At 37.0% G+C, this 288,358-nt stretch overlaps 18 protein-coding genes, 2 long non-coding RNA genes, 1 other non-coding gene and 1 pseudogene across 32 annotated transcripts in view; 14 read left to right on the top strand and 8 right to left on the bottom strand.

The window, feature by feature from the left end:
- LOC113501374 (laminin subunit alpha-2-like) overlaps positions 1 to 3,457 on the bottom strand; it is a gene marked incomplete at its 3' end in the record, with an annotated part of 23,440 nt that extends 19,983 nt beyond the window's left edge. Inside the window, exons 1-3 of the mRNA XM_026882506.1 lie at positions 3,437 to 3,457; positions 2,393 to 2,652; positions 1,350 to 1,512 (exon numbers count right to left, since the gene is read on the bottom strand). Coding sequence (XP_026738307.1) covers positions 1,350 to 1,512; positions 2,393 to 2,652; positions 3,437 to 3,457 — 444 coding nt within the window. The remainder of the gene's footprint in view (positions 1 to 1,349; positions 1,513 to 2,392; positions 2,653 to 3,436) is intronic.
- Positions 3,458 to 34,350: 30,893 nt separating this feature from the next.
- LOC113500992 lies at positions 34,351 to 86,417 on the bottom strand. Of its 3 annotated transcripts, none has more exons than XM_026881951.1 (6): positions 86,291 to 86,417; positions 53,982 to 54,205; positions 47,442 to 47,586; positions 35,721 to 35,843; positions 35,239 to 35,376; positions 34,351 to 34,807 (listed from the first exon to the last, which is right to left on the bottom strand). In XM_026881951.1, the coding sequence occupies exons 1-6, from the start codon at positions 86,361 to 86,363 to the stop codon at positions 34,659 to 34,661; spliced, it is 852 nt and encodes a 283-aa protein (XP_026737752.1). In that variant the 5' UTR covers positions 86,364 to 86,417; the 3' UTR covers positions 34,351 to 34,658. The 3 variants fall into 3 exon arrangements, with proteins under 3 accessions (XP_026737752.1, XP_026737753.1, XP_026737754.1); XM_026881952.1 differs by lacking the exon at positions 86,291 to 86,417 and adding an exon at positions 54,770 to 54,846 and having other exon boundaries at positions 35,721 to 35,849; XM_026881953.1 differs by lacking the exon at positions 86,291 to 86,417 and adding an exon at positions 54,473 to 54,742 and having other exon boundaries at positions 35,721 to 35,849.
- LOC113500994 lies at positions 55,130 to 57,433 on the top strand. Its single transcript, XR_003401248.1, has 2 exons — positions 55,130 to 55,218; positions 55,546 to 57,433. It is a non-coding gene; the product is annotated as an uncharacterized LOC113500994 (long non-coding RNA).
- On the top strand, positions 68,610 to 79,140 carry LOC113500991 (maltase A1-like). Its single transcript, XM_026881949.1, has 9 exons — positions 68,610 to 68,716; positions 69,566 to 69,721; positions 70,600 to 70,779; positions 72,815 to 72,978; positions 74,185 to 74,570; positions 75,744 to 75,945; positions 76,493 to 76,849; positions 77,047 to 77,285; positions 78,972 to 79,140. The coding sequence occupies exons 1-9, from the start codon at positions 68,656 to 68,658 to the stop codon at positions 79,042 to 79,044; spliced, it is 1,818 nt and encodes a 605-aa protein (XP_026737750.1). The 5' UTR covers positions 68,610 to 68,655; the 3' UTR covers positions 79,045 to 79,140.
- Positions 80,728 to 84,879, top strand: LOC113500993 (trehalose-6-phosphate hydrolase-like). 2 transcript variants are annotated; one of them, XM_026881954.1, is made up of 4 exons: positions 80,728 to 80,972; positions 81,222 to 81,616; positions 81,755 to 82,823; positions 84,526 to 84,879. In XM_026881954.1, the coding sequence occupies exons 3-4, from the start codon at positions 82,428 to 82,430 to the stop codon at positions 84,859 to 84,861; spliced, it is 732 nt and encodes a 243-aa protein (XP_026737755.1). In that variant the 5' UTR covers positions 80,728 to 80,972; positions 81,222 to 81,616; positions 81,755 to 82,427; the 3' UTR covers positions 84,862 to 84,879. The 2 variants fall into 2 exon arrangements, with proteins under 2 accessions (XP_026737755.1, XP_026737756.1); XM_026881955.1 differs by lacking the exon at positions 84,526 to 84,879 and having other exon boundaries at positions 81,222 to 81,401; positions 81,480 to 81,616; positions 81,755 to 82,386.
- A 4,936-nt stretch (positions 86,418 to 91,353) lies between the features above and the next one.
- On the top strand, positions 91,354 to 103,944 carry LOC113501265. Of its 2 annotated transcripts, XM_026882352.1 has the most exons (3): positions 91,354 to 92,132; positions 95,124 to 95,315; positions 101,933 to 103,944. In XM_026882352.1, the coding sequence occupies exons 1-2, from the start codon at positions 91,374 to 91,376 to the stop codon at positions 95,307 to 95,309; spliced, it is 945 nt and encodes a 314-aa protein (XP_026738153.1). In that variant the 5' UTR covers positions 91,354 to 91,373; the 3' UTR covers positions 95,310 to 95,315; positions 101,933 to 103,944. The 2 variants fall into 2 exon arrangements, 1 of the variants encoding a protein (XP_026738153.1); XR_003401280.1 differs by lacking the exon at positions 101,933 to 103,944 and having other exon boundaries at positions 91,354 to 92,623; positions 95,124 to 95,141.
- An 11,044-nt stretch (positions 103,945 to 114,988) lies between these two features.
- On the top strand, positions 114,989 to 120,671 carry LOC113501126. The gene is made up of 10 exons (XM_026882153.1): positions 114,989 to 115,869; positions 116,168 to 116,271; positions 116,490 to 116,561; positions 117,546 to 117,695; positions 117,839 to 118,037; positions 118,375 to 118,545; positions 118,674 to 118,834; positions 119,129 to 119,349; positions 119,653 to 119,878; positions 120,185 to 120,671. The coding sequence occupies exons 1-10, from the start codon at positions 115,725 to 115,727 to the stop codon at positions 120,401 to 120,403; spliced, it is 1,668 nt and encodes a 555-aa protein (XP_026737954.1). The 5' UTR covers positions 114,989 to 115,724; the 3' UTR covers positions 120,404 to 120,671.
- On the bottom strand, positions 120,664 to 132,979 carry LOC113501125 (kelch-like protein diablo). Of its 2 annotated transcripts, XM_026882151.1 has the most exons (14): positions 132,786 to 132,979; positions 132,596 to 132,666; positions 128,030 to 128,120; positions 127,109 to 127,297; positions 125,924 to 126,092; positions 125,294 to 125,473; positions 124,849 to 125,007; positions 124,367 to 124,559; positions 123,317 to 123,540; positions 122,696 to 122,848; positions 121,992 to 122,242; positions 121,297 to 121,435; positions 121,029 to 121,141; positions 120,664 to 120,820 (listed from the first exon to the last, which is right to left on the bottom strand). In XM_026882151.1, exons 3-14 carry the CDS (start codon positions 128,089 to 128,091, stop codon positions 120,796 to 120,798), a joined length of 1,857 nt encoding a protein of 618 aa, XP_026737952.1. In that variant the 5' UTR covers positions 128,092 to 128,120; positions 132,596 to 132,666; positions 132,786 to 132,979; the 3' UTR covers positions 120,664 to 120,795. The 2 variants fall into 2 exon arrangements, with proteins under 2 accessions (XP_026737952.1, XP_026737953.1); XM_026882152.1 differs by lacking the exons at positions 132,596 to 132,666; positions 132,786 to 132,979 and adding an exon at positions 132,240 to 132,564.
- A 555-nt stretch (positions 132,980 to 133,534) lies between these two features.
- Positions 133,535 to 136,495, top strand: LOC113501375 (conserved oligomeric Golgi complex subunit 4-like). Its single transcript, XM_026882508.1, has 9 exons — positions 133,535 to 133,621; positions 133,691 to 133,888; positions 134,043 to 134,145; positions 134,457 to 134,589; positions 134,747 to 134,867; positions 135,206 to 135,388; positions 135,656 to 135,826; positions 136,129 to 136,256; positions 136,357 to 136,495. The coding sequence occupies exons 1-9, from the start codon at positions 133,535 to 133,537 to the stop codon at positions 136,493 to 136,495; spliced, it is 1,263 nt and encodes a 420-aa protein (XP_026738309.1).
- An 882-nt stretch (positions 136,496 to 137,377) lies between these two features.
- Positions 137,378 to 138,986, top strand: LOC113501476 (conserved oligomeric Golgi complex subunit 4-like). The gene is made up of 4 exons (XM_026882637.1): positions 137,378 to 137,465; positions 137,610 to 137,776; positions 137,941 to 138,143; positions 138,861 to 138,986. The coding sequence occupies exons 2-4, from the start codon at positions 137,615 to 137,617 to the stop codon at positions 138,901 to 138,903; spliced, it is 408 nt and encodes a 135-aa protein (XP_026738438.1). The 5' UTR covers positions 137,378 to 137,465; positions 137,610 to 137,614; the 3' UTR covers positions 138,904 to 138,986.
- Positions 138,987 to 141,014: 2,028 nt separating this feature from the next.
- LOC113501477 (MARVEL domain-containing protein 1-like) lies at positions 141,015 to 148,339 on the bottom strand. Its single transcript, XM_026882638.1, has 4 exons — positions 148,154 to 148,339; positions 146,361 to 146,505; positions 143,755 to 144,021; positions 141,015 to 143,435 (listed from the first exon to the last, which is right to left on the bottom strand). The coding sequence occupies exons 2-4, from the start codon at positions 146,493 to 146,495 to the stop codon at positions 143,286 to 143,288; spliced, it is 552 nt and encodes a 183-aa protein (XP_026738439.1). The 5' UTR covers positions 146,496 to 146,505; positions 148,154 to 148,339; the 3' UTR covers positions 141,015 to 143,285.
- A 301-nt stretch (positions 148,340 to 148,640) lies between these two features.
- LOC113501479 (CKLF-like MARVEL transmembrane domain-containing protein 4) lies at positions 148,641 to 157,516 on the top strand. Of its 4 annotated transcripts, none has more exons than XM_026882641.1 (4): positions 148,641 to 149,208; positions 151,503 to 151,664; positions 152,639 to 152,905; positions 154,528 to 157,516. In XM_026882641.1, exons 2-4 carry the CDS (start codon positions 151,527 to 151,529, stop codon positions 154,666 to 154,668), a joined length of 546 nt encoding a protein of 181 aa, XP_026738442.1. In that variant the 5' UTR covers positions 148,641 to 149,208; positions 151,503 to 151,526; the 3' UTR covers positions 154,669 to 157,516. The 4 variants fall into 4 exon arrangements, with proteins under 4 accessions (XP_026738442.1, XP_026738444.1, XP_026738441.1 ...); XM_026882643.1 differs by having other exon boundaries at positions 148,641 to 148,761; positions 151,514 to 151,664; XM_026882640.1 differs by having other exon boundaries at positions 148,644 to 149,208; positions 151,514 to 151,664.
- LOC113501480 (plasmolipin-like) lies at positions 157,513 to 161,836 on the bottom strand. The gene is made up of 4 exons (XM_026882644.1): positions 161,642 to 161,836; positions 160,805 to 160,928; positions 160,293 to 160,553; positions 157,513 to 159,907 (listed from the first exon to the last, which is right to left on the bottom strand). Exons 2-4 carry the CDS (start codon positions 160,913 to 160,915, stop codon positions 159,821 to 159,823), a joined length of 459 nt encoding a protein of 152 aa, XP_026738445.1. The 5' UTR covers positions 160,916 to 160,928; positions 161,642 to 161,836; the 3' UTR covers positions 157,513 to 159,820.
- Positions 161,837 to 163,555: 1,719 nt separating this feature from the next.
- On the bottom strand, positions 163,556 to 164,488 carry LOC113501481. Its single transcript, XR_003401290.1, has 3 exons — positions 164,447 to 164,488; positions 163,799 to 163,915; positions 163,556 to 163,595 (listed from the first exon to the last, which is right to left on the bottom strand). It is a non-coding gene; the product is annotated as an uncharacterized LOC113501481 (long non-coding RNA).
- Positions 164,489 to 165,233: 745 nt separating this feature from the next.
- Positions 165,234 to 174,796, top strand: LOC113501478 (mitochondrial uncoupling protein Bmcp). The gene is made up of 7 exons (XM_026882639.1): positions 165,234 to 165,730; positions 166,278 to 166,425; positions 171,249 to 171,453; positions 171,775 to 172,032; positions 172,453 to 172,542; positions 172,883 to 173,039; positions 173,610 to 174,796. Exons 1-6 carry the CDS (start codon positions 165,667 to 165,669, stop codon positions 173,000 to 173,002), a joined length of 885 nt encoding a protein of 294 aa, XP_026738440.1. The 5' UTR covers positions 165,234 to 165,666; the 3' UTR covers positions 173,003 to 173,039; positions 173,610 to 174,796.
- Positions 174,797 to 175,092: 296 nt separating this feature from the next.
- Positions 175,093 to 182,337, top strand: LOC113501268. The gene is made up of 8 exons (XM_026882357.1): positions 175,093 to 177,292; positions 177,591 to 177,722; positions 179,395 to 179,480; positions 179,934 to 180,026; positions 180,434 to 180,491; positions 180,825 to 180,923; positions 181,342 to 181,524; positions 181,880 to 182,337. Exons 1-8 carry the CDS (start codon positions 177,134 to 177,136, stop codon positions 182,102 to 182,104), a joined length of 1,035 nt encoding a protein of 344 aa, XP_026738158.1. The 5' UTR covers positions 175,093 to 177,133; the 3' UTR covers positions 182,105 to 182,337.
- A 39-nt stretch (positions 182,338 to 182,376) lies between these two features.
- Positions 182,377 to 195,085, top strand: LOC113501266 (CAP-Gly domain-containing linker protein 1-like). Of its 4 annotated transcripts, none has more exons than XM_026882353.1 (18): positions 182,377 to 182,481; positions 182,986 to 183,090; positions 183,769 to 184,025; positions 185,584 to 185,626; positions 186,231 to 186,265; positions 186,393 to 186,441; positions 190,442 to 190,546; positions 190,967 to 191,092; positions 191,451 to 191,525; positions 191,726 to 191,809; positions 192,015 to 192,155; positions 192,359 to 192,439; positions 192,740 to 192,844; positions 193,085 to 193,150; positions 193,320 to 193,430; positions 193,702 to 193,801; positions 194,175 to 194,293; positions 194,416 to 195,085. In XM_026882353.1, the coding sequence occupies exons 1-18, from the start codon at positions 182,425 to 182,427 to the stop codon at positions 194,587 to 194,589; spliced, it is 1,833 nt and encodes a 610-aa protein (XP_026738154.1). In that variant the 5' UTR covers positions 182,377 to 182,424; the 3' UTR covers positions 194,590 to 195,085. The 4 variants fall into 4 exon arrangements, with proteins under 4 accessions (XP_026738154.1, XP_026738155.1, XP_026738156.1 ...); XM_026882354.1 differs by having other exon boundaries at positions 183,769 to 183,926; XM_026882355.1 differs by lacking the exon at positions 182,986 to 183,090 and having other exon boundaries at positions 194,416 to 195,084.
- On the top strand, positions 195,052 to 197,519 carry LOC113501376. The gene is made up of 5 exons (XM_026882509.1): positions 195,052 to 195,056; positions 195,099 to 195,236; positions 195,549 to 195,813; positions 196,281 to 196,424; positions 196,765 to 197,519. Exons 1-5 carry the CDS (start codon positions 195,052 to 195,054, stop codon positions 196,870 to 196,872), a joined length of 660 nt encoding a protein of 219 aa, XP_026738310.1. The 3' UTR covers positions 196,873 to 197,519.
- A 699-nt stretch (positions 197,520 to 198,218) lies between these two features.
- On the bottom strand, positions 198,219 to 207,645 carry LOC113501377 (beclin 1-associated autophagy-related key regulator). Its single transcript, XM_026882510.1, has 8 exons — positions 206,707 to 207,645; positions 206,287 to 206,579; positions 205,343 to 205,765; positions 204,127 to 204,254; positions 203,576 to 203,717; positions 200,979 to 201,164; positions 200,238 to 200,370; positions 198,219 to 199,921 (listed from the first exon to the last, which is right to left on the bottom strand). Exons 1-8 carry the CDS (start codon positions 207,643 to 207,645, stop codon positions 199,817 to 199,819), a joined length of 2,349 nt encoding a protein of 782 aa, XP_026738311.1. The 3' UTR covers positions 198,219 to 199,816.
- Trnat-ugu lies at positions 202,494 to 202,566 on the bottom strand. The gene has a single exon. It is a non-coding gene; the product is annotated as a tRNA-Thr (tRNA).
- A 17,044-nt stretch (positions 207,646 to 224,689) lies between the features above and the next one.
- On the top strand, positions 224,690 to 224,844 carry LOC113501586 (annotated as a pseudogene).
- A 58,315-nt stretch (positions 224,845 to 283,159) lies between these two features.
- Positions 283,160 to 286,533, top strand: LOC113501219 (nucleolar protein 58). Its single transcript, XM_026882290.1, has 5 exons — positions 283,160 to 283,349; positions 284,154 to 284,230; positions 284,458 to 285,606; positions 285,796 to 285,928; positions 286,216 to 286,533. The coding sequence occupies exons 1-5, from the start codon at positions 283,305 to 283,307 to the stop codon at positions 286,417 to 286,419; spliced, it is 1,608 nt and encodes a 535-aa protein (XP_026738091.1). The 5' UTR covers positions 283,160 to 283,304; the 3' UTR covers positions 286,420 to 286,533.
- The last annotated feature ends 1,825 nt before the right edge of the window (positions 286,534 to 288,358 follow it).

Here is a 288,358-nt window from a genome sequence, read left to right on the forward strand (position 1 = left end):
TGTTCCACTATCAGGTTCGTTTTTCGAAAGTTTATAAAACTTACTCTCTTACGTCTACTGCCTACTTATGAGTAACAGGGCGCCAAAGCCCCAGTAATGAAACCCGTCTAAGAGATAAGGCATTAGATAGGAATCTCTGAGGTACTATGGGATCTCTTTGTTGCCATACTGCATGGACCATGAGCTATTGTGCGCTGGTCAGCTACCCAACTGGATAATTAATTGTGAGTTCAAGTTACGTTAGATGGCGCTAGGGGTACCATGCAGTGTTGGGGAATGGAGACATGACGTTAAGAATTATAAACACATGTGTTCATGAGGCCCTTGTCCAGCATTGGATTGAGTTGAGTCGCTGATGAAGATGAACAATGAACATATTTGTTGCGGATGTTTAAAAATGACTTATTTGCTTCCCGATACGAAATATTACATCCAATATATCCTATTGAAGTTTAATAAATGTGAATCTAGATACTAAGGGCTACGAACAAATCGGCTAAAACTTCAATTGCTTCACTATAACGTTTTTATGTGGTTCCTTCCGTAACAATATCAGTTATTATGGCAATAAGTCGGCTGTCTTCCCTGAGGTCCAAACTTTATCAAGTGTTAAAAAAGTCGAAGCAAAACTGACAAACATAAAGAAAAACTGACACCATATGATGAAGACATTAAAAGTCAGACTTACATAAGACTTAAAATTCTCAAAACAAAACACAATAAATCAACCGGCACATATCCCACAACTCCCAGCCTCATACTGCCCCTACATGCGCAGGCGCATCGCTCCTCGCAATTTATCGCCCACTAACAGATAAGCGCTCAATAAGCGCGCCAGTCTTTTGTGAACGTTATCGCGCTCTAATAGCTCACCGATACTCCTTATTAATGGACGTTTATGAGAACATAAAAAAAGCTCTGAAAATATCCCGCGCTTTACCTGTCTGCGTTACTCAAAGACATTTTAGTCGCTTTTTGAAGTGAATATTACTTATTACCGTTTTGTATTCCCCATTGCATTTTTTTTTATTAGTATGTATAAATTTTGGAATTAAGTTAGCTAAACTAATTAAAATACCTAAGGTTCTACAATTTTTTTATCTGTATAATACAATGTGACGAAATTTCTAAATCATGCTTTTCTACTATGTATCAATTGTTATAACTCTACATTGATAAATATGTAATGAGTATAATTATGTTTAACGATACGTATAATATACGTATACACTTGCTGAAGAAGTATCTGTTGGTAGAAAACTAGGAGATCCCGATAAACAAGTGTAAGCTTACCCTTTTTCAAAGCTCTCGATTAGTAATCTTTACAAAAAAAATATCAAATTACTAACATCAGGCAGCGTGGTGACCAGCTCCACATGCTGGAAGTCTCCCTCCGCGAGGCTCGGGCTCTGCCACCAGGTGGCGGGGTCTCCGTCCACCGCGTGAGCTGGCGGGTGCCGCCGGGATGAGGAGCCTCCGATACCCTCGCACACGTCGCACACCACACCACGTCTGGGAACAAATGTGTAATTAACTGCAAATAGTACTAAACATATAGAAAACGTTAAGAAGCTAGGACTTATTTAGAAGATAATTCTTACGAGCATGCGTCAATCCTGAAATTGAGAATCGAGAGATTTGAGGGTTGCGTAAATTCAACCTCGCTCAAAATCTGTAGGGTCTGAGATCTAAGCACTATGTTCAGGCACATCGGGGGTTGATCAACCGTGCCCTACGCGCATGCGTCGACAACGAGTTCGCGCGATGAGCGTGACAATCCCTTCAGTTTTGCTGGGAGGAAGGCCGGAGCGGACGTGCCTTCTTTCCAGTAAACCTCAAAAAAAACATTATGCTTCATTTAAATCACCGCACGGACAATGCTTTTGGACCTTTAAGGTACATTTTCCATTAACTTTTTGTGTAACGTGTGCGATAAGTCAGTCAGTCTGAAGTGGCGACGCGTTTGTCACGTCGTCCAGCGACTTTGGGGTTGGCGCATACGTGTCAAAAGTATTCAATCCCCGAAAATCAAAACAAAGGACGTGCCCTTTAAAAAAAATAGCACAACTGAACATTTATAAATGATAGAACATATTTTTATTTATAGTACTCGAGTCCCGCACATTCGATCGCACATGACTGTCATACAAGAGCTACTCGGGCATAATGTTTTACTTGACGGCACAAGCTTACTCATATTGATCTGGCTCTATCAAGAATTAAGGAAAAGCACTGCATTTTTTACTCATTATGGAAAACTACACTGTCTGGACTTTAAGAGAGGCAATGTCCCCTGAGTTTGCTTTGACGATTTATCACCAAATGTGACCTAGACATGGGCGTTTAAGAATCACCTATTTGTAGGATATGAAATTTTGAGAGTTTCACTTACTTCCCTGGTGTATCTCTGCAGTACTCTTCAGCGCCGGCATCCCCGCAGGTGGCGTTGGCGACTACCACGGAGTAGGGCGCGACGTCCAGTGGCGCGGGGAGCAGTCCGCTCGCCGCTCCGCTCGTCGCCCCGCTTGTGAACTCGACCTCGCTCACTGTCGTGCTTGTTAGCCGGTCCAGAAGGGCGCGACCTGATGACAATTTATTATTGTTAATACTTATAGGATATTGGATTTCATGACAATGTACATAATATGTTATCTGAGAGAGCGATTCGGGTGGAAACTATCTTTAATCGTCAAACCACAGTGACTGACAGCCTTGTGACCAGTTATCAAACTTTCCTTATAAGGAAAAAGGTCATTGCCCAGCAGGTTGACTTCTATTGGCTGGTATTATGGAGGGAGTAGATGGAGAAAAAAATACTCTTCAAACCTGTTTATTTTCAGGTCATCTAGAATGAAATTTCATTTTATAAGTATTAGACCAAATTTGACTTCAGGTTTGCCCTTTCAAAAGAAAAAAATTGAGTCAAACGTAAATGATGGTTAAACTAAGCCAGATCTTTCTCTCATCTTGTAACTTAAATATTTCATACGTAGTATCCAATACGAGTCCATTTCTTAAGAATCTGAGCTTGTAACACAACAGGAAACGCTTTGTGGCCCTATTTGTGTTAAAGCATCTCAAGTTTGATCGTCACTTCCGGCTTATAATGAAGGCTTACGGAGTAATGCTAATCAAATTATTTGTTTATGACTACGACACATTTGTACTTACCGCACTATTTTTTTGCTATTTTTTTTCCACTTATAAAATATAAAAAATACTGCCTTTTGGCAACTTCTGTTCCTGAACAGTCCTTATATCCTGATAGTAATATATGTGAAGTAACTATATGAAGTAACAACTGCTTTCATTCATATTTAAATGCCAAGAGGTTCGATAAAACTGAGCTATATTTTTACATTCACAACTAAAATAATTTCAAATCAAATCATTTATTTCGCTTTAAATATGGGAACAGACAGATGTTAGTATTTACGTCAAATTTAGTTCCACACATTATGCCTTATGCAGCATGTGAAATTCGTTTCATTTCATCGACAAGCTTTCAAATCCCAACAAAAATTAACAATTTTTCTACACGTAAATAATGCTACGAAAATTAGCAAATCTTAACCTGCAAATAACGCTCAAATTGGCCCCAACCACTCTATGCGGCACATAAGACCTTTATACATTGTAAACAGATAGTAAACTATTAAGTATTGGTTCTAATTGCCAAGTCTACGATACCAAATGACTCCCTGTCGTGGGGTTGGCGCGGACAAGCTGTTATCCAACCAACCTGTGTTTAAATGTTAGTGGGATCGTTCGCGTAAATAATTAAACTGTAGGAAATGCCAAGGTGTAGGACCTTGCTCTCCTTTGAGGCCGGTTTCGGTCTACGATGGTTGGTCAACGAATAGTCGATATGATAATATATAAAGCCTGGAATGGGAGGTTGTCTTTTCATGTTTTGGGGGAAACAGATGTTAATGTTGTCACCCAAACCTATCATGATAAATTAATAGATTAATAAATCGAAAGACCAACATTTTTAATTGTCACTTCATACAATTTTATCAAAATCGGTCCAGCCGTTTATAAAGTTGTAAATTGCATTGACATCGGGTTTGAAGCTACCCCGAAAACTTCAGCTGCTAGCTAATCGGGAAGGTCAGAAGTGGGAAATACTATTTTTTATAATGATTACCTATAAAAAATTAGTAAGTATCTAAATTCACAATTTATCACCTCATCATATAAAGCCTTTGCTTTTCTTTTCTTTAAGTTGTCAACAACAATACATACTTCAGTAAAATCCAGAATCTCTCATAAAATGCTTAGGGTTCTTTCAAGTGTAAGTGTGTGCTCAACTTGTAAACAAATTTAAAAATAAACAAACACTAACTTTCGAGATAAAATAAACCAGTTCCGGAGCGTTGCCTAGCAACCGAACTTACCCTTTGTTTATGTTTGCTTACCTGCGAACTTGTGGTGATTGACGTTACCGCCTCAAGTTAATTATACAAACAGTTAAATACGGCACTAGCATAAATAATTAAGTGTTCTTTGCGTATGGTCGAAGTGCAACCTGATGTCAGAGTTTGGGCTGAATGTAGGACGTTGACGTGGTTTAATACACACTTGAAAAAATATTATACCGAATATTAATATTTATAATATTACAATATTATATTAATAATACAATATATTATAATATTATAATATTACACCGAAACAAGAATGTGATCATTATTTTGTAAATCGCAAATTAATTCCGAAATATAATTAATCAGGTTAAACTGCAGCTTTTAAATAATCAGAACACGGAAACTGTGGCATTTATTTCAAAAACACAAAACATTCGATAGGTTATGAGACTTTCCTTTGACCTTGACACCTTAATATATGCAGGACATGAGGAGATTAATTAATATTCGTTAATAGACTTAAACAAACATTGATTTTCAAGTACAACCCAAGAAAGGGACATAAGACTACTTACTTATATTCCAAAACATAACCCAGCTTCTAACTCAGCTTAGTACAAAGTGTCAAAAGCAGTAAGTAAATAGTTCCCATAGTCACTTCTCTAATAATTTATTTACCATGAAGCTTCTCTGGTCACAGCACGTCACATCCAGCGAGGCACAGACTGCGGTCTGCGGTCGACCCTGGGACCACACGCGACGAGGAGACGCCTTGTTTATGAGAATAGCTTTAGTGTTCTTAGCGCTCAATTATAATTATGCGAATATTTTGCAGTTTTTCGTAATCTTATTTTGAACTAGCGGTCTTTTATAAGGCTTTGCTTTTCTCCAGAAGCAATGGTGTTAATTATCCTGGTAATATTATAGAGATTTATAAAAAGCTATTCTAACATAATAACGAGTAACTTATGGAGTTTCTTGCCGGTTCCATAAGAATGACACTTTGGAACCGTGCAACTAGAGTCAGTAATGTAACGTTTTAAAAGTGCCTGAGAAACGGCCTATTTGAAGTAAAAACTTTTTGATTTTGAAGTACTAGAAGTAAGTTTTTTTTAGATTGGCTCTTGGCTATAGAATATATACTATTGCGCATTAATTCATAAGAGGATAGAAAACTATCTGACGTATTCGGGTGCAACAGCTGCAGCAAATCTCTATTTCCGAAATACAAATATGGATAATGGCACTTGTGATTGCAATAGTAGCATCGAAGAGAACATTTGGGTGCGATTGGAAATCTGTGACTACACGTATACACATCAAGTTAGACTATGACTCTAAAACTGGGCAGTTTGGTATTTTTATAGAGACGGTCTTACACAATAAGTCAATTGATTGTGTGAGTGGACGATTGCTTTAAAGAGGAAAAATTTTAATTTTTGACTTTCGATGTATGAATGAGTATGTGAGTGTGCGAGGTTGAGGATACGTTAGAGCAAGTTATTGATAAAGTGTCAGAGTGTGTGTAACCGTCTATGAGTGAATTGAAATCAGTTTCCAGATTGTTGTTTTTTTTTTCTTTGAATCAGTTGAATATTTTCAGAGATATGTAGCACGTTCGTACAAAAACGGTGCTTGAAGTTTATTATAGGAAATGGTATTTAAATTTGATTATGATCTATAATCGTATGTAGAGATCGTCCAACCGATTTCAAAGCGATTGAAATCTATGGCTCATGAACACTTAACATATTTAAATTTTTGGTTTCCCGTGAGAATATGTTCAAATACTCTATCGTATAAGCAAATCGATTGCTTTGAAAAACATTGAGTTATAACCATCCTACAATTCCAAGGTATTTTTTTTTGTCCGTTAATCATAGATTTTTTTATCCAAAATACGTATATTTTCAAAACAGTTGTAAAGTTTCTTAAAGAAATAAAACAGAAGGCTTTTTGGAGTACCTACCAAAAAAATTAACTTATCTAAAATGTCTTTTCACGAAGGATTTTCATCTATTCCTTAAGCGGATAAGTATTAAAAGGCGATTCTTTTTGAAGCCTCGTTAGACGATCTTTAATCTAAAATGTTGTGGGGTTCCAATGAGTATACCTCTGACCTGTGCCTCGAAAATTATTGCAAGGGAGCATTAAAACTATCCTATGTGTTAATCCTAGCTATAAACTATCCGTGTACCAAGTTTGGTCTAAATCCGTTCAGTGGTTTTTGCGTGAAAAAGGAACAATTTTTTTGCGTTGATAATATTGGTAGGATAAATCCACGTTATGTTATTATTTCGAAGCCTAGGCAATTTGAAATCTACCGATTTTAAAACAAGCTTCTTAGCTCTTTCTGTTTTTCCTGGAATTTAAGCAAACATAACAGATCTAGTAATAGCCAAATAGCTTATCGCTTCAGTAACACCAGATGCAATTCTATTGATATTATATTAGTGTGGTCGTTGCATGGAATGGGACTGTAAGTCTTGAACACATCTGGTAGCCATAAGCCTTGGTACTGAAGAGGAAAATATGTTCCTCTTGTATGTAAATAAGGAAATGATGGTCTGCATCTCTTCAAGACGTTAAAAACAGCTTAATAGCTTGTGGATGAGGAATCACCACCAGATGTTTGAAATGATAATATTTTTAGTGTACCCGATAACGATAATCCGAAACACACAGGTTTGAAATAAACCTAGTTCGGGTGGTCCCCATATTGGCTTTAGACCGTCTTTCTCGAATATAATTTTGTTTTAATGTAGATTAACTCAACTCCTATGATCATTAAGATATTTTTACTGCAATTACATTTGAATTTTTTATATTCGTACATGTACGACATAATGTGAACTATGTTTTTAATAAATTTATTTTTATTTTTTATATTTATTATATATTTTTAGTCTATTTTCTGACATGATTACCTACGCCTTTACACCAACAGATATATTTATCAGATTTTGCACTGATGTTAATGCAGCTGTCAGTGCAAGCACGTCGAGTGCGCACGCGGAGAGCGCCATACCTGATAAAAGATTGTTTAATAAGTTTAGAACTAAACATTTTCTGTAGATTTTTCTCAGGTTTTTAGAGGCTTTGATCACGTAATCATAGGATTTTGAAATGTTTCATAGTTAGGATACAGTCTTTTTTTCAATAAAACTTTAATTTGACGACCTTTAACTTTGACGACCTCCGTGGTCGAGTGGCGTACGCACCGGTTTCAAGGTGTCGCTAGCTCTGAGGTCCCGGGTTCGATCCCCGGTCGGGTCAATGTAAAAATTCACATTTCTACATTGTCTCGGGTCTGGGTGTTTGTGGTACCTTCGTTGTATCTGAATTCCATAACACAAGTGCTTTAGCAACTTACTTTGGGTTCAGAACAATGTATGTGATGTTGTCCGCATTTATTTATTTATTTATTTAATCAATTCTTACAAAATACGTCATGTAGTTATCCTTCCATAAACCCATCTATAATTAAGAGATTTTTATGACATATTATGCATCAAAATATACCAGCTATAAAAAAACACCGCAAAAAGCACAAAATTCTATTTTGTTGCCGTCAGTACATGAAACCCTCCGCATTGCCAGTTTATTTAAACGATGATCAGACAGGTGGCTTATTCAAATGAGTTTTATCAGTAACCAGAGAATTAGCATAGGTAAAGCGTCGAGCTCAACACTCGAGCGACTAATTGGCATAGCGAGAGGCTCGAGACATGCGCGTGCGCTGCCCGCCCTGTGACGTCACCCGCCGTGTCCGATAGCCTGACTGTTAAGGCTAATGAATGCTTTTATAAAATGACATTTAAGATGGGCTGTTGGGCTACGTGTAAATGGTTTCAGATTTTGATCCTTTTTTCGGTTTGCAATTTCTTGACAATATTTATGGCCCAGGCTATAAATACTTTGACGCTGTTATTCTGGTCTCGTTAAAAAGTATAGACTTTTTTGTTCAACTATCAAATTTAACTTACGTTTTCTCTCAATATCCATACGCCCGGGCACAAAATTAAAAAAGAATAACAGCATAAAAGCGTCAGGAAAACAATATCCGTAACCTCAATTCATTCAAAAATAGTATTTATAACCAACATAAAATAGAACTTTAATTACAACGACAAATATTTCCAACAATAACAAAAGAATCATACCTCGGACTGGGCAATAGAATTAGAACCTGATATATGCAAAGCTTTGCGCGCGCCGCGGCGCCTGCGCATGCATAGGTACAACTCAAGCCACGCCATTGTTCAACAGATTTATAGCTCGTTATTAATTCCCTCATACATGGATAGGCACGGCTAAATACAATTTCGTACATAAAATTGGTTTTATTTATGTACCCCTTACAATTTTTCATCCCATCGTAACTTTTAAATGTAACGCTCTTATCTCCACGCAATAAGGTCGGCTTTCACATGTTCCTGGTGTGAACAAGACATTTAAATTCGTTTGGAAATAGAAAACGTGTCTATACATACGTTTAGTATATTTTTAATGTGTTTACGTTATTGGAGTGACTTCTGTACTGTATTATCAATTCACCGAATTCTTAGAAGTGGCTGTGCGACCTTCCTAAGCTTTTCGCTACTTGTAAATATAAAGTTTAGAACAAAGAAATTAAAAGTCATTTTGAAAAAAATTCAAAGACATTGTTTTCAATTCAATGGTGAAACATTTTTATAAACCACTAAGTATCTAAGTTCCATAATCTCACTCAACAGTAAGTAATTTTAAGCTTTTCTATCTTTCGTTATGTTGCTTTAACGCCAATTTCCTAAGAATATCACAATAACTATAGCACAAGTTGCTCAGTTTATATTGAAGCTGGGCTACCATTTCCTTTTCTTATTGCACTTTGCAGTAAAGCCATTATCCATTTGACATTCTTACCACATCGCAATTCCTATAAATTATTAACAATACTAGTTCACAATTTACTGAACTACAAATCATAAAGCGAGTGCGTAACAAGCTCTCAAATAGGATGGTTATCTTCAAAAAAGGAGTCTGGAAGTAAAAAGGTTGGTTTGTCCGTGGGAGCGACAGGTCCTGCCGACTTCGGAGCCCCATTAAGCTCATTAGACCCCACCAAATATGGCGTGGGGACGCGTTTTTGTGGGGACACCACGGCCTGATGCGGCGGGACGATGCACCAACGGTATTTGAACGCTAGTATTACGATTGTGTTCGGAAATGCTTAGGGTTTGTGGTTTTTATGTAAGACTCACTTTTGGCAGTATAGTTTAGTTTCTATATTTAACTGTTCAATATATTTTACAACGTCCTGAGTCACACTCAGAACATGATCAAGATCAAATTAATAATATGTAGGTATGATTCAACTCTACTGATCCCATGAGGCAAAAAGGCGTGATGATACACAATTAACAACAAAAGCCACGTAACGAAGATATCGGAAACCGACATCAGCTCACGATGGTATCGCTTACGAGCGGTGAGGCATACATTGCTCGCCGTGCCCCTCGGAAAAGGAATGCAATAAACGGTGACCGAAGGAATGCGCCGACGGACACTGCGCAGGGCTGTCGGTCGCTAAATATCCTTCATCTTAATAAGAGACATCTACAGATTCTAGATCTTGGTTAAGTGGTGGTATTTATTTCTTTATTTAAAAACATTATCGTTCACAAATATTGTACAGAAGTTTGAGATATTAAAACATGAACAAATATGGATGAAAAAATGGAAAAAAATCTGACGAATTGAGAACTTTCCCTTCTCTCGGATATACTACGAGAAAGTTAAATCTTATCATTTTCTTTTGCCTGTTAAGAAGAAAACATATGACCAGACTTTTTGAATTTCTTCAAAATGGCCTTTTAAAATAAAGAAAATAAATCCCGTCGTCAGTACACAATAGGACAAATTTAAATAAATTAATAGTTCACTCGATCAAAACTCATTTCATATCTTTGATCTACTTATGAATATAAATGCTGATTTACATAAAGGAGACGTCAGAGCAAGGGTAAGGGATGTCTTTGAAATATCTAGACCAGGAATACTGAATTCTGAAGAAGGAATAGAGATGGTATAGATAGGATTTCTTCATGCAAGCAATATTATAAGCAATAACAAAGAACATAAGGGTAACAAAATCAATAGCAGTCATGGTGTACGCAGAGCCAGTTCAATAAATACGTCTTGATTGTTGACTTCAACGATATAAGAAGTGAGATCTAAAAGGGTGCCAAGTTCAATGGCCGGTCTTGAAATTGATTTAGGATAATATATTGTAGCGAAAGATCTGATTGGGTTAGTTCTCATACACGAATTATTATGTTCGATTGCCAGTTTCTACCAGCATTTGATCTAGTACAATAAACTAATTGTAATAGTATAGTACACATTTGCATGAAAATTATAGACAAAGTACCTAAAATGAATTATCTTCAAAGTTTACGAATCTGTTAAGTCATTCTGAGCACCCCTACACTGGAAGGATCAACGGCTTCCCGTTATCCTGTTTTAGATCTAATTCCATACAAGCAGCCGACTCTTGCGCATCTATTCACTCGTATAAGGAGAGCCACTCGGTGATAAATCACGGCCAATGCAGGTTACTTAAGTCCGGCTTCTAATTGAATTATTTCTACAGCAGTTTAATCTGGAAAGTGATCAGTGATTTAGTTCCTAAATAGTGAATAGAAACTACACATGGTATTAGATATTCAGGTCGGCATTTGATGGGATTGGACTTGTAACCTTATTCATAATTCGGGGGCTGGTGCTCTAGACAAATGACATTTCTACAAATAAAACATGAATGAATAGAGAGTACAGGCCAAAATGAAGAGACACATGGAAAAAAAATGTAATTCAGTCCAGAATCCTTCCGATGTTCAACATATTTGAGGGAATTTATGAAACACGTGGTCCAGCTTATGATAAACTGAAATATCAGACAAAGCGCAGAATAAACAAAATTAAATCAACGTTGTTCGTTGAGATACAAAAATCAGATTAACGATCTCATTCACCAAAGATCCACAAATGATGTACTCTTCCAACAACAAATCTGGATCAAACATGTGACACAAAGACAATGAAGCAAGACTTTAGCCGCCATTGGTCTTTCTGATCCCCATTATCCGCATGATCCAATAAAATCGATCGTCTAACAAGACTGACCATCTCATTACATTTGACCTCGAAAAGGCCAAAAAAGGTAGCATTCGAGTCTCCTCATTATAGGCTAAACAATAAAATGGTGAATCAGCCAAGATAATTGGCGTGGAACATGTTTAGCGAAGGATCGGGTCGTATGCGAGAGCGCAGACGTTTTGTGCGACTTGCGTTCGACGGAGCGGAGCAAATTACTTGTTTTAGGCTTGTTGTGCATTTGTAGGGGAATATGAGTTGTTAAAACCTTTTTAAATATTTATTTTATGTACTCAGTTGACTTACTGGTAGATTTGAATTTTCCTACGAGCAAGATCTGAAATACGATTGATTATTTTCAAAGAAAGAATGTCAGTCAATACCGCTTTAAAATTTAATAATTAATCAAGAAAACTAACTACGAGAACATAATTCCTAATAACACGGAGACTATCAAAGGTATCAAAGAAAATTCGACATCACACATTTAATAGAAATTTTTTGCCCGCAATATCCCATGTTAACTCATATCAAAGACAAATCTAACAATAGTCGTTACAAATCGCAATGTCGCTCAGTGTGTGTCCGGCTTTACCTGCGCGTACGCACGGCACGCCGCGGGCGCCGGCGCCGGCGGCTCGCAGACAAGGGTGGAACAAAGGGATGGAACTATTAGTATGTGTCTTATGCCTTTTTACTTTACTTGGCTGTATGTCAATGGGCATGGAATTTAGATGTGTGAGTAATGTGGGAAACATTTAGTGGTTCATGATATCGATTCTCGTACTAAGCAAGGATAATATATTATAAAGCTATGTAAAATTGATAAATAGTTTGAGTAAGACCAAGGCTGTTGATGACGAGCCTTATTTAATCGCTCCATTCATACTACTCGAAATTGTGAATAAAATGGTTGAAGAATATCCAATAATCTTTTTTGACTTCAGTTAGTAAAAAGAGAAATAATACAAATCAATAATTTACAAACATTACCCTAAAAAGAAAAAACGTACAATATATTAAAGGATCTACAATTACGCACGCCCACTCAAATATGCATGGGACACTTGAAATCCTTACACCATTCAGTAGAGCCTACCTGTTGCCCAAAGTGGCCCTGAGCGTCCCGCTGGGCAACAGCAATAAAACCCGCAGCAGTGGGCACTTCATTAAACTTATACGATTTGATCCATTGTGCATTGTTACCTTGTGTTGCGGTACCGTGACAAATGTGTATTGTCCTTAAATGATTCTGAATTCTATGGGATTTTTATGCTGTTTGTCGGGAATTTTTGTGATGTAAGTACTCATAAATTGATGAAATATTCCGTTGCATAGTAGATATTAAATGCGTATCACTCCGATTATATGGAAAAGGATGTGAAATTTGTTTTTTTTTTTTATACGAGATAATTTTATGGGAAGACGTCGAGTCCTTTTTAAACGCCTTCCTTTTTAACAGTTCATGCATTGCCATGTGATAAGGGACTATATGATTACAATAATGCAATCAAAGCTTTCATCAGTTCTAAATAGCTAGTCAGCGATTTTAACAGACTTCTAAAAAAATTAATACACATTACTGACAAACACTGACAATTGTATCACTGTCTGTATCACCACTAGTAATAAATTCTACCATTAAAGAAACTTTAACACTCCCATGGAACACACCCCTTCAGGAGCCGATACAAAGTCAATGTCCACACACAAGTATCCACTCAGTACTTAAAGCAAGTAACCAAGTGGCGAGATGTTCTCACGACGAACAGGCCCACTTAAACAGCTGATTGTGACGTCACTATCAATAAAGCATACAGCACTGCGCCACAACGACTGGCTCTATCAGAAACTCTTTTATGGCCACTTAAGTTGTCGCCGCACTGATTACTAGACCGCCGTGGCATATCGAATGTAAATAAACTATGTATAAGTACTAGTTTGTGTTGACGACTGACAGCAACTGATCAATTAAACTTCGATCTTATGTTATTAAGGGTTAAAGACTCAGAGATACTTCCGCGTTTACGGTCATATTAGTTTAAAATTATTTAAAACACGTTCTTTGAAAACAAAATTACCGAATAAGTGTGACTTTTTTTATTATGGTGGGGGAATTGTCATGGACTCCCTCGTGGGAGGCAACATGTAGTGTCAGACTTTTACTGAGTAAACCTAACCGCCGTGCTGCGTTAACTTCGGTTTTGTTTCGGTATACAACGCTACGTTGCAATGACTTCCGCAAAAATAATAGACATTCATTTTTAAAACTATGTTTGCTTTGTGTCTTCTACGATTTAGATGTAATATATTTAGCGACCGTTAATCCGACCTCCCACAGCTTCTGGTCTACTTAGGGCAATGAGAAAATTTAAATATCGCCTGCCACACTTTACCCTGGGATATGCCGACGAACAGCAAACATCACTTTAGTCGTCAGATAAGGTCCTTTTACTGCTAAATAATCATGAGTCATAAACATTAAACCAATGAACATAATTATAAAAGTACATTTTATTACCACTTAGAGCAAGGGGTATTGCTCATTACAGTTCCATTACATATATTTTTATTGCGCTAATTAATTATTATCATATTCCCACATGAAAAGGGATTTATGGGCAAGTTAATTCGCTGTGGCTATGAAAATCCCTTTAGAAGCAGCATCATGGGAATTTTACATGGGATCCATAGCCTCCGCCTTGGAGCATGCCAAAACTCCGTCATCAGATAACGACGCGTTGTATGTAAATTATTGTTAAAACCAGCTATGTAGATATACCTGCTTATGTTGATAGATATCATATATCACACGCACCAAACTGCATTAGCAGTATTTGCAGAAGAAAGCAAACATTTAGAATCACACAAGTAAATGTACATGCTGTTCAGGTCAAAGGCCTTTCATAGGCCAACATATCTAGTTTCCTACATTTCACACAATGCCAATCGTTACGGAGTCTTGACACCCCATTTATATCTACATTTTATCAGCGTATTTGACCCACTTTCTATTCTATGATATGAACTATTGCATATATTACACTCTTGACGGCTAATTGAGATATTCAGAGGTAACAATAGCATCTAAATCATATTTGTATTCATACATACGTTAGACTTGCGAAGATTTAGTAAGCTTTTGTTGACTGGCTAGTTTTGAAATGATTTTCTTACCAAAGGTTTGTAGTTAAACGATTATGTTCAACAAGATATTGTCAGACCAATATTAAATTGTTTATGAATGTTATCCAAACAAAAAAAGAATTAATAAATGCATCACGATGTACCTGACGACGTGCAATTTTGGGGGTCTTTGTCCAGCTGTGGATGAACATGGACTAATGATGATCATGATGAACCATCCATAAAGGCTTGCGTACGTATTATATTTATATACTTTAGAAATTGTCAATTTATGCTCGGTAGACAAAGCAATGTTATGTTTTGTCATAATTATATCTTTACGAAAGCTTGGCTTAGAAAGATCACGTAGATAATTACAAAGATTCACTGGTAAAAGCAGAAAAAGCTATATTATTATTTTTCACATTGAAGTCAAAAAGTACTAAGACGATACATTCCACATATTGTTTAGACTTAAAAAGGAAGTTGGAGTCTAACTAGCCGCTAAGCATATCCTTTCTATGGCTTCCATGGTAGCCCTAAACAATAACTTTATTCCACTGCATATGGAGTTTCACGTAAGGGTTTCCTTTTGTGATTCCCTCTCATTATAAGTTCCAAACTGGCGCTGATCAAAGCGCAGTAATGCGCAGCCCTTACATGAGCGGCGACCTCAAGTGACGTTTACACACTACGACTTTTTAAAGGGGCTTGTATAAAACGAAGCTTTTTTTATTTCTATCTCTTAATTTCTCCTTAAAGTGAGTATTTAACTATAATGAACTTGCCGACGGTAATTGTCTTAGTTGGGAAACTATGGCTCGAAATTGTACTAGCATAGTTACATCTAAATTAATTTTAAGAAATATATAATATCTTCTGATTTGTTTCTTTTAAGTAATAATAAGTATGTCTCTTCTCGTTTTATTTCTTCCACTAAACCCGATTGAAATCTATTCAAATCCAAGTTGATAGCGAAACTTCTTTCTATAGAACTCATCTGTTCAACACTTTATCATCTTCTCTTCATGCCATAAGCTCTAGTAGCTTTGCACAAAACATGAACACACCATCTTCAAAGCAACAACAAAAAGCTCCCAACTACCGCTACACATCCACAAACCATATTTCATTTAACACTCCAACAAAAAACTAATTTCTGTGAACAAAAAGGTCGTGTGGTGTAAATTGCTCTTTGCGCCGGGGTGCGCAGGCGGTGCCTAATATGGCGGCGGTAACGAGCGAGCCATACACGGCGACGACCTGCCGTCTCACTTACACGCTCTCCGTTGAATCATTCTAGTTAAAATAGAATTTTCGTAACGATTCGTATGAAAGAAATTTCTTGCAGTTCGATCGACTTGTGATGCAGCTTACTTAGCTGTGAATAATAAGGAAGAAATCGAAATAAATAGCTTTGTACCAAATAAGTCGACATCAGTATTAAAGGAATATGGTCACGAATTGTATTCACATAATCAACTATTTGTAGTCGAAAAGAAGTTGACAATATTGCTGATAAAGACGTCGAGGACCAGAAGAAAGAATAAAGAAATTGAGCCATGACAACGTAAACGAATTCAACGGTTACTGACGTCTTTCTGATAGAAGCAGATCCCTCTGATTTTTCTACACATCTAAATACCATATTATGGCTCCCTCAAACGTTCATCGTAATTCATACCTAAATCATTCAACAAAACAGTTCTAAAGCCATAAGGTCAATAACCACCCAGCCTTTTATCCTTTAAATAAAATAAAACAGGAGCACAATATGGAATGGCTCGATAAAGGGCACGATGACGGACAGGCCCTACTAATGGATGGCGGCTCCTTCAGCCATTCATTTCCCATACAATCACTATAAAACATCATACAGCACACCATTTGTTAATTGAAGGAGTTGATGCTGTTGAGAGATCACGAGACGGGTACGAGACGAGATGTGCTGTGCTCTGCTACGTAAGGATTAACTTACATTATTGACTACGTGTTGAAGCGGTCGCCATGGCTGAAATAGGCCGGAGACATCATTATCATAATCAGTGTATTACTACAGAATAAATGATCAGAATTATCTTCCACGGGTTTAGTTTTTGTCTTGTCAGGTCGTAAGGTAATACCTTACTTCCATAAGAACATACCTCTACTTTCATATTTGAAGAAACTCAAGTCATGTAGCTGAACTCCCATTTTTCAGGTTCTCGTATCCAAACTGTATAAATTGAACCCTATTGCTATAGCTCCATAGTCTACCCGTCCGTCTTTCTTGAAGCATCCATCTCATACTCAATACTCAATACGTTTATTTCTTGAAACGTGATAGCTAAACACTGGCTTTAAGTAAAAATTAAAATCGAGCTACTATCATTAACTTGATGTATGACCATTTTTTAATCCTTTGGACACGTTCTTTAGAACCCTGAGTGTGGCAAGTCCAACAAGCACATGCCTTGTTTTCATAAGAAAGCATTTACAGGATAAATTAAGTAATGTATCGCTCCCATATCGTGATCAGTAAATGAAATCTGGAGTGTTTTACAACCCGGGAACGTTTTACGTCTTCATAGTCCACTAAACACCAGTATTAAATAATAAAGTAAGTTATTACGGCGGTGATGGCCGCCTCGGGGTGGTTACTGCGTTCCTCCTAATTTAAGGGGTCACGCTATGGGAAAATGTTTATTTTTTGTTCGTTAAGATTTTTTGTAGGTACGTGTTGCTGTTGATGATTTACTTGCTTGTGTGATCGATTTTTAATGAGAACTTTTTTGACTAAGGCTGAACAGCATGAGCAACTAAAAGGCTGTACTAAACAATTGCCAAAGGATTCATCTACTACAATCTTTCTTCTAAGAAATATTGAATCTTATATAACATCTATATGGAAATAGTCCAGGACTAATCATGATATACCTACCTACCTACTCCATGCTTAATCCCAAATGTTAACTTGTGGCTAAACCTAAACTATAGCTGCAACGGTGAACCAGAGACTAGATCTCCAGACATTCAAGCTTTTGCAAAACAAGCCTAGCGCTTAATTACCTTAAACTGCTAATTAACACAGGTCTAGGCGCGGCAAAACTCCAACATATTTCACCGTCACATTATTAATCACTCTTGAACATACACCCCATCAAACAACAAATAACCGTAATTATCTCCAAACAAAATATAATAACCTTTATAAAAACCTCGCAAATTGTGATAAAAAGGATAATTTCACAAGAACACGACATGATAAATGATTAAACAACATTACATCAGTGTTATCGCTGGCTCGGAACGTAATGATAGTAATTATGGTGGAGCATGAGGAGCAATGGACGGCTCTACTCCATGCTATCGTCTTGCAATCTTGCACCGACCAGTTTCTGACGAAACTACTGATACTCAAAGATTAAGTAGGAATAGTACCTCTGCTTGTATGCCTAATCAATCAGTATTGTCTTTAGACTCACTCGTCAAGTGACATATCTACAAGCATCCGAGAGAAACGTCATCGACGTTCCGTTTTCATTTGCGATCAAAACAGTAGATTGCAGGCGAACAATTGCCTATCAATTTCTTTAGTACATTATTAATCTGGACCACGATTATGGATTTTCATCACGGATTACGATCAAAGTCAAAGCTTGTCGAAATTCACTGCTAGCCAAACCTTTCAAGCAAATCGGTGCGAATAGAAAAAAAAATATTTTCGGGGATCACAAACGTTTGCTTGCAGAAAAAAGATGCTTCTGTGCAATTATATTATTAAACGCTTGAGAATTTTCATGTCATAATTTCGGCTCGGAAAACCACCAAAACTTTATAAAAACTGTGGCCTTTTAGTGGCACTTCAGCATGTCGTATCTGTAGTGTGCATGTTCTATGTAAGACCGGCAACACGATTATGACACGCGCCGGGAGTGCGACACAATCACAAAGTTACCGGGAACATTATCATACATTACCATTCCCATTACGGGGAACACAAACCTGTTGAGAGCAAACTCTTGTTTGTTACTAACTCATTGATTATTTTTGTTTTCGACTACATGCACAAATGTTTTTAGTCAGAAATGAAGTTTGGAATAATTATTATGATCCGACTCTACTTTCATTTTTTTTTCATGGTTGTCATAATTGTACATTCCTTTTAGTTTATGTGCTTTAACTGTTTAGCTTGTGTTTAAACGCTAGCTTAAATAATATAGAAATAAAATATGTAAATTTAAATAATTGAAATATTGGCTTAACCATTCACGAGGCTATGGTTTAGCTTGGACAATTAATAAAAGGTGTAATAGAAAACCAAAAAAATGGGATTTCATAACATTTTAACGCAAAATCTCGCAAACGCCGCATGTGTTATACAAGCAGCTCTATGAACGTAGGTATCTACATTTGAAGGTGTGTGGCCCTAAGGGTTTCTCATTAACTATTTAAGCAAAGCCATAAACTTGCGCACAATACCACAGTCACAAAGACAAGCATTTACTCAAAAGCTACGTTGTTCCTTGTGGCTGTTTAACGATATTTTTACTGTCAGCCCGAGTATTTGCCGTCAGGGGTGTAAATCACGGTAAGGGGTCGTTAAACAAATGTTGACAGCCGCTTAAAGTTAAGGGCGAGTCGATGAATTTGTTGAATGATGATAGATGAAGATAAAATGATGTATTTCTGTTTATTTATGCCGTCGAAGTTGTAATTAAAGATTTAGTGATACATTTTAGTAAAAGGACGGGCAGAGAATTAGGCTCGTTTTATTGTTTGTACAACTACTATACTAGACTATAACTTAAATGTGTAAAGTAGCTCAAGGCTTTAAGTTGTGTTTTTGTATTCAGGAGAAAGTATAATAAAAAGATACCTAATAAATATCCACACGGGTGTTAAAACATTTTTTGTGTAAGCAATTCAGATTGAACTAATTAAAAATTAGCTTTCAAAATTACGATCACAATAAAGTAACTAATTAACACTCAAAAACAAAATAAATACAATTATGTCGAGTAATGATAATTAAAAAATACCGTTGTATTTTATGGAGTAGATAACACTCATAATTAGGAGAAAGTATCCGTTTTCTCATTAAAATGTTTCTGAAGACATAATTGTCAGCTCCATACCAGTCCTTGTTTCAAAAAGAAAAAAGCACACCTAAAACGGGCAAAGTAATTTCTACCTTGGAGCTATAGACATAGGGTTGATTGCAAAATAAATTAGGTATAAGTTTGTCTTCGAAAATCTAATAGGTAAAATTTATGACATAGCTTTGTAGAAAATATCGTTAAGTTAGTATTTTTAAGGTGTGGTCCTACTGTACGCGATTTCTTTTGATTCGTGTTTTACTCTTCTATATTTATTACTTTGATGACAATTTCCAAAAAATAATAAACCAATTCATCTGAAAATAACTCTGTCCTACTCGCAAAGTGTGCGAATTATGAACGAAATTGGTGAGTCGAAGTCGGAAAACTGAGATAAGCTAAGGCGAAAAGTTTATTTATAAGTACACTTACGGCGTGTTATTTTGCCGTCATATTAGTTCCGGCAGATGTAATTTCGCTGTCATTACTGAACACCTACATCCTTCACATCCACTCGTCCCTTAAAGTTCACTTTATCTGCGTCAGATTATAGGCCAATGTGCTCCAATATTTCAAATGACAAAACTAAAAAGCCCATTAATTTTTTATCCAATTTAAACACATCAGAGCTCAATTCGTTTGTAATATTTTATCAGTTGTTCGGCCGTGAAATCGTGCAATTGCTTTTTGATTTATTAATAGCAATCCGATAAATTACATGTATGGAAACATTGGCTTGTTCATGAACTGTCAGTAAGAATATGGAGGGTCTAAACAATGTTACATCGCGTAAGATAGGAAAATGAATGAAAGAGGTCAAGCTTTCCGGCAAGATTTGAATTAACACATTACAAATTTTGGTGATTTAATCACTTATTAGCGCTTTTTTCATCCAACCTGTTCAATCAAATCAAGTCAAAAGTCAGTTATGCAAATTAGGCTACTAAGTAGCACTTTTTGATTGTCAAATTGACAATCAAATAAAAAAACTCGATTTCGCCCACCCATCACCTCTCCCTAAGCCCTTTGGCTCTCAGAGAAGAAAGTGCGCAACAAACTCTCCAGCAACAAGCTGTATTTTTGATAGTTTTCTCACAACCAGCATAACTGCATGGATAGCCGAGAGGTTGAGGTCACCAAGTCAAAAAATTAAAAAAATAGCATCTATATTAAAATTGAAAGGAAACCTCTTCAATATTCTTAAAATCGATGTAATCGCGAGTCGCGTGCCATAGGACCACACCTCAACCAGAGTGCCCATTTATCATTAGCCGACGACATTCGTTTGTCCCGAAGGCGGCACTTTTAATGTCCTAGTGTTATGTCCCACTAATTACGGCCCTTTTCTCGAAACTGAATATTTCCTACAAATTAGTTATTTGTTGATGCCGGTCTTCTACCAATTGATCGCTTTGGGTTCGGAGAAAGTTGTAAAATTAGGATTTTTGATCATCTTTAGTTTATGTTTTTTTGTTATGAGATATATTGGACTGCTGATAAATGTTATTGGTATACAGACCGAGGTTTGTCAACGGTTTTTTATTTCAAAGAAATTACCTAATAATCATCATTTATGGAATTCATTGGCCGAAAGAAGAAGGATATACAACGAATGGTTAGGTTTTTTTCAGAATTCTGTTACGAGTTTACAATTTAGTATAAAAAGATCAACTAAGCATGGCTATACACCCAGTCTCAGGACAAGCATTCTTGGATCGCGCAAATGCAAAACCTACGCGGGGATCGAACTCGCGACATATCGCGCACAGTTTGTTTGGCATAGTGAGCTTTGTCACTCGGCTATCCATACCGTATACATATTATATTCTTCATTCCAAGATATTGACACTAAGTTTACACTGTAAGGCGTCCGCTCAACCGCAGACAGCGCTTAGGGTGGCTTACCGATACTTTTAAATCCTCTTATTTCTAAAGTAGACATACGTGTATATTCAATGTCTTCCTATTATTTAATCATACTATTCATTTACCACGTAACGTGGGGAAAATATGGTTAAAGTTCAACAAATAGTAGGCAATAACGACGCGAATCCTACAGAATTATGAGGAGATACAAGTCCGAAAACCAACGATTTTAAACTTCAAGGTAGCGCCATGCAAAATCATATACAGGCACTCGTCATTGGAGACTTAAATTCATTACTTACCGGAGGAGACTTGAATTTTGAGGACTGAAGTCGGAAGAGATTACTTTCTTTTCAAAATTCGGTTCCAGTTACAAGGACTTTCACAGGCACAGAATGGGCAATGATCCTTCTTCAAAACACAAGATATTGCTGGTAACAGAAATCTCATTGCTTTCATTAAGAAAATCTTAATGACCACCCAAGCCCGCAAGCGATAGTACATCTGTTACTCGGTGTAGGGTTTCATAACCGCGGTTCTCACGGCGGATCCCAAATCAGGCAATCGCGGAGGAAACGCACAACATCCCTATTATCGGACGCAGTCGGTTCGTTCAATGCATACTTGAGTTGATACGTGGGGTATGTCATAAGCGGCCACGAGTTTATGAAAAGCCCGAAGCTAGTGCACTGTAATGTTAAACTTCATAAAGCTCATAAAATAAATGAGAGCGATTGCCGATCTTGGAAAATTTTCCCCGTGGTGTCTTATTTAAAATTTCCCTAATATTTTTTTGCAGATTTTTCATTTCCAATTTCAAAGGCTTTTGTAAAACACGATACAGTATTACTAATACCCTTCAATACGGAACAATGTTGATGTTCGTAATCACAAGTTTTATATAAAAGCGTAATTATATTTTCTGTAACAATATCGACTTAGTTGTTAAGGAATGTTTGAAGAATTCAAAACCGGTGTAATTTTTTTATAATTTTCTTTAGATTTTTCATTAGCTTATTCTCGCTAACGCTTGTATCTTGGCAACCAGACCTAAGGTCCGAACCGGCCAGTATTTGTTAAGCAAACAGAGGTCTGATGCCTTCGTGACCGCTTCGACGCCTGCTCTTAACTAATTAACGATGCGTGTGGCCACTAGCCCTAGGGATTTGATTTCAAATATTATTATGAGGTTAACCAAACCTACACTTAAGTGGTGTTATGATTATGACATACCTGACGACGTGTGTGACGGATAAAGAGATGACTGTACGTTTGTGCGTTCACTGAGTAAGGGACAGATAAGTTGTCCTATTGTAAAATAATGTTCCAAAGTGGGACTGACCGATATAATATGTTTAGTGAAATTAATATTGTCAGTAAGCATATTTGTCAGTAACTAGCAAGAAACAGCAGAAATGTGTGTGAATGTAACAATTTTGCCAGAAAGGAAACCTATACAAATTCATTTTTCACGATAAGTGGAAAAAATATTTTGTGATTTAGAAAGACATTATTTAAGCTCACGTTTCGTGAAAAACTGGTTTTTAGAAGTCACACTTCAGTCCATAGAAACTATCTCATCCAAAATATTGTCAAACAAAAACTACGCAAACGCGTCTCAAAAGAATCTTACAACTTAGACATCCCAAGAATCCCTGTTCCAAAGCACACAACGCGCAACACACAAGTTAAAACACCACACAGTGCTGTATCGCCTTATACAAAAACATTTAAAATCTGACACGGAATGGACAGTTAGAAAACCACAACACGACATCAGCACTCAAACATGCCAGGAACCAAAACACAGTGTTTAAACATCCAACAAAAACTACTGAATAATAAGCACAGAGCCTGAATTTGGAAAACAAGAACCTTGCGGCAGTGTGACCATCCCCGATTCACGCGACACAGTGTCTCTACACGGGGAAATTTATGTTTTAAAATTTGACACTGTGTTATTTGTTGGAATACTGTGTCCAGCAGTCCAATTAGTAGTAGGGAGGAGTTAATTGGGGTAAAACTGGTTTTGAGATCGTCTTACTCGATGGTGCGGGTTCGAGGCTGGTGTGGGTACTCAGGATGTACTTCTGAATGGAATTTGTATGTATAATTGAGTGTTAATAGGAGAGCTTCGTAATGTGATGCGTGTGGGGAATACGTGCTTGCGTGTGTGTGTTTTTCTCTTCAAAACGATGGGACAAGTTCGTGACTGTTTATCTTGTTTTTTTATGTATTTTTGATATTATTTTAACATTTTTTTTCTTTTTAAATAGTGTAATCTAAATAGACTACACGCATACTTGCATACAAAACAATAATGTAAGAGTGCTGTACATATATTTTTGTCGGTTCTTTGACTTAGCATGCGGTAATGGATATTCCTTTTTTTACTTTTTGTTTTTTTTTATTGTTGCACTCCTTTGAGTTAAGTGACAAACATATTAAAAATCTATAATAGTCCGATTACTTTTCAGAAATTTCAGTAGACGACTTAACGCGAAGTTTGCCAGTCTCTCTTCTCTCTTAAGATTCGTACAAATCTTATTAACACGGAGACATTATTATTTATAAACTGGACTTTTTCGCAACAATACTAAAATCCCTATACAATGGTGAGTCTCTCGTAGTGACTGAGTCACTGGCTCCCGGTAAATATAGATTGGCAGTCGCCGAGACGGATTGTCGCGACGGATATAAATGTTTGCCCACCTGTGGGACTGCAGGCGAAATGGGGACATGTGGAGGGAAAACGGCACATGCAAGATTTTTGTCGGAACTAATGGGTATAGGAGAACAATATTGGGAAAAAATCTTACTCTTTGCTACTGTTTGGTCACTTTTTATATGATTGCTTTCAATGGTATTTGCTCCTACAACCTCTAGAGATAAAGATAATATTATTTGTGTTCACGAGGTTTTAAAAGAACATAACATAGGTTAATCTTTTTCTATTTGAACTTAGGTATACGTAAATTTGATTGTATCTCGGGGAGCTAGTCCCTCTCCCAACAAACGTACTCTATTCAGCACATCAGGCTTATAAGCTGATGATTCCGTTACATCGAGTCTCTCTAACCACATCGAATTTGTTTCCTTAACATTAGTTCATCGAATCCCGTTTTATTGAGACATCTTGCTTCCTTCACAGCCAAACATTCAGACAACGCATTACCACGGGATAAAACATCCGTTGAAACACACAAACATGTCTTCATCAGGATACACTGAAATCCCGAATGATTTGACAGTTCAATAACCATTGCGGGCTGAGTAAGTTAAGATTTGTTATTGTGCCTGCATTAATACGAAATGAATGATGCCCAAATTAATGTTTGATTGTAAGAGCGAAAGATTTGTTTATTTGTGGTAATGATGGATAGCTTCATGGAGATAATATCACTACTAGCTTTTATAGTTTGGATGGATGAATGATGACGGATTGAATGGAAGGAAGAAATTGATACTTTTATTGAATGGTATTGAACGTAGATCAAGGAAAAGAAATATTTCGAAAAAAGGGAGGGGTTCATTCAGAGTTAAAATCAAATCAAAAGTTGCATATGTGGGTTTTCACTGATCTTAAATGAGCACTATATTAAGTTCATCTCTCCCTAAAGGCAATTCTACTTAGAGTACTATTCCGAAAAAAGTGTTTTCCAATATTCATAGCCCTTTTGGTAACTCAGAAAACATCGTATCAGGTCATAACCTTACTCCTAGCTTCCGATTACTCAGCGATACCGCGAAGTCTTTAACCAAATGCAGTAAGCTGCTACTATATCGTGTGTCAAGGAGTTGAGTATGATTTACACTCATATTTAGTGAATGGGCCGCCAAAAGAAGGGGCTGTGAATAAATAGTACGCGACAGAGGGGGGGGGAGGCCGGCCACCGATATAGACGTGTCGAGCGCGTCATAAAACGATGTAAACTCCACACCAAACAAGCTATTTTCAACTTTAGCGAATTTTGTATAGAGTTGGAATTTGAATGGAAGAAATTTGTGACATGTGATGTTATTTCTAGTTTGTATTGGTTGAATCATCGGTCACTTACCCCCGCGTAGTTAGAAAATATATTTTCTAGATAAAATTGTTTTGTTAAAGTTTATTTGTGACATTATTGTTAATGTTCTCTACTTAACAAGTTTATCGGTGAGATTTTAGTTAGTGATGGATGTTGATCTTGACTTTCGCGGTTCGATTCCCGGTGTGAGCTTTTTTTGTTTGGATGCTGGCAGAGTATTAGACTATGAGTAATACGATTTGTGACTGATCCGTAGTAGTAGTATCTGACCTGCTTTTTTTTTCTGGGGAAAGTCTATAATAAATAGTTTCTTTAACACGATGACAGCCATTTAGTAAAAATAGTATGTTTTTTGTAGGATAGTAACTAGGTATATAATCTAAGATAGTAACAAACACTGTTCCGGGCGGACATTGATTACATTAAACCTTTGCAACAAAATGTGTTATGTTTTATTTTGCACAATCTGTTTAAAATAATTTATTTCATACTTACATGACACTAATTCGAAGATCATTTTAAATGCGACTGATATACTGATCGAATCAATTACTAACATTAAGAACTAGCGCAGCTGATTGTCCGTTGTCATACTTAAAAACAAACCGCCAATAGCTCTGACATGTCAAAGTCAAACTGACAGTGACAACCTGTCAACATGACGTCAATTTTGACGGGTAGAGCACAACAGTCGTGTCGACCAGTGACTTGGATTGAATCACAACGGATTAAGCATTAGGGAAAAGCTATATGATTTGATAATTAATAATTGTGTCAGATTTTAAATTACTATTGTCACAGTATCTTCATGTCTCACAGTATATTCACAAATTCAACTTGAATGGCAGTCGTAGCTACATACCAGTACAATCTGACGCAGTCTCTAAAAATATTTTCAATGAAAATGATATCTGATTATTGTATTCAGTTTTCCAAATATATTGCATTTTGAAAAAACCACGGTTTGTTGTTGAACAAATAATATTGTATTATTTTTCATATGAAAAATAAGCTGAGATAATCTGATATCATTTTCATTGAAAATACAGAAGACTGTTTGATAATTTTCACATCATTTCCTACAACTCTCGCTTATTAATTAATTCATAAAACCTTTTTAAAACAAACCATATTTTCATTAAACAGTCTTACATCGTCGTGACTCGTCAGGACAAATTATTCAGTTGGTAAATAACGTTGGGCAGTGGTCCATGAGGGCCTAATCACACAAGACAACGGCCCTTCCGCGAAGGGTGTGCAGGTAACTACCTGCCCGCACTACCCCACAACAATGTCAGTCCGAGTCACTAAGCACGGTAATTATTGTACCGTTAAAACCATAGACTCTATAAAGAAGGTTAAAACTCAGTTGTATCTTTCGTTTTTAGCGCTGGTGCTGGGTGGTAACAGCAGGTTTTTAAAATGTTGTGAATTGATGATAAGAGTCGTGATTTTTTTTTGTTTTTGATGGCGATATTATTGAAGAGATATAGGCATATCGCCGAAAGTCTGTGTCGTTACGTAACTCTACAAAAGCTCATCAATTAATTAAACACCACAGAGGTTGTAAAGTTCTCAGTCTTTACGATCTAATTCTCTTACCAAGCTCTTTTCGAAACAACGCCGACGTTCGGGTCAGCCTGTAGAGAAAACTTAGCTAGATCCAGCTATCTTTATCAATTCCTTTAAATTCTACAGTTTCAAATGCATCAGAATCCGAATTAATTTCTACTTTCACAAGAAACATATTCAATAAACATTTTACAGCTTATTTTAGCTCGCCATATGTCTGCTATTCAGCTTAATACCGAATTAACATAAATTTCTTAAATTATGTTAAATAGTTTCATATAAAAATATAGTATTCGTTTGGCTTAATCTGGGTTTTACTATTTATTTATATTACAATATTATAAAAATAGTATAAACATCTAAATCCCGAAATACCATTTAGTTTTGTCAAAATAACGGGAACGGCTGGAGAAAAATAAATAATTTGATGTTAATAATTTTCGATATTATGAAAGTCAGATAATAAACTGAGATAAGCAATAGCTTTATGTTATATTGGTAACAAAATGAACTGTCGCTGCGGAGGGCCAGCTCATGATTATAGACTCCGGTTGGGTCTGAAACTAGCCGGGCGATCCCGATAATAACGCGTGAGTAAACCGTTGTATCATATAATAGCTAAATTCAATACAATGTGTGGCGAGAAATCTATACTAATATATCAAGCTGAAGAGTTTGTTTATTTGAACGCGCTAATCTGTGGAACTACTGGTTCAAATTGAAAAAAATATTTTTGTGTTGAAGAGACTATTCATTGAGAAAGGTTTTAGGCTATATACCACCACGCTGCGACTAATATTAGCAAAGATACAATGAAAAATGTGGAAAAAAACAGGGAAAATTATTCATCTTCGAGGGCTTCCGTTCGGAAATTCCTAACTTATATCTTCTAACCACGCGGACGAAGTCGCGGGAAACAGCTAGTTCTAGATAAAAATAGTCTTAATGTACTAAAATTAAGACTTTTTTTATCTGAGCGGAAGTTTGTATTTTCACAAAGACACCCATCAGGTAATTAGGTCATAAATAGACGGCACAGCGCATGCGCGAGCCGGCCGCCGAGTGTGCGCGCGCGCATATTTATAGCGCGAAAAGATAAAACCGTGACAATGTGACCACTAGTGATGTGCAGGATGTCAGCGTATTGATTGGAAATATCCCTATCGGTACAGTCGGTAGGAAATATAGTTTGTTTGCATATACATAGTTTGGTGTAAATAACGCCTTTATTTCTTGAGGGATAAGGTTGTGTATAGTTTTTCGTTATTGCCAGATGACATCTTGCTTTTAAATTCATAACTTACATTAGGGTACCTAGTAGCTCTCGTAGTTTTTCGTTTGTACAAGTAGATTGTATAACGTTTGTAATTAATTACAGTTTATAGGCCAGAGCCCAGAGGAATAAAATGGAGATGAATCGATCCCATATCAATTTCAATAAAATAAATTAGGTAATTCAGGTCAGTTCCAAGTAATATGATCTATGTAAACATTCACTAATTTAAAAGTAATTTAATCAGAAGAAATTGGGTGTTAGCTAATGGTTTTTTTTTCTTGTCTTCTTCTACCCTATTTAGACATGCAATGTCGAGACGAACAGGTTGCTCCTGATGTGAGAAAGCAGTAGACCGTTAAGGTTGGAAGTATAATGGGAGGCTTATCCCTGCTGTACTATAGACATAAAGGAAAACAGGCAAAAGCAGACAGATATTGTATATTCTTAATTTAAGTCTCTTAAATGTCTTAACTCTACTTTAGATTCTTGTGACTGTCTCTTTTAACATCGTGATCCATGTGAAGCAAAAAAATTACTTTCTTATGCTTACCCAAAACACCATTATTTGCTTTCAGTCTACAACTGTTATTCATAAACAAGTATTTTCGCGAGGCTTGCAGCCTAAAATCCCCTACAAACAAATAGAAAACATAATTATTTTAGTATCCAGGGTGTCAGCTACCTTCATACCAAATATTAAACATAAGACGTGTTAAAACTGGCCAATTGCGAGTCTTCCTCAACTTTCTAGCTATCATGGTTCATGACAGGCAGACATTGAACCCTCAGTAATGAACTTTTTAGGTACGTAACGCTAAAAGACGGTGTTTACGAAACTCTTCTAGGTTCCATTAGCTGAGGGCGTGACTATAACACATTTCAAGAAGGAATTTATGATATTAGTACTTATAAGTGAAGTGTAGATCGATATCAACTAGTCTGACCGGTGCCGGGCGACTGGTTAAGACGTGATTTGTCATTAGATACCACTATCTATTCTGAGACACTGGCGTCTATGATTTGATTAAGTTCTTTAGTTTAAGTTGAATTTTATGCAGCTTGAAAGAGCTTATTGCCGTCTTATGTCTTACAAAATATACACAGTAGAAGTTTTTCTTTAAAAACGTGTGGTAATTGGTCGCCGCGCCAAACAATGTGCGCGACGTTTCGCGGTTTTGATCCTTAGGATAAGCATTCACGAATTCTGCTCCTAAGCCCGAGTGACTTTGTGCATGTGACTTGATTGTGACACGGATTAATTTCCTTACAGTGAATAGAGCCTTTTTAAGTTATATTCTAGACGTGAAAATATAGTTACAGACTTATGTAGGTCCTCCGTGAACAGGGCAACGCAATATCTAATAAAGCGACTTAATTTAGTCTCTATACATAAGATTCTAACACAACAAAACTACAAACTAAGGGCGGATATCGGAGTTTTCCGTCATATAATGTTCAAAGAACCATAGGTCTTACACAAGGACACTTGCTCATGAGTTTTTAGGAGAAAGATTTTAAACAATATACCTTGTTTTTTTTCTGCTTTTTAATGTAACTTCTAATAAGGTCATACGATATGCCGTTGTTGGTGCAGGTTTTCATTCATTCATCCATAACTTGTATATGCACAATATTATGCTAATTGTCTACACTCTACATGTATTAAGTACTAGCTGCTGCCCGCGACTTCGTTCCCGTGGGTAGTAGATATAAGTTATGATTTATACCTGCCCTGCTTTTTTCACATTTTCCATTGTATCTTCGCTCCTATTAGTCGCAGCGTGATGGTTTATAGCCTAAAGCCTTCCTCGATGAATGGTCTATTCAACACAAAAATATTTTTTCAATTTGGACCAGTAGTTCTTGAGATTAGCGTGTTCAAACAAACAAACAAACAAACAAACTCTTCAGCTTTATATATTAGTATAGATATAGATATAGATTACGTGTATGTGGAGCTACCAGAACAAGCTGCCCATCAAACACTCTTTTTATTTACTTGAATAGAATGATAGCTACTGACACAGTTCTTAAACGAAAAGTCGTAAAAGAAGAATACAATAAAAACATAGTGATTTGATTAAAATTCCTACATTTACGGCTTCAAATACATCGAGTAGAGGCAATGAGCCGTGGAGTAAAAGCTAATAATAATTAATTAAGAAGTTTATTGTTAAGACATACAAACAGGGGGCTGCCAACGGTGGAAGCGAGACCTACTAAATACATTACAGCTGTCTTTCTTAGCTGCAAGTCAAAAGCTAATCAGTGTGTCACATGTTTTGACGGAACTCAGGACAGGTAAACAAGTCCTGATGCTGGGCACCAGCTTCACCAGCAACGTGTTGCAGGTTCGATCCCCGCATAGGACAAGTACCTACTTGTGTAATCTACAAATGTTTCGGCTAGGTGTATTCGTGCACGCGACTTGGATGTTTGTGAAACCTCCGCGATACAAGGATTTAATTCCCAAAGTGCGGGAGACGTTTAAAAATCCCTTTTTGGAATCCAAGTTATTAACTCGAGACTTTTCTTTGACAACATGACTTTAATAATACAATCAAACGAGACTCAAACTTCTACCTATTTGACCTTTGACCTTTATAACATGGACCTTATCTGGTACCGGAAACGTCTAGAAAAAAGACTAAAAACAGCCTTTTAACGGTGCACTAAATACGTCTTCCACGTGTGTTAGTGATAGGCATCTTAACAGCGTTTCTCGGAAGGGCTGCGCACGCGCACCTCGGCAGTCGAACTGACGCGGATGCCGCACTCATTAAAACTTAGTTATTGCTGGGTTAAGGAAACTTATTGTCTGTATTTTTCATTATTTTTTGCTTGTTTCTTTATCATTAAAAAGACGTAAGTGGGTCACAAAATTGTGTAAATAATTGGCTGATGTTTCGATTCGAGTCGTGAGTTTGTGATCCAGTAGGTACTTAAAGTGTGGTAGATATAGCCTTATTATAATGGTTCTGCACTTTTTACTCAATATAATGCTTTTGTTTGAAAATAATAATACCAGCCTATAAACGCTCGACTACAGCTGGGCACAAGCCTCTTCCCGCATAGGAAAGGTTTGAGCACTGATCAATAATTATTTATTTAAATAAAAACTTATTCACTCTCAGCAAGGTTATTAACTTCTCTTATTTGTATTTCCTTATAGTTATTATGTGGAATTTACTAATTAGGTACTTCCCCATCTAATATGGAATAAAACCACATTACCAAAAATACATGAAGGACAATATTGTCATGATCGAGATCGCGAAGATATCACAGCTGGACTATACGAAGGAAACTGTCGTACTGTATCACTCAATACATCTCATCCAAGAGCCAAAGCTTCTAAATAACCCTACAACAAGCGATTAATCCATATCCAATCTGACCTTGCTTCCTTTTCCTATTCACTAACCCTTAACATACAATAAATTCCATTCTCTAACCACACGATATTAAGATACCAAGATCTGATCTCTCACCAGGCTTATGATGCCGTTGTTTCTTCCCGCGGGCGACAGCAGCCGCCGCCAGGAGCAGGACCAGCCAGCACCACCGCATCCTCACATCACACAACACAAACAACTAACAAACAAACAAACAACATTTGATACCAACAAACACGATTACACACACATTTTCGACTTGAAATATCTCAATTGTCAACTAGACTCACTGTTTATTACACAACATTGTTCATTAAACTAAAATAGAACAAAAATAATGCACTTGTTTGTTGAAAATGTATTGTTTCGTAAATTCACAAAAGTTTTGTAAAGTTTACGCACGATTTTGAGCGGGAGATCGCGAGGTTACACGTGTAATGCCACTGAAAGCTAGTGGTCGACTGACGGCCGCCGGCAGCCGACAAGTTGACGCGAACCGGTCACAGGCCGAGAAACCCATGAAAATATCGGGTATAATACTACAACAATAACTTTAACTTTATTTCATATGCAGTAAAAACGATATTAACACACATATAACACAATATGTGCGAATGTAAGTTAAGAGTTCGCTTTATTACAACTTTTCATTCAGTAAACTGTTAATTATGTTTTGACGAGCTTTTTGATGGAGTTGTGTTGAAAGCTCCGGCGTCCGGCGTGTTGTGTCAAACTGGTTTGTAAGGTTCGGCTACTCGACGCTAGATGGCGTTCATAAAAAGCTTCTATCAGATTCATTTATGTTTTCGTTAAATTTGGTAATAGTACATATATTTTAACCAGTAGTTGAATCAATAAAATTCACTACCAATTGAAAATGGAATGAAAGCTTCGCTTTCTTACAAGAACAAATCGTTTAAAACAGGTGTGAACAAATACGTAAATAAAATAATAACAATTACGGTTTTATGGTCGAAAGGAAAAATGAACTGCGCGAAAGAATTTAGGTACTGTAATGTTTTACCGTCAAATGTTACGTCTTTAGAATCATTTGCACAACTTCGGAGAATATTGTAAAATTCGGCTATCATAGACAGCGTTTTATGTTTTATTTATAAATACAATACTTATAGTGTTTATTAACAAATTAAATGCATTTTTTGAAATAATTTGATTTCTTTCCTTTCTTGCACGTTTTATGTTAACCATTATTATCAAACGCTAAAATCAGGTAAACGTTAAAACTGGTATGAACGCCATCTTTAAACGCTTACTGCAACTACTAGCTCCTACCACATTGATTGCTTTGTAAATAGTTCATCATATCAACAACAGATGTCGCTGCTTATCTTTAACAAGTTAATATATTATTAAATAAAAAGAGAATTTTGTACTTAACATTAATCCGTACACTTACATACATTCTTCGAATTAAAATACATTTTCATAGTATATGTTATTTTTCGTTGTTTATGCTTTCCTCCTGATAGATGGCATTAGCAGTAGTGAATTTCGTTTTCAGTAATTCATGATAGTTTTAGAAAGTTGTAAGTTTTATCATAAGCATAGCTAGTTAGTAAGATATGATTTCTATAAAAAAACCAGTAAAGTGCGAGTTGGACTAGTGACATAGAGTTCCGTGGCAATAGGCTTAAAAAAAATAAATCGGTTTGGGGCCAAATTTTTGGCCGTAACAAACTGTCCTTACCCTCAATTTTTGTTGTTATAGCGGAAGTAGTTAATACAGAGTTCGTGAAAGTTTCAGCTAACTAACCATAACGGTTTATGAAAACCAGCTGCTGACGGAGGGCTTCACAGACTGGACCCTGAACAATGGGGTTCTGTTTTTACCTTTAAGTATAGGACCCTAACAAAACAACACAGAGTGTACCTACCTATGGGTACTCTTTATTCTAATGTACTTCGACATTTTTTGAAGCCTGTCACCAGTATGCAAACACAATTTCCACTTGCCAATCATAATTTTAATCATTCGGTCCTTGCACCATATTGGGTCCCCCCCCCCCATACCCGGCCTGTCACGGACTCCCGGACCCCTTTTATTCGGACCTGCGACGAGCTTTATGGGCTCTCGTGGAAAAGGGTTGGTTTTAATTTGTGTTAATTAATCGGTTGTTTATTTTCAATCAGGAGTGTGAAAAGATTTGCTCGCGTCGTGTTCAATTGTAGAATTCAGACCCTTTTTTGTTTATAATTAATTCCGTTCAAATATGGGCAGGTGCGCAGGAAAAATGATTTTTTTATTCGTCAATCGAGTCTTTTTGTGAATATAGTTAAAAGAGTTGGTCATTTCATTGGTGCTAGATGCTACATGTAACTAACTTCACCAGTTTCATCATCATCATCATCATCAGGAGGTAAGAGAAAATTTGTAAGCTGCCTGCTGACCATCTAATTTTCTGTAAAGTGTATTAAGTCCTAGAGCTGTCTCGCTCAGATAAGTATCATAAGTCTAAAGGAAGAGGGTAGGAATAAGAGCAATTTTCAAAACTCATACCAAAAAACTTATTTATTTGACGATTACAATAATTATTCTATAATATCTATGAATAGTCGCAGAATTACAACGTGTATACAAAACAAAGGATGAGGAGTCGGGTCGGCAAGTACGACCCAATAACATACCAACGATAAGCCAAAAATGTTTAATGTCGTATCGATAAATTTACATTGCGTTAGAGTGCGCCGGCGCCGCGCGGGAGTGCGCGGCGCGGGCCGGGGGCGGGCGGGCCCCCCCCTGCGGGCCCCGGGCCGCTAGACGAACCACTCGTCCTTGTGCGGCACGGCGCTCAGGCCGCCCGCCGCAGGCGGCCCGCCCGCGCCGCCCCGCACGGGCCCGCAGGGAGCGCCGGGTTTCCCGGCAGCCGCGTCGCGCCCGCCTCGCCGCCCGCGCCTCCGCCGCTGCCTCCGCCGCCATTACTGCTCGCCAACTCTTGCACTGCAACACAAACCACACGTCAACTCCTACGTGCCCCACATAACCGGAGGACTACGTACTGGCGATAACAGAGACCATTCTACCTTCCAAGCGTCGCATTAAGTCAGCTCGAAATACTCGACCGCTCGCCTTCCTAAGTGCGCCACTGCATGATGATTTAGATTTTAAAGCTGTTTATCTTTTTAAGAAACTAAAGTAAAGATTACTATGGACTACTAAATTCTCAAACTTGATGCAATAGTTTAATTGCCCCTACTCTACCTTTTGACCAAATTATTCTATCTACTCATCTGCAAGCTACTTGTTTGTCGGTCATCCCCTCCCCCAGTCCCTCCCAGTCCCACCCATCATCTTATGACCAGATATTGGTTCCTAGACCATAAATGATTTCAATGGTTCGCAACGCAGTGGGCTGTTCTGGTGTTACTCACAATGTAGCCGTGTGCGCTGGTTGACAGCGCGGCGGCGGCAGGCGCAGCAGGCGACGGCGGCGGCCACTCCAGCCACCAGCGCCGCCACGCCCGCGTACACCACCACCCACGCCCCACCAGCGCCCCCGCCGCCGCTCTCTGCAATATAACACACTTGGTTAGACTTGCTGAAGAATTTGAAGAATATATAATTTTTTACACGAAAATGTTAAAGTCGTAAAAGGTGTTTGCCATAATTCTCCGTCATGTCGTCATTTTTTGCTCATGTTGCTGTCATGTCGGATATGATGCTCTGATGGAGATTAGTGTGATCAATGGGCTAGCGTATGGTGTCAGGAAAAACTTACACCTTTTGTAGTCAATCTTTCTTCAATACCTTTCCCCTTTTCGTCAGCCCAAAATCACTAGGAAATACATGACTTGGCAAAGCCCAAATAAGGCTTGTGGTATCAAGGGCAATTCTGAATATTAAAGTACCATACCTGGGCAGAGTGCGGCGGTATCCTCATCGGAGCCGTCGGCGCAGTGATCCACGCCGTCGCACATGAGGTCTGCGCTCACGCAGAATTCGCGCTGCTTGCAGCGGAACTCCTTGCACCCATGTTCTGGAACAACGGTGCGAGACGACATCAAAAATAGAGTGAACTCGTCAGGTGTGCGCGCGATACCATAGATTTGTTCTATGATATCAATGAATATAGTAACCTAGAACCTCAAACAAAACAACGGCATAATGAAAAAGCAAGTAGAAGAAGAATAAGGCACATATTACCGGGTAAGTGCAAATCCGAAGATCTATGTATATTCATTCGAATATAGGACGATAATTTTAAAGTAGTCTATAAAACTACTGAACAATAAACTGCAGTGAATCAATAAAAACTCATTACACCAGGCCTCAATATTATACTTTTACCAGTAACTACTAATACGACTGCCAATCAATCAAGTCGGACTATATCGGTCCACTTACTGCAATGCAACATTATTTGTCCTAGATAAACTGTACATGTAAGCTTGGATACTAAGCTCACGTATTATGAAATACATGATCAATCAACGAAGCTTGTTTGTTCAGTCGTCAAACGATATCAAACAATACAAATGGCAAAGAGAAAGGAAGCCAGAAATCCACTCCGAATTACTTAGAAAGAAAAAATTATACAAGTGGATTTCTTTGTGACCAATAAAATGTGAGGATGACGGTAAACCCGTCAACCAAGTGAACTGACCCGAAAACCTGTTTTTGATTGAAAAAGGAAAACATATTTCTAAATTGCGGTACGCTTTGAGAAACGGTACCCTAATCAATGTAGCCGAGGTCTACGCTGATCCCCCAGATTATATCTCAAATAAGATGCTTTGTATAATGTATAAACGTCTTTGAGATAACTTTACGTATATTTTGGTTACAGGCAAGGTTGAGGTCGATCAATTTATAAATGGTTAAGATAGCTTGAAGGTTGAGGAAAATCTGCAATCCAAATTAAGAGCCTAATTGGATAGGTGACAATTGAAACCTTCCAAGACGCTATTTTCTAATCCAGGTTATAGACTATCTGCTTATCAAATTTCGTCCAAAACTGTGTTGTTATTGCATGAAACAGAAACAAACATTAATCCATACTAACAACGAAATCAGTATATCTCAGATGCTCAAAAATATCAAAGCAAGATCGAAAATGAAGAAATAACACTGCATTTTATCTTTCCTATTTACAATACAAAGTGGTTTGAAAACACGGGCGTTGGGAGGAGGCCGTAAAATACCCAGAGAAATAGCAAACGCTCAATTTGGAAATTAAGGGTGCAAATGCTGAAAGGAACCCGCAACACTAAACTACCGCAATTGAGGCGGAAAGATTGGATGTAAGGAACATTTCTTCCTTGAGAAGTGATGATTACAGGGTTTGATTTCTGTTACGGGTAAATTATTTTGTAATTAAGTAGTTGTATAAAATATATTTTCAACTGCACTAGATTAATCATTTTTATCAGTCGGTAAGTGCTCACATTATTTAATTTTAAATGAAGTTTTGTCTCTGTAAAATCATAATTTATTTTCTGATCCTGAATCACATTGTTCCGTTTCAAATTCAAGTAAAAACAATAGATTGAAACCATTACACGAAGGAAAAACAAGCTCATTTAAAAATCCCTGTCACTTACAACCGGACAATCAAAATGCTGACGTCACGCGACGAAAAAATTGGGTATTCATCGTCGAAAAACCCCGTCTAAAAGTCTCGAACAATAGCCGCGGCGTAACGAGCCCCTAACCAGATAGCCACGATATGGTTCACGTTAATCGCCCATCGCAAACCACATTTAATTGCGTCCTACAAAATGTTTAACAGCAATAACAGTTCTTTAAAACGAAGGAAAACAGACTCCGCGGGCGGAGATGCTCACCGAAACACTGCTTTTGATCTCCAAAGGGGGATTGTTCCTCCCCGCCGCATATACATCGCTGTACAGGTAGGCGAAAAGGGTGGCATCGTTTGTGCGGAACGCGGCATGTATGAAATGCATTGTTTAAAATTTTATTCCGGCATCTCAGGCGGTGTCGCGTAGCGCGTTTTTGTTGCATAATTCAATGGCAGGAGCGCTTAACATATCCTGCTTTGTGAGACAAGTCTGTTGCGTTCAGCGGAATTTTTAAACTGGCGGCGCGAGTATAATTTCAAACGCATTGTTTGCGAGTTGAAGACGATGTTTAATGAAGAATTTGGGTAGGAATATAATATTGTCGGTTCAAAGGAAAAATCGTTACCTAAACATTTCGAATTGTTGGAATTCTGAAAGTTACGGGTGAACCTTTTAATGTTTGAGTAACATTGTTAGCGACGGCAAACATAAAGATGTATAAGATAGGAAAGGAAAATTAACAGAAGGTCGTTGGTATTTTGATAAATCGAGCATTAACTTACGAAAATATCTCCGTGAACTCTTAACTGCTAAATCGTGCTGAAACTTTCTCGGTCTGGTCGGATAATCTTTGGAAGTATGCAAGTCGAGGTGTAAAGTCGCAAAGCCGTTGTCCAGGGGACTTCCCCAGGGCTCCAACTATGTCTTAATGGGCTAAGTTGGGAAGTTCCCAAGGTTCATTATCGAGCCTCCAGCGATATGAACCAAGTTGCACTGGCCGACAGATTTGCACAACTTTAACTGTATTGATATTGCTAAGTGTTGGTTGATTTTTATTTCCTTTAAAATTTTATTGATGAAACTTGTTTCAGGGAAAATGGGAACCAGAAATCTTGAAAGCGAGGTTTGTCTGCATGTATTATCTTGTATCTCTCCGATTATTCTTCTCACATCTGGTTTTTTTGTGTAACAATTTATACTACTAATTTCTTCACGGACCTCAAAATTAGTCACCATCCATTACATTTTCACGTTCAACCTCTTAACTAGATTCAGTTTCAAAATGGCTAAGGCTATCTAACAGGATACGGTACTCATATCGCCGCCGTTTTAATGGTCAATAACTTTAAGTACATCGGCTTTTTCAATGTGCACGAAGGCTTCAAAGGCATCGGATTTAATGTCTGTGACATAAAAACGATACGATATCTCATCCACTATGGATTTTAATGGCGCCACTTTAGTGCTCCGATAAATGCCACTCGATACTGCCATATTGTTTATGTCCTTAAGCGATGCAGGTCAAGTTGAATTGGAATGCTTTCTAGTTATGAGTATATCCAATTAATTACCAAGTATCCAATTTAATTAGAGCATAGATACAACTAGCGTTCGCTTTGTCCTAATTCAAGTACCTTGAGAGAAAGCTATGCTAAGCTACTAATTAAAGCTATAAAAATATGCCCAGCCGTGGGATTGCAATTACTATATAATAAAACATTTCAGTTTCTTTCTTTGCAAAAAATGCTTTCGTTTTGATTCACACCAAGTTTGTGAAAAAAATATGTACGTATAAATGTTTTAGGTAAAATATCGATTTCACATTGTTTTTGAGTTGGCGTCTCGATTTCTATAGGTATTATTTAGATATCAGTTCCATATTCTCAGACGACTGAACAAAGGATATTTTTACTCAATTCAGAATTTCAAGCGATACTAAATTTGGACAAACAACGTCTCGGCCTTAGTAAAGCCTTCGATAAGGTAAGTAGTAGATTTCATTTTGTTCGATGAAATAACATTATTACATAAACTTTTTATCCTGTACAGTTTTCACATATACGTAAACAAGAATAACACTGTATTTATATTATGTTCAAAAAAAATATTTTGTAAAAAAGATATATTCAACGTGGACTATATTATACATGCTGAGTAATAATGTCTGTACGAAGAGTTCCCCTGGGCACTGCTTTTAGCCCAATTTAATTAAGCAAATAAAACTAATGCGTTGTTACATCACACCAACATAATTATTTATTTATTTATTATTTATTTATTGCACAATTACATAATATCTTTAACATAGTTCCCACAAAACCGGTTTATCGGTTTGTCTGCGGGCGAGGAGTTGCTTACTATATAATTATGCTTACGTTGTATTAATATACTAAAATATTGGGTATAACTAGACTAAGTACATAAATTTAAAAGATATTTTCTTAATTTTCTCTTAAAACTATTTTTGTTTTTATCCTGTCTAATATCCTCAGGTAAACCATTCAGGATATATGGTAGTCTCTTTTTCACAGTTCTATCTCCAAAGTAGTTTCTAACTCTGGGTACATTAAATTTACCAGTAGCCATCGACCTGGTATTATGGTTGTTGGTTACACATGATAGGTTATGCTCTATACTGCCATGGTTGTTTACAGCGAAGAGGAATTTGTGTTTTAGGCTAACAGGTAAGATATTACAGATTTTGAATAATTTGAAATAGTCGCCTTTACAGTTTAATTTAGTCTTTTTTGTTACTAATAATTTAAGGAATCTTATTTGCAGGGTTTCTATTTTATTTATGTTTGTTTTAAATGTAAGACCATAGCTGTCTAGAGCATAACTAATAATAGATTCGACTAAAGATAAGTATATACATCTTAATATTTTAATAGGAACTTTAAATGATAAATGGTAAAATTTACTTAACAGTATTCTTAACTTATCACAAATGTATTCTATATGGTTAGCCCAAGAGAAACTATCGTCTATTATGACACCAAGATACCTTACCGATTTGACAATTTCGATAGTTTTACATTTACAATTATTAATTAGGTTATTATGTAGGCATGAATACTCGTGTGTTATTAAATTCGGAGGTGAAACAGAAAGTTGTAAATAAGGGGAGCGAATGGTTAATTGTTTTGTTTTCTCTGCATTTAGGATTAGACCATTATCATGCGACCATTTCACTACTGCATCAATATCCTGTTGTACTATTTGACATGTATTAGAGATATTTGTGCCAGCACAATAAATACAGAGGTCATCCGCGTACATAAATGCCGAGGAGTGTCGTAGCACATTATTTAAACTATTTACATGCATTACGTAACAGAGAGGACCACACCCGGAGCCCTGGGGCACCCCGCTCTGCACATCCATCCTATCACTAAGAGCATCACACACCTTAACTTGGTACGAGCGCGCTGTGAGATAGTCACGGAACCAACTGTTCAATGGCCCTCTCACACCACACTCATCCATTGCGTTAAGTAATGTATTTTTTTCTAAAGTATCAAATGCTTTTTTATAATCAAAAAATATTGCTATTACGAATTTCTTATGTTCTAAATGATTATTGATATCGTTAGTAAATTTAGATAACAATGTGTTTGTACTTTTTCCTTTTAAAAACCCATGTTGACCTTCGTTAACAATATTGTTTTGTTGTAAATATGACCCAATCTGTTTAACTATACATTTTTCCATGATTTTATCTATGCTTGATAATATTGCTATGGGTCTGTAATTAGATGTATCTTTATGATCTCCTTTCTTATATATTGGACGGACTATCGCCTGTTTTAATTTTTCAGGAAATGTATATTTTTTAATCGATAGGTTTATAAGTTTGGCCAGCACAGGGCTCACCTTATCTGCAACAAATATTACATCAGACATACGGACTTGGTCAACGCCCGGAGATTTATTACTGTTCATGTTTTTAATTATGTCTATCAAATATTTGCTATCAACTGGTTGCCATCTCATACTTGTATTTGTGTTCTTTATGTACTGCTTTCTGTCTAACCACGTTTCGTTACAATGATGTTTTAATTTTTCAATTTCCTCCGTAAACGTTATCGCAAAATTATTACTAATTTCTTTAGCAGTTCCTATCCTACCCATATTTAAAATTATTGAGTTATCTAATGGTTTTCTGTCTTTTCCTAAAAAGCTGTTAATTTTTTCCCACAACTTCTTTATGTTATTGTTACAATCTAATATACTTTTCTTATCGTATCTATTTTTACTCCTATTAATAGCCTTTTGACATTTATTTCTGTATTTGGTATATATAAGTCGTTTTAACATATTTTTTGGTTCATTACTCCATACTCCAAACAATCTGTCTCTCTCCTTTATCATGGTCTTTAAATAATTATTGATCCACCCTTTACAATTTCTAACCCTATTATTATTTATAATCACTGTCTTATAACATTCATTGTAAATATCGGTAAATATTTGACAGAACGCACTATACAATATACGCGGGCATTCAATTGATAGGAGACTTTCAAAATCTGTGCGTAATAATCTTTGTCTAACCATGTTATTGTCAAGCACTCGCTTGGTGTTGGTAGGTACACGCTCGCAACTACCCGCGTGATAGTGCGACGAGCGCATCGACGGTGCGCGTGTCCACTCCACTATAGCTGATATGAAATAATGGTCCGATATTTTATGTTTAATTACGGCTGAATTAATAGATACATTATTTGCTCTAATGTATATATGATCAATGCAGGATTGTACCGTCTTACCACATACAATTTCCTTTCTAGTAATATCCTTTATACATTTTGTGAATCCATACTCAGATAATAAGTTTTCGTATGAAATGACATGTTGATCAATAGTATTTAATATGTTTATATTTATATCACCACAAAAAATAACTTTTATATTACGGGGTAGTGTTTGTAATAATCCACGAAGTTCTACAAGAAACTGTTTTAATTTATCTTGTCTATTAATTTTTGGAGGCCTATAAATGGAAATAATGTATATTTGTTCGCCAAAATAATTTAGTGCAATGGAAACGCACTCCGCCGTTCGCATTCTCGATGCAGGTGCGTCACACACACTCGCACCAAGCTCATTGCGCGTATACACCAACACACCACCACCGCTGCGGTCAGTTCGGGTATAACTATTTATGTTGTACCCCTTAATTTTATAAAACGATAACAGAGAATAGTTTACGTTGGGTTCTGTTATAACTATTATGTCCAACTGACTCAAACTATTGCTTAAAGATACTAATAACTCACTAAAATGTTTTGGTATTGAACGAATATTTACATGTAGTATACTAAGAGTGTTTTTGTTTTGAAATGGTCTAATCCAACTGGGAATGTCATCAACACTATTGTAATTAACTGTATTATCGGTTATAAAATCGAGATTGGTGAGGTCCGCGAATTTTGACTACAAAGATTTAAACTAGGTTACCCACTTTTATTTATTCAAAATTACTTTGTTTTTAATAAATCAGTTATATCGCTGTTTACCCTCAACAATATGGATTTATCACCTTCTGCTTTTTTCACTAATATTTTACCATTAGATACCCATATGTACTTATATATACCATGAAGTTGTGTTTTCGCATTCCATAGCAACGCTCTTGTAGACGGGATAAGGTCCTCATTGATATATATTTTGTTCATCATTGACCCGCCTGCGACAATGGTGTTGCTGGTGATGGTTTTTTCGTTTAACTGACGACGTCTCTCGAGCCAGTTACTCCTGCATTCAGATCCTGATGATTTAAATCCCACAATTATGGAAGCTGGTTTCACTCCTTGTTTTGGTGATCGGCTCCGCCTTGCCCATTCTATGTCGTTGACACTGGCACCTATTTTGTTACCGATATTAGATACTAGCTCTTTTAAATTCTCACCCGGCAAGTATTCTACTCCAACTATTTCAATATTTTGCTTGCGTGAAGATTGTTCAAGATCGTTAATTTTTTGTTCTAATGCGAGGTTACACTTCTCCAAATAAACGCACTTGTTACTTAAGGTCACGGTCGATTTCTCGAGCTTTATAATTTTATCCTTGGATTGCTCATGCGCTGTTAGAAGACTATCGTATTTATCAGAAAGTACACTGATGCTATGTTTAATAGTATCGAGATGCTTTTGTAATCCAGGAATAGCGCCGACCTTCTTTTGGATGTCCTTTAGGATTTTTGCAAGGTCTTGGACCTCTTCCTCCGGTTCTGGTTCGTCCTCGTCCGTTCCCTCATCTTCACAGTTATTGCAATAGATCCTATTTCTTCCAGCTTTCAAGTCAGCAGCTAATCCCTTTACGCAAGTTCGATGGAATGTTCCTTGACAAGGCCCTTGGCACATAAAGTGCGATCCTTTTTTCGATAGGGTCTTTTTGCATTTTTGACAGTCCATATTGCCAAGATAATAAAGATGAAACTCGCAGAATTCAGCAGTAGATGATAATCAGTACAAATGCAAGTAAGCACGAGGAGCTCGAACGTGTAAGCGTGACGAATGTTTTTGAAATGCAGCCCGTCTCTTTCCCCCGAGGTGAGGAGGAGCTTACCTCGGCGCTTGCGGTGCACGCTATGCCACTATTTTCACAAAAAAGTCACAATGTTCTATCACTCAAGAGTAGTTCTTATTTGTATGGTTAATTAATCATAAAATCGAGTGGCGATAATGTTTAATTCGCGAATACAGAAATATTAAAACAACAACGTCTTTACGGTAGCAAGACTCCTCGCGAACGTGATTATAATGTAATTTTTAAATGTTTTTAATTTCTAAACATTTTAAACGTAAGTAATAAATGACAGCCGTGTGCCATGTTTTTTTTTTATTTCAGGTTAGATTGCAACACACTCTGCTTGTGCAGGTCGTTAATAAATATTCATGCGCGGTACCATAAACATTTTCAGACATAAAACATCAAAAAGAATGTCCAACAAAAGAATACAAAAGGTTTAGTTAAAATAAAACATAACACTCGTATCTAGAGATAGAAGTACATACAGAAGGCAAAAGATATCAACCCTAAACGATTTACAAACGTTACAAAAGACGTATTCATCCAACAAATTGTGTAAAAATGTCGACACAATAAAATTCCCATTAAAATTCTATCGTTTTCTTCGCGACTCTGGTTCGTCTGTCCCGTGATCCCTCCCAGTCCCTAGCGTGTGTTCCCAAATCCCTCGGAGTATGTTTTTCCAAGCGGCCAAGCGGAAAATCTAATTGGTGTTATGCATGGCTCAAAGGTGTAGACGAAACAAACGCATATGCTTGACTAATGTTTTTGGACAAATTAATTGCTTCCTTTGTGCTTCTCGTTGTAATTTCATATACTCGTCCATGCATGTGTGAGACAGTCTTGGATATAATTAAATTGTTGAATGTATTCGTGAATCCTGCGTGAATTGTTTGTTACATGATATATCGTTATAGTTGTTTTAAAATAATAAGTTATATAGACATAGGCTGATTTATTTTTGGAAGACGGCATTGCGTTTTTGTTGATAAATAAATCAAAAAATAATATCTGTTGTTTCTAAGTTACCTTTCATTGATAGATTATAATTTTAATATGTTGATATGTATCTTTAGATATCATTAAATTGCAATTTAGCCTTGACTGAATGCGCTACAGATAAAAATGTTATCTTTACATTAACTTTCTTTGAAATTCTCAATACATTGTAGATTATTATAGCGTCTTGAATATTTTAATAAGAAACCTTAACAATAAAGTCCATTCTTAAGTTCATCCAGTTCCATTTTCCATTGTAACACTCTGAAGAGTTTGTTTATTGACCCGAGGTCTTCATAAACCTGACAAAGACCGGCCATCCCGACCATCTCAGAGGGCACCCGTAAAAAGAAAATATAAATAATTTACACTGGACATTGTGTGAGCTGAAACTTCTTTTGTGTAAGAACAAGAATATAAACGTGGGGATGGAACTAGGTTGATGGGTGCTGATACAGGTCGCATTACTCCGCGTAGCACCGCAACAGGTCGGCATTATAGGCCGGCCTAGAACTTTGAGAGCGCAATAAAAAATATCAATATATTTGTATAAAGGGGAGGAATGTGTAAACGAACTGCCCTGTCGACTGTTCCTCCGTATAAATAAACATTTGGCGAAATTAAAGAGGGTGACAAGGGAGGGTCGAGCGTGCTTCGAGTTTTTTATATAAAATCGTCCAGAAACTTGTATTTATTGGGACAAATAGACGGTTATTGCTTCATTCCGTATTTAGGTCTATCCTTTATGTATTAGATGTTTGTTTATTGGGGAAAGTTTTCGTGGAGACGAATTAATCAAAGTTGTTGATGATTTGAGTCTTGATTAATTTCTATTTCTATTAGTATTGGAAGTTTAATGGAACGTTATTAAATACGATGGGATTGAAGTCGGTAATTATGTTGACGTTGATGACGGAATTTATCGTAATTTCATTTTACAAAGTTACACTGTAGAAACTTTTGACACCCAGTCTTATTAAGGGGTATTGTATTACCCAGGTAACTGGATTCAGGAGGTCTGATCAGCACTCGTAATGAACTGCATCAAGTTAGACTAGAAGCCAATTCCAACATATATAGTTGGGGAAAGGCTAGGATGATGACCATGATACTGTACAAATCTTTGAGATATCTTTTTTTATTTTAAGATAATAATAAAATGTTCTTCGACTCGAGGAACATATTTTTGGATAAGCAAAAAAACTCACATAAATGGAACGTAATACTGATGTATGACGACAACAAAATTTGGTATGATAAACATAAACATTATCAAATTTTAATCATTCGTATATTTAAAACACAATAATCTCATAATTAATGTAAATTATGGATTAAATATCATGCCAAAACTTTAGAATTATCTGAATGATAAGACAAAAGTGTAGGTAAATTGCATTTCGCTGCAATTAAATAATATAGTACGTTATACTTTATAAAAATATTATGTTTAACTATAAATAATAATATGATTAACGATTTGTTGGTTTTTAAAATAGCAAAAGTTTCACTTTACAAAAATTATCCGAAATGAAAAATCTATTAGAAAATCACTATTAGATCCCAATAAACATTATCTAGGAGACCAAAGCCACAATGGCTTGAAAAAGGATAACTGAAGAAGAAGAACTGAGAATACTCCCTGTTACATTTCTAGTAAACTCTTGATAAAATAAATGAAATCTTTGATCAATTGCTTATGTATAAATTTGTTTTATAAACCTACAATCGGCACACTTAACTTCTAGACAATGCTTTAGTATTTTCAAAGTCTCACAATAAAATAGAGAAAACTGCAAATACATTTAGATGAAATTGAACTAAAAACGTTCGGAAACACGCTAAAGCGGATGAGAAAGAAAAAAAAGGAGTTCTTTAGAAAGAGTCTCCCGGGGTGTGAAACCTTCAGTTGTACAAAGTTTGCCAGCTGTGTCCGTCTCGACGGGTATCTCGCAAAGTGCTCTCGAACAATTATATCCACCTTTCGCTCTTATTGCGATCTACACGTGAAAAGAACATCGCGAGGAAAACCTTCACTTTTTGTGGGTTGTTTTTTTTTTCCTTGTTACTTGAAAATGTAAAATTTCCTTTAGAAGACATTTTTAAATACTTCAGTGCTGGTAGTTAAATGCAGTATAGAAGCTATATATTTTAAAAAAGTATTCCAAAGGATCATGCTCTGGGATTTGCGTTGTGGTTGTATATTCTAAAAAAGCTTTGAAAAAAGTATGGGCAGGATAGATCCAGTCTGGTTTTTAAAAGTGAAAGGACTCGGGGTGTTTGAGTCGGTGACATTGCGTCATATACAGACGCCGAACCCCTCGTCCAGAAATGAAAAAGGAGATGTCCAGAAAAAAAAGGTGCTGACATTCTTACATGAAGGACTTTCAAATAAAACTCGTGAAACTCGCTTTCATGTTTTACATTCCTGATACATTCATAATTTTTACTCGTTACTCGTTAAGTCTCCACTTTCCGATGATCTCCATGACCTAAACCTGGAGATATAGTATTATACTCACTGGGGTCTTTGACGGCGGTGATGACGAGCCGGAACCCGTTGGCGTCGGTGCCCCAGTTGTCAGTGACGTACTTCAACGTCACGAAGTTGCTGCGCGTGAACAGCGCTCCGACCTGCTGCTTGGTGTTGCGGCAGGACAGGTCGGCCTGGCGACAAGAAGGAATATTAGTCTGGTTCTCTATAAAGTGGAAAAAATTCAAGAACGATAATAAAATAAATAGTTGCAGGGTATGAAGTCTTCGTCTTTCCGGTTTTGTCTTGTCTCATGGCCATGGCGGTATTACACTTTCAACTAAAGTAATATTTTTATTTCGGGAAGTATTTCATCAATTAAAAACTATACCACATATACCGCTCGACTTAGTTATTATGGTCTGAGGAGGTTTCTATAAAACCAGTCGACAGACGATGTTCATTAATGACTATTAACAAATCTCGTCCCATTATTGGACAACTCATTTAAATCGTACGATAAGCCTACGTGATCCAAAAGTTGAGTTTTAAATATGCAGGGGTTGAAATGTTTTATTTCATCAAATAAACTGGTTTATTTTTCGCTCCAAGCGGTTTAACAAGCTATAAACAATGCTTGTTGAACAATAACTCGCAGTTTATGGGAACATATAGTGTGTATGGGGATAGTAAACCTTACTGTTTGCCAGAGAAATGAACTATCGACGGTAAACAAGGGACGGTTTGGGATTGAGTACCAAACACTTCGTGACTGCGGAACCCTTATTGATGTTAGGGTATTAGATAACTTGCAGATGGGATTTGAGAATCACTATCTCTTTAGTAGTCTTGACTGACTTGGAATCAACAATGAAATTAATGAAGAATAGTCAATAGAAGACTCAGTTCATAAGGATCCTAAATGGGTATAAAAGTTTGTAAAATTCGTTGAAATATCATTAAAAATTGATTGATTTACAAAACCCAAACTAAACTGCTCCATTTCTAATCGCTTTAATTTGAACGTAATATCAGACATAGATAAAAAATACCTAAGCAATTAATACACCATTACAACCAATTATTATGAAAGTTTGTACGTTTTACCGTTTCTATCAATATTTAAATCAAATGTATTGATTTTTATGAAGCTATGACCTAAAAGCGAAAACACATTAACAGTATCACTTATTTCTATACCATACGTGAACTGTTTCAATCCAAATTCTGTATTCTCCAATGCGTCGAGTAAACCATCCAACCGAAGTATAAATATAGCACGCGCGCTGCTTCCAGCCGGCATTTCTCATGCAGCGTGAATCTCGAGCGTGAGTCTCGTAACAAGAGCTCCCAGCGCCTTCAATCATGCCTTACGGAGTCTATATAAATTGGCGACAGGTCGTGATCGCTCGTGTGCCGGCAATATTTTCTTCATCGAGCGGCTTACTGACGATGTCCGGACTATATCGCTGTCATATTTCAGCAAGAACGATAGCAAGGACGTGACGACCCCCGGATTTGAACCCCCCCCCCCCAACCCCCTCATACATCACGTCTCGGACACCCCGACACCCGACCCCCTTGCATTTCAAAGGCTAGTGGACTTGCATTTATATATACTGCGTTTAATAAAGCTCCCGACTTGATATTAAAAATTCTTCCTCAGATTACGCCAAGGAATGAATTAGGATGGGTTTTTGTTATGCAAACTATGTCTCGGGTGGCCATCCTTTAAGATTTTAATAGGTATGGCTCGCTTTAAGCATGGTTTTAATTAGTCGCCTAGGAGAATCAGGTTTAACACTTGAGAAGTTTGAACAAAATGAGTTAACGAGTTCTCTTTCTCGAAGAAGGAAGTTTGGAGTTCTTGTTTGTCACTGTCTTGTTAGTTTTGCAGTTCAGGCGAAGGAAAACGGACTTTTTAAGTGATTCACTTGGAATTTACATATTTGTAAGCGTCTGCGACAAAGTGTAGTGGCGCGAGTTGGTCATTACTTAGTTGCCAGGTAATAGGTTTAATGATTTTACGACTTTCAAAACTAAGATCCATTGTAAACAGATTTTCACTTGAATAACTAAATTCAAACGTACTTGTACAATGTACTTTTTCCAGCTGCTTTTATTTGTCGCCTCTTCAATCGAAATTCCATCGCAAAATTCTACTTCACTTCCAACAAACACCTAATCACATTTTATTTGTATTCAAAACCATGGTTACCCCATAATTACATGACAAGCAAACACTTTATTACGAGCCCTCTTTCTCGAACAAAAGGAACAGAACTAGTATTCTTAGTTGACAATGCAAGTGGAGATTGTCCCTACTTGCTATTCAGAGTTCGCGAGACACTGGTATAAGAGACGGTAAATTTAAAACGTGATGCAGCGCCCAGGACTTACTGCTCAAGTTAAATAAGAGGACTTTAAACTATAGTTAGTTGTGAAGAATCTGTAACTTAATGTCTTTGATACCGCTTCTGTTTCGGTCATCTCGCTTTGTGTAAATTGTTAAGTAGAGGTAAGTATTTAAAGGAGTTTTGATTGTTGAAGAGGTATTTAACATAAGTTTATTAACATAAAAATATTGTTTTAAAATATGTATGGAGTAATTAAATTGGAATGTGGTTTAAAAACTATGATTATAACTGATGTTAGAAATACTTTTATTAATAGTCGTAACATAAGTCGCTTCTTCAAATCAATGCCCAACATGTATTGGGTTAAAGAAGGCTGAACATCAAACTCAACCTAAAATAGACCTCGTTACATTTATGCCATTCTTTGAAGAAGCCTTTTCCATACAACTACTTTTCATCAATTCAAAAAACTATTTAGTAGTAGATTCTCTACACCTACCAAATAAGAACACTTCTAAATGATCTGGAAAGGGTCCAAGTAAAGCCCCCTAGAAAAGCCTACACATTTTCAGCCATTAATAACAATAACGCGATAAAAGGTTGCAATATCGTTTAAGTATTGATAGATTGTTCGCCCACCGCCCTGCAGAACACTAGTCATTTATTTCTCTAAATCGTTCCGAAGTACGTGCTCTGAAACATAAGCGTCAAAACTATATTCTCATACCATTTCTGAATCAAATGAGAGTATTAATGAATCAAACTTCACGTCCTGGGAAAAAGAGTTCTCGAACTTATTTCACAATATGAATCTGTTTTTAAATTACTTTTGAATTTCCAAGCATTTCTTTGGAACAACTCTTGCTATAACGATAATAAGCAATTCTTGAGTTGTAATTTTAGAATAAGACGTGTAGCAAGTAAAATATAATAAGGACCATTATTATTCATATCATCTTGTTTCAGAACCTTCTTTGTCCATAGATATCACAAAGACCATGAACAGTGTCAAGTTGACATGGTACGTAAAACAACCCGTACGCCGGGTAATAAGGGGAGTATGTCACCCGCATAGCTTCGGAACTATTCCGGGCGTCACTCGCCCACTGGCCATCATCAAAGCGTTTGTTACTCATTGTCTGGAACTGTTGCCGGATAGTTGACCAACTCTAAACAGGTGTGCCAAACTCTCCCTTTGTGCGTGATGAATACACGAATAGTTTGTTGTGGCTACAAATTTAATCCATTTAAGTTCAACCGTGTTGTATTGTTTTCGAATTTCGAGGATTTTTACCAAAATATTTATGAAGGGAATGCCGAAGTTCCGTTGGTTTTCGGAATGTTTTATTCGGTCTGGTTGAAAGCAGCCGCGCGAAGTATTTCAGAATTTGTTTTTGTTTACCAATGCTGAATTTTGTTTTGTTTTTCTTTGAGATTTATATTTACAGCAAAATAACTTATTCTGATGAAATGGTTCTGTTTAGTTCATCCTCTTCCAACAAACAATAAACTAGTACGCGCCTCGTGACTCCATTCATGCTTTACATTTCTATTCCATTAACAGCTGTATCCATTTCACTTAGCATTTAATTACATACATCACGAACTGCGACAGCGTCATATCCGGACGTATCCAGGACCAGTTTTCTCATTAAAACTTCCATTTGAATTTAACCGTCAAAGTTTCAGTGACAACTACATATTGCCAAGAATAGCACTGGCCATTGCAGGTTAGTGCCACGAGAAGTTGGAGCCGGGTAATCCAAGTTGGCAATAACTTTGGCTTTTGTCAAATGTCCGCCATTGAAAACGGGATATATTTTACATATGAAAGTTGGGATGGCGAAGTTTGACTGTCAGAAATTGTCTGAAATATGATAGGAGTGGAATCGAAGCGATGATTGGAGTTCAAACGTTTGTATTTGGATCGCTATTCCGATACCATCGATTTGAATGTTTTTGAATTGTTTCTAACAATAAGCGAGTTAGTGATTTCTAAAGACTTTATGTCTGACAAAATATGTTTTAACACACTGGTAAAAGCTTTAAAACCAGTAGGCAGAGAGTTGCAGTGAAGTTACACTCAGGTAAAATAAACGTTAGCTTTGAAACAAGAACTAATTCTCCAATTAAAATATTTGCCAAAGATATTAATTCACAATTCCACAAAGTAGGAACAGCGAAGCCGAACAAAATAAACATCTTGGCAAAACTTGGCAACGCTACAGGAGGAGCCGAAACTTGTCCTCTCATTGTTCTAAGAACCGTTGCTGGCCAAACTTGGCGAAATTTAAATTTAAAATTTACAAAACTTGCATTACAATTGCTTGTTAATTATTTGGAATTTTGGCAGCTGCTGCTTTTGTGTTCTTAAGAACCTATAACCCTTTAGTGTCTGCAATATTTTGGATTATTTCTTCTGCTTTCAACTCTAGCATGACTACATTATCTGTTTCTTAAATAACAAATTATATTGAAATGAAACGACTTTTACGGATTTTATCGCGGTTTAATTTTTGGTTTTAGTTCCCGACGTTTCGACACCTTTGCAGGTATCATGGTCACGGGCAGACTGAGATGGTGTTCGTCTTGACAGAAGATGTTGCTCGTTCTACCTTCATATTTTTAATTAATTATTTATGGTCCGACCTACGCAGTATGAGCTCACTGTGTCGTGATGTCTTGCAGCGCTGCTCTTGGGTTTAGCTTTGAGTTTTTGTACGTGACCATGATACCTGCAAAGGTGTCGAAACGTCGGGAACTAAAACCAAAAATTAAACCGCGATAAAATCCGTAAAAGTCGTTTCATTTCAATGTCTAACATTCGCGTAAACCTAAGAAACCACTAACAAATTATATTATTTGGCATTCATTTGATCATTAATGTGTAGCAACACAAAGCAACAACCCGCAATAATAGAACTCTCCATCTTTATATTCCAGTTATTCATATTTAGCTTTTCATGCTCCTTCACTGTCATCGTATATAATAATAAAACATAAAGAATCACAATTCCAAGGCAAGCCAACATCTAAAACATTTAACGTAGAATATGAATTTCCAGTAGTATGCACGGAATGAACGGCAAATGGCGTTCCATTATTACCTACCTATCTTGGTGGGACATTGCATGAATCTATAATGACTCCAGGGACTGAAATAATACTAATTACTTCAAATGTACCTGCAAAAGATGTAAGAGAAAATCCTGAATATTCCATAGGTATGCTTGCTTGAATATAATTACTGATATTAGAAAATTATGGAGTAGATGTTTATAAAGACAGAATGTCTAATGAAGATAAGAGAGGTCTTCTTATTTTATGAACATAAAAGAACGTGATTTTCATCGAAATTTCGTGAGATTCAAACAGTGAATAGTTTAAAGAAATAGTTAAGGAATTTTAAAACTGTTAGTTAAAATTGAGAGGTGGTTTAGAGTCTGAAGTCGTAAGTTGCATATAACAACAATTTTGAACTCATCCACAGCAAATAGATGTATTAAGTTCAGATTCAATTTAGTCTGTTTATTTTCGTCCACCGAGCGTAATCAAAAGCTTTTAGAAGATGATGTATTGGACTCATTAGGCATTTCATTTGCCATTCACGAAGGTTTATCTGCAAAATTGAAACGGAAAAAGATTTTCACGTAAATTTATCCATAGTTAGTTTCTTTTCGTTGGTTTTCTTTGTAAATTTATTGTTTATTTTATATTTAAAATTGTTCAGACCTAAATTATTTGATTATGATTACAGGTAAGTACAAGAACTAAATTTTGCTCAGCATTAAATACCTCTAGTATTTTGGGAGTATTCTAAACAATTTAATATTTGGTATGGATAAATCAAGATAGAGACTATAATGAACTTAAATGTCTGGTTCGACGAATTTCAGAGTTATTTCTTAATTGACATTTTGACAGATTTATTTGTTAGAAAGACGAAATGTTCGAGAATATCCTAAATCAGCCTAAAGGTTACTATGACATTTGGTAAAGGATATTTTGGTATTGCAAAATGAATTAAATTAATTCATGAAGTACGACTAGCTTCAAGAGCTTTTGTGCTGATTGATGTCGGCTACTAGGATTCTAAATCTATATTATTATCTGTATTAATAATCCCGTATTTAACAAGCAAATCAGAGGATTGTAAAGGAAGCAAAATATGTCTTTAACTCCTGAATTGAAAGTAGAATAAAAAAAGTAAGTCAGAATTTAAAAAATGTTACCTTAGGTGGTGCTGTAGCGTGTGCACCATCGTACACGTAGAGATGATCGTTGCAGTCGAGCTGCAGTAGGTCGAAGTGCAGCATGAACCGCTGCAGGATGCTGTGCGTCTGAAACGTCACCGTGCAGTCCAGGTTGCGCTCGTTGCGAGACCAGAGCACGCCGCCGTCCACCTTACGGTACTGCCGCTGTAGGAAGTGGTCCTTGCATAGGGAATCCATGTAATCTGTGAACAAGATGGTGAAGTTGAAATAATAAAACAGTTGAAAATGATATAACAAATCTTGGGACTAAAAGTGGTCTTAGACTTATAGTTTTGTACAATACTAGATAGGTCGATGGATAGAATATTCTTTATACAGCAAGTGGTCTTAAGGTTACATATGAAGTAGAAAGTGAATAAATAAAGATAAGAAAACAAAAGAATAATTGTTAAAATCGATTGATCTACTCAGGATTTTAGAAACGAACGAAGCAGAAAACCACAACTAACCGAATAACAGAAAAATTAATCTTCTCAAATATCGATTGGGTGATCCTCTATACGACAATTACGAGGCTGTCGCTAAATGTGACGTGGATACCAAAGACAAACATTCCCTTTGAACACTCGACGGTCCTTCGATTAAGTTTACTCCTTCAAGAAGTGCCGAAGACCAAGAATCCTTTACCTGACAAATTACTAAAAGTTTTGGCGCACAAAGTTGTGCGTGCCGTCAATCTGATAGTATATACTCGATAATCGATATAAAGGATGAAATCAGAGTTCTTAGTGACAAAGTATATAAACCTTGTGATCTTCAAACTACTGGAGAATTTGAGGATGAATTTGAGGAACATTGCAGTAAAGCTGAGCTTGTTCCTTTAACATAAATAATTTAAGTAGTGTAGGTAGTGTATTTTCAAAAGTAAAAGATTTTCCAATTTTGCCATCAAACTAAGTCAGACTTGGCTTTTAATAGACAGGTTATCTAGATAAAAAGAGATTAAAATAAACATTTAATCTATCGGATCAGACGTATTGAAGAGGAAATACTTTCACACGTCCTCATTTATTGACATTTAACTCTGCCACCTAAACGATAAGGTTCAAAATCAATTTGATGGCCTAACCAGATACTGAGGAGATAAAAATTAGATATCTCGAAGAGTTTATCAGTTGGTCCGGCGCCAGTCCTCAGGAAGCCAGCGTGAAGATCAAGTGTTAGTTGCAGACATTTGTCTGCATTTATCGATAATGTGAGTTTACTTCGAATTCTTTTCTACTGACGTAAAAATGAGTGAATTTTAAGGTCCTATAGTCAATTTTCGAAAGAGATTTATTACATCAATGTATGTATCGTCTATATTAAAGCAAATAAATGAATATTATTATATTATTATTATTAATATTTAAATTGGTCATCCGCATCAACTTACTTATTTCTACTAGCACTGCAGCACACAAATAACGCGGCATTTATTGAAAAAAGATTTTTCAAAACATGTCACAAACATTACCTCTTTTCCATTTAAGTCTAGCTTTATATTAATATTCATATTACAATTGTTTGTATTTTATTACAGGTACAAATATATTTACAGTATAGTTCTTATACTGATGGTCTTAGCAGCTGGATCATCACCCGCTCCAACAGCCAGGAACCTCTTGCCTTTGATATCGGGTGTCACCACCGGCTTAGAGGTCCCTACTGGAGTATTAGCGGGTTCAGGAGTCGGAACCGGCTCAATACAGTTCGTGATAAATGTACATACAGACAGCAATGGGAACATAGAAGTGTACACTAATTAATGCCGTGAAGCTTAAGAAGATAGAGAGACAAATGACAATGTATTTAATGTGTCTCAAGGAATGATTGATGGTGCTAACGATTGTAATATTAAAGAAGTATTTAAAGTTATTAAGCGAAGCTATGAAGATAAAGATGATAATTAGAATACTGAAATAAACAAGCACACACAAGCGTACGTACAAGAAAAGATTCCAATTAAATTATCATCAGATAGTTATGAAACTGCTAATTTTTATGGCAATAGAATCGAATTTATACTAAAAAGCGCTGATGTATTGAAAACTGGGAAGAAAATACCATTCAACAAAGTACTTTAAGATAAGGAAGATAAGAAACATTATGATAAGGAGAAACGTGTGAACGTGTTGAGAGTGATAGTGAAAGACATTTTGATATGAATGTGAGTGGAATTTATAAATTGTGACATAAGATGAGACGTCCTATCAAGCAGAATTTAATAAGTGACGCCAATATACAGGTCAATATAGAAGGTAGTATAGTGCTTCTTGTGGGCAAAAAAACACGGTTTGTTCCCCATTAGAGACCCGGAGAATCTTTATCAAATTGACACCATTAGTGAATGTATTGTACCACGTTGAAGATAAGAGAAGAAAAGCGACGTGAGATCTCTTGTCCAACTTTCCAAAAATGGAGACTAAACACAACAGTGAAAGCATTCAAGACAGATCCATTTCCCAAACCAAGTGAATTTTTAACATATTTACAGCAAACTTTACTCAGGAATCTAGAATAAGCAAACTCTTAAAGAAATACACTTAACATTTTATCACGAGAAGATAAAATAGTAAACGCGTTTGACGCTCAAGTGTCGCAGGAGATAAATTCACATGGAGGATTTGACGAAACCAAAATATTCAATTTTAAAGAAAAATCCCAATATTGGCTCAGATTTTAAGAATCACCACATGAAGACATTTCACTGGATGCAATTTAATGTCGAATTATCAATGTTCGGTGTACGATCAAATATTTTATACGTAACGTATATAATAAAGTGGGATAATTTTGAATCCTTCGACAGAATCAGGTCCTAAACAGACAGAGATAGAACGAGAAAAATAATGCCTTTTTTAACGAACTGCTAGACAAAAAATCTCCTAGACTCAAAACAGAAATGTGTATAAAACAGATAGATAGATGAAATGCAGACAGTACAATTATTTAAAACGATAATCGTACAAATACACAAATTAAAATTAGCACATAGCGGTTTGTTGATTGGTAGTCAACATTAATAGCCAGGATAATAGGCAGGATTGTAAAACGTATTAATCTCTCGAATTCCATTATCTCCTCTTAGCAGTCGAATGTATCATATTATATACTAGTAATGGAACGTACAAACATTGTAAAATATTACTACAAACAGGGTAAACCATGTTCCGGAGCGGAGGACACGTAACGATACAAGTTGCGAGCCTTGCATCAGTGTGTTCCGTAATCTACAGACGCGGCGAGAGAGCACGCATGCCGTCGTTATACAAAATATACACATACAGTACTTGGTGTTCATACTGTACCTACTAACGTGTACCGATGTGGAAGAATAGTTACAATTGAAAACATGATGTATTTCAGATAAAAATTTAAGTTGGGAGAATTGTGTTTTTATATTTTTTATTAAAACCTTATTCAAGTCTTTCATTTGTTTTATTTGATGAGCGAAATTGAGATCCAAAATTATAAAGGTACGACAAAGAGAAAACTCATCGAGATTCAAGTAATCCAATTAACATCTAGCCTTTTCTCTTCATAGTTTCAACTCAATATATCGGCTTTATAATTGAACAATGAGAACACCCTTCTAGTTTTGTTCAATCCCAATTATTTCGAACAATGGCATTGAGCCGAAGATTGCCGGAATAAGCCGACGTCACACGAACCCCTCACGTACGGCGGCAAATTGGAGTCTGAAGAATTACCGCTATTCACCATTACGAGTGGAGTCTATCAAGTCAATGGGAATTTTGGGAGAAAGGTGAAAAATATAAAACCTTTTTGTACACCCTATTGTTCTGTTTCTCATATAAATGCTTTGAGATGAAATGAAATTGAGGGACGGCAATGTTTATGACACTCATGTCATTTTAGACAATTTTAATGAAAATATTAATCCTCAAACCAAAAGAGTAGTTTTGTATATAATAAAATTAATTGATTTGTAAAAAACAAATGACCATCTAGATAATAAAAATCGACGTATCATATATAAGAAATTCTTACTTTTGTAGGTATTTTAATATTTATAGGCTTTATTTTTCCGAAAGGCTTTGAAATGCTGGCTATTTCTAAAATAGTCCCACATAATACAGGGCGAGCTCATTTTCAGTCGGCAGAGAGCTGGAGACCGGAATGCTTTGGAGAATTTCCGCTTATACAAAAATTTCGGTAACTCATTGTCTGATGTTGGAACTGAAGAATGAGGCAGAGGAATTGGCATTCCATATTGAGAATTGTTCACGAGTAATTTTTTTATTTCTTTATAATATATTTTATCACATCCTTTTGAATCCATCTCACTCTGGGAGACTGTGTTACTCAATATAATGGGTTGTAGAGATCAGATATCCAGTCGCTCCATGTGATATGCTGTATTCGATGTAAGGATAGCCGAGAGGTATGTAAGCACCACATCGACTAATACTCCACGACGTTTTGTTGGATCAGACATAAACCAAAACAACATGATCCACATACATAACTTACAAGACGAAAAAGAGTTCTTGGAAATAAGTCTTGTACTACATGTCCCAAAAACCCCCAAAACGGGAAGAAATTCTCTCTCCAAAAACAAGGTTATAAGCAAAACAACTCTCACAAAAAATAATACTTCTTTTCCCCATAGGATAACAGAATCCATGGCGTTTGGCGTTCATCAGGTGGCCCATAAGCGCCACAAGTAGCAATAACAGCGCGCAATAACTGCGCAATATTTACTGGCACTATCACCCGAGCCTCATCCCTTATGTTATGATATTACGCGACATCCCTGATTATCTAATAGGAAACGGTTGTAAAGTTATGTTTCGTAATTATTATTATGAGCTGGAGGTTATATTAGGCGAGTAGAGCGTCAATTAATTTTCCTTATATAGTATTGAAACTTCAAAACATTTTTCCTCAGTAAAGGTCAAGTCAAAAGCAAAATTCTGAGACAGCAGTAACTTTATGATAGTAACATCAAGCACTATAATATATGTATGCCTATTACAAAAAGTCCTTACAACGAAATAACGGTAAACAACATTTGTTAAACAATGTAACGTTCCTCTAGACATCTAAAAGAGAGTTACGAGTCCATTTCCTGAAAACATTTCGTTAGCAGAACCCAAATTCTTATGACATAAATTGTATGGGAAGCATCCGCCATATTTGTTCCCATCCCTACATCAAAGGGGCCGTACGTACGTACAGATAGACAGATGTATCTACATAGATGCCTACCCAATCTAATCCATCTAATAAGCTAGGGCCCACAATCTTGTTCGGCGACCCCTGTACTACACACACTTCGACATATTGACCTAAATTCGGAATCTGACAGCCGTTCGATGTACATTACTCTCTCGGTTCTCAGTATTGAGCTTGAGTCCCGTCTTGACCGGCGATGGAATGGGAACAGTTGCGAGTGTAGCGACATTCAATTACTCTGCTAATTAGTTTGGTTGTAGTTTAATAGGACGGCTGTTTGAAATTAAATGACAGCATTTATTAGTACATAATTGTATGTTGATTGCTTTATAGCAGTTTGAGGGTTCTCGAGAGCCAAAATCAGTATTGGAGGTCACGGAACCAATTATCGAGAAAGGTTTTACTAACTATATTCAATACAAACAGTATTGTTTTGAGTTTTATCAACAAAAGAATTCTTTAAACAATTAACGTATTTTGAATACAAATAATTCAACATTTTGAGCAAAATCTATCTTAAAATTATTCCTATTCAAATTCATTGTTAAATAAACCCTATATTAACTCAACTATAGAGTACATTTTTCTTTGTAAGCTTCAAGTTATATAACCGTACTGAAGTAACATTGTATTCAACCACACAAGCACCCGAACAGAACACAGACAGCGGCAAAACAGCGTAATTTTTGACATCATTAAACGTTCCACAATTCAAAGAGACTCGAATATAACTTGTACAAATAACCCTTTGTCCGTCAAGCGAGGATCCGTAAAGGTGGGTCTGGGCTGAAACTGGGTTAATACCACGAAAGGCTTTGGTAAAAACCATGAGCAAATTACAGCGGACTTGCTACCTGGCGTTTTTGTTCGAATGTAATATTCAGTGGGTTATTATGGACGCTTTGAACTGCGGTTACAATGTTCGGGTCTTGTTTTGTGTTGTAATGAGCGCTTTCAATTCATTATTTAAACTATTAGATTATGTTGAGAAATATATTTTAATTGAAGCTGATTTTTCCAAGATAAATTGATATAATTTTGTGTTTTGTTGCACATTTGTCCTTTGAGTAATACTTTATTAAGACTTTACTTTGTGTGATTAATAAAGAATTTCTTACATATGATAAAAGCATTTTTTATTTCTCTAATTAACACCACTATTGGTCAAGAGCGAGTCGTATCATTCGTTGCTTAACCTCGACCTTTATATCCACTTATTTTGTGTTATATCGGGAACAGAAATCGTCCGTCATAATTTCAACTGTCGAACTATCACGGTTCATAAGATGGGCATCGACGGACGAGCAGGAAGACGGACAAATAAACAGCGCCTAAGTAACATTGTTCCATTTTCACCCATTTGGCACAAAACCCTAAACGGGTCGACTTTTCTTGTATCTATCGACTATCAAACAAATGAAACCATTCATTCGAAACTAAAGCATTAAGAATCAAAAATACAACCTTAAAAAAAAAATCGGTCTCGCAATTAAAAAAGCTCGTCCAAAAAACAATGATTAGTATTTCTGAAGCAACGTGAACCAGTACCTCGTAAATATCATTTAATTGAGAATTTTTAATTTAACAAAGTAAACTTGTACTATTCCCTTTTTATTATAATTTATTGCGTCTTCGTGAGGAAGTCGCTTTTTTTGCTTCATTCTGTTCTTTTCGTTTCGTATTTGGATAAATACTTTGTTTGTATTTTAAGTATTTCACTTTATAAGTATTTTTATTTAAGTGTTTTTATGAAACTGTAGTAGATATTTTTGAGAAAATAGGTCATGTTTTTGGTGTTTCTGGTATATAAGAAGAGATGATAAAAGTATAAGTAGTATAACTGTCTATTGAACGGGATTTTTCAAGAGACCGTAGAATCAAATCCAGTCTCTAATTGTTAATTACTCGAATATTGAATCACGATTCTAATATAATTAACGATCCAAAACCAGAATATTTAGTCACAAGACCTAATGCTTAACTAAGATTTTAACCACTACCACGAGTTCATACCTGAGCAAAACCATCAACAAACAATTGAAACCGTTACAAGAAGACCTTAATATCAAGCTATAATTTCACAAGAAATCCAACTTACCTATCCCTTTCCAAACACATTTTGTAAGTATAAACATATCTCGTAAGATCATAAAAACTAATGATCGCCTGTAACGTGGCACACTCCATGTAGCGCACGAGATGACGCGGCTCATTGACGCGTGTGACACGCTGACTCAGCGTCACGTCACGATAAGCCTTCACGAATTCATACTGTCTTATGAGCTGCGATATGATTGACTGAAATACTAGTATTGTCACAGATGAGAAAAACTTTTACAAAAAAACTGGTTTTATTTAATATTTTGATTTTAATTTTGCCAGTACTGTCCCATTTCAGGGAAAAGGCCTCTTTCTGTTTCTTCTATTCTGTTCTGTCCATAGCTACTTCTAGTCCTTTGCTGTACATTCATCACATTATGTCGTTTAAAATATTAGTTGAATATGAATTTATCTTTTTAAAAAATTAAACGACTTTGCACCAAGCACCACTCTTTCAAAGAAGTTTATTCAGCGTTTCCTATTTTTCAAATTAGTAAAAAGTTAAACTTTAATAAAGAATCAACACGAAAGTTAACACAAATAAAGCAAAGATTAAATTTAATCGCGATATGACGATGTCGGTAAAGTGATAAACTTAATAATGGATCAGCGAAGTGAGCGCCGCTTAAATATGCGAGCTCATTAACATACTCCTGACACAGATACTCAACTTGATCCGGGAAAAACTAGCGACGTGTCAAAATGTGGGAAAACACGCGGGAAAAACTATCGTGCTCCGAGATAAATAGTTGTCCTCAAATATGATCTAGTATTTTATGATTTTTAAAGAGAGTTGTAAGGACAAATGGGTTACATTTAAAATTCTGGTTTTGCGTAAAGATATGAATATCTTTCTCCAAAAAATAAATATTTTGTATCACTAGTAATATACTTCTCGTACCATTTTAGTTGGCTGATGAAAGCTACTGCATTGCACAGAATTTAAAAACGGAAGGCATACTAAATTCATAAACTTTGTATATTCATACCCGTCTTGCAGAATACCTACAAAAACATCAAACCGCAGCACAAGGGAAAACCTCGTCATATACATATTGTACAACCTATACAAAACGGTACACAAACACGGAGTCTACGCGGGCGAAACCGCGAGGCTTCACTAGTTATTATTATAAAACTTACGAGTAGCTGTCGCTACTAAAAGCGCGTGTGCACACCCCCTAACTCCGCAGACAAACACTTGAAGTAAAACTCTCATGAACAAGTAAGAAAGAGAGCGCGCGATACATAAGTGCCAAAGTTAGAGCGAGTAAAAGTTCCCAACTTGTAATAATGCACTGAGGGACAACTCCAGCGGCGACGCGACGCTCCCCTAATAAAACGTATTAGTGACTCAACTAATCTGCGCTTTAGTTATAGTCTTGAATAATTTATTTGAAGTGCCTTTGGACGACTGGATATTGAACAGTCGGACGATCGCCGGATCGTATTTAAATTACCGCTTTACCATCGTAACCAATGCACAAGGTATTAATATGTACCGTGTAATTTTTACTATCATAAAATGTTCTCATTCGACTAAGATGTAACTAAAAGTTAAAATTTCTAAAGGCAAGATAAATTAATAACAGTCTGCATGACATAATATGGAAACAGACAAAATCAAAAGAGCAACAAGCTTAAAAATAAATTGAAACGACCTGAATAAACTTACACTTTACATCAAACTAATCAAAATTCAAAACGTCTTTCAAACGTTCGAAACTCAGAAAACTTATATAAAAAAGAGAGACATAACTACCAATCTGTTACATTAATACTATAAATGTTAAATTCCAATAAGTTGTAGGAACATTATTCCTGGCTATAATATTACGGAGCGCCGCCACGCGGGCGAGTCGTCCCGGCCAATTTACCTCGCAACGGAAACGCTCGCAATCCGCTTGTTACCATAATCCTATGCCGTAGTGATATTTTAAATTGTTGTATTACAACGTAGCCATTGGATACCGTATTTAGGTTCTATGTTGCAGTTATTTCTTGAAAAAATATTTAATTTAACCCCTTAGCAATCTACAGTTGGATTCTCTAACAACCACTTTAAAACATGTGATAATCAAAATTAAATTGCTATTGGTTTGATGAAGAAGGTATCGGAGAGGAAAGAGAGTTGGGAAAATTATAAATTATTAAATAATATTGTATCATAACATGTTACTACGCGGTTTGTAATAGCGTCTGACTTGTAAGGATTGCAATGGTCATATGACAATACTTCGATAAGTGTCATGATTAATGTCAAAGTTCCAAGACATTCAGTATTGCAAATTGTCAGCTACGAGGATTTTCGATAAATAAGCCAGAAAAGAGGCTCCACTTTTTTGGTTTTAAAATTCTGAGGAGTTAGTTATATTTCCCACTTATGTGACGTCACCTTCCGCACTTGAGCTATATATACGCCACGAGAGCCTCCTCAGATAATATGTTTAAGGTTTTATATGAAACCTTTTAGTCTATCGGATAATGGCCTGGAAAGCACTTCACTCATCCTAAACGAAGTCGGGAGAACACCCTCTTTAGAAGTAGGGGGCGAGAGTGGGGCGCGGGGTGGGCGAGGGTATCGACCCGCGCCGCTACACCGCCGGGTCGTTCACCCCGCGCCCCGCGTACCCGTACCGTAGGCAGCTACGCCGTAGCCTCGTAGCGTCGTAGCTAAGGCATTTTTTTCCTTTTTTTCCTCTGTTTTGCTCCAATATTGAGGCTGTTTGTTATTTGTTTTTAGGACAATGTAAGTATTAGAGTGAAACGTTTGTCGTTATGGGATTTCGTTACAAATTCAACGGGACTAATATCGGAGGAGAGTATTTTTATGTTAGTAAGATGAGACCCAAGACGTTAGTGGTCGGGGAATGGAAATAATGAAGTCTGCACTAACGACATCTGGTGGTCATTAGCGGCATTAATAGTCGTGACTAATGACATGTTCCAGGGTGTTTACGGAATAAAACTTGTGGGCATTTGGTGTCGTAAGCACAAGTTACTCCAGTCTGTTTTGTAGTACATGTTGGATTTATTTTAAAGTAGGTGGCAGCCTAGTTACACTAACCGGATTTAAATTCACAAGGGTGCCTGCTTGAATCCCGGCGAGCTCGGCCATTTTTATGTCACATTATTTTCCCGAAGAATTTTAAAACGGTTACACTTGGGCCATTGCGCTAGAAGAATTGCAATAGATCTCTTTTTATTATACGCATTGTATGTTAAACAAAGTAAAAAACAAAATCAATGCTTTGGCGATAAAAAGTAGTGCATATTTCTAAAAATACTTGTCAAAAAAATCTCTCCTAATTTAAGACTTGCAACATTCACTATAAATACTCACTTCATCCCCAATTTCGCCCTAATTAGCGGTAATATAAACAAACAAACAATTGTCCGACAGTATCGGCTGCAATAGAGTCGTATCGAGGCAGTAAAGCGGGCGAGGACACGGCGCGAGCTAGTTAACACTGTATTATTGTACTGTTTACGGGTTTACACCACAAATTGGAAATAGTGGGCGCTTGGTAACACAATATTATATGACTACTCCCATTTTAAAGATAAAGAATAATTTACTTGCTTGTCGGAATGAATTAAACTATGATAGGACTTGGTAAATTGTATATAAAAATATACATCTTACATATTTAAAAAGATGATATAATGTCGCGTTAGACTTGTGGTTCTGCGGACTTGTGCATATGAATTCATATGCGAACCACATAACTGAATATAATCTGCGTAACTCAAAATAATCTTTGTAATTTTTTTAAAGTACTTTTTAGGGGTCTGTACCCAAATGGTAAAACGGAACCGGCGACGAAACGACACTCATGTGTAACCGCATGTTTATCCGTCACCAGTGTATAATAATTTGAATAAATTAATTTTGATTTCGATTATGATGTGTATTCCATTGATTGATGACTAAAGGGTATATAGTATGCCATTACTGCCAAATGGGGCAGTAAAACGAATGTAAAACCGCGAGATCTAGCTGGAAAATCTGTACAAGAGTTTGTCAGAGTGTAAGTTACAAAATATATTACTATTTTTTAAGAAGCACAGAGTATTAATCACAACGCGGGTTCTTAAGTGGATAACTTAATCAAAGTCAGCAACTTTAAGATTTAAATAAAGTACTTTTTAAGTAGCCTAGAGCGCGAGTAGCTGTGGAGGGCTGACCTTTTTAATATATAATCTTATATTAAAATCCCTCTTATCTATGTAAAATTTGATTGAAAAATGTTAAATTTTCTAAATCTGGCTTATTGAGACCATATCAAGATCATCATTGAAAATTTAAACCTTTTTCCCTCTAATAAGACTGGTTGTCAGAATTAAGACAAAATAATAGCCGGAACCTACAATTTAACGTGACTTACAGAACACGAAGGAGCTCTTTGTGTTAAGATGGTTACCCTTCCACGGACCGACCGTATTAAGCGTAGCTTAACCTGTGATCGATAAACTAAGTCTTCGGGTCTTCTATAGGTTAAAAAGTACATTCCATACCCACGCTACACATTTCTGAAGGAAGAGCGAACTTAATCAAATAATTAATTAACATCACACTCCTTTAAACTTACTCTTACTAAGGAAATTTACTCTTTCAAAGTTACCGTCACATACAGCCTACCCGAGGTCTCTAACCATCTGACATAATACGAAATGCTACTTATAATTCCGTATAACCCTCGCGCGCTGCAGTAATACAGCAATAATCTGGAGCGGGCCCATCGCGTATTGTAAACACGTATCGGCATTACGGCGGTATTTACATTAAACGAATACACGAGACTTTGTCTGTCTATCAAGAAATGATGAACGGGTAGTTCAATTGTAAACGGTATTTTAGGGTTTATATTGTGTTTTGTTTTTGGTGCCAGGCTGGCAAACAAAAAATAAGGATCAAGATAACAAAAACCTGTAAATCGTGAAGATCGAAACTAGATAGTTGGTGAGTATAATATATTTTTATATTCAGCGCGCAACACCGGGGGGCGGGCTTGGTATCGACAGGCCTCTTTTTGTCGAACGAGATTAATTAAGCCATGGACACACCGTGATTAATGTTGCCAGCTAAAAATGTCTGCAACTGAAATTAATTTTATCTTGAAAACAACCTTTTTTGTAATATAATCAAAATGCTTTTGTGGAACAGAGGCATCTTTTAACGTTTTGTTTTCGGTTCAATATTTCAATGAACAATACAACATAATTAATTAGCATATGAACGGGAAACTTATTAAAGAAGCATTGAAAAGTTGTTACATTAACGCGACAATTATGCGTCGGATAAAAAGTACTCAAGGGTAACAGATCATTTTAAGGAAAAAGTAGTAAGGAAAATCTTTTTAACAATAACAATAAAATTCTCCTCACATATAAATCAGCGGGACAAAGACGTGACCGTGACAATGCGTCACAATAACATACATACAATGTCACTTGTCAGTCCATCTGTGTATGTTTAACGAATCACACGACCTCTCGAAAGAGGATTCGTGTAAAGAGTTCGCAATATATTATAATTATTCAAAAATCAAAAGTTATTAAAAAGAAGTGCATTTTATTTTATAAATTAATGAAAATAGTAAATGGTTTTTGTTTTTGTGCCAACGTGTTTAGTTGCCAGTCTAGTGGACTATTTCTTTCATAGCTACGTGATTTCTTTTCTGATGCATCATTGCAAATTATTTTGGATTTAAGTGTCTTTGGATACACAGTAACAGGTTCAGAGTTTCGTATTTCCTCGTGTACGTAGGGAAGAACTTCTTACAAATCACGCATTTTTCATCTAAAATCTATTAAATCCATGAAATTGTGAATTTGTTTTTCTTGCCTCAGGCTTGAGACAATTAATTATTAATTACTTTAGGACGCTAACAAAACTAATCCATACTAAATTGATGTGAAATGGTTTATTTTAACTGAGAATTCTACTAAGTTGCAGAGTTTTATATAGACACGTCGGTGCGATAAATAAAAGATACATTATTATCCAGTGATAGTATTTAAAATTAATCAGTGATGGTCAAAATGGAGATACTTACAAGTGAGTTTTATTATTTTTACATAGATTTTTTTTGTAATACATATATTTGCATAAATATTTTGCTAGTAACGTAAATCTTTTCTAATATAATGAGTAGAAATGATAACACGCGACGGTTGAACAAAACTAGGAGTTAAAGAATAATCAATGCTTTTCAGATTAAAAAGAAAAAAGTTATTGTATAGCCGAAAGAAAGTATGTTTTAACCTTGATGGATTTAACGTTAAGTTTTTTTAAACGACTACCACACTTACGAAGTTTATCCTTGTGTCGCGGGGCATTTCACAAACAAACAAATCACATGCATAAAGACAACTAAACTCAGAACAAACATTCGTGGATCACACAAACGCTTGTCCTACGAGGGAATCGAATCCGCGTCACCTTAACTGTGAACTCTGTTACTTTATATTCTCATTAAATTGCAGCATAATATTTAATTGATGTGAAATTATGTTTCTTTTCACTCTAACAGACACATATAATCGTAAGAGCCCTTTGCCCATCATTGGGATATTTTAGCTAGTATTATTAACCAAGAAAATTCATCGCCAGTATCTTATAATTACAATATAACAGAAGTACGAGCGAACACGATGGGTGTGTTCGATATTGTTTTTGTAGATTTTAAAGCAAAGATACGTAATTAAATTATCGTCATCAATGATAAACAAATAATAATTTATATTTAAATAATAATCTTGATCAAATTACCCGGTAGGCACAAAGATTGCAAGATATCACATAATTATCATTATTTAATTAGGTTATTATTTATCAACATACGTCTTTTTAAATGTGTATATTTTCTATTCAAATTAAGCTATGCGTTCTTTAGTGTTTTGTAGCTATTTTTAGACATCTCAGCTACTTTATAAATCTGCATAAAACCTTTTTACTTTCAGCCTCAAGTTAGGCTCTGGGAAGTATTCAATTGATATAATAAAATGAACTTTGTGTTCTTGAAGCAAACATTGGCGTATCACACAAATGTTTGTATTATCGTATGAAAGTCGATACAGGCCAATCATTTAACTCTAAATCTGTTCAGGAAAAAAGTGTTGTGCTAAGATCCTTCTACTTTTCTTAAGTCCTTATCATTTAATACATATTTTTAGTGATATGAATTCAAGAAACAGACAATACACAATCGGAATGTATATTTTTAAGCAAGGGGGTTATCCGTTATCTCCAGATAATGTAATTAAAAGTAATCAGCTAGATATATTCAGAGTATCTTAATTATTAATATCGGCAGGAGGTGGGCAGTCGAAGTTGTTTGATCGCAGGATGAAGACGCTTCACGTGGGGATTATTCTGGGAGTGGTCGTGGTGTTGGGGACCATTGGAGGTAATTAAAAACGTATTTAAATGATGTTTAAATATCTACACATACCTAAGAAATCAGCTTTTAAAGCCTGACCTAAGGATTGACAAATAATTTTATAAAAAAACTCGTGATTTATTTCAATAGAATAATTATTAAACATAAAAGGTATTTTGTAAAAAAAAGGGAGAAAAGAATATTATAATTTGACAAATATCCCTAAGTTTTATCCCTGCCATACCTCATAATAGAAGTTATTAGAAAACCATAATTCAATGTTAAACATTGCCTAGACTTTGGAGAATTCAGTTGGATATTACGTAAATGAAACAAAATTAATATAAATGTACAAATAACTGCGAAGCTTGATTTTCGAGTATGTTAATATTATGCAAACTGATTTTAATTAAAACCAAATTATTGGTGCATTTCAAATGCCTCGGTATATTAATTAATATCCCACGAGCATTGGATTAGTATGGCTTCATGTAAAATCAGTAAAATGATGTAATACGGCTACACGGAATATTGCCATCCAGAAGAGGCTTAAGGTTTTGGTGTGTGGTTTCTATAAAGAGTACTTATAGAGAATTTTATAAATTCGTTTTGGAAAAAAACATACCTAAACCAAGATTACTATTACTAGAATATGTTTTTCCAAAATCGCCGTTTCTCGCTTTTGAAAAGAAAACAGAAACATTTTTTTTTTGCAATTTTGTTGTCCAAATCTTTCCCAATAAACTAAAGTCTAACTACGCATGGCTGTTTCTCTCCCTTTCATGCTCAAACGGATCCAACTCGGGTTATAAACCCACTGACTACGAGAAATCTAAACTACATCCTCATTTTCTGCCAACTTCTTTTATTATCCAGGGTTGATAGCATGGGGGGTAATAGCATCCCGCGACCCTCCGGCACTCCCACCACCGGAGCTGATCGAGCTGGACTGGTGGCAGCACTGCGCGCTCTACCAGATCTACCCCAGGTCCTTCATGGACAGCGACGAGGACGGCATCGGGGATTTGACTGGTATGGTTCCCTTCATGATATACGTCGTAATAGCATTAGGGTCTATATAAGGCTGATTGAAAAAAGCTAAAAAGAAAATTATCTAACAACACGTTCCCTGAAATAGTGTTTTCTGCCAATGTCTCTCTAAGAATGTATTCATCTCATCTTGTAACGGGTAGACTTTAGACAGTGGCTTTAATTTTCTTGGGGTTCTTTCAAATATGCGGTTCTTCAGCATTTCAAATGTTTCAGACCTCGTCCTGTGTAATAACGATTTGACAAAAAGTAATAATTAATCGATCGGCGTAACAGAAACTATTCCTACATCACCATTTTACACATGAGCCAAAATGATGCTTATTTCCATACTTACTACGAGTTTTTTCAGTGAAAATCAGTATAAAGTACATCCAGTCATCATTATTCAGATGACCGGCTTGATCGCCAAACAATCGGTAACTTCCTGTCACAAGGTTATTACCTGTGTAATGGCCGCCATGACAAATGACGATATGTCACTGTAATGATGATGTAGTATGTTAATCATGGTTAAGCCAGAAATGGTTCGAAATTGCGTTTTTCTCGCCTAAGATTGTTTACCCTAATTCTGAAGGAATCGATGAATAATTGTCCAATGGTTAATTATAAAGATTTTATTTTGAATTAAAAGTAACCACGCGCAAGTCCTAATAATTTCGATTAATGTCAGCAAAAAGATGTACAAGACTTAACTGTAAGCCACTAACTATTGCCAAAAATGAAACAAAACTATTTTTTATCCGAATTAGAACAGACCAAAGCTCAGATTATTTTTCGGACAAGACAAGATTTTTTTTATTTTACCCAGACCTCAAGTAAAACTCTGCTCACACACAAAAACTCTATTTTATTTCTAGGTATAATGAGCAGATTAGAGCACTTCAAGGACGCGGGTGTGGACGCCATCTGGATGTCTCCCATCTTCAAGTCTCCTATGATAGACTTCGGCTACGACATCAGCGACTTCTACGACATTCACGAAGAATACGGGAACATGACCCAGTTCTTAGATCTCTTGAACAGAGCTCATGAACTCGGTATGTAGAACGAGAAGTCTTCCTTTATTCTGTTTTACCCATGGCTCTGCCTGTAGTAGGTTATCAGTACCTAAGTGTGTATGTTGTGTAAGATAAAAACTATCTTTGGCGGCTTTATTGAGGTTCCTGACAGTTTTTAAACAGTTCAGATTCTTAATTTGATATAGTAATAAGGGGGTTAGTAGAGTTCCAAGGAGTGAATATAAAAAAGTGTTTTTTTTGGGGATTCCATGAGTTTGCTTACCTAAAAACGGCTTTAATAAAATTATTTCATTTAGATATTGCTTTAGAATCTTTATTGTTTTTTTTTTTCTTAAAAACCGCCAAAACTTTTGAAAACATATTTTGCTATCCACCCCTGTTTTACGGATACTTAAATTTATACCAATCTTACGAACTTAAACAGAATTATGGACAAAAATACCTAAAGAAAAGTAAATAAGCGCGCTATTAGTGACTCTACATTCAACAGTTTTCGCGATTCATGATTAATTAAAATAAAAACGTGTCGAGGCACACGCGTCATATCCAATATCTTTCGTTTCAGTTCATTATCACTAATTATTAAACTTATCGTAGGCACGAGATCTCTAAGATATTGCAATTGCGATTTATCCAGGTACCAACGTACTGAAAATCGCAATCAAAGTTCACAAATAGGTACCTATTACCTACTTGTTTTTGGCATTCACAGATAGCAATGTAATCATTTCATAATCTATACTAATATATAAAGCTGAAGAGTTTGTTTGTTTGAACGCGCTAATCTCTGGAACTACTGGTTCGAATTGAAAAATTTCTTTTTGTGTTAAATAGACCATTTACCAAGGAAGGCTATATAACATCAAGCTGCGACTAATAGGAGCGAAGATACAATGGAAAATGTGGGAAAAACAGAGAAAATTCTAACCACATATGTATGTTCAGCGACAACTAAAGGTTCATAAAAAACAAACATTTTAAACAATTATAGTCAAGGATAATGACTAGGTATAGAAAGTAGAAATCTATTTAGATGATTTAGATCCCTCATTTAGATAATTAAAAATATAAATTTCCTATTTTTTCTAAAAGCTAACATTAAGCAAGATAAACTGCTTTGAAAATATTGAGAGTGCAAAATGATTTGGTAAAATTGATACAAAATAATTAGTAGTTTTAATTTGATCAATCTATGTTCGCGGGAAAAAAATAAAATACTCATCCTTTATTATGATTACTACAAGACGAAAACTAAAAAAATGTTATCAACTCTACCCCCTCTAACTCTACCGCTCATTTTCCGCCCTCTACGATAATCCTGGCATGTTACTATGATACATGTTTGAATGTGATTATATGATTGAAACCAAATAGTTATCACACTGTAAAATTGCATTTATATGTGATGAAAGTAGAAAAAAAATTCCAGCCCTTATCAAACATAATTCGATTTATTTGATAACCTGGCAAAGCGCTTCTAAATTATTTAAATTATTATCAAAATTACTATCTTGTAATGTTGTTTTGTACAATTAATAACTCCATTATCAACTGATTCTTATCGAAATTACTAGAAACAATTGTTTGTTGTTGTTATTATTATTAAAACCATATTCGACGGATAACAAACTATCATTAGATACGAAACAAATCTTTATGAATTTTTAATTGGGTCGGTGAATGGATTTAAAAAAAAACGTTTCTGTAAGGAATTTAATCCTTGCGTCGCGGGGGTTTTACAAACATACAACTCACATGCACAAATACTATGTATCTAAGTACTTTGGTGAGAATCATTAAAATGTAAGGATAAGAGAGTTAGTTAAGGGTTTATCAATCATGCAACAGTATTAGCTGGTAAACGCAATAATGATTGGGTGTCTTTGTGCATGTGAATTGTTTTTTTGTATAACCCCTCCCCCCCCCCGCGACAAAAGGCTTCCAGTTAGTGCAGGAGACGTTTTTTTTATAAAAGAAAAGTTTTTATCACCCAGTAATCCTCCAATCAAGTCATCATGAACATCAACATTAAGTTCCCTACACATCATTCCAGGTATCAAAGTGCTCCTTGACTTCGTGCCGAACCACGCCAGCACTGAGTCCAAATACTTCATCAAGTCTGAAGAGAGCGACCCCAAGTACAAGGACTTCTTTGTGTGGGCCGATGGATATGTAGACCCAGAGAACGAGACCAATATGCTACCCCCTTCGAACTGGGTAAGATGTTTACGCAACCGGTCAATCTTGAGTCTGACTCGTGATTCTGAGGATCCGTACAATAGTCTAAGGGAAAAGCATTTTTTTTCGGAAAGTGGTTAAAAATTACAGTTACAGCATCCATTCCGAGCGTTGCTTAACCTTGATTGTTATATATAATCTGTGAAGTAACAACTGCTAGAGAGTTTAAACTGCCGAGGCATAACGGTTCATGCCTGGTGATAATTTTTGGGTACAGAATCCAAAAAAAATATAGTGTCTGGCAGATTCGGACAGTCAAGATTTTGGGCGTACAACTTGTTTTTGAAAGCACTGGTTAAACTTGTTTAGGAAACCGCTTCTGAGAATGAAAATAACCTACTTCCAATGCTCCGAATAGCTTGGCATGTTCCTCGTTAACCTTTTGGCATAATCAGTTCTATATTTATCTAGTATCCAAGTTCAATCTCTGTAGCCGTAATGAATTCCCGATTTCATATCAGAAGATGAAATCTTTGATCACCTGAATACTGATTTACCGTAGTATAATTGCAAAATACTATTCGCATCCATTTTCCATTGGAAAATTCGACGCGCACAAAACATCTCTCTGATATTCCCAAATAAGAAAAATCCTCCCAATTTTTATAAGTAACTTTCAAACTCCTAAGTACTCACTTCCACTTCAGAAGTTTTATTTTTAAAGTAACTAGATCCACTTTTTATATTCTAAAAACGTAATTAATTTAGAGACGCTCCAAACCCTTTCGACACAAAAATATTAAAATTAACAAAAATGCGAGCTTCGTTCAAATAAAGTTTGAGAAATGTACAAACTTGAATGGAGTTACGGAATAATAATAATAAATAACGGTATAAGTATTAAACAACACTAAACTGTCGATGTCGATAACTTCCCCCAGGGCTTTTATTTATACTGAAAAATTCGTAACAGGTATGCAAAGAGGTAATTTCATAAACATCAACAGTTTACAACTTTTATCAGAACTTCCATCGCTAAATTTGAATGTATAATAACGAGATTCTATTATCATAACATTAACTTGAAGAAAATATTAGCCGGTTCTTTTGTTTAGCTACAGTTCGTCAATGAGTTTTGTTACGGGCTTACTGCTACTTGGCAAATTGTATGTCAAGTGGTAACAGAAGTAGGATACAGTATGAAAAAGTATCAGACGATTCACGTCATAACTCCGTCGTTTCCAGGTGAGTCAGTTCGGAGGATCCGCTTGGGAATGGAGCGACAAAAGACAGCAGTTCTACCTCCACCAGTTCGCCAAGGAACAGGCCGACTTCAACTTCAGACACCAAGGCGTCAAAGAAGAAATGTTCAGTATCATGGAGTTCTGGTTGGATAAAGGTGTTGACGGCTTCAGAGTCGACGCTCTGCCGTACTTGATGGAGGCTGATCCAGCTGACCATGGCGGGAAGTACCCTGATGACCCGCTAAGTGGCCTGGCACAGTTCGAATCCCACCAGCTCGGGTACACTATTCCGCTATACACCAAGGATCTGATTGAATTGTACGACGTTGTGTACGGCTGGAGAGAGTTCATTGATAAGTATAATGAAGATCACGGTGGTGACACGAGGTACGTTGAGTTAGACTTTTCATAGAAAGCAATTGATACCCAGATTCGAATGCACTAATAGCTGAGTGGTAAAAGTGACTGCCACAAAATAGAGGCGAGTTCCATCCCCGCTTGGGACAATCATTTGTATGATCCACGATTACTTGTTCTGAGACTAGGTGTATTTTTGCATGTGAATTATACGTACGTATGTCATTTGATATATTGAAATACGTTCGTTATAATAGATACGTTATAGTATAGTAGCTCGGTTAAGTCATTGGAGTAAATAAGTGAGTATTTACTTTGTCACTTTATCCCATAATTATGTCGATACCCTAGCATTTGGCCATCGCTCAAACATGATCGTATGTAATTTGTTTCGTGTGAACCATGTCTTCAAGTAATCATTACATTATAGAAAACGATCACTTTCTACAAAGGCTTAATCAGGAGTAGCGAACCAAATAATATCAATGAATTCACTTAAATATTCGTCAAAAGAGTAATTTAAGAGATTACTTCACGGATATTTTCCCAAATACCTTTAATTGTTCAGAACAAAACTCTTTCATTATTTTAATTTAATGTAAGTATTAAATCGGATATAAAGGGCCTAAAAGTATTTTACTTCAAGTAGTAAGATGGCAAACTTTATTAAATTTTGATCGAAAATGTCGTAAATTCATTTTTTTTATGTTAATGAAACGTCCCTTGCTCCAAAGAATTTACTCCTTGTATTGCGAGAGGTTTTACAAACAGTCAAGTCGCATTCACAAAGACACTCGGACGCGGAACAAACATATATGCTTATCCTACGCGGAGATCAAACCTGCGAGCAAACTGCAATCTGCGAGTTTAACTCTACTAACTACGAACTACTCGACTTTCGAAAGTGCTTGTACTCTTTTAGATATTATTTTAATTTACGACATCCAATCGAAACCTTTCCCACCAAACACGCAAATAAGTAAAAGTCTCATCTGCTCTCAGTAGCAGAACATTTTCAGGACAACATGATAATTAATTTTCCCACTAAAGGAAAAAAGCGCTCGTTTCTAGTCTATTTATGTCAGCCCGTGCTAAGTCATGACTTTAAATAATGTTTGGTAAATTCAACATCTTCCAATTTCATACTATCAATATTAACATTGTTTTAAACTACTCCATATACCTTCTCTTTCTCTCTACCAGGGTCATCTTCTCCGAAGGCTATGCCAACATCACCATGACCATGTTATACTACGGCAACGAGAAGGGAGCCATCGGCGCCCACTTCCCCTTCAACTTCGACTTCATCACCGACGTGTCTGCCAAGTCCAATGCCCGGGACTTCGTGTACACTATCCTCAAGTGGCTTACATACATGCCTCATGGCGCCGTTGCTAACTGGCAGGTGAGGTTCTTTCCAAAGCCTTTAAACAAGATTATGATTGAAATTTGGCATTTCAAAATTATTTTTGAGAGTCGCTATTTCCCTAGAACACTGATTACTTTCGTTTATAAGGAAAAGATACAAAAGTAAACCGAAAACTTGTTAAAAGTTTGTTATTTAGGTAGAAACAATTAAGTTTTTCTTTCTAAATGAAAATTGTTTTCACCGCCTCCTAAATAGAAATGAAATTGCCCCGAGTCAGGTAACAATTACATTTTCTCACGCTTAGCGGTTTAATGAGTACTCTATACTGCTAATTATTATTGCGCGGAATAAAACAACCATGACCTTAAACGATCTAATATTTTTACAAGTACAGTCTGTCAATATTTAAAAAATCAAATGTTATTTAATGTATCCATACGAACCTCATCTTTGTCAAATGACTATCCTATATACATCTATTGTGGTCTAGAGCACTAAACCCATTAGCTAAACTCATTAGACTGTAGTCCAGTCTGAGCTTCATTTTCATCTAAGCTAAAATTAATCTTAAATTTCTTTTCAGTTCGGAAACCACGACAACAACAGAATGCCGACGCGCTTCCGTCACGACATGGTGGACGGCCTCAACTCTGTCAACATGATGCTTCCCGGCACGTCAGTCACGTACCAAGGCGAAGAGATCGGCATGAGGGACGGCTACGTCAGCTGGGAGGACACCGTCGACGTCGAGGCCTGCAACCGCGGGGACAACGAGACCTACCACCTCTACTCCCGAGACCCCGCGAGAACACCCTACCACTGGGACAATACTACCAATGCTGGTTTCTCTACTCATAATAAGACTTGGCTGCCAGTAGCTGATGATTATGAGGAACTTAATCTTGCTAAACAGAAGGAGGATGATAGAAGTCATTTTAAGGTGAGAAGCATCAAAACTACTTTTCCATGGGATAAAACAATCGTCTCAAATCATCACATCTTTTTCACCGTAATGCCGTAAAGATATTAAAAAGAAAGAGGACTGTCAAAATATTCCAATAGGACTAATTCGATTATTAGTTTTAGCAACAAGGGAATGTCGACCCTATTCATCCTTACTCTTAAACCTAATTCCAGGTTTACCAAAAATTGACCGCATTAAGGAAAGAAGTGACGCTCTCCCACGGAGAGTACAGCATCAGGGCGCTATCGGACAGCACCTTCTACCTGGTGCGGTACCTCCGGACCTATGATACTCTGGTCCTGCTCTTCAATGTCGGAGAGGAACCAGACACGGTAGTCCTGGACAGGGTGCCCAACCTGACCACACCAGCTACCGTATATGTTTCTAGTATACATTCGAGTAAAAGAGAAGGGTAAGTTGTTGGAATTATGAGTTATAGGGAACTGACAAAAGTTATATTGGAGGAATGGAGGATAAGTTAATAGATTTAAAAAATCTAAATACCTTCGTTTTTGAACCCATTAAAATTTTATCGAAATCGTCCAGCTGGTAACTTGCTTAGTTGTAAATTGCATTGTTGTCGGGTTTGAAGCTACTCTGAAAATTTCACCCTGCTAACTTATCGGAAAGTGACTTATACAAAATTAACATTGACAAAATTAAGTTGCAAAAATCCAACCGGAACGACAAACAATCAAACATACGTAAGTATATAATAACGTGGGAAAATAAAAGAATAATACAAATACCTAGAATTACCGAGCTACGAAAAATTATTTAAGGAAACTTTAATAAGATATAACCATTTATATTAACTCCCTGACTAGAACTGTTATAAATGATCCATAGGTATCTTCCCAAATTGTAAAGTCGTCCCATTTAAACTAAAAGTCTACTGCTGCCTGATGATAAGCAATAAAGGCGCGGGTTTAATTAACGGGACAAAAATATTAGTGTAGCCTAAATAATATTATTTCGCCCTATATTTACTTAATAGGGCCCGGTCCCTTAGGGCCCCGGGCACTTCTGTGTTTTCATTTAGTTATCAGCCACCTAAACGCTCACTAACAGTTTCCGTCGGTATACGGCTAAGTTTTTATAACGTTTAGCAAGTGACTAGCGTGTCGCGTAGTTTAGAGTATGACTTATATTAATTAATATGACCGGCCTGTTGGTCTAGTGGTTAGTGACCTTGACTGCTATACCGGAGGTCGTGGGTTCGATTCCCACCCGAGATAAATGTTTTTGTGTTGAGAATGATCATTTTTTCCGTGTCTGGGTATTATTTATCTATATTTGGAAGTATATAAGATGTTTATCAGTTGTATAATACTCATAATTAATACAAGCTTAGCATAGTTTAAGACATGGTGTTGTGTGAAAGTAGCGAAATGTATTTTTACATTATCTCAAATATGATGGCGACTTGACTACAATGTTTAAATACCCCGCAAAACAAATACGAGCCAAACTTGTAAAGACATTTTTGTTATAAGGCTTTATTTCAGTTATACTACCTTATGAAAACTACAATCCTCATCTAACGGATCATGAGACCTAAAGGGTTCGCGCGAAAGACTTAGAAATAGGGTTCCATTGGCATCCCGGGATGGAATCCTTCAAAGATCCTAATATCAGTCTCAAGACACATTCTTGAGCCCAAATAACATTACTTGTTTGTCACAATAAAACTTCGGGAAATCTTAGCAATAGAGTATTTGACTTCATCTAATTACATAAACCTATTTAGGCCATCACACAAATTTCAAAAAAATATTAAAGAGGTATTTTTCATTTTATTACATCATTCAAAATTAAGGAAGAAAATAAATTAAGATAAGCACTTAAGTTATTGTAATTTATGGTTGTAAGGGGCTAGATACATCACTTGCTTGTAAAAAGCGTACTGGTAAGTGACGTCACACGAGATTTTAAACCTCTGGATAATTCTATATTTTGGTTACGAGATAAAAGAAAAAATACGTATCCATTTTTTCTTTTAACTCTGTCTGACGGACTGAACAGTGTTTTTAGTAAAAACCCTATTCAACTCAAACTTAAATGTTTCAAATAAACATGTTTTGTTCTTAATTTCTAGTGACGTCATCGAGGCTGCCACGTTGACATTAGTTGCAGGGGAGGCTGTAATCCTACGAGCGCCGCCAGTCTAGGAGTTATTGTTGCATAGCTCTAAGTTAAATGTTACAATTGTACATATATTTATTTATTTTAAGCTTTAATTTATAATATTAAATACTTTTTTTTTATTCTGTGTTTCATTAAATATAAGAATGGTCAAGTTTAGGTCCGAGTAAGTGGCAGTTTTGAAAATATTCTACTTTCACACGTTTATAAGAAAACAATATAAATTAGACTGAGCTTAAGGAAATAATTGGTATGAGTACTAAGAAATCGGGATAAGAACTAAAAAAATAATCCTGTGCATAAACTATCTGTGCACCAAGTTTCATCTAAATCTGTTCAATGGTTTTTGCGTAATAGCGGAACAATCGTCCATACATACAAACTTTCGCTTTTATAATATTAAGTAGGCAGTAGGATGAATAAACGTAACGTACTGCTTTAAAGACGAAAAATCTGAAAACGTCACAATACATTGCAAATGACGATGTCACTATTCAATTACAGACTGGTCCTTCATATAGCAGAGAGTACTGTAATTTGTTTGTAGGCGGAGTGGTCGCTCAAGCGTGATAATTGCTGCCTCTGTATCCGTCCAGCGTAGTGATGTGCGTCTATCAATCAGTTCCAATTTCAATGATTCAAAAAACTATTGATCATAAATCATAGTGGAGATATCCCCTTGCTTATATCCAAGTTACTGATGAAGCTGAGAAAAGCCTAGGCCTAGACGACACATCTATCCGAGATCATTTAAGGACAGCGATGGTGATGGGATTGGTGAATTTTAAAGGTGGGAAAGTTTTGTGAAGTTAGTTGAAATCTAACAAGGTAAAATTTGCTAAATTAAAGTTTTAGACCTACATTTAAAAAAAATAGTATATTTTAATAACATTTTTGAAATTATAGATAACCTGTCGATAAATACCATAAAACTTCTCACAAAAGTTAGTTATTTCTATCTAATTTTCACCTTTAATAAAATATGTCACCGATGAAATAAGTACCTTAATAAATTCTGAAAGTAACTCTTAGGACATACAAAAAGATGTCTAGATACTTAATTAATTCGGCGTTTAGTCCAAAATGGATGACATCTGTAAAAGACGAGACAGCAGGTCTATTTAAGTCTGACTAAATTGGATTCCCACGAAGTGTTTTCGTCTGAGCGATTTATTGACCTGTCATTTGGAATGGAAATGAACGAGTAGAGTTTATCATTAACCTGACTTGAAATGGTGATTTTGCAAATACTTTTGCTCCGAGATAATCATTAGTCAGGATTTCTCAGTTGATGTAATTGAACGTTGTGTTTTGTTATTGTTGCACGGGATGACGAAATTAACGTATTGTATGGTATTGCTCAGCCAGATGTTGGAAGCTCAGGGCTCATCAGTGAACGGGGTCTACATGATGCTGGCGTAGGGGCTCTCTGGATGTCGCAAAATTTAAGTCGTCCATGACATCAGCGATTAAAAAAAAATGACTAGCATACAACAGCTCTCGTTTTATATAGCAATATGAGTGGGCCTTAAGAAAACCAAACAATTATAAAATCAATATGAACCTTACATTTGAAATTCAAAATTACTTCGGAAGTTAGCACTAATAGAAACCAATAGATAACATAAATTATTCCCTCGACACCTGAACCTGTCGTGAACTTTGAACATAAATCAATCAAAACTAATCTTTGGTTCAAACTTCAGAATCTGGTTCATAAATAATTGGTTCCAATTTGAAGGTTAAGTCCCATCACTAGTCGTAATTTCGCTTGAACTTGGGACTTGGTCGAGGTGCGTTATAGTGGTGACTATGTGGTGGGTTTTGGTCGCGTGTGTGATCGGCGGGGCCGCGGCGGGTGTGGTGGCGCCGTGGTGGGATAATGCCGTGTATTACAGGATCGTGGTCGACAGCTTTAGAGATGACGACGGAGATGGATTGGGAGACTTGAAAGGTAACGATCGAATGTGATTATTTAATAGACTTTTCGTTTGAATTATTCGCTTTCTGAAAATACGTGATATGAATTAAAACAACTACACTTATTCCTTAATGAGTAATATGCTTTTATCAATAAACTAAACGCCTTCAAAAACCGCAAGTCTTCCACATCCCAATAAAAGGCATGGAGAACGCCTGAACCATAGTCTATAGCAAAACCGCGCCTGCTCAATTTTAGTAATCCAAAATAAAATTCTTGCAGGCGCATTAAAACAGATAAGCTACGTTCGTGCTTTGGGAGCGGATGCTGTTATTCTTTCATCATTAACGGCTAAGAGCACGGATTGCTCCAAGCCAGGAACCGTGGACTTTTCCACAATAGACCAACGATATGGAAATTGGGATCATCTGGTTGGGTTAGTAGAAAAAACTAAGAAGTTAGGTAAGTGGCACAAAGGGAAGATAACTGATATTTGATTTATTAACTTTTTATCAAGTGAATCTCATTTTAACATGACAGAGCTTAAGTTGGTGGTGACTTTGCCTCTTCAAACTGTGAGTACTGGATCTGAGTGGTTTGTATCGAGTGCTGATCGCGCTAACGGCTTCGAAGATAGGATCATTTGGAAGGAAGGAACAGCTGAAGAAATGCCCGCGGTGAGTGAACTGTGGTTACATTTATTTATACCCGATTCTTGTTACTAAAGGTTTCATCTCTGCCTTAGTTAAATGGTTAGTAAGCTAAGTTTTTACGTAAAGTTAGCTGAAAAACTTGAAGTCCTCATTAATTTCCAGCCTGAAGAAGGTATTGAGTCGTGGACATGGCACGAGACCCGCAAAGCCTATTGGGCAAGTTCCAGCGACGAGGCTATCCTAAACCTGTGCTCTGAAAGCCTGACAGCGACGCTATCAGTATCCCAGTGCGCTTGGCTCAAACGAGGGGTCTCTGGAGTACTGCTCAGACTGGACTTCCCGAGGGACCAGAGATGTGGGGAACAGCTGCTGAGGAGATTGGTTGCGGATGCAATGAGTTGCGTGCGCAGTGCGGGATTGGAAACTCCGTAAGTATTTGATAATTTGCAAACAAATATTCTTGAAAATTGGAATACCAGTTAGAAAGTGGGTTATAGAACTCTTTAACAAAGCCACTCAAATCAACAACCAAGGTCAAAAACGTTTTTATAGAGTTTTTCTAGAGACATGTAAACCATTTTTTTCTCAGGGTAATTCTGGTAGAGTCGTCATTAAAACCGGAAGAAGCTGCTCGGTACTATGGAGATGGTGGAGTAGGAGCTAACAGTGTCCTGAGCAACGCCCTCACAACTCCCAGTAGGTCCACACCTGAGATGGTGCTAGGATTTCATGCGTCTTTGCTGAATACTCCCCAAGACCAATTTCCTACTTGGCTTGTAAGTTTAAAAGTATTTTTAAAACGAGACGCTAGTCGTAGAACTCTAATAAAATAAGAATGTATTATTTCCATCAGACCAGCGGTACCAACGAGAGCCGTACAGCAACACGGTATGGCAGTGACATGGTGGATGCAGTGAACCTGCTCGCCCTGAACCTGCCAGGATCTGCAGTCATACAGCAGGGAGACGAGCTGGCGGCTGCGGACACTATCCTGGAATGGGCCACAGCAACTGGCTGCTGGCCGATCCGGGGCTATCCTGCAGCTGCTCCATTCCCCTGGGACGATTCCCCCACAGCAGGGTTCACGAAAGGACAGCCCTGGCTACCTTTGGCTCCAAACTATAGATACGCCAATGCAAAGGCAGAGTTCGCGAATGATTTTAGTCATGTTGGAGTGTTAAGAGTTGCTGCGGCATTGAGGAAATCGCCGGCGTTTGGACCACATGTCGAGGTATGGATCAAATAGTGCTCTTAAATAATTATAATGAACAATTTTAAAGTGAGAGCTAAACAACTGATTAAGCGAGTACAGTTATCGCTGATAAAGTATATAGCATATATTTTGCTGTTTAAACTATTATGGATCTTTTCTATGCGCATTCAACAAAAAAAGAAGATTTCAAAAAAATCACATCTTTTTAAACCTTATTCCCAGAACAATAAGAGCCCTCATGCAATGCAAACTACACCGGATTTTGTACCAAACGCCTGCGCAATTCACAATAACCCATTCCCCCCAATTGGCTCTGAGATAAGTGGCCATTATGACCTATATTTTTCCATCGCGCGGAGATGACGCGCCTCTCATGGGGTGATAGAAAAATATGAGAATTGAACCGTAATTCATTAAGAATATCCGCCGCAATTTTCGGATGTGACTCTATATTATTTTGGGAAATGATCACTTTTTAAGTGATAGTCGTATTGGATGCTTGGTTTTCCTTATAAGTTATTATTTGCAAGTTACGTTACGTTTATGTTTTTTGGGTATAGACTGTAAATTGACCTTTTTAGCTATCATTATAGCTGACCTTTGGCTCGTTTTTCGACTCTCAAAAATGTTAAGTTTAGCAAAACAATTCAACACTTTTTGGCAGTGCCTATACAGAAAACTTTAGATAAACTGTCATGATATTACGAAAGCTCTAAAGTGATTACCAAAATCTCAGTACATCTCTATTAATTTCATAGCACTCTCTTATCACAACGTTAAAATAAATTGGTTTATACATAAAAAGGTCCGCTTTTTAACCCGTTTTCTAAAAGTATGTAGCAGTAATTAAATGTCCATCAAGTTAATGAATTTTCTACCCTTAGGACACCTAAAATACATAACACCGGCGCGCGGCGTGTGGAGAGAACAGAATCAAGTTAATTTTTTATACCGACGGACATTTCATTTTATCAAGTCTAACTGAATTATTTTCTACTTTTACGTAACTACATGCTATTTCTACCCATTTCAACCAGTTATCTTGTCATCTGGCTAAAATCTGGCTCACAACAGCTCACATATCGATTTTAAAATTAGGTAAAAAATCGGTATTTATATAATCGGAACATTGGAATAAGAAATAGCTTAAATTCCTAAGGGCTTTTACCGAACACAAAAATATAGATCATTTATCTGACATATTACTTATACAAATATACCCCTATATGCGTAAGTTCCGAATAATCCTCACATTCATACGCCGCATTGGTGTTGTCGTCGCCTACACTGTATGCGATTAGGAATCGAATCCAACCACCGCTCACTACCCACAATACTATATAAGCCTGGATTAATGCTTACAACCTCGTCAATACGAACACCATGTTTCAAACACTACATTCCTCGTATTAATCAATTAATCAAACTGCACGTGTACATTTTACACGTCACCGCGCTCGTAACCACTGTGCGGACGTGTTGCGGGTTCGATCTCCGCACGGCAGTAATGTTTTTTTCTGTTTGGGTTACTGTGTCCATGAGTTAATAAGATTTTTGAATCCCCTTTTCACATAACAAACAAATGGTTTGATGTAATACTTTGCATAAAAAGACATTGGTATATAGCCCACGGTTTGACAGACTTATTTCCATAGATAAAAAACTATCTCTCTATTGAAAAAATTATCGACCTTCAGCCTAAATATTTGAAATATTTCAGATAAAACGCTTAAACGGGGCCGTCGCGATTCTAAGATGGGGTTCAGCGGGATCTCTCTTACTGATCTCAAATCTAGCAAAGGAGCCAACGGAGGTCCAGCCCTCGCGGATCCCTGGTATCCCAGCAGAGATGACGGTGGCCACCAGCTCCACCGGCTCCAGCTTCTCAGTGGCCTCTCATATTGTTATGGAGAAGAGTCTGAAGCTGGCTCCAGGGGAGACGGTGTTGCTAGCTGGAGGACCACGACACTGCGGAGGACCGGGTCCAGTGGACAAAATAGCCAATAAGCTCTCAGAGGGATGGCAGAAGATCAACAAGTATTTTAGTAACTCGTGATCTTGAAGAATTAAATTTTGTTTTTAGGCCCTAATTAAATGTGTTTTTCTACGTTAACTGAGAAGAGGAAAACTTGGCCAAAAATATGCAGAAGTTAAAAATAGTTAAGCCATTGGAGCGACATCCGATAGTTAAATAAATAGTTTTTACTGTACTAAAAAATGAGTCCCAAGCTTAGCAGATAATACTTAATAAAAAGCATCTAAATATAGTTTATATCATCGTCTAAATTAGAGTTTCCTGCTATAAATAGCAGTTAATTAAACCTACGCTGTAAAAGAAACAATTATGTTTAACGTGGGTGTATATATATACTTGTCGCCGCTACAAAATTCTATAATTAAACGTGTTTCGAAATAATTTCCAATTGAGAGTATTTTTGGTTAACAGTATAATGAGTATAATAGAAGGCACAACAAAACTACTGATAAATTTACGAAGCTATTGATTAAGACCAGTTTGCTTTTTGTTTTGAAAAAAAATCAAGTAGATAACTTTATCATAACATTATTAAAAAGTATAATTTCGACATTAGAAATCATGTCCTAAGATTATTGATTCAAATGTGACTAAATAAATGTTATATGTACAAAACATTAGAATGTTTTATAAAACATCCCAACAGAAACCTCTCCCCTATTACCGACTGCCGAGTTAGTAAAACCGCATGGAGCAACTAGTGACTGAAAGACATAACCGTTATAAATAAAACATACTTCTACTTATACATGCTAACAAAAGCCCGGCTTTTTCAAACGTTTCCAAACCACACATAATAGCTAAAGACATTTCGTATTTAAAAGGAAACCCGATAACCCGATCCACAGGATCGATAAAGCCGGCATCAATACACAAAACCTCACGAACAATATAAAACAGATTACACATTTATAAAGTATAATTTAGACGTTACGACACGTCGCCGTAACGACCCAATATCGTTAAGGATACGTACGATATAAAGAACGCCGTCCGCCCAAACTAAGGGTAATGAATTGTCTACTATATTAAACGCACACTCCGCGGCTGAGGGAGGCCGGGCCTCTACACTCCGGGCCTATTGTCTCCGTGACCTATTTCCGGGCAATATAAGAGAAACGTAATTTTACATAACTAACCTGCCGGTAATTTAGAGAGAAAGGCTTAACTCCCACCAATAAGGGTAAAGGACTTCTTGAAACTTGAGAATTCTCACTTACGCTCCCACGTTACGTGCGGAATGCCGCGAAATTCCCTTTGATGTGTACCTTTACTCAGACATACTTGTAAAACAAACATCGAATAAACTTCAGCAATACATTCCTGAATTACACGACAGACGAGAAGACGCCGAAACTTGAAACCTTACACAAAAAATGGGAAAACCGCGCGAATTCGTCACAATATGTATTTGAGAAAATTTAAAATTAATTAGGGGTTAAAGACTCACAGAATTTGCTCTTCTCGGCATGGCTGTAGGTAGCATAAACCACGAGGAGGAAGAGATACGCGCGCGCCCTCATGGCGGGGCGGCGCGGGCTCTGTGTGGCCCGGCGCGGCGCGGACTGAGCCCGGCCTATCGACCGCCGCGCACCGCGCATGCGGACCCCTCCCGGGACCCGCCCCGCACGCTCGCTACACAGGGTTGCTAAACGGAAAATTGTCAAAGAAGATGTGTAGAATATGCTCGGGGTCGCTTCTTGAAGAATCAGATGCCAGAGAGCTGATCGGACTGGACGTATAAAGTAACATGACACCACATTTAGTAAATTTTGTAAAGCATCTTATCAAATAAGGCTACAATATGCAATTTTTAATAGTTTGAAATATGTCACTGATCAGTCCATTAAATTGTACAATAGATAGAAAGTAACGCAGAAACATAAACTTAGGAATACTTTCAGTTTTAAAAAACCTATTCCTTCAACCTATATTACAGATTCTGAAACGCAAATATTTTTTTTATTCTGAAGCTTCATAAGTTTCAAAACGTAAAAATAAACTTAAAGTGTTACGAAGACTGTCAAAAGAAATACTATCAATGCAATACTAATTGCTCAGATCTACTTTTATAGCGCAAAAAGTGTTCAAAGGTTTGCAGCAAAACCACCAAAAAGGTTTAGCAGCAAACAAATTAATCTTCCGTAGAAAAAACATCCCGCCAAAAACAAGTATGGCAAGTGGTGTCTGGCAACCCTCGTCGTTGCGATCGGTTTCGGCGTCCCGCGGGCTCGCGGCTCGCGGTGACTCACTCAGTGAATGAACCGAGCGAGCCCGAGCGCCGCCGGCCGCCGCCGAACGCTCGCCGCTCGTCCAATCAATGCTGCATACTACTCTATTTACTAACACTCATACGACGGGGTATTAACAACTCGTATTTTTCGTAATGGCCGAATAGTAAAGGGAATGAAGGAAATAAACTGTGACGTCATCGCTGTTGTAGTTTTGGCTGGCGTAGCTGGCTGTAGGCTTGTCGTAATAAAATTTTACCGATTATGTTAATGGGTTAATTTATTCGTAACGTTTTGTTCAGCCGCTAAGCTATTCCGGCTTGCCTTTCAACGACGACTAAAAAGTTAACTTTGTGATGCATCATATTAGAATAGTTAAATAGTACACATGTTTGTAGTGAATATTAGTTGGGTAAACTAAACCTACATTTTAATTTCAGATGATTTCTGTTCGGAAACTGTCGATTCGGATTCAGAACGGGTACAACGCGATTTTTCTGGATGTCTAGAAATGCTAATAGTATGTTTAGCACAGTATCGAAAACTTCGACGAGTTTCAAATTTGAAACTATTTTATAACTGTGAATTACATAAAATTAAGTAAATAGTAATATCACACATTACCCCACAAAAGAGCAAAATAGTCTGATATTATTTATTCTCAAATAAAAAGGACTTTTAACAAAATAAAACCCGATACATTTTGTGATACAAGCCTTTATTTTCTCAGTTCTTTAAAAACTAAAAACAAAAGCAGCTAGAGCTGAAAGCTGCGATCGGTTCTGCCTTAAGATGCAGCAAGTATCAGGTTCAGCGCAGCCATCTGACATCCCTCCCATTACTACGAGATAAATGGACTATAATAGGTATGTTGTTAACTTGACTCTGCAACAGCTACTACAGACACATACTAAATATTACTACATGCCAACCCATAGTTGTGTGAGCAGGTAGAAGGAAAGAAAAAATGGAATCGCTTCCAAAAGTAAAAGACAATCGGACAAATGCTTGTCATAAGCAGGGATGAGAACCCGCAATACGTCACGTTATGGTTTTGACGTTCCTATACCACTCGAATCTCCGGGCAGACAAGTCAGAGTAAGTTCATCTGCTGATTTGTGATCGCTTTGGATTTGTTCTACCATCTCTAATATTAAAGAACATTCGCGTCTCTGCTAAAATACTCTGAAAAGCCTAACGAAGCAAGATAATTAATAACTGTAGTACAATTCACGTCACTTATGCTTACATTGTTCAGAATAAGGCGTAAGGTTAAGCATTGATAGCTTAGCATGTCCGTATTTTGTTATATCAATAAGCCTCAATCTAGAACAGCCTTATCTATCATTCATATATCCCTATGACTTGCTACAGAAATCAGTAGTAACAGACTACTACTAATAATTCCTTATTAACCAGGAAATAAAGTCTAAAATACCCTTAAAAAAGTCTTAAAAATTGAAACAATAAAATATGCGAGACTTCTAAAGATAAGGAGGGCGGAACCCCCTAAAGTCGGTTTTAGTCTCGAACCAGCGTCGTTCAGGTCCTCAGACCAACGCCGACTAGTCAAGTTGACGGCAGAAGGGTACCCTTGCTGGGCGCCCTGCCCCCCTCACCTGGCTGCCACTCCTCACGAGGGCCACTCCACTCGAGAGCCCTCCACTCATAGGTATCTTTTTGACAAGAGCATAAGGAATTATGGAATGGTGCTAAGATTAGCCGAGTCACTTGCGACTGACAATGAAACACTTTGTGATTTAACGTCGAAGGCTGAAAACGCGCTTTGATTTGGATGTATCCGGTCTCGATACTCCTTTATGTGGCTAACCAGATTTACTTCCAACGGCATAGGATCGGCATCTTCAGGCTTTGGCTTAAGTAAGTAACGATTTGACGTTAAGTTCTTCTTAATAAGGCTATAACGAATATCGCATCTAAAAAAAAAATAGAGGTGAAGGCAAACAAATGATAATATCTCAAGTATTATTCAAATACTAGTATATGGAACAGCTGTTACGAACTAGTATCAATGTCATGTTTATTTGGGTTGCACTCGATGGAATGTAACATGTAGATAATATCGTGGCTAATATCATATTAGTCATGTCTTTATCTATCACCTGAAACCACCTAAATACTTGAATCTTGCATAAAATTATAATGCATATTTATAAAGGCGCCTGGTTTATTGACCGATGTTTTGTAGGGCACCAGTAATTATGGAAATAGACAGCAAAATTTACCATTTACAAATAAGAAATATCTCTGCCAGTCATTCAGACCTCAGATAAGTAGATTCGTCAGAACTACTATTTGGTGGTTGGACCTTGGTAGACAATATGACAGCTTCAGCCATTCGGCTCTTTGAGTAACAGTTACCGTTTAGAAAGACTTTAATTAACTTCTTGACTTGTACGAAGTACGGATAAAGTATTTGTAATTACCGTGTAGCGTTGCACAAAGTAAAAATGCGTACGTGTATCCATACATTATATGATTATAATTATTTATGATGCCTACCTCGTTACGAGCGAAGAAACAATCAACAACGAAAACAAATCACACCAACATTTCAACAAAAAAAAAAACAACAGGGATAAACAGAAAAGGACGAAAGAATCGATAATTAATCGATAATTACAACAAATTAATCAAGATTAACCGTCAAAAAAGAGTTATAAGATAAAAAAAGAAACAGGCCAGGATCAGCAGAGGTCTCGAATACCAACCGGCCGAGCAAATGGTAGAGAGGCCGCTGTTAGGTACCCCAGACCACCGCTGATGATAGCAGGCAGCCGAATTCTCCGCCTGCTTGTGCGTATCACTGATTGTTTCCACGATATCAGCTTATCTTTGATAATTTGAACCACGCAGGCGCAATGATAAACTATCGTGATTTTTTATTAATTGACGACGCAGGTATTCGGGTTTGTTTTGTTGACATACATTGTTATATACGTGAATGCGTGTAACTAGAGAATGCTATTTGGTAGGTTTGCCTAATTAATTCAAATTCACGAAGTTGGGAGGATTTTTGCAGAATTTCTAGCCGCATATTTTCTGCCATGTTCCTCTGCACTTTTAGTAGAATTTTGATTTTCTTCGTCTCGAGGCAGGCGTGATACTGTTTGAAACAATACGTTGCTTCCTAACCTGTTTGGATACGGAATATGATTTAAAGGAAGGTCAAGGAGATAGTACGTAGATCCACAGCTGACATTCACTCCCAAAGTAGATTCATAACAAGCTGACACTTTAGACTATAACCAATAATGGTCAACAAATCTTGAACTGCTCTAGAATCAAAATCAAAAATAATCCAAGCACAACGCCATTTATCACACAGTGGCTGTCAAAATAAGAGCGCATGTAGACGGTCCGGAAATCGTGCGAGCATGTAGCGGCCAGCTCCGCAACACCGATACCACCTTAGTGCTGGCGCTACCAATTTCCTAGCCGACACTCTGTCGCGCGGCTATCGCGATCCTAAGCCCGTGGGGATGGAGCTTTACATTTTTAGACGGCTACAGTAAAAATGGCGGATGGAATTCTCAATTTGAAAGATTTTTTTTTCTTTGTAGTCTACAAAAACAAATGAAGTGAATGACTGATATGATTGCTTTAATTATTTAGTGACTTTTTTTTCCTGTTCCGGCCAGTAGTAAAATATCTATATATGTACATTAATATTATAGAAATAATTAGTTTTTTTTTTTATTTAGGGTAAAACCGTATTGAGGTAACAATAACATGAATAAACCGGTACAGTCGCGCCCATAAACATGTGCAGTAATCAGTGCGGTACAGTCGGACACGCGAGCCACTGGTGCGTTTACCGCGAAGAGTTGAAGACTGAGCGGCCTCGAGCTGTCTACCCTGATTACTGCACGCACCTGCTTATGTATGTATCGGTTAATACAGTATTAAAGTTTTAGTTTTAATTTTATTTAAAACATGCCTATACAGTATTTTTTGCGGCTTAATTTAAACCAACACATCGTAGGCTAAAAACCAGTCCAAACCTTTGAAATAATTAAAATCATTGAGTAGCTGTTCCATATGTAAAATTTTTGTTAGAAATAAATATACCATAAAAAAATATAATGAACAGCGCTGCTTTCAAATAATATCAGTACCTACATTATATTAATAGACGCCTTCGATATGATATGATATTTGTAGATGACTCTGATTGAATTAGTGCGTGGTGCGTAGGGTGCAGTTGTGGGGCGGCGCGCGGCGCGTCAGGTCCGGCGCGCGCCACGCGCAGTGCCGCCGCGCGCGCCGCCCGAGCGCGACATGAGCGTGTTCCCGCCGCCGCCGCGCGACGACGTCCGCGCCGCGCACGTCATCGAGATCGTGGAGCCCGACCCCGCCGCCTGCGAGGCGCCCGCGCTGCCGCCCGACGCCGAGCTGTGCAGCTACCGCCTGCTCAGTGACAACCTGCGCGCCTACAGCCCCGACAAGGGCAAGCTGGCGCGCTACGACGTGTGCGCCACCATCTCGCCGCCGCGCGCGCGCATCCTGGAGCTGCTGCGGCCGGACGACCCGGGCCGGGACGCGCTCGAAGCCATCGTGCGGCCCGCGCCGCGCCGCCTCTCGCGCCCGCTCGACGATGACACCCGGCGCTTCCTGCAACGTGCCCTCCAGGTCCCCAGCCCGCTCTACTCCATGAGTACCAATTCGGAATCCCATCACAGGCCACCAGACTCTGAAACTGACCCGGAGCCAGCTGAAGTCGCCGAGGAAACTAGTCACAAGGACAAGAGCATGAGCAGTGCGGAGCGCTCGCTGGCGGACGAGTTGAGGGAGGCGGAGGAGGAGCAGCGCGTGCAGGAGGACGAGTGTGGGGGCCGCGAGGTGATGAGCGAGATGCGGCGGCGCGGCGCCGGGCGGGACGCGGTGGAGCGCGAGCGGCTGGGCCGCCTGGCGCTGGCCGTGGAGGACGACGAGCAGGACGAGTGCCCGCTGTCGGCCACGGCGCGGCGCCTGGACGCGCTGCTGGCGCAGTCCCGCGACCTGCACCACGAGCTGCTGGAGATCCACGAGGACCTGCAGGTGCTGGCCCGGCGCACGGCGCGCCCCCGCCCCTGACGCGTTGGTACCGTTGCTGCCGCTGCTTCGCACGCACGCTCGCACTTAGCCTAGTCGCACGCAGCACCACCGCCGGCACCCCTCGACGGCCGACCTCGCCAGAGGAAATCGGTTTCCTTTAGAGTTGCGTTCAATAACTCGTCGTCCGCGTACGCTGTAGCGCTGGGTATTAGCGAGCCCCGGTCGCTCCGGCCGCTCCGGAGTCTCGTGCCGGATGTCTGCACATTACTGTGACTCAGTCTGGAGCCGGGCGGCGGTCACCAGCGTGCAGCGGTCAGTAGTCTGGCACGTCGGCACTCTGTTAAGTAACGCGTTATCTTCCCGGCGGCACTTTCACTTGTTTTTGTGCGGATCGCCGCGTGCCTGCGATGTTAGTGATACGAAACATTAATTGTTCGCGTCGTTAATTACTATTCTACGTAGAGTTCCGCTGGAGCGAATCCATTTCTATACATGTAAGTTATACAGATTGGACGCGAATTCTTTTGTAATGGACGGCATGGACGCGTACACCGGTATGTGAACTCATTTCATAAATGATCTGATACTGATATATTTCTGATAGTTGGGAGAGTAACTTAGCTATTAACATGACGTGGTGGCCTTTCCCAACACGGTGCATGTTGTAAAGTGCATTACAACTAACATTGAGTAACTCAGCTATCCGCTATAGTTAGCTAATAGTTTGATTTCAAAGTTGTTCGCTATTCCTCGCTCAAGGACTTTCAATTCTACCGGTAATTACTTCCATAGGATCGTATAAGTCTCTACATTATCAAACGCTTGAAGTATATACAAAATATTTATGATAATCAATTAGATGACCTTCAAATTTAAGTACCTACTTAATGTGGCATGCTTTAAATATTTCGCACCTTAATTAGCATATTATGTTAATGCTAACATCAATCTATCATTAAGACAATTATCGTTAACAAGTTCTACTCGCGACCGCTGCGTTAGCTCACGGTAGATGACTCTGAATTTGACCGAAACTAGTCGAGCAATCCCGATAAATATGCGTGAATTATTAAATAAATAATCGTAGTCGGCTTACGAAAGTTATTTAATAGTTATCGTAAATTTAAATGATTAACTTTTTTTTTACTAACTGGAAAATTCAAAATGATAAATTTTAATTGATTGCTACCGTTATCTCATAAAAACGAAATCTTAGACAAAACAAAAACTAGAGTGAAGTAAATATTATTTTTATGTAATGCCTACGTAACAGCATCAGTACTAAATTATACCTAAAATAACATATCGTATATAAATTCATGTCAATGTTACAATAACAATAATATTGACCCATTGTGTGTCAAAGATTAATTTGTACAAACAAAACTTATTTTTTCAAATTATAGTACTAGTATGGCGAGTCTAAATCATTGGTACACCAATTTTTATCAAAACTAGACCATCAATTTAAGAGTGATGTGATAAACATGCACCTTCACGTTATAGTGAATTTGATGTAATACTTTTATAGTGTACTATGGGTAAGGACTTGAATGCTTACCCTTTATTTGAAGTGGATTTTCTTTAATTGAAATATAAATTCAAACGCGCGTAAAAAAGTAATTTCGAGATACTATAGATACATGTCCTACATCTATAACATAAACAGGGGTATAAACAACTTAGATTTAAGGAGTAAATAATTTGCAATAAATTTTAGTGAATTGTCTAATCTCGCTATATAATTATAAAATGCTGTTACAAAGTGACATAATTGATAAACCAGAATAATTCTAAAAATACATACCTTCTAATCGTCGTTAAAGGAATGCTAACAGAATATAATCATTAATTCTCATATCCAAGATATTTTTTCTATATATAAATTACCACGCTTTAAAATACATTTTTACATATCACATAGAAACACATAATTGGATTATTCAAATACCGAGTCAAGCCATCCAATATGAGTGTCCCTATTCCTCGTATCTATAAGGAAATATTTAACGGAGTTGCTTTAATTTATAATGCTGCCTATTATTAGTTTCAATAATTTAACATGCGTAGTCCCCGCTTGGTATATTGTCATGCGTAGAACCGTTTAAGTCCGCCTATAGCGACACTTTGATTAAAAATGTATGCTCCGACGGCCGATATATCGATGTTTTATGTAAATATAATGGTTTTCTGTAATTCTTTATGGTAACGAGTTAAAAAAACTAGATTCCTGTCAAGGCAAGTAGTAAGTAGTAGTCATCATTTAAGTAGAACTTTTATGTAACTTGATTGTTAGAATTAAATATGCTATCAGTCATAGATTATTTGACCGAAAAAACCAATTTAAAGAGCTATTTTCTCTCTTTTCTTACAAGAGACATTCGGGAATTTAATTCTTATATCGCGGAAGATTTTTATTCACATGCACAAAGACGACCAAAGTCATAACAAGCATATTTGGATCTTGTTCTAAACAAGAATGGAACCCATGACACGTCGCGCTCTATGTGTTTGCGTGGTATCCTATACCACTCGGCTATCAGTACTTTTGACACATCGTCTCTTTGCGTTCGCGAATATTTATCGAAAATTATACGTAAAGGGATAATCGGTTATGACGTAGCCAAATAGGTTACCTTTAGAATGATTTTTTTATGTTTTCAGTCGATAGTTTTATGTCATTAAGAAACCAATTACGAAAAGGAACTCTTTCGGCGTCAATTCACTAATCTAATTACCTTTAAAGAACAAACTTTTTGGAAATCTTTTACGGACGATCTACCTACTCTTAATTAACATGTAATTGAGAAGTCCTGCGCGAATCTATCGAAGATAGATCTCCATAACGTGCAATTGGAGAGGCCTATCCAGCAGTGAACGAATGTGGGCTGATGATGATGAGAAGTCCTGTAATCTACTTCCACATATTGTAGAATTAGTTGCAAAAGAACCGAATTAATGAACAGAGGATTTCATCTTAAGTTGTGTTTTCAGTCGTCATCTGTGCGCGCGCGCCGCTGCACGCTGGCGGCGCGCGAGCTGGGCGCGCAGGCGCGGGCGCTGCGCTACCTGGACGACGTGGTGGCGCTGCTGCGCGGGGACCTGGCTGCGGCTGCGCGTGCACAAGCCTGGCCCTTCGCCATCGGGCGGCGAGACCCCGGCAGGAACTATGTTATATGATCTCAGGTAATAATGATCAATATTATATTTTCATTCTTGTCATTAGAAACTAACGGTAAATTGGTTTTATGTCATAAAGATTGTCTCCGAAACCGTTCACTACTTTATGCGTCTGTCCCTCTGTAGTAAAGAGAACTCGATTGAGAGAGCACTTTTTTAATATGATGTAAACAGAAGATTGCTTATCTAAACATTTAAAGAGATGACATTAGAAGATATATCCACGTCCTAAAATGGAAAAAATACTTTTGAGGATATATACGTAAAAAATATTTAAGAAAAATACAAATTATTTGAATTACTATTCGCGTCTCTACTATTTTTACATGTTAATCATTATTAAAAAGCACACATTTTGATAGGTCCTTTTCGGTCTCGTAACCTTCTGCAACATAAATAAGAACTCTACATAAAATTATTGACAGGTTTCATGAACTAAATTCAATTTACCTAATCATATTCATAAGTAAAATAATAAACAGTTTAGTTATCAATTAAATCGTGCCCACTCGTGCTGATAACATTTTATTATTAAGTGGAATACAAACATTGTTATCAACGAGAGTCTTATAATATTAGGCATGTCTATATCTGACTACATAATATACGAAGTATTGATAACATAGGTACTTTAAATATTGAGGTATTTTTAAGGTATATGGCCTAGTGACCTAAAGAACTCATCTATATAAAGCTGAAGAGTTTGTTTGTTTGAACGCGCTAATCTCAGGAACTGCTGGTTCAAATCGAAAAATTATATAATAAATAATTTGTGTTGAATGGACCATTCATCAAGGAAGGTTCTAGGCTATATATACCATGACGCTGCGACTAATAGGAGCGAAAATACAATGGAAAATGTGGAAAAAAACAGGGCAGGTATAAATCATAACTTGTATTTTCTAACCACGCGAACGAAGTCGCGGGCAACAGCTAGTTAATAAATAAATGGCAGTCTTATATGTATCTATTTTATATTACGGTATTAAGTATGACTTTTTGTAGATCAAAATACAATAGACATCTGCTGACATTTGCTGACATCTTCTTTTGCTGCCAGTAAAAGGCGCAACAAACTTCTTTTCGAAGTTTGTATTTTCGTTTACAATACTTAATACCTCAATACGTAATCTGCCGGAGAAAAAAAAAATCTTAAAACATCTGTGAATTGCTTGCTGTTTTAAGATTTTTTTGCAACTCTTGAGTTGCAGAATTTTCCAGTAAAATTGATAACGCAAGTTACAAATTGACAATTAAATTAATATGCAAAATATCATGATAAGCTCTCTCTAAATTAATGTTTAAAGTAGAGTTTAGACGTTAATAAGTACATCAAACTACTAAGTTTTGGTAATATTCCGGTGAAATTTACAATTGCCTCCGCTGTGTGACGAGGTGATGAGCGAAAACCTACAAAATAGAAAATAAAAAAGTGTTATTTCGTGTACAAAACTAGTAAAAAAACAAACATAAACCCGTTTGGCGTACACAAATATAAAACACGCGAAAATCAGAGCCGCGGACCGCGGTATTAGGCGCTACGTAACTGTGTTGCTAGCCCCATGAATTTCCCCGGAGGATGGGAATATTATCTGTGAAAGAGGCGCCTTAATATCTGACAGTATGAGGTCAAGGTTGAAGTAAATAAGTTTTTCTTTGGAGAAAAAATAAGCTACGTTGTGACAGTTACACAAGCTGACGAAAATATTACTGTTTAACCCTAGAAGTGCTGGCTTTTAGGAAAATCATTGTTTTAATCCAATCACCGACACTAAATCTACTTATAATTAAGGGTTCTTGTTGGCGACGACGATAAAAAGTATGAATCAAATGTTAAATGAAATAACTAACGACTTGACTCTTATTCAATTTCATCAACATAACAGTTCTATAAACTACAAAATATCTAAGTCACTTCTCGATGTTTACATGTTAATAATTTATAATTATTTGACAGTAACAGCTGTGGTAATGATGGATGTTTAGCTGGCAACACTGTCGTGAAACTAATTACCGGCGCCGCTCGGTGACGGCACCGATCGCAGCCGATGTTCGATGCGAATACCTATCCACACGCTGCAGTTACTTGTTAAATACATTATTCAAACAATTGTCTGGAACTTTCACAATAATAGTAAATGGAAAACGAGCTCAATAAAATGTACTACTAGAGGTAGGGATAATTTTAAGAAGAGAGTACTGTCATCTTCTATTTTGATGTAAGGTGGCTAGGGAAAAAACTGTCTAGTTTCAGAAGTTTTTATACTGCTTTCATAGTCTGCTCTAAGCCATAACTATTGTAAACTCTTTCAGACAACTTTACCGTTAGTCTACTATCAATATTAAAGCCAACCTAAACATAACTTACCTAGAATCAGTGAAAAAAATACTTACCAAATTAGTAACTTATAAAATTCACAGATTTATGAATACTCTCTACAACGCTTACACGGTTATGCACACGATCAGTAGTTTTAGTTAAAACACAAACAATGCGATAATTAACGATATGAATCCAGCATTTTGTAAACCGGTTCGAGAATAGAAAATAAGTTGTTCATGAACATTCAACCTTATTATTAACTAACTTTTCGCCCGCGGCTTCTCTCGCGTCGAGGTCGGTTATATCGCGTTTCCAAGCGAACTCTTCAAAAGTCCGGGATAAAAACTATAGTATGTTCTTTCTCAATGTCAACTCTATCTCTGTGCCAAATTTCATTAAAATCAGTTCTGTGGTTTAGACGTGAAAGCATAACAGACACAGACAGACAGACAGAGTTACTTTCGCATTTATAATATTAGTAGGGATACCAATTGAAAAGGCAAATACTAAGAGTTGCGACGTCATGTTTATTTTATTGTTCAGTCTATGAGTCTATGAAGAAACTGGAGTCTATTAAATTACTTAGCAGTGCAGTTATGTTCAGTATGAGTAATGGTTAAAAGTCTCTACATTTATTAATGCGTATGTTAGTAAAACTTGGATTCACAATCAATTTTTTCACAGATTTCTTACTTCAATACAATTTTTGTGTGACATCCATAAACCTTTATAAGTTAACTACGTATATTTTGACCTTGAAAAGATCAGTTTCTTTGCAGACAATGATAATAACATAATTTTCCCTTAAACAAGCACTGAACGTGGGCCCTCTCACTTATTATTCGTACTTCACGTTTGCTAACGAGCCACGAATCGTATTTTGTTTTCCCAAACATTAAAATGCTAAAAGATATTTCTTCTTTATTTTCCTCATTCATTTCCTGCCACAGTTATTAAAAGCTATAAATTATTACGCAATTATCATAAATACTTTCTTTTATGTTTAAAAGTTGACAACTCAAAAGATAACACGTGAAAAATGGATTTCGAATAAAATACTTAACATTTAGTTCAAAGATAAAAAACATAAAAGGTCAGAATGTATTAAACGCAAAAGGAAAAGATACGTTTTCTTTAAAGATATCATAATAAAACACGGACCTTTTGTCCCTCCGAAAAGAAAAGATAAACATCTTTTGTAAGCAAGAAACTGTAGCGGAACAATTAGTGGGAGTAAACCTGTTTGGAGTCATCAATAAAAATGTTACGAAATAGTTACCATAGCCCAGCACTAATGATTAAAAAAGTAAGCGATGAGTCAGTAATGTTTTAAAAAGATTATTTGTTGGGTAATATAGTATTAGATGTTTAGCAAGTAGTATAAAAATAGTTTAAGAAGTATGTGAGATCTATTAAAAAAACCGATGTCATAAATAACCGATTTTTAAATACCATTCTTACTCTTTTAGTAAAAAATTAAACTATTTCATAACAATTAACCATCACTCTTAAAATTAAATCACATTAACTAATTATCATTTTTTTGTGTTAGTCAAATTGGTAACCGAAATATTGCGTGTAAATAATCGTTCTAAATATAGACATGAAATTATGATGTAATTTTAATGTAATAAAAACTGATTTGTTAGTAAAAACTAATTTAATAGTAGTAATTACATTTTTATATCCGGCATTATAACATGTAGTCTGTAGGGAGTCTACAACTGAACCTTAAAGTTAGATTTTCTCAGGTGCGGAAGCGAGACAGGTATATACACGGTAGAGCGTTGTCTCTTTCCCTCGACTGCAATAGAATTACTTTAAGACGTGTTAGTTCTGCCGACCTTGGTAACAATAGGTGTCGTTATAGCTAGGTCATGCTTCATTTGTTTCTATATACGCCATCTTTCCTTGTGCAGTAGGTAAATTGTTATATATTTCTTTAAGGATGTGTGGAGGTCAACTGATTTAGGTACTGGTTTAGAAGTTAACTTAAATTAAGCAGATATTTTAATATCTTAGAATAAGCGATTACTCCATGCTTCAAGATTTTTGTGAAGTTTGTATATTGAGCCCGCGTGAATGCTAGTATAGAGAAGTAAAAGTAGTTTTTTTGGAAAGTTTCATCGGATTCAGTTAAGCAATTTAGGCGTTGCAAACTAAGTTATTAATTTATCCATTAACAATATTTGTGTATAAACCAAAATAAATACAAACAACTGTGTGATCCTCAAATATTGGACTATAGGCATTATTAATTAATGAACATTAATTACATTCGTAAACAGCTTAATAACTACACGTAATTACTGTTTCAAATTATCAAATGTTTGTAATGAATTTATATGCTTCGGACCAAAATTCTAGTTAATGTTATGTTTAGGTTGGTGAAGTACCTGTATTATTACATGACTAGCCAGTAGAGGTGATAGGTGTCCCACTGGTGGGCATAAGCCTCTCTCCATATAGGGTTGCCCGACTATTGATCACCACGCTCTCTCACTGCTTGGTTTAGAACTATGAACCCAGGTTTCCTCACAAAGTTTTCGTTCAGCATTTGTCAGTAATGTCTAAGAATAATCAGGAATATTATAAAAAAAATAATTTCAATTGAAAAAGACACCCTTGTACTTTCCTGCGTGGGGATGGAACTTGCAACCTCTTGCATAATAGTCAGTATATAGAGCCGCTGTTATTTAGCAATAAAAGTTAGAGTAGAAAAATTACGACCTCTTTATTTAATTTTGCAACACAACAGGTACCCTTTTTGCTAAGCGTCTACCACATAGGTACTTTACCACAACACCATCAATACCTCACGCATCTAAACATTCTCCACAAATTTATATTAATAGCTTTTACCAGAGGCAATAATTACTATGAAACGTCACTTAACCCCTCAACAATGAATCGATATGCGACCGCAATCACAGCGGTCCCGAAGACCGCGATCGCATTAGCTCTAATTACACCATAATGACGGACAAACGTAATAAACTATTGACCATATTTAGCAAGCAACCACAATCAACAACAGTTGTGGAGATATGGAATCTCTCTGTTGCTTTAATGTTCTAATGTATACATTTAAACATTGCAGTTTTCCCGGCGTGGAAAACCAGAGTTAGTACTGACAAATCTTTGAATTTTAACACATGCTGTGGTTAGGAAGGCAGGTAAAGATAATATTAATTAGACAAATGTAAGAAAATGAGTGCTGGGTAAATTCAATTTAGTTTTAAGTCTATCAGCACTTATATTTGTAGAATTGTCCTTGCCCAAAAGAGCTTCCCTGCGACTACATGGAAAGCTGAATCGTATTTTATTTTTATGATAACTATTCATCATTGTAGAGGAAGTGCTGCGGGTTCTTATCATTCATGGCCTGTACAAAGCGTTTTATTATGACTCGGTATATTCCCTAAACTATTTTCAATAAATACACTGGTCAACATAATTCGGAAATGTTATTTGTGAAATATGGTTTTTTGAACACCTCCTGTATTTCAATAATCTGTGTCCCCCGGTATTTAACGATATAAGCATTAACGGGTTGATTGTAACAAACAATAGTCGACCGCAATCCGGCGCATATGTACGTGTACGTAGGAATGCACGTAATTAATGCACAATTTATGTCATTGTGAATTTGTAAACCATTGTGTCATTAGTCGGTTATGAATTTATAATTAAATGTGCCTTGTAGCCCAGTGGCTGAAAGATCGGTTTCACAATTTTATATATTTTTTCAATTGAATGCTATGGAAATCCTCAGACAGGACTCTTCCTTGCGAATCAATCGCCTAATTAATTAAGCTCCCAAGGTCACCGACCACGAATCTTATTTATCCACTTTATTGTATCACCTATTATCACTCTAAATATTTAATCTATTTTCCTGAACCATCATCTTTCCTATTGAAGGTTTTGTTAGAGATTATGAGCTGAGAAGGTACCCTGGTACCCTCTTCTGACAATTAGATTACTTTGCCTTATTTTAATGTATTTCTGTTTGCTTGTTAATATCTACAGATGTTACGTGTAGGGTAATGTTGAATTTTAATAGGACTGCGTGTCGCATTAGTTATAATTGTTGACATTGTCAATTTTAGACGTCATTTGAATTATGTGTGCTTTTTATGTACCGAACTTGTTTTTCTTTTATTTTTCTCTAAGATTATACAATATAATGTAGTTCTCTCAGTTTTGTTATTTAAAATAGTGTTATTGAATTTTATATCACATTGCATATGTTTTTAGATATCTATTTGACATTGATAAATAATAATTGATGTTGCAGGGTAAGAGATATCGGCGACTCTCGACCCCGGCGCGGTCCTCGTGCACCCGGCGCAGATACCGAGCGTGACTGTGGCACATTTCTGTTTGTGTCACGTTCACCACCTTAACTGCTGTACGAATATTGAACGAATTTGAAATTGAGATAGATTGGCTATTTGGGTGAAATAGTGCAGATTGCTATTGTAGAAATCGTAGAAGCGTTATTCGTTGTTATTTGTCTATGTTTGACTAGTTTCGGCTTTCATTTAATAATTTACCTTTCTCTTAAAATTGTAAGTTTACACTTCAATATATAATTTAAAAGTCTTTATTTAAGGTCGAAAATTGATCGATATTAGTTGTCCTTGAACTGTGAAGGTGACATGACATGTCATTATTAAGTAACTGGAACTAGTTATAATTATACACCATGGATCAATACACAACACTATTCATATCATTTGATAGTAGATTGTAGTAATTGTTGTGTTTTACAATGTAAGTCACAGACTCAGGTAATAATTTTTAGATATAATCTAATGTAAATAAAATGAGTACTTGTGAGCTTAACATAAAACAATGCAAATATTTTAAGCCAAAATATAATTGTTATCGTTATTTAAAGTGAGAATGTGCGCGGTCATATTTGGAGTAAATATAAAAAACATCAATTTTCTTAGCAGCAAAAAACCTACAGTCAAATTGAGAACTTCTGTTTTTTAAGTCTATTACGGAAACCGGTATGATCCTAACCAATACCAACTTTGAATCAGGTGATGGTTAAGTCTTTTAAGGATATGTCTTCCTGCATGAATATCAGCATGTGCTGATTCCATGACATGCCCATGATAGAGAATCGTGGAAGAGTTTAGGGGAAACCTTTACTCAAAAGGGGGACATAGAGGACTAGATAGAAAAAATCCTGATAGAAAGTTGATAACCAAAAGCAATACGCCAAATAAGTCCGCGTTTCCTCACCTTTTAAAAATTAATACAAATTTTATCTTCTGGACTTTAAACTATAATTAAGTACATTAACATTCGTACAGTTGAAAACAAATGGCAATCATAATAAAATATTACATTATTTTTTTCTTTTTTGTTAGAAAAATATGAATGTTAATTTTATTGTTTGACTCAATTTGATAAAACTGTCTTTTTAATTGTTATTTATTATGTTTAGGTTGTAATCTTGATATTGTATGCTAATGTTATGCTTGGGAGTCGAAATATTTAAATCTAACGGTTATTTAAAAACTGTTGTAGGTAATTTAACTGGCTAGTTAAATCTCTCAGACTGAATCGTGTGGTTAGTGATTGTACTAAGTTTAGGTAGAGTTAATTTACTTTAATTCTCACTTGATATTACTTATGAAAGTATTTTGGTCAATTGTAAAAAATAGGGATCAAATATCTTTTTAACTTTAACTTTTCCTTTCTGGGTCATTTTCATTTATAAGAATCCTAAAGGGTAAAATTGGGGTGTGTTTGTAAAACATAGTATAGATGATAAATGGATCTTAAGAACTAAACAGTGCGCTATGTCTTGTCAATTTTGATATACAGAAAAAACATACATGTGTATCTAGTAATTAATTAATTATCAATTATTAAAGAAAGCTACTATAATGAGTTAAATACTTAGTTCACACTAGAAGAAAACAGTACATAATTAATTAATAGTTAGTTCACACTAAATTACAATATTAATTAGCACTGTTGTTTCGGTGATATAAAAAACCTGATATAGGAATTCTGTACTGCAATATTTACTTTAAAAATGCCGTCGAACTAACTGTAGTGTTACTGTATTTGTTAACAAATAAAATATAATTAACTTTTTTTGTAAATACGTATACGTTAGCTAGTCTGTTTTTTGTTACTAGAAACTCGTTTCGAACCTCATCTAGAAGCCACAACGAGGTTGTTACTCCAATATGTAATTGAACTACAATGATTCATCATAAAGTTTTATGCAATGTTATATGTTGTATGGATCTGTCACTAATAAATATACACAGTGTTTTACAATTTATTTTTATCATACAATTCATGTACCTACGTATATAAAAGTTTTTTTTTAATTTCCTATAGGAAATTCCGCCTATTTTAAAATATGAAGACCACGACTCTAGCTGACGCCTCTCCAAATAATACCATAGCCTTACTGAAATGTCTACCTGCCGCTGCTATCATCAACATCAGCCCATATCCGTCCACTGCTGGACTCAGGCTTCCCTGATTTCACTGTTGTTGCTTTACGCCTTATTAAAGTAACAGGACTGCGTAAGAAATAAATGATTGACAAGTAATTATTATTTCAATATTTGTTCAGAATCTAACAAAATGTAAGTTCTAGAACAATTTTGAATACCAACAAGGTGACTATTCCTATATCCATTTCCTTATTCATTATTCGAATCGGCTCCCGTTTGCGGTACAGGCTTAGCACTTATCTGCTGCGCTAGGTACTGGCTAATTTGGCAATGTGCCCGTCAAATGGCATAATTCTCGCCTATTACGTGTGACTTATTCTGTCTGGCAACATGTGGGAGCGCAACAGTACCTCTGCGAACCCTTTCAGTGCTTCTACCATGAGCTTTTGAAATATAACTGTCGCTGTGTAAGCGAGACGGTGCTCTATAAAGAGTATAGTGGTTTTTCACTTATATAAGGACAACAGTCCTACTTTAAAGTACACTGTTAGGTGGTGCTACAGTTGTAAAGAGTCGTTGGTAATTTATAGCCTTCAATCATAGTTAAACAATATTCCCATATTTTTTGAAACTTGAACGTTTTGAATGAGGGTTTGTCATTGCAGCATGATAGATTACTTTATATGCGCATTCACGTATTGATGAAAGATTTATAATACTTTACTCCTCTTAATTGTTCAGTTATAATAGAGCCCTGTAAATGTTCCTCTTCCGGGAAATTTGATTACGCTGATAGCCGAGTGGTACAGATCACAACAGCAAATACGCAAAGCGCGCCGTGTCGCGGGTTCAAACCCCACGTACCACAAGTAATTGTGTGTTGTAAGAATGCTTGCTCTGAATCTGAGAGTTCAAAAGATCAAATTCCTTGATGAAGGAGTCATACTTTAGATGTGTTCCTTCGCCCCTTGACAGTCTTCTCCCAATGGTGACAGAACACAAAAAATACAAATATGGAATTAAATACTCCAAGTTAAATAGTCCTCCCTCTATGAGTCATAACAAGACAAATGAATACCTAGTAACATAATATTGTGTGCTATTGATACGAGAATGCATTCGAGTGTGATGTCTGTCTCGTATCACTTGTCATCTCAATAGATCATAACTGTAGGAGACAGATGTACGCAAAAAACAGCTTAATATTTAAATATTAGAGATACTAGTAACTGTTCTTCTAACTGTTTTGAATGAAGTATGGAAGCTTACAAAGATTGTATAATAAGCAAATTTTTTTGTTATTTTGTGTAGAAATATCGCTTTAGAGGTAATATTATAGTACCTCATCTTTTTCGAACCAAACAACAACGTTTGAATTAAGACGAGAATCGAACCCATCTAAAAAACAACTATCAGTAATATATTCCGATACCTTGAATAAAATTTTCTATATTCTGGTGGTAAAAAAATCACAAGTATTTGGTTAGAAAAGATACAGGAATTAATAAAATCATTTATGAAGAGTTCCCAAAACTTTACTTTCCGTTAAATAATAAACATCAATCTGAACAGTCGCCAATCGACATCCAATCCCCAGAACATCAGCTTCCCGCCAACCAATCAACAAGGGATTGTACAAACCGAGCAATACCCCCCCCCGCCCTCTCTGGACCCCCCCCCCCCTAAAATCCTAATCCCACTCAACATGCACAGGTTATTGATTGTAACAATAGTTCATTACGCGCGGTGAGCGTCTAAACTGAGTGATTAATGTCCCAGTGTTGCCAGTGCCGAGGTAAATATTGCCCGCCTTAAATATGACAGTGTCGCTGAGGAAATGAGGTTCGGTAATTGTGGCTGAATGGAGCTTCTTGTGCTTGTTGGTATATGTAGAGTAAGCCTGCAGTTTTGTGTAACTAATTATTTTAAATTTTGGATTTAAGTACCATTCATAGTGCTGATATGGCACTAAGGAAACATTGAAGTCCAGAAGCAAAGGTTTTTATTATTATTACAATAAAACCGAGAAACATATTCGTATAAAATGTAATAGTTTATTATTATGATATCAGGTTTGTATGTGTTTGCAATCAACTTGAAAACTTACGTTTCACAGTAAGTTATCTATGCAAGAATAATAAACCTGCAAAATTAAAACGATTTCTTGACATCACAAAGAAATTATTTAAAAATCAGGCATTATTTACTCATGGTAACGTTGAAGGTCAAGGCCAAAACAAAAATAAAGATACCTAAAGGGAATAAACACTTACCTTAGCTATTAAATGTAAATCTTAATATTTAGCTAAAGACAATGATCTATAAACAAAATTTATACGCCTCAAAATGACTTAAATTTTAGAACCCTAAGTGCGTGCTGAAGCCTATTGTTATTCAACAACATTGTCTCCACAAATAATAACGTAAACCGAAACCAATTCGGCAATATGAAATTTAACTAACTGCACCGTTAAAGATATTATTTGTCGTAGTTATTTAGCACCGCGCAGTTGCCAAATTGGCCTGTGTTGGCAACACCGCGCGGCGGGCGGGGGGAGGGGTAATCTCTGGCGGTGACAGTGTGACGCGGGGTCGACGCCCCGCGAGCCCGCGAGCCACGCTTCAAGCTAATTGCTCGTGAAAACATTATTCAGCGATTTTTGTAAATGTTTGCAGAAGAATACTCGTGCAAGACTCTTTGAGTACATTGTAACTGCCATTAAAAATTTTGCCAAGACACTCTACGGAATAAATTTTATGTAAATAAGTTCTGACGTACTATAATTTTTATAATGATGATGGTATTCATAAAAATTGTAAAATTATTGTTCAAAGTAAAATGATGTCTCGTGCCCCGTCGAGCGATGTGTGAAAGTTTTCGTGGCCCGACAAGCGCATGTCGCTCTATGAAAGCTTACGGGCGGTTAGCCGACTACTAGAGAGTATCGAAGTTATACGAGAAAATAAAGCAGAGAAAAGGCACTTTTTGATGAGGAACTGGTGACACTTAGAATCTGTGGGTAATTAAAGCAGAAGTCATTAATACACAAGACTAAAAATACATACCAGTCACTGAGCCTTGTACGAAACAGTAACACACATTTCGTTAATAACAAATACAAAATTCACTTTAATTAATGTGCCTTATACTTCTGTCCACATATCTACTATATATCCTGCGTCGTAGTCTACGACTGTCGCGGCCTACGCCGGCTACGCGAGCTCTACGTAGGTATATGACAACGTCGCGACCCCGGAAGTGACATAGCCGGGTTTTACTGAGGTCTAACGTAACATAACCCTTTCGCTCCGCCCAGAACAAACGGTTCACTTTATGATGTCCCACACATAAAAACCCAACATGCGTGATGGAAACATCGAGAAAAGCAGTAGATATGCGACCGATACACAAAAATGATTCTAAAAAGAATCCACATTAATATTTCAGCCATAAAACTTTATAGAACCAAATTATTTTCAAATTACCCAAAGCGAGTTTAAATTACTTATGTAAATGTGGCGGGGAAGATAGCTGGCTGATCGCGTGTTGCCATAGCTTATAATTGGGGAGGTTCGCGGATGGAACGCAGTGGGGCTCGCGACAGCCACCGATGTGGTTCACCACGGCTCACCACCAAACCACGCGAGTTTATTGTGAACACCAAACTTTCAACCACGTGACAAAAAAATCAAAGACCATATAAATCAAGTTTAGAAAGTAAAACATTGGACTTTAAAGTGATAAAAAAATAAAAAAATCATCGTCATGTTTCCGTTTGTGTGAAGATTGAAGTGGTCCCGCCATGAGGCTAGCTCGTCAGTATCTAGTTTCACCAATGGCCAATGTTGGCGGCACTTGTATCCGTCAAATAGAGCTTTCTATAACCAAGGCAGTAGAGGATATTGTTTGGCCAATATTGGCCAAAGGGTGTAATCGTTAGAATGTAGAGATCAGTTTGCACTTGGCTTATTTGCTAACTCACAAGCACACTTAAGAAAATATTGCAGCATTGACCAAATGTGCTGCTGCAGTAAGAATTATTTTACTGAATCACTTTTGTTCCTTCGTTTTGCCATCATTCAGTAGAAATGTATCATCGCACAACTAAAAGATACTACCTACTTAATATTTACCATACATTAATATAACACATCTTGCTCTGGATTGTACCCTTTTGAAACTCAGGATTTATAGCAACACCAAAGCGAAACTCATCTGTACTTCATTACCTAATTAATATCGCTATCATTACATTTTATATTTAAGAAAAAAATTCACGTATAGGCCGATCTATGTTGTTATGTTTGTTGTGTTCGTTTTAGTCCAGGTGTTACCCCCGATCTTATACTTTAGTATTGAACACATCCTAAGCGCACGAAGGTTTTTGCTACACTGAAATTCTAATACAGAGAGAACCCTGAATTAACATAATACTAATAAAATGGTTCATCACGTATCATGTACGTATGTATTATGTGTATAATAGTAATACCGATGAGAGTGAGATCTCACAAACGTCGCCATACTGCTCTAATTGCATTATGAGCTGACCTGTACCTCTCATTCATCATGACTGCTAGGTCTAATAGCAACATACATTTTAATGAATTTGACCACTTGGATGAGGCAAGACAAATTGTGATTATCAAAAAAAGAAACATAAAAAGCAGCAGGACAATAAATTATTCTATAACTTTATTTGCCAAATATAAATAGGTAATGATCAGATTAGCCAACTTAGTTAACTTAGGTTGTTATTTTGGAGATCACTGGAGATTTATCATCTCACGCGGTAAAGCTGCCCTTGAAACAAATTCCTTCTGATAATTTCAGAGTGAATCAAAATCAGTCCACTAGGGTTTCAATGCAGACATTTTAGTAATACACAGAAAAGAGATCACAATTATATTTATGTGCAATTAGCTAAGTAGTCTTGCGTAATGAAAATTAGAGGCCAAACAAAAAATCCCAAATCCCCGTACTCGAAATATGGGCCTCAAAGCCAGTGATGTCCAGCCTCAGAAAACCACGAAGGAAGTGTTACAATATTCATAAGTTACCCGCTCCGGAGAGATTAATGCCAACATCATAAAATTATGCTTTTTGAATAGCTTTGATAATATTAAATTAATACCGTTGCGTGAGTTAGGGGTGCGTTCCGGTGCCCGGTGCTCAGGGCTATTAAATTATTGACGTCTTGCTTCCATATTTACAATACATGTGCAATCTTTTTTTATAGACGTGTAAGGTCGTGTTGTCGTCGAAGTTTTAATGAGCAATGAATGCACTAAATGTAGGTTAATAGTGATGAAGAGTTTACGTAAAAATAGAAAAACTGGAACATTTTTTTTTGGATTCGAATTTTAAAACCACTAGAATATCACTTATTTTAATTAATAGTTACAATATAAATTTCCAAGCAACAAGCATTAATTTGACAGCGCTCATGAAAGAAACAATGTTTTCTCATGTATCATAACAATAGCAACGCACTTCACTAGGAACCTCACATAATACGGAACCCAACACGGTCCGTATGAAAATAGAATATTAGCATATTAATGTGGGTGGACCGCGGGATCCGGTGCTCGGTACATAATTAAGGCTCGCATTAGCTTTGTGATGAGCCGCGCTTACGCAAAGCCCCGCAAACGGACCCCCGGGAGAGAGCCACTCGCGACCCGGACGGGGGCCATGTGGCAAGACAATGACGCTACATAATTTATGGCAAAAATATCGCTTTGATGGAGGGAAACCAGAAAAACATCTTGGTTGAAAAGGCAGGAACATTTGTGCATTTTAATGTGGGTTAATCTAAAATTCTATTTAAATGGTTGGCGAATAAAACTTCTTGGTTGGAAAGGCAGACGATCTAACGAATGATAATGGACCTTATACTATTTTATTATACTAAAGTAATACAGGTAATTCACTACCTAACAAGGTCCAAAACATTTCAGGTCACGTTACGATCCAAAACAAAATTAATTTCGACTTCAAGAATCCTTCAGGATTATTAAATCCAAAGTTTTTAACTTCAAAGCGGTGTTGAGATCTCCGTTTGATATACGAAATCACAATTATAATTAAAATGTGACTTCGATGAGTTTCAATGACGGCAAAACTTTAAGTTCGCTTCAAACTTGATGAGTTTCACGCTCAAATTGTTTGGGAAGGCAGGAGCCACCCCCCCCCCTCCATACCCCCTCTAGGTATCTTTACTTCATTTAGACACATTTTTCGTTCCTTGAGCCGTTAATCTTGTTGGTGAACATCTCAGCTCATTACATTCTTAATTAAGATTACTTTACGTATAAAAGTAGGGGAAAGCGTCCAGGATTTCACCTAAAAGCCAGTCATTTTGTTAAGCCTAGAAATAACATAATTTAGGTAAAATGTGACCAATGAAGAACGGATTTTAATTATTTTCGTTGTTTGTTCTAAAGCAGTCCAGACTTCGTCCTAACAGCTTTGTACAATTTATTTAAGCTCCATGTTTCGCGAAGGGTATTTATAAGATTTTTAATCAACGCTTGCTCTTAAAGACTGCGAAATATCCTCAGTTCCTTCCCCGCCTCTGTTTAGTTTACCAAGTAAAGTGCACAGCTAAATTTCAAATTAATTATTAAGTTCTAGCCATAAATAGGTATTCCAGTTAACTCTAAGTTATATTGCCGACCTACATTCAAACTTTCTTTCACGTAACTATGAACTCAAGTTAGAGTTAAAATTAATCTATTTCTGTCGATACACGATACCTTATAGACGTGGGGTTTATTTGAACCATTACTTTGATGAAATTAAACCCGTTCCACGAATTAGAACTGGGTCAGCCAGTTAAATGGCTAAACTAAATTATATTGGCGCTAGGTAAGGGCTGGGTTTGGTTTTACAGTCGTGCGTGACGTTATGAAACCTAAAACTTATTAGAATACCATTCAAGTCAGATTATTAAAGGTTTATGTAAACCTGTAAACCTGTAAAATCGTTATTACGTTCACTTCTTCTGACAGAAGACGATAAAAATGCGGTGTCTTCGAGCATGGCGTAAGACCTGACAATTTTATTAAGGAAACGACTCTTTCTTTAGGAATGGAATCCTTGTGTTACGGAGTTTTCGCAAACATTCAAATCTAGGATCCATGCTTCTATGATCTGTCTGAGAAAATAAGCAAAAACAACCCTTAGGTATAGGACAACAAATATATATACAAGGCAACAGTCCCATACGGAAATCAAAAGCAGTTTATTTCCCCAATGAAACACAATAAACATTTTCATTACCACCCATTCGGAGACAAAACTCTCAACATAAGTGATCGCTGCCGTGTGAAGGGCTCATGAATAACCTACGACAACCGAAACTGCGCGGAAATACCCGAAATATTACGAGCTACTTGTATACAAACTTACGTCACTTACCAAACTCGTTACAATAGTGAGGTAACTGTTTGTCCTGGTGCAGAATATTATACTGATTCAGGATTATTTGGTGAACTGATGAAGACGCTCAGAATCTCTGTGAATTTTGCTGTGATGCAAATGGGCACTGGTTGGTCGCTTAGTTGACAAAAACAGGACCTTAAGAAACAATCATTCTAGTTGGTAGGGGTTATGAGAAAAGTCTTTGGAGTAGACTGTATCAAAAGATCTTTATAGGTACCTCAAATCATGGAAACTTCATATCAATGACAAATATTCACTAGGTCAAAACTGTTGTTGCCTCATTTATCGGCACATATACCTCATATCCATTCTCAGCCAACACCTGATTGAGCAACAAACATGTAAATTCTGGAACGTCTTCAATCAACTTTGGTATTTGTTGCGCAGGGAATGATCGGCTTCACGCAAATGTCACAGTATCACAACAATCGCGGTATCACGTGGCGGCTCGCGTGCTGGCCCCGCCGTCAATCATGAACACAAGGGCTGTATCACACAGGATACTTGAGGGATCCGCGCTCTGAGATTTTAAACATTATTTAAGAACTTAGAATCGCATAGCGTACATGAACTACAGTGTTTACATTAACAATAGGATAAAAAAATATTACTTGTGTAACTATTGTTTTTATAAGCCCAAAAACTAACTAAAAAACTAACTCCAGAATGCGTCAGTCCTAATGCAAAATTTATGTATTCAATTAACTTCTAGCTTTTTTCCTATCCTTTTTCGTCCACCTGCAATGTATGCCTATTCTCCTCTCTCCATATATATTATATTTCAGCCTGACCTATATTTTTGAGCTAAGAATCAAACTAAATAATCTTCGATGTAGCCAAAAAACGGCCTCATCGTGGACGAGTTTTAGAATTATCAACAGAAAAACCCCATTAATTTACTGATCGTCGATGGTTTTACCATCGCGTGTGCTGCCGCCCTTACCATGGTCCCGCAAGCAGACTAAACCACGGTTATGTTAAACTTCAGACGTTTGGATTAACGAATACCACTGCATTCCCTTCTAATGGAGATGATTGATGTCGCTTTGTAAAAGTTTCGCTAGCTCTTATTTATTGCCTATGAATATGGAAATGACAGTTATGTGCATAGTTTTCGGTTGCGTTATTTAGAGCACCATGTTAACATTTTGAAAGAAGTAATTTGTGTGAGCACTTAAGATTTAATTTGCGGTATAAAGTTCTAGAACTTTTATTAATGTATCTTGTTTGCCTTCGGTTTTTAAAAGACTCTTCTAAATGTTTAACATAATACTTCTCAATCACCGCCATTAATTACCAAGTTAAACCGTTTGCAAACTCTGATCAATTTGTTTGACGACATATTATAAAGAAATCGAAGATTTAGTCTATGAATATTCCATTTCAAAACCAAGAATTTACCACTTTTTCAACCCAAGGCAAGGAATTCTTAGACTGTTAGGAGCAGGACCCGCAATATGATTTCTTACCCATGATTAGGTGCTGTCGTATATCGGAAACCCAATGGAATGTTATTTATTTCCCGTTCCCAACGATTCCATTCCAAGGGCAACGTATCACGGAACTCAGAACGCTATTTATCTCTGACTACGTAATAACCTAAATTATATACAACCCCGATGTTTCTGCCATAAAGCGGTTTTCTTTTCGCTTTATTAATGATTCGAGCATGGAAATAGAACAACTCTATTACTGTATTTAAAACTAGGTACTATAAGTCATAAATTTAGTTTTTCAGCTCTTCTTTATACCCGACCTCGGTGATACGAGCTATTGTAATCTGAACATTTGTGAATACATTTAGTTTTGCATTTCTATTTCGAGCCCTAATCGTCTCTACAAGGTCTGTTTGTTTTTAGCTTTGCAGCTCTGACGTAAATCATTCTCGATTTTGCCATCTTTTACGATTTGAGATTTTAAACAAATGACTCTCAGCCCTTTACTATGAGATATGAATAGAGATCTCCTCATATAAAAACCTATACGTCGTCGCCCTACCCAACACACAACATGGTGGAAATGTTTTTTTGTTAGAAGTTACCACGTCATTGCGCTGCTCGAGGAGCTCCGGGCTCGATACTCGCATGTTCCAAATCTTAGTTACCAAATTCTCCAAACCTAGTGACGTTTCCTGACAGACATGACCAACGATAGACGATCTTAAAAATTTAACACGATTAAGCCTCCTCTCTGTTTTCCTAACATTAAATCAGGACTGTTTATAAAGCACTTCTATTTATCCTTATTTCTTGAAGCAGGGACCTTAAGAAGGCTTTCAAGGCACGGGTGCGGGACGGGGCGAGAGGGGGGAAGTTGTGTTAAAAGATTGCATTAATGCATTAAGTAGATGGTGACAGATTGCGATCCCGCCAGTTACGACCACCGCGCTAATCCATTACCGGGTGACGGCGAGACTTGTCAAGTAATTGATATCCGCCGCGTGCCCTGCTTAGAACTTACCCTTAATTGTATTCGGAAATAAATTTCGAATTCGATTTATTGCGACATTTATTTAACACCCTTTCGCGCCTTATTCTATACCTCCATTATGTCACCTCTACCCCTGTATTAATCTGTTTGACGGGAACAACGTGGAAAGCCTTTTCATTTCCTTATTCAATGGATGTAAGTTCGAATGTAATTAAAGTATGCTATGAAGTGGAAAAGCATTAATTGATGGATTTTGGCTTTGTTAGACTGGCCGCTAGACTGAGGAATCAGTTTTGCAAATGTTCTAATAGGAGATAAGAGACTATATAATATAGGCAGAAAACTGAGAAGCATCAAGAAAATTACTGTGATGTTCGAAAGTACGTATCTTAAAATAAACAGTACTACGACAATAATTATGTGGATATTAATATTCATGTGGATCATTTATGGGCATTAACAACACGATGTGTACTGAAAGAGAACAGTTACAGATCATTCCCTTTGCAAAAAAAAAAAAGTTACAGAACACCTAGTGATTTTTCATGGAACTAAATAAAACTTGGATATTTAACATTATTGTGAGCGCCATCTAACGGCTACTTTTGAACTCAGCCCCACCAACAAGCGCACTCTCTCGGCGGGTAGCGAAACATTTTCCACCTTCGCTGTTCTAGTCTCGGGAGGAAATATTTTGTTAAAGTAGAGTGAGGGGGCGCTGCAATATGAGCTTTTAATTACATTGTATTTTTATAAAGTAGTAAATGTTGTAATTATTGACTGTATTAATCAAATCAAATTTGATACTAAGGAGATTTAGTTTTTATTAGATAACATATTAAGATAAGATTTACTTATATACACTTATCAAACAGAAGTTAAAAAAAAACGTTACAAAAGTTTTTAGTAATTTTAAAGCAAATAACATTACTGCTAACCCATTTAGTTCGTCTATGGAAGATTATGAGGTTTCTGTTCACGACATTTTCTCACATTCGAATTTAACCGAGACTGGTTTAAAACTACATGAGTCTCACAAAAATCCGATAGGTTTAAAACTTACTATGAATGAATTTGACATTATTATAGGCATAATATAAGTTTAACTAGGAACTTTTTAGAGCAATTTTCTATAAAAAATCGATATGAGTACGATCGGTCTACGTTATAGCTCGACAGTCGATTACAATCTTACGGACAGACTATAAAACCATATTTTTGCTACTTTTCCTTAGACATGCGAATACATGGAGCTACGCATCGAAAGAGATAGGGGAGGAAAGAGTTTAAATAATGTTTTTAGCAACAAAAATATACTACTGACTTCAACGAATTAAATCAACAATATCCTAACATCCGGGCTAATATTTGGACATGATCAAATAAGATAGCTATCCAGGTAAACCGTAAAGTAAAAAAAAACGACAGCTATTTCATGTTAATTGAAAACAGAATCAACAAGTTCGGTTCATCCCGTCCGAAATACAGACGTATTGATCGATTGGAGATGCTCCTTTACAACAATATTTATTTCCATCAATATTGGGCAGTGATCCGTTCACGTCGTAGAGGCGGTTTATGCGGTTGAACCATAGAAACTTGGCAAACAACGCTAACAAATCACCTGAAAGTGGCTGTAAGCAAACAAACCAGCCCGCACCTCATCACATCACGACACCTAACATCCTCCCCTAAAATGCCGCCTCTACCATTCTTCACTCCACATTCGCACACTCGCACATGCTTGCCCGCCTCGCTTGCGGCCGGCACTCGAGTGCATGGCGCTGACGAGTGCGGTCGCCAACGCTGCTGCCGCCGCCGCCGCGGCCGGCGCAGGCAAGAAGGCCGCGCAGGTCCAGTTGCAGGCAGAGCTCAACACTGATGATGATTGGAACAAGTTCCTCACCAGAGATGGATTGCTTGGTAAGTAAGGGAAATAAGGTTTTTTTTTATATTGCCCTTTATTATGAAAACGTTACGAGTGTGTCTCTGAATAGGTACGTCATGTGTTAGTTAATATTTAAAATATAAAAAGGTGATGGACGTGACAATGAAAGTGTTTAAATCCTTTGTGTTAACACGAATATCTACAAGTTGGGACACAAAATATATAAATAAATGTATAAGTAAGCTATCAGAAAATTATTGTTATATAGTGACTGTGTTAATAGCCAGCGTAAACATGTACAATAACGCTTACAATAAAAACTCTTTCTCTCAGTTGTGGACGTGTACTCGGAGTGGTGTGGACCTTGTATTGGGATGGTGGGAAACCTGAAGAAGATCAAAGTGGAACTGGGAGGAGACAACCTTCATCTGGCCGTGGTAAGCAAGAAGTACTCGTACTTAACTATCATTTAATTAAACCATTCCAATGAAAACAGTATTAGTGGGTCTAATGTCACAAGCTTTAACTCCTGTAGGGATCTGTATCTGCGGATACTTTAAAGATATCAGGTAATAAAATGAAGGACACATAAAAAAAATGTAATTGTCAAATTAGAATCTTAATGCAAGCCTAACGCTTACGTGTTATTCCACAGGCTAAATCAGACACTATAGAATGTCTGAAGCGGTTCAGGAAGCGGAGTCAGCCTACTTGGATGTTCATAGCAGTAAGTTACATTTACCTAAACTAGACTTAGAAGAGAAAAATGTGTCGACCATATTATTATGTTTCTCTGAGGTATTTATTTAATAATTTATGTACACACAAAAAATAAAAGAAAAACACAACATTACAAAATAGGATGTACAAGGCTGCTGCTTATTTCTAAAGTAAGGTATATATCGAGGCTATGATGAAAATGGCCTCAGGACCCTTAGTGTCCTGAACTGCATTAAAATCCACTGAGTTTTAAAAGATTATCATACGAACAATAATAAGTTTCTTAAATTAGGAGAATAACTGATGATAAAATCATACATATCTAAGGGATGACGTGAAAAATGACGATGACAAAGATTTAGCTAAGTTTTCTCAAGATACATGCAAGTAGGTAGAATATGGCCAAATAGTAACCTAATATTATCTATTTTCTGTAACGTAAAAAAATCTAGAAATTGCGCTATGAATAGAAGACGATTAAAATCGAATTAACTATGACACCTCAAAAGGCGAATTCATTAGCAGAATGAATGAACTGACAAAGACAGGTGCCTCGCACTACCATGCACGGCTTTGTATGTTGTGGGACGTTTTACATACATATAGATGTGTTATAACCACATGTGAAGGAAACTGTCTCAAGCCAGCTGACGCGGCGAATATCGACCAAACGCCTGGAAAAACTAAGTCATGCCCATATTTGCATATCAGATGCCATTAAAGAAAGTTTTCCTTGTAGTTTTAGTTAGTTTTGTAAGTTTAATAGTATCTTGTTAAATGCTAGAACTAGGCAATGTCGCAGGATATTTGTTCTAGACATTGTAAAGAAATGCTTTACACGATCTATTTAAATACCATTTTTAGGGGAGCTTTAATTTTTTTACGTTTTACATCAGGATATCGTAAAACTATCACGTGTTGTACCTGGTTGGGAAAAAGCTATCGAAAAAGATTCTGAAGGTATTATTCATTATATTTATGATGATTTCAGTCAGGACAACTCCTGAACGTGGTATTTGGAGCGGACGCGCCCCGCATCGCACGCACCATCGAACAAGAGCTGAAGAATGAGGAGCTCGCCAAGAAGGGGGAACTCGAGCGACCGAAGAGGGCGCCACATGAGCTCACCACTCCTGAACAGGTAAGTAATCCATTATACATTGATTTTACTTTGCTTTTTGCTTATGATCCAAGCCATCATTGGAGACCGTTTTATTTGAGACATGAGTAAAAAATCTTTTTCCTCTCTGCTTCTTAATATACTGCATCTTCTGCTATCACTAGGAGGTGGCCACAGCCCAAGAGAAGATAGAACAGGAAAAGCGAGAGAAGGAGGCGGCGGCAATAGAGGCGGCGCGGTACGAGCGGCGCGAGGCGCGCGCGCGGCGCCTGGAGATGCACTTCGCGGACATCTGCCCCGCGCTCATGCTGCCGCACGCGCAGAAGAACTTGAGGAAGGTCACCGATACTATCGAATCGTTTGGTAAGATACCACATACATTAAACACTTATAATATTAATTATTATAATATTATTGATATTGTATATTGCTGCGGAGTTTTTCGCGTCTTTGTTTCTCTCGCAGCAAAATGTCGGGATGCTATCCAATGTAATTTGACTTTCGATTTGATCATAAAACGTAAAAATCATAAAACTAAGGTATTTGTTTCTGACAAAAAATATGCGTTACCTGTGGCGTAATAAACACACGTTTTGTTGATTATATTAGGTGTAAACGAAAAAGAAATGTATGGGTATATAATAAGTTGCAAAAACCTCCAACCTTCCAAACTTCAAATGTTCCTCCATTTCCGTTTCAGGTATAATTTTAGCAGACAAGTGTCCAATTGTAGTGGGCAAGGAAGGCGCCAAGATCTTAGCTGTGGAAGAGCCGGAGCTCGGGGAGCCAGCTGCTGCAGCGGCCATCATAGAGAGACCCTCGCTGGCACTGCTGTTCAAGAAAATGCCTGATAAAGAAGGAGATATCATCGGTAATGTTCATGTTAATTTAAATATTTTCTTTACAAGACCCCACTTCCGCTATTTAGTGTTTTGTATTTTGGGTCGAATGAAAAATAAACCTTCTTCCTTTGACATAAGCTCCTTATTAACTTTCTAGAAATTACCCGGCGAGCGCTATGCGGCGACCACTTGGATGAAGATGACGAGGCTCGCAAGAAGCTCCCGTGCACGGAACTGCGGGATGGTAACGTTATCGGTCTATTTGTTCCTGCTGACCGGCATCAAAGAGCTGCGGTCCTGGATGTGCTATTCCCGAAGGTAAGGCTAGGTTGGTTTGTAAGAAAATTCAAGCTTACATTCCTAATTACAGGCAGAAATTGCTTTGAAGAGGATTATAAAATTAATTTGAATACCAGTAGATACTTACGGATATAAATAGTTTTAACGACAAAGTACTTCTTAAGCAGTATTTTAGTAACAGACCTAATTCAATGAGACATAATTATACAAATTGCTGAATAAACCAAATACCAATGCAACAAAACAAAATACAGATCCTACATCTTCGCATTTTTTGCTTCCTAATTAACAGTAAGCCCTAACTCCCCCCAGATGGTAGGCGCAGTAGTAGAGCCGCCGGTCCCGGCCGAGCCCCCTCACATCGCCATAATGTTCGGCGCGTGGCAGCGGCGCGCGGTCCTCAGCATGGCGGGGCTGCCGCGCGTGGCGCCGCGGCTGCTGCGCTACGGGTTCTACGCGGACGCCAGCGTCGACGAGCCCAAGCTGCTGTGCAAGAACATCGACCAGTACGAGCTGAGACCCGAGAAAGATTTGTACGTTTGTTTATGTAGCTCTAAAGTTTTGGTTACGGTATTTTTCTTGAGTAGCAACTATTTCTGAGATTAAACATTGCTTGTTAACAGCAATAAGCGTAATTTTTCCGCAATCTGGATATTCTTTTTAACCCGAATACCTGGAAACCACTTCTGGGAAAAAACACCTTGCTTATGTTGTGACAATTGAATAAATGAATACTTGATGCTCTTGGTGATTAACCAGCACAATTTGTCGAAATATAAACGAAGCAAAACGTGCAGCGAGATTTCACTTTAACTTCTAACTTTTGAACTCCACAGCTGCGAGACTATAGTCTTGATGATAGCAATGGGCCTGGCAGAACCAGAATTAGCTGAACCCGAGGACATGTTCCCGGACGGGCCACCCGAGGAGCTGCTGACGCTGGGCGCGCTACACATCAGCGCGGACGCCGTGGTGGGCAAGGAGGAGTGCGCGCGTTTCTTCCCGCCCGGGTACAGCGAGCCCGAGCGGAAGCCCCGGCCCAAGGGGAAGAAGAAGAAGAAGGTAACAAATCAGTTTTAATCCTTATTAGGAAGTTTTAGACTGATTTAAGACAAAATAATTTTAATATAAAAATCACAAATAATCATAAAATTCAAAACTTGTAAGTCTTAGAAATTGAAAAATTACCTCGTTTTAATAGTTCATTAAGTGGGTATGGGTAAAATTATTTTTTAAAAGAACTCATGACACCCGAAAGACAATCTTAAGCAGTTGATCGCAATATGCTTAACGCATATAGCCCGGTCAGAAAAACCTACTCTCGAAACTTTATAGACCAACAAAATAACCAATATCTTTCATCTGCAGAGACGTCACGACAAGGACGAAAACGCAGAAGAATCAGCAGAACGTACACAAAGCACAGAGAACCCTGAAGCCGAACCCAACGGAGACACCGAGAACGGTGACGAAGGTGATGAGAATGGTGACACCGAGGAGAATGGGGACGAGAATGGTGATGACGAGGACAACGAGGAACATACCGCTGATAAGGCGACTTCACCACCACCGCTTACACCACATTAAAGTATCATAGACGAGGATTTTTAAGAAATTACGTCTAGTCGATTTGTAGCTTTGTAGGAGGAAGAGAATAGATACACGGAAAGGGACAAAGATGGACGCTTTAAGCAATCATTTTGGAGACTTTCAGCAGCAAGATCATACTCGTATATATTTTAGCTAGCGTTGTAGATCGATTAAAATATTTTAAAGATAGAAAGACCATAAAATTCTGCTTTAATGAAAAATTGCTATAATAATATATTTATAAATAAAACACAACATAATATTCTAAAATTTGTATTTTTCATTTAATTATAAATAGTCAATTATATATTTGTATTAACAATAAAGTAAATGAGTAACGACTTAACTGATAAGGTTGGAGGGGGAATACTTTACAGCGCGGGTGTGGCTCACACCACTGAGTCTTTTCGGTTCCTGGAACAAACGGTACCAAACATTAAACACGCTTCAAAGGCGCTGAAATATGCGTGTGTGTAGTAGTGTCCGTATACTATAGTGTTGTGTGTATGTGTGCGTGCGCACGTGTTTGTATGTGTGTGTGTCCGTGTAGTTTGTGCTGTGTACTATGTGTTTCCGGCGTTGTATGTATACGAGTGGGTTTAAAGGTTTGTAGTCCCCTCACCATATGTAGTGGTTGTCGTGATGCGGGGCGCGCATGACGCCGACGCCGCCGCCCAGACGTCGGTAGTTCATCGCGCCGCACAGGCGCCACTGGTTCGACTCCGGGTCGAACACCTGCAACGGACGTACTCATCATACCACGAACAAAATGGATACCATGCAGACTTAAAACAGACTTTTCAGACTTCTCAATTAGTTAATTAAAAGTTGAAAAGAAAAACATGTTCAAAATACCTTGACTAAAGTAAAAAACAGTGTATGCTACATACCTCTATGGACTTGAGATAGGCGGTGCCGTCGAAGCCGCCGACGGCATACAGCTGGCCGTTGACCACGGCCAGGCCCACGCCGCTGCGGCGTGACGTCATCGCTACCACCGGCGACCACGTGTCCGTATGCGGCTCGTAGCTGTGACACACACCACACGTAATTCAATTTAACCAAAAAATATTTTCGTTTAACTGACAGTGCTTAAAGAACGATTTTCTTTATAATATGTATATCATCATCGGTCTAGTCTTTTCCCAACTATGTTGGGGTCGTCTTCCCGTCTAACTGGATTCAGTTAAGTTCCAATGCTTTACAAGGAGCGACTGCCTATCTGACCTCCTCAATCCAGTTATTTGGGCAAATCAATACCCTTAGGTTAGACTGGTTGTCAGACATTGAAGCTTCTGACTAACTGTAACGACTGACAAAGATGTAGGAATAACAGCCGGGACCCACAATTTAAAGTGCCTTCCGAATCACGAAGGAACTCGTTATGACAAAGATGGTCAGCCATCTACGGACCAATCGCGTCAAGCGTAGCTTAGCTTGTGATTGATTCACTTTTGCGGTTAAGGCTAGCCACGAGAACCACTTCTTTATATTCCAATCACAATCTTATTTAGTTAAAATCGCCTGCAGATGATGGCTTTGGCGCACAGGTGTGTGTTCCCTGGTCGAGCGCGGCCGCACTCACCGCTCGGCGGAGGAGAGCTCGGTGCAGTCGTCGCGGCCGCCCACGGCGTAGATCTGTCCGTCGAACACGGCGCAGCCCAGGTGCTTGCGGCGCGTGGACATGGGCGCCACGGGCGTCCACTTGTTGCTGCGCGGGTCGTAGCGCTCCACGGAGTTGAGCGGCGCCTGGCCGTCCGAGCCGCCCACCGCGTACAGCTGCCCGCCCAGCACCGCCACGGCCACGCCCAGCCGCCGCGTCGTCATGGCCGCCACCTGCCGCACCGCGGGGCTCAGGTGCCATTACACGCTTATACAGCACTAAATGCTAACCAGTCATAGACTGATCTTAAGAATACGAACAACTAAGTGATTTTTTACAAGCATTCGACACTGTAAAGCACATCTAAAACGTAACTTTATCTATACTTGAGTAATTTAAATTCTGTACTATAAATAATTATGAAAAATTGATTTTATAAATGAGATCAAATACGTCTTTCGAAGTAAATAAGATTAAGTTAAATCGAAGTTTCGGAAGTATGCCGCAAGGATAAACATTGGGACCGTTGCTAATTTGCGATACCTGTTTAAACTAATATTCTTAATAAGTCTCAATGGATCTTACAATTACTACGGTATTCGAATAAACATAAATTGTATTCAACTAAGGAACGTTGTACTTAATAAACAACAGGTTTCGCTAGAATCGGTTTCAATGTGCCTTACCTTCGTCCACCGGTTGTCCTTGGGCTCGTAGCGCTCGACGTGGTTGAGACACTGCACGCCGTCCTGTCCGCCTACGGCGTAGAGCGCGCCCTCCAACACGGCTACGCCCACTGACGTGCGGCAAGACGACGTCGGCGCTACGGACCCACACCACTACGCATACACACGGATTAAATTGATTTTTGTAATAATACATTTTCACATAATGTCGCATTGTCTAATATTAACGACAAATTATTCATTAGTTTAATTAAGAGCAAAAATGATGGTGATTGTCATCATCCTAGTTAAACTGATTTGCACTGATATTAGGATATTGACTTTTGTAAAAAAAAACATTGTGAGCAGAGTATGTAAAAGAAATCATTTTTATCTAATTCTTTATAATCTATGTATTTTACTGATAACAAATAATAATTAATGTATATACCTGTGATGCTACTACATTATTATGTCAAGCAAGTTAATAAGCAGAATAAAAATCAGAATTTTTTTTATTTCAAATAGCCACTTTTAAAACGTTACAATAAAAACGAATTGCACGGTTACAAAGTGTCATTCTCATGCAAAAGAACCGGTACGCAAGTCCACTGGAGTGTAGTACGTGTGCTGTGGCCGTACCTGGTTGGTCTGCGGGTCGTACCGCTCGATGCTGTTGAGGTAGCTCTGTCCGTCGTGGCCGCCCACCGCGTACAGCAGGTCGTGCAGCACGGCCACGCCGACGCCGCAGCGGCGCTTGGACATGGGCGCCACCATCTTCCACTCCGCCGTCTGCGGGTCGAAGCGCTCCACCGACGCGATGGCGTCGCCCGAGCACCAGCCGCCCACCGCGAACAACACCTCGCCTGCGATCACACACGTGAGAATATACCTTCATAATTCAATATTCTGCTCACAAAGACGTTACTTAACTAAGAGCCGATTTTAAAATCGCCAGATAACTTTAATCTGAGGAATAAATATGGCATATTTTCCACACAAACGCTGTATAAACGTCAAACTTATTCGTCAAATAAAAGTTATCTGGCGATTGAAAAATATGCCCTAAGTCACATTAAATAACTTGGATACTAGTGAAAAAGGAAAGATCATCTTCTAAATATATAAACAAGTTATTAAAACACTTATTTTTTATATTCAATCTACAAATCCCACTTAACATGTAAATATGAATGGGAGTCAGTTTGTAACGTTTTCACGCGAAATATACTGAACCGATGGTTATGAAACTTTACATACATGTTTTTGAGACCTTAGAATAACATAGGGTTTGTTTTAATTAATTAAAAAACACGATTATGCTTTTTAGCGATATTCCATGCGAACAAAGCCGCGGACGACCTCTAGTATACAAACAAAAAAACATGTATTGTTTCGAACCGTACCTAAAAATCCACAAAAAAAAGGCATCTCAACATTTTGCTAGTCTTAATTCCGTGATATCACATGAACAAACTAAGACTAACTTTATTGATATGAAATGAAACTACTTTTACGAATTTTATCGCGGTTTAATTTTAGTTCCCGACGTTTCGAAACCTTTGCAGGTATCATGGTCACGGGCAGACTGAGATGGCGTTCGTCTTGTCTGTTATATCTAATATTCGCGTAAACCTAAGAAACCACTATTTATTGATATGATTAATATTCGAAGGTATAAGATTCGGTCACCTCTTCTCGTAGGCTTTCTCGGCCTAGTCCTGGGTCCCTGCATGAGCGGCCTCTCTTGCGGCAGCAGCAGGTAGTTCTTGGCCTCATCCAGCAGGTCGCGACAAGCGTCATCCGACCTGATCAGCAACTCAGATGACACGGTGCCCACTAAGAACTTCGGACTTAGTAATGGCAACCGGACGTGTTGAAGGACCTGAAGAAGGAAATTGGCCATTATTGGTATTGTAATAAGTATTATTTTACGTTGATATTATAGGATATCGACATAATGAAAAACCGAAAGCGACATATGATGAGGTAAATCAAGAATTGCTTATTCCGCCAATAGAAAGCGAGATAAAAATATTATTTGTGACTGTAGAAGCTACTAGTGAAATTAATTAGGTTAGAATAGTCGAGGAATTATGTCAAGGTCAATTATTACAATTACTCAGCCAGTAATTGTGTCGTATGTCAACATAACATAAATTGTCGGAGTTCACCTGTGCTAAATGCTGCCGCCTCTCGGCCACGTTGTATTTGACCCAGGACATGACAGCCTGGAAGGTTTGCTCTTCGGACCTCACGTTGAGCTCGTCTGAAGAAACTATATCGATCAGCTGCGCAGCTGGCAGCAGTAGGAACTCTTCACTTTCCATGACCTGCAGAACATAGATTGAATATTAGACACACTTATTAACATGAAAACAATGGTATCATATCTGGTAAGTAACCAAAAATATGGTATTAAGGGACGAAATCCAGTGTCTAAGCTCAAAAGACAGTAGAGGCATTTTTAATCGTCTAAAACCAAATGCCCCACCAACCCATTTAATAATGAAACAATGAATGAAATTTGGTGGTAACATTTGAGGAAGAGAACACGTACATAATTTATTACAGACGACAATTAAGTTAAAAAAAATAGTTAAAGAAAGTAAATGTTACCTCTGGAAAGTTCTGTTGTGTGAATTTGTCAGCTATACGCAGAAGTTCGCGGCAAGAGTGTGTGTCGGCGAAGGCGCGGATGCCGAGGCAGTTGGAGCAGTCCAGCTGCCGCTTCAGGAACTCGCAGCACACGTCCTGGATCTCCTGCAGCTGCAGCAGGCACGCCGCTGGCAGCAATGCCTGGAACAAGTGGATTTACGAATTGGGGGATACATTGGCAACAAGAATTTTTTAACGCAAATTTGAGTTTAAAGTAAGCTTGTCAAATGGAAGTCTATCAAATGAACGTCTACTACTAGTCCCGAATCGTGGTGACAGTTACTCCAAATCTTTCGTATCATACAGATCGACCGATACAAACTTAAAGTCATCATTTACCAAGCTACTTTTTTCTTTGTCCCCAAGAAGACTTCCCTATTAACTCCAGGCTAAAAAGTGGCTTGGTTAACGACATCGGCAACTAACTAGCATTACCTTGATTTGTATGTATGGATGGAATTTTGTTCCGCTTTCACGCAAAAACTAGAAACGTATTAAGATGAAACTAGGTACACCGATTTTAAGATCCCGTGGGATCGTTTCCGACATGTAGCCGGTGGTAATGTATTAGGAAGTATATTGTATTCGTACTTGCACATTGCTCTCCTCGACGACGATGTGCGCGGTGTAGCAGAACTCGACGAGCTGCTCCATGGCCTGCTCGTCCACGTCGCGGATGGTGACCTCGGTGGCGCGCGACTCCGCCAGCTCGCCCGTGAACATCGCGCGGAAGTACGGGCTGCATGCTGACAGGATTACCCTGTAAACAAAATACAAGAAGGTTTGATAGCTTGTGGTTTAAACTCTTTAGCAGGACTTCAGTTATCACCGTTTCACTGCTGCAGCCCAATTGCCAAGGCAAGGATAACCGGGATGTTTTAGGCGATGCTGGACCAATACATCCCAAGCCGAGAACAAGACCAACCCGATCCAAATAGGTCTTTGGTATAGTGGAAGTGAGACAAACCTTCGTCTTCCCCTATACCAAAGACCTAGTTTTGATTAACAGCGTTTCGAGATTCAGAATAAGGATTTTGTTGAATGTTTTTAAAACGAGATTGAAGGGATAGCGGACAATAATGACACAAATATTAATTTGCAAATAAAAATTTAACAAGGGAAGCATCTAAGAATTATTGTAAGAACCAAAAACACCAACACAGAAATAATATACATTACATTGAACCAACTAGGCCAATTAAAATAGATAACGTATGATAACAGGTATATCTCCAACCTTGCCTAGATACTGCTTCAACTGTTTACAAATCAGGTCTTAGTCTATTTCGTACCGGTCTCGGTGAGTGGCCGCGTGCCAGAGTATCAACTAATACAGCACGATTTACAATAATGCCTTCCTTAATGATTTCTAACTTCTAGTGGAAAATCTGATGCCGCAACTAATACCAAATTTCACACAAATTGTATAGCGTGGAGAATGTTTGCCAATAAGTAAGCCTGAGATCATTTCCTTTAATTTTATGCACGTGTTCCAAAACATGCTATACTAATTAAGAAGGACCATTGATAGGCCAATTACCTTCTTTGTATCGCTTAAGATCGACAGGGTGCCTTTAAGACTCGGTGTCCCTAGAAGTCTTGAAAATGTAGTATCCCTAAATTCAGGCCATTTATAAGAAAATTTGTACCTGGCGAATCTTATAATTTAGCAAGGATGTCCCGAAAACCAAGCTATTAGGGTCCTCTCGATCGACACGATGTACTTACGTACCTTATAGTCGCTAAAAGCAAGTGGTAAATGCAGGGTATGGTTACCTGTGTGCAAAGAGCTTCCTGTTGGCGACGTTGAGCACGACGTCGCAGAGCTCGCGGTGGCGGCGCAGCGCGGACAGCTCGCCGAGGATGGCGCGCGGGTGCTTCTCCGACGTGTGCGACAGCCGCGCCCCGCCCGCGCCGCCGCCGCCCGCGCCGCCCCCGCCGCCCGGCGACCCGCCCTCGCCCATCCTGACCACACACTCCGCACATGCTTACTCGGATTGGTTGACAAGTGCCGCTGCTCATTAATAATGAGTATTATGTGTATTTTAACCAAACAGAGAAAATAAATTTTTGATTCAAATCAATTTCGATTTTATATCGTAACTTTGATAAGTCTGGACCATTTAGGTTTACATTACTAATTTTAAACTAAAATTAACAAAACTCAATATAGAAATACACTGGGTATTAGCCAGGGTGCATGCCTTGCAAGGTCGTTTGAACGGGGATAAGAACTAGTATCTAGAAACCTTATCAACATTTGTGGGCAACTGGAGCCAGGGTCAAATTGTGCAAACAAGGGGTCATGTCTAGCATTCAATAGTTATACATAAAATTACAAGTTAGTCGAAAAGAGAGTACTCAGCTACGATCATACTACAGCCTTGACTGTTTAATTTAGAACACAGCCGCGCACGCGATAAACTAGCCTAGTATACGTTTGAGGTCATTTTTGCCTCCATATGTTGACCTCAAAATATACACGATTTTATTACATTCAAATATCTTTTCCGTTCGTCTCGTACCTTCTTTTCGACTAACAGGGTGTGGTTACTTACCTAAAGGACCGTTTGAAATTCAAATTAAAACAAGGTTTAACGAAGCCAGAGTTAGCCATCGCTTAGCTGTTTAAACGTCTTGTTTATATCCTCATGTTTACTTAATATTACTTGGTAGATTAAGTTGTAAGTTAATTACTTTATGTTCCGGGCCTCACATAAAATTGCGTCGGGCCGGACGGATAGCCCAAAGGGCAGCATGCGGCCCGAGTGATGCAGGATGTGTGTCGCTGAAATAGAACATATCTTTACGACATTCGCTTCTCTACTTAGGGAGCGCGGACTCTCATCTACCAATCAATCAATTAAAGAAGTTAGCCACCACCAAAATCGAACGGCAATTTACAAAAAGCCACAGCGAACATCTGGACTAATAAATAAAACTACAGATCTATAAGAGTTAAGGTTATCATGGCAAGAGCAAATCACTATTACGTGAACTAAAATGGAGACTAATTAATTACGGTAATTTTTTAATCGGTTTCGGAATGCCACTGTTTCCATTTATTACCTTTTGAATCATATTGTAACCACGGACATTCAGTGCGCGAATGCGATTTTCGAATACATTGCAAAATCTCGAGACTGGTAGAGGCTAGATACGTAACATAGTGATCGTTACAATATGATCGCAGACGTAATAGCAAGACAAACACCATCTAATTCAAACTCTATTTACGTAGAAATACATTAAAAGCGTGTTTCTAAGCGTTGAAATTGGTTGGCGTTTACAAGGAATCTAAATGCTATTAATAATGCAAGAGGCTCTGTCCTAAAAGGACTGTTGCCGAAGGTAATAGAATATTTAGAGGAAAGCGGAAAGCCGTGCCTGACCGTAATGAACAATCAATACGAGGTTACTAGTTTACAAGCGACTATTAAGTCATTTTGATTTAAAACGATTAGGTATTATCTGAGAGTGAGATTTATGAAATACGGAATTGAGATACATTAAATAACCGAAGAAGTTCTGATACTTGATTTTAAAAGAAACTTTTTTGCATTATGATTTGAACATAATAGAAGATGTTTGCCATGGAATCAGTCGGAAATGAATTGTTACAGTTACCTTTCCCACAGCGTGAGATACTTCTTGTTTAGGGATACTTTACTGGAGAAACACCAACGTCAATAATTAAAAAACTAACGAATAATCTAGGATACTTAAAAAAAATAATGTTCAGGTCTGATGTATTCAAACGCGGGTGCAAAAGAAAAACAACCATCAAAATTAATCAAAACATGTTTCTCGTGTTAACAGTATTAGCGAACATGTAAGCAAGCCGTCATGACAGCGCATGTGAGTCAGCAGCGGAAAACAAAAATGTTTTATCTAATTAGTACATTTACATTTTACTATTCGTATTATCACGGTATTAATATATAGCGGTTATTATACACTGGATCCATTGAGCGTACCATGACCTAGATGTGTCACCCTGTTCAGTATTACCACGAATGAGCCCTATTTATAGACGTCACACGTTGGATTCACGACGCGAATTGGCGAAATTGTGAAAAGTGAAAACGTCAAGAGTTTATGCATTGTATGTAGAGTCTTATTTAGCGTTGATAACACCTGACCTCGTTTTGTGTAGTCCTGTGAGTTTAACTGATTATGAGGGTGCAAATAATAAACAAACAGATTACTTAGAGCAAAATTGCTTTTAGTTAATACTCAGTTAATGAATTTTGTTATCTTTTAAGCCTGGAAAGCCAAAAAGGACATACATAATTTTAGTAATCTATTCAGATTATAATACGAACGAAGAAAATGAATTCATATAGGTGGTGCGTTTTGATAGAAAAAAACAAATGTAAGTATCAACAGCTAGGAGGAAAGTCACCTAAGTTAGGTAAGTGGGTCAATGCGATGCTCAAATGTCAAGCGACTTGGGACACGCTAGTTGTGTGTACTATGCATTGTTACTAGGTACGCCTTGTGTCACTAGCATACCAGAATTACCAGACAGTCTGAACGAAGAGTTATGTAGCAAGAGGTATGTTGTCTGAAAACGATAAGATATAGGTCAAAGCTAGGCCTCGTTTACTGTTATTTACCAAAGGGGAAAACTTTTTTATTTATTTACAACTTCTATTGTTAATTTACAAGCACCTGCGTCGGCCATGCAATGCGGCAACGTCGACCGTCATTTGTTTACATAGGGGAAATCGTACGAGGACCGCCTGTTGACGCCAGCCCGGCTAGGATTTCTCGAGCACAATGCAGACGCGAGCATGCGAGAATCGATTCATTAGCGCAATCAGCGAATAATTATACAAACCGAGTACTTTAGCGAGTGTTTAAAACTCGGAGAGTAATGTATCATTCTAGAAATGTTATTTTTTGGCCACGGATACCTGCTATTAATACAATAAATATACTTAATTATATGCGGCATAGTTAAAAAAACTATGTCGCTTTGTAGGATTTGCATTGACACCTGTTGCAAGAAAGAAAAATACGTACGTCCGAACGTATAAATATGCAATTAAGTTAATAGGGTTCAACAACATCGGAGAATATTTATAAATCTAGTCAGTCAACACCTAAATAAAAATACGGGTCGCTAGTCGACACAGAAATAAACACAACAAAAATAAATATATTTAAGTCTGTTACGTAAGAATTTCGCGCGCATTTCTACTTAGTAAATGAATGTATCAAAAAACTGTTTTTTAAATTATATTTAATGGTCTTGGCGCCAATGAGATGGCGGTAATACCGGCTGGAGTTACAGCATTAAACGAGTTAAAATCACAATTTATTTTTAATGTAGAAAGCGCGTGTCCTAAGATCAAGGCACGAGAAACATCAATCACAGATTATTGAAACGGGTGTGAAAGAGAGATGCCGTTATACGCAGTGTATTGCATTGTCACGCTTCCACCACCAATACTATAAATTAAGACGTGATAGAAGACCCTCCGATATGCGTAGCTATGTTGTTATTGTAATTTTAAGGAATATCGTAACTTGTAAACATATGTGGAGATATTGAAATTGACAAATGACTTTATGATAACAGTGCTTTGACCCACAATTCTTCATTAAGGTATATCATTACCATACATTGGTTACAAGCTTAAAACCACGAAATTTTACATTGAGAAAGGAGTCAACATTCCAAAATTATGTAGGAGTAATTAGTGAGGGTGTTGACAAATTAGCAAATGACCTGCTTAACTCATTCATTAAAAAAAATCGAATACATTAGTACTTCAAATAACAATTTATAAATACTTTGACCTAAAAAAATACCAACAAAGTAATTCACTATCAAATTAAAATCTTATTACTCCTATTGGAATATGCTGGAACTTTCTATGCTCTTCACCCAACCTAACTTTACATGGAATAGAAATTAGATTCAGCCAACAACTTCTAAACCAGCCAACAATTTATCTAGGATATAAATTGCTCATACTGTTCATTCACACATTTACGCAATCACCTTGTGTTATGTCAGTGGTACGGGCACTCAAGGGTGATGTAACTAACATTCTAATTATATAAACATTATTATAAGCAGGATTGTTGTAATTAAACAGTTTTGTTTAGGTATTAATTAATTATTTAATAGCAGATTACTATGTTGTGTTGTATTAGAGTAAGCTGATTAGCTCTGATTGAAATCGGTATCAGTTAGCTATCATCAGGGAAATAAGTTTGAGAATGTATTATATATGTATATATATATTATTCGTAAATCACCACTATATGACAGACTCAAATGATTATGACTGTGAATTATGTAAATAATAATTTTAAAGCATTCAACAACTTTTATTAAAAATGAATGTGTATGATATGGTAATATATTCCAATTGAATATTATTTTAGCACGAAACTTATTGAAAATCTATTTTTTTTTTTGTAAGTTGATTGTCTTTTGTATAAATTACACGTTTCAATTAAATAATAGGATTTGATCATAATGGTCTATTCAATGATTTATTTTTATTGAAGCTTAGGACAAGCTGCAGTGCCCTATTGCTTCTGAATGAACAGCACTTGTCTGCCTTCCTCTTTGCAAAAGCTAGCTGATAACACAAATACAACATAGATAAGATTTTCATTGTTTTAAGTCTCTGTTGACCTGATTTCATTAGTAATTCATGTTTAAACAACTGGTGTCCCACTTTACAACTGTGCTAGAGCAATGTTACTGTCAATGTAATAAAGAGAGTTTATATTACATAAACAAAACCAGTTTTTAGTGGACCATCATGCCAAAAGCTTGTTATCATAGGTCAGAGTAGAACTCTCAGTGGATAGTAAACAAACAACTTGAAATCTTATCCATTCATAACTCATACATTACACAAACAAAGCTAAGGTACTTTACCTTGAACAATTCTATTAGCACATAATACATATAATTATATTAACAATTTACACATTGATGCATTGTATTGTAAATATAGTAGAAAAATAAATTGATAAAATCAAAAACAGATATTTCCTGTTTCTTCTCACAAGAAGGTGATACATAACATGTCAAAAGTTGATGGTAGTGATGCCACTAGGCTGTATAAACAATCAGCTGTTGCCAGTCCCATATTTACAATACAAATCCACCCACAGACAAAACAATGACTTCATGCTTCTTGTTATCACAGCCATCGAATAAAAACTATTTAAACTATGTGAAAAAATATTCGTGCCAATTATTTGTCAATGATAATCTGAAAGTTCACTCACCTCTTGTGTCCGCGTGAGTTACCCAGCTGCAACCGCAGCGGGGGCGAAGCCCAACCCCACACGGAGTCAATCTGCAACACACCGTCCAGTAAAACCGTGAAACAACCCCGCTTCACACAAAAAAGCAATCCTGTTTGCCAATACTTAGTAATTTATGCAATGAATCCTTCGAGTCTCACTCAGCACTCACCTTTGACGATTACTATACGACCCTACAAAGAAAGCTGCCCTCAAAGGAGTGTCAAACACTTATTTAGTTCCCTGAGAAATGTGAAACAGTTAACGGCACATCGATTTTACGATTTCACAAGTTTTTATGTTTACTAATGTTGCAGCATAGGTATCGCACTTTTGTCCACTAGTCAATTTTTGAAGGTCTGATCATAATAACCGACACGGTCTTGAACGGCCTTCAATAAAAATCATGTTTGGATGAACTTCTGTGAGATAGATGTAGCAACAAAAACTTTTATCATGCATGTAAATGTGTAAAGTAATTTTATACCTTAAAACAATTTAAGCTGTTCATATTTTGTATAAAGAGATTTACATTTTGGAACATGCGTTAGAGTATTTATTCAAGGTTTTGAATGTATTTTTAGGCAATGTCAAGATCTGTGTTTAATTGCCACATTACAAAACTTCGACTCAAACATAACAACTTTCGTTGCTAGTTGTAATATATATGCCGTTTATTTTAGGATTTAAATGGGTTACTATTGAAATATTTAGCAAAATAGGAAGTAAATCATTTTTAAGTAAATAATAAAACAAAATTAACACAGATGGACCTGAGAATGAAAACGGTTTTTACAGCGTCGTACATCGTACCTCAGCTGACAACAAAAAAAATGACGTTTGGCTGTTGACGTTTCGGATTTCAGAGCAGTTCTTCGGGTTGTTTGTAAATAATAAAATATTTGATACAGGAGGCGAAGAATGTCGTTAAGCCTTCTTTTAGAAAAGTACGATGTGTCTACAGACGAAGGGTTACAGAAAGCACTCAACGAGATTGAAAAGGAAGAGGTAAGCTGTATAAAAATTTGGTGATGACGGTGGCACTTGTTTAAATTGTTAACAAGTATCATTTTTCAGGCTGAAGTGGATGAGGCCTTATCTGGAGTCTTATCCCGGGCATGTAGCCTAGAGGGTAAGCTACGTACTGCTAGCCAGGCTTATACGAAGCTTGGTGAAGTGAAGGCAGATGCTCAGGTCGCCGCCGACATGGTTGACAAGACTGCCGGTCTTGCGAGGGACGTCAGTGCTAAAGTGCGACAGTTAGACCTTGCCAGAGTAAGTCACAAACCGTTTACTCAAATTTTAACATTATCCACTGATTGCATCAGTTAAAAACCAAAACTAAAGAGTGCCAATCCCATTACTATTTACTCAAATTATCATTCGGGGCTCAGAAATCGATAAGACCATTATCCATTTACTCTTACAGTCTCGAGTAGCTGAGTGCCAACGTCGTGTTCATGACCTCATAGACTTGCAGCTGTGTAGTGCTGGAGTAGAAGCTGCAATCAAGGCACATGACTATGAAACTGGTAAATTATTGTTTAACATAACCTACTAAGTAATCCTACATAAAAACTGCCTTTAGAATACTACTTCGTTTAGAATCATTGTTAGATATTACAGATCCTTGGGCCAAAAAAGTGCCAAGGCAGCAATGGCATCACCAAATATACCACTTTTTTGCAAACACCCCTTATTTTCAATGTACAGAAGGATACAATCATGGCAGTTTCTCTGAGGTTAAGCAATTCTTAGTTTCAATATTAAAACTTAACTTTATTTCACTATATTTTCCTTTATCATTTCTTAGTGGTATCTTAGAATGTGTACCCATCTGTAGGTGCTGGTCACGTGTCCCGCTTCCTGAGCATGGACCCGGGCTCTGTAGCGGCGGCGAGGGCGCGCGGCGCTCCCGACCCCAGGGACGCCATGACACGCGCTGCTAACACTCTGCGCGAACATCTTGTACGCAAGTATGTGCTTATTGCCATTGTATAGTATATTTTAGGATTAGTTCATTAATTGACAGATTTAAAAACATTTCTGAAATTTTGTATACCTCCTAAATAATTCAGTAGTATTGTTAGCACTTGCTTTAAGAGGAAGTCAATAATGTTACTTATTTCTCAGGTTTGAAGAGGCAGCTCGCAAAGAAGACGAGGCTAGTGTGGAGCGGCTATTTAAGCTGTTCCCACAGATAGGTCGCGCAGAGGAAGGCGTAGATTTATTAGCCAAGTATCTTGCCACACAAGTAAGTGGATGTTATACTTAACTTGATTTGAAACTGCAAGTAATGCTGAGTTTTCTGGTAGTTTAAAAATCCTGTAAAAAAATTGGTGCCGGCAGTTCACTGTCGCGTGTTGTGTGGAGGCCGACGTATAAAGAGTGTCGGCCTCTTAGCCTCATATGGGGACCACATCCTTTGCACCGAATGTGGCCCCCTGCCGTGGGTCCTATAATCGGACGACAGACGTGCCATGGACCATAACCTTAGTTAGGGCGGGAGAGCGCGTTCATGTGCGGCTCTCCCACTTGATATTGACGAGAAATTCTGCTATCAGCAAATAACGTTATGAGTGGTGTCCCCAGACGGAGGCGGGCATCCGGCGCGCGTGCGTGGTGTCGGGCGCGGAGGCGGGCGCGGCCGTGTTCGCGGACGCGGTGACGCGCGTGGTGGAGGCGGCGGGCGCCGGCCTGCAGCGCGCCGCCCGCGCCGCCGCGCCGCACGCGCCCGGCCTGCTGCATCGCGCGCTCAGGGCCATACAACCCGCTGTATGTACTTCAATTATTCTACTTCACCTACTACTTGTGTCCATTCACAAATTTTACACAAAAAAATAGTCGTAGCTTTTTATCAGCCAACATATTTAAGCCATTCATCAGCTGGTTGGTACAAAAAGTCGAGCTATGTAAATGTTGTGGCAATTTTCAATATGCTAGACCAAGCAATGTCAAATCCCATTTAAGTTTAACATCAAATCTAAAACTGGCATATTTTGCATAATCAAAAAAGTGTATTAATGATACCCATATTGTCAGGTGTGTGCGGGCGTCCGCCGCGTGTACAATGAGATGGTGATCACCCGGCGCCTGGAGGCGGAGCCCCGCGCCGGCAGCTCCCCGCTGAGCGCGGAGCCCGTACTGGCCGAGCTGGCGCTCACGCACTCCAGGATCTGGCTCTACTTCGCATTCGTCAGGAGGAAGGCCGAGGTCAGATATACTGATCACAAGTTAAAAAGACGCATCAATAGGGCAAATCTGATCGTTATGCGTTAAGATCATGTCACTTCTCAAGTGCTGTGATGAGTTTAGCCTCTGGTTCTATCACTCAGGGTTCGTTCACAAAAATAATACAGAATTTCAATTACTTAGTAAAGAAATGTGAGAGGAAATCTGAATTAAAAAAAATGGTATCTTGAATCCGGCTACACACAGTAAAATTAATCCACTGAATTACTATCAAATTGTAGTAAAACTTCCATTAAACATTCAAAATCACAATTGTATGACAGGCCGACACAGCCGGAGTTAAAGAAGCTGAGAAGAAAGTCTGTATAGATGCAGTTGAAAAGATCATAGCGGAGTGCGACCTCATGCGGACTGCACAGGATATACTAGCACATTATCTAGCTCTGGAAAGGTGAATAACGAAAATATATTAAATTCATTATAGATCTTAAAAATCAGAGTTTCTCGTTTACGAGTTCATACAAATTAATCTGAAATGTTATTAATTTTAGGTATTTCCTGGAGGAGAGTGTAAACAAAGCCTTGAAGTTGGCAACACCACAAGCCGGGGTCACTACGTCAAGTCTCGTCGACGATGTGTTCTTCATAGCCAGGAAAGTAATAAGGTTCGTGTGTAAATATCCGATCTAAAAATAAAAATCAGTAAAAAAGTATACTTGAAAATGGTTTTTCTTATCAAAAGCGTTTGAGACTGTGAGCTACGTGTTTTATTTTGCGTTTAGGTTTATAATTATTTTCATACTATTTCAGCATCCAAACGAAAACTATGTGTTATTAGTTTTAAAGCGATATTTTTGTTTGTTTTGAATTTTTTTTAATACCTTAAAAGTTCGAAAGTAAAAAGTAGGGTATTTAGTATTAGGGATTGGATTGAACATAGTATATATGTGTCGCAGACGCGCGGTGTCGTCGGGCAGCGTGGACGGCGCGTGCGCGGTCCTGAACGAGGTGAGCGCGCAGCTGGAGCGCGGCGCGGCCGGCGCGCTGCGGCGCTGGCTGCGCGCGCCGCCGCACGAGCCGCTGCGGCTGCCCGCGCCCCGCCCCGCGCCCCCCGCGCCCGACCTGGCCGCCAGGCTCAGCCGCGACCTGGACGCGCAGAGGATGCTCTATCTGGTGACTACTCATGCATGGTCGACGGGAAACTTATAATGTTAATTTACAATGGGCAGCATTTTTTTTTACTTAACTCGTTTTATTTATGATTTCGCCTTCGCGCCTCTTAGGCATCGGCTATCTTTAGATAGTTTGAGCATTTATTAACTCATCTACTTTCATAGCAATTTATAAGATGTTTAAGTTATCAATTTGTCAGAAAAATATATAAAAGAAAATGGATCCATTGTCCAGGCGCACATGAACGAGGCGGAGGCGGGCGCGGAGTGGTCGGAGCGCCTGGCGGGCGAGGCGCTGGCGGCGGCGGGCGGGCTGGCGCGCGGCGGCGCCGAGCGGGACAAGCTGGCCTCGTGCGCGGCCGGGCTGGCGGGCGCCGCCGCCGCCTTCCGCGCCGCGCACGACCTGGCGCTGGCCGCGCTGGCCGCCGCGCTGCAGCCGCGCCTGCTGGCCTGGGCCGCCTGCCTGGCGGACCCCGCGCCGCACACCGGTACGCATACATAATATGTAATGAAAAGCGAATACATTCAGTGCACGTCAAGAATGACAAGAACATACGGCGTTACAATATCGTTTTTCAAATAACCATAATTTTGGAATAGACAATATGAAAACAAGTCAATTTTTTTTATAGAGGACATGGAAGACGATGCCGACGCGTTACCACAGGCACTGGAACAGTTCACAGAGACTGCGCGTGCGCATATATCATCTCGTTCAGTAGATACGCTGTTACTGGCAGCCCTAGCTGAAATAGCTGCGCGAGCTGAGGCGGCTATACTGCACAACAAATATGATCGGGTATGTTTGATTAAAATGATTTTATACTACAATCTTTTGATTTTTAGGAATGGACCACTGATCACAACCAGTGCGCAGTAACAGCCGTTAGACAAATGTTTCGTTTGACTGTACATGCGGTGGCTTGTGTGTTGCGTTTATGATATGAGTTGGTCGTGGTGCAGGAGGGCGGGCTGGCCGTGGAGCGTCGCGCGCGCCGCCTGGCGTCGTGGGCGGGCAGCAGCGCGGGGGCGGCGCGGGAGCGCTGCGCCAGGCTCACGCAGGTGGCGGCGCTGCTGGCGCTGGAGCAGGCGGCGCACGCGCGCGACGCGCTGCCCGCCGCGCGCCGCCTCACCGCGCCCGAGGCCCGGGACGTGCTGGCGCGCAGGTACCTCGTGCATGCTGAGCGCGGGACCAGGTGGAGTCGCATCGCTGAGTTGCCGGCACAGAAGGATGCGGCGGAGCGCGGTCGGGAAACCTACCCCAGCGCGCCCGCCATGCGCAGAGCTGCGCATGAACACGCTCTCCCGCCCTTATTAAGGTTCTGAGCGACGGCACGGGAGTGTCCGTCGTCCGATTATAGGACCCACGGCGGGGGACCACATTCGATGCTATGAATGTGGTCCCAATATGAGGCGAGGAGGCCGACGCTCTTTACACGTCGGCTGGTGGAAGCCCGACGTCAGTGTATGAGGAATTGCAACACCTTACCATGCAGCAGTTTTCGTTGAGTCAGTAAGAGTCTGACACTACCCATTTCCTCGAGGCAGTGGGTGTCCATGAGTATTCTCCTTACAAAAAAAAGGGGTCATCGTCCAAATAGAGTCCGTTAGATCGTAACTATTAGGGTCATTTTGAAGTGTATTTTCATAATATCGATTATGAATTCCACGTTTATAAATATTCCATATTGTTTTTATTCGCTCTCAAAGTCGAATTATTAAAAATTACCTGCTCGTTTAAAAATAATCCTGTACTTATAATATTTTTGTTCAAAATCTTACCAACTAGCTCTGCAATCACAACCCTTTATTGAATATTCTTTGTACCAGCGTATTGTTTTAAAGTTATTAACTTTTCATTATAATATAATTTCTTTTTACAGATCGGACTTCAAAATGGAAGAGATCAAGCGCCTGAAGCTGTAGAGTTTATTGTACGACCAATGTTACTATTATAAATTATTTATAGAACCGCATTTAAATAAATATATTTACCTATCTATCTAAAATTTTGTATAAGTCATTCCCTATAGTGCTTTTTTACATACTGGAAAAAGTTACTTTATTGTTTAGTATTACACGAATGCTTCGGCATAAATATGTGCCGATATCGACAAAAACGTTGCCAGGCTACATGGGCTTGGGCGGGTTACGTCGCCACAAAGGTCTCCACACTATGGGAGCCAGCGGACGGACGGCGTCGCCGAGGGCGGCCTAGGAAGCTGTGGTGGGACGATTCAAACGCTTACCGCTTGGGCTGGTTGCTTGTGACCCAAAACAGAAGCGTGGAATGGTTTTGGGGAGGCCTTTACCCAGCATTGGGACGCAGTGGGCTAGAAAAATAAATGCATTGCTCTTTTTGAGCATGGCAGTTTCAAAAGTTGAGTCAAGTCAAAATATGCTTTCGCTCACGAGATTACACTTAACCGTATAAGCACTTTATACCACGAGTCCAAAATCTTTTTTCGAGTCATCAACAAACTGTTATAAATATGTTCCCAATGTAATAAATAGAAGATAAAAAACCCCCGGCCCAAATTAGAAACATGAAGAAAACTAGTCATGACAAATTCAATAAGCCCAAACTCGATGGGTTTCCTAAAAGGTAGACCAGGGTTCCGTCTCCTACCTTCGAGCCCTAAAATCAGACCAGCTCAGTGGTTCCAGAAGACATTAGTGTTTTAAATATCAGATCTATATTTGCTTGCAAGTAAACTGAGCGTGTAACATTCCTATCACACCTAACAAACGACCTGATGACCTTGAACACCTGAACCGATTTCCGTCAAACATAGCTAAGAACACAATCGACTAATATACCGTTCAAACCAAGAAAACCGCATTAAAATCGGATCACCCGTTCGGCAGCTACGATGCCACCGACAGACACATACACACACACACGTCAAACTTATAACACTCCGTCGCTTTTGCGTCGGGGGTTAAAAATAAAACAAAGCAATAATAACTAACACTTTTATTTGATACGTTTTAATATAAACTCCGAAATACAATGAGTAACAGCTAAGTAGTAATAATAATAAGGCAAATACATCGACATGATATCAACAGTGCGGTAATACCTTGTGCATAGAGTAGACGGTAGAGGTAATACATTAAAAAAATAAGCACTGATATACACATAGACCCTCATTTTAAAACCCTTGGATTCTGTCAAGGTTCTTGTCATAAAATTTTAATAAGTTGTATATAAAAACCGTATTAAACTCTGCGAGAGTGTTATTGTGTATTTAAAGTGCTCATTTGTCTTTATAAAAAAAATACACTATTATTTCGTTAGAAAAAATACAATGAATACTATTAATATAATATTAATGATTTATATTCTGTTCTCATAAAATATTTAAATATGGTAAGAGATACGTATAAAATATATTACATTTATTTGTAAGGCACCATTTTGTAAATAAAATAAAAATGTAAATACAATTAAAATATAAGTGTATGAATTCATTGGACAATACAGATATGAAAATACATTTTTAATGTTATTGTTCATGTTTATAAATAATACTTATTTATTGTTAGAAAATATCTTTCGTATCTTATACTAGTAGACTGAGATATTGTTCGAAACAAAAATACTTAAATATTACTGTGTAAAAAAGCAAATGGGGTGAGGTAGAATAAATATCCATCCATGTGTACAAATCTTAAGAAATATTGTAGAAGAAAATGTTATATTGTATTATTATTTTCAAATGTAAAACTTAGAACCCAATCTATACTCTATACTAATATATAAAGCTGAAGAGTTCGTTTGTTTGTTTGAACGCGCTAATCTCAGGAACTACTGGTCCAAATTGAAAAATTATTTTTGTGTTGAATAGATCATTCATCGAGGAAGGCTTTAGGTTATAAACCATCACGCTGCGACTAATAGGAGCAAAGATACAATGGAAAATGTGAAAAAAACAGGGCAGGTATAAATCATAACTTATATTTTCTACCCACGGGGACGAAGTCGCGGGCAACAGCTAGTTATTAAATAAGCTGCTCTCAACTTGTCATGTATATTTTGAACGAATCTTTCCATTAACACGTATAAACGTTTTTTTTTTTCATTCTAGCAATCGTTGCTTGGAAACCAAGTAACCTTTCAGCTATTACAAAACAATGTTTTATTTTCTTTTTCGTCCTTTAGCAGCACCAAAAGTAGTGTAATATAAAACAAACGAAGTTAATAAGAATAACAGCAATACTCTTACACTAATAAATAAACAAATTATAAAATAAAAAATAGCAAGGGTAATTAAGTACCTTAAAATAACACTTACATATGAACGTTAATGATAAAAAGTTAATTAAATAAAATTGACTTTTCATGTTTCAACTAAACAATTATATATTAGAATCTTATAAAGCCTTTAATTAAAAAACAGTATATGTATAAACAACTAGTATACACATGTTCCTGAATCAGTTAAAAATAAAGTCTGAACTCGAAGTCAGGTGGTTATAGCATTATAACTAAATTATTTAACATAAAGTTAATTAACAAAACAAATATAAGTGAACTGGCAATTAGAATATTTAGCGAGCTTAATTTCATTTTTAATGTCATCGTTGTGTTAGTGCAATCAATTGTTTCTTTTATAAACATTATATATTTATGTTTTATTTGCAAGGCACTGTTTATAAGGCTAATTTTAATTTCATTTTGTGTTGAAAAGCCAACACGGTTTAGCCTCAAGATAATACTTCGTTATACCAAAAGGAAAACATTTAAAAGTTGTAATAAAATTTCATCAAGAGTGTAGAAGTAAATAAATACATTAAAAATGCAATATTAGTTATTTAGTCGTTATATGATTTGATATCATCATAGGTACATAGATTCTTTGGTTAACAATAAACAGATTATAACAATGAAAGAGGTTAATCACCAAGTACCTAAACAAATGGAGTATAGCTAGCTCCCTATACCCAGTTACTATAAAAGAAACTGTTTGAGAATTATATTAAGGCACGTGGCACGTTAAAATAGGTTTTTGACTGACTATGAAAAATATAACCCGTCAAGAATGAGAAAGACTTGAGGACAAAGGGCATGCTATTTTGAATAAAAATGGCGAAAATACATATTTATTTTATGAGTTCCAAAAACTAGGCTTTTTCCTTGACTTCCTATGACCTTTTTTCGTACCCCATAGGAAATCAAGACACTTTATTTGTTAAAGTATGGCCATATTAGACAAAACAGAATGAATATGACGTACTACATTATATCTAAATAAGTATTATTAATTTCATCCTCAAACAAATGTAAATACATGCGAAAAAGCTAAAACAGTGTATATTTCAAAACATGATTTATCAGTTGATAAAAGATTGCGTTTATTTTTAAAGCCGTTTGAAGTCAAAGTAAAAGAAACGTGAATGTTCGTTTGTATGATTAATAAGTGCCTCTAAAAATACTGTCAATAACATTTGTCGTAAGTACATGATTTTAGTTTAACTTAACCTAAAAATTATACTTAAATAGCTAGCAATAGACCAGAAGAGCAATTCATTGAGCTTAAGTTATTACCACTACTGTTAGTAGATCATTTTAATTACTATGCCCAACAATGGCACAACAATTTAAGAGAAAAAAAAAAACATTTTATTGTAAGATTGAACATAAAACAATATTTAATTAATAATTATAAATCAACGACTAACAGTAGTGAATTAAACAATCCATCAATTTAAATAGTTAAAAAGATAAAAGTATAATACAAGTAAATTGATCTTACCTCATTTTAAATAATAATTACACTGGCAACATTTAGTGATTTTATTTACATGCAACATTGTTTTTGTGCCCTAGGATATGCAGATATTTCTCACAAATATTTTACCGTGAGAACAACTAAGTGTATTAAGTGTCATCATGTTCCTGTATTCTCAAATATAAGTGCTTTAACAGATATTTTTTTTACGAAATCTAGCATTTCTTAGTGTAACTAATGGGGGTGGTCTTATGACTAGTGTAAAAGCCCTAGAAAGGTGACATCACTACAAACGTCGAAGACAAACATTGAACTGACAAGTCTAAGCTCATTAATTGAATTTTTGCTGAACCTTGACAGGCACTTCCTGACTTCACCAATTTTACTTTAAACCTGTAGTTTATTATTTGTTTATAAATCACGTGTCTTATAAGTGAATACTAATTAATGGATTAGAAACTTACGACTTATCTAAAACAATATTTGAGCTCGTTCATAATCGTCAATGCTTGTAGGAATGTGCCCTGTCTACGACAGCAGCACCCCCGGGTGTGGTGTGGGGGGGGGGGGCAGCTAGTACCCCTCGCGCGGCGGCGGCGCCTCCACGGAGGTGGTCTGCTTGGACACGACGCGCGAGCCCTGCGCCAGCCCGCCCGCGCGCACCGCCGACCACTTCAGGTACGCGTCCACCGCGTACGCCAGCGTCGACACGAAACCGAAGAACTGGACATATTCCAATATTCATTATCAAAGCCGATATAAAACTTGATAACGGTTAAAAGGCCAGATATTCAAATCAAAGCGAAACAGATTGATAGAAGAAATGGTTTCTTTGCAAAAAAATAAAATATCTTCCAAAATAATACGTCACAATTTTGAGATAACTACGATAATGTAGCTACAAAGAATGTTGCTAATGAATCATCATCTAAACCTTTTTTACTACTACTGAGATCAGGCCTATCCAAACCAGCCTTATCAAATATCCCGAACCTTTAATTATAACAGAGAAATACAAAGTACTAATTTGCAAACAACTTACCGCCGCTGCAGAATGAGGATTATCATGGACAGTGGTCGCCAAAATAGACGCCAACAGGTACATGAAAGTCCATAACGCGCAGAAGACAAACTCGATCTTGAGCCAGGGGATCTTGTAGAACTTCTCCAAGATGTGGAACAGGTAGAAGCCGAGCAGGATGCCGGTGAACCAGAAGGCTATCATCGATATCCAGCTGAAGTACGAGCTCTTGCCCAGGAAGCTCCATGATGAACACTGGATGCAGATGAACCCGAGAAGACTGAAGAGCTGGGGACAAATTTTTATATGTACATCGAGAACATTTTGGAAAGCGTTGCCAACCGCTATCAGCCAACTTCTTAAACCCAGTAGAACTTATGGACTTCTTTCGCCCAGGAAAAGGCGAAGGGATGTCTCCTAGTCTCACCGGCCTAAAGCACCGGAATAATTCCCCGTTCCCCATGGACGGTGACAAACCGGGAAAGCTTTCGCGGACTATCGCGATCACCGCCCCCCCCCCATAGCCCTCCACCCTATTCCTAACATTATGCTCACCATGCAAGGGTTGATTAGACTTCGATTAACGTGTGTGAACGTTCTATTGATGTGTGAAATTAAATGCAAAAATGAGCTTAGAGCGAGTAAAGTCACCGCCTTAAATCCAGTAATGGACATGCTGAGATTAAATCCTATAGGTTTTTTTTTTCGAATATTTTACATAATGTTACTCATGTAGGTGAATGTTCTCCTCAAAACACGTCACGAGTCTCTATAATGATCTAAAACGCCGCTATCGTGTGGCGTCTAGTCTGATACGAACATTTATCTCCCGAACATCCTGATTACAACAATTATCCTTGATAATCAAACTCAGGTGTTTTATAGGTTAAACTAGGTTGTGCCTGTTATCAAACTTTCTGTGTAACCTATAGAAAGTTGATATCCATTGGAGGTCACTTAAGAATATTAAATCGGGTAAGTTCCTGCGAGTGAGCGATATTTCCTTCCATATAAGAATAGTTTTATTTTGCAATCTAATAATAGGAAATTCGTTGAATTGTGTTGTAAGAGGTTTGTAGCGTTTAATAAACTTTTTTCTCAATGAAAAAAGACTCCCGCAATGAGGAATATAATCCTTGTCTCACAAATTCTAGTCACCCAGACTCGGTACAAGTGTTCGCGGAACACATAAACGCTTGTCCTGTGCGGGTTCGAACCCACGAAACGTCGCGGTCAGTGGGTTTGGCGTTACCTCCACCGCTGGGCTATCAGTGCATGTTTTTTTAAACAAAACTTGTATTAAATACGTTTTTTTTTTGTTACGATAAAGTCAAGTAAGCAATGAACATAATAGCAAGTATACACATAACAATAGAACCTAAAAAAATCTATTATACGGTTTTAAGAAGAAAAATTATGATTTCAAGATAAAGATATTCGAGCTTTAAATATCGTTATATTACTAAACGATCTGTTAGGCAGGTGGCCGGCTAGCTGCTAACCCACACAGTATCGTCGTTGGGGACTACACAACCAATTACAGTAATAGAATTAGCCGCCTTTAGCAAGGCTCCCCCAAGGCGCTAATCAACATGAAACATGATCAGGGTTGTCAACTCTTTCAGTTAACCTAATTTTTTCGTTTGTATCGTAACTAGGGTGGCGTGTTGTATTACACATTAATTAGGTCAATTTTGTAACGACATACAGTACAGTATGAATTTTAAAATTGATAAATGACGAATAATGACGATATTAGAATATTTATAGAATTATATCCACTTCATGTAACGATAATTCATGCAAACATGACTAATTCATATTTCTGCCAGGTTATTCATAACACCAAAAGTGATCGCGAATATATGCTTTACTTATAACAAGATTTTGCGACAACCCTACCAAAAAGCCTTACGTCACGAGACGGTCCACCGATCACTAAGATAAGTTGACATTGTCGACAATTCAACATTGAAATTCGCCTCTAAGGACAACCTTTGACCTATGACGTGTTTCTAAACATGTCTTCTAATAAAATAATCACGGCTCTTTACACACCTGCTTGGTATACTAATTTTATTGCATTTTACCTTAACATACTTTTACGAATTTATACCCACATTAGACTGATAGACTGCCGCAAAGACTGTCTGTTTTAAAAAGACTCTTGTTAGCAAATGGCTCTCAATGGGTCATGCCCATATATGCTAACAAGAGTCCTTTGAGAGAGAGATATATTATAAGCATTCACTAAATATTTTTATAATAACTATCGTGAGACTGATTCATTATTAAATGATGTAACGGTTTACTCACGCGTATTTATCGGGGTAGCCCGAGTAGTTTCGGAGTTCGACTCGCGATCCCGCCGCGTCTGCTCATGATTAAGGACTCCGGTTGGGTCCGAAACTAGTCGGGCTACCCCGATAAATACGCGTGAGTAAACCGTTACATCATTTAATAATTCACTAAATAGCAAAATTAACTTTACAATGAAAAAATTGTTTTAAAACAAAATAATTGGATTTACGCACATACATTACTAAGCTCATTACACTAAAATTCATATACTGAGACGCAGGAAACAATATTTATAATAAAATTTATAAAATGATTATGATACTTACAACTTGTACGGCCTTTAATATCCCTGGTACAGTCTTCAAGTAAGAGGGGTCAAACCGTATGTTGGTCTGGACGGCCGTGCTCGACGTCACCGTCGTCGTCGTTGTGTGTTGCCCAGGGAATCCTCCATCCGCCATTTTTGCTTATCTGGGAAAGAATTAAAAAAACATTATTTATTTCATGCCTATACATAGCTTTTGCACTAAAGTCCAATCTTCATCAAAGACAGAATCGTGGATCACTCGAATTTTTGTCCTATGGAGGATTCAGAACTGTGACATGTCACACAGTGAGTTTGGTGGACTCGGCTATCTAAGGAAATGTTATATAATATAGAATTATAAGCATGGCATTCAGTGGAATCTAGTGGTACTTGAAGCAAACCATACTAAAGAAAAAAGAGTGAAAAGTGAAATAATTTTCATTAAAACATTTCTTAGAACTAAAGTAACTAACTTATATATTATTTATATACTGAGTATGAATAATTAATGACATCACAACCAGAGTATGTAGGTGGATAGACCTTCAAAGGAGTTTCTATACTGAACCATATAATTATAATAAAATTGTTATTTATGTAATAGACAGAAGGTGTGTATTACAACAGGTGTGATATTCTGCAGGTCTTTAGTCATATAATTGTACTGAAAAAAGATGATTTTTCATCACAAGTATTAAGAGGTAAATAATGACTCAAATGCAATAAAATACAAGGAAATAAACACAATGAAAACAAGTATTCGTGTTTTTCTTAATCTAACAAAAAGAATCACCCTCAAGGCCACCATCTTACAAATAATTATTTTAAATAAAACATTTTTTAATTATTTTATGCATCATGTAAAAAGAAAATGTTTAATAACATTAAAAAAATGTATTCTTCTATTAATCATCACAATGATAAGATGATGTTTAAATCTTTTGTAAATATACTAAAAAAGATGGCTGAGTAATCCACCCACAATTTGATAATTTAAAAAAAATGATCGTTTTCTACAGGTTTATCAATTATCTTTTGATGTCTGGAAAAATATAACATTGAGAACAGTAAAAATAAAATTAAATACTTGGGTTTAAAAACATTTGTGCCTATTTTTCTCTTAAATCCTCTTTAAAGCAGACTCATTGTAGGACTTATACAAATTGTAAAACACAGTTTGGTGAAACAAATAGGAAAATGATAAAACTCACTAATCATGACATGTAAGCAATACACGGCAGATAAGCCTGATAAAATTCATAATTGATTCATAATTCATAGAACTCTATTGTGTGGGTTTTTCAGTTCTTATCTCAAATATTCTCAATTTAACAAAAATATTGATTAATAATAATATGTAACTTCACATGTTGGCTGTATGTGTAAAGGTCTGGTATGGGAAAGAAAGTAACTGGTACTTCCATGTATTGATGTATAGCAAAGAGAAAGTTGTTTACAATTACTCCTCCCACAACTAAAGATAATCAATACCCTTTTTAACGCATTTGTGCATGGGCATGACCTCTTCAGTACTTTTATATGAAATTAAAAATTCACAGCCAAAAAATGGGCGGTACCATTAATTACACGATAACAAACTCAATTTATCAGTAAATTAATTAAAGGTCAAAAGTTTTACTTTATTATTTTTGTTATCATATAGACATTTAGATTTCAGTTTGGTTAACTAGCACGTTTGATAGCGTTAGCGGCCTGTCATCACTTAAAATAGCAATATTGAGCAACACACAGCAGAAATAAACACATAACATTGCTTTTTACACAGAAATACTTTTTGACTGTTTTACTCACATTTTAATAGTCACGCTTAGATAGGTACACCACACAAACTTTTCCTTCGTTATTTACTTTATTACACACCGATCTACACTTTGTAAATTATGAATTAAATTTGTAAAATTATATCAGATGTTAAACGAATACGAGAAATACGACCCGACAATCCTCAGATCTGTGACAAACGTCAACATTGAAATTGTTCAAATGTGTCGTATCGTAGTGCTAAACTTTAATGTAGCGTTCACTTTTAACAACACTGCAATGGCATTTCAATAAAACCATCTTCCCGAAGGCAATTTGATTCATTGAAAGAAAATGAAGTAAATTAACCTCAAAGATTTTCTTGGAAAATAGTTTTACATTTTCATTTTAGACATTTCTAGTATTATTGATTTATGTAAAAGGACAATGTACAAAAACAATGTAGAGGTGTAAAAAGGTATACGTATTGCAAACTCGTGATAAGTAAAATTGATTGACTGTATTTATTGGTAAAATTGTTTTTCAAAACAACAGGCTGTCGTTGAATATAATGCCAACAGCAACACTGCCAGTGACATTTGTTGCTGTCACTTGTCTGTCACAGTCATTCCGCCGATGGCACTCTAGCTGTCACTTTGGTCAGTCTCGGAATAAGTCTGTTTTTATAAATACGTATTTACGAACAAGCGCAAAAATAATAATCGCTTTATGAATTAGAAATATTTGCATTCTAAAATTACGTGCACTTTAAAGTAAATTTGAAGTGTTGTACATTAATTTCGCGTCGCTCCCTTCCAACAAAACACAAAGTTGGAAGACGTTACGTCTGGGTAAACAAATAACACCCGCGGTCTCAGGCTAATGTTGAAGTGCGCTATGTTATTTAAAAATATGAGTCATTGATATTTTACGAGCTCCTCACGGAGTCACAGCGCGGTATCGGTTAGTAATATAGTGTCAAGGTAACTGAATACATAGTTACGGCGCATCCTTGCTTATCGGGATGTGGCTCGCTCAGTTTACGTGATTTGCTTCGTAGTGTTGTACAGCGCGTAACAGGCTGAATAACAGACGGCCAAGTTTATGTAAGTTTTTAATTTCGCGTCTTTTATATTTATTTTTAAGAGCTGTAAAAAAATGTTATTTTAAATTTTAATAAAATTCAATTATCCGCAGTGATATAAAAGTTAATAAGTATTTCTGTGATGAACTTATTATGAATATTTATTTCTGTGATGAATATGAACTTATTATTCTAAAATAAAAGTAGCCTAAGTTACTCCCTATAACATCTAATTCAGCCACTTGTCAATAATAGTCACCTCAAAACTGGTCCAGCCATTTCAGAGATTAGCCAGAACGAACAAGCACAGCACAGTCAGACAGACTTCTAATTCAACAGACAAAAAAGTTATCTTGGTGTGTGTGTGTACTAATATATGTTCATTGTAGTTGTAAAAAATAACTCTACACAAATGAAAAAAAAAATGTAGTAAAAAACTAAATATTTTAATTTTTAATTCACTAATATTAATTACATTTAAGCATATTTATTTGTTCGGTTGTGATAATTTAATGGTACATTAGCAATTTGCTTTACTAGCCCGAGACAACAGTGCTAATTATTCAAGTTCAAATTCAAGGTCTCTCATGGCTATTTATCTGTTTTAGATTCATTGTTATCTTTACTCTGAGTGTGTTATCTTTATCATAGATAAGGAAGAAATTTGTAGAATATGAATCTCAATTTAAATTTCTAGAAAAAAACTTTAAGGTCACTGAAATACCTAAGTTGTTATAAATTTATTTCATTGTCATATCATTGAATAAACATACATAATACATTGTGCTATATTTCTAAATGCTGGCAATCAATTATGTTTTGTTTTTTAAAGAGTTAATAGATTCAATTTCTCCAATCTTTCTGTTAATTTTTATAAAAAAAAAACATCATAAACTGAATGAGACAGGCCGATTTCATGATAAGAAAATAACACTAGCAACATTTTGAGACCTTAAGACACAAAAAAAGGTAGTCAGGCTTTACCAAACATATAGGAAATGACAATGAAATTTATGATCTAGCCAAGTAGAGGGATCTTTGTATGACTCAGAGAATTTGCAGAAAGCCATGTGTGTTCCATAAGAGGCACTTTGGTGATGAATCATTTTCAAAAGTATTGATTGATTAATATTTCAGATGTATTACATTATGACAAATCAAGTGGTTGTATTTGAGACTATCCCTATTTCCCTACTAATATTATAAATGCGAAAGTAACTGTCTGCCTGTCTGTTACGGTTTCACGTCTAAACCACTGAACTGATTTTAATGAAATTTGGTACAGACATAGAGTCGACCTTGAGAAAGAACATAGGATTGTTTTTATCCCGGACTTTTGAAGAGTTCTCTTGGAAACGCGATATAACCGACCTAGACGCGGGCGAAGCCGCGGGCGAAAAGCTAGTAGTTAACCTTAAAAATAAAATTCTTGCTACAATAAGAAATTTACCCTAAATGGCATGAAGTTTTGCCCAGGCTGTACAAAAGGTATTATTTTATTAAACAGTTTATGCGCTAAGAAATTAAATCTCGCGGTTCCACAAACATTCAAGACACAAGCACAGCTCTCCCAAACTTTGAACAAGCATCATGGATCAGACAAATACAATACTCGTTTGGATCGAACCCGCGACATGTCGCTCTCCGTGCAGTCAAACAAGTCGCAAGCTGAGCCAAAAAAAAATCTCATCTTTTTGTTTTGTAAACGTATTAAAATCTGAAGTGGCTATTTATATAAATTGTTCTCTTTACATGTCTTAAATTACTGCACCTTTGGCTTCCATATAAATCATGATCATGTCCAGTGATAGGTCAATTATTAGTTATTGACCTCCGCCTTATGTGTGTAATTCAATGATTCACTAGTGCACCTCGGCATCAGATAAAGGCACTAATTGAATCAGCATTCCTTGAAGATCAAGTTCAAAGGGATCTTATTTCATACTAGAGTAGTCGCTGATTCGCGGGACTCCGTAACATAATCTTGAGTTTCCGTTGAAGCAAAAAGTATGTAGTAATTATTTGTGTGATCAAAAACAGTAATACGGGGAGTACCCAAAGCAAAAAACTCTAATCGTTAACAAAAAAAGTGGGTATGGTGAAAACACTTACCACTGGAAGCGCGTAAACCATTCGCAATCATTCCTGCAACGTAGGCAGAGGCGAGGTCCGAACCGGGTTTTTCAGCCAGTGGGAGTCCGATATATCTCTATACCAAGCTCTCAGCTTAGATTAAAGGGCATTAACCTCTCACCCTTTAACAAATAAGCATTAAAGGTAGTAAAACCTACCTCCAACACTGGATATTAAATTAAGTAATTTTTCAGATGATCTTCCAAGATGGCGTATCCGAACCAGTTGCCGCCGCCGCCCCCGCCGCAGACGATGGGCTCCACGAACACCGTGTTTATCACGGAGACGCGCTTCGACCCCTCGTACGTCAAGACGCTGCCGGGGATCATTAAAGTTGTCGTTATTGTAAGTACTGCACTACACTTGGTCCTCTTATATTCAGACTGCGCCAGAATAAGCGTGATGTTTCCAAGAACAAAACGGAGACACAAGCTACTATTGTCACTTTTCACTTTAAAATTGGTTCCTAAAGGCTAAATCTACGCGATGGCTCAGATAGGCAAACACGTGAACAACTAATGATAGTCTGGCTATAAAACAAGCATGACTAAGTACAACAATCACATACCGTACGTCAGTTTACATACCGAATCCCACCGCGAAGCATTTGAACCGATTACATCTAATGCGCGCATACCTAAGAACAAAACATATTGTTCGAGTGTTTGTGACGCATTAAGCTAAACGTTCATTTACACATTACTGGTGTCTAATTATGAACGTGATAATGATAAGCGTCTACCTGGCAGGGAGCCATTGTAAGGTCTTTGATCTAAAACAAATAGAAAGTAACTATTCTAGTGGCTGGCTTTTGACCCGATTGGCAGTCACTTTCTTATGAAGGGACATACACAAAAGTATCTAACCTAACCGTCTCAAACTCATGTTTAGGTACATACCTACAACCATACATAACAATATTTTCTATCTATTTATATGATATCGTAATGGTTGCTAATGTGCGTTACAAAATATGTACTGATCAGGTATTGTGTCTGATCAAGTGATACTGCTTAAATACCCTTAGGAGATAAATGAAATTTAAAATGACTTTCAATTGCACGGAAAACCGATTGGTCACCACGCCAACGTCACTGTGCGCGACGACGTAAAGGGTTCGAACCCCGGGAGGACAAACGTTTGATTCATCCACGTATTCCTGTCCTGGATCTGGGAGTTTTGTGCATGTAACTTGAATGTTTGTGAATCCGCCCGCGACACAAGGAATAAATTACTAACTGCATATTTATCATTCAAATCTTGTCCTGTTTCCTTAAGCCACAATTGAATTAATAACTAAGGTTAATCGTATACCACAGGTACTCAACCTAATCGGTTTCATCTGCATCCAATCATCGGCGTTCTGGTCGAATGGTCGCGGGGTCTACTTCAACATAGTGGCGCACCTAGGGCTCTGGTTCTCGGGCGGTCTGCTGGTGCTGTACCTGTTCCACATCGTGGAGAAGTACCACAACATCAAGTGGCTGAAGATCGAGATGATCGCCTACATAGTCATGGTGTTCCTCTACCTGATTGCTTCGACTATAGTTGTCGCGTTCGGGGCTGCCGCTTATTCAGCTGCTGGGGTGAGTTGAATTGTCTATTATTTTCTTTTGCAACATTTTCAGTTGTAGCTTTATCAATATAGATATTTCATAAATATTTGGAGTTTTTGTTGTATAAGGTAGAAGTTATGTAGACAAATTTGTCCCTTCACAGATCATGTAGGAAGTTCCTCTATACCTAGAAATGTTCGTCCCAATCTCTGTTACAGGTATATATTTGACTAACACCTAAAGGTAGATGGATCAGATTTTCTAAACCGAAAGAAAGACTATTTAGTATATTATTAAAACACTAAGACAAGCGTTAATGCCGTAACAGTATCAGTAAATAACAGTACAAACATTATCGATCGAATTCCCCACATGTCGCAGTCACCACCTGTTCATATCTTATTTAAAAACAAAAGCCGGCCGACACACACAAACACGCAGACTCCATACGTGACCGAGCTGTAGAACAAATCTATAAATATATGTCCATAACTAATTGACTATACCGCGTGCTAACCGTGCTCCTCTTAGTGAGGTAAATTCATTAAGATTCTGTTCGGTGACATCATAAGCCAGGTATTTTGTGTTTAAGTGTCTGATATGCTAATATCAAGTGGTTCTCATGTCTGTCAAACTTAATAGTTTTTTTTAGGTTTATGTCATCTTTACTTACGGTTTTTTTTGGTATTTTTGTGATAAGGTTTTTTTTATGAAAATAATCATTTTGAACCCTTCGAATAGATTCCAAATAGACCCCTCCTTTTTAATATCCTCTTCTGTTACTTTTATGCTCTCGGAAAACATGAGCAAAGTAGTATAAAACATTTGAAGTGCTCCTTCGCTATTACCTACTGAATCTGTATTGTTTATTAAGTATCCTGTTTTTCTTTACTTTTCCTATTCTAGTCACGTCGAACCTACATTTAGATTTTCTCATTTGTCGTTTGAATTCCAAGTAAGAAATTGTTCTGAGAAATTCTTGGTTCATATTCACTTTGCTTGGGAACATTATCCTGTACTATTTCAATACTATTGAGTAGGCAGAAAACGTAACTTATCGGTTTTCCTTCCCGTTATGAAGCTGTTGTTTGAATACTGGCTAATACTATACAAGTTCTGCCGAAGATAGGAAAGAGCCATCATACCCTTTCTTACCTATATTTAGTTTCCCTTCCTTACTCAATCACTCCGTAGACATAAAGTTTACGACTTCTTTACCTTTCCAGCCTCCATTATGGAAACTAATTTGTTTGTTATGTGCCGAACGTGATAATAATACTCGGCCAATCGTTTAGTTTCTCTGTACGTTTGCATGCTCAGAATGCTAATGAGGAAAAATGTTTGCGCGTTATTAACTTTATAGAAAACGTTTTATGTGCATCAGGTCTTACCTAGACTGGGAATGCGTGTTTAAAATATTTGTATCGGAGAGACATGCATTTTAATACATGGGCTTACAGATGTGTGCATTCTGTTCATTAATGTCGAGTAGAAGTCAGGCTACTGTTGAATACAGAATTTCTTCTAAAGCAAAAAAAAAAAATCCTTGCACGTTATACCCTTTCTAACATACGTTATTTTTAGAGCTTCTCCAATTCCGGCCAGGTTTTCCATTTCAATAAACTTTTCTAACATGTACCACATACTTCCAGTTCTTTGGCTACCTAGCGATGGTGGTATACGGAGGAGATGCCTTCCTCAAGTACAAGGCCCTGAAGGCGGGCGAGCTGGCGCAGGGCCACCGCGTGCTCGCCAAGCAGACACACGTCACCACGCCGCCAGCACTGCCCTAACTGCAGTAGGAACAGCTGTCGGTGAGGCTATACATTTAAGAGACTAGTGAAGTGTTGTGAACCTAAGATGCTGTTCAGTGTTAAAAGGAGATTTGCGGAAAGCATACGTTGAAGGATCAAGACCTAGTCTTTAGAGGATTTTGACTTACGGTTTTGTTACATTTTCATCACAGTTATGAATGCACTTCGTCGGATAAACTTCCATTACGCAGTTACAGACTTGTCGACTGAAATCAATCTTAGCTCGTAGCATTAAGGACCAAACTTCAACGATAGTTTCATAATTGTTCATTTTATCACAATTTTATTACAAAGACTAGTGTTTAAGTGTAATATTTTGTATTATATTTAATTCCCACCTATTTATTTTAGTCGTCCAGCCTCTGGCATTGAGATTAATCATTTGTGTCAATGATAAGCCTATTTTTTCGACTGATAAGCAAATGCAACGCGTCAGATGAGATAAAATGCAATGAAATATGAATTCTAAACTAAACGATTACGTCATGCTGAAAATGTTTTGAAATGAGTATTGTGGAAACAAAGGACTTTCAATCTTGCTCCATTGCTAGATAAAATATATTGTGAAAATCTCTGAAACTTTAGAGATTATAGGCTAAAGGAATGAAGTAGAAGCAAGCAATTGTCTCAATGATACAAGACATTTCGTCATGGAAAATAAATAGTTAAACAACGGAAACTGAATGTACTATAAAAACTACTTCGCTCATCAGCATTACATTGTAAAAACTTAAACATTGTAATTTATTGCTTTGACAAATCCCACATTAACAATGTCACATTTGGCGTGCACATTTTGGTTACATGTAAAATATTAAAACTATAAATAAACGGTCTAGAATTTAGCAGTTTTACATCTTATAACACAAAAATGTTGGAAACTAGGAGTGGAATATATTATTGCACAAGGGCAAATCATACCTCAATGTGTAAGTACTTATTAGAAAGTTATTCATTTAATTTTGAACATATTCAATAATTCGTTTGTACTATGCCACAATCACTATAGACTTATTTGGTAACCAAAAACCGTCATCGTTGTTGGTTAACCTACTCATAAACTACAATGTCGAATATAAAGCCCTAAACGAGAATATGAATAATTTTATTACTTATTAAATAAGTTACAATTTCATGACAAATGTAATCTTCAGTTTTGATCAATGAACGACACTCTGCAATTTGCTATAAGTAACAGCAGATTGTTAGTAAAATAAAAAGTGGAATGACTAGGTAGAGGACTGACTTAAAATCAAACTTGGTATATGAAGCCTTATGCCATTGACACAGCTTCTAAACAAAATATAACCGATAGCCTTAATAGGTAAACCTTTTAAGAGTAATGACCTCATTTTCACACGATATATTATGACGAATGTTGAATATGTTTAACAATATAAAGTTATCGTATTACGTGCTTGTAAAAAGAATTATTCTTAGATATTTATTGTGATAATATTGCTAAGTGCTAACTTATACTATTATGTACTAATCATCTTCAGAGTTTATTTTGTAAATAATAAATCAATTGTATTTTTTTTACTATTTAAATATATTTTAAGTGCTTATGTCGTGTATGTCCGTCTACTTATTGGAATATTATGGGACCTCTAGTACCCTTCGCCTTTATGAGATTATGCTTGTGAAATATGCTACCAATTTTACGCGTAAAAAAAAAATAAGTTAAAAAAAAACTGCTGCTTGGATTTTCAATATGATTTGTTCCTCTCAGGTGTATGTAAGGGTATAAAATAAAGTTATTAACTTCTGCAATGTTATCGTTCTTGTGTAATACGGTTTATTTTTCTTTGTACAAAAACATACTATTATGACTTTATTAGATTGTCGCTTTAGATTTAAGATGTCTGTGTAAACTTCCGTCCACATATGCTTTGCTCACATTCGTGTCAAATACCTATTAATATCTAAGTAATGTGAATTTGCCAAGTTGTGCTCACTATTGTAAATTTTGCTCCAATCACAATATGTACTTTTGATATTGCCGTAATAAAATTGTGCGATATTGTAAAATTACTATAATTAGTATATATATTAAATTGAAAAAAAGCTTTTGTAAGTTTATAAACGCCGAAATATATTCGCTTACATTTTTGATGGCTTTTTTCGACTCATTTAACAAAAAGTTTATACCTATAAATATTAAATTTAAAGAATGTTAAACGTATTTTAGATATAATTAAAAATTCTGTCAAACGGGTGTTTTTAGTTCTCTTTAACACGAATAACTTGCGTGATAGCTATATACGGTCATATTATTGACGATATTAACAACAGTGTTATTGTAAATACTTAGCAAATAAGGAAAACTGTTTATCTGCTGATTGTATATTAATGTATGTGTAATATATAGGTATTATTTATGGAATTTTATTTATTCCGATCGTTTGCACATGAAATTCGTCATTTATTTTAATTCAAATGTATTTTTATATGAAACTAATGTAGATAATTTGCTATGGTTGTCCGATAGCAAAATAAAATGTCTGCTGTAATCACAGAATACCTTTTCTACAGTTTTATACAAGGTTCTTATTTGTTATTATTTAAAGTATAATGTTACTTTTATAACTTTAAAAATATTATATTTATAAATATCGTCTAACTGATATTATTCAAAATTGCATTCGTTTTTACATTCGGAGCAAATGTTCTTTAAAGCAATAAGGTTGCTTTTTCTAAAGCACTTGTGGCACAGATTTTGATCACTGATTTGCCAACTGTGCCTGTGTATGATGCACTGTATCCGGTTTGACCGGCTTTTGTTATTTCCTGTCATTGTTGTATAAAATAAAACTACATAAATGTGTTCAGTTGTTTTATTTGTTAACGGTACATCAATAAACATCATAAAATATGCGATTATGGTTGCGTAACAATCTTATCAAATAGCTATTGAAAAAAATGTGCTAAGATCTATTTTCGTATCTTTCGATTCTCATTTTAATAAATTCCTTTGTTGACGTACACAATGACTACAAAGCCCTTTTCCACCGGCTTAGCTCATACCATAACTTTTTTTCAAAGCTGTCCAGTACACATAGGTATGTTTTGTTCATATTACAACGAATCTATGTCTTTAATTTTTCATTACTTTCCATTCAAGTTTAAATGGGAATGGCTATAACTATTTGCACCCATTATATTACTTCAAGAGTTGAAAAGTTCAAAACAAAACATATAAAATGTTTAAACATTAAGTAACAATTTGTATAATTAATAAATTCTTACAAAGTCTTACAATAACTGGTGTAATTAAATTAATACAAAAATTATAAAGCTATTAAAAATACTTAAATGAGGTTAAGATAAGACTTACACTATTCTTATTAAGGCAGCATGGTTATACAATCGACAAAATTACACAGACAATAAATGGGCTGAGCAGTATTAAAAATAATGATGGCGATGTCGACATACGATCTTTAAAAATATAATATTACCAAGTGAGTTTGTAAACTTTCATAGAAAATGCTTTGCCCAAATTTTGTTTAACCCAAACTTTCAAGAAATACAAAAGAAACTGTTGAAAAGTTATGGATTTAACATTTGGGGCGTGGTTTCTACAACAGTCGTATAAAAAGTCCACACGATTTTAACCCTTAAGTGAACAGTACAGCTTAGCCGATAAAGTCACACATTTAATTTATAGACACTAGAACATCTGACAGCTTGATATATAAAACTGTGTATGAGATAGGTTGTGTTCGATCCTCTAAATATTTGTGTTATTGCTAAACAGGTACAGAAAAACCTTTGGTCGTTAAGGCATTCTCTTAATTAATAATAATTGTTATAACGTACTTGACTTCAAATTAATGATTTACATGTTGTGTTTCTTACTTTCGTCTGATATCGAAATCAAAAAATATATTCAAACAAAAAAAAGTAAAACCAAGAAAGAGATATAACAGTAAGTAGAAATAGATCACAAAATACTAATTAAACTTAAATCTACAGAAACAAAATGCCCAAAAACATATTGGACCCAATGTTCAGTATGTACCTACCGAAATTAATGGTGGGTTAAAGTTTAACATGATTTTAAAGTAATTATATACTTATTGACAGATATATAAATAATAATGTCATTTTGTGTAAAATACATGGTAAACAAAGAGTTAGTTTTAGATTTATAAAGTATAAATATACTATATATAAATATTTATAGTAAATGTTTAACAGAAGGTATTTATTGTGCATTTCAACACAGCAAGTTAATGTGTGTACAGCTGTATTTATGTTAGACATACAATTTATATTTGAAAGGCTCGTAACAAAGTTATTTTTTTAAATTCCATGTTATATTAAATCATTTTGTTTTGTTAACATGAATATAGTTACAAATAGTTTATTTATGAGAACGTATGAAAAAATACATAACTGTTTGTTCATTAATATGGTATTTCCTAGATTATAATATTTGGTTTATCCACAATGTTTCGTTCCGTAAATTGCAAATTGAAAACCTTTGTACTGTGTGGTTACTAACCAGTAATTATTGAATGGTTAAGAAAGTTGGAATTGGGATCAATAGTTTCCTTATCAAATATAATGAATGTATAATTATATAAAAAGGTATATTTTTATAGAAAATGTTAATATATTTTAGATTACCTAAATATTACAGAAGACATAGATAAAATATATAAACGTTTTCTTGACTTTGTATAATTAAATATAATAAAAGGCACATCAGATATATCAAGGCACATGCACATGTCAGCATCTTATGAACACAGATACAATGTCAAACATGATTATCAGGTTTCAAAATAGATTAATTTTTACTTAACTATAAGTGAAATACTAAAACAAATTTCACACTTACTCTTAAACGCAACATACACAAAATAAAACTGCATGGCGCCGACGTATTACCCTGCTCTCTTGCTCGCCGATATATTACGCTAAGCGAAAACACACATCTAGCATCTGCTTTAGGCTAGCACTAAATTACTACCAACAAATTGTTGTAGGGAAAACAACGAATCCAGACGAATGTGCTGTTTTCCCCTCAATTCCATTTAGTCAAAAATAATGCAGTGTCAATGACGGCGCCGTTACACGCGATGTGAATAACTAGAGGTAGGTCTCATCGAGTCTCACGTGTTTACTGCGGTGGGAGCCCTCTCTTCCACGCCTTGTACTTCAAGAAGCCGTCGAAACCATACGCTATGATTGCGCAGAGACCGAAGAACTGGAATGGATGAATAATTGGCATGTAAAAATTTTTGATCATAAAATAATAACGTGCTCATGTGAGTTAGCTGGTGCATAAAATATGTATTCTTGTATAACGGGCAATATGCTATTCAATAACAGTAAAAGTCGTCTATTTGGCAGTCAAATGACGTGAGGTATTTCAAATTCATTAGATAAGAGATAGGCGTAAGATATGCACGCAAAAACAATCTGACTGTATGTTTATAATTTAGAGCACTTTTTGTAAGCCTCTACTCCTAGTGAAGCCTAGCTTATTATGAAATTGCAAGAGTCTTGCATAAAGAGTTCTAAATACAGGTTCTAGTACAAAGTTTAATAAAAAACTATAGTTACTATAGAAACAAATAAATACAACTTACCCCAACTGCATAACCCACACTCTCACCAATGGTAGTGGCAAATATTGAGCAGCCAATGTATGTCAAACATACTATGACACAGTAGAAGAACTCAAGCTTCAGCCACGGCAGTCTATCATACTTCTCAATGACATGGAATGTGTACATGAAGAGTATCAGCGCTGTGATGATGTTGGCCACCCAGTACAGGATGTTGTAAAAGATTGCCGACACCCATGTCCACGATATCTTGATGCAAATGAAACCTATAAAGTTGCAGGCCTGAAATAAAATGGTATGTTATAACTAACAATGCTTGAAAGTAAAAGAAGAAAGAAGAAACCCCTATACTCTGAGGTAAATGATACATCAAATCAAATTAGCAACTACAAATTCGTTTTTGTAAGAATCATACTACAAATAATAGATGTGTGATTGATATCACTCCAAAAAAAGATGATTGTTGAGAACAAAAGTAAAAAAGAACATTTTTCTTTTTCAGTGTTTCTATAATAGTATTTTATTACACTTACCAGCTGCACTAGTTTCAATATACCAGGTATAGTTTTAATATATCCTTTATCAAGCCTGAGGACCTTGGCTGGTCTGTCTGCAGGTGACTCTGGGTTGCTGTTGTAGTTCATCCTGACTTAAATACTGGAATGATAGAAAAATATAATGAACACAGGGTAAAAGAATTAGCCTTGATTGTAAACTGAAATATTAAGTAACTGATACAGTGATAAAGGTTGTTGTCTCAGCTAGTCTTTTTAAAATGTTCATGTATTTGCTTCAATAGATTTGTAAAGATTATTGGAGATTATGAATCATGTAAACTGTAATTAGCTAACACGCGAGTATGACACATTTTGTTATCATAGTTACGTACTTTTATCAGCAAATACATTTTTTAAATAAAGTCATCACTCTTGTTTGAAGCTATATCTTTGCATTTTAGTATAAACAATAAAACACAAAATTAGCCGTACCTGATAACGTTTGCACTAAATACCTAGAAAAGCGACTACAATTAGTTGATATTAAGGTTTTGTATTAAATAAGTGTTCATAAAATATAAATCATTAAAATTTACCTAAAAGATTTGGACATTTACTAGTTCACCCTTATTATGATGTTTTAAGAAAATATTAATAATATAATCTATAATTTCACATTAAAATCATGTTTACGTCAACAGTTAACTATTTAAGCAAAATTCCCTGCCTGTGGACAACATACGGTAGGTTTTAGATAAATCTACAATATACTGTAATTTATCCACAATGACGCCTACGATAAATCTAATTAAGCTCACTTAATTGTCGGCTTGGTGAGGCAATTGTAAATAGAGAAAACTACAATCACATTACCTTACAGTAGGGTACGAAGTCTTCATTCACGGCAACCTGTAGATGCCAGATCTTAACACCAGTATTTTACATTACACTCGGAATAGATAGAACTGTTTTCCTGGATTCTTAACGAATTGGAATAAAAATCCACTGCAAGTTTACACGACACGATGATATCCTAGAACAATCAACATTCAACAAGTGAATGACATTGTCATATGCCAATTTGTCACATGAGACTAAGAGTTACGTTCAGAAATTGATAAGATCATTAAAAATGTTATTAATTTTTAATCATTTTTTTTTAATCATCATCAGAATAATTTCAATTTTCTAGAGTTCTTTATCTTAGTCACTTGAGATTTTTCCCAAAGTCAGTCTTTAACAGTTTGAAGGTCAAGACTGATTGTCGAAAAGTCGACGAATTATAGCAACCAAATAGCAACCGAGTTGAAGTTGACTTGTATTTCTGAACTTTAGAACTCCACTCTCCCCTCGGGCCCCGCACGCTGATTGCCGCTGGCGCTGTCATGTAGTAGTTGACGGACCATAGATAATACATATAATACTGGTATAGATGAGACACTGACAGATCAGTTCTTTATTTCACTACTTGCCCTGTAAACTAGATGGCGCTAGCGTCTGCGAAGCGATCTATAGCTATATGTATGTATGCACTCATCTACATAATATCTATAGGTTGCTATAGGTAGTTACGCATAGTACAGCATTTTTGCCGTGTATAAAATGTACTAAAGAGAAAAAAGAATACAACAAAAATATAAAGATTTTTCTTTATTTATAAATACGGATAATTTATACAATTTATTAATTAACGTCTACAACGTATTGAAATTAAACCACTTTTACTTTGACACATTTTTACTATTATAATTTACTAAGTAATATGATTTAGAAAAATTATTCTCTAATAAAATCGTAATATGGTTTAATTTCATTGGCTAACATTCATAATACACTTATGGTATATTACAATCACCAATTAATTCACATTAATAGAAACCATTTTTAAATTATTAAGGGTATAATTGAGAACCTTCTATTTTATTTATCGATGTAAATAAAGTAGATGGTTGGAAATGGCCACCCATCAAAAATCACATGATTTAAATCAATCAAATCATTTAATTAACAATAAGGTTTTAAATATCATTCACATTATTTCCTTTTTTATGAATTTTATAGAAATTGTATGCTTGTAATTTAAGTATCGTTATTATCAAAATCAGCAATTTTTCCTGTTAAAATTCTATTTACACCCGTACACCAACTATTTACAATTAAGTTGATGAACAAATTAATTATATAATTAGTTAAAATCAATTTATGTTCATCGCATTGAATAATTGAAAAATCACATCTGCAATTTATAAAAAACACAATTATTATTTTTTTAAGTTATTATTTCGGGCGATCAAGTCTCAATCATAAAATATATTTCATTAAGTAATTTAATAAATGAATCACATGTGATTTTTTTGTATAATCAATCATGTAATTAAATGCATTAGGATCAATTTCTTGTTGAAGTAAATCAACAATACAATTACAATTTTTAAATATATTAGATTTAGTTTTTTTATTATATATCCAGGGTACATATTTCTTCGCTTCCGAATGCAAAATCAAATTACTAAAAATAATTTGACTCATTGTTGAAATTAAGGAATCAACTGCAAAATCAGAATCTAAATCATCAGATTTTATAAATCATCATATTTAACTGTTTGAGACCCATCTTGACTTTTTACAATTTTTTCAAATTCTATTGATTTAAAAACAGGTTTAATTTCTGCCCAGAACGGGAAATGTGGTGATTTGTTTTTAAGACATCCCTTGAGTATTTTTGCTGTATCACGGTGTGAGTGGCCATTAAATGAATCAAATAATTTATCAAAAATCAGCAATAAATCTACAGTTTCTTCACACTCAGCTAGTAATATGTTGCATTCTGAAACAAAAAAAAATATATATACATCATTAATGTTTGTGGTTATTTATGTTCCTATGCAAAATATATATATAATCAATTTCAAAATATATATATGTATATATATGTATTCACAAGAAAAAGTATATATGTATGATTTATATGGATAAAAAATACTTATAATCAAAACATTTAACTGATTTTCATTATGAGTTGCAACATACCTTCTACAAAAAACTTGTTGCTTGTTTGCTCCATGTCCTTTTCCTTATCCTCCAACATTGAAACTGAAGCGACTGGTTCAACTGATACTTCTGCAACTGCAGATGAGCTAGTGGTATCTAGAAAGTAGCAATAATCTTGTTAGAAAAGACTAAGCACATACTTTAAAACCTATTAATATAATTGTGCAATTCTACAAAAGACTACTTAGAAGTATTTTAACATAATTATAACATTTCACAACTATCAAACAATGTTGTCTCGTCCCAAGCTAAGCAGAACTTGTGTTATGGATACTAGACAGCTGATAAACATACTTTCTAAATATAGAAATAATTTACACCCAGACACAGAACAAAATGATGATGCTCATCACACAAATATTTCTCCTGATTGGGAATCAAACCAAAAACCTCTGGCATAGCACTAAAAGACACTAGCCACTAGACCAACAGGACAGTTAATGCACTTCATTTGCGATGATTAGGTGACAGAAAATAAAATTGAAACAGCACTTATTGGTCTGTGGTTCATCTTAGGGGCAGATTTCACAGTTATTTCATACATTTAATAGACATCTGCCAAAATGTTAATTGCATATTTGTTTACATGTAAATTGGATGTTATAATATGCAAATATATTTATTTACCTGATGGGATAAGGCTGGTGTAAAAGGTTGGCACTGCATTTCTCGTTAATACCGTTCCTTTACCTATGTAGTATTTCTCAAAATGTTTATAGTCTTATTTGGTTGTAGATGTATGTATCTCCTTTCATTATAATATCATCGTCTAAAACTTGTTTCCAGATCTCAAACCTTTCTTTATAACAGTCTGGCTTAGGAAAATGATGTAATGTACCTGAAATTAGAAAGAATGAGTTAATTGCAGGTTGTGAAATTTATGTTTTAAAAATATAGTGATATATAATAGTACAAACTTCGATCGGATCGTTCCTACAATAAGATCACTTATTCTATCATCAATAATCATCTTACCTCCTTCTTCACATCCAAAATAGCAATGAGTGCGAGAGTATTTCGGTAATCTCGCCATCGTAATCCGTAAAAAACGCAGCCAAATTTTTAAATCAAGTAATGTAAACACACGTCGTAGTCCATTAAACGATGCCAGGGTCAAGAGAAATAAATATATTCGTCGGTATCCGTTCACGAGAAGCCAAGTAAATACGTAGGAAGCAGTTTCGAGGTCCAGAAAACACGCGATGGTCAATAATAGGCAAATAAGTCGAAAATAAAACTTGGTAAACTCACGGCACAAGAAACGAACGTTGAGTGAAAAGTTTTCAAAACATATCAGTGCTGTCATGTCATTAGCAAAATAAAAATTGCGTATAAGATTAATTGAAGACCGAAAAGGCGATTCAGTTTTTTTTTAATTTTTTTTAGTTTACTTTTTATTAAATAATATTTATTAAATTATTAAAAGAATAACATTTTGAAGAAAGCAGTTACTGTAGCGGCATCTAGTAATATTTAAGGGAATATTATGCCTTAGTTGACTTGCCCTGTGGCATAGATGGCACCACTTTCCATACATTTTGTTTTCTTGTCCTCAAAGTACTGTACTGTCACCCCCATGTGACGGACACAGGTCACAGTAAATCCGAGCTAAAACGAGTGATAAAAAACTAAGCATTTAAAAGAATTTCGAATTCAAGACGTTATTGGAAAAGTTTTATATTAATCTATAAAACGTCTTATATACCCAGTGCCATCAAATAAACTGTTTCTATTGACTGTGTTTCCTGTGAACGCGGAACGTTTTAAGATCGTATCCCGGTAGAATATAGGCACTACCGGTGCCTATAAACATAAGACTCACTCTAGTTTTTTAATCTTTATGTGTGATGGGAGATAGAGATTGGAGACCGTTTGTTTACGGCGGCCTCGCGTCGATCGTCGCCGAATTCGGTGAGCAGAATAATATTATCCAGATTAACATAACCTTAAATGTTATATCACCTGGATCTGGAGGACTACGTATTCCAGATAATTCCAGTTTCCTAACTTCATGTAGAATTGTAGATAATATGCATCGTAATTTTTTTCGTAAGATAGTTACATTTTGTTCTGTATTTATCTTGTATATCTTCTTTTTTATTATTTGAATATAAATCAGTAGGTTCTATACAGATGTAAATGTCTAAACAAATATTTTTTCTTTGTATGAATTTATATTTTAGTTTGTAAGTTATCATAACAGTTTCTAATATCAAGTCAATATGTTATGTATTTTCTGATTATTTTTTCGAACAAGATTCTTATTACTCTTTCTTGTTATTTTTATTAACTGGAATATGATAGTGGAATATGGAATACCATAGATCACTATAATTGAGCTTAATTAAAATTAAAATTGCATAATTTATTTCATGTATTTAAGAATAAATTGTTAATATAGGAGCACTCTTACTGTTTGCATTTGTATGTTCAAACAAACATATTTTTTTATCAACAGGTACATTCCCTATTGACACAACAAAGACACGACTTCAGATTCAGGGCCAGAAGATAGACCCTCGTCATGTGGAGCTCCGGTACACTGGCATGGTGGACTGCTTCGTCAAGACCTCACAGCAAGAGGGGGTCAAAGCATTGTACTGCGGGTATGTTATGCATTATAAGGTCATATTCTACCTATGAGGTTACTTGTTACTTGATCTGATCTGGTAATCTTTTATTGCTATGTGTATAAAAAATAATTATATATGGCAACCCCTATCACTGAGCTCAAATGTAGCTCAGAATTAGTCCATTTTTCATGTAGATTTGACATATAAATAAAGAGCATCGGTTGGTTTTTACAAAACAAAAACAATACTATAATGTAGAACTACATTTAAGATTGGTCATTGATGACAAATTTGTAAATAATTGAGATATTCAAGTACCCAACTAATTTTGCTAAAATTTGCTGTGAGTTATTTGAAGCCTTAAAAAAAGACACTTTTTATTCAAATATTTAACATCCATGATGATGAAGCAGATGCCTATCACCAATCAGTATTATATAATATCTTTGATAACATTCCAATATCTCTGATAATATGACATAATAATTGTGGTAGATTTCCACAGGTAGATATGGTATAATCAGATAAAAGTAATTTATTTTGATCTTGCTGTGTAGTGATCCTGTTAGGATGAACTATTCTGGTGCCAAATTATCAATTTCTAAAAACCATTTACCTATTATCTGTAATCAACATATGTACTTTGTTGTAATCTAAAAACTCTTCTATATGTGACCTTTTAGTCTTAAACAACAACCACTGAAAGTAATTGTAAGAGGTGGTTTCACAAACATTCAACTCATATGCACTAAGAGTATCAGGTTCGTAGATCCCACAAATGCTCGCCCTGCGCGGGGATCGATCCTGCGAAACTTCGTAGGGGATAGGTTAATATTTTAGTATGTCGGTTATAATTATATCGATATTCGTGCAGTCGTAGTATGAATAATTAAATAATGGCATTGTCTTCACTATACAACTAATACTTCAAGGTAAAGCTCTCAACACAATGTGTATGTAAATATCTCTTAGGGTGCTGTTACTTACATAAGTCATTTTAACTAAAATGTACTTTACGCCAACAAGCCGGATCTCGGTCGAAGATATGCTTTCCCCAGTCCTAGTTATTAAAGATTTGACAAGTAGGTGTGACGGACATGAAAGCACATGTAGTGAATACGCTCCTAGTGGGTGATCCCAACAATCTTAATATGTATCGCGATAAAATCTAATAGAAGTAGCATTCAAAGAAATGCAGAAATTATGTTTTTGTTCCTATTAGAATTATGAATAAATTCTAGTTTAATTCAGTTAAACGATTGGAAAGTTCAGTTAAAATGTTATTTTTTTGGAAGGTTGACAGGGTCTACAATAGTATCTGAATCTATCAATGAATCTAAGTCTTACGACATTAGCATCTCGGATAGCGGACCCCACGTACTTCGTCGCGATAAGCACTCATTGATAAGTCGATAGGTATCTATTGTCCGACTATTAGGGCCTGTACAGATGTTGCGGATTGACATGCGGCCGGACTTGCCGCCAAGTTGAGTTGTGGAAGAGTGACAGCGCGCTACCTGCCGTAGAGCGCCGTCTCTCTTTACACCTGCAATAATATTGCTGTAAGAAGTACTAGCAGGTTTCTCAGGTTCTAGGTTAATTTCAATGCAAAAGCTTACTGTGTTTCGTATATGACCGAATAATTACGCTTAAAAGTTTGTGTGTTTGCTACGAAATTATGATGTTGATTTATCTTTATAGATTTGCATAGTGATCTCAGTCAGCTAAATGTCGAAAGTAGTATTATTCTTATAACAATATAATTTATCATTAGCGTTGTCATCAGAATACACACTTCCAAAATATGTATATGCTCATTAAAAACCTTAATCTATATCGGCCCTTAAATTCCTTATTTATAACAAGGCGTGCAAATCGCGTGCAAAAACAACACGCAATATTGAGTCATGCGATAAGTGCGCCGTGCTCACATGTTTTTATTGTCCTTATCAGTAGACGAAAACAAGACGTAAACAGTTTATATATGTATGTCTGAGACATATCGAGTGATAGTTACATTTTATATGTTTGTAGTACATGCGTCCGATTGTAAAAACAGACCACGCCCTCTGCCATCTTCAGGGTTGCGGTTTGTGTCGTCATAGTTCAGTAAACAAAGGTTTAACATGACAAATATGAACGTACATATGCATTGCGCGTAAATTACGTACGTTGCTTGGCCTGTTTGTCGGAGTGACGGTACCTACTTGTGTATAACACACCCTAATGGATTTACCACTCTACATATCACAAGACAAGCTTTTAAATATGGCAGTAGCCTATACCTGACTAGTCTACATAATACTAAGCGCTATTGTATCGTAAGGTTATGTCATGTCCATAGAATAACTTATCTAAAAGTTTGTAGTAATGGAGTCTGATCAAAGTAATTGAAAATATTGTCATGATGATCCACAGTCGATCGCTGATCAAACATTTAAGATAAAGATTGCGGCATTTTTAAATTGGTATGTTTCCGTAATTCCTTCTCCACTAAAGTACTGTAGTCTTATAGATATCATCTATCTGTAGATTAGACAATCATGTTGTACATGGTAATTTATTGTTCCTTTGTACTTCGCTATCAGTGACCTTGGAGATTCGCGAACGACGTTAGGTAAAAGTGAATTGCTAGTTTATTTCCTCTGAGTTTATTCGCGACATCGCGAGCGTGAGATAAAAATAACTTCACATTTTTTTGGTTCGTCTTTTAGGGTAATCTTTGCTTTATTGCATGCTTCTAAATTGATTTTACGAATACTTATTTTTGAGTAGTTAATTATGAAAGTGAGATTTTTATTAAAATTAAAAACGATTTTTTTTCATTTTCAAATTTACAGTAATATTATTGAAGTTATGAAAGAGATGAGCAACACGACCTGATAATGTTATTTTTTACTTTTTCTATATGAAGCGGTAGGGCCTAGACATTTTGAATGGAGACAAGTGATATGAATTTTTCGTGAATCGTTTACATCTACAATTACATTTGCGATAGTGTTCGTGCTAGGGTATAGTGCATCCGATTTCGAAATATTACTAATTCTTAAATCTTATTTCGATAATCATTCGATTCGATGCAAATAAAGAAAGATAAGAATAATCTTACATTGGTATTGATTTCCGTAACAAACACACATGTAATGCTTATTTAATATCTTATTAGTTATTTATTGCCACTTGATACGTGACTGATGCAAGAATCATGTTTGCAATCGCGATGCATTAATTAATGATGTTAGGAACTATCGATTGTTGTCAAGCAGTGAAGAAATTATGAAACCTGTTAAAATTAACAACGACCGCGACGCATTTAGTTTTAGATTTCCGTGTTTTTCTAAAAGACTCCTATAACTCTCTCTCATCTGTCATGAAGTAGTTAAAAGGATTGAGTAACTGGGGACTCCTGAAGGTTTCTAAAAGTGGTATTTAGCTTCATTACAATGACACATATTACGTTTTGCTCTCAAAATGTTCATGAGTAATTTATATTTTTTATAAGATTTTCATTATATAGGTACGGTACAACATTTTAAGCGTGTAAATTAGGTATATAATCTAACACAAACACTATAATTTAGGCTACTCGAAATCTAGGTCACTTAAAAATAAGTGTTATCAACAAAATTGTCAAAACGTACGTTTTGTTGGCACGCTTCCAAGTTTATAACTGAACCAAAGAACTTTGCGTACTAATCGGTTATTGATAAACAAATATTTTCACACCAAGACGTAAAAGTTCAGATGAAGAAACCATGTTTGATTCGTTGGGCGGTATCTTTTTGATAAACAGTTTATCAACTGTCACGGTAAAAGAATTTACAATTTTGCTTTAGTAGACCCGGAGATCACCTACTTAATTGATAATTCCACGCTTTTTTCCAAAAAGTTTTCAACGTTCATTAGAAAAATGGGTGTGATATTTTAAGTACAAACCTGTAAGCAAAAAAACACGTGTGCAAAAATGAAGCACGTGATGCAAGAGAAAGAAAATTCCTTCCAAGAATATACCGATGTCTTGTATTTTTAAACGACTATTAGTCATAGCGTTAAATGCATATTATATGAAAATATACATCTCATTAACCAGTAATTAAATAACAATTTCTTTCGAATATTTATTCAAACAATTTTGGCTTTAAGTCTCGTTTGAAGACTGGGCAGAGTGCCAAACAAGATTTCGTAGTAATGTCGAGTGACTGGATTTTAGAAATTAGAAGAACACGTGTTTGTTCATGACTATTAACAAAGGCCGGATATGTTTATTTTATTCTATGATATTAATCAATGTTATTATGATTTTAAAATCAATTTTGAACTTCAATGTTGCAAGATTTTCACGTTCTTTGGCGCATTATGCATTACTTACTTTATTTGATCATATTGCAGTAAAAACATTAAACGATCGAGATATTCTTACGATTGACGGAATTTTCTTTTTAATTCATGTCAATTACATTGGCGAATCTACATATCATCATTTTGGTTAGAAAATAATTATCAAATAGGCAAGTTACAGATAGTTCTTTCCATTTTTTGCAGCTATATTTTCATTTCTTTTTTCATAATATCACCTTTCCATCCGTGTTTCGGAAGGCAAGTTAAATTGTGGGTCCCGACTGTTATTCCTACATCTTTGACAGTCGTTACAGGTAGTCAGAAGCTTGAAAAAGTCTGACAGCCAGTCTAACCAAGGGGTATCGTGTTGCCCAGGTAACTGGGTTAAGGAGGTCAGATAGGCAGTCGCTCCTTGTAAAACACTGGTACTTAGCTGAAACCGGTTGGACTGGTAGCCGACCCCAACATAGTTGGGAAAAGGCTAGGCCAATGAATATCACCTTTCCATATTGTTTCAGCATCTGGCCAGCGGTGTTACGGCAGGCGACGTACGGCACCATCAAGTTCGGCACCTACTACTCCATGAAGGACTGGATAGCGCAGCACAGGGCTGACGGCGGCTCCATAGAACACGTGCCCACCAACACGTTCTGTGCGGCCTTCGCTGGTGGCCTCTCCAGTGCCATTGCTAACCCTACTGATGTACTCAAAGTTAGAATGCAGGTGAGTTGACCGCAAGTGAAGAAAATGATGAAATACTTGATAATATGAATAAAGTATGGCCTGCGGTTTCGTGGTAACAATATGTATCTGTGGTGGTAAATTATCAGATTGTTTAAGTATGAGTTTTGTGTGTGTGTTAGAATGAATATGATTTCCAAATTTTCGGCATTCATCAAATTTCTTCAGTTAGTTACAACAATGCACATGCATGTCAATAAGATAACAACGTTAGGAGGAGTCACTAACGTTATATGGTTTTTAACAGTTTTTAATGATCTAAACGTGAAACGAAGTTAAAATGACGTCGTATCGTTTGTGCAGATGGGCGACGAGAAGCGCAACCTGGTCCGCTGCTTCATCGACATGTACCGGCTGGAGGGCGTGCGCGGGCTGTGGCGCGGCGTGGGCGCCACGTCGCAGCGCGCGGCGCTCATCGCGGGCGTGGAGCTGCCGGTGTACGACGCCAGCAAGCGCGCGCTGCTGCCGGCGCTGGGCGACGCGCCGCCCAACCACCTGGCCGCCTCCGCGCTCGCCAGCCTCGGCAGCGCCGTGGCCAGCACGCCGCTCGACGTCATACGGGTACGAACACTATTACAGCCAGAAAAGACCGAGGAGCGATCGCAAGCGACGGAATCGAACAGAAGGGAATCAAGGCGGTGATACTGACTCAAGAATCATGAAGTGTCACACATCTTTTTACAACGTTTTGCATATAGATTTCACACCTTTCGCAACCTAACTGAAGCCTTTGATTGAGTAAATCACAACGTGCCAATAGTTCAAATATTATACAATATTCGCAATCTACAAATAAGTAAATTTGAGAAAGAAATACCAAATAAATAACTGAAACCAAGTAGGAGCACTTAAATAATAGTTGTCATCCTTCATTTTGATTCCGAGATACTTCAAGCCTCAAATCTCGGTCCTTTCCTTATTTAACCACTTGTTTTAAATGGCATGCTTAATATGCTTATGCCACTGTTTTTTTTATTACAGACGAGAATGATGAACCAAAGAAAAATGAAGAATCAAGTCGCAAATCCAAATGAAAAAATATACACAGGGACGATAGACTGCCTACTGCGGGTAAGTAACTTTTAAAAAATCTAATTAAGAGAAGAGTCTAGAACGCGTATTTGCGCGACTCCTTTCGGATTCAAACTTAGCCTTTAATTAAACATGTGTTGACGCGGTGAACATTCTCACATATGTATATCACATCCTTGTTTTGGTCGTCACAAGAACATAAAACCTCGTTGACTTCACACATCGACACAATCGTGACTTTTATTGATTTCCATTACGACCTCCCGCCTGGCACTCCTGCCTTGGTTTAGCTGTAGGTAAGTTTAACAACGCCTGGAAGGTATCTAACCACCATCCTAATTTGGACTCGTGTCAAAAACAGTTGTTTTTCTTCCTTCAGACGGTTCGCAACGAAGGTTTCCTGGCCCTATACAAGGGCTTCATTCCGACGTGGCTGCGCATGGGACCCTGGAACATCATATTCTTCCTCACGTACGAGCAGATGAAGCAAATGTATTGAGCGAGGGATAACACCAAGACTGGTTACTGGTGATCAGGTAACATTTATGAAATTATATTATACTAGCTGTTGCCCGCGACTTCGTCCCCGTGGGTAGAAGATATAAGTTATGATTTAGGTATACCTGCCTGGTTTTTTATCTTAGCTCCTATTAGTCGCAGCTTGATGGTTTATAGCCTTAAGCCTTCCTCGATGAATGGTCTTTTCAACACAAAAAGAATTTTTCAATTTGTACCAATAGTTCCTGAGATTAACGCTTTCAAACAAACAAAGAAACTCTTCAGCTTTATATATTAGTATAGATTTCTGAATTAAAGTTGTGTGTGTTCGTACTAGCCTCAATGGATGTACTGTTAGAAAATCGTGGCTTAGATTGTAGGTTAAACAGGATCCAAATCACACTTTTCTTGTTTTCCTTTCGACTTTCAAGGTTAGAAATACTGAAATGAATTCATAGTAGTGTTAAGTGTTGTTCTCATTTAGTATTTGGAAAAATGGTTCAATAAGTTTAGCATTATACTTGTTATTTTTAGTAAAATAAATCATAGTTTTAAGAATATTTCTAATTGAGAACTTATTCACTAAAACAAACATACCTCGCTTTCAGATCACCAAGGAGCAGATAGAATCAAGCGCGGCACGTGTGAGTGAGCTTACGTAGAAGCTAATGTGGGTGCGTGTTGAGTCTGCTACAGCTAAAGCCATCATTTATTATTTTGCGTCGAGACATACTTTGTGAATTTGTGTAGGCACTGTTATAGTTATGTGGACACTTCAGTTTTTTTATCGAGGTATTTGTTTGACGTTGTTCGAAAAGATTTTTTGGGTAATTATTAATCATGATCAACATAAATCAATACCCTACTAAACTTCGTAATGCAAATGTAAAATGAAAAAGAGGGTAGTCGGAGAAAATCGTAAAAAGTCCTTAGTACGTAAGTAGTAATGATGCAGGCGACACGTGCTGCACATAATATATTTAAGTGTTATTTATATCGAATGAATGAGCTTTTGTAGATATTTACATTAAGTCGCAGGATCACCTGTTTGTATGTAGTTCCTTCGTAATTTTAAATGTATCTTGTGATAACTTTAATTTGCTCTTTTGTAAAGTGTTTTTTTTTTTGTAAAGGATGGCGAAACAATTTAATTGAATGTTGCATTTGCATTTTTAAACATTGATATTTACTCTACAATGTTCTAAAAATCTTAGAATCTGATGGAAGCCAATAGCCGGGTCATCCATGTGATGACTGTTTCGAAGGAAAGAACAAATAATGAGATACATGTTCACACTTTCACACAATGTCTATTTTCGGACCCAACCGGAGACCGCGATGGGCTGAGTTCATTGTTTACTATATAATACGTACGTAGAGAAGACTCTCGGGCTTATACGTGGAACCTTTTGTCCATCATTTTCTTTATAGTTTTTCAGCGTCCTTTTGTAGAACATTGATCTGGGTTTTTTCTGGTCTGTGGTTGTAAACTGCATTTCATTATTATTGTATTCAACATGTTAAGGTACACAGGTGAATATATTTGTATAAGAAAAAACTAAGCCATTTAAATTTAAAGCATTTATTTTATATTATCCCAAATTCTTTGCATCTACTAGGTTAATTTCGAAGAGGTCTTTATTTAAATTGTTTAAGTGGTCAGCATTTGAATATCTAATATATAAAATTCTCGCGTCGGGTCGACCGATTCTCATGCAATTTTGTGTCCTTATTGGGTAGTTCAGAGAATCGGAGAACTATTTTTTTACCCCTAGAACACACTTACATGGCAAAACAACGTATGCTGGAACAACTACTAATAGTATAAAATAATTTAATATTAATCGATTGTTTCTTAGAAACCTGCCAAATCGCATACAACGGATACTTTTTCTACTTGTAACTTGAAGCAAAGCTGCCATTAACAAAATAAACGTATTTTGATAGTAACTGTCGTGAGAATGATTCATTATTAAATGATGTAACGGTTTACTCACGCGTATTTATCGGGGTAGCCCGACTAGTTTCGGACCCAACCGGAGTCCTTAATCATGAGCAGACGCGGCGGGATCGCGAGTCGAACTGTTCGACTCGCGAAACTAGTCGGGCTACCCCGATAAATACGCGTGAGTAAACCGTTACATCATTTAATAATAAAATAAACGTACTTTGTATTAAACTAGTCGATGATTCACAATGTTTTATAAAACTATTATTATTGATTGTTAATTTATGTCCCTACTACCTGAAAGGCACATCGATATAACACGAGATTACACGCACTAAGTGCTTATTAAAAGATGTAATTTATGTATTGATTTTGTATCTGTTTAGTTGTATGGTATTGCTACCTTAAAGTTTATATAAGTTTGATATGTTTATCGTATGTTTTTTTTTAACTGTTTAGAATATTATTTTACCAGGGATCGTTAAGTAATTTTGTGAGTGTTTAGCAAAGATTCGATTGTTAATGATTGTGTGAGGATGAGTATTTGCTTAACAAGCAATGGTTTGGGGAAGTGTTTCATCAGATATTGTTTCAAGTAGGTACATCATAAGGTAAACATTATTACTGTCAGGTTTTTTTATATTTAAAATCAACCCTGTTGTTCTATATCGCGCGAACGATTTTCAACCTTAAGGTTCTTTTGGAAGTACAAAGTGAGATTTTTCAACGCTGATGATTAAATGTAACACAAACTTAACTATCAACACCTTTACTTATGTTATGCATTTCTTAATCGTACTTATTTGTAACATTTGAAAAACGGCCTTATAGTCAAAGGAATATAATTCAAGATTGTGTAAATCTGGATTTGAATCAGATTTTCTCCTCGGTATGCTATTGTTTCGTATCTTATAAGTTTTATATGACAGGTTGTCTCCTAGAGATTTCTGTGTAGTACGTATGTGACATGTTAAATCCTAAATGGTTAAGCAGTAGTGTGTAAGTAGACAATTTTGTATATATTTACGTAGACGTGTATTTTCGACACTCACTTTAATAATATCAAGTACTGATGTTACATGTTAGTGATTCTCATGTAGAGCGCACCTTAATACAATAGAAAGAGATAGAAATAATTGTTGTATATGTGCGTTCTCTTTTTGCCGCTTATTCAAAAACCACTGTCTTCGAATCTGGACGAAGTAAAACTGTTTTCATTTCAAATGAAACTCAATAATAGTTGATATAAAGTTTAAAATTGCAAAATGTTGTTGAGTTCCGTATCAATCATTTGGAATCTTTTTTTTTTGTTTAGAAATAAGGATAATTTAAGAAGATCACAATGTTTTTAGCTCTGCGCTCTTTGGTCCACGACCATGTGTCGCTTTGTTAGAGACAGTGTTTTTATGTGTTGAAATAAACATTAGAAACGGAAGCTTACTGTGAATATACACTAGGTACAAAGAATTAGCCAAATTAATATAACCCAAATATACACAATTGTATATAAAAGTATTTCGTTTTATTTAACCCTTTAAACTGCAATTTATTTGCCTATATTAACAAAAAGAGTCAAATAAGTCCGTCGAATACATTTCTTGTGAATATTAGATTTGTTTATTTTTTTTACAAATAAATTTTTGCGAAGATTTAGTGGACCAAATATGGTGAAATGTGTGGAAGGGTTAGTAACGTACGTACGAGAATAAGTACTGCATGGTTTTGTGTTCATGTTTCACTTATGACAGCGAGTGTTCTAATGCTGCCATCAAAGCAGCTAATCTCGTACATCCCTACAGCAAAAAGCATTTTACAGAAGTTCTGCAAAAAACCGGTCAAGGGCGAGTCAGGGCTCGTACATCTCTATGGAGTCCACAGAGTCGATTGAAGAAAAAAAATCTCAGAATAGGCCGTATTTGCCGGCCCTTGCTTATCCTAGATTTTTATGACTAGGTTATTAAAGCAGCTATCACGGGATATGAGACAAACAGTATACAAAACTACAATCGACAGTTACAAAATAGTTTCACATGCAGAATGAACCCTTATTGCACGAAACTCAGGCACCGCGACTTCTTTAAGCACAAGCCATATCCTAGAAAAAACTATTATCTATCAAAGTGACGCAGGCTAATCTAGCACAATTTTACAATGAGGCTGTATTTTTATGTAGTTTAATCCCCGATGGAACAGAATGTGGTGGATTGTGAGCTCGCGGAGCGGGACCCGGGGCTGTGCGTGTGCAAGGGCGGGCCCACGCTGGAGATACTCAAGGACATACAGAGGCTGTACGAGGAGAGGCTGGAGCTCATCGACAGGGCCGGCGGCTCCTGCAAGCTGAAGGTTAGGCTGGACACTTGCTGTACTTACCGTACACAACAACGTAATTAGCTTCATTTCAGAGATATGAACGTCGTCATTTTCATAGTAAAATTGTTCATTGCTCAGTGCCAATTTATAAGAAGTTGTAGATAATTTGGGGACGAAACTAAAATATAAACTTAACTTTATGAAACTTAGGCGCATGAGAAAGTATAAGCCCTCCCCTCTACGGGAAAAACTCTTTGCAACCGTTAGTACTATAATAGTTACCACCAGTGTGTGTAAAAACGTGTGTACGTCGCGCGTCGACGTATACCAGCTGCAGGTGGACGTGCTGCGGTCGTGGGTGGGCGACCTGGTGGGGCAGAACACGCTGCTGGCGCGCGCCGTGGAGGAGCTGGAGAACGAGGCCACCACCAAGCTCATCATAGAACGCCGGAGGAATACTGAGGTGAGGGGATCTTACTGTGGATGTTATATAGATCCTGGATATACGCACTTTGTGCTTAATGAATGGGCCTTTTACTTTCAATGCCATGTCATTTACTAAGGCATACAAAGTATTTGGTAGAGCGGGATGCTGTGCTACCCAATATGCTACTATTATGAAAAATATAATTGTTCAAATTTATTTAATTTCCAAAATAGCATTGTCCAAAACTGAGACGATTGGAAAACGAAAACGGAGGCTATAACATCGAGGGAGCTATCTCTTCTTGAAAATAGCACAAATTGTAGAAGTGAATAATTATTCAATAGCATTTTTGTTCTTCGCGCGAAAACGTTTGTTTTAACTTTAATAAATCATTTTTGGAGCCTGTTTAAAAACTGCTTCGTACACCACCTGATGATAGATTAACTGCATTAACATTATGAATCCAATTTCTACGTATCAAATTTACCGTGTCTGATAAATGGGCGTCTCTACAAGCCCCTTGTCTCAAATATATTTCCACATTTACCTCTACAAAGGAAGCACGACTTTTCCAAAAACTGACGCGCTATACTTAATATACTGGTCATACGGTGCGAAGGCGTCAAAAATTACTCTTGTTTCGCTAAATAAGTAGTCGCGTGACGTAAGACAAGCACCTCCTTGTGTGATACCGGTGTCTATCATCAGATGGTGTCGGAGCTGCGCGCGGAGTGCGCGGCGCTGCGGCGGCGGCTGGCGCGCAAGGACTCGGACCTGCGCGGCCTCGTCGAGGTGCTGCGCCGTCTCAGGGAGTTCGACTACTGCTCGCTCGACGGTATACACTTCTTTGAGGTCACAGAGTCCGATATATTTGGATCTGTTGAGTGGTGAGTTGTGAATTCTATTGATAAGGAAGTAGATTCCTTGGTAGATAGACTTGTCTATTTGTTTTTTGAACGAGGGACTTTTTGATCTAAAAATATGAAGTCCTATAATAAAATTACTAATTTTGTTAGTTGCCTTTTATTTTTAGTTGTGTATTATTTTGTGGCCATAAAAATTATAATTGCTAATCGGTCGCATTCGATTTTATTACATTTGTTGACACTTAAAAATCTAGATACCAAAGTGGAAAAAATATTTGGTGGAATCACTTAGGTTTGTAGAGATAAATTTGTATCACGACGTTTTTGCGATTGTAGGCGACAAAAGAAGCTGGAACAGGGAGACTCCGGAAAAGCAAAGAATCTCAACAAACAAGACGCAACAAGATTCAAGACTACTCGTCATTACAGAGTTTTATAGATTTTATTGTTTTTTTTACGTGGTTTTGAATATACAACGTTTTTTTGAGTAAAGTTGTTTTATAATTTCCTATTAAATATCCTTATTCCTTATATACACATATAGAGCCTATTTGTGCAATTTAAATTAAAAATATTGTACCTCGTTGTGGAAGAATAACAGCATAAAACATGTCATAGAGCAGCGACTTTCTTCCACACCACACATCCTACTAATATTATAAACGCTAAAGTTTGTTAGGATGGATGGATGTATGAGACCATTGACGCAAAAACCACTAAGCTCAGCTCAGCATTAGGGTGTTATCTCGTTTCCAGAACCGTAATAGACCTGCTATGAGATCTTGTCGTAAAGGTACTGAAGTTTAGGTTCAAAGTTTTCAACAATCATTGTTTTTGTTTAGAGGGGCCCAAAGCAAATATGTGGCAAAGTGAACGAGCTGAGGATAATGAACGAGTCTCTACAAAAGGAGAATTTAGCTAAGGACAGGTGAGAAAACGATGTGAACACTATAAATAGGAACAAACTGTTCTAGGATTTTAAACCTTACTTGAGTCCGAAACGTCGGGAACTAAAATCTAAAATTAAACCGCGATAAAATCCGTAAAAGTAGTTTCATTTCAGTGCCTTAGCTGACATTCTCTTATTTATATTTTTGTGCCATTAATACCAAATTGCCTACCGCACCATTTAAAGTGTTGCACGGATTATTGTCACATTAGGGTGCCTATCACCTTTTATAATTCAGATTCAGTTTTGGAAAACCAAACACCCTGAAGTACGTCGACTCCCTTTTATAACTGCAATAGTCTTACATGAAGAGATAGTGGTGCCGAATAATATTTGCTATTTGACTGCTATGAGGAGTCCCTTGTACAGGATTTTATGAGTTCTTTAAAATAAGTCATCGGGTAAGGTTATAATATTAATAACATTTCGCAGGGAGATAAGACAGTTGAACAAGGACGCGCAGACATACGAGCAGACGATAATGAACCTGAGAAAGGAGATGTCGCTTTGCAAGTTTCATACGCCGTGAGTTTGTAATGATATTTCATAATTAGGTAGCTAAACAACTAATAGAGTTGCTCTAACCAACTTTTGGAGTTGATGGTAGATCCGTGACACAAAATATAAAATAGTATTCCTGGACACAGAATATATAAAATTCGAGACTTGTTACAACGTACTCGTAGGTACCTAACGTAAAATTCCCTATCCCAAAAGTATTGAATAATCTATGAGTTTTGTCTCAAAACAAAGCAAAAAGACGCTTGATTTATTGACTTATTTTGACCATGTATTCTTTTAACGACTTCCTTTGAGACTATTAATATGTCAGACGGATACCTCCACGATTGAAAGTTAATTTTGTGTGGCTAAAGTTTGTTCGTGCGTCGATAGCGGTAACAAATGATTGGTTTGACGTTCCTGTGTTGTAGCGAGGTGTGTAAGAAGGACGCCGAGGTGATGGCGGGGATGTGTTGCACCGGGACCGAGGTATGGCGGAGCTTTCTACTCGTTGTCTGGGAATAACGATTTTGGTCCAAACACAGAATACTCGTTGTAGGAGAGTATTGAAAGTTTGCCTTATTTGTTCATTAGAAGTTATTTTTGGATGTGACTTTTATACATACGCTGATATTGTTCCATGTAAATTTTGGCCCGCAATTTTTTTTTAGTCTTTCTACCTTTTTTTGATTTCTGCTAAATTCTAAAATTAATTAGGTAGGGCATGTAGCACGCATCAGTACTTAGATTTTATGGATATTGTTTTCACAATTACTTATTTGATTTGATTGTATAAACTTGTTTGTGCGCTGGGGGCTGTAGTGCGGCGAACTGGTGCCCGTGAAGGACTTTACCGAGTTGTTGAAGGACGAGACTATGAAGTACCAGGAGCGCATCCAGAAGATGGAGGCTAGTCTAAAGGTAACTACTTATAACGAATCGTTGTCGGTGCGAGGTGACTATTGGTTGTGAGGTTTATTGTAGTTTCTACCACTTGTGAAGCTTACTGCTTTATATCTTCGCCGTGAATCGTTTTGAGTATTTTTATGGAGAATTTACAAGTCGTATCACACGTTAACGTTTAAAAGTGTTTTAAGCAGTTTCTACAAAATTTTGTTTTTTCCTACCTAACCGCATAACACATGATATACCTAATGTTGTTTCTGTTCAGTATTATCGCCTGGGTCAAGCCGCAGTTCGTGCCCCGAATTGCATAGGATAAACATGCTTATGACTTATAGAAATGTAATCTTAATGTTTGTAAAAAAGATGCAAATATGAAATTCCTTAGTGCGGGAGTCGTTTTTAATAAATGAAATGCTAGTTTGTGTGTTGGCAGTCGAGCAGCGACAGCATCCGCGCGCTGCGCAAGGTGAACGTGAGCCTGTCGGAGGAGATGCACGCGATGCGGCGCGTGTGCGCGGCGCTGGACGAGCAGTGCCACGCCGCCACGCTGCGCGCGCACTTCAAGGGGGACATCATCAAGGAGATGTGTCGCCAGCTCAAGCAGGCCAAGGCCAAGGTAACGTACCTGCTGTCTTCGCTTTAAAGAAGGAATTATTGAGCCAGCGTATCTTGATCACTTGAAGAACACAACATTTGAGTATGGAAGTTGTAAAGCTCCAAATTTTCAAGATCTCAGTTTGGTAGCAATAACAACAAGCCCCAATTAAATTATACTGAATGCTTTATAAATTATACTTATTTAATCTGGAAACCATCAGCTATCATATCATTATAGGATCTCGTTTTTCGGTATTACGTTTTTTTTTTTCATTTTGCATTAAACATTACAAAGTTAGTTATAATAAAATTGAAATTATTCAATCCATGTCGAAGTTCCAGCTGAATTATATATGTATTTCCATTTGGTTCAGCTGAAAGACTCGTCGGAGCTGGTCAGTCCGAAGTCGAAGGACTACGTGAGCGGCGACGCGGAGTGCCCTCACGGCTCGTCCGTGTCGTACGACTCGGTGACGATCGCGTGCGTGCGCGCGCAGCCCCGCCGCAAGCGCCACGTGCCGCCGCGCGAGCCCGCGCTGCTGCCCGCGGACCTGCGCGCTCAGCCCGGCCTGCACGACGACTCGCTCAACCTTGATTGATGCTTTTCATATACTTTTATGTTACTACATGGTTTAGTTTTAGATATGCTTCTTAATGTTAAAATTCTTTCATTTTGCTCTCCCAACCTATAGAGTTGAACCACATGGTCACATGTCCTATAGCTACACGTGAGCCATAAATATCTAGTGATAATGATCTTAAAGTAATGAAATGAGAAGTACCTACGCCACAATAATTTCAACTCTACATATGTTTAAATTAAATTCCTTATGTAGTAGAATCTGGAATGGAAAGGGTAAGCAACTCATAAAATGGCCTAAAATTGTAATTCAGGTAGGTTAAGATAACCTAAAATGTCATGCTCAGGAAAGTGTTTTATAAAAGATCTCAGGAATTCCCAAAGAAAGGAGGCACGGTAAATTAATGTTTCTCTTGTTTACTCAATCATTATTTCTATCCATGTAGAGGTGTTACGAACGAATTTACAAGCGATGCATAATCCTATTTTATCCAATTTCGTGCTACGACTGTCTCAAAGTAGAATTTGGACGATATTATACTTTCTGTCATTCTACAGTGTTTGTAATAAAAGTGTGTTATACGAATATACCATTTTGAGTCCTTCCATACGACGGACTCCGTGACAAAGGAACATAACGTATCTCTATAATTTAGTGTTTTTACACATCGTAAAGTGCTATAACTAGGAATCAAACTTAAACATTTACTTAAGGTAAGTTACCAAAAAACAATATCAAGACTAAATTATTTAAGCTTATATTCTTTTACGTTCAGTATCTTGTGTTTGGACCAACATAATACCAGCATTACAACACCAGCATTTAAAAAATACTTTTTCTTTATAATTCTATTTTAAAGAAGATATGATTAATTTTGTTTTGTTTTTTTATGCGAGCAGGCTTCGGTATCGTATCAAGTGTCGACGTCGACGCCGAACGTGAGCACCAAGCCGTGTGGCACGTGCCCGGAGCACAGGTCGACTGAAGTCACAGTCATAGAGCGAGTGCGTTATTTATATTATAGCACAAGAGTCCACGGCTATCAGAACTTTGTTATTAATAAAATCTTAAGTTTACCAAATTATTCACGCTATTAATGCACCTTCACTACTTGTTATTTACCTAAGTAAGCACAAACATGATAGCCGCCGGTCGCTCTTAACTGTCTTGGTGGCAGGAACAGATTCAAGTTCAGCTTGTTTACTGTATATGTAGTAACGAAGATCTAGCAGTCGTGGGCTCTTGCTCTATTATTTCCCTTTGAAGTTTGCACGTTCGACACAGTCTCAATGAGTCAGCGGTAATTAAGCTAGGATTGTCGTTAGCTCCATATTAATATAGTCCCTAATTAGATTTACGGGTATCACCGGTTTAGGTGAGCGGCGCTTTCAGCTACATACAAATAGATGATACACTAAAAATAACAACAGGTAATAACAACATGCTTTATCATACCCTTTTTTTCGATTCGCTGCTTCGTAAAGACACCTAGACTCAGGAAGTCGGGACAAGCATTCGCGGATCTTGCAAACGCTTGTCACTCTCGGTGATGAAACCGCGACACGTCGCGCTCTATGGTTTTGGCGTGGTGACCTCAACCAATCCGTGCAGTCAATTGTGTTTCGGAATCCTTAAAGACTTGTCATTTGTTTGAGATTTTTAACTCTGTTTAATTTCTCCAGTCCACATCGGCTCCGATCCTGGTGTCGGATGCATCAATAGCGGACCTTGAGTCGCACCTGAAGAAATGCCCCCCGTCGAAGCCATGTCTGCGGCCGGTGGACTCGTCCAGCTGCTCGCTCATGGGCTCCCCGAAGTGCCGGCGGGGGTGCCCCAGCAGGTGTGTTCCGATGCAGGTGCCACTGCTCGCCAACAAGATCAACTACGTTGAGGAGTTATATGTCAATAAGAAAGTCAAGCATGGTTCCATTGTCCCGCTGTGAGTTTATTTATTTTTGTCTTATTTTTTAATCTATATTCTATTTTTTATCAGATATTTTTTAATAACGCCCACTGGGCAAAGGCCTCGCCGAAATTCTTCCACGATTCTTCTTTCTGTGCCACTTAGTACTGGGTCACGAGGTATGGATTTCAAATTTCAAATTCAAATTCAAATTCAAATACTTTATTTGCAGAATATGGGTAAGTTAACAAGATGTTCTTAAGTGAAATTATAAATCGCCATAATCAGGCTCACGCCATGCAAATTTAAATGCAGATTAGGTACAGACGAATTAAACACAGAGTCATATGCAAACATATCTAGAAAAATAGTCCATACAATTACGAAAAATGTCAATCTTCCAATAATAACATTACATTCAATTATTAATCTTAATATAATGGAAAAAATACATAATGTCAAAGAGCTGACATAGACACTAGAGAATTTTAAATAAATATTAATATATTATACTATATTTCATTCGTATTAGACAATAAGCAATGTTAAATTAAGTAAATTTATATTAAAATTAACAGTTTTTTTTTAACTTATCATCAAGAAATTCTTTTACCGAATAATACGATTTGTCTATTAGTATTTTCTTTACTTGATTTTTTTAAATATTATTATTTGATATTTTGAGTAAGGAGTTAGGTTAATGGTTGTACACTCTAGGGATCATGCAAAACACACTATTATTCAAAAGACCAGTTCTGTTAGAAATAAAGCTTATTTTAAATTGGTGTCTCTTGCTTTTCAGTTTAACAAAAAAGTTGCTGTTATTTCTGACAAACATAATCATATCCAATATATATAGACAGGGAAGTGTTAAAACTTTAATTTTAGGAAATATTGGTCTACAGCGTTCTGTCTGCGGCATCCTAAACATCGCTCTAACGCATTTCTTTTGCGCTCTAAATACCATGACTTTATCAGCAGAGTTGCCCCAGAACCTAACACCATACATCAAAAGAGGGGTAACGTAGATTTAGATCACCTCGAAGATATTTGCTTCATCTTTATATTTATTGTTTCGTTTAAATGACTATGTTAATCATACCGTAAAAGGGACACGGTAGGTTAAATGCACAGTCGGGTCTTCGATTCGTTTTTAGTTATTTCACATCTTAAAACCGCAGGTGCGTAAAAATAATAATGAGGTTTCCTCTATTTTCCGGTCCCTTTCATGTCCGGATTTTTCGGTTGAATAGCTTTGCGTAAAAGTTGCAAAGAAAAAGTTACCCTAAAAATAAATGGCGGATAGAATGCTATCATGCATTATAGCTTGTGAAATATTATTAAAACAATTTGAATGAACTTCTCAATATAACTAAGCAACATAAAAACAGAGTATGTAAAACGACATTTACTGCTACACACTCAACATTCATTAAAGTTTATCGTCTGCAATACAAACCCATAAACAGATAATCCATATTTTATTTCTATCTATATTTAACTTGCAACACTGAACGAGCGGCAACACCGGCGCGCGCGCAGCTCGTTCGGTTTACGAGTTGCGGACGTTTTTATAACGGCGACCTGTTTTCAGAGGTCGATGCATCAGGCAGCCGGAGTGTCCCGGGAGACGCGAGGTGAGATATCGTTTTAATTAATCACGGCACATAAAAAATATAGGAAATGCCGAGTGTTTTGATATAGATGGCGCCATGGTGTGGGTGGTAAAAAATTTGATATTAAATTCTATGATTTTGTTGTAGAACTTGAATATTTTAAAATGCGAAATGAGGTTGAACAGTAATGTAATTAATAAAATCTTATAAAAATTACTTCAGTCGTTTCAAAATGCTGCCGGAATAAACTGGAGGATAGACGATACCTATCTACTGCAAAAACAAAAGAACAGAATTTAAGTCTAAGGTATCACATGAGGGACGTCTGGAGGAGGCTAAAAACTGATAATTCTACAACTTCAACTTAAACTTTCCCGTAACATCATAAACTTAATGAAATATCTTTCAATTAAAATAAAGCAGACACCTTCTTATTTTAAAAATAATTCCCAATGTTTGTACGCATCGCTGACTCCCTCCGTAAAGCTAAAAGCGCGCGAGTTTGATCCGTATTTGTTTACTCATTAACTGAGTTCATCTGCTTCGGTAACAACTGCCGCAGTAACTGTTAATCCATCATTGGTTCGATCTGTTTGTTATGTAACACTTTTCTGTTGCTCTACAGCCTCCGAAGCCAACCTGCTCTTCAGCCATTATGACGTGAGTTCTTTATTTTCATGAATTTCATAAAACAGACTAAATGAAAGACTTCCGTTTGGGAAAAGTGTTGAAAAGTTTTTTTATTTATTCAACGTCATCAAGGTGTGAATATTGTTGTTTTTTTCAGGAAGATAGAAAAAGAGGTGATGAATAGAGCATGCGGCGGAATTGTAAAGGTATGTTAAGTTGACCCAAAGTAACGACGAGTTCGACTCGCGACGCCTCTCGCCGCAACAGCTCACGATTAAGAACTCCGGTTTTGTCCGAAACTAGTCGGGCTATCCCGATAAATACGCGTGAGTAAAACATTGTTAAATAAATAATTACTAAAGTATCGTGTGAGAAGTCAGTAAGTTACATGACTTTCTCAAGGTTTATCACACACTTAAGAATTACTTTTGCGCAAGATATGTGGTAAAGCATCACAAACATAACTTAAGACATTTTTCATGCTTCAGGCGTTAGAAATCATACATTTCCACTACTTCTAACTATTTTACCGAAATACGCTGCAAGTTATCATTATCGCATCATTCTCGTTTCGATAGCGGCGACAAAACGCTCGTGTTTAGTTCTATGTTTGTCCCTAGTTGTGATGAAACGAGCGGAAGTGGCCGTCGGAAACCAGCGCGCACGCGCCACAACACTTTTTACTAATGATCCACCTGGACATACAGGGTGTTGTTATTTTAAAAAAGGGATTTGACATTACAGAATATTTATTTAGCTGTGTAAATAATAAATGGAGAAATGCTTTATTTGTTTAAGAGAGTATCTACGTAGGTGTTTGGTAGGTTTTTTTTACATTATCAGAGTTTGCTTGCGTGATATTTTAAAGGAAGAACTTGGTTAGGTTATTTAGTTCCTTAGCTAATACGTATATGGCCCCAAGTAAAGAGTAATTATGTGAGGTACAGATTTCAATTATTGTACAAATCTACTGCCTGAGTTACAATGTCTTTTATTTAGGTAATTTCCCCTCATTATTATGAGGATACAAAATGATTCCGTGAAATATTATTCACCTGCTAGGTGTGCTAAGCAAAACAATAAGGTCAAAACAACACGCTGTTCACCTCATCTTGCAAGCTATGAGAATAAAGAACACAAGTGGGCCACCGTCCCTTCAAAAATGACTATTTACGACGATCTAAATATAGTGATGCAGCGTCGCCGGCGCATCACTCGCGCGCGGCTCACATGCGCACGCGCACGCTACCGGCCGTGTTTGTCAATACTAGTGTTGTGATGATGATGTTTAACGGACTCCTCATGTGCGGGGACTCTGATGCCAGTGAGGTGACCAAAGTAAGTGTGGTGGTGATCAATATTTAGTGGTTGGGGATGGTGGTCTGTTGTGGTACCTAAATTGGGGATTAAGTATTGTTTTGCATGTTTTTTACTACGATTACCGATGTCAACAACATTAGCAACAAAGTTTCATTGCTCTGACAAAGGATGGTTGATTAGATTCTGTATTATTATTATTATTTTGAATCTTAGCGGGTTTGTGATTTCTGACGGTTCAGCACCAATAATAACACAATAAGTTAAAAAAAAACAAAACCTCGCAAAAGTCGGAGAACATATAAAGACCGACCCTGCAGAAATAGAAAATTGTGCCATTTTTTTGCAAATGAGAAAAAATCTACCTTTTCATATATTCTACCTTTTTGGTCCGTGTTTAACTGTTTCCTTATTAGATTAAGTAGGTACTTAAATTGTTGCGCTATTCATCATGACATTATGCATCAGTTAAAAAAATAATCTTTCTTTATGCTTTTAATGTCCACAAAATTGCTTGAACTGACTTTTTATCGGTAAAGACTCAGTTGAAAATAACTTTTCTTTTGGCCAGGATTGCATGGTTTTGCATAAAGCTAATTAAAGTGAATGCTTGAATCGACGATCTAATTCGCGACTCCCCTGACAATACTTGCGTGGGCTTTCATCCTTACCGGATTAAAAGCGAATGCTTATCCAACCTCCACTTCAAAAAGGTAGTCATGTAAACATGAATAACTTAAAACTACTTAATAATTTTAACAACTTCGGCGGAAAAAATAGCCCTAGGAACTGTGGACTTTTAATTATTTTTTTGGGTAAATATTGTTTTCTCCATGTACGAAACCTGCATTAGATATTTAAAAATCGAACTCATTAGGATAAAAAATCCATGAATCTTTAGGTTTAGTCCATGAATCGTTAGGTGATTAAACGTCTGAGATCTTCACAATTGGTCCGTATGCGGTGTTTACTCAATACACCGAGCACTAATAAAGTTATTCCTCTCAGTTATAGAGTTATCTTGTTGATCTGATGCTCCGCAATGACTTTGATCATTTTTATTGCAGCATCAATTGAGATATTTGGCCGCAACTGGCCACTTAAGATTAAGAGGTCGTTTCATGTTTCTTAGTGCTTGTTGGTACTTGGTACCTACTGCTTGTAATAATCGATCACCCTGCAATATAAAAAGTAGAGCTGGTTTGAGTCTATATAGGTTAAGTTGCTCTGTATCGATACGATTGTCTATCATAGATATTAATTTACCAATAGGACATAAAAATATACCTTATTGAAAATAGGAGTAGCAAGAAATATTGCATTTTTTACATAATCTAATAAAAGCTTTTATGTTATTGATGTTGATATGGCATAACGAAAGAATGTAGAAATAAAATTGATGCATGGCTTGATAGACTCCTGGGGTTTTCTGCATATACTTAATTCTTATTGCCATTCAGGGTGACAAGGCTATTTTTTTAATGCCGATCCTAACAAAGTTGGGAAAATGCTAGGCCGATGATGCCTCTAAACCATTCGGCAAGAGCCATGCTATATGCTATAGCATATAGCATCATTAACTGCGCAGGCGCCGCCAGTTCCAAGTAAAGCTATTAAAAGTTAACACCCTCGAAATTACTGTAAGTAAACCTTTGATCACTTTTATGGCAACCTCAATTCAAAATATTTGGCTTTTAGCTGCACCATCCAAAAAAACCGTTACGTTTTCAGATCTTTAAGAAGGGGATGAAAATTTAATTAATCGATTCATGTGGCCTTTAAAGATATTGCTTTGGTGGGAAATAGCAATATCTACCTATAGTATGTGTCTGTGTGATCAGCCTAAATAAGTTTTGTAAGTTGAAGAATTTACAAAATGTTCGTCATAGTGTGATATTTTGTACGCTTGTATTGACAACTAAACTCAGATGGCACTCATTTATTTAAATAAGAAGCAGTGTTTGATATCAAAATACACGATGTACCTTGATTCGTGCACTCTATTTAAAGTCAAAGGTCTATCTAAAAACGCCCTTTAAGTAGTTCAAGCATTTATTTTCCTGTTTCCCTAAAGAAGGTTGCTGTTTACATCAAATGTTGCGTGTATTACAATAATACATCAGTCAGCTGATAACATCTGATCGGCAACAAGTTTAAACAATTTCACACCTCGTAATTTATATGTCAGGAATATATAAATATATTGAGTAAATTCAAGAAATGTGCTAGTGATTGACCTTTTAACTAACAAACTATATTAACACATGATTCTGTTGTAGGTAGAACTGGCAGAATCTTACCATGGGATATAAAGTTTAGGGCGCGTTCAAAACTACGTATTTTCGATACGGCAACGCGCAGTTTATGACCGGTTTTTTTTAACTTTGTTTTTGTAAAGATAGGTTTTGAATCACTTTAGTGGAAGTTGCGGCAGCTCACGCGCCGGTTAGGTGTGAATGGAAAAGTGTGGAAGGACTATAAACTCCGTAGAGTTTGCTGACAGTACGCGCTGACTATACTTCAGGTGTGATTGTAAATGTAATAGGGATTTGCGAAATATAGAACGCGTATTTTTCATTTTATCACATCATTAAGAAGCAAGGAAGATTAAAAGCACTCAAGATGATATGTATGGTACTTAGTGGTAAATAATAACATCCTTTGCTAGTAAAAAGTGTACTGGCAAGTAACGTCACATGAGATTTTAAATCACCGTAGAACCTTATTTTTTGTTAACGAGATTATAGAAAAATATATTCTCTTCAATACTTTTTGGGGATCTGTCGGTCGGTCTGAACAGTATTTCTTTGTCAAATACCTTATTGTCTTTAGTTCATAATGTTGATCTCACTACTTCCCCTCATTATAATATTATGTTGGTGCTCCCAGGACAGTACCGCCACGTGCAGCCTGGTGGACAGCGCGAGTCCGACTTGCGATGCCGCGGACCGCGCCGAGTACTACTACAACAAACTGCTCTCCGCACAACAAATTGTAAGCTTGTCTTCTTACCTAACATCCCTTACGAAGTACTCCATGGTCATTTGCAGTAATGCCAGTAATACTAATACTTATAAAAGTGGCATACCCAGGCACAGGCTTTGATGGAAACCCTAACGCACTGTTTCTTGGCGATTACAGATTCCAAACCACGGAGTCCACGATTTTTTCTATTATTTAACATTTTATCAGGCAGAGCTTTTTAAAAGTAACATTTTGTACCAATTGCTTATCTGTGTTCGGAGCGAACCTGCAGCTCGTTCATAAACCAATATACAAATTCACCATAGTGTCAAGAATTTAGCTGAAAATATGCATTGGGTCCGAATATTTCTCCTCGTGTAATACTACTATCACTTAACTGCTAAACCACACCATTTCAATTACTTTACATGTTGCTGCTGGTACCTATAGTTGGAGAACAGAGAAGAGACGATCCGCGTGCAGGCGGGCAGCCTGGCCGTGGCCGAGGCGCGCATCGCCACGTTCAGCGAGCGCGCCGCCGACCTGCGCCGGGAACTCGACAGGAAGGCCAAGGAGGTACGCAACCTGGGGAATACTCCATGATAGTGAATACAGTTAAGGATTAAAAAAGTTATTTAGTACGTTTTTTTATGTTAATGTACCTTAGTTCTTCACAGCAAAAACAGTACCTCTAAAAAAGTCGGTTTATATGTTACTTCAAAATGTCAGCTACCTCCAAACTAAATTTCATCGAAATTGATCCAGTCATTTTGTGTGAAGCGGGAACACACACATTAAAATAATTTTACATTTACCTATAATATTTGTATGACAACTTCTAAAATGATTAAACATAAATCTTCCAATTCAATTTTTGATGCCAGTCGTTTCAAAAGGGTCATATTTTTTCCATCTGTCCTTTTATTTATTTCAGTGTCAAAATCTCCGCAAATCTTTGGAAGCTTGCAAAGTTGAAAAGTGTGACGCCTGTATAATCACAGATAAACAGGTAATTAAATGTAACAACAGCAGTTTATTATTATTATTCATCGAGTATAGTGTACAGCTATATAAAAAATAAGCATTAAATATTTTGATACTCAAATATATATTTATTTCCCGTCATAAAGCAATCGTTTAAAGCAAGCGGAATGTATAGGAAAATTTTTGATATCTTTTAAAGTTTTGTGAATTCCGGGTATATTCTAGATGGGGCATCAGTATGACATAGTCAGCACGTTGCAGGACAATTTAAGTGTCATCGAGGAACTTTACAGAGAATGTTTCTATGAGGTAAGTTGACAATTGTATTATCACTTATATTGTACCTTAAATTAGGACTCATGGCGTTGAGAAAGTGAGACACAGCTTGTTTGCAGTTCCATCTTGCTTCTACAATAATACCAGTCTTGCTTCAAGAGTCCATGGTACAGGTACTGCGCAGTAAGAAATATAAGCTCTCATTAAGGAATCTGATATTGATATGAACGATTTTCAGACGGCAAAGCAAGAAGACCTGATAGAAATGCTCCGCAAATCGTACCTGGATGTGCGGCTGATGGACAAACAGAAAGCGGACCAGATCGGACGGCTGCAGACCGTCATCAACACGCAGAAATGGTCCCTGGATAGGTGTCAGGTGAGGGTTTCTAATAATTAGAGAATATCAGTACACGGAGTTCGATGTAGTTTTCATCCATAATGAACATTGTTTCTGCTTAATTGGTTTAACATGAAGCAACTGGACAAAGTATCGGACTTCCACAAAAAAATTTCCTAATGCAAAATCAATTTGGTCTTGGCGTGTCTTGGTATGCTTTACTGATATTGTCTTAATTTCAGGACATCGCCTTAGAAGTGGATAATCTGAAGATGGAAATATCAAACTTCCTTCACAGTTCCACATCAACCAACAATGACTCGGTATTCAAGACGTTATTATTGCTGGACTAACACTGCATTGTCGTGTCATCAGTACTAACCACTTACTCGGAGGAGAAAACCTTTGCTGCTTCTCTTCCAAACGTTCTGATCTGCAAGATGGTGTTGGAAAATAATTTAGACGCGAAAAAAAATGACCGAAATTTATCTCGAATGGTGCATGTTTCAATAGCACGCGTTAACACTAAGTATTTTTGTGCTGATGACTTCTTGAATGTATTTTGTACAATGATAATAAAGTAAATGAGCTTGCCAAATGTCGGAGTGTTTAATTGACGCCAGGGTATGTGGGAGCGCAGCGAGGACTCGTTCGTGTCGGCGCCGGGCGTGCAGGACGACCTGCAGGACATCGTGGACCAGCTCCTGCGGCTGCAGGACATTCTTAATGTATGTGAAATATATAGAGGAAGTCTTAGGAAAGAAGATTATAAAATATGGGGTTAAAACGGAATAATGGAAAAACGATTAGGCTGTGTCTATTTCACTCAATATATATTTTGTATCTTTTTCATTGCAATGCAGATTTAATGCTCTTAAGGCTCTTAAGTACAGTCTAGTACTAGCTACCTCATAAGTTTTTTTTGCATCATTACTATCCTCTAGGTGATTTTCTTTTTATTTTTTCAGACCGACTGCACTTGTGGTTTAGAAGAGGAAAATAAGAAGTTAAAACGGGAAATCGAGTCACAAAAGGTAAGATATAATATAATGATTTTTATAATGAAACTCTAAATTAAAACAAGATTCTTTCACGTTCTGACAAACATCCACAAGTAGAAGAATGCGCACTGTTGGTGCCCACTTACTTTCGCTACAGCTTTCTGCAATGTCTAATGAAATATTATCGTAACATTTGTTCCAGTCTAAAATAGAAGAGCTTAATGCTATGATATGTGGGCTGGAGTGCACCCTCGCGGCGAAGGATGAAGCCGATCAGAAGTACAAGAAAGACATAGAGGTGAAGGAAGAGGAGGTTAGTTCAAATATCCAGAAATATAGGAAGAATAAAATATGTGTTAAAATAATAAAACAAGTGACAAATTGGAAATGTTGCCAGTCGAAACTGGGGATTGCTTACGAAATATAATCTTCTAGCACAATACCATACATAGATGCAGATGCAAAACTGTCACAAATGCAGAAGTATTAGATAATCGGTGAATACTGATCTCTGAGCCAAAATAAATGACGATAATTGTATGTTTGGGAAACCGAGTGAACTAACGAAAATATATTTTTTACAGTGTACATGTTTAAAACAACAACTAGAGGCTTTAGAAGAACGATGCAAGGAAAAGAAAAATAAATGTGAAGCTCTCACCGCGCAGCTGCAGTGTATGGAAGGTAGTTAATAAAAAAATATAAAAATACATTTCAGCCAAACTTTTCCACATAGCTTTTGATCATGTGAACGGATTTTGCAAATTGCATCGCGAGTATGACGTGACCAAACCACTTTTCATTTACCAATTAATTGTCTGTAAGTTCTTGTTGATTCATTAGTTCAAAACTGCACTGAATATTGCCCGAACAGATGCTCTAAGTTTAGTCACTCTTAAATTTCCTGCGTCCAAGACTAGTAGGATCTATTTGGATACATGGTGGTCCATATACATAATCTATGTGTCAAACATCAGCCTAACCTTGTCAAGTACATTTGCGTCAGAATGTAATAAACTTCCATGAAATATGATGACAAATTATTGGTGTATTGCAGAGAAACTGCAAGACAATATGACAGAGATGTTACAGCTGCAGAAGCAGAACGAATGTCAAGCCAACAGCATCAAGGAACTTAGTGAGGAACTGGAGAAGGCCAATCAATTGATTAAGGAGGTGAGGAGATAATTTCTTCTATAGACGGACTAAAAAAGGAAATCTGTTTGAGATACTTTTTGAGTAACCAAGCAACAAAAATTAGAGAGCACGGTACTTATCAGAGATGATCGTTTCCCCAGAACTGCAAAGTTCGCAGCGAGGTGTCGTTCCTGACGGCGCAGGTAGCGCTGTGGCGCGCGCAGCTGACGGACAGCGAGCAGCGTGTGCAGCAGCTGGAAGCCGACCTGGCCTGCGCCAGGGGACACTGCGAGCACATCGAGGCTTGCTACAGGTGCACGGGTTTGCCTTGCTAACTTCGATCTGTGTGTTTCCTTGCATGTGGAGTATCATTCACGGACGTAGCCACAGTGGAGCAAGCTGGGACTCCTGCCTCACCCTGGCTCAGACCTGTAAAGTTGGCTGATGCTCCACTCAGAGCCCGTGGTTTTCTACGCCCATGATATTATTGTTAGCGCAAATTCAGATTAGTGGCTACTGGATGCCTCTCGACGCTTTATCCCCGATGATCAGTCCTGATACGATTCGAAACTTGCGATATTTTTCATTCAGCACTCAAAACAAGTATTCCTTACTTCTTCACGTCGAGCAGACGGGCAAAGAAGCTGGACCAGCGCCAACCTCACGACCCGCGGTGACTTCAAACCGCAGACACTAGCGCACACTTATCGTGATATCAGAAACTACCTTACATAAAAGACGATCGTTCTGTCTCACATATACGACTGAAGGAGTTACCAAAATGATATCATATTATTATGGGGTAAGTATATTATAAGTAACGTGTCTCGTGTGTCCGCACCAGGGAGAAGGCGAGCAGCGTAGCGGAGCTGCAGGCGGAGCTGGAGGCGGCGCACGCGCGCGGCGCGGCGCTGTGCGGGGAGGCGCGCCACGCCGTGTGCGCCGTGCGCCACTGGGTGCGCCGCATGCGCGACAAGCACAGGTGACGCCGGGACGGCTGCTCTCCGACTAGGCAACGATTGCATTATACATGGACCTAAATACGTACAAATTACCGATAAATTACATCCGGACACAAAAATGATCGTGCTCATCACACAAACATTTGTCCACAGTAGGAATCGAATCCACAACCTCTGGTATAGCTGTCAGGGCCACTTACCACTAGACCTAGAGACGAGTTAAGGCTACTATCCTATAACTCACAATCCAAAGAACACTGCACGTACCAACACCAAACGACAATATCGAAAGCACGTAATGAAGTATTCGTAACTTAACATTTGTTTTGCAGAGAGCAAGCCAACCTAATAAAAGAAAAGGACGTCATCTTAGGAGCGCTCCAAGAGAGGCTGGAAGAGAGACAGTGTGACTCGCAGCACACGAGTACGTCGGACAACGGCCCGAGCTGCTCCAAGTGCCTGTCCAGCCGCGACGGACGCAGCTTCTGCAAGTCGGAAGACATGCAGGATCAGTGCCGCAGCCCGAGTCTGAGCGAGATAGCTAGCTGCTCCACTGCTGTGCCCCTTCTACGAATAAAGAAGCCATGTTCGAATAGGGTAAGGTTCTGCTTGTAGGTTATTTCGAATCATGTAACTGTCGCAGCCCAGCCAAGCCCAATGAAAGCGGGCATTTTACAACAATTGTCTGATCAATCAGTGAAATTTTAATGGTCTAGGAAGACAGCTAAACGCCGCGCCGTTTAGTAAAGTTGCTAGGCCATTTATTGAGCAGCTGATTAAGCTATATTATCTATATGTTAGGTATATTTTCTAAAATTTTCTAATATGCAACCCAGAATTATAAAGCGTAACTGGAATTCCAGTGAATGGAACGAAATGTGCCAGTATGTTTCTTAATGGGACTCCTTTGCAGTAACATACCTAAATTTTCAGCGTTCCTTATATGGCTTATGGTTACTAGGATGTCTCCAAATTAGGAATGCATTTCCTCCTAGTAATCTGGAAATGCGTGGCGTTACGATCTGTCAGAAGAGACGCTCAGTGTGATGTTGTGTTGTCCCCAGCGCTGCAAGGCGTGGCGCTGCGACGCGGGCGTGCAGGAGCCGCTGCGCAGCGAGGCGGGGCAGGACCCGCGCTACCCGCCCTTCCCCTACTGCACGCGCCGGGACGTGCGGGCCGTGCGCGTGCGACGGGACACGCGGGAACTTGTAACTACCATATACCTTACATCGTCATCTAAACAACACTATCTGCTCTGTTCAAAAATACTCTTGCCTGAGGAACTTGATATGTGCTTATTCTGCTTTGAGTTTGGCATAAGGTTATGCCGGACTAAAGTCCAGTAAGCTGATGGAAAATAAATAAATACAGAGAATCTTCCCTTCCAAAAAAGGTTAGGAAAAGGTAACTGAACCTTTTGGCAATGAAAGAAATTTAACCAAATTCAACTACTAAACTTCAAGGCACACACGAATGTTATATTGACAAATCACCCAATATTTAGACGAAAAGACATAAAAAAGACACATACCTTCTTATATTTTTCAGCGTGATGTATCTCCCAATCCCGAGGAGTTGGCTCTTCGCGTCGAGCAGATGGCTGAAGCCTTCGCAGACGGGCAAAGACGCTGGACCAGGCCTCACGACTCGCGGTGACTTAAAACTGCGGACGCCCACACTTATCGTGATATCAGAAACTACCTTACTTAAAAGACGATTTTACTGACTGACATAGCAACGCTTAGGAGAAATGTTTCAGTTACCGGATTAATTTGAATCCTAAAACTTGGCTCAGATGCACTGCTCTCCACTGATGACACTCACCGTTAACTGGTTTACTGACAGTATCATCACAGTATGAACTTTAAAGTTAGATTTAACTTTCCAGAATGGAAGTACACTTCAGGGTGCATGACTACGTCAGGTATTCTTGTCTTTTGGTACTTTTAATTTCCGTCCAGGGCACTTACTGTAAGCTTTTCAGGAGCAACTGTTGCTATCCAGATTTGCATTTTGATACAATAACTTTTGAATACCGAAAGATTAGACTGCAACTAGAAATGAATAATACAGAAAAATAAAATCAAGTTTTCAATAAAACACTTATATCCAGCTCAAGTCACATAAAGGGTTGCTAGACTGTAAAACCAAAAAGAGTTGCCAGTTTAAGGCATTTAGTAGAATTATTTTAAAGACATTTTAGTACATTTATTAATTTTAGTAATAACAGTATTATTTACTAGTCTTATTTATAGTCATTGTATTTATCAATAACAATTTTGTTTTGTTTTATTGAGTGGTTTTATTTAACAAACCTTATACGTAAGACTTAGGATGTGTTCTACATGAATATTTAAACAAATTTCTGGGAAACGGTTTCAGTAGATAGGTAGGTACCGATACTGAAGTAAGGCAATTGCAGAAATCAAATGCACTACATGGCTTATGGCGATAATAAAGGGGTATGTGTAATGAAACTACATTTTATAAAACTATATTTATTTATGTCATATCTGCACAAAAATTATAAAAAACTGTCAATAATTTGGCGAAAATAGAAAAATTTACACAAGCCGCTTAATACTTAGGTATGTGAGTTAGTTGTCCATTACCAGTGAGTTTACCATCACGCAAATATTTCCCGAACATATACACAGATACAGATGTAAAACAGATGAATACACGAAATACCATTCATTACAAAAAGTAATTTCTGGGTACAACTAAGAAATTTATCATTTGAGTACCTCTTATCAAGAGTATGTGGACGATGAACCAACAGTTATATTAAACTTGTATATAATTAAGCTTACTGCGACATAAACATTCAAATACAAAAATAACCTAAAACAGTGCTCAGTATTGCCATTAAAATGAACACAATAAACTTGCAGTGCTGCAACATGTAAAAAAATAGCAAAAATCTTCTAGCGCATTATCACACACTTATATAATTTTATATACTTTCAAATATTTACATTAGTTTAAATTAAATGACTAAATTAATTGCGTGAGAAAGTAAATTATTCAGTATTTTATTACAAAAAGTCAGCAAGATACCTTTAGTATCTAAAATACCATACAATAAAGAATTACTCGAAAATATAAATTGCATCACTTGCCTTTTTGATACCTCTGTTTCAGCAAGTGTTATTTGTTTTTTTTTTATAATAAATTCGCAAACAGATGCGGTTTGCAGGTCTGCAGTTTTCCGTGATTGGAATTGCGGATTGAAAATACTAAGAAAATAAAGCTGTCGGATTGTTTTGAACTAGCTAATCTACAAATCTATATCTGAGAATAGTCTGATTTTAAAGTCCTTTAGGTCTACCAGCTCCTCTTGGAGTCTTATCGAAGTTGTGGAAGCGGGACACCGCTATACAGTATAGCCACATCTCCCTTTCATATCTTCAGCTGTCATACTCCAAGGGGCGCTAATAGGCACCCTGCTCTTGCCTACTATAACTTAAGGCTAACATCACACTACGACCCTATGGAGTCGAGCAAACAGGCGGGTGAACTATAGCTAGTGTTACAATATATATAGTTATACAAGGTGTAAAGAAAATGTATGGCAATCATTCAAGTATTATTTTTCGTTTATCTATTTCAGTAGTCGTTTTGTTCCAAATATTGTCCCTCCCTTGCTAGTTTTGATCAGGTAATGTTTAGGGATTATGACATTTTTTTTATGTCCATCAAGTAGTTTAATTAATAATATTGGACACATATTTGATGTTTATACCGCATACATTGACTGCTCGAGTGGTTGAGGGTCCCCACGCCAAACCCACTGAACTGAACATGTGTGTGATCCACGAATGCTTATACTGTATCTTTGTTCATGTGTTCAAAGCAGTTAATATGACACATATGTCATCTCCTTCGATCAGACGGACTTAATACATTTTTACTTCTATCCCCAGTCGTGATCTCTATTTGTAGGGTGGGCCATTTTTTATTTTGGGGAGCTATTGGCTAGGGTATTTTTTATTGCCAGTATGCAAAAGCGTTATGCATTCTCCTTGCACCTTGTAGTCTTTTGGTATATTTTATTGTTTTAGTGCCATATAGCAAATAGCAATTAAGGAAGCTACCTGTGCCGGACATATAGCTGAATATTATAAGGCGATTTGTATGGCCTATATAGAAATACATATAAGTAATGTTATAGATTTTTTTTATTATAAGTATTTTTTATTTCGTTAACCCATTTCTATTAATTGTAGTCGTTAAATATATAACCAGGCGTTTCTTTAAATTCGTATGTTCATAGTTAGACTAGATGATTACCAACGGAGAATAGAAACTTCAATTACTACGAAGATCAAAACTCCTACGACGTCACTTGCTAAATTTAAAAGTCACTTTTACAAAGTAATATCCTTTGTTAGCTTTCACTGAAGACAGATTCGTTAGGAATAAAAAATTAAGAGCACAGAACAGTTGAGAGATCTCCAGACCCAGCCTGATATTTTCTGGTCCCGATTGGTCCCAGCGTGGCCCAGGCTGGTCTCACCGTGGCCCATGCTGAATCCCCCTCAGCCCCGTTTGGACCCAGCGTGGCCCAGGCTGCCCCCCCTGGCCCCGGCCCGCGCGGTCACTTGGTGAACACGCGCCACATGGAGGCCAGCGACGCGGCCGCTGACGTCACCAGCGACTGCGCGGGCGGCGCGGGAGGAGGGGTGCAACTCAACTCCTCTATCTAGATAGAACCAACATTATAATATCAGGCGATGTTGTAGCAAGCACATGAACTTTTAGATATCAAAAAATATTATACCAAAATTGGAATGTCTGAATAATTTAGGTTATGCAATATAAGGGGATAAAATTCATCAGCAATAGACTGGATTCAGCATTAGCATTATCTGTCTGTTTTTTGGTGGAGGAAGTGGGTAGGAACCCCAATGGGGGAGGTGTGGGTGGGTAGTGTCAGACTCACTATTTAAAAGAACCCACTAATACAGTTGGATTCCGCAGGACTAGGCTAGTAAAGTAACAAGTACGTATGTTGTTACCTCCATGGTCTCTGGCCAGGTGAGATGTTCGGGCGGCTCTGTGTCGTCCGCGTCCAGGTCGCCCAGCGCCGCGATGGCCTCCGCCCACACGCCGCGCACGCCCGCCTCGTAACTACTCATCCACGACTCCACCCTGGTACACACCATTAGGCTATATTAATCGTTCTTGTTTTAACACTTAAAAAAGGATATAATGTAAGAACTTTAAAGTTTGCACGGATAGCTAAGACCAGGCCAAACTCACTGTGCGTTAAGTGTCGTGGGTGCGATTTTTGCGAAGGTAGCATTTATGTGATAGTTCTAGGTTTTTTGTGAATGCGACTGGATTTTTTTGGAAACTCTTGCGACACAAGGATTTAATTCGTTTTTTTAAATAGATTTTAAGGTAAATCTTGAAAATATTTTGGCAACATTGGTTCTCGAGGGATAAATTGAATGGACTGTAAACCATCTCCAAGATACACACCACACGATAATCGGTTTAGACATTGTGAAGTGATGCAAATGCCATAACATTTGGCAACAGCTATCCTTTTTTTCAAAATGACTCCCGCGCTATGGAATTTCACAAACATACAATTCAAATGCATCCCGATTCAGAACAAAAACCCGCGACACGTCACGCAAAGTGGGTTTGGCGTGATGACCTCAACCACTCGGCTATACGTGCAGTCATTGCGGTGTTGGCAATAAGTAAACAGTGTTAGTGTGGTATGGGGTATGAGTGCGTAGTGTCCCTACCTGCCGAGCATGGGGTCGTCGGTGGCGGCGGCCACGACGAGCGTGTGCAGCGCGGCGAGCGCGTGCGGCGGCGCGGCGCCGGGCGGGGGCAGCGCCGCGCGCGCCGCCAGCGCCGCCGCCGCCGCCGCCAGCCGCCGCGCGCGCCACGACACGCCGCTCTCCGACACGCGCCAGTTGCAGTACTCACTGACCGACACCACAACCACGTCTTAGCTTTATTTGTTTATCAAATCATACATAAAAAAAAGAAGAATTCTTCAATTAAAAACAGTTTGTTGGCGATATTAGCCCTCTTATCGCCAATAACCTAAGAGCCAACCAGTTAAGGAACCATTTATGGAATTTAGGCTACAAAGTAGCATTTTTTGTAGCACAAACCTATGACAATTGAGCGAATAAAATTTAAGTATAAGCGAATATGGTGGTCATTCGTTAGATAGTTTTTGTTGCAGATGCACAGAGGAATAATGTATTTTAATGTTTTATCATAACCAATATTATAGAAATGCATTTCTAAATGTCCCAAATAGTTATGATCTCATAGACAACCTATCAGAACGATGACCCTCTCAGCCCGTATAACAGTATTAATACTATTAAATTAATAAATAACTAGCTGTTGCCCGCGACTTCGTCCGCGTGGTTAGAAGATATAAGTTATAATTTATACCTGCCTTCTATCTATCTTGTAGGATTCAGTCAGCGTTTGCAATGTAAGCGCAAAAAATGTGTTTTTTACGACCTCACATTAGAAACCTCAAAAATTGTAGCCTATGTGTTATTCTGATGTATAAGCTATATTGTGGTAAGGTTTTATTCAAATCCATTCAGTAGTTTTTACGTGAAAGAGTAACAAACATCCATACTTACAAACTTTCGCCTTTATAATAGTAGTAGGATACGCAACAGAGTTAGTAGTATCCGTTCATTGCAAGGGGAATAAAATGACTTATGCTATTGAGTATCAATGCGTTCTGTATTTTAACTCAGGATAAGCCTAATAAAAGTAGGTAATGCGTTTTTTTTTGCGCATATTGAATTTATTACCGATTCAGAATTATTATCTCTTACCGATTTAGAAAATAATGTCTGGTAGTTAAAAAAAAAACCCTGTTGACCACTATTAATTTATAATGATAACAGCAATACATGCATGATTATTATGCGAAGCAAACAAAATTACAACAAAGGTAAAAATTCCCTGAATGGTATGCATACAAGGAAAATCCATAATAACGCGATACTCGTATAATCATCGATGTAATAATCTTATTGACATTCGGTTATCATTACTGACCTTATATGACTACTGTTTCAACCTAATTTCAGATAATTTACTTTTTAGTTACTTTAATTGATATTTGAAATATTTAACATCAATTTTGTACGGCGTATGGACGTTAAAACAAAATTTGCATTATTAAACTTAGTTTTGAAATAATTTTAATAAAAAAAGATACTAATAATATCAAAAAAGCAATAGAAAATACAAAAAGGAAGATAGTGATGAAATAGTGCCTCCAGAGAGATTTGAACTCTCGACCCCTGGTTTACAAGACCAGTGCTCTAACCCCTGAGCTATGGAGGCTACCCGATAGCTAGCCAATATTTTGCGTTTACTTATTACAAAACAAAATCCATGAACCTTCTTATGATTAAACTACAGAGATTTTACTATTTCTCGTATATTGCCAAAAGTTAGCAAAAAGCGTCAGTAATATTTAAATAGATTAAAAAATATGCATTTGGAGTACGTGAAAATGTAAACACTATGTGAAATAGTTCACAAATTTTTGAATTCATGTAATACCTAATTAGAGGAGTGAGGCACTTCCTTTTTCACTATTATCAAGGGGTGGGTGTATATCTAAACAATTATAACAATCTGTTCACTTTGTTTTACGTCTTATTGTTGGCCTAGAACCTTGTTTTCAGAAACGCGTAGCAGCATACAGACTAAATGATACGAAATGAGTTCTGGGCACCTTGGAGTTTTAATAAAATTAATTGAAAAAATAAATTCTACTCCTAAAATCAGAAAGGGTGGTATGGTAGAGACAGAGAATGCAAGTATTAATACATACAGGTATGAAACTATGATAATCAGGTCATCGTTATTTTTAAATAACTATTTATCTCTGCTACTCTCCTACGTGATTGGCACCGGCAAGGCAGCATGAGATTCATGGGCAACATTTTGCAATGTGTTCTTGCACATGGGTGTCAGTACAACATAGTACATTGTTCATTTTAAATGCTAGGGCCACACTAACGGGAAATGCCATTTATTATCGCTATTAAGGACGTTAATCGTAATTGTAGTGACCAATAAACGCGATAATTTGACAACGACGTTAACATTTTGCCGTTTAGCGTTAGGCGATAGCTCAAGTATCACATTTCTACATTGTCTCGGGTCTGGGTGTTCCTGATACCTTCGTAGTATCTGAATTCTACAACACAAGTGCTTTAGCAACTTACTTTGGGTTCAGAACAATGTATGTGATGTTGTCCGAATTTATTTATTTATTGACGTTAGTTAGTGTGGCCTCAGCAAGAGGAGTATGAGAGAGTGATGTATGAGTGCGTGTACTGACTTGAGTGAGATGGTGTGCGGCAGACGCGCGTCCAGCGCCCAGGCGAGCAGCGCCAGCAGCTGCGCGCACAGCGCCAGCGCCGCCACCACGCGCGCGCCGCCGCCCAGCGCGCCCCCGCACCCGCACTCCTTGTTCTGACGCACTGACGGACAACGTACAGAGACTTTATATACTGTATGTATAATATACTTATTTAAAACAATGGCACAACTTCTTGTGATCCGACATTAACATAAAATAGCGTGCGAATAGTGTTGTTTGCATGTCGAAAAAACACCCAAACATTTTTGGTTAGTTTGTTTTTATTAACTAAGCGCAGACAACATAATCAAACCGAAATACCCTTTAAAAATATGGTATCAGAGATACCTACGTAGATTATAAGGACATCATATTCAACTGTAACACCTACATTGTACTATATTCTAACAAATAAAATATACCATTGTCAAAACGCACTCATTAACAGTACGGTCTTATCACATTAATTCACAATGTAGTCTGTTCCTATATTACCTGTATCAATGTATAGATGTTATAATATAACTTACACCAGGCCTGGACAGGCGAACAGTCCCCGTCGGTGCTAATCCAGGGCGCCACGATGTGCAGCTGCGGCCGCTGAGGTGGCTCCTCCGCAGTGTCTTCGCCTATAAACTCCATGTCTTCAATACTCTCACTAAAAACAAAAAAAATGTTCGGTAAAATTTTGACTGCACGTATAGCCGAGTGGTTGAGGTTATCACGTCAGACCCACGCATCTGCAGGAAGAATTTGTGTTATCCATGAAAGCTTGTCCAAAGTCTGGGTGTCTTTGTGCATGTAATCTATGTATACTAATATATAAAGCTGAAAGGTTTGTTTGTTTGAACGCGCTATTCTCAGGAACTACTGGTCCAAATTGAAAAATCTTTTTGTGTTGAATAGACCATTCATAGAGGAAGGCTTTAGGATATAAACCATCATGTTGCGACTAATATGAGCGAAGATAGGTACAATGGAAAATGTGAAAAAACAGGGCAGGTATAAATCATAACATATATCTTCTACCCACGGGGACGAAGTCGCGGGCAACAGTTAGTTTGTATATAAGATTATTATTAATAAAAATATTTTAGTTTTTTTTTTCTCTTTAAAATAGAAGAAGGAACATGAAGTTATATGCGCTTGACGGAAGTTAAAGCTTTAGAAGTCTTTTGTAAAGGAAGATAAATTGCTTGTAACATAAGAATAAATGATAAATATTTTTTGGTGTAGCATAATTAAAATTGGGTGAACAATAAGGAAAAAGTTATCATACATAGTTTTATTAAAAACTGTTTGTATTATTAACGCAACAAGATTCCCAGCACCCTGGTTTCTCAAATCTGAACCACCTACTTGCCACTTTTAATCTCATACAACCCAAAGCTATTAGTTTTAATGTACATACTTAAATATAAGATCATGTTAGTTAAAACATATTTGTAGTACTGTTATCAGACTATTATCACTGGTTTATATCTTAAAACATTAACATTACAATGTCCTACTTTGATAAAATATAGATAGTGATTCTTTGGTAATGATTTGTTCACTTTGAGTTCAACTAGAGAGTAATTTAGGATTTAATATATGTTTGACAATTATTTAGTGGACTCTCTTATTTTTTTCTTTGATGTATGAGAAAGTATAGGATAATGCATCTGTTTCATTTGAACCAAGGCCTCAAAGATTTTATTAATTAATTAGTTATCATATTGCAAAATGAGAGTGTGATGAACTCACCTAGTGTCATAACTCATATAGACTGGGAATATATATTTAGTGAGCTGTCTTATCCGTGACCGCCGTAATGCTGCCAAAGATTCTGCTTGTTCATTATACATACTGACTTTGTTCTCTAACTCCATCCGCTGCTGCTGTGAGTGCTTGCCAAGACTAGACACACGCTTTTGATACCTCGGTAATTTTAGTATTAATTCGTTATTGTTATTTTTTAGTTCTATGAGCTGTTTTCGTTTTTCTTCAATGTTAGATCGTCTCTGTTCAATGGCTAATCGTAGCAAATCCAGATTGTCTCTCGATTGCTTTGCTTCTGTCAGCAATGTGTCCTTTTTTAGTTTTGAAGATAAGAGCTTTTCACATCTGTCTAACACATGTTTGCGGTTCACTTTCATTCTGAGTAGTTTTGCTTGTTTTTCTGCGTATCTGAAATATTATGGAAGAAGTTTGTTATAAGTATATTGATTAACATTTTAAGAAAACTATTCAGCAGTAAAAGTTAAAAAGTAAGCTTTGAGAGTTTTTCAATTTGAACTGTACAATTAATAAAGAACCTAATTTTCAAAGACATTAGGATGAGTTTATGAAATCACAAAGATGACAATACAATAAATAGAATGCTCATAACATTTACCTTCCCAGGCTCAAGGTTATGTAAGTTTGTAAACATTCCCATAATGTTAGTGCCTCAGTTATGAACTGCACCAAATTAATTAAGGGAAATGCATTAGCCTCTACTTATCTCAATGCAGGCGATCTAAACAAACACCACTTCCGCATTGTTTACATAAATTCGACGCATATGGTGACTCAAATCAAACGGAAGGCGCAATAAGCCATCACTCAACAACCAGCTCATTCGTCCACTGTTTAGCTTAACATAGTCCGACAAATTTAAATTTAGGAGTTCATTGATACTGCTGCGTAATTGAGGTGAGAGAACGCACCTGTCTGCGTAAGGCATCGAAGAATGCACGAAATTGCCCGCCCTGATGCAATCCGGACAGTAAAAGTTTCTTTTCACGGTGTAACATAGGAGGCACTTCTTGTAATGACCATCACTCTCCGTCGACGAGACTTTAAAATCTCGAGGCGCTTCATTTTCATTTAAATAACTCGATGCCATCGCGTACACAACACTTTTCTGGTATTTATTTGTAATGTTGAAACACAAAAACTTGTCATTTGTCAATGTCAGCTGGTAAATGACCACAGACTCAATATATTTAAACGTTTCGTACTATCAATAAAATAAGGTAAAATATGAAACCAATGCGTTTTGTTTTTCAGTTAACCAGAGGCGCTTAATAGAAGTACGATATAAAAATGATATTGGTAAGTAGGCAATGAAAATTGATGATGGATACAGGATGAAGGATGATGGATGATGGATGCAGGATGATGGATGCTGAATGATCGATGCAGGATGATGGATGCAGGATCGTGGATGATGGATGATGGATGCAGGATGATGGATGCAGGATCGTGGATGATGGATGATGGAGGCTGGATGATGGATGCGGGATGATGGATGCGGGATGATGGATGCGGGATGATGGATGCAGGATCATGGATGATGGATGATGGATGCAGGATGACGGAGGTCGGATGATGGATGCTGGATGATGGATGCAGGATGATGGATGCGGGATGATGGATGCAGGATCGTGGATGATGGATGATGGATGCAGGATCGTGGATGATGGAGGCTGGATGATGGATACGGGATGATGGATGCGGGATGATGGATGCGGGATGATGGATGCAGGATCATGGATGATGGATGATGGATGCAGGATGACGGAGGCCGGATGATGGATGCTGGATGATGGATGCAGGATGATGGATGCGGGATGATGGATGCAGGATCGTGGATGATGGATGATGGATGCTGGATGATGGATGCAGGATGATGGATGCGGGATGATGGATGCAGGATCGTGGATGCGGGATGATGGATGCGGGATGATGGATGCAGGATCATGGATGATGGATGATGGATGCAGGATGACGGATGATGGATGATGGATGCAGGATGATGGATGCAGGATGATGAATGCAGGATCAAGGATGATGGATGATGGAGGCTGGATGATGGATGCGGGATGATGGATGCGTGATGATCGATGCGGGATGATGGATGCAGGATCGTGGATGATGGATGATGGATGCAGGATGATGGATGCAGGGTGATGGATGCGGGATGATGGATGCGGGATGATGGATGCGGGATGATGGATGCGGGATGATGGATGCGGGATGATGGATGATGGATGATGGATGCAGGATGACGGAGGCTGGATCATGGATGATGGGTGATGGATGCAGGATGACGGATGCAGAATGTTGTATGTAACGTAGTTGAGAAATAAAAGATTATTCAAAATATTGTTTTCATGACTGTGTTGGCGGAAAAGACAGTAAAACAATTAAAAGTAAACAAAGTCTTCATTTAACAATATCAATTTAGTTAGGTACCAAAAACACGTATAAATATGAAATGGTTAACGGGTATCTAATTCAACTGATTAAGTAAATTAACTGAACCTTCTCTTATTCGGAACAAGTACCTACATACATCTCTATATCCAAAGTAAACGGCAAAAGGGTCATTGCGAATCAAGCAGATTGGATTACAGTATGTCGACTGTGGAGTAACGAGCTGCCATTTCGATTTTATTTAGGCGGGAAAAATGTCACCGTTACACCCTTGGTCAGAATTCTCGAAACAAGGATACGGGCTAACTTAGCGACCACCTATTAAGAAATAATTAATTTATTTTAAGTCATGCCATCTGTTTAGTGTATATAGCTACTTATTTAGATTGTTTCATGTATTCTATAGTATCAGGGGAGCTGTGCTCACGTTTGCAATGCAATGCAATTTATGTCCGTCGAAGTGTGGATGTGGATACCCTCGCATCGTCGTCTGCAGCCGCGCTTATAGATTATCGTCTAAGGGTGGATGGAATTGAGATATATTAGCAATAAAGAGTAGAAACAAACGGATAGCCGAGTGGTTGAGGTCATCACGCCAAACCCACCGTGCGCGACGTGACGCGGATTCGATCCCCGTTTAGAACAAGCGTTAGTGTGATTCACGAATGTTTGTTTGCTCTGAGTCTGGGTGTCTTCGTGCATGTGAATTATAAGTTTGTGAAAACCCCGCGACAGAATGATTTAATTCAATGATTGTTGCAGGAATAATTAAAAAAAACTTTTGGTTTTTAGAGTACCTATCTGTATCGGTTTTGAAATGTATTTAAAGTTACATAACATACCAAGCCTCATTAAACATATGTAACCTTTTTTGCATATGATCGGGCAAATTATTAATTCCATCAGCGAAGGCTCGCAATCACAAGCCGACGAATGTAACATTATATTATAGACGGCAATATTTTACCCCGTGTCTTTTTTGCGGACCAACCCTAAAGCAATTTACGTAACTCTGTCATGAATGATTATTTTGTTTTCTGATTTTTGAATTGGGTTAATTTTATTTGAGTGCGCTGTTTTTTTGTTAATTTTGAAATGTAATTTGTTTCGTGGATATGTGAGACTGTTTTTTTGTTGTTTCTGTTGTTTATGTTTGAGGTTGTTAAATGAGAATTCAAATGATTTGTGGTATTCGGCGTTAGAGTTTTGGTTTTAGTTTACCACAAAATAAATTTACTTGCACTGTTTTGTTTTTCTCTTGGCATGACTTGGTTTTCTTATAGTAGGTATATAGGTAGTTGGATACATACTGAACCAAGAGTATTATAAAGTATTTTAGATATTTATAAAGTCGTTCGTAATACTTAAGGGAAAGCATTCTCAAGTCTTTGTATAAGTATACTAACAACTAACAGTTACATTGAGAGGCTTAACTTTATAAAAACATAAATGAGATAATTTCAAAAGAATTGCTTAGAGAAGTTTGGATTTCCTTTGTATTTTAAAAAGGGCGTATAATGGATGGACCAGTTATTAATCGACAGGGTATGCCTATACAGCTACAAATCCGTGCTAACTGCTATCTAAATAACGAGGAACCGTTCCTTTGAATTCACTAATTAAAAGTATTAGACGAAAGAAAAATGCCATTCAACCTTACCGTGGTCAGTGTAATTACTGTTCGCTACAAAGGTTTCGGAACGCACGCCGGCCTGATTTCCCTCGGGCGCGGGACGTGGTTTCCGAACGTTGTTTGCGCGCCGAATGAAGACGTTTGTACTCTGTGGTTTTCATTAAGCGGGAAATCTTGTTTCGTTTTACTGTTAACAAGTTCGGAATTGAGGTTATGGTTTATTTAAGAATTATTTAATTTTATCGCTGTTCGATTTGATTTTATTTTATGAGTTTAAATTGGTTTTCTGAAATTAAGTGGTCTTCATTATTTGCCTCGCTGCTCCTTTTGGATTTTCCTGTTCTACGGATCTGATTTTATTATATGTGTGATCTAGCTCCTTACGCTTGTTAACACATGCACATGCAGCTAACTGAATGTAAAAAAACCCGTATGATCGGTATTTTTTTAGAGTAGGTTAAGTTTGTTCCAGATTACTAATTACTACAACTTTTCTCAAACCACAAAAAATGTTATAGAAATTATTTCGTGTTATTGAAAATCTTGGGAGTAGTGTATTGTTCCACATGCTCATAGCCCGGTATATATCTTGTCAACAGTTCCACAATATCAGCTCAACTCGTGGGAAATCTATCGGAGCTTTCAGTCGCCGTCATGAATAAATTAGCAACAGTTCGATTCCTTCGCAGGCCCATCGCATGCCTGGAATAGGTTAGGTAGTAATGTTCAATGTATTGGAACTGTAAGACTAGATCTTAAGTTCAGACAAAATCTGTTTTAGAAGAATGGGTAGTGCAGCGCATATCAGCCATTAGAACTGTGTGGACGTACTAAGGATTCATTGTAAACGATTTTGATTTTAAATTAATAATCGTGTTTTTAAAGGGTTCCATACAAAAGGGTAAAAACGGATCCATAACGAAATATTATTAAGACCCCGCTGTCGTTGTATCTTATGAAATAGGCAGTTGGAATGTACATAGATCATGTATTTTTATTGTCGCTATAACAACAACAGTTACGGTCATAAATATAATCATTAACCAATTGAAACTAAGTTCCCCGAGATTTTTATAGTTTGTGATCACTCTCATGTTGCTTTGTCAAGAATTTTGTTACTATGTGCTTCTAGTTAACATAGCAGTTCAATGGGTATGGGACAAGAGACACGAGGACGTCGTGGTCTGCAGCCCAGGGGAAATCTCCAAGATGTATGGCCCTCCATCCGTCACGCGGCCGACGTACCGTTAAATACAAATTATAAGTTATGAACAGTTGACATAGCGTCACCAATAATTTAGAATAATTACTAGAAGTAGTCAACACTCCACCGTTTGAAAGGGTAGGATGACAAATAAATTTATAGATACAAAGAAAAATAACTATGAAAATTTCAGCTGGTTATCATGTTTCATGAGATGCAAAAAAGTAAAAACTAACGGTCAGACTGACGGACAGCGGGGTATTAGGGGTTCCGTTTTTACATTTTGGATATGATAACCTAAAAAAGGAAACTATTATTACTTCAAAGCTGGTACAAAGTTTCGTAACACATTGTTGCGAGCACCCCTCTGAAACTTCAGTTTCATTACTTATCTATCGAGTGAGCAACATAAGCATCCACTCCAGGACACGTCTTAGCTGGACCATTTAAGATGACGCTCTAAGATGCGTTCCGCGGGGAAATCAGACTTCCCAAGCGCGCGGCGGAGCTCTGAATAAATTAACAGCTATACTTAACTTGCACCTCGCTCGTAAACTAAGTTTAATTTAATACTCCAAGATATACAAGTGGTGTACCAGCCTGCGTACGTTTTAACTTATGTTGTACACCGAATTGTTGTTGTCTTAAAATTCAGAGAGAAACAATTCCCTGTTCGTTTTATTTGGTGTTTACTTTCATTGTGAGTTTACTATGAATATTTCAAGATATTTTTTGACATTGAAAATAAAGATCGGGACTTTCTGCTGCTCACTGCGGAATTTCAAGTGATGTTAATGATTGTAACAAGTTTATTACCTACCTAATACAAAACTTAATTTCAAATCAAAACTAAACAAATGAAGCCAATCTGCACACTGCAAATGGTTAACTACATTTCAAACTGCAAACAACAGCGAAAGGAAATTAACATTCACCAAAAAAGCTGTTGTTCGGGCGTTCATTACATTATTCAAAGCGTGGTTAATTACAGAAACCGGCACTATTTTAACTATGGTAGTTACGGTAATAGAGTAATAATTTCTTTGTAAGTAATTTATTCAGCGAACCGGAACGCGTGACTGCCGACTGGAGGAAGCCCGCAAGTGTGTTATCGACTACGGAAGTTACATTGACTAGGAAAACTGTTCAAGAAAGTTTACTTCACTTCATGATTAAAACTCTTTCAAGATATGAACTTCGTAAACTGCAAAGTAAACAATAGTTGTCAAACTTCAGGCTAGCCTCTTCCGAAGATTTGTTGAAGTTTTCTAGCTTTATCGGTTTAGCTGAATAGCATGCTATAGGCAGCGATTGTCATAACCACGATATCCCATAGTAATGCTATAGTAGCGCAGTAAGGCAAGTAATAATGGATTTGTGATAATATTGAAATCGCTTCAACCAATCTTCATAGAATCCAAGCTGTGCACAAAATATATTATTTGTTTAGTATTACTTAATATTTTAATAGAGTATTTGGCAAAAATCTTAGCCCGTCAGATAGAGTTCCTAAAGAAATGCAAACGTATTTTTTCTTTTATCTCGTAAACAAAAAATGAAAGGTATACAGCTATTTAAAATTTCTGGTGACGTCACTTACTAGTATGCTTTTATTAACAGTTGATGATTTTTGCTACCACTACCATATACCTTATCATATTAAGTGTTTTTAATCTTCCTTATCTTTTAGTGATGTGACAAAACAAAAATTAATGATTCAATATTTTTTTGAAATCTCTGACAGACAATACAGATTTATATTGTTAGAGTTAGTCAAATACAGTATTCTATGTTAGCCACCTAAAGTTTCTCTACAGCGATGAGTCTTTTGAGCTGCAGCGAGACAGTTACAGGCTGGTATAATTTATACAAATAAAGTTTCACTTGTTACCACAAAACTTGTCGAGAACTTCATTTTGCAGTCGTTACAACAATTAAGTTACAAAGGAGTCTCGTCGGAGTTTTGATATGAAATTCATAGCTGTGAGGGTTTTGTAGATCATTTTGAACTATACTTAAAGCAAAATTTTCATGGATTTTAAACAGTATGTAAATGTATGATTTTAAACGCACTAGATGGTAAAAAGTTGACAGTTAAAATAAAAAAATAATCTTTGAACAAACCATGAAAAGAGACAATATTCCATGTTTTAAGAACGCCCGAGTTTTCTGTTACATATGATTTTGGTGTATAATAAGGTATTCAAAAAGCTCAGCTGAAGGAATATTGGTGTTTCTGTCAAGACAACGTACGAGATGCGCGGGTTAAGCGGCTCGAACACTGCTTAACCCAGCGAACAGGGCGTGATGTACGTCCTTAAATATTCTCGCTAGGGCTGTCTATATCGCACATGGTATGAAGTTACAGAAAAAAATACATAACTGTATGTAACTGTAGGGAAGAAAGTTAATATTTACAAACTGTCTCTTCGCAAACTTTGACGTCTTCGAATCCTGTGAAAATATTTTTTTTGTGTTTTATTTGTTAAATACAAATATACAAATAACTGTAAATTTTATTCAGTTTTTAGCGCTTTTTGCGTATTCATTAATAAAAATAAGAAATATAGTATCTACTTTTTTTTGTGCAGGAAGACACCAGCCATTATTATCAGCCTAGCCTTATCCCAACTATGTCGGGTATGGCTTCCAAGGCGCGACAGTAAGCCAGTATTTTAAAATAATTTTAGTCGAAAAAAAAAACACATCTTCGCACGTTTTGCTTGACTTAAGTAGAGTATTAAATCTTAAGAAAATAAATATCACGTCTATTCCCAAATCTCATTGATATCGAAAAAAAATACATAAATCTTCACCCATTAAAGATAGAAACTGACAACCAACGAATTAATCAAAATTAACTTCCATCAATATTAAATTTAACAGTACATCGATCAGTCATCAATTCATTCACTGTCATTCAGTTGGTTTCGCATATTCCTTTGATTTCGCTGTTTGGTATTAAAATATTTCCGTATTTCGGCTGGCAGCCCTGTATCGAGTAAGAAGCGAATATTTTAAAACGTTGGCACCGAACCGGTATTCTCTAGAACATATTTCAGGCATCCATTTAATTCTGTATCAAGGATCTGAGACATTGTCGGCTAAGATCAGGATTCTTTATAGCTTCTTATTTTGTTGGGAATGACGTAACATGACAATGTTTATTATGAGGCAGTTTCGCTAATCATAAACTGTTTATTGTTTTGATATGTCCCAAGTCCGTCAACGTCCGAATAAGTGCCAGTTAGGTAAACTCGGTCATAAACAAGGTTATATTTCAAGGTTTTCATCAAAGCAACTTCTTTTCTTTATGCTATGACATGAAACAGAAAATTCAGTTAAAAAGAAATGCTTGGAAATCTTTTAACTGTAATTTAACTTAAAGAGTTACGTATATAGAGGACCTGTGTGTATTAGGGCTCTGATTATGTAAATAGGAGTGTAGCTACCTAGATACTATAAAGCTTCAGAAGTCTGTATAGAACCTCCTTGAGGTTAATCGAGCAGTTTGGAGAGCATCTCGGCGAGGCAGCCTGTCCCAGACGGGCTCAGATAAATGGAGCCGTTCTACTTCGCTGCACTTGCGATGCACCTTCGCTTCCGAGCAAATTAGCGCTCGAACTATGAGCATATGTTATGAGGTAGTATTGTATCGATCAGGAAATTACGTCGTCCTTTATTCACTTAGCTAGTTAGGTAGGAAATTACATGTAGACATGTAGGTGTAAGGACTGTGAATTCACTTCTTGAACGTATGTGATGTGTAATCCTAGAGAAATAGGGAAACTTGTTCTATTTTTCGAGTTCTAAACATGTCAATAACACAGCGTGTTCTTATATCTACGAATCAAACACTTCACACAAATTTCAATCCTCGCGGCGCTCGGCGCGGCTCACGAACTCCGTGCCGTCAACATTCGTCTCCCGTTAACACATCCGACGGAACCCGCTTGCCGAGTACTTCCTTGAATTCCCTTGCCAAATGTCGCACTCTACTGAACCCCAAATACTTCTGTCCGCTACGCTTCTATCACCCCAGCATAAGGTTTATTTTCGTATATTTGTGGTCGCTACAAAAATTGCTCAAACAATTTCCCTGTGACATTGCTTTCTTTATACGCTCGTTCCTCCGAGACACTTTATTGGACCCCTCTAATGCGTTTCGAAGGGCTCATGAGGGAGAAAAATGAGTCTGGTAATGGGAATAATTCTAAAATACGGTGGATTCAATTGCGTATGCGGGATTCGGCGAGGTAATGCATGGTTCTCGTGTACACTCGTAAATCTCAACTGATTTCTTCAGCCCTTGTAATTTTATATTCAAATCGCTAGGAACGAGATTGTTACACAAGGTTTAACCTGAAATCAAATATTTATATCGGTTACAAGAATCGATTACCTACTGAGAAATATCAAAGAACATAATATTACGTTTTAGCTAAAGCACTTTTTTCTCTACAGTTGAATGTAGTAAGTGATCACGACTATTAAACTACAGGTCTACATCAACACTGTACTTAATTAGTTCCTTCTTAATGCTACAAAATCCCTTATTAGAAGGTTCAAAAGTTAAAAAACCTTGAGATTCAATATGAGACACGTGCAGACAGGTATTAGGCGGGATCCGGGGCGCGCTGCGGCTGTAATTAAGATATTCGAGAGCCCCACTTAATGAGACCGTGTGAGTCTTGCCGAAATATCGCGGCCTATTCAGTGTGCGACGTGAATACTCAATTACATATTTAATTAAGTAGGAACTTCTTAATTCGATTACTTTTAATCATTCAATTATTTTGCTGTAAGGCAATGGTGTAACGTAGCTTTTGTAGTTGGTTACAAAAATTCTACTTTCATTTAGTTCTTACAGTACCAAAATGTGTAAAAGAAGAAAAAAACTCGGTCAAGTGCAAGTTGCCCAACGGCTCTGAGGGTTCCCTACCAATAGGCTTTACGCAAGGCATCCTCATATTTATTTGTCACCCACGGAGAAATTTATGATCGCAACAACCATTGCTTAATCTCGGTTTTTATTTTTAGTATTTGTTGTGATATCAGCAGCAGAAAATGTAACCTGTAAAATTTCAAATATCTATCTTTAGCTTTCACAAATACCTAAAATACACCCCAATGACCGACAGACAGACTTAACAGACGGACAAAGGAGCCTCAGTAACCTAAAAAAACCGAAGAAAACATTTAACTCTTATTAAAATTTGATTGCATTTTTAGCACAATTAAAAAACTTTTTTGAAATAACTTAGTATAAGAAAAAAAGACTTAATGATCTTCTTTCAACAGCAGATACAAAATGCGAATACAAATACGATCGGATTAAATTATAGTGAAACTAAAACGGTTTAAAAACAGGACTTAATAAAAGTTGCGCATCTGATTGGTTTATTCGTCGAACGCACTGCAAAAGAATTAAATAATACCGATATTTTCCCGTTTAACCCATTTTAATTGAATTGATATAAAATTGTTGCTTGGATTTCATTTGTGAAGCCGAGTTATTAAAGTTTTAAAACGAATAAGTTAGGGATTTTATTTTGACTGTCGAGTGTGTTTTCACCAATTGTGTACTCTCAACTGCGATGAAATATTTTTTATTAATGATAAAAACACTTCATGGCTGAACACACACACATGCACAAGCTGATCGATCACAGTTTAAGTTGCGTTTGTTCGGTCGTTCTGTGGATAGGTGAACATCTTTGTCGTAATGATTCCTAAGTGTTTCGGAAGGTACATTCAATTGTAGGTCTCGGCTGCTACTCGTATTTTGATAGTGGTTACGGGCACTCTATGGGGACAAAAAAAGTCCAACGACCAGGCTGACTAAAGGGATACAGCCTTTTGAACTGGAAAGACTGGAAAACATAGAATTTTGCTTATTCAACACTTTTTACTCTACTATGAATAAAAATGTTGAAAATTGAAGGGGTAGCAATTGTAAATGCATTCGGTTCATTTGGTCCATACTCAGGCGAATAATAATTGCCTTAAATAGTGTATTTGATGAATTTCACATTTCAAAATTGAATTTCCTCCTGTAAACTTACGTGTATAATGGCTTAATTAGTAACAAAATAATTACAAACACAAAACTAAACCTGATCCCTTCCTAAAATAAATCCTGTGGCTTGCTCTAACTCAATTATATTTAGAGGGCCGTAAGTCGGTCGGGCGCCATTTTAAATAATGCCAAGGTTATTGAGAGCTGGGGCCGGAGCTGTTCCGGGGATTACCAGTAATCCCGGGCGCCGGGATTCGTGAGATGTTTTTAAAGAATCACAAATAATCGCTCCAAGTCACCACTGAGCTGTGGTGACAATATTGTCATAGTTTAAGATGATTTCCTCATTTTTGTTGAAGTGGATTTGGTTGTAACAGTAACTATAATATAAATATGATAAAAGTAAATTTTGCGACTCTCTGGTACTATAAACACAGATTACAGGAATTATTGGTAGACCAGCACTTCTACTGATACTTATGTTAATATGTAACAATACTTAATAATTAATATAGGGACTGAACTCACATGGTAAAGCTTTTAAAATAACTGTAGGTATTGCAGAATTTTGAGCAAAATTATACCAACATTTTGTTTAAAATATGTGACAAAATCAAAAACAGGGACGACAAAAACACACTACAAAACAGTCAGCATTCGTCACAAATTCTAATAAGGAACTCTAGAAACGTTAAAAACATTTGCGAATCCGGTCATAACTAACAAATTACAATTTTAGCGAACAGCGCACACAGCGGCCGGGAGCGGCGCGGCAGTATGGCGGCGAAATTAAAACCGTCCTCTCTGATACAATTGCAGGGAACTTGCAATAACTGCGGCCGCGTCGCTCCTTTTTTGTTACTACAAATGTCCATTGTTGAGCAAATTCTAGAGTTTAATATGATAACCGTGCTTATATTATTTCCGTGTTTCTCCCGTCGGATTTGAATTAAAAATTTGCATACATGTTGTTTTGGATTATTTATGTCTGCCGTTCGTAGTTGCGCTGTTTTGATAAGGACTTTTTGAGAGAGGCTGAAATATTGTTATAAAAAACATATCACCCAAATTGAGTAGCCTCGCCTTTTTTAATTTGAGTTAAAAGATATTGTTTATTGACTGTCAGAGGTGATTGTGACAATCACTCAAAATCAGATATTGCAGAGACTACTCTAGACTCAGATATCTCAAGTATCAGATAGGCGAGTATATTGGTAACTGGAATCGATATTAAGGTTGTGCCTATTCAGATCAACTGCTCGACTTACATAAAGTGCCGTCATATGTCATGATTTAGACTGAATTATCAAAGCTTATAGTGTACAGTTTCACCGTATTCCAGACCAAAACATTACATAACTAAAAGGAATCCACCAAGGAAAGGCGGAACAGGCTACAGGGGGTTGACGATAATTTGTTTTCATTGAATTTATCCCAATTTGATTAGGATTAATCTGGTTTGAACTGGATCCGTTACTTTATCAGTTTAATCGTATGTGTGTTAAGTTTCCGCGATACTGATTGGTAGAAAATCAATTACAACTTGATTGATAGGTTCAATTATATGGATCCGGAAGTGACTCAGTGGAATTCATTGGTTTCTTGACGAAGATACATGCCATGGTTTTTTTATTTGTATTTGCTAATATGTTTGCTTCTTAAAGTCCAGTTTGCGTGTAAAAGACTTCATGAAAGAAATCTACTCTTGCTACTGTAACGGGAAGTTTGTACTTTTAGACGTTTTAGTTCGCTGAGCGCAGTTTTTAGCTAGAAAAAGTTTAGACTATTTTTAAGCCATCATGATCAATTTGTCTGGCTAAGTGGTTACTGTCCCTGACTGCTGTACCGGCCATTTGTCCTGGGTTCGATCCTCATCCCGGCAAATGTATGTGTGAAGCTTTTGCTTGTGCTCCAATATGATCCCCTCCGTCTATTATATAATGCCAGAAAACACACTGAGACTTTAATAGTACAATGTACTGAAAAAAATAAACAAATAAAACAATTGCTTTTATTGCAGTCTAAGATAATAAAAGTAGATTTTTATTTCATACTCAAAGGTATGCAAGAACTTACTTTAGATTATAATCAAGGAATCCAATCTTTCATTTAACAGCCGTCTGATTAAACGAGCGGCTCATCACATAAAAACATACAAACTGTCATCTCATTGCATTACTTCGTATCAGGGGTATTATTACCGGCCAAATTGAAGCGAAAAACACACGAAAAATTTAAATAAAACGCATAAAAGTGGGGACCGTTAAAATGAGTGTCTGTCGGGGAGATAAAGGCTGTCGTAAAGAGACTTGGCGGAGTTATTGTCATCCGCCGGAGCCTTGGTGTTGGGACAAGGTTGTTTATGCCGTCCTGGTGATAATAGGCCCTTTCGATCAAAAGATGAAGTAGAAGATGATGGGTATGATTATTTTCCGAGGTAACTTGTGTGATGTCCATTGTGTATGACTCCATGGACTATGACTCCACTTTTTAACAATCGGCAATCTCCTCGATGTTAAAAGTAGAGTTGCTTAGTCAAAGTTCAATGTCAAATAGGTACTAATTGTTTGAATCTCACACAAACAATGTTAAAAACTACAAACAACTCTTTAAAAATCAGAGCCAAACCAATCTCCTCTAAAAAGAAAATCTTCAAATCAAATCCTAAAGCAAAAACCACAACATCACAAAATGACTAAGAGCAAGCAGAAAGCTCCAGTGATAGCATCTATGACGTACGAATGGCGCATCTATCAAGCGCTCGATCAAAACTGCAAGCTTCCACAATAACATGTTAGATTGGAACATGTCTTTGGCAGCAAATGGTAGGAAATGGGATCCACGCGAGCCCAGCGCGGAGTAATGACCGGCAATGGAGAATCATAACAACAGGGACCGGGGAACCAGAGAAGCTTCCAGTGTAGGGTGGTGGATGCGCTATTTCGGTATTTTGGCACGTACCTAATTTTTTTTGTTAATACAAATAATTCTGAAATGTTAGCTAAGGGAAAAGGAAATTGAAAAGGTAGTTGCTTGAGAGCTATAAAATTAAAAAAATCAAAGCCCAAAAAGCAGTCAAGGTACTCTAAATCCTTCCCCTTCTTTTTAGAAAAGCCTAGAACAATTTATGCACGAATTTGTTACATTCCTTAAAATACATTTCTTAGATAAACTGGCATCGGTAAACTAATTCTGAACAGTGATAAGCTTGCACATTTTTCAATAAAATCATCAGTACATTTGATAACTAATTACCTTTATCCGTGTTTTAGAAACGGGACCTCTACCAAAAATAACTATCCTACTCCTTACCTCATCTGACTTGATCAAACACGCTGTATTCCAACTGCCACATCTACCTCTTCGTACGTCATGTCCCGATACGTCGCTGGTATAGTGCTCCTGATTGGATCCGTCGTGAAGACGCGTCGCCAGCCCGCGTCCGACAAATTGTCCGCTCGCCGGTAATAGGACGCGCCCGGGATGGCATCACCATGTAAGTACCGTGTAATTGCTTCGGAAACATGCATTCAGAGCTGCCCAGTTCTTTCAGGAAATTGAGCGGACTAAACTGTGATTAGCAAACAAAGCACCGCGATTATATACTTTTTGACATCTTTATGTTTCGACTTGGTGCAAATTTTAGCTCAAATAGGTCAAATTTTATTTTATTAAAGAAAAGCCTCAGCTGTATTTTTGGTCGTAAGTCATAAAATATCATGTTTAAAAATCTTCGTCTCTTTAAAGAAGTGACACGCCGTCAGTCCTATTTCCCAAAGGAGTGAGGAAAGAAAATGAAATATCTTTTTTACCTCCTGAAGCCACCTCGCGCAGTCACTTTGTAACAGACAAGTACGTCAACCTATATTGCCAACCTAGCCGGTCCCCAAAATATTCCTTGAAGTCTTTCTGCATTTCTGAGATGCTCATATCTGCATCATCCTTTCAAATATTCCTTTAATCCGATGCTTGCTTCTGTGAAAGACACGCTCCGTTCATTCACGAGTTTTGAAATATGTTTAAAATGTTATTTTCTTGGCAACGTTGTAATTTTGGTTTCTTCGTTCACTGGGGCTTTCGTTAAATACGCTTAGCTTGATATTTTTAAAAGAAATAGTATTTTGTCGTATAACTGGCAGTAATATGTGTAGTATGTGGCGTATTTGGAACCCTGAATGGAAAAAGAGAAGAAATGTGAGACACGAACTTTAAACTTTCCTAGCTATCCATTAAAACAAAATGTATATTTTGATTTATTTAATCCTTTCTCCAAATATTTTAAATATAAAAACTACCTGAATTATTCTTCAACAAAAATAGGGAAAACTAAAAGCGAGTGACTAAAGCAACCCAAGCTTAACGAAACAGAATAAACACATTGTCTTCGATGAGCGTCATGCTCCGAGCGAATACGGAATTAAATAAGGAAGGTGAAAGGCTTGCCGGCACCAATTAAGTGTAGGAGTTAACAAAAGCCGGATCCGTAAGCCGTGGCCGGACCGGGCGGCCGGCGCCGGCGGCCGGACCCCGTCCGATTACGACGCGTCCGACTATTGAAAGAAAATCCGGATTTAGAATTCTTTGCCGAGATTGGAAACGTTTCGCGACTTTCTTTCCGTTGGATTATGTCGCGTTTGTGAGGGACTAGCGGAGATGTGGAGATTATGTACAGCCCATAGAATGTGTTAGATACATCCCTAATGGATAACGTTTAAACATAGTTCAGTGTATCTATGAAAGTATGTGTCTGTGTAGGTAACTTTTGAAAATGGCACTAAGTAGTCTACCAAGTACACTTTTGTTTTCTTCTACTAAAATGTAGCCCGTAATTTTAAAACAGGACCTTCCTTATGGGGCTTAATACCACTTACACAGATTTTATAAAGCTTTACTGCGAGTTAAAGTAAGTTGACCGCAACAAGCTCAGGTTAAATGCTGCTAACAATGTTTTTGTTGAAGGCTAAGCCGGGGCCGGGGCGAAACCACACACATTGAACTTACCGCTCACTACGCAGAAAATCTTGCGAAACGAAATTATTATAATACGCAGGAACTTACACCACTCAGTGGTGAATCTGAAGTAGTTCCAGTGTGCCGGACTCTTGAGATTTTTTTTGATGCAATAGAATTTAAATTTGACGATGCCCTTTTTAAATGAAACCCAGAATTTATTAGTACAATTTTCTTATAGAATAAGAAACGCTGAGGGTTCCACACAAATAGGCTAAATAAAATGTACTTGAAAATACTATTTGTTGTCATAGCGGAAATAAAAAACGTCACATTCATGAGTGAAATTCAACTCCCTAGCTATTACGTTTACATATTATATACAGCCTTGTTATAGCCGGACAGACCAACAACGGAGCTTTTGGTTAGATTTTCACCCTTTGGATGCGAAATTCTCAAAATACCTTTCTTCCAAATTATTTCAAAATCTCTATAAAATTTCTGTTTGTAGAATCTTCACTATTCTGATGTACTTTTGTATCTTGTTGCTTGGTGATAGCGAGCTGTCCTTGACGTTCAGGGTAAGGGACAGAAGGCGATATAATGTCGACCTTGGGCCCAGAATTTACGCCTCAATTTATCACTGACTCCAGGCTGACGGACAATATCGCGATACCCATACGTTTATAGGAAAATTGTATTTAAACTGGAGAAGGGTTGTGAGCTAGCGACAAACTTACATGAGACATGTTTAAATAGAAAACTATTTTAAATGGAATCTTGTTTTTCCTGCAAATGGTAGTTATATTGCACATATTTAATTGATTTAAATGAAATTTGATTTGAATGAAAGGGAAACTTAAGGAGTATATCTGTACTTGAGCCACTTCACACCAATCAGAGTCATCGATGACCTCCAGCTACCGTCAATAGGAGAGACCAGTAGAACACAAATTATAATTAAGTTTTAGATTACTTATTCTGATCTATCAATCAGCTGCATCTAAAAATTTTCATCAACAATACATAAAACTTTAATCCAACATTTCCAATTTACTGCACAGTCAACATACAAAAGTTCTCCTCAAAGACTAGTTATGATGTTATTCACGCAGAAAATCCCTCTCTCCTCGTGTTGACACAGTTGAGAAGTGGCGATGCAACAAACTCCAGCAACTTGTTTTACATAAAGTGTCAATTTGTTCGAAGCCAACGTCCGCCGCCATTGTAAGTCAAGCCGACGCGATGCGAACAAGATTTTTCTATATTCAGCACATTCCAGGCACTCGCTGGTAACTTGGAGTAGATTTATTGGAAACTGTTTTTAAGTAACTGATGATTTTGGCACATAGTTCGTTTGTCTCGGCAGTCATTTTGGACTTACATAAGGTCACTATGATGACAGTGGATTGGGAATCTAGGTGAATCATTACTTCCATCAGCTCCGGGGCGACAGAATTTGCACGACTATTCAAAGATTAAAAAAATATACTTGTCTTTAGAAGCGTCCAAACTGCTCCATACGTATGATACCTTATTGTGAGCGCGGACATTCCGTGTTATTTGATTTGCTAAGTTTTTTGTATCAGGCGCCGGCAATGTGCCTTTATCGAGTTGCTTTGTTCTGAAACAAATGGAGATGAAACAATACTGTTACAACTGTTAACTATAAATGTGACTTTGTTTACTTACGTTGTTATACTCCTATTCTATTACAAACTGCTGTACATCAAGAGAGAGGAAAAGATGATGATGATTTTTTCCATCACCATTAATTTAATTTTGTAAATTTTTTGGGACTAATAATTATTAAAGGTTTGTCGTTAGATCTTTTGACAATAAATCCTAAATTAACAACATTTAGAAAATGCAAGATGTTTTTAGCTCGATTTTGATGGATAACATTTCACTGGGTAACAAAACTATTTTGGCATTTATTGAAAATTAAGGACTATTCCCAAGAACATAAAATGATAGCAGCGGAACTTATTGAAGCCAAAATTTTCCGAAAAGGCTGCTTGTCAAGATGACACAACGAACGATACTTACAGTTAAACTATTAGTATTAGTCGAGTATCTTCCCGGAATCCTTTTTAATAATGACAAGAACAAGTAATAATTACACAGAAGTATTCTCTATAAATTAATTTCATAAGAATTTCCTGCAATTGTTCGTACGATTCCAGTCGCCCCGGAATTCCGCCGGAACGTCAGAGGCCGACGTTTTTATTTAGGTGAAATTCTGAAGATTAAACAAGTATAAATAACTAGCGCCCAAGTGAAATAAAACGTTTCATTCATCAAGAATTTTATTATGAAACTTTAGGGCAACGATTGTACAACATAGGGTGGGTAGGGCTGGCAGTTTGTTATAAAAAAGATTCCCGCACTGAGGAATTTCAAAGAATTTAAGAGACTCGAAGTCTTGGGAGGTTACGTTACGCTTGACGAGGTCGGTCCGTAGATGGGTGACCAATTTTGTCATAACGAGTTCCTACTTGTTTCGGAAGGCACGCTAAATTATGAGTGGCGTCTGTTATTTATATCTCTTTGACAGTCTTTACGAAAGACTTCAGAAGCTAGAAAGTCTGACCACCAGTCTACATAAGGGGTATCATGTTGCCCAGATAACTGGGTTGAGGTGGTGAGATAGGCAGTCGGTCCTTGTAAAATATTGGTGCTTAGCTGCATCTGGTTAGACTGGAAGCCGACCCCAACATAGTTGGGAAAAAGGAAGGACGATTATGATCTCCCACAACTAAGATAATACCACTTTATAATGTGGTGCTCGGTCCCTGATGTGGCAAATTAGCAGAATGCCATTAACTCTGTGATTGAGGGATCCAATTATACAACCATTTAATTTTATACTACAGAATACTTTACATCGAAAATTGGAAAAATAATCCCGAACAAAATGTTCTCATAAAATGTTTAATTTTGGTTCCAACGTGAATGATATTGAAAGAAACAGCAATGTTTAATAAAAGTTGTAAATAAAAACAAATTCCAGTGAACGGTAGCAAATAATCATTTTTAATGCCATCAGATGAATGTGAATTACTTGGATATGAGACAAAAATTTACGAATAAAACCTGGATAGTATCGCTTCTCGGCCTTTTGGCTAAGATCAAAGTGTAACCTGGATAGTCGCTGTATTATATTTTGAGTGAATTACTCGTACCTACATGGTTTGCAACAATATAAGTAGTTAGCTTTAGACTGCTAACTTATTTCAGTAGTTAATAGTCTATTCGTTGTTTTCTAGAATTCCGTATACATAGAGCATAATCGAAACCCTGTTATTGAGGCTTGGCTGTCCGTCCGTCTGTACGTCATCACCACGATGCATCAAGAGAACCGTAACCGGTAGAGTTAAAATTTTCACAGATTATGTATCTCTGTTTCTGACATTACGACATTACGATTACGACATAACATCGACATTACGATGGTTGACCAATTTTTTTAATAACTTTATATCCAATTCAGACTCGCACTTAACCGGTTTTATTATTTTTTTGTACTTGTAAACGTGGCCCTCCATTTACCTTTTAATAAAAAAAGCATCGATTCCACAGGGTCAGTTTCTTTTCCACAGCGATTCCCAATCATGAGTATAAATATGAATTTATCAATATTATCTCAGTGTAAGCCCTGCCCTCAGCCGCATGTACTCAAATTAATCGCAAAATTCCGCGACTGGCAATTGTTCTGAGGTGTAAAATAGAATATGTCTTCAGGGCATCATCTTTGTGCGACAACTTTGAATGGAAGTTGCAAAGTCAAAAGTTCAAAGTTTATGAAGAATGAAAAACTTCCAAGTTTCTTAGTATTCAAGCTGTTGATGCAGTCAATAGCAAAGTCTTGGAGCTACTGTTATCTTAAATACCATTGGTAGTTGGACTCGAGAAAATAATAATCAAAATCAAGAATATATTTTGGTAAGAGCTTTTCACTGTTTATGTATTTTCGGAACGATTATGGGAACATAGATTACCGGGTGAAAATCGAGATAATCTCAATTAGAATTTTTCAAGAGTACCTTAAAAAAATCATATGAACTATTCCTAAACACCGGTATTCATTCTCATGTTTGACATTTATTTAAGTGGCGTTTATTTAAGTGTTGCGGTAGAGTATACAATGTCTTTGGTTGCGGTACACTTTAAAATCTCTGTCCAGAACCTTGCTTTAGAACCTTGTCCTTTCAGAGCATCACATTAAGAGCCATAGAGTTATCCACTATTTAATGGTTTGTTTTGCACGTGCGGTCTGTACCCTCCTACTCTCCTGACTCGGCTATCCCTGTATGATAAGCAGCCTCGTTTCCTCCACTTTAATTCCCCGAGAAGATATAACTCGACAAATATGTACATAAAAATGATTTACAAAATGGCGTTGCCTTGACTTGCCTCGCTTTATATTTATTTTGTTTTGCTGTAAATTTACTTTATTTATTGTTCACGCTTGTTTTATTTATAGTTCAATGTATTTCATTACATACGACTATCGCCCGCGGCTTTGCTTAAAGAGATTTTATTATTAAGCTATCTCAAGTTCTGCGAATATGTAAAAGATTTAATACTGTCGCTAAAATAGACCCGCATAATTTAAGTTTATCTTCTAAGAGACACTGAAATAAACACGTGCCTTTTCATTAGTATGTGTAAGACAAAAATCTATGGATAAGTTCATTTGAAGGCAATGAATATTGTAGTACCACATTCAGTAATTGGACGCGGTACATTAAAAAAACATATTTCTCCGAGTTACATCTTAAGAACTATCGTTGAGGAAGTTAATTAGACATCGAGTCGAATGTCTTTAATTTTCCAGTTCGTTCCGAGTGTTAATTGTGCCGCCCGGCGTCGCCTGTAATTGCCTCAGCTCAACTATAAGGCACATTTATTGGAAACTTATCAATGCTGGTTGCCGGGCAATGGAACGGTTCACTTCTTGTCAAGGCGCTGGGAATTATGTTACTTTAGTAAAGTTTGTTGTTGAATAATTTTATTCGTAGAAATATAAAAATGACAAAATTTTATTATTTTAATATTAAATTATATTACAGTAGAGCAGCTGTCGCTCGCTACGAATCGAAAATGTTCCTTCGGGAACCCTAAAAAGGGATTAAAACTATACTACGTGTTAATTCTGGTTATAAAGTATCTGTGTATCAAGTTTCGTCTAAATCCGTTCAGTTGTTTTTGCGTGAAGGAGGAACGGAAATCAATACATACAAATTTAATAGTGCCACTATCCACATGGCGAAAAAAGCCACCACGCCAACTAGTTTATGTAAGTGAGAAAAAAGAAGCTAGAACAGTATCAGATCTCATGTTTCCCAAACGAAGTAACATTTAAAATAATAATCTTATCATCTTATTAACTTTACTATAAATTAAACTAGTCACAGCGATATTGATTTAGTATTTTTCCTGTTTTCCAGTTGAGCCTGCATGACCCAGAATACACTGATAGTTGTGAAGAGTTCTTAATGAATACCTTTTTGTTTGATGAAATAAATTTTAATGAATCGAACTAATTAGTTGCGCGTGAAGCCGTACGGTATTGACACATGTCTGTTTGTTTGTTTGTTCGTCGTGTTTGTCTCGCTTAGCCGGGATTAAGCGGCGCGCGGCTGTTAGCTTTGATATCCACGAGCGTTGAGGACCCTCGCTCAAGTGCTCACGCGCGTGGCGGAGAAAGCGGGAGAGGAAGGTTTGGAAAATTATGTTGAGGAGGCATATGAAAGTAAGGAGAACGATCATCGTGATGTTTCGGATGCTAGTTGTCTTCACTTTCAACGAAGAGAGATTTTTTACTTAGACATATTAATCACTTATAAGTTAAACAGGGTACATAACCGAATTAACTCGCTTTTTGAATATTTGATCTTTGGCCTTAATTGAGCCCTGAATGTCAGTGCTTCTAGTCATAACTTGATGGATATAATATATAACTAGAGAATCCTCATGAAATTAATTGAGTTAATGATAGTATTCTTCAAAACTACTTTTGGAATAAACTGAGAGGGCCATTGCTGAAAAATAATAGAATTTGAAATGATCAATCATGAATAATTTAAATCAGCTGAGTAGATACCTAGCATTGTCATTTCCGCCGCATTGCGCCGCGCGCGGCCGCGCTCTATATGATGAGTAAACACGGGTGAGCAGGCACTGCGCATGTATTGTTCTACTAAATACAAATGATCAGAAAATTGAACCATTTATTAAACAATTCGATACGCTATTTCTGGATTTTTATGATGTTTCTGTAATAACGCCTACTCTGACATGTTTGGAAGGAAGTCTTCAGCTCTTTGTTTGCAACAAATATTTAATTAATAAAAAAGAAATACCAATATTCCTATGATAAGAGCTTGTGTACAGAAGACCCTGAGAAATAGAAAACATTAAAAATAACTCAACATCATGTTGTAATTTTTCCTATTTAGTCGATTTTCTGCACGCGGAAAGTTCTCATACAACCTTTACTAGTAACTGAAGGCTGCTTTGTACCATTTCGGAAAGCTCAGTAGGCCTAAAAAAGCTCAGAACTTTAATTAACGCGTTCTATTTCGGCGTCCATATAAAACTACTGAATTAAATAGCAATAAAATAAACAAAACAACGTAACGAACCAGCGCTGCCCATAAATTCTTTACTCCAAAGAACTGAGCGCTCTAAGTGGAATATATTTTTTCTCGTTCTGTTTTACAAAAGGTACTTCGCGATAAGATTTATTTGGGAAATCTTTTTACGTGTATCCTGCAGGAACCTGCCCGAGTACGTACTTACTGCACGAGGGGAGGATATGGTTTCAACTTAAAAGTAAATGAAAACTCATGTGTTCAGTTAAGCTACATTATTTAGGTTTAAGTTTCTATGTTTTTGTACCACCTGATAGCTCATAATGGTTCGTTATCACTGTTGCATATTTAGTGCTACCTAACATTTAGTTTAAGAATAATGACAACAATTGTAGATATATATTTTCGGAGTCTCGTTCAAAAGAGATACATCCTTTCCAGTATCAAATATTTGACTAAACCGTCATCTGACCGACGCTTAACTGCCAAACAAGCGTGAAAAGGCAAAAAGAAAAAAACAATTGTAAAACAGAATCTAATCCAACTTCAAAAGCTTAGACAGAGACAAACATACGCAGAGTCCACAAAACAAAACGAAATAACGCTATTCCACTTCAAACGTCAGAAATACGGAGAACGAATTTCAAAAAACCTATCCAAAGTGTATTTTCATTCGTGCGTCAGTGCAGGCTTTATTTGATTTGGGGCGTCCGTACGCGGCGCCAGAAAACTCTAGAATTTTCTAGAAAATATGCTGTTTCGATATTGAGTCGAGTTCACGGAGAGACTCTCCTGGCGGTATATAAGTATGGTTTATTGTATTCACGTGTTGAATAAAGGAATCTTATTCTGATATTCGTGACTTTATGACTTTCGCTGCGTTCCGTGAATTCGCGGAATATTGGAGATTTGATACACGTCGCTTTGTTTGATTGTATCAGATTGACAGTAAGGTTTAGATTTCTTCTACCTATTTAATATTAGAAGGCACTTGAATATGTTTTGCCAAGTCTGCTAATCTTTATTAATGTAGATGCTATACAAATGCACACAATTAACACATAATTATGTATCACTATAATACCGCAATACCTAGACCAAATTAATCAACTAAATATACATGTCCAGTTTTTATGGAGGATGGTATTATATCACCGCAATTGAACTGGTAATGTATTATGAACAATCGAGACATTCATCACCCAAACTGTTATACCGTATTGTGTGAGCAGTAGGGAGTAATTCTAAACAGTATCTTACAACTACATACACCTTTTTAGAATAGAAGTAGTGGAGACTTATAAAAGCAGAGGTATTTGTTTAAGGGAACGGCGAGGACTGTAAAATAAATAACTGAGAATGTGGGTTGCCAGCTGACATAACAGACAGGTTTATGGATCACACTAGCGAGGGATATGCTGGGGTTTACTTTTAAAGACTACAGGCTAACCTAGTTCTCGAACTTCATTGTTTTTAACAGATTTTATTTACGAACTTTGAAGATATTCGAACGTTCTCGAAATATTTTCAAGGATTTTGAGCATTTAATAATAAAACATGAAAATAATGGTTTAATTTTACATTTTAGTTCCTGACGTTTCGACACCTTTGCACGTATCATAGTCACGGGCAGACTGAGTCAAATTAAACCGCGTTAAAATCCGTAAAACTAGTTTTATTTCAATGACTAATATTCGCGTTAACCTTAGAAACCACTAATAAAACATTAAATTAAAGAGAAATAGTTATTATCGTATCGCTTTATCAATATATTGCTTGTACCCAAATCATCGTACAATAGGTTTGAGCCGTAGTGATGTCCAAAACTTTCCTGTACCCAGTGCGGGCTCACAGCGGGGCATTCGGCTCGTGTGTCAGTGCTGTTGCGTTTTATGTTTTTGTTGCGCCCCGACACGACGCACAACACCCACTACAAACAATACGTGCAAGGCTTTGACCAGACTGCGCTACGGATAACAAATAAAATTCATGTATGCCCGAGGTTGCGAGCTCGAACAAAGCAGGATAGCAACAATGTGTGTGTTTCTAAGTTAAATTTACTATCTTAATTATAGTAAAACAAACTTACAATGAAAGTGAATCTACATTGTAAGTTACCTGAATCCAAAATCGTCAATACGCAGTGAGCAAGCGTAGTCTTTAAACCTTATTCTTTCCAAATGTCACTTTACTATTAGTTTAAGTTAAGCACACTGTATTGTACCCACATCTGTGATGAGAAAATAAATGAATTATTATTTCTCTTATGGAATCAGACCGGTGTGTGTCTGACATGGATGTTTCTGGAACAATATAACTATTAAATATTCTTTAAAAACAATAGATAATTTTGACCCCTACATTTCTGATACTATTGCAGTTGTATGAGCTAGGCGACCCTATTCTCGGCGTAGAGCGGTGACTCACGTTCACAACTTATCTTTACTTTAGCGGTTTTGTAGGTGTTCCTATATTCTATCTTGTGTAATGGTGTTAAGATAGCTTTCTTGTTTCCCACCGTTTGAACCTGGCTTTACCCTTCGCCGCTGCACACATATCCGGCAATGAAACTTTAGTTACGTATAAACCGTGCCACTGCATCTGTTTGTGCTTTTTCAACCGTCGCACTACACCCTGAATTCTCAGTAAAATACAGCGGTAAAAGGTTTTATTCTCTTTGATTTGTATACGTTTATCAGCTATGGATGAAATACCATTAAAAATATTAATTTCACTGAATTATAATAATGATTTTTATATTGTGGAATAAATAAAACGTGGTCATCATAATTCCCCTGCTCTTACTCTAATTTTAGATTTATGGTTGGCACAGCGTGTTTTCTTCTTCCGTACCTTTATATCTGACATCATTTCGTAAGTAGTTTGAAAGTAACACTCGTTCCTCTGGTCGTCCTCTTCCCCTATATCCTCCGCATAACATGCCTCCTACCATGACAGCCGGTGCGTAGATTTCGACTTGCCACGTAGTTTCTTTGTTACCGCTGCCACGGAAATATTTTATTAAGTTCTGCCTATTATACCGTCACTGTTCTTTCTAAAAAAAAATCAGTTCATCCAGTCAAAAAATTAGAGGTAAAAAACATAAAAAAAATACCGGCGTGTTGAGAATCTCCACCTTTCTGAAGTCAGTTGAAAATCGCTGAAACTAATCTTCCAGTTTGCAGGCGAGATGGTTGTCATATCATTGAAGTAATTTACTGTCCACAGACAATGTTTAATCGAGTGTCAGTCAGTTGTGTCGACACTCAATATATCTAACGCGTCAGCTCTGACACGCATGTTGACACTTTTAAATTATACAGCGTGATGCTTTTGTTATGATGCGGTGCGAGTTAGGATGATGTTGGCAAGGTCGATTATTAAAAATGTAATTGTCTCACATCGTTATATGATCCAATATGTAGCTATGGATATATTTATTTAATAGTTTATGAGGAAAAGTAACCTCCTCTTCTATGAAATTGAATCTCTCTCCTATGAATGAAAGATGTTGTTTTTTTTTTCTATCCTTTGCAAGACGAAACTTTTGAGGACTGCTAGTCATTCATCTAAAATCTACAGTTATAAAAACATAATTTAAATCAAAAGTTTATAATGATTAACTCGACAAACACAACAAAGCCAATTATTACCCCATTTAAATTGTCCTCCGAATATTAAAATTAGTGTGTCTGAATGGAATTGGTTTCCGCAAATACTACATTCATTATAAAGTGATCGGCACACGACAGGTGTGTTCAGATATAGCAGGACATTACTGAACAATGCTCGCTTGTCAGTGGTGTCGCGTAAATAAATGGACTGACCGCGCTCTACGAATCGAATGCATAATCGATATGAGAATGGCGCAGCTCTAGCGATAGGGCTGTCAGTAACAAGAAAATTTATCTATCGAAATGATAATGTCAGAAAATCCAGTTAAAAACGTCAAAAATAAAGTTGAATTAAATGTTATGTATTGATTAGATAGATATTTACCTGCCCAAATGTAATTCCTTCTGAATAAAGTTTGTCTGTAAAAGATGACTTTTAGCGATACTACCGCGTGCATCAATTTATCTTTGTGGCATCCTGTTCTTATTAACAATATTCTATTCTTATTGTTATTATGTGTGCCTACAATATAACTTGAATCTTCTTCTCGTCTTTGTGAATTCGATTCCAATGTATAAGCCACCGAATGCCACACAAGGATTAAGTTCATTAATTAAAGAGATCGGTTTGAAAAACCCTCAAACTTGTATAACTTTACTTTAAAATATACAACTTCCCAAAAAGATCGCAAAATGTATTCCCATCTCGCTTTAATATCACTTCCGTTTGAAAGCCCCGAGCCGTGAATTTATAATGACATTTCTCATAAGCAAGTCAAATAAAACGAAGGTCCATGTTATGTCGTTTTGTCTCAAAGAGTTCATTATAATGATGTCCTGGCATGTTCCGGGATATAGTAGGTTAGTATTATTGTAGTTTTAAAACAGTTTTTAATTTGATATGTGAAACTTAAAAGAGAAGGCTAAGCTATAACCACATGGGTGAATCGATCACAGATTAAGCTACGCTTGACGTGGTTGGACCGTAGATGGGTGACCATCTTTGTCATAACAAGTTCCTCCGTGTTTCGGAAGGCATGTTAAATTGTGGGTCCCGGCTGTTATTCCTACATCTCTGACAGTCGTTATAAGGTATTCAGAAGCTTGAAAAGTCTGACAACCAGTCTAACCAAGGGGTATCGTGTTGCCCAGGTAACTGGGTTGAGTAGGTCAGATAGGCAGTCGCTCCTTGTAAAACACTGGTACTTAGCTGAAACCGGTTAGACTGGAAGGCGACCCCAACATAGTTGGGAAAAGGCTCAATGATGAATGTGCTTGAAAGAGAAATTAAGGTAGTTTTAAACTGTGAAAGGTAAATAAGCCTGTAGAGATACTATGTTAAACTTCATTAAGGCACAGACGAGTTTAATGAGTTTGTGGAATCTGACAGGAGCATAACTAGACACTATTAGATATTAAAACTAACGCAAATTGAATTAATAAGTTTCGACGGAGTTTCGCTTCGCAAACAGAATTAACATTTTATCTATTTTACCACATCATTACGTTCTAATGTTAAAAGTATTTTAATTGTGACTATGCCTATGTCATCAATATTACTTTGTAAATCAGACAATATAACACTCGGGAGAATACAGAATTAAAATAAATGAATGAAATGATTTGTATCTGCCATTTAATTTTATTAACCTTTTAAGTAAATGTCTTATTCGAATAAGATGTCATAATTATTAGTGACAACCCTATATAAGCTTGAAAATTAGCCACGCCGTGTCCTGGTCAAACATGGCGCGGCTCTAAAATATGAGCAGCGCGGTGTCGGCGTGTCGAGGCGCGCGTGGTGACGCAGTTAGTGATCATTGTCCACGTAGTGAAGCTACCAATGTCTTGTTAGCACAGTACAAAGGTAATTGGAGTAATCATTTGATGAATTTAAGTTTTTCTGCTACTGGATTTTGCTATAGTCAATTCAACTCATATTTGCGTGTAGCCCTTGTAAATACACAGCGACGCGGCGACGTTATGAACTAACACAGCTTTGATTTTTGTTCACTGTCACACAAATTAAAATTTCCATAATAAACCGTCGCTGTCAAACGCACAGACACATAGCGCTACTACATTTTTTCCAGTATAATACTTAAGTTCTGAGTTTGGAATATGTTCAAAGACTTATAAATATTATTTTAGCAACAGTGGCAGCCCTAGAGCTGCGGTGACCACACACTGTGGCGATCAACCGCACTTCAAGTTAGACTCGCTTTGGTTCTAAAACACGTGTGGCCATACGATATTACTGCGGGCCTGTGGCCTGCTTGAATGCGAGTTGGCCTGGCCTATAGCCTATCGCTTCCTGTGACAATTCCACCAATCGCACTCTCGGAAGCACAAAGGATGCGTAAGTATAGGTTATAGCGTCGGCTTTTCAGAATAGTTGTAGTAGAGGTGACAAATTGTCGATGTTTTGAAAAAAGTAAAAAGTCACTACTGAAAAAAAAATACAGGAACGAATGGGTATAATGAAAATAAAAGCATATCCGTTTAATTTCGTCAGGCTATTATATCGTATTGTGTAGCCACCGATAAATTTTAACTCGTTTCAGCTACCATTTAGTGCGTGAATATACTCAATAGAGCCTACGGTTTTATTTTACGGAACTCATTATCGGTTATGTTACGGCATGCGGCCATCACGCACATCGGACTACCACCTCCTTTTTAAATGACGGCAGTCGGAGTTGTAGAAAGAGATAGAAATCTCCTGTGTGAAGCGTGCCGTCTCGCTTCTACAGCTGCAACAGTATTGCGTTAAGAGATGGTGGTAGGATCTCAGGTGTGCGTGCCTCACCTGCTTGCGTGCGGGCTGCGTGTCAGCTGCGTGACGGCTGCGTGTCGACGGCGTGTCGGCGGCGCGCCGGTACAATGGCCCCGCGTAATTGTGCGGTTGCGGTGCCGCTGCGGTTCCGCTGCGCTCCGTAACGATTCGCAGTTCATTTGGTTCGTCCATTTTACGCATCGCGAGTTCTGTTATGATTGTAAATTGTTGTGATATTTGTACTTGTATTGTTTTGTACAATGTTATGATTTGAAGAAATGTTGCGGTATTACTCAATACTCAGGGACTTTTACATTGGTACAAATACGATGTTTCTATTACAGCTTAGGTTGCTCTGTAGGTACTCGGTCTCTACTTCTAGGTAAAAATAAATTGCGAAATAACGAATTCGAAGAAAGTTTTACCTTTTATTTTAAGGTTACAAGTTAAATCCTGAAAACTACATTAATACTTCTCCAGTTTTGCGCAATTTATGCTAATGATGATATTAATTAGCGAGAACTAGTGAACACCGACGTTTCTATGAAAGAAACGTCCAGAAGTCGTCGGCTGTTGACTGGTCTGAATAGAAGTCGGACTAAATGCAAACTAATTAACCTACATCGCCGTGAATTATTCATTTATGTAAGTAGGCAGTACTGGCCTGTGTTTACTATAGAAGTAGATATAGACTATTGAAATGAAACGACTTTTACGGATTTTATCGCGGTTTAATTTTTGGTTTTAGTTCCCGACGTTTCGACACCTTTGCAGGTATCATGGTCACGGGCAGACTGAGATGGTGTTCGTCTTGACAGAAGATGTTGCTCGTTCTACCTTCATATTTTTAATTAATTATTTATGGTCCGACCTACGCAGTATGAGCTCACTGTGTCGTGATGTCTTGCAGCGCTGCTCTTGGGTTTAGCTTTGAGTTTTTGTATAGATATAGACTATATTGTTAGAGGTTGGATCGTTTCTCGTGCTCTTGTAAAAGTTTTATTATAGATATCCGTGTGGTTTTTCTGCACAGTCGAGGAGTATAGGACACCTCGGAAAATCATTGTGCTTGATGTGCCGCGGGATATATCGTTTCGCCAATATTTGTGTGATCCACAAATGCTTTGTTCGGAGTGCTTGTGATTTCAATTTTCGTTAATCCCCCGCGAAACGATTATTAAACTTCTTGCTACGGGAGTCATTTTTAATAAGGAGTTAGTATTAGGAAAATGTAAATATCTTGTATTAATATGAAAGAATAACTTTTGCTGTATATTCCAGGATCCTTTGGGATAAGAAGAAACTCGAACCGTAAATAGTACTTTAAAGACGTTATAAAAAATTCAAATTCAAAAATCATTTATTCAAATCTTAAATCATTTTAATGTCAAAAGTTAATGGGCTGTACGTTGATCCCTGTTGAAAAGTAACAGCCTGAATAAGCCTCTCAGTAACACGTGTGTATGTCCTTTTAACCTAAGACCGTAAATGAGACTAATCTAAGTACTTATTCTCTCATATTTCTTCATTCTGACATATTGTTGTCAATATGTAACTTATTGAGTTATGTCATCGTAACATATATTTTATTGTTTCTTCTCACTACGCCTTCATTTTAAGATAACACATCGTGTTTAATTTACTCGCGAGTCGTTATACTGACGGTGTATTGTGCCTTTTGATGTCACACCCGACACTTGAACGTTTTGCGATACGAGATAACAATAGGGTGGGGGGGAGGAGAAGGGGCAAAATAATTCGTTGAAGATTGCTCAAAAAAATTGGTGACAGTAATTAATTTGTGCCTGTATTAATCCTTGGTAATTGTTGCACTGACATTTCAGTAAGTGAAAGGTACCGGTATTTTTGACTACCGAAATTGAGATTTACGTGCAAAATTATCATGATCTCCCGTCTTACGAACGTACTAACGTTTTTATAGTTGCAATAAAAATCTGTAAACGTTAAACTGCTTAGCCTGGTGATAGACGGACGGACTTAGTTAGAACCCTGAAAAGAGTAGGTTGGCAATTGCGTCTTTGGATCACTTTAGCCTAGAAGCTTTGTTTATAAAATAACTAGCTGTTGCACGCGGGCTCGCTCGCTATAAATCGAAAATGATCCAACGGGAACTGTTTTAAAATAATTTTTATGTTGTATCATATCATATCATAAAACACTCAATTTCTCGGTAAATTGAAAAAATCCATGTTATATTGAGAGTACCTAAAGCAGCTGAATACTGAAAAAGCATTCAATAGTAAAGTAAGAGATATCATAACATCTTTAAAAATAGATTCTTTGAACGACAAGCAAAACTTAATATGAATAGATTTTCCTTCAGCAGTTCGACAGCAAAAATAACGAAGTCCCCGACGCTATTCACATCTCTGGCACCTACAGCGGAGGGCTTATCGCGGTGATCCGAAAACTTGACTTATATTCCCCGAATAGAGCTCTCCAAAGATACGAGAATGTTTGATTTAACAATATTAGAAATGGCGAATCTTTACTTTGTAAGTGCAGATGAAGTTTCTCTGTTATTTCTAGAGTTTTACTGCGAATGTGATCTTCTATTTGTTTTAGACGAGAGGTTTTGATAGTATGTCAGTGACTTATATGAGACAAAGTTGGTTTGTGCATTGTTGTGTAGGAGAAGAGAGCCTTATGTGTCAATAATATACTAAGCATGTTAATTAACTTCGTTGTAAAGTGTCATTGTTATAAGGTAGGCAAAAGGTTTATAAAAATATCATAATTATACGTCACCGAAACATCCAACATTCAAGTTTATCTGTGTAAAAATTAATTTCGAATAACCACTTTATGCACACAAAGTTATCTGAAATCACTGAAGTCAACGAGCCAATCCATGATAAACCAGCAAACGATTTGAGAATGGCGCAAACAACTCCATCTAACAAATCCAAATGAAGTTTCCAGACGACCAGAATATCAGGAATCCGCAGCCCGTAGATATCGACGGCGAAAAATAAAGGGTTCCGTATGCAAAGGCAGTGCCAATGGGTTCATTCAATTTTCCAATTTAAAGCAGCGTAAAGCGCAGGCGGAGCGCCGCCGCGCTGCAGGACCGGCCGCCTGCTATTGCGTTCGGGAATCATTCTCAAATAACCGTTTGTTGCAAATATCATGTGCTGCTTAATTGCCAGGGATTTTCGTTTTGTCTCTACATCGTGTTATAACGACTGTATTTTTTCGGTGTTTTGATATACGCACTTAATATTTTTAGAAATAATACTGTTTCTTTACAAAAATTTTCGTTGATTAGACTAGATTACAATATTGACCTGGTTATACTTTCAATTGATTATAAGCAACAAACAGACACGACTAATAGAATTATCTTTATAAGTAGCGCTGCCTTGAGGAAAAGTCGGTTCCCGACATAACAAGGATTTTAATAAGTCCAGCGTCGTAACCGACCATTCGTGTTAATACGCCATTAGAGGCAGACTCACATTCGCTTCAATGATATTTCTATTCTATCGCGGCACGTGCCGACGGAATGTAGATGTCGCTAGTGTCGCCGCTCTCTGACAATTATGTCGGCAACTTTTGCCTGGAGACCGACACGTTACGAGAAGGTTCAATGAGCGCTTGTTGTTCGGGGAACTGAGATTTTACAATTGCCGTTTCCAATTTCGTTTGCTGTTTAATATTCAGTAACGTGTTTTAATTTGACTGTATTTTTTTGCTGCCATGTTGGAGAGAATGTAATAATTGTTTCAATAAAGGATTTTTTATGACAATCGTTACTAATTGGTCTTGAGACCTAAGATAATGAGATAAAAAATAATGGATTTGAAGACATTGAATATGCAGTCATATTGCAGCGCTACATTCGATAAGTTAGAAAACAGACTCAAATACCTAAAGCTAGGTAAACGTTTCGGTAAAATCCATAACTCCCGTTTTCTAATATTTACCTTAAAATATCCGACCAAACTAATAAACTTTGCAATATTTCCGGTATGCTAAAATGTGTAGTAAACAAAACATCATAAAGTTATGGCTTAAAAACAAACTAGAGAGAAGTATTGGGAATATTTTGGATGGTAATTTCCCGGCGCCTAGCAACAGGTTGTGTCCGAACTTTCGGCTGTCGGCGCTATCGCCGCTCAGCTAATACCGCTCTCAGAATTATTAATTGAACTGCAACAGTTTGACTGGAAATGTGAAAGGGAAAAGTCGGGACATGATTACTGGTACATTAGTAACGAGACAAGGTAATGATCTTGTAAGGATGACGGATTCGTATATGTCTTTCATGTGTGTTAGATATTTGACCGGTTTTAAGAATCCCGTCCTCAAGGGGTGAAAATGGAACAATATTTTTGAGGCACCTCTGTCCGTCCGGTCTGTCGGTCACTAGGCGGTATCTCATGAACCATAATGACTAAGAAGTTAAAATTTTCACAAATAATGTGTATCTGTTCTTGCTATAACGATAAATTAAAGATTGCAGTGAAATCTTACTTCTACGGAATAATCATTATCGCATTTCTGCATCACACTGTTTAATCGTGTCAACAACTTGATGAATGAATCTTGTTGTTGTGTCAATTTAATACGTTTCGTAATCATTTATCTGAACGCGCATTCTTTAAAAAAAAATCTTATATAAAAGTTGGGGCAGTAATCATAATTTTGAGTATCGAAATCGTAGCGACAGTGTTTTAACATACAATCGTACCCGTGTTTTTTTATACCTAAGCCGTGTCTAACAGTGGGATAGTTTTCGCAGTTTTATAGGACCATAAAACGCTTGTAAAATATTGTCAGTTGTTATGAATTCGTGTTTGATTGCGCCATGATTTATTCTATGAATGTTAGTTTTAGTGATGTTGTGATACCATGGGAGCGGTCGTTATGCGACCATTTGACACAGGTTTTATTTGCTAGGTCACTCATTTGTTATTGTCGAAGTTTGTTCAGTGTATTTTTGATTTTTAGGTGAGGAATTTTTGTTTGAAATATTTATATCTGGAATAGAAAAGCCGCATTCCAGCGCGTGTGGTGATTAATGCTCAGTTATTTTTCTTTGTGTTAATAGAGGCCATTGCTTAGTGGGTCGTTTAAAGACTAGTACTGTTGTTATTAAGTTTAGTATCTCATAGTCTTCTTTTATTAATAATATTATCAGCGTTCATTATATTTTAGAGTCTGTACCTCTTGGGTAGATATAAAAGATTCTCTTAAGAAAAGATTCTAGTAATAACCGGGCTTGTTATTATTTTCAACAACACTGATCGATCATCGGGTAATGATCAAGATCCTGTGAATCATGACATATTATTTTACGAAATAATAGATACTAGTACAAAAATTATTGTGTCAAATAAATAAGTCTCTTTAGTTTCGTTGACTGCTTGACAGTATGAAGAAAAATGAAAAGTACTCTTATTTCTACAAATCCCCTTTCTGCCCTTTGGGGTAACAAATTTGGGGGCTTTTCCTCCCTATTAACTAATACTGTTCTACGTAATATGTCGCATGTAAAGGCATCTATTAGGCCTACAAAAGCTCAGTTTCTTTGACACGAAGCCTTACATTGCGTATTAATTAACTCCTTTACAAAATTCTATTAATGAATCCGTATTGACGTCTCAAATGTGTTTGTCAGTTTGTTTATATGGCTACGAGGAAAGGGAGATTAGAAGACATTGAACTGTCGAGTAATCAAAGTGCTTAAATGTTTGAAAGAAATTTTTGTTGGTTCAGTCTGTTTTGTAAAAATTAGGTAATTTTTTGACTGGACTGGACTTATGGTTCTCAACCTTAAAAACAAAGAACAATTCAGGTTCATGCAATATGCCTCGTCGTCTACTTAAAAAAAACATCGACTCATCGGGTCTACATTTATTTAATAACGAACCTCCTATATAGTATGCTGACAAAATAACCACCACACAAATTATGCAACCTGTATTATCTAAAAACATAAAAAATGAATCGTTCCATCAATTTGATGTCGTCAAGTAGCGGTGCGGTGTAGGGCGGTGTCACGAGAGCGGTGTCGGATGTCGCGCGTCAATATATCATGAGGACGCGGTGTCACGAGTGTCGGGTACACTAACGACGTCACGCTGACCATGATAGAGTGGCCAAGGTGCTGTTTGGCATGTTCAGCTTTTAAATATGTTTAAAGTTGGACTCTACAGATACTCTATAGTTAGGTTAAAGTTGTTTTAACTAATTTTAATATGTCCTTCGTTTGCTAGTTATAACAAACTGCGTAGCACTTTGCTACGAGGCCCGTAGCAGATGCTACGAGCTATTTATAATTGTGACGATAACACGTAACGCTTAGCTACGTCTTCAAATTCCTTTTGGTACACTTTATTACGAAAATAAATCATGATATTGTTCATACTTTAAACAAGTGACTAGACCGGCGATATTAATGGAACCATAAAACATGCTCTTCAAAAGAAAACACGAGTCCCGATACATTTTAGAAGCCGTGTCATCCGTACAAAGTGGTGGGCAGATTTATAGCTGTCCGGTTATTGCCACTCTCGCCACTATATTAATACTACATAAGACACAAATTGGCGTGTCACGGTAGCCGCGTGTCAGGATATTGAGTAGCGTGATTAATGCATTTTGTGATCGTGCAGTTTTTTCGCTGTAGAGATTGTGCTTCAGTTGTAGAGCTACTTTTTACACTGAATTAGGAAATGTCTTGTCATTTTATGAAAACTTTTAGTTAACAGCTAGACTAAATAATAAAACGCGTTTTATTGTTGGATAACAAAAAAGATCTACATTCGGAGCCGTACAATAGAAATATATTAAACACCAAAAGTAATTTTCTATTAACTTTTCTTCTTTTACACATATAAAAGAGATTCTATTAACGGTCACAATAGAGTAACTGAGAGCAGGTAATACAGACACCTCGTATTACTGTAAACCAGTTTGTCGCCGCAAAGTCTGTGCTCGCCCACACGTGAAATAGATTTCACAGTACTAACCAATGCCATGGGTTTTTACTACGATAGAACTTAGCCTAGAGAAGAGAGCTTCCTGGAATATTTTAAGATAGAGCTTATTTAGACACGGTAGCATAGTCCAATGTTGTAACTATTTGAAATCTATATCTTGCATGGTATTTTTTTGTATTCTACAATCCTTGCTAGAATCTAGGGCTTTGGCCAAGCACAAAAAAACCGATTACTTTCAATAGCCTAAACAATTTACTGAACAGAAAACCACTTAAGAGTCCCGACACATTCGCACCATCAATTCCCGCCCAATTCGCACAAAACTGTAGAGTCAAAACAAAGTCCCACATTCGATTCCCCCGCACGTACCGGGAATCGTCCATAAAAACGTTATACGAGCACATTGCGGCAACTGCCGGCTAAAAGTGTCAAACTTTAGCCGTATCATCGAGTCGTATTATCTAAGCGGGCAGACGAACATATTTACGGCCTGCACTAACAATATTCCTAATAGTTATTGTTACTACTAGAGCTTGACGCGATTACATTTCACGTTATGTTGGCCGGAGCTCGAAAATACGGGTTTTATGTAACTGTCATTCCCAAAATGTTTTTTCTTTATTTTGCTCCACGTTGATATTGCCATTCAAGATTTCTCTCCTTTTTATAAGAATTTAAATTACCAAGAACTTTTTGTAACCCTATATTATCTGGCTAAATATTGACAAGGTACACCTTTGTTTTAAAAATATCATAAAGACACCTTTGCTTTGACACTTTGCTTGAAGTACGCCAGCAGCAAAAAATCGCTCAAAGGAAAATCCACCCGACATGTTTGTTTAAAATTTCCACGGGAACACAATGTAACATCGGGCTCGTGTCGTGCTCTCAAAAGGCATGGTAGAGTGAAATTTGCGAGACTGTAAATAATGTTTTAACGATGGCGGCGGTTACGGCGCGTCCCAACTTGTGTAGTGTTTATGGTCACCCCACGAATGTAACTGGTTGATTAATTAACTTTGAGTACTGTTTGCTAACTGCTGCGAATGTGACGGCTTGTTGGTGGCGAGAATGATTTGCAGAACGTGGGTAATGCGGGAAATTATTGTTCAGTTGAATTTTAATGATGTGAAACTGATCTGTAAAGTCGAAAAAACAAATTTAATTATTTGATTAACCGCCTTGATTCCAATTCTTTCCCAACATTTAATTTTCAAGACAGCCATTGGCTGTATACGTTAAAGACCTAGTTTTTCAACTGGTGCATATAGTAAGTAATTAGGCTGCCAGCTATGTGCATAAGTTGGTGGTCTGAGGGGAAACTTTCCATTGTTGGCGTTGAAACTCGCGGCGTGTGTCTGATGTCTTTCTGGCTCGCATGAGAATGTGCCGCAACTTTGCTGACTTAGCCTCGCTGGGTGTGAGGGAGACTGTTATTGCAGACAATTAGCTGACTTAAACTAGTTTTGGTCCTTAAATAGTTCTGTAGTACTAATTTATGTGACTTGTTTTTCGTATTAAGCCTACTTAAGCAATTGACTTTGTAAGCAAATCTTTGGACAGCCGCTAGGGGAAGCTTAATTTTTAGGACGATTGATGTTTTTAAGTTTCATAAAATTAACTACTTAAATTGATTGCAGCTTAGTTGACAATGAAAGAATCTAAACACTTTTCAACCGATTTACAATAGCACATATTCCTTGCAAATGTTAACCAAGACCACTTTCCTCAGAGTTCCCGATTCCCAATCATGTTAAAACACAATGCCGGCGGTACCTACATGTTAAAATTATGTGCCATTCCGGTAATGGGCGCGCGACGTAATTTGCCTCAAAATAAATGACGCCATTCGCCGACCCCCAGATACTAATGCACCCTTATAATATCTAATGCTAATATTTCTTTTCGCTGTCAAAGCACTTTGTTGGCTTATTGCCGGGGACCAATTTGCTTAAAAGATTTGAATCTATGGCAAGTGATTATTGTTTTGATATATGACTTAATTGTTTTTGGATGTTGTCGTATTTTGCGTTGCTTTAGCGAGCGACTTTTACATGTTCCTGAAATTACAATTGGTGATACTTCAGTCTTTTTCACAATGAGGTACAGTGCGGAAACAAGTGGGTACTAGATAAAGTTCTTGAGCAACACAACCTGTCTAAAATAGAGAACTTGATTAAGTTCTTTAAAACTAAAGTTGGAACTCGTAACAATATAAATATGACTTCACCTAATATAAATTTGAGCGAACTTAAACGAGTTTCGTGCGCTGTGGAAGTTTCCAGAACAACATTGTTTCAGCTTAACTCCATCGCCTGGAACAGACAACTTGCCACTGATTGGGTACGAACAATAAACAATATGTCAGATATATTGTTATTCTCTGCTTGGTATTTGCTCACCTAGTACTTAATAACGAGGTTTTCTGGGGCGATGAAAAGTTTTCGTAGTGGTGAATGAAATTGTATGGGGAATAACCGAAGTGATTGGTAAACTTCTATTGAAGGTCATTTTATGTTGTATGACGTAGTAATATTGTTTTATGAATGGTAGCTTTATTAAAGATACAGCCATTTTATTCGACAGTTACTTATTATAATTAGTCGCCTTTGATCAAATAACATGGAGTTGTATTTTGGAGAATGTAACTATACGCCGTGTTAAATAAAAAAAATTCGTAGATGATGTATATCTGTTGTCACTTTTAGAACAAATAATGAAATTAAACATCGAGGATCTTAACATGTGTATATTTGATGGGTGACCAATATAAATTAAAAGATTCCTTTTACATAAACCGTGTGTACGGAACCTTAACTGTCACGAGTACTTTCCGCAGTTAACAAGTTTCTCTTCCATAATATTTTAATTCGATTTAGTTTTTTTTGCAATCAATGCCTAAAGGGAACTTTCAGTAAGTTTGATTTAAAAACATAGGGTAACAGAATGACTAGTTTTCCGACAAATGCTTACATATAAAGACGTGTCGAGCATGAAGAGTAAAATACGAGTTGAGTGAAGGGCATATATCCCGCGGTACTGTAAGAAAGACTGGCTCGGGAGACCATGCGGCAGAGCGAGAAGTGGACATTAAATTTTGTTTTATTTTTAATAATACGTTACATTCTCTTAGTATAAATCAATTCAATAAGTATAAAACAATCCAATCCAGTTAAAATGGTAGTTCTTTTAATTATTTACTAAACTTTAATCACATTAACATTCTTAAAGTCATTAATAAATTAAAAGTAAACTCATCTTTTAATTGTTCTCTGCGCCTTATCCTGTGTCCGATTGCAGTCTTTACCTATACGAATTTCATAAATATAAAGTAGGTAGTATAATAATTTAAAGTAGGACCCGTATTTTTTTTTATTTATATACAAAAAGTATTTGTATTATTAAAGCATTTACTTCTAACGAGTATATCTAATATACATACACTTTTTACATCTAATATATAAAATTCCCGTGTCACGATGTTAGTTAAAGTACGCCTCCGAAAAGGCTTAACCGATTTTTACCAAATTTTAAATATGCGTATTCAGTAGGTCTGAGAATCGGCTAACATCTATTTTTCTCACCCCAAAGTGATAAGGGTTGCTCACACAAAAATTTATTATTTTGTTTTATGGACGAAATTTTTTGTTTTTATTTTTTTATAATGTGGCATTAAGAATACATACAACTAGAAAAATAATATTAGGCAAAACAACGTTTGCTGGGTCAGCTAGTATTATGTATATTTAAAACCTAACCCTGTGTTTCTGGTCACCCCAGTTTAGGATAAGATTAACGGGTCCCGGTAATGGCGGGTCTCGCCCGCTCAGCTGATTTAATGTTTAGATGTAGTTCTGCAGCCCCCGGCTATCGCTTACTTCAAACAAATTCCTCTCTACAAATATGCTGACAAGACGACGCCTTTTAACATTCATATCAATGTTATATTTGTTCAAAGTTTTTGTAACACAAAGTGCATACTAGGAAAAGTTGTAGTTTTTATTTCGGATTATATATGAAAGCTAAATCATTTAGGTGGTATTTGAAGAGTTGTTTCATTTAGAAACCCCGATGTTGAGCTATCTCATTGGCTGGAGTGTAAGGATAATCGTAAAAAAAGGTTATTCTGTTTATTTCCTGGATTTAACTATTATACAGATTAACTATGAACCACTTTTGACAATGTATTTACCTTTAAGGGTTGCCTATCAACACCATGCTCTACCTACCAAAAATAAAAGTGCTTTTCTTTTACTTTCCTAAAGCTAGGCAGATCACAATTTACCGCGCCGGCCGCGATACCGAATTTAGGTCTCAACTGCAATACACTAAATCCACTGCTCCCATTTCACGTTAATTACGTGGTGCGCCGTATTTTTCGTTTCTCTCGACTCGTGCAGTCACTTAGGAGCAGGAAGCTGCAGCAGGCAGGCTTTATATGGAGTGCTGCAGGTCACGTGACCTGAGGTACCGCCGGAAAATAAAGGTTCAGGATGTTGGAGAGGAAAAGTTATGTAGATATCAAAATTTAAAGTGTTTTCTTTATCGATAATAGTCTTTAGTTTTCAATTTTTTATGAAGATTTTAAAAATACCTTTTATTTAAATATTAGTGATATTAAGTATTGATAAATGTATGTCACAATGAGTTACAATTCATCTAGTTGAAGACACGTGAAGATCACAAGAATATATACCTGGTGAACGGTTCAATGGCAGATAGAACTCGTTGATCACCAAACTTGCTAATTTAGAAAAAAAAAGTAGCTAATTAGCATACGTAGCAAAGTCTTAGTTACTCTTACTATATTTTTATTTATTTTCAAACTATATCATTCATTACTATTAAAAGTTAATCGAACTTAGAGCAAACATCTCTAGCCTAATTTTAAATACAGCGACATCGGAAAACTACATGAAAAAGAAGTACCAGCGTGCAGCGTGTAAACGTGACACATTGTCTGCGGCCCGCACTCCGCGTGACATTAACTGATTTATAGTTTTCCTCGGAACAATAAGTAAGGCTGGGATATCGTTGTTTATCACGGCGGCCATAACTCTTTGTATCGTCACGTCAGCGGCTCAGTGAGATAACGATAGGATTCCCGTAATTTGTTATAAAAACTTGTAGGACTGTATCTACGTGGTTGGTTTTTGTGTAAGTGGTGCGGGTTCTGTCACATATAACCTAAGTCTTCTTATGTTTAATTAGCCACCAAAGATGAAGTGTATTCGAGAACGAATTTAACTACAGATTGTTGAAATAAAAACTTCTCTTACGGAGTTTATCGCGGTTTTATTTTAGATGTTAGTTCCAGATGTTTCGACACCTTTGCAGTTATCAAGGTCTCGGGCGGACTGAGATGGCGTTTGTCTTGACAGGAGATGTTACTCTAGAACGAGCAACATCTCCTGTCAATTTCTACAAAATGTCATACAAAAAATTGTCAAACGTTTATTGAAAATATGGACTGAATAATTTTGAAGTTAACAATATTCAATTACATGTTGATGTCAACATGTCACGTTGGTTTTACATGTTCATTTTAAAAATATAATTGACTCAAGAAACATTTCAACAATACCATGTCATATAATGAATTTGTCAAAATAAATGTAACCTACAAATTATTTAAGCGATAAACTGTTTTCTTTAAATTAAGTAATGTAAAAACCCCAATTAAAAACAATTAAGTTTGAACTGAAGTAAACTCGCGGAGTTTTGTGTTAGCTTTGAGCATCCGTTGTTGTGCCGCAGTTGTCCGGACTCTGCTGACAAATATTTCTATTAATTGGGCCTTAGCCGACGTTGTGACGCGAAAACAAAGTTTTTGGTAAGGGCTTAAGTTTTATTTCGGTGTCTGGATTAAGTTGAAACATTTAAGAATTATTTTGTATTTGGAGATGTAAGCGTAGAGAGCTTTTCCAAGCTGTGAGTAAAATGTTTAATGAAGTTAAAAGAACGGGTAATGACAGATGCTGGTGTCATATGTAGAGTATTGAGTTTACTGTGGTAACTCACCTCTCATAGTTTGGAAAAGCCTTTTCTCAATCGGAAAATCTGTAAAATGTTAGAGATCACAAAATTTCCAGTATTTATAGAAGGTAATACCTAACAGTTGCAAGTTATATGAAATAATAACAGCCTCAGTATTTCGTTTGTGGGCTATAAACTAGGTATCTATGTATGACGTCACAGTTCGGTTCCCGCCGGACCAGCTGATAATAAAACATTGTTAGCTGTGCCCCGTTCACTTGGGATGGTTGCTTGCTTTAAAGTTTCTTTTTAAGATTCTTAATAAATTTTGTATACTTTTCTGAAGAATATCTGCAGATTTTTTTTGTGTCGATGGTCCATGCGATGTGCGTTTACAGTAAATTGGGATGTATACAGAATTATCCATAATTGTTTTTACTGAAATATTAAGCGTTTATATTACTTCTAAGACCAACGATTCATATAAATGTTGCCTGGTAAAACGGCTTTGATATAATTGATGTTTTTATTAATGTTTAATTAGCAACGCTACGAAATATAAATATATACTCAATTACAGCAATTTAAAACCACAAGACAGAAACAATAAAACGTTCAAAAAGTTAAATAGCACAATTCCACTTAACGCCGAGGGCGCCGCGCGGCATCATAACAAAAAGTCCTACGTGACAGCCACTCGCTCCTCACCTACTTGACTGGCATACAAAGTGAACGAGGCACAGTATTGTCTCACTATCTCGCCGACACATTTGTTCCTTGCCATTGTGTTCGCGCACGCTCCCGTTATTTACTGCGAACAATACTGGCGCGTAAATATTTTTATTGTTTTATTATCGACGGCGTTCGATGCTGTCTTAAACGCTCGGATACAGACAGTTATATAGGAAATGCACTTTAAAAGTGTTGTTCAAGTTTATCGGAGTGGTGTTCCGATGTCGTGGGTTTTATTACAGCTTGTAATTTCAGCTGCAGAACTTTCAAATTGTTCATGATTTGATTTCAAGTCGCGTCTTTAACTAGCAAAAATCGGTACAGATTCTTTGGAATTCTATTAAATGTGAATAGTAATGATGTATGCAAGAAAATATATGGCAATCGTATACATATAAAGCAGTATATAAGATGTTATAAACCCTGGGAGCTGGATGAACAAACAGCGTTCGAAGTAACGGCTGTTAGGAACAACTACAAACATGTGGTCACTCGTGTGTTTGCCCGGAGTGCCACTAGTCATGACATGCAGAAGGTAAGTTAAAAAGAACATTGAAGTTCAAAGAACAGGTGTGTACCTTTTAAACGAAACTGTTTATAAACCCCAAGGAAGTTGCATCTTTTACAGTTGCTTTCAGCAATATAGCAACCATTTGATTGGGTAATGTATAGTCTGTACAAAAAAGCTTAAGATATTGGTGGGAGCTAAGAAATTTCATAAATTCCTGTGTAAGTGTTTTCATTTTTCAGTCTTTTATCAAAACAGACATTCTGCTCGTACTTGTCGTGTGGCATGTCCCAGCTGTGTCTTGACGCCTAATCCATGCTAAAAAGCCACCTACAGTTTCTTGTGGGCCAGTTTTGTGTTGGACTACAGATTATAACTACTGCAAATAACGGCGCTTTACAAATATGGGCAATTTTCAGTTTCACGCTTATTTTAGGGTGCAGAATACATTTACGAGTTATTTAGTTCTCTTACACTAGGGTCATTAGATCCTTAAATATTAGAATGCTGTATATATGTTTATAAATATATTTTTTCTTTACGTTACTAGAATAGTAATATGAATTAAATAATTACGTTATTTCCTAAACTGAAATTTCTCTTGAAGTAAAAATCGTGGTTTATATTAACGATTACTCAAAATTGGGGTTATAAAATCAATCTGTAAATGTTTTCAGACCTTTTCAGATATCTAAAACATACTATTCCATATTTTGTCATGCGTAAATAGCTCTTGGCAGAGTTTATCATAATATATTCTTGTGGATGTTTCAAAGCAAATGAAGCTACAAAATGCTTCTGTAACTAACTAGCTATTAAAATCCTCTTCAGCTTACGAGTAAATATTCTGTCTGGTCACGGTACATAAACTTGGTTTCACTCTTAAATCTTCCTCTATTTATGTAAATTCCGTCTCATTACCGATAGTATCGGGCCACGTCGTGACGTCACTCTCCGGCTGTAAACTATTGCCGGGCTGGAGGGGTGCGGCGGGCCGGGGGGGGGGGGTGCAGTCGTCGACTCGCTCGTTTGTTACAAACTTTAACACGCCCTGCATAATGACGTTGCATGCTGTCCTTGTACAAGTAGGTGGAGCGATGCGAAGCGATGATATTTTTTTCTACTGGTTGCCCATCAGCTAGTATTTTGCGTTAAAATATCAAAAGTATGTGTTGTTCATCATCCTAATCGAAGTTTACATAGAAACAATTAAACTGTTATTCCACTTGACAACTTCTTCGATTTCAGCCTAACACTACAGACACAAATACCAGATTAAAACAAAATCCGATCTATTTGAAACAATAATATAAATGCGTTGCATTTGAAACACGAAATACATTAAATAGATTTAGCCTGCAAATGGACTAGTTGATGGACAAAACCACAGATTTTAAACCTGGCCGACCCAATATTCATTTAATAGCACAATGCAGAGATATATCGAAACGAAGCTGTATTTATTGATGTGTATACAATTCATGCTCAGTTGCTATTGTATTGATTCGTAATAAAAAATGCCCGAAATATAATTATTTTTAAGACTAATAGCAAATAGATTTGTGATCCACGAATGCTTGCAATCCCACCGCGTCTGCTCATGATTAAGGCCTCTGGTTGGGTCCGAAACTAGTCGGGCTACCCCGATAAATACGCGTGAGTAAACCGTTACATCATTTAATAATGCTTGTTCTGGGTCTGGATGTCTTTGTGCATGTGATTTGTATGTTTATAAATCTCCCCGCTACACAAGGATTAGGTAAATTCATTAATGCGAGAGTCGTCTAAAAAAATATAGTTGTATGATAAATAATGTGTTCGTTTTTACAAATTTACTGTCTATCGATTCATACTCACTAGTAATGTTCTAAATTAAACCAGACCTCATTTATTGATCCCCATAGGTACATGTTCTATCTCACTATATCAACCGTACATCTTCCCCGGTACAACACCGGGTTAACTTAACGAATGTCCTCAACGGTCCTCGTTCAGAAAGGAGTACTTCTTATTTTTCACCGGGTTTTAGTGTTGCACCAGGATATGAGAAAGCTGAATACTTATGTCCCGGACGCTGCCGACGTTTCCCTGGATGTAGCGTCCAGCTTTAACTGCTATTCTAACTGCTCAATGTATATTTTACAACACTGATGGGATTTTGTTTTATAAGTAGCTTAACCTATTAAAACTTTGACATTCATATGCTTACAATTTGTGATTGATTATTCCACATTTCCAGATTTTAACTAGTCTTGTTTTATCGAGTTACTTCTGTCGTGTTTCTCTTTTGATAGTCCATATAAATAAATAACGTTTCAAGAACTTAAAGTTATCAATTCCAATTAAGTCCTTTTCCCCAGGATTGTTAAAACAAAAAGAAATAAACATACATAAATTTTGCGTTATCCTATTTACCAAGACCACGGTAAGATACAAACTGGAACCAACACTACACATCCCTACTACATGTATTCAGCATGTCATCCAACACCAACATAATTGCTGACAACCAAAACAGATCGCGTCGTATCACGCAGTCGCACAAAAGTGTCCAAACATTTGCGACTCGGCCGCGGACTGAGCAAACATGTGTATTTGTGCTCTAAGCGGCGGTGTCAAGTGTCGCCACTTATTTACGTACATTATGTGTCGTGAAGAATTGTCGACTCGTGTTGGTGTTGACCGAGATAACATTCGGACATTTTTGTTTCGAGAATAAACTGGGAGACTGTCTTTTGTTTGACGGATGTTGATTTCTGATTTGCCGGTCAAACGTTTTGAGTGTTTTGAAAAAAAAGTGTTTTGTAAAATCGTGACTATATTACTTGAAGTTCTGCTGTCTATCTGTCCGTCCATCACTAGTTTGAATCTCATGAACCATATTTCTTTGCTGCTATAACAAAAAGTACAAAAACTAAAAATAAAAATCAACGTTAAGTTACATCCATAAATTTGTTAAAGACAAATCAATTTACAGACCCGGAAATTTGTCTCTGTTTTGTTGTACGGAACCCTCAGTACCACGAGTTTGACTCCAACTTCACCAGTTTCTTTCTTACATAAAGCATATTGTTATCAAACGTGTTAAACGTTCTTATCGACATGCCGTAGAGAATTTGGCGTATTATTTAAAGTTAACCTATTCCAAAATTACCACTTCAAAATACACGTCATCATACACGTTACTGTAAAGATATTTCTTCACAATAATCATACGCTACTACACAAGACTCTAAAACAAGAATAGCGAACACAACCTATAACAGCATTGGTTTCACGAGACAAAGCGAGTACATCGCCGTCGCCTCACACACAAGTCATGACTCACTGGAGTAACCTGCGACACCCAATGTATTCGTTTGTCACAGACTATATTTCAAGAGATTTTCCTGAAGTCTCTATATATTGTATTTTTTCTTTTTATATCCCAAACGACGTGACATAAATTCTCGTCTCTGCGTGAAATATTATATATTTTTTGATACCGAATACTTTTCAGGGGTAGTACTTACTGATAGTAGGGTATTTTCCCTATTACTTTATATGTTTTGTTTAATTTTAGAAATGTACTTGACAGGGGGTTTTTTATGTATTTTTTCATTAACTTCACAATTAATTGCATTATGATTTTGTGATTAGTAAGCCTGAAAAAACCCTTTATAAACTTTAGTTACCGATGTCATGGCTATAGTTACAGTGACTAGATTTGAAATCAAATTGATACAATGTACGTATGTGGAAAATCCATGCATCAAATACGAAAAGGTCTGATTGTGCACCGTTTAAACTCGCCACTATTTGTAAAACAAAATTAAAACATTACATGAATTTTGTAAACGGGATGAAGCTTTTAACTGAATACTAGCGCTAAGTAATCCTCGAGGGAGACTCGCTTAATCCTTTAGCGGTTCTGTATTAAAATCACTTCGTGGAAACGATCCGTCTACGGATAATACGTTTCGTAAAAATCTGCGGAACTTGTTTCAAAAACTATTTTCGAGAATTGGTGAATTTAGATGTTTTTCAAATCAATGATAACTCCACCTTTTTCAAACACTTTCCTCCCCAAGGAATTTAGTCTATTATATCGCCGTTGGTTTCACAAACATTTTGGCGACGCGTTGATCATACATTCGCTTTTCTTATGAGGGGATCGAACCCGCGATACATCGCGCTCAGTAACGGTACCAGCTCTGCAGTTGCAATACTTTACCCTATACTTCTCTTGCTTTCACCATCCTTTAAGAGTCCATTGCAGTGTATAATCTTAGGTTTTGTATTAAATCTATGTGAAATTGCATTTAGATTAAATGGTATCACAATATTTCCTTTTAGTTTTCTGTTAGTATAGAAGTTTGTATCAAACAGGGCACCTACACTCCACTTTAGCCGACCTAGGTACGCTTGTGGCCCCAGTCTTAGCATCAAGAGGAAACTTTCAAGAAAATCCTGAGTTAGCTTACCTTTGTTGAACACTTTAACTGCTGTTGTTTCTTTGATTAAACTTGAATGAAATATTCTCTGGTGCCGCGAACTCTGGACAAATACGAAGATCTTATAAAACTCCGTCTGCGTCAAGTTATCACGGTGTGAAATAAGTATGGCCTTTGTAAATATGGTTTTTATTACGCGTTTAATAGGTTTATATGAATTGGTTGTGAGGACAAGTTTTCGTGACGATATATTTGCTGACACTGATATAAATGTATACAGTTGCCGACGCATTGCAGTTGTCAACGTCGACGGGAAAAATAATAATAAAGAATTGCGTGTAAATACATATATTGGTAATATTTGCTCGAGGTAGCTACGATACTGTAAATAATAAGTATCATATGCATCTTAGTCGCTCATTCTTTAAATCTTACATTATACTCAAACAAAATAAGTTTAGTGGATCATTAGTGAAAGAGTTGCTGTCTAACAGGCATAAGAAGTTGCTGTAAAATATATAAAGAAGAAAAAAAATTACCTACAGACAGTGTTATAGCGACGATTTACAACATACAAATATTACTTTTGAAGAACCTCTATTTACAAAGCAGACAATACTTATACCTAAACAAACACGGTCCCACGTTGGGCGCCAGTATACTATAGCATATATAAGTCGTGCCCGTTGTCGTGAAGGGTCTGTCCGCAGCGCGCGCGCCTCACGCCCGGCGACGCGGCTGCCCCCGCAAAGGAGAGCTCGCTTCATTGCCGCGCGCTTTGTCCAGCACCGCACGTTACACACCAGCTATGTCGCGCCTGATTAAACACCATGTATTTGAATGAAGAGGTTTAATTGATGATTAAATTGAGTGTAAAGATACGTCTTGATAGCTGTTGAGACGAATATGGTGTTTTGAAGATGTAGACTTGCAAACCAGTAACAAAACGTACCACAAAAAAAGTCGTCTATCGAACTTCCAAAGCAGGTTCCTTCAACTTAGACTATAGAGGACCAATGCTAGACGAATGACTCCCTTAAGTTAATCCCAGCGGCATAATATAAACAATCTAACATATTATAATCATGTCATATTTCAGTTGAACCAAAAACTAACGTTAGAGTCGGACACGAATTGCAATCAATTTAGCTTTGAGGTCCACTGCTAGACATTAAATATAGTGACATTATATATAGTAAATTTATTACGATTCCGCATTTCAGCGACACTTTTTTTTTTGGTATTTTGCACCACCTGTGGTAGCATAAAAAAACACCATAATATTATTTTGTCTATGAAACTGAAAGTCAGTGTATTTATTTAGTATCTCGGTACGGAGTTGTTTACACGACGGCTTGAGAGGAAGCCAGTGGGTGTCGTGTTGAATAATATGGAGGTGTTCGTAGGAGAGCCGGGAACCGCGAGTAGCCAGCTGGGGCTTGCCGCGTGGAACCACCTTAGAGATTGTTTTACCATAGCATTGTGTGTTAGCTTTACTTTGCTCTTTTTGTGATTGAGTACAAGTTTTATAGTACTTAAGCTTAAAATGTGGTGAAGTAAATAACGGCCTTATTATTATTGTATCAGGTTATATTGCAATGATATTGGCTATGGAGCATACCAGCGGATCTTATAGTAAGTAATAGTTAAGTCACCTTATACTTAGTCTTTTCGGCATAGGCCGACTGCTCATATTGTCAATCAGCCCGCGGCATAACAAAAAAACTAATATGAATTTTAAGTCTATTAAAATATGAATCAAAATCACTTGAGTCGAAAAAACCTTTCATTATGTTGTACCATGCCGTACCATGCGGCGTGGTCAGTCATCGCCGGCCGTAAAGCACCATACATCGCTACGCGTTCGCTGTAATCGCGTCGAGTAGCCCTCATTACGTCATTACTATGAATGGAGATATAATCCATGCACAAACCACTTCACTATACTCGACGGATGAGAGCCTCCCGTTGTGTTTGTTACTCGCGTGGAGATTATGTACTCAGTATAATAACTAACTACCATTATAAATTACGATTTTTTTCTTATTGTAGTGCAGTTAAAAACAAATATTTGTAATATTTTTGTTGTTGTTGTTGTTTTCCCCCTTATTCATAATTAAGACAGACACGTCGCTGTCTATCTGTCAAACAAACTATATATTTTTCTATCGACGGACACTAATGCAAATGCTGTTATCATTATCTCTATCTTATGGGCTCAGAAATGTTTAGTTACGCATTAAGTAAAATGTTTAATTCAGCCTAAAGCTTAGTAAAGTTGACAAAGTTCTGGCTAGACTCACTGCGAAATACGCGCACATAAAAAGAAATAACCCATAGCAGTATTAAAACGCTAATCGCTCTAATTCTGTAACATTCAGTGATAATTTCACCAAAATGGTACATGATAGTACCTTAGTGGTGGCACTAACGAGAGATGCGATCTCTTGGAGTTATTATATCACAATTATACTTTAGATCTGCGTATCGTGGATTTATTTAGCTTGTAATGGGAGCAGAGCTAGTTAGAGCATTAGATAAGGTTAGGTGGATGATGCATGCGCTGTTTGGTGGCCATATTACACTCAGAAGACTACGGAGTAGCATCTGTATATACAAATGCTGCGGTATGACAACCACGGCAGTAAACTGCCAATGATAAGAAAACAATTTTGAGTTGTCTTCGATCAATAATGGGTATGTATTTTTCAAAAGATCCTGCTTACAGAACATAATTGTCATTTTGGATGACAGTCGTGGCTTAAGAAGCACACAAAAAAAAAAATATCGACAAGGATTTAATATCATAATTCTGCAGCTAACATTAATTACGTCATTCATCATATAATATGCCTACTCCCAATCACTCACACCACCACTGCTACTTCCGAATCATGTCTATAGACACAATTCATCCCGCAGGAACTCGCCACGTGTGCACAATATTTTTATTACCGCATAAATTACGACAAATGCCCGACAATAATAGGGACGAGACTTAAAATGCTTTTATTTCAGGATAAACGATTATTAATTCCCGAAGTTATTCACTGTCGATTGAGTCGCTGTCATAGCCAAGTATCATGGAAACTGTCTCCGTACCACCAGCTCCAACAATGACCCTGTTGTAACGTGCAAGCGGGATACCGCTCTACGAATCGTATTGCACCTTCTTTCTTCCACGTGTGTAAGAGTCTTACTATAAAGTTTTGTGGTAGGTCCCCAGTGTTATATTTCGTAACGTTTTAATATTGAATTCGTTTTGTATTCAGCGGGGGAGTAGTGCTCGCGAGGGTGTCACATTTGCGCTATGAATGTTAAACTTTACAAAGGATCGACTGCGAGCTCTGATTTATATTCTTGAGTTTATTATGTCGCTTAAATGTTGTTTAACTCTTATAATAGTGTAATAAAAAACGTGATTCAATTCAATACCTTATGTTTGCTTGTATATCCTTTTGACGTGAAACAAACGTTACTTTGAGCGTTATTATTTAAGACATTTGATTCCTTCACACCTCGCTAAGCTTGGCCAGTATATAGTATCAGACATCTGAAAGGACAATATGACAGTCGCGTATTGTCGGTTGTTGCCCTCAGCCACCAGATTTAATAAAGGAGAAGAAAGCTTCCTCAAAGCAATTTACTTTTCCAAACCGCGTCATAAGCTTGTATCCAGCCTATACGAAATTTCCTTACATCTGGCAATAAACAACAAAGTATAACAGACATTTATTTTAATATCAAACCTTCACGTAAAAGGTGAGCCTCCAACATATTCCAACATAAATACAAAAGCTTTTAAAGTGTTGGTAAAAATGTACCGCACATGGGATATTTAGGGGCTTGTTTACGGCGGGATGAAGATGTAACGATTATTAGGGAGATAGGTCATCATGCTAATTGGCACATCTCCAGAGACGCTTAGGGGTAGACACTAGCAGGGAACGTACTGGTCAGTTAGCCGGATTTTGGACGCACGTCTAGTTAGTATTAAACAGTTTTCATGACATCATTTTCGTAGTTTTTAAGGCCCATTCGCTTTGTCGCTTGCTAGCGGTGTGGTCAGTGTTTTGTAACTGTTTGCAGATATTTCTTGTGATCGTAAACAAGTAGATGTTAAATCGTTTTAAATTTGAATCGCGGCTTGGTTAAAGTTCAAGAGCTCTCAGTAACGATTAGATTATATAGGTATGATTAAACCCAATCTCAATTATCTCCTAATTCCATACAAGTTAATGTAAATAAATAAACTTTTAGGAACCTCTTTTTAAAGCGTAGCCTTAAACCTAGCATAAAAATATGAATAGCACTCATCTTTGTTCTTAAAATGGTTATGACCGACCGAGGAATGAAAGAACGAATGAATGACGAACATTTCGTTGACTCTTTTTATTTTCTCCGTCTTCCTATTATACACGATGGCATTAAAACGCTATTTGTATAATAAATGAGTCATTTACGAGTGAATGCATGATTAATGTCAGTCATATATTTTAAAAATACAATCCTTTCTCATAAAGGGTTCAGGTTTTGTGTGGAATTATAAATGAAAGGGAAACCGTAAAAATTATCAAGTCATCCTTCGATGAAAATTAATATTTAATTTATTTCCCTACTATTTTAAGTTAAGTTCCCAACACAAAATGGTTTTTTTTTTATGAATTTTTATACGTTTCTTATATTGGTACTTGATAGAGACTTGGTCTGAACACATACCTACCAATAGGTTTTTTTAAGTCCAAGGTTCATGTTGTGAAACAGATATACTTCTCCAAGCTGTGTTATGCTCCTTCTTGATACTACTACTCCAGCAGCTTACTTCAAGAAGTTATGCCTTAAGTACTTCTCAGATTGGTCACTGGCCGTTTTAAAACATAGTTTTCACTCAAAAGCGAAAAATAACATCAGAATATTTCGCTAAAATCCTGGTAACTTTTGCAGGAGAACACAATACAAACAGGTTGACAACCAGGAAACAATACAAAAAGGAATTATTACCAACATTTCGTATTCCCGGGCATTGTGCGCCGCTCACTACTCATGGTTATTTTATTAGCTCGCATATTATACGACAGCTATTAGGCGGCAATCTCACTGCCTTTCGTCGTTATCATAAATACATATGTATTGACATGACGCAAATTTACTTTGATACGATTTATATACCGAGACGAGAGCGCCCTGAATATTCATCGGCGGAGTAGTTGGATGGGACCCTGAATAAATAGGGACCAGGAAAAATAAGCCAGGGTACTCCACGTGTAATTGATATAGCTGATTGGATTTTGAGCTTTTGGTAATAGTTGTGTAATATGTCGTGTTATAGGCTAAGCATGATTATTTATCTTTAGTAAATAACATTATTTGCTCCTGTTTTTTTGACTCTCGTTATTGGTAATTGAAACGGACAGAAAATTGTTTGTAAATGTTCCATTATTTATCAATTTATCCTTTCGCAATATACATGGGACATTTCAAATCTGTGATGACTTTAAACTTGTAATGGTTGTACCACCAAGGAAACCATAACTTGGCTGCACTCTTTTGATAGATCTTCTAAGAAGAACTGAATTCGGACTTAGAATCCGTCCTTCGTATTACAAGTACGTGAAGTATTCCCCTGTTGTTTCCCGATCTCATACTAAACCTAAGTCATGTCTTTAATTACACGTCACGTACACTCGTAAGCTAGGTCGACATCAATAAAATTACACTCAAAATCCGGCTCAAGTTTTTCCTCAATCAGAGATCAGTGTAATCTCGGTAAATCTCGGCCGTATGGATTGATAGCCGGAGAGTGTTTGGCTTTTAATTAAAGTGTCTGGCAGGAGTGATGGCGGCCGGCAATTGCCGCACTAACTCACGGGCTGCCGTGCCCCGTATGATAATTGGCGTTAAGTTACCGTAAGTGGACTGGGTTTGGTGGACGCTGGGGATACGGGAGATGAATCGTTGTTGTTGGAAAATTTACTGTTTTTTGTTATTTGTTTGGTCGTGATGTGAAACGGAGTTAGATGATTCGTTGGTGTTGACAAATGTGATTTGTTTATGATGAAAAGTGAGACGACGAGGCCTGTACTTCAGTTTTAGGTACTTATTGTTAAATGAATGCGTTTTGTATCGAAAGACTAGGTTTACCCACTCTTTGTATAACCCACTTCTGGGAATAGGCCTATTTTTACTATGTCATTTTCTCCCACCTCACATCCATCGTAAGGCTGGCTCTTGTTCCTAAAAAAGTCAAATATTGATGAAATTAAGATTTAATATTTTATTTCCCATCGCTTTGATGTAATTACTTATATGGATAATTAATAATGACAACAAAAGAATACTTGAAAACTGAATTGAACAATAAATTGTAACCAATATAAGCCCTGGGATTTGTGTAACAGGCTGCAAACGACAAATAATCATCGTTTTATTTTTGACCCTTATTTTTCATGGTATAGGGAGGCGATATAAGTTACGATAGGGTCCGAATCGAATTGAAAAAAGGGTTTGGACGTGTCATATTTTTGCTTAAAAATGATGTTTATAGATAATGTTTCAAATGACAATGTTTGCCTAAAAGTATTTTTCTTAAGCCTGAAAAAATAAGAAAGCAATACAACATACAATCGTAGATTCTTGAAGTAGTTTTACCTAAATTAACTAACCATTGATTTTACAGTAAAGAAAACCTCTTTTGTTATTTCACATTTTTACTCGCATATATTGCTCAAAACGACACATTATCGATTCCACTGACTGTAATGAACTCTTAAACTTATAATAATACGAAACCCCACTTCTATCATAGCACGTACTCAAGATACAGCAACGGTAGCATCTTATGACGTCACGTGCGTCAGTAGGCCCTCACCTAAGTGAGTTACCTCTAACCCTGTTACAGCTGATTGCTTATTACGATAGCACAGTAAACAAGCTGGCCTGCTAATGTATCGCGGCATTATACCCGGCTCCACTCGACCGATATCTAGCTGGAGGAAGGGTTGTTTTGATTCTGGTTGGAAGCTTCTGAATTTAGAGTCTACGTGATGGTTCAAAGGTAGAAAGATGGAGATTTGTTCATGTGTTCTTTTGGTCTTAATTTTTTGCTACGATTGAACAATAAAAGAGTTGTTGTAGATATTTGTAACTTAGTTATTTATACAGATTTAAAGACAACTTCCTTTTTTTTGTTGCATCGTTGAGTTTAAGCAGGAAGAATGCAAAATATTAATATTTTAATTCGAAAATGTGGGTTTATGATTAAGGTCTAAATATACCAACATATAGTAACATAAACCAACATAAAGTATCACTTACTTTTCTCCTTGAGTGAGGCACGCCGTGCTCTACACGACCAAATTCTCTTGAACATGGCATCTGCCCTTGACCGTCCAAATCTACCAATGTTATATATTCTATAGCCTATACTGCCTATAGATAAACAAATAAAATGCTTTAATCAAATCTTCGTACAAACAGGATAAAGCAATCGCTCCGGCCATCCGTCATAATTAGCGGTAATCAGCGGCGCGCCCGCGGCGATGTTCCATCGATCACCGCGCGACACTAATCACCGCCCATCACCCGCCACTAGCCGGCACTTGCTGGCACTAGCCGGCACTAGTGGACACTCTTGTTGCTTGTTTTGTTTGTACCGATGTTGTTGCTACTTCGTGTCTATTGGTAACGTTTAATGGATTATTTTTTGCTATTTTCTTCAAAATGGCGGGGTACTACATACTCAATGCGATGAACAATGTACTTACGTGACCTTTTTCGACTACACATCATTACCTAATCACTAGCCAATTACATAACCAATCCGTCCTACACCATCTAGCCACCAGTTTTGTAGCCGAGCTTTTTGTATTCTTACCCTAGAAGAGGTGGAGGAAGTTTAGCCGTTCACCTATCACCAACAGTATTTATCATGTTGTTCTCGACGTGAATGCAAGCCCCTGTGCAGCCCCTACAGCTCCCGCCGTACCTGTGCCAGGCAGCAGATAGCGCAATGATAAATAATTCAGGAGACAAACTTCTGACAGATCCCGAATCTTCGTAATCCCTTTACGAGTTGCCAAACTTTTTGGAGACGCCTCAGATGCTATTTTGTATATAAATTATCGCGCTTGTTGTCGCCCGGGGGCAAGCAGACGTGTGCTGTTGCCGGGAGAAAATTATTGTTCTAATTTTATATTTCTTTTTCGTTTTTACGAGGAAAGCAAAGTTGACAGTATCTGTTTGAGGTAAGGATGTTAAATGCCTATAATATTTTAGTTACTATAACCAATAGTCGTGAGGAAACATATGTAAATAGTAGCATGCTATAACTCATCAGTCCTGATAGCACAGCTTTGAATGTTCCTATTGTTTGGACTCGCCCACCGCTCACAGATCTGAATTATTTATTGGAAGTTTGACGTTTTGTGATAAATTACTATAACAATATTTTGTAAGGTAACAGTTTACCAAAAATAAATATAAAGCAATTGCTAAGTAAGTGTGTTGTCTGTTTGTACTTCTGTTGTTTTAGCTCTAGCACCAAACATACTTATCTGTGTATTCAAAATATAAAAACCATAAGCGAGCTATAAAAATTGAGCAATTTCTAAGAAAATTATGTCAACCTGACTAATTTATTGATACACTTATTTTCAAATTCACAATTTTTTTTAAATGTATTCTTATCCCACGTTTCATTAACCCAACGCGATCCGCACACGCGTCGCTCTTTTGTCACATGTGTCATTTATCATAATCAAGAGGATTGTATAGAACTTTATACATTTTATTTCGTAACCTACTCTTGCCAAAAATATTCCCAACATTTTTCACTAAAAAACTTTTGAAATGGAACGTTATGATTATAATTTTGTATACGAAAATATCAAAACGCTCTAACGAATATTCAAATGTAGAGTTTTAAAACTAAGTCGGACAGTATTAATTAAGACCAGTACAGCTGGCTCTGAAAGCAACTAATTCTTTGAAATGACAGCAAAAACATTCTAGAAGTTTTGAATAAAATTGATTCATTATCTTCAGTTTGTTCCGAGTGTCTGTCTATCATCTTTATGTGTTAAGTTTTAATAAAATTATGACATGTCGTAAGAAGCTCTTCGCATAATTTCTTAGTCAAAGGATGATTTTATTTTTAATCATCTATATGTCGCTTTTTAATACTACCGCCTATCTCGGAATTCCTAGCTGTAAGGGAAACTAAGATATCAAAATTCTATGTTATTGCTGTTTCTTTTTCTTTTTCTTTTCTACATACAACTTTAATCTCTCTCCTTTTGGTTCTCCTCAACGTTATGTAGCTTGTAGTTATTCTATCACGAATTCTGACCTTTCAATCAGATTTCATAACGATACATGCATTTTCGAGAAGCAATTTGTTTCAGCATATAACAAATAGAACTGAACACATTCATATTTGCAAAACACACACGTACTTAATGTAAATGATCCTTACATACAGCAGTCACGCTGGCGAGCCTGAGTGTCACGGCGCGGCGTGACGATGGCCCGCATCAAAGAGCTGCCCCATCACGGTCGCCGGCCGTGCACGAGCCGACGTGACGCGCTGTACTCAAATCAATCTGCCTTGTGTATTGCTAGACATTGTAGCGGGACATTGAAACATCTTTCGAACGCAGAAAGATTCAAGGGTTAAGGTTATGGACAAGGAAGCTAAGATTACGTTTGTTTTTATTTGGAGTTTTGGTTATAGTTAGAAGACTTGGTTTCAAATAGCAAAGTCTTTATAGAACTTCTGTAAAGTATTGAGAGGGTGAGATTTAAATTATTGGCATTTCACAGACACACTAGACACACATAGGTCACAAAGGACCGACTGGGCTCGAAGGCCTTTGGTTTGCGATGACATAAAGAAACCTCTGGAATAGATTATATGGGCACCTTTAATGCAGTACCTGAATATAAAATGTGTGACGAGAAGGAGCAGAAACAAACTGCGTATTTTAATGACATTCGGCTTACTAAAGCCAACAATCTATCATTGTAAAAAGAAACTCCAGTTTTTCTCCGCTTTAACTACAAAAGCAAATCTTATGAAAGTTTTAAAGTACAAATCGCTACAAGCCGGGCTTATTATAAACAAACAGCGGCCGACAGCCGACCGCCGAGGCCGCGGCCGAGAGCCGAGAGCCGAGTGGGGAATCAATTAAAAGTTATCGCAAGAATTGTTGTGATTTATACGGGAGTTACCCCATCACTTTGCCACCTGCAAGTGAAAAGGAGAAGTTACATTACACAAACACAAATTATTATTTTTTAAATGGTAATACACACTAAGCCTCGATATTGTTCGACTAGACAAGCCGTCTTATTTGATAACCGTATTTAAGTTGAGTAGTTGTATTAGAAAACATGAGCTACGCGGTTCTTTGACGGGCCTCCATTAGATAAACGAAATGAAAATCGAAAACACACCTGAAAACTCTCATTAAAAACTAGCTGACAGAGCAAACGTTGTTTTGCCCAATAATTTATTTCCATTTATGTGTATTTTTAATGCCACATTATAAAAACAAAAAAACTCTTACAACAAAAATATTAAAATCAAAATTGTTCTTTGCGTTCGAGAGCTACGATGTGATCTTAATACTACATGTTTAAAAGTCTATTATCATTAAGCTATTTCGGCGCCTATACCCTATCATCAATATCAGAACAGCCGACTAATCGCTTCTATTAAAAGACCATTCCGAGTGGAACTTCTATAAATATCACATAGTTGGGCTTCTTGCGTAGGTTCGGGGTATTGATAAATGTATTTACGCTATTGTACCGGATACGGTTACTGTGTTACCATGTGCTATTTGTGCAAATTAGGTAAGGCTTTATTACTCAGTTCATATTTATTGTTTATTATTTACTCTTGGTGAAAGCTTAAGAACTAGAGAAATGTAACAAAGTGACCAGAACTTAAAGTATATGTATTTTTGAGCTTTAAAACAAATACAGCCTGTTTTTTTGTGTTATTCCATTGTGATAAGTAGTCAAGGGACGTAGTAACAAACAGCGAGATAAATTAATTTTACTCAAAAGCTAGGTACACATAATATACTGACAGTTATTCAAGCAAAATATCAAACAGATGTGAAAGCAGTATCTATAGGTACTATTTATCCATTCCAACTTGATAAGATATAAAAAGTGAAATGTTACCTTAAAAAATCCCTGACAAAAGTCTTAAAATTAGGGTAAAGAGAGGGATCCTTAAGAATTTGTGCAAATCTTGTTAGTCCGGGCATTCTTGTCGAGGGGCTCCTGGCATACAATTTATTCGTCACAATAGATCAATATAGGTCGCAGTGGCTTTTGAACTCGCCTCTTAATATGAATGAGAAAAAGTAAAAAGGTCATTCAATACTTTACTTCTTTTTGAATATAAATTGTATATAACCTTTTTTGTAACTTTGGGTTCGGAGATGCGGGTAAATAGATAGGATGGGGATTGGATACTCTTTTACGTGTGTTACGTATCGTTACGGTTTTAATTGCAGAGTGATTGCTCTACGTAAATGTGTTCGATTCTCGGTTATTCTACAAAGATTTGAAAGTAACTGGTGTGAATAAAATTTCTTTCAAGCTCTTTAATTTGTCCTTATTTGGTGACGAAGAAATGGGAGATGTATACAGTAGTTTAATTTAAAATTGGCACAAAATAATATCAAAATTCCTATAACATTTGAAATGTGCAGTTAGTGTTATCTGCGCTCATAAACACAAACAATAAAAACTTCTCTCAGTTCTAGATTTTGAAAGGAATTTCTACAAAAGGCTAGCAATGAAATTTCAAGAGTGAAGTGTCCTCACGTCGCAGTAATTCTCGTAATAAGTAATACTCGAGTAATTCCGGGTAATGACTGCATTACGGCGACTTTATTACCGTGACATACTGTACTGGTGTCACTCCACTAATAAAATTGTAACGAGTCCTTTAAATGTGGACTGGCCTTTAAAAGTGCGCATTTGCAAGTCCCCGTGAGTCCATCATGCAGGATAAAACAGAAAAACCAGACAACTTAAAATGTTATATATTGTTAATTGCACTTATACGTTACTTTAAGCGTTGACATGATGCAATATGTCATGATTTGAAAAAAATCAAGAAGTATTTTAAAATAATTTTATCAAAGCCAATGTGGAATAATTAATTTTTGAATGACAAAATTAGAACTCTAAAATAATTCGAAAAGTGAGAACAGCAAACATGAATGTCTTTTGTTTTAAGTTGTACTTCTGGTTATAATTTGCATTGTTAATGAAACTACAATTACGTTACAGTGTGTACAACCCTTTTTAAGCTGTAAATGTACTTTTTATGTCGCGATGTTAAGGAAATGAAAGAGCCGTGTTATAAAAACCTTATTACTCATAATGTTGATTGTGATATACCTTCAGTTTTAGGAAACACTGTTTTCAGCTACAGAAATGTTTAACTATTATACCTTTGAATAACTAGTTAAATGTTGAGTGGAGTTTGCATTTTTTACTTTATAAAGTCCACTTTTAGTGGAATTGTACTTGTATTGTGAAATTGTTGCTGCCACTGTTGCTGAGTCTTGTCAAAAAAAAATTTTTTGTTGCCATTGCAGCCATGATTTGTTGATCAGATGACTAAATAAAATACCACTTAATATGAGATTTATTTATTGCTTTTCTTCATTCTTAGATTCTTATAGTAAAGACGTCCGCAGTAAGTAATTTAATCATTACAAACACTCAAGTCACATGCACAAATATATCTAGACTTCTGGCAATCACATGTGGATCACACAAATACTTGTTCTTCGCGGGGATCAAACCCGCGACACGTCGCGCACAGTGGGTAAGCCACTCGGCTACCGGTTAACTGATTGAACATAACGAATCTATTTAAACGTAGATACGTTTCTTAGTCAAGTATGTTGTTAGGAAGATTCCTAACAACATACTTGACTAAGAAAAACCATCCTCTTTTCTCCCGCAGTGATTTAATATAACACAAGAGTGATCGCTCACCGTGGTTTTCAATTTAAGTAAGTAATGAGTTTACGACTACATTGTACTCGCACTAATCAAAACTTTTTGCAGTTACCTGGACCTCAGGGACACATTCCTTTCTTCCTCGGAGTTGTAATAGTTGTGACACTTTCATAATAATTGTAACTTTTTCCATACAATTCCAGCAACTTAGGTTGGTGTAAGTTTCGTGGTGAAATTTATGTATTACTAGCTGACCCAGCAAATGTAGTTTTGCCTTATAAATTATTTCTAGTTGTATGTATTTTTACTGCCACATTATAAAAAAGATAAAAGCAAACAATTTCGTCCAAAAAATATTTTTTTTTTTAGTCTGAGTAACCCTTATCACTTAGTGGTATGAAAAATGGATGTTGGTCGATTCTCAGACCTACTGAATACGCATATAAAATTGGTAAAAATCGGTTTAGCCGTTTCGGAGGAGTACGGTAACTAACATCACACGGGAATTTTATACATTAGACTATGCGCAAAAGCAGTCTTAAAGAATAAGCTTTGACACACTAAGTATTGGGACTATACTTAAATGGATTTGTGCTTGTAGGTACACCAATGGACATTTTTCCTGCATTACCTATAAAATAATGCATATCTCGTTTTTACAACCTAATACAAAAATTAATCAAAACAAACATTGAATCATGTTTAAACTCTTTCATCAAGTTTCCTGACATCCATTGTCGACTCACACTTCGTAACAAGATAATAAATCCACTTTATTATACGCAGAGAGGCATCAGGCAATCCCCGATGCGTGCAGATAATGTAAAAATCTCTCACGTATCAAACATACAGGTGGCCTACTACCAGCTCATAACACACTACTATCGCACTGGTATGAAAGAGACGGCGCTATAGGACGCTTAGAGCGCTATCTCTCTTTCTCAAACCTAACCGTTCGATTATATGTGTTGGTGGTAGGTTCCAGGTCTATTTACATGCGACCCTACGGCACGTTAAGTGTTGACGAGTTTTTCACGAGAAATTTACGCATAACATGTAAATTTTCTTTATGTTCCCCTCGTGGGCGCGGCCGAGTGACGGGATTAAGGCCGGCTTTACACGATGTAAGTACTTGTATGGATTAACTCGTGACAAATTGTTTTTCATGTTTTAGGATTTGAGGCAATTCTCATTAATTTTCTTTGAACATCGATTTTTATTTAACAATGTTTCGTGATGTCTGTATCTATGTACTGTAATGATGTCTTAGTGGCAAGGAAAAATAAACCCTATTATATTGAATCAAGACTCACAAGACCAATTACGACGAATCAAATAATGACACCGATAGTGTAACCAGCCTTACTAAGGGGAAACCTCACTTACCCAAGTGTACTTTATCAAAGGTAAAAAGCCGATACATATGTGCATATCTAACTTAACATAAAACAATTTTAACTTCTCTCCGTTTGTGCGGTAATTCTAGCTTTATGTTTATAACTTGTAATGGAAGGTTCTGGATAAACAGAGGTCGGTGAAACTTTGACGAAATTCATTTGTTGTGTGTGTAGGTACCGAAGTGGGAATCGAAGAAAAAGAGGTGTTTAGTCTCCGTCTTATACTATAATATTATAAACGTGAAAGTTTGTATGTATGTATGGATGTATGTGAGTGAATGTGGACGCACTTTCACTGCAAACATTGGCTATGTCAATCACCAGAGGGCACACCAGGCGATGCGCTCAATAGACAGAGGAAAGTCGCTGTAGCCGAAATCGGTCGGGATCATCATCATGATTATCACAGATGAATGGTTGTTTGTTTCTTCTTTCACTTAAAAACTTCAGAACGGATTAAGAAGAAATCCGGTAAGGAGATAGTTTGTAACCAGGATTAACACGTAGTAGTTTTTATCCCAATATGATGTTCCCGTGGGATCAGTTTTCATTTTACGTCATATCTTCTGAATGTATTGTGAATAATATTAAAATAGAAGCATGACTTCAACTAAACATAAATTGAATCACCCATATTACAATGAGATAAGGTTTATATTCGCCTTTATTTTTATTACATCGTTCGTTACTTATTTATTCCATTAACTATGACTAGAAATATAATGTATTCTTTAAAGCTTCCGAAGTAGATACATTTTGCTGAAACGAAATTATTAAATGATGAGCATCGATTCTGTTCGGTCTTTTATATCTGTTAGAGAGACGAGAGCTGAATACTAATCGTAAGATTTGAACTTCTTCAGTACCTAGCTCTGACGTCTTAGTAAAAAATCAATTGATTTCGAACTGTGTTCTATACTTTTTTTTGTACAGCACACTCTAATATAAATTGAATCGTTATTTTAATTTTGGAGTTTGATATACAGAAAATTGGAGTTTCTGTACAATATTGATTTTTCTACATGTATATTCAGTACATATACAAAAATATGTTTTTAACTTTTGTTCTCTCTCTGTAATGGTTGGACCAACTTTGATACGTCTTTTACTGGCCGGCAGCTAATGTTATAACAGTTATTTAGGCTATTTTATTTTAGAAAAATAAACATTTGTTAAATTCGACGTGAAGGAAGTCGCAGGTACAGCTAGTCCACTATATAAAAATAAGTCGGGTTTTCCTTCCTGACTCTATAGCTCCAGAACGGACGAACCGATTTGAACGGTGTTGCATTTGTTGGAAAGGTCTCGGGCTCAGTAAGGTTTATAGCAAAAAAAAATCAGGAGAAATTTCAACAGAAAAGCGGAAAAACGGAGTTTGCTAATTGTAAATAAAAAGAAGTGGGCAAAAAAGATATTCTACAGCAAACACAATATTAAGATTCTAGAAGCCAGATAAAGTAACAGATAGAATTCTCCTTTCTAATAAATCAATTTTACGTTCAACAAACATGTAAATTAGAACGTGCGAGCAGAACCCGACGCACAAGCTAGTTTTAACGCAATATAATACAAGAATGCAATTGTAGAATTGAAACACAATTGAAGCAAATATTAAAGTTGCATTCGTAGAGCCAACTGCTACAGCTACGGGATATTGCAAATACGTGCTACAAATGGGGCTTGTTAGCTACGCAGCCGCTACGAGGAGCGAAACTCGTAGCGTTTTGTTGCTTCTATTCGTGTAGAGAATTTGATTATATTTTAGTTTGAAATATTAGATTTTTCCTTTGTTTGTTCACATTTGTGTTTTGAGAATATTCAGAAATTGTGAATTATTGTTTCATTTAGACTTATTTAAACCTGAAAATGTTGTCTATTTTTCGGCAGCTTGCAAAAAACATGTATGAACAATAAACAATCTATGCTAAAGAAGAAAAATCTTCGTTTACTCACAGAAATACATTTAAGAAAGAATATACTAAAGTGGTCTAAATGCATGCATTTGTAAATATCATTAAACCAGTAAAACTGGAAATGATTAAACAGAAAATACACTGCAGAATATATCAGCTAATCATGATAAAAAACCATTTTAATCACAGTTCGAAATGAAACAACTTTTCATCCTTTTCAGTATTGAAAAGATCCGGATAATACCGGATATATCTGATAAGGCTTATTCAGCTGAATGCCTCTGATTACTGATTTAATTCAGCAGCTAATTCGGTAATGAACACTGAACAGGGATGTGCAATCATAAAAGTATCGCTTGATATTCAATGAGCCGGCAAAATTGTTTTCATTACGACTTTGTATTGATTTTGTGAGAATCCTGCGGTTTGCCGAGTATTGTTATTGGAAACTGTTCGGCTCTGACTGTTTTTGTAATTTCTGGTGTTATATAGACTCTATCGGTCATTTGTTGTATGTAGAAAATAAATTTATGTACTAAATGTTCGTCTCTTATCTCCCGCTTGCCATGGAGGGAATTGTAACATTAGTTCTCCATGGGACACACCGAACAGTATTGGGTGGTTTTCAATAATGGCTTACAGGAGTTGCAATGACGGGCATGTGTTGCAGGCTACTCCCAAAAAAATGTACGTCATTTAAGTTATACAAATCTCGAAAGCGAACGTTTAACTTTTTTATAACATGTATGCACAGTGACTGACATCATGTCTTAGTGTAGGCAGCACTATTATAGAAGACCTCATTAGTTAAACCTTAAATGTAGTCAAAGATATTTAAACATGATTTTTCGGTCAAATTACGAATTAGAATACCAGTACCAGTTTGCACTACCAGTTGTTGTTACATTTTGACATTACATTTTGTACCTATCTATCTTCATGTCTATCCACACATAAACAGACCCTGCAAATACATTCCAGCTAAACAAACACCATAACACATTTAACTGATGCATAAATCCAAAAACAACATTAACGTAACACCATGCAAACTTCAGCTCGCGCCGTTATTGTATTAAACTCCATAACAGCCTTATCTACTTGTCATTGTTCCTAATTATAAATTATTTACGGCTAATGGAGCGCATTACAGGACTTATATAATTAAACCCGATCTGTTTGGGAATCCGATATGGCGTCTAATAACGCGCCTCAAGTGTAATGTTCAACATAATGCGATTCATTTCGCATTTCCAAAAGATATCGCAGTTATGGGCACTTTGTCTGGTAATTATGTGGTTTGATGGTGCCTATTGTTTTATGGTTAAACTTGTTTACGATCACGATGCTATGGGACGGTGCTGAATGTTTCGACGTAAAGAATAATCTAGTGTTTAAGAATATTCTACACGTGATTTTTTAGTCGTCTTACAAAAGCAGCCCAGTTCAGGTATCCAGTGACTAGAACACGTTCATGATAAAAAAAATGGTATTTATGAGATTTGAATAAATTTAAAATGCAATTTTTATTCAATTTTATGATGTAATTCGTAGTTTTTTTAGAAACACAGCTCTGTTGCGAGCGCGGTCCGAGCCTTGTTACAATGGTGTGGGGCGCGGGCGGCGCGGTTTTTATCATTTTTACTTATCGTCTTAGTTGATGATAAAAAAATAGTAATCGCGCCTAGGGGTATTTTACATCGGATACATGAACTGGGTTCCTTCTGTAAGACGATTAAAAAATCACCGTGTATAAATTCCAAATAGTTTTTAGTAGTATTGTCTAACATACAGTAGTCTAAAGGAGAAACCCGATTCTGGGCCTAGCCGTTACACGAATGAAATATGTACCAAAAAATTCTACTATTTTTCTTAGTTAACCCATTTAAATCTTAGCAACAATTACAATGGCCAAGTCTAAAAAAAAGTACATTTTTATTTTTCTATTTAAAACAACCTTTGTAAAGTATTTATTTTATTGTACATAACTTCATTTGGAAACACTAGCATAAAACAATAGAGTGTACCTAGAATATAATCGATTTAGCGGATATTACATTTTTAAAACTATATCAATATAAAATGAAAAATATACATTATTTACAAAACGTCAAAAAATACATCTTCATCCATGCCAAAGTCGGGAAACATGCCCAGAAGGCTGGTTGCATGGTCACGTTCTTTGGGCAAAATATAAACCTGCATTAGCCTTTATTTTATTGTAATTGCTTTTTTAAATTTAAATCATTGTAAAATAAAAAAAAATCTGGTGTATAATAATATTTTTATGTAAGCACGATTAAAAAATCATTAAAGGAAATAAATAATTGAAAAAATCGATTTCAACGAATCGATTCATTTATTTCACATGGATTGCACTAGTAAATGGCAAATGCCAATGTCAACGTCTGACAATTGACATCGTTTTTCCGTGTCATTCGCTCTTCGTATCTTCGCGCATGTGAATGTGTTTTTCAAATACTCGAGATTCATTACAATATTAAACCTCTGCTCGAATACTGGACTCCGAAACTGATTGCCTTCTGACTGACCCTCGCTTGCATATTGGATGCCTGCATTCCTGCTGACCTTTGCTGGACAACCGGATCTGAATATTGCTCTTCTGACAATTGGTGGATACGGTATCATGAGTGCATTAATGGTGGAATAGCAACAGACCGTTGCAACACAATAGAAAGGCGAATATTGGTTGGGTGCTGTGCCCACACCATGGACCAATTATCCTCCTGCACAATTCCTAGATAGTGTATTATTATATTATGATAATCCTAACGAAGGTGGTTAATAAAGAATGATCTCAATAATACGGTTTTTTTATTTTAATAAACCTATTGTCGCAATCGCAGTTTACTGTAATTTCAGATAGCATCAAATTCCCTGGTAGTAAACACAATGCTTAAATATGTCATTATTGATGTAAGTAGGCCCTATCTAGCAAACATAGTTTTCTGCTGAGGTTTTCAAGAATATTAATCTGAATTCACCACTTTTTATGTAAGTAGGTACCTAAACCTCATCATATTAGGTTGCGAGCGCACAGCTCGAAACAAAAATATGGCTGCGATGCCTGCTGACAGCAGAGAGTGTGAGAGAGAGAGCGTTGCTAGGTTACTAAGCACGCTCCGTCTTAAAGCGCACCGATAGTCCAGTCACAGTTTTTGAAGAAGGAGGTTTCAGTAAGGATCTTGAAGAATTAAGGAGGTTTCACTATAATAAGGAGGTTTCGCTGAGACTAACAATCAGTGTAAACATTGTCTGATTTTACCAACTTGGCCATTGCTGAGAGACGTGAAAATTGGGGACGTGAAATCTTCCTAAGTTCTCTAATTTATGGCAAAATTCCAGCTCTGTAACGCCAGGCCCAAGATTCTATGGAGTTTGGTTTTCTCCTTTGTGTGTGGTATTTATTATGCCCATAACACCATTATTTATATACCTCCATGATTGTTATTATAACCGTAACAACCATTCCTTGTTTTTTTAGTACTTGTCACTATCGCGGCAAAAGAAAATTGTGTAAATTTCAACTGTCCGGCAAACACAGCTCTTGAAAAGCCTGGTAACAAACGGAAATATTTTTATTTTATTTTACATTACTGCAGTAGTTCCATACAACTTATAATATAAATTCTCCCAAACCTTTTCAACAAACTAATTTCCGCTGCATCATAAAAATAACTCACTCTCACATTATTAATTTACTGACATCTATTTACTATCACACAACAATAACGCAATTCTCAAACAAGTCTTCCCAAGTCCCAGTACTCCCTTACTATAACCAATTAAACTAACATTATTGAAGTTGTGGAAGCGAGACAGCGCTCTACGCGGCGTATAGCATTCTCCCTTCAAATTGCAGCGACATTACTTTAAAAGGCAGTGGTAGGTCCCCAGGTCCTGTGAGTGCGAGTTCAGTCATCCATCACAGCGCGTCTCCGAGGAGCAATTACTTGGGATGTAATTGAGTGTCGCGCTTTATACGGAGAACACGGCGTTATTAAAAAACTTTGTTTTTGTAAATTAATTTTGTGTTGGTTTCGATATTGTTTACGGTGTTGTGTTTACAGATTATTCGTTATTGATTGGTTTTATTATTATTATTTTGATTCATTTCTGCAAGATTTAGAATAACTTATTAAATTAATGTCTTCTACTAATCACAGACCAGCTTCAGTAAGATATAATGTCAATGCCATTGTGAGGAAATTCTTATTTTTGTTATGCCCGACAGGGCCCACAATGCTCCAAACCTAATGTATCTTGTGTACCTACCACCTAAGTTCACATTGTGGAATGCAATAAATGTATTGAGTATTGAGTATTGAGGAATAATAATTATGAAGTTACATGCACTTCACAAAAATCCATCTTGAAGTATTTTATTTGGCAATCGGCAAATAATCATGTAGTTCAAAGTTTTCACTACTATACATATTATTGAAAAGGTTGTAGATACTCCTACTAACTACTAAGATTATTAAATACTTTTATTCATTATCATTATCCTAGCCTTTTTCCAAATATGTTAGGGTCGGCATCCAGTCCAACCGGCAGCTAAGTATCAGTGTTTTACAAGCAGCGACTGCCTATCTGACCTCCTCAACCCAGATAAGAAGATACTCGTACTTCCATTATAAGGAGTTGTTTAACATGCTGTATGTAAATACTGTGACACAAGTGTGTCGACAAGTTAATACCAGAAAGCATTCAAAACGCGGCACTTGTCGATATTGGGCGCGGCTGTCGCATCGCACGCGTCGTCACTGTCGTGCAGGTCGTACAATAAGTGGTGAGACGTCTGCATATGAAGTTGGAGCCGTTATTTATTTATAGTTTTATTTAGGATGGTAGGGGAAGTTTATCGCTTTTAAGCTATTTAATTTGACCTTTGGGGTAGTTTGTAAGTGTAACTTAACTATGTAACTTAATTCTTAGTAATAACTGAGGTGTAAGATACAAGATGCGGCCTTGATGCTGCAGGTTACTGCAGGTTACTTTTCTATTATTTAATATTGCATGTACAATGTACTGGACCAGCAAACTATTTTTTTAAATTAATTATTAATTTTCACGTTTTCGTACTCGAATAGTAAAAACGGAACACTTTTAGGCTTCAATAATAAAAGTAATCAACAGATATATTTTTGCTAAGTCAGCTGAGGTTGAAAATACCGGTTTTAAAATGTATTATTGTGCAACTAATTTTCTTCAGTTTTACCTTAAACCAACATGCAGCACAACTACACCTCCCCACCCTCGTGCAGCACCAAAACACAGTTGTAATCAGACGTGCCGTCAATATTGACTCCTGCGTCAATATCACCCAAGTTCGGCACAAAGAGTTTCAGCTGCAGCCGCCGTTTGAGACGAGCTTTGTATGTGAATGTAGTGTCTGTTGAAACATTCCAGGTGTTCGCTTCATGTACTCTCTTTAACGATATTTAAGTCTGGTTGTGGCCTCCGTGCTTAAGTTTCCTTTAAAAAGTTTTTGGAAAAGTGTAAAGTTTTAGAAATGTTTACAGTTGAGTAGGTAATTGTAGTTATGGATCTCTCTCGCTTGTGGTCTATTAAGAGTTACCTACACTTATGTATGTAATGCACCTGGAGTGTATTCAAGTTAGTATGTACAAGCTGATGGTAGCTTAGACAGTAGCTTTCCCATCATACTTGGGTAATTTAAGAAATCAAAGCTTTAAACTCAACACATCGCACGACACGCGTAAAAATAATATATTGATTCATTATTTTATTCATAGGAACTTTAACAAAAATTGAGCAACTCGTCAAATTCTTGTAAACTTTGTAAATAACCCGTAATTGTGCGGTATTATTTATTATTCGTGTAACTTGTGTACGGCAACATTTTTACCTTCGCCTCACAGAGACTCGGAGGTACCGAAAGGCGACGCAGACCATAATTTAGTTAGCAACGACGAAGTTGTCACGTACTTCCATACCTTGGAGAAGAATGCTGGCTCACAACGAGTAGGAATCATACAGAGTTACAACAATACGATAAATTATAACAGCTGCAGGCATTAAATGGGTTTAGGTGAAGGAGAAAATCAAGGAGAGGTACGAAAAACCGTTTACTTAGAATTGAATGAAGCGGCGTTTATATATCTTTCAGAATAACATAAAATTGGGATGGAATTAAATAGAATCTGTAGAAAAGATTTTCTTTTTCACAAAAACCTGGAAACCAATCAAATAACCTACCCTTTATCGTATAGGGCCTGTGTTTTAATAACCTTTGCAGTCCATAAAAAGTAACTTATTTATTAAAATTATCTATAATACCACAAAACCATTTTCGCCGCACTTTGCCTCATCCATACTCTCCGTGCCCCTTCCCCCCCCCCACTACACCTCACGGCGGATGTTTTATTAAGGAAAAGTTTAATCACACGCCCCGCGCGCGAAACTTGCGGAATTTCCGAATTAACTTGTGCAAGTAATGAGATAGCGAGTGTGTGCCGCGTGTGGACAAGGAAAAGGCTTTTGTTGCTGCCTCTACTATGAGGTGTTGCAGGAGAGCTGTTGGTGCTGTGAAAGTGAGATGGTACTATATGCAGAGTAGCGCTGTCTTGCTTCAACATCGGTTACGGACTTGTATTATTAGTGCTCGTTGTATACATTGATCACTGGTCTCATGTTGGAGCTATGTTGATTTGTGACATTAATCTGACGCAATATAAATGATTTCACTTTTTGTTACGTATTTTTTAGTCATCGGTTTATTATTAAACTTTTAGTTAATTAATGACTTCGATTATCGGAACTGTAAAAACCTATTAGTTTTCTACGAAGTCATTAATTAATTCCTACGGTAAAAGTTCTAAATTACAAAAAAGAGTATTATAACAAAGATTAATGAGCAACCTTTTCTTGAAGTAGTCAAAACATTACTAAGTACAGCAAGCCTTATCCAGAATACTTCTAATAGCCTAACATTAGGTCTAATTACAACAAAGCCTCTTCGTTAATCCCGTAAGTCATAGAGCCTACAAATATAAAACAAACTACAAAATGAAGGGAGCTCGTTACAGTAAAATCCGTAAAAATAAATGTTCTCCCCGAATATAACGTAGTTGAGTGTGAATAAGATTAACGATGACTTTTATTGTTCTCTCCGTCAGCGGTGGGCTTCTGATGTTTTTATTTCAGTATTACGTTACGAAGTGAACTGTTTATGTAAACCTATTATTACAAAATGTTAAGAGACCTTGGTAAAGGTTGGAGGAAACGTAACAGTTTAGTTAGAAAAGGTTTTGACGAGGATAGGTTTACTATTCGCACAAACCAATAAATGTAGCAACTTAGGTGTAGGTATTTTTATTGTTTTAGTTAAAGATTTATTTGGACCGACATTTTAAACATGATAGCTGCCTGGAACTAGATGCGGATGGCGGAAGACCGGGTGTTGCCTAGTCAAGTCTGTCTAATAGTGGATTTCGAAAGGCTTCATTTACAGATCGATTTTTGATAGATTGTATGTTCAAATTGACATGAAATTGGAATATCTACTACTACCATTATTAAAAAAATATTAAATTAGAAATCCCTAAACAGCACTGCACGTGAAGAGGCAATTCGAGGCGAATTATAATACCAATTCCAGAAGACAAAAAAGGAATTTCCTTAAATTACAATATAGCGTCAGTAGTTCCACAAAATCGAACAAAGCCTCACCTCACCTTTTTTTTTTTTTTTTTTTTTTTTTTTTTTTTTTTTCCGGGGTGAAACGCTAATGTCTTCAACCCACGTCGAGGGCACGGCGTGGGGATATGTCGGACTTCCACCGACTAAAAACACCCCGGGCCCCTTCTACTGCTTTAGCCAGAGTCACGGGATCGCTTGCGCATACTCTGCGCGACTCTGGCTGTCTCTAGTCCTTTGGACTCCTTCTCAAGGGATGGGTGTAAAAAGCCCACCCCTCAAGCCTCACCTCACCTAACCCTAATAACACTAGATACACACAATAACATAAACTCTGTGAAGAGCTCTGAAAACATTACTACACCAAACGACGTGCTGTCGACCGCACGTTTACTAACGATGCTGTAGGAAAATCAACCTTAGCACTTTGGAATAAAGCTTGATGTATCGGCGAGGGTCAGGTGGGGTCCCGGAGGATCGCTTAGTCGCACATAAATCGTGGGGAACATCCCGAGCAACCGCTCTCGGGTAAAGGATCGATGAATGCTTAAATTAGGCTCTGATATGCAGCTGGTTATTCTTCAAGCTAGAGCTAGTCTTTTGGGTACTTACCAACATAGTATTATAAATAAATATCACTTTGAACGTTAAGAAACTGCTTACTTCCAGTTTCGTAAGTTCAAAAATTAAAATGACTCCTTTCGTTTTACTTTTTTTGTGAAACCGAATTGTTTCATTGAAATTTGAGTATGGGTCAACTTTTGCCATTTTAAATATATACAGCAGGTCTAACACCTCCCATGTTGCACTAGTGGAAACAACTGCAACAGTCTTTCTCCAAAGTTTATACAACTTACACAATGCTTACAAGAATAATTCAGATTACTGTCTGATAACAAATAAAGAACTAAGTAAGGTTACTTGTAATAAAAACAGTACAATTAATTAGTGGTAACCTTGTAGCTTAGTCTTTACCATCCCCTATTAAAACGGCCATTTCATTAAGGCCAAACATACTGACACTAAAACTCTGTATTTTTTATGAAATAAGATCGTTATTCCATCGCTCGAGTGTGCTTTTAGTACCTAATAGCTATCGTGATATTACCAGCAGCTCGTTGTAATTAAACGAGCGGTAATGTCTAAGACAAGTTCACAATTATCGCGCCATCCGCTCCGACCCAGGAGTGGGGCGGGAGACAGGTTTGCTAGACGAAAAAATACTAATATTATTTAGGTAGGTCCGTGGAGTTTTTAATTTCATTCGGATTTAAATTATTATTGAATGTTATAAAAACAGTTTCCCAATTTGAATTTGCTGTAAGATATTAAGCTGGAAGAGTAAAACAAATAACTTTTAAAATATGTTAACTTTCAACGAGTTTAAATTGATCTCAGCCATCTACAATGCCAAAGTACCTGTGATGAAATTAACAAACGTTTGTCTCATTTATTAAAATGTGAATACAAAGTTTCCTTCCTACGTCAAGAACCGCCCACATACCATCAGCTGGAAGTCTTGCTCGGTTGATTTGTGTAGGCGTTTCAATCACCTAACTAAATACGAATGGCCTTTCTCAATAATACTGTGTGGGCATCGTATCACCGATAAACATACTTTGCGTAGGAGTAGAGCAACAATTATAACCAAGCAAAAAGTATAATTTATCACCTTAAAACTCACTAACCCAAAAATCCACTATTTTCCTTGCCTTCAGAGAAATGTATTCATAAAATACGTCCACAAAGTTGCCAAAAATAAAAGCTTTTCGTTAAGCTGGCAACCCTGTCGGGGGATTATTCGTCCGCGACACGTTTCGGCCAGCAATTAGTGATGCGCGTCACCCGTGCTCTACGGATTACCGCCATGTAAAAAGTGATTAGAAAACTGCTTATCTTACCGGATAAATAATGAGTCAAATTAAATAATGTATAAAAATACTGTTATTGAACAGCATCGTACTATCCTAAAAGGCAATTAAGCTGAAGAGACCTATTAGCAATGATTTAGAAATATGAACATTTGGTCGTCAAACTTGTTCATTTGTCGGCGTTGCAGTTGGTGTAATTTACTGATTGCAATGTTAAGCCCCATTGCATATCTACAAGAAGTTGTAAAAACAGTGTTTCGTAACGAAATCTGCATACCCTGCCCTGGAAAACCAGCTGAGATTATAGCCTGGGAATGCACAGGGTTTTGGTATTTGACACATTTGCATTTGCGGGAATATTCCAAAAATAACGATACCTCAATGGTTCTACAAGAGGCAAATGATGTTTATGATGATGTCGATAAAATGAGTTAATATTCTTTCAAATAATATGTCCAGTTCAGTTTATCGAAGCGTAAATTACCTATACGCGCATTTTCAACATATTTCTAATGAACGTTTTCAATCAAATTCCTTTTCCTAATAAGAACTTCAATTAGCAACGTATGAATCATATGGAAAGGGTGTAGTATAGGTAATTATTGAAACGTTATTAATGAATTACCAGAAAGTTAAAACGAAGCGAACTCAAAATCACATTATAATTAAATGAATGCTAATCTACGCATCATATTAGTCAGGTCATAATTTTAATGAGGTGCCAATCGTTAACATTAGCTAATAAATCAATCGGGGGGCGCTGACACGCGATCCAAATTGGCTGTTAATTAACGCGCTTGTTAGCATCCGCAAACATCCTAAACTGGTGTAATTATGAACGGTAACTGTCATGTATTATACACAGCTATTTTGGGAAGAGGGGAGCCATTATTAGTTAATCCCTGTCTGTTTTAGCAAATTTTATCTAAACGATTTCACATCGATCTCTTGAGTCTGAAGGGATGATGAATGATGTAAGATTTACGCTGCATGGCTTTTAAAATGGAAGGATTAACATTTAAAAATGGAAATACCTACTTGTATGAAATGCAGCGATCGAAGAGCTGTACAAAATGAGTGGGGATTTACAAAAAGCGAGACTGAAATTGTATGTACCTCTATCTATTGTATTTACTATTCGGGCATGTGAGAACATAAGATACGGTAGGTAAGTTATTACAGGCCTAGGATTAGTGTATCCTTGCGAACTCCAGGCAAGCTCAGTTTATATCAAGCTCAGTAGTTATGGTAGATAATGGTAGCAATTTTCTCCAATATCGTTGGGATAGACTTGGAAGCGAGAAAATTATGTCTACAACCTGGATAGTGAAATGTTTTGCAGACTGCTGAAGTAAATGGAGATAGGTTTAAAATGCTTTGCGTTAAGATTGTGTACAATAATTCTTTGCTAAAGTTTTGTTTTATTTCAGAATGGAATAGGTGGAAATACTCGAAAAAAAATGAATGCACGTTCTATCTTTTCATTATATTTCATTTTCTATACGTCAATCTAAAGTGTTTGGCAATGAGGCAAAAAAAAATGTTTACAAAGCTAAAATCCTCACCTCCTTAGGAAGCAACTATTACATTTTTAATGTTGAAATGAACCAGATATTTTTAAGCTCGATGAAGCGCTTCGAAACCCGCAAAGTTCAAAACGTGTCAATTCAACAAGATCACAAAAGAAATTGGCACTAGAAAGAGATCCGATATTATCAGCTGCGCCACTATTTCCTACGGGTTAAAGTTTCACCACCCTTTTCAGTGCCGAATTCTTTCAATAAGTTACCCGACCCTGTTTTTTCTACTAAAATTTTACATGCGAAAGCAGCTATTTATAAAGATCAACCCAAAATCGTCGACTACAAATCTAAAGGTAGGCAACATGCAGAACGGTAACGACGGCATTTATCTCTGAAACCCGCTGTCACCACGGAGGCTCATAAAGCGGGCTGGCAGTCGTCAGGTGTGTTGCGGTGAGCCATCAAATAGCCGCGTCCCTGCCCGGATCACTTGTCGATACCGCCGGCTAATCGCTCCCCTGGGCGACCCTCTCGGCACACATTAGCCCGGCTCGCTGTAACGACTCGCTGTAAACATAAAATCGTTAAGATTTTATACCCAAATACCTCTTAAGTTTTCTTTGAAGTAATTTCTTTTATAATCGTATATTTTAGGCAGTGGATGTGAGCTCTGAACGTAATTGACCCAGTTGGAGAACAAAGCATCGATTCCCGCCGTACGTGTAGTATAATGGAGTGAGCCAGCGCCGGTTAGCGTTTGTTTGTGCGCCGGGAAATAAATGGAGTCATCGAATATTAGTTCCGCGCTTCGGTTACGGGAACTACCTAACTACTTATTTATGCTGGCAAAGCTTGAGAAATCGCCTGTCTGAGCATACTTACGGTTGAAATCTGTATATTTAATTGATTCAAAAGCAAAATTGTTAAAGCAACTTCTTTCAAGCATTAATGACCCCAAAAAATCAATATCATAGCCTATTGCCACGACTGCACCATTCCTAGTCATTCCTCTGGAAGCAAGCTGCTGGACTACAGTCATAAATCTAAAAAGCCATTTCGGTGCCTACCTACAGCATTATTAAATCCTACTTTATATTCTCACATTTCTGTAAGAGCTCTAAAGCAATATTGTATAGAAAAATCTAAAAGCGTTCTGCGGAATCCAATTTCTTGAATAAGCCTAAAATGTTTTGAAAATAAACGGAATACCTACGTTTCAATCGGAACATCCAATACACAAAATAATCACGTTCCTTACTCGGATTGACGCAGACGCTCGTTCACTCACCGCTTCGCTCGATGGAATCCATTCGCTCTATCATTTACCCCGCTCGCGAGTGGATGCATGCCTTTATGCAGAATTATTGAATTTCCGAATTCACGTAGCGCCTGATCGAGCCAAAGCGCGCTGAAAAAATCCATTTGGCAAATATTTATATTCGTAACGAAGTGGGACGAACGAACACTTAATGCTCATAATAAGTTTTCGAGAGCGCTTTATACTGATTTAAAATGTATTACTTAGCTTGGATTTAAAGGTGGAGTACCTGCCTACGCATTGAAATAAAACGTAATACACAATTTGGTTTCTGGATTACTAAGGACCACATTACTTTAGAAAATTTATTACAGAATCTTGATTAACAATTTTAATTATAAACTGGAGACCGCGCAATGTGTATATTAGTATGGTGTCGCAGGCAAACAATCTAATCGGAGAGTATATAATTACTACGTTTTAACTGCTATTGATAGCTTTTTTTACATGTCATTGAAGAAGAAGTAGATAGGTGACCGACAGTGGAATCGTAGAATTGAGAATTATTGTAACAAACCTCATTAAAAATTCTTCTATCCAAGAAAGATTTTAACAGTTACAAAGAGGACTAAAAAAATAGTTAACTATTTTTTTAGCAAATAAGATGATAAGATTCTTAGGAACGACTCTAACCAACAGAGCACATTTAGTAAAACTCCTCAAAATAAAGTATCAGTTGAATGCTATTTTATTTTGAGGTCACTTTAATTACACCGATAGCTGAGTGGTTGAGTTTATCACGCCATACCCTATAAACGCGACGTGTCGCGATCAATCCCCGCGTAGGATAAGCATTATTGTGTGATCCACGAATACTCACACAAGTTTTTTTTATCTGTTTACCTACAAGTGCCGTCGTCAGAAACATGGTTGTATACTTAATGTATATCAGTTACAAATATTTGGTTTTGTGGTAACATTACATTCGCACATAGATCATGAAACCAAATTGTTAACCAACCACCCAGAACAGGACACGTCAATTATTGGGTTATATTAAATATTTTGAGAAATCAATTTAACAATATATCAGCTGCAGGATGTTAAATTTCTTAAAAGTATCTCTTGGACGTCTATGGTCGCCTATTTCTTTAACTGGAATTATTCGGGAATGTTTATAAGAACATAGCGTGAAAAAATATTATCTACGAACATACATAGAACGCAGAACACAATACATGTCATGTTCAAGACGCGCAGTATCACACATTTAATATAACATTTCATCTGGCAGCACTGCTATTTTTTATTTTGTGAATAAACTGGCAACATTAGTCACCTCTGTCAAACAGTCGCCGTAAAACTCCCGCGATGCTCGAGTAGCGTCCCTTGTTTGTTTTAAAATTATCTAATTCGGCAAATACTTTATAAAATAAGTGAAAAACGCCACTAACAGTGATATTGTGAGTTTTCAAGATGTTGGTTCTATTCGAAACCTCGGCGGGGTACGCCATATTCAAGGTAAACTATAACACGTGTGAATTCTAACCTCAAACGCAATCATATTTTGCCAAATATTTCTGTTTTTACTACTTTATATGAAACGGAATGGTCTTCAATGCGTTCATCTATCATTGTTATTTGCTGTTTTATTTATATTTCTCAATAATATTGTTAAAACATAAAATGTAACTCGAAAATGGACTGCTAGTAAACACGTTTTTGTACTTTCGTAAAATTTTTCAAATAGCTTGTCACCTCATGAAACAAGTTTATTTAACCTCAAAAGTTAAGCAACCTTTTTATTTTTGTAGGATGTTACTGTTATAGAAAATATGTAGGTTAATTGCCTTAAAACGAAAATGTGTTGTTTTCGTTTATCTGTTGATACAATTTATCGAACCCAACATGTTATATTTTAAAATAATAATCAGGCATTTGTTGCATTTAGCGACCTAGTTACAATTAAATATATTTTTACACAATTAATTAAATTTGATATACATTGTTTGACAACAATAAATTCTGTGTGCAATACTTTATAGGTTATGAAATATTTGTTTACCCTATCCCTTTAACTATTTAATTTTTACATTAGAACAGAATTCATTAATTTCTAGAGTTACACCATTTTGGACCATTAAATTATTTATGTAAATCATATTATGGTCTACTCAGATAACTTTCAATGATTACTTTCTACAGTGGTAATTACGGCCCAAGTAATAGTGTCTCGAGCCTTTACAAAAATATGTACAACTTACTGACTAAATGTATGTAGATTGCATATTAATTGTGTTTATTTATATTTTATTTTGTTTGTAGTTACTGGACGAGTCAAAGTTATCACAGATTGATGACTTGTACCAAGAGTTCAACACTCCGGAGGGAGCTTCCTCAGTGTAAGGACACATTCTGCTATTCAACTAAATTGAAAATTATGATACATAATAATATGTATATTATCTTGTTTGTATGCTTCAATGATTGATGTTAAAGTAGAATATGTTTTTAAGGGATATTAATATTTGAAATAGTCACTGTTGTTTGTTTGAGTTACTTTTGAAATAATACTCATATTATTATACACATGTGTAGAATCTACATTTACATAACCACATTATTACAGTGTCAAACTAAAGAACTTCATCAAGTTCGAGGATACCGCTGAGGCTCTGGCAGCCACTACAGCAGCTATAGAAGGAAAAGTATCTAAGCCCCTGAAAAAAGCTCTCAAAAAGTATGTCAGCAAAGAGATCCAAGACCAGCTCCTTGTTGGAGATGCCAAGCTGGGCAGTGCCATCAGAGAAAAGTTTGATTTACAATGTGTATCAAACAACAATGTGCAGGAGCTCCTCAGGTGCATCCGCTCACAGATGGACAGTCTCCTTGCTGGACTACCAAAGAAAGAAATGACAGCGATGGCCCTCGGTCTCGCTCACTCACTCTCACGATACAAACTCAAGTTCTCTCCTGACAAAATTGACACTATGATAGTCCAGGCCCAATGCCTGCTTGATGATTTAGACAAAGAACTAAACAACTACATCATGAGGTGCCGAGAGTGGTACGGTTGGCATTTTCCTGAGCTAGGCAAAATTATCACAGACAACACCTTGTTTGTCAAAATAGTCAAATTGATTGGTACTAGAGACAATGCTTCACAGACAGACTTATCTGACATTCTACCTGAAGATTTAGAAGAAAAGGTTAAAGAGGCAGCTGAGATCTCCATGGGCACAGAGATCTCCGATGATGACATCTTGAATATACAGAACTTGTGTGATGAGATCATCTCAATAACAGACTATAGGACACATTTAACAGACTACCTCAAGGCAAGAATGATGGCAATGGCACCGAATCTCACTGTGCTAATTGGAGAGCATATTGGAGCTAGGTTAATTGCTCATGCTGGTTCCTTGATGAACCTGGCCAAACATCCTGCCTCAACTGTGCAGATCTTTGGTGCTGAGAAAGCCTTATTCAGAGCTCTGAAGACGAAGAAAGATACTCCCAAGTATGGTTTAATTTATCACGCTCAGCTGGTCGGCCAGTGTAGTACCAAGAACAAGGGTAAGATGTCCCGTATGCTGGCTGCTAAGGCTGCCCTCGCGACGAGGGTGGACGCCTTCGGAGAAGACGTCAGCTTCGAACTGGGAGCAGAGCACAAAGTTAAGCTGGAGAACAGGTTGAGGTTGCTAGAAGAAGGAAACTTACGGCGAATCAGTGGCACTGGCAAGGCGAAGGCTAAGTTTGAGAAGTACCACAGCAAAAGGTGAGTTATTTGGTAATCAGCTTATAAATTCTATTTGTCTGGATCAGTAACAGACTTTTTTCTTCAAAAGTTGCATCATTTAATGATTTGATGAGTATATAACTTCTATTAAACTACAAAAATATTTATTAGACTTGAAGATACTCCAACATGATTGTTCATTATTAACCATGAGTATTTCCCCGCTAGTGAGGTGTTCACGTACCCAGTGGCTGGCGACAGCACGCTCGGCCAGAAGCCCGTCAAGCGCGAGCACTCTCCGGACGAGGAGGACGGCGCCGTCGCCTCCAAGAAGATCAAGCTCGAAGATGGAGCTGATAATGTGAGTCAGATGTAACTCAGTTTAATCTTTCCGTAGTCTGGTTTTAATCGTTCGTTTTTGTCACTGTGATGGTAGCTGAAAAAAATACTCAAATTTATTTTGACAGACAGATCTTGACTCAGAAATTATCAGACACTCTTTTATCGGCATGTTTTAATGGGATAAAATATTTGCATTTTGCATCATGCGTTTTTTGGTCTTAGGAATCGAATCCGACTACAGCAGTCCAATGGAAAGATGATAGTTTACTAAAGTGCAACATCTAAATATTTCTATTCTTGTCACAGGGAACACCTAAAAAGAAGAAAAACAAAGAAGTTAAAGAAGAGCCATCAGAAGAACCCGCCGAACCAGTATCTGAGAAAAAGAAGAAGAAGAAAAAGAAGTCTGAGAGCCAGGAGGCCCCGGAGGAGTTAGAGCAGAGCGTGGAGGAACCCAAGAGCGAGAAGAAGAAGAAGAAGAAACGCCAGTCCCAGGCAGAGGAGGAATAGAGACCTTGAGAAGTCGAGCCTTCTCCAGCCTGGTCGAGGCAAGTGGCAGTGCTTTAGTCATAAGTGAAAATGTGTTATAACTATGTTATAATATAAGATTTATATTCATAGACCTTTTTGTTGTTTTTTTTCCTGTAAGGCTTTTGAACAAAGTTGATTTTACGTCTTGGCACTACACATAAACAATTTAGTTTGCCTCCCTAATTAAAAAGAGTACTAAAACTCAGAAGCCAAAATTGTCCTCTTTTCAGTTTGATCCACTGGGGCTGGCTATGACAAATTGATGAAATCTTTGTATGGAAAAAAATTGGTCAAGTGCGATTCGAACTCGCGACACTGCGTGTACTATTAGTACGGAATACGCGGTACAAACAAATTTGCAACCAAAAATGATCTCGAGGTTAATTTTCGAGTGTTATAGTGGCCACAAAAGGACATAATCTGTGACCATGTTAACTATTAAGCTCCCGCAATGACGGTTCACGATATTCCGTCTAGTGACAGATGGTCCTAGCGCGGTGTTCAAGTAAAAAGGTTCTGGTTTTACCCTTAAACCATTCGAAGTGACAACATATTGATCTGTCCTACAATAGTCCATCGAAGTCCGGTTGAGTCAACAGCCCTCGAGCCAGATTATCCCGACTTGTACCGGGGTCGCGGGATTGCGGAGGAATCCCGAGGAACAACATCCCTTCATCTCGGTGCATAATGGACGCGGGTTAGCGACACAATGTGTTTCCTGCTTCATAAGTGGATAATTTGGTAAATAGGTTATAAAAGTGTGTCAGTAGGGGTGGATCTGTCAGGCGGGGTCGGTTATACATTGCGTCTCTGCGTTAGATGTAGAGGGTTGTATGTGTGTGAGCGATTTGGCGTTATATCTCACCTAGTTCACGAACTCATTGATAAAGCTCTAAGTTATATTGTTAGCCTTTAGTGGTTATTGGGACTTAAAGCGAAAAACAATTTTCATTAAAATATATTTGGGTTTGCTCGATTTTTTAATGAGACGCTCGATTGCCCGAATAACAAGGCAAGTCTTTTCTACAATTTGCTCTTTCAAATGATTTTGTTTATGATTTTTAATGTTAGTTGATATGATTATAGGTACCTATAGTATAAAAAGGCACTGGTTCACTGTTTATTTTGTCAACTGCATTTATACTCTAAATATCAAATTCAAGCACACTAAACAAGTCCTCGATGACTCAAGTCGAATGAACACCGCGATTTAAGATTCGGAATGAAATGAATGAATGTTACGTACTTAGGTACTTGGCTACCTACAGTTAGCTCTGCCACCCTAACTATAACTCAATTGTCCAAAAGACAAAAATTGTTTCGCCAACTCCGGGCAGGCATCAGTAAATCTTACTTTATTCAAAGTTTCCGGGACTAGCACCAGACTGGTATATTATTCGTTTTATGATAGTCCCAAAGTTAGAGAAGTTGAACTTGAAGTTTATGTCAGGGCATAACTTAGTTTGTAGCGACTGTTGTGCGAGTTCCAATGATTTGTATCGGTCTGTCTTTGTTGGCTGTCCTAGGTAAAGCTCCAGAGTACATTTACTCAGAATGTAGTATTTTATATAAGCTGTGGCTTTGTGCATTCACTTATTAATATTAAATGTTGAAATATGTAGGTTGGTATCTACAAAGACACATTTCTTTAAGTAGTGTTAAATCGTATAGGTACTAAGTTATAAAATTGGTAAACAGACCTCAAACAATGTAGTTCGTAGAAAATCTTAGTTAGAGAACCGAAGAAGTAGAATATCCAGTTACAAAACTAAAGTAAATAGAAAACAAAAGAATTGTTTATTTGCAGTCATAAAATTTGAAACTTCTTCACAGTTTCAATAAATTAAAATACCTTAGTTCCATTTACCTTTATTATTTATTCGTTTCCATGCGATTTGCGTTCGAGTATTTCAATAAC

Source organism: Trichoplusia ni, chromosome 15 (assembly GCF_003590095.1).
Source record: "Trichoplusia ni isolate ovarian cell line Hi5 chromosome 15, tn1, whole genome shotgun sequence".
Lineage (NCBI taxonomy): Eukaryota > Metazoa > Arthropoda > Insecta > Lepidoptera > Noctuidae > Trichoplusia > Trichoplusia ni.

Bases quoted from the DNA above. Each gene is read 5' to 3' on its own strand.
- LOC113500991 (XM_026881949.1), top strand. From the start codon at position 68,656: ATGAAGACGCTTCACGTGGGGATTATTCTGGGAGTGGTCGTGGTGTTG. The intron at 70,780-72,814 runs GTATGTAGAACG...ACATCATTCCAG, and splicing joins GAACAGAGCTCATGAACTCG to GTATCAAAGTGCTCCTTGAC. The intron at 77,286-78,971 runs GTAAGTTGTTGG...CTTAATTTCTAG, and splicing joins CATTCGAGTAAAAGAGAAGG to TGACGTCATCGAGGCTGCCA.
- LOC113500993 (XM_026881954.1), top strand. From the start codon at position 82,428: ATGTATTATTTCCATCAGACCAGCGGTACCAACGAGAGCCGTACAGCA. The intron at 82,824-84,525 runs GTATGGATCAAA...GAAATATTTCAG, and splicing joins CGTTTGGACCACATGTCGAG to ATAAAACGCTTAAACGGGGC.
- LOC113500992 (XM_026881951.1), bottom strand. From the start codon at position 86,363: ATGAGGGCGCGCGCGTATCTCTTCCTCCTCGTGGTTTATGCTACCTAC. The intron at 47,587-53,981 runs GTAACATTTTTT...TCTTGTCGCCAG, and splicing joins ACGCTACAGCACCACCTAAG to GCCGACCTGTCCTGCCGCAA. The intron at 35,377-35,720 runs GTATGGTACTTT...GTTATATTGCAG, and splicing joins TACCGCCGCACTCTGCCCAG to AGAGCGGCGGCGGGGGCGCT.
- LOC113501265 (XM_026882352.1), top strand. From the start codon at position 91,374: ATGAGCGTGTTCCCGCCGCCGCCGCGCGACGACGTCCGCGCCGCGCAC. The intron at 92,133-95,123 runs GTGCTGGCCCGG...TTGTGTTTTCAG, and splicing joins AGATCCACGAGGACCTGCAG to TCGTCATCTGTGCGCGCGCG.
- LOC113501126 (XM_026882153.1), top strand. From the start codon at position 115,725: ATGGCGCTGACGAGTGCGGTCGCCAACGCTGCTGCCGCCGCCGCCGCG. The intron at 118,546-118,673 runs GTAATGTTCATG...TTAACTTTCTAG, and splicing joins TAAAGAAGGAGATATCATCG to AAATTACCCGGCGAGCGCTA. The intron at 119,350-119,652 runs GTACGTTTGTTT...TGAACTCCACAG, and splicing joins CTGAGACCCGAGAAAGATTT to CTGCGAGACTATAGTCTTGA.
- LOC113501125 (XM_026882151.1), bottom strand. From the start codon at position 128,091: ATGCTGCCCTTTGGGCTATCCGTCCGGCCCGACGCAATTTTATGTGAG. The intron at 122,243-122,695 runs GTAAGGCACATT...GCGGTGCGGCAG, and splicing joins AGGACAACCGGTGGACGAAG to GTGGCGGCCATGACGACGCG. The intron at 120,821-121,028 runs GTGAGGGGACTA...CGTTTGTTCCAG, and splicing joins CACGACAACCACTACATATG to GAACCGAAAAGACTCAGTGG.
- LOC113501375 (XM_026882508.1), top strand. From the start codon at position 133,535: ATGTCGTTAAGCCTTCTTTTAGAAAAGTACGATGTGTCTACAGACGAA. The intron at 133,622-133,690 runs GTAAGCTGTATA...ATCATTTTTCAG, and splicing joins ACGAGATTGAAAAGGAAGAG to GCTGAAGTGGATGAGGCCTT. The intron at 135,827-136,128 runs GTCAGATATACT...ATTGTATGACAG, and splicing joins TCGTCAGGAGGAAGGCCGAG to GCCGACACAGCCGGAGTTAA.
- LOC113501476 (XM_026882637.1), top strand. From the start codon at position 137,615: ATGGAAGACGATGCCGACGCGTTACCACAGGCACTGGAACAGTTCACA. The intron at 137,777-137,940 runs GTATGTTTGATT...GTCGTGGTGCAG, and splicing joins TGCACAACAAATATGATCGG to GAGGGCGGGCTGGCCGTGGA. The intron at 138,144-138,860 runs GTACCTCGTGCA...TTCTTTTTACAG, and splicing joins CGGGACGTGCTGGCGCGCAG to ATCGGACTTCAAAATGGAAG.
- LOC113501477 (XM_026882638.1), bottom strand. From the start codon at position 146,495: ATGGCGGATGGAGGATTCCCTGGGCAACACACAACGACGACGACGGTG. The intron at 144,022-146,360 runs GTAAGTATCATA...ATTTGTCCCCAG, and splicing joins TATTAAAGGCCGTACAAGTT to CTCTTCAGTCTTCTCGGGTT. The intron at 143,436-143,754 runs GTAAGTTGTTTG...GAATATGTCCAG, and splicing joins ATCCTCATTCTGCAGCGGCG to TTCTTCGGTTTCGTGTCGAC.
- LOC113501479 (XM_026882641.1), top strand. From the start codon at position 151,527: ATGGCGTATCCGAACCAGTTGCCGCCGCCGCCCCCGCCGCAGACGATG. The intron at 151,665-152,638 runs GTAAGTACTGCA...CGTATACCACAG, and splicing joins TCATTAAAGTTGTCGTTATT to GTACTCAACCTAATCGGTTT. The intron at 152,906-154,527 runs GTGAGTTGAATT...ACATACTTCCAG, and splicing joins CCGCTTATTCAGCTGCTGGG to TTCTTTGGCTACCTAGCGAT.
- LOC113501480 (XM_026882644.1), bottom strand. From the start codon at position 160,915: ATGAACTACAACAGCAACCCAGAGTCACCTGCAGACAGACCAGCCAAG. The intron at 160,554-160,804 runs GTAAGTGTAATA...ATTTTATTTCAG, and splicing joins TATTGAAACTAGTGCAGCTG to GCCTGCAACTTTATAGGTTT. The intron at 159,908-160,292 runs GTAAGTTGTATT...CATCCATTCCAG, and splicing joins GTGTGGGTTATGCAGTTGGG to TTCTTCGGTCTCTGCGCAAT.
- LOC113501478 (XM_026882639.1), top strand. From the start codon at position 165,667: ATGGGAGATAGAGATTGGAGACCGTTTGTTTACGGCGGCCTCGCGTCG. The intron at 166,426-171,248 runs GTATGTTATGCA...ATATTGTTTCAG, and splicing joins GTCAAAGCATTGTACTGCGG to CATCTGGCCAGCGGTGTTAC. The intron at 172,033-172,452 runs GTACGAACACTA...TTTTTATTACAG, and splicing joins CGCCGCTCGACGTCATACGG to ACGAGAATGATGAACCAAAG.
- LOC113501268 (XM_026882357.1), top strand. From the start codon at position 177,134: ATGGAACAGAATGTGGTGGATTGTGAGCTCGCGGAGCGGGACCCGGGG. The intron at 179,481-179,933 runs GTGAGAAAACGA...AACATTTCGCAG, and splicing joins GAGAATTTAGCTAAGGACAG to GGAGATAAGACAGTTGAACA. The intron at 180,027-180,433 runs GTGAGTTTGTAA...CCTGTGTTGTAG, and splicing joins CTTTGCAAGTTTCATACGCC to CGAGGTGTGTAAGAAGGACG.
- LOC113501266 (XM_026882353.1), top strand. From the start codon at position 182,425: ATGCTCAGGAAAGTGTTTTATAAAAGATCTCAGGAATTCCCAAAGAAA. The intron at 186,266-186,392 runs GTGAGTTCTTTA...TGTTTTTTTCAG, and splicing joins TGCTCTTCAGCCATTATGAC to GAAGATAGAAAAAGAGGTGA. The intron at 193,431-193,701 runs GTTAGTTCAAAT...TATTTTTTACAG, and splicing joins TAGAGGTGAAGGAAGAGGAG to TGTACATGTTTAAAACAACA.
- LOC113501376 (XM_026882509.1), top strand. The intron at 195,237-195,548 runs GTGACGCCGGGA...TTTGTTTTGCAG, and splicing joins CGCATGCGCGACAAGCACAG to AGAGCAAGCCAACCTAATAA. The intron at 196,425-196,764 runs GTAACTACCATA...TATATTTTTCAG, and splicing joins GACGGGACACGCGGGAACTT to CGTGATGTATCTCCCAATCC.
- LOC113501377 (XM_026882510.1), bottom strand. From the start codon at position 207,645: ATGATCCAGCCTCCGTCATCCTGCATCCATCATCCATCATCCATCATC. The intron at 203,718-204,126 runs GTAAGTTATATT...GTTGTCCGTCAG, and splicing joins TTCGCCTGTCCAGGCCTGGT to TGCGTCAGAACAAGGAGTGC. The intron at 199,922-200,237 runs GTAACAACATAC...GGTTCTATCTAG, and splicing joins CCTGGCCAGAGACCATGGAG to ATAGAGGAGTTGAGTTGCAC.
- LOC113501219 (XM_026882290.1), top strand. From the start codon at position 283,305: ATGTTGGTTCTATTCGAAACCTCGGCGGGGTACGCCATATTCAAG. The intron at 283,350-284,153 runs GTAAACTATAAC...TTTTGTTTGTAG, and splicing joins CGGGGTACGCCATATTCAAG to TTACTGGACGAGTCAAAGTT. The intron at 285,929-286,215 runs GTGAGTCAGATG...TTCTTGTCACAG, and splicing joins TCGAAGATGGAGCTGATAAT to GGAACACCTAAAAAGAAGAA.